Source organism: Sceloporus occidentalis, unplaced genomic scaffold, assembly GCF_023333645.1.
Source record: "Sceloporus occidentalis isolate IW3139 unplaced genomic scaffold, rSceOcc1.0.p SCAF_4, whole genome shotgun sequence".
NCBI lineage: Eukaryota > Metazoa > Chordata > Lepidosauria > Squamata > Phrynosomatidae > Sceloporus > Sceloporus occidentalis.
In genome coordinates, this window is record NW_028316984.1 from 163102150 (window position 1) to 163377958 (window position 275809).

The following is a 275809-nucleotide window of genomic DNA, read 5'->3' on the forward strand; positions in this document are numbered from 1 at the left end:
ACCTGTAACAGTAACAGGCAAACAGTAACAGTGCCACATGTTATACAATATTCATTCATCATCACCCCTCCCTCCTTTCATCTCTCCTACCTACCATTCCTTCCTCCACTACACACGGTAATCTATGTTCTTACCTGTCATCAGAATTCACAACTGTATCCAAGGAAAATTTATACTGGAAACCAGAGCAGCCACCTCCTTCCACCTGCAGCCTGAGAAACTCAGACCCTTCTGCAATCTCCAATAACCTCTATTAAAACATAAAGAGAGAGGATGGGCAAGATTCATACAAGTATTTAGCAGCCACATCATGTCTAAACTAGTAAGAGTGCTCAACAGTATGAAGAATAGAGAGCAACACAAAGCACATAATCATAGAGCTGGAAGAGACCACTAGGGCCATCCAGTCCAACCCCCTGCTATGCAAATTACACAATCAAATTACTCCTGTCCTGACAGATTGCCATTCAGCCTCTGGTTAGAACTTCCAAAGAAGGAGATTCCACCACTTTCCAACGTAGCGTATTCCAGTCAAAAAGCACATACTGTCAGGAAGTTCTTTCTAACGTTTAGGCACAATGTCTTTTCCACTGGCTCCCCTTTCCCTTCCGCATTCGGTACAAGCTTCTCCTGCTCACCTTTAAAGCCCTGCATGGGCTGGCCCCTCCCCATCTCTCTGAACTACTTTCTCCCTAAATCCCCACTCGTTCCCTCTGTTCTGGTAGCCAAGGTCTCCTGTCGCAGCCCAGGATTTCCACGGCCCCGTCCCAGATTCGTCCCTTCTCGCTTGCTGCCCCTCACTCCTGGAACCTCCTCCCCTTACAAGCACGACTCAACACGTCTCTAACCAGCTTCAAAGCCGAGTTAAAGACCATATTGTTTAGGGAAGCGTTCCCAGGGAGTCTGTGATTGTGTCCTGGTTGTTCAGATGCTTGACTCAATAGTGGATATTGCTGTTTTAACTTGTTTCATATGATGTTTTTAATTTGTTGCTTTAACTTTTAGATTGTACACCATAGACAGGCTTTTATATTCTTGATTTTACTTGGTTTTGTACAGCACCATGTAGATTTACGGCGCTTTATAAATAAAATTAATAATAATAATAATAATAATAATAATAATAATACACTGCTCCATCTCTGTTTCTGGAGCAGCAAAAAACATGCTTGCTCCTTCGTCAATAATATATCCCTTCAAATGTTTAAACAGGGCTATCATGCCATCTTTTAGCCTTCTCCAGGCTAAACATACCCAGATGCCTAAGCCACTCCTCATAGAGCATTTCATCATTTTGGTTGCCTTCCACATTCCAGCTTGCTAATATCCCTCTTGAATTGAAGAAGTTACACTTATCAGGCTGGCTGCACATTATTTCACTGCTGCTATAAAAGAACTCCTTGTATGCCCTACCTAAGAGTGAAAGTGTTACTGCTACAACAAACTTCACCATTCACACGACCCATGCTTTTTTATCCTAGCTGAAAATAAGCTCTAATATTTCCTCCTTCTTCAGCATGGATCAAGTACTGCATCACAAACCTACAACCTACAATGTCACTGGCAGCTTACCATCCATTATCATATCAAAGCATGTTTTTCAGATGTGTAGAGATGATAGATTGCTAGTGATTGCCTTTGGACTAGGGCAGTGATACACTTATCATACACATATCTTTACAGATTCACACCCAGTGCTGCATAGTCACACTAAACAGCAGACCACACTACAATTCAGGAGCATCGAGACATTACACACGGCACACAGGTTTGAAGATGTCTAAATAACTTTACCTTCACACAACTCTCACTGATGTAGACCCGTCCTTCATTGGTATCACTCTGTGTACTGGCAGAGGATGATGCCCACTGCACTCTTATCCTTGGCATACAGACACTGTTATGTGGGGCATGAAATGGGGTTCTCATCAGAGTCCACAGATGAAAGGAACAGCTATAGGATAAAGATAAGGAACACAGTGTCTTACATTGTTGGGTAAAAAGTTCATCAAATTAGAAATACTGTGTAAGGAATGAAGGCAGCATAAAAGTTCTAAAAGGAGAAAGCAATTCCAGACAGTCTGAATGGCTTACAAGCTTAGGGAAAACATCTCCTAGGAGAAAACTGGTTACACAAAGGCACCAGTCCTACATGACTCAGTAAAATTTAGTAGTTCTGCATATGGACCTACTAAGTTCTGCATTCAGTAGTTCTGCATATGGACCATAGCTAGGCAGAACTGTACAGTACACTATTTCCATGACTTACTGTACAGCCTCTGAACTCTCTCCCCGCCCCAGGCTGGCCATTCTTTGTTTCATGGGAAGTGTACAGAATTGGACAAGCAGAAAATAATTCTAAAAGTGCTGAGATCATCTGGGGTCCTCTCGAGGTCTCAGCACTGCTGCAATAGCCAAATACTTCTGTGATCCTACTCACTCCCCACTTGGAACAAAATGGCACTACAGGTGTTGGGGGCTTCAGAGGTATATGTTAAGTCCCAGGGTACTTTGTGCATTGTGGAGGGAAAGAGTGGATACTAGCCTCTGCAGTGCCTGCCAAAAGACACATGTAAGCATAACGTAATTTTACACATGTGTATGTCAGTAACACAATGTCTACCACAGACAGCAAATTAGGAACTTAACTGATGGAACCATGAGCTGGACAAAGCATCTACAAAACCTTTGTGGAACATAAAGGTAATAAACATATCGTCAGAAAACCCAGAGTAAGAAAAGTCTTAATCCTACTCACTCTGTCTTCATGCCACAGTGTCAACTCAAGTACAGTTTAAACACTTACTATTAGATCTAAGAGTATGCATACACCAAGGAAGGCAGTACTTCCTTTACTTGCTCAAGGGAGTTTATCACACAGGAGGAATTTCTCTTAATTTTGAATGAAAAGAAAGTGGGGCCAGAATGCATTCACGTGAATGCATTCAGTGAATTTACGTGAATTCGAATTGCATTCAAACTGACTTCCCATTGCCCAAAAATAGCTTGCCATTGCCCAAAATTGCGTATGGTAGTCTATCACACAATAATGTTAAACCCCATGACTGCATTCGGATTGCCATTGGATTATACTTCCAATTTCCCTTGTCTGATAAACTTCAAGGTTAATCTTCATCTGTGCTTTGAATACAAAGTCCTTTTGTCATTTTCCAACAAAATATTTAATAAAGCTAAATACTGGTATACGTCAGCTGATGAAGTAGACGTCTTTTTGGGCATTACTTTTTTACAAAAAAATTGATCCCAGAGACATAAATAACATGGAAAGAATAGGAATAGGTTCCTACAGCACAAACAGGCATGCTTCAGCCATTTTTTTAAATTCAGAACTAACAATATTTACATGTGAAGTAAAATAACCAAATCAAGTAAACCTTGGAGAAGCAAACAAAATTTTTGACCCTTCTAAAGACCACCTAGAAGGTAATCTTTCAAAATGCATCCAGAGATGAATTTTTCCTTTCACCAACCTCCACTCTTCTCATGATTTTCATTTGATGGTCAAACTTGCAGATCTATGTTTGTTTGTTTTTTAACATGCTGGGGTGGTGGTGGTGCTGGTGAGGGAAGCTTATCTATTTTTCTCTGTGTTTTGCTGCTCATGGTTGCTGAACCAAGGGAATCTGAAGGTAGTTGCTATTTACTTTGCCTGTTCTGGGCAGGCACACACAGCTACAGTAGGATTAGCTGGGGCTGAAACGCTTTCTTTTCCAGCTCAAACTTTATAACACTGCTTAGTGCATACATGCTGCAGTAGACACCAAAAGTCTGTATTTCTACAGCCCTCTCTCTCATCCTCCCAATGCCGTGCTCTTCTTTTTTTTTTAAAGTCCAGCTACACAGAGAGAAAAAGAGGGGTTGGGCAACCATAAAAAGACTTTATAAAAAGCAGCTTCTTGTCAGTTTTGTTAAGTGAGGTATGCTTGTATTCCTGAAAATCCCAGCATTCCATAGCATTGGGCCATGGAAGTTAAAGTGGTGTCAAGGTGCTTTATTTCCGCAGTGTGGAAGTAGCCCATATTTATAACCTTCTGAGCAATTGCTGCCTATAACTATATCACAATCATAATGGCTTTATTAAAATACAGAAACAGTTATCCATCCACATTAAAGAAGGGAAACTGTAAGCCGTTAAACTTGAAATTAGCACTGGTTGTTTTCCTCTGCTCCTCTACATTGACCTAAGGTACATTACAAATGACACTATCTCTGTAGCTATTTTTCTTACTGTACCCACATGCATGAACCTTGCCTGAACCCTCTTAAACTCCTAGACTCAATACAATCTTCTGACTGAAAGATACATATGGTAATTATATCATATAAACAGTGTACTTGGTTTTGTCTTTCAGTTTTTAAAAAGTATTCCCTTTGTTCTTTTGCTGGACCATTAAGTGTTTTGTTCCATGACACTTTCTCTCAGTGATGTAACATTACAACTCAACTCCAGAACTCAATATATAGATTTCCTGTGTGATTATTTCAGTCAGGAACTGAAGAATTGCATTATTTCCAAAGCTCTAGACAGTAAGTATTGATATACTAATAAAACCATCATTGTTTTCATCTTTGCTTTTCATTTTAAAAAAAATTCACGTGCATGGAAACAAATTTAGGATATAGTTCTAAATATACTAGTCTGACACTGAGACCCCACTGATCACATTGCAACATAGGAGTAATTCATGAGAGGTCAAGACCTTTAACAACAACAAAAAATGCTACATTTGTAGGTACATCTTCTTTATTAGTTATCTGTCAATAGTGTAGTTCTTGGTAGGTGAATGCCTTCTTCTGTTGATAGGCACTTTTGTGAGAAAGTCTGTAAAGAAGACATGTCTAGCTCTCTCTTTTCTGCCAATAAACCTCTAACAACCTTCAGCGTTAAAGTACATCTGTGAAGGAATAAAGTAAAGTGAAATTAACTAACAGATCCACTGGTGGTCAGTGATGACGGTAGAAGGTACTGGGCCTGCAGCAATATCCTGGAACTGTTTTTAAGGTGGTGGGGGGAGCTCAACATTGGCAAGTAGGTGTTGGTTAGGTCTGCCTACTTGCAGGTATGTTTTTTTAAATAAAAACTGATAAAACTCAGAGTGTATTGCATGAAAATACCAATCACCACCAGCTGAAGCAGGAAACAGTCTGACTAACCTCCCAGCAAGAGCAAAATTAAAATGAAACATTACAAGATTGAATAAATAGAAATGCAATTACTATAAAATGGAAAGGGGGAAAATATGTATGACCTTACTAAGTGAACGCAAATGTGCTTATAAGGTCTCCTATCACATCTTTTTCTCCACACAGGCCTGTTACAGTCAGCCAAAATAAAGCTGCTTCAAGTCACAGTGGAGGTATGGTGTTTCAATGATGCATGCATCCTAAGAGTCCAGAAGCCACGCCAAAGCCACGCTCCAGCCTGGAGCGTGGCTTTGGTGCGACTTCTAGACTCTTAGAACGCATGCATCATTGAAACACCATACCTCCACTGTTGTTGTTGTTATTATTATTATTATTATTAACCTTTATTTATAAAGCGCTGTAAATTTACACAGCGCTGTACATACAATCTTTTTAATTGGACGGTTCCCTGCCCTCAGGCTTACAATCTAAAAAGACACGACACAAAGGGAGTGGTGGTGGGGAAGGGACCTTTCTAGTAGGATAATACATATAAAATACATAGCAATATAGGAAATGATTCAATAAAACAGGCACCAAAAGAACATCAAATAGTAAGCGACAATTATGCAATGCCTGGGAAGGCTTCTCTGAACAGGATGGTCTTCAACTCCATTTTGAAGCTGGTTAAAGAAGTGATGGCTCTTGCTTGTGGGGGAAGAAGGTTCCAGGAGTGAGGGACAGCGAGTGAAAAGGGGCGAATCCGAGATGGGGCAGAGGAAATCCTGGGCTGGGACAGTAGACCTTGACTACCAGAACAGAGGGCCCTAGTTGGAAGGTGAGGAGAAATAAGGTCTGATAAGTAAGGAGGGGCCAGTCCATGGAGGGCTTTAAATGTCGACAGCAGGAGCTTATACTGAATGCGGAAAGGGAGGGGGAGCCAGTGAAGGGATGCCAACACAGGAGAGATGTGGTCAGAGCGGTGGGCGGATGTGATAATGCGTGCAGCTGAATGCTGGACAGAAATTAAAGGACGGAGGTGAGAAAGAGGAAGCCCTGCCAGAAGGATGTTACAGTAATGAAGTCGTGAGACCACTAGGGCATGGACCAGGATCTTGGCAGTAGAGGCGGAGAGATATGGTCGGATTTTAGCAATATTGTAAAAAAAGAATCTACAGCCTTGGCTGTGGCCTGGATCTGAGGGATACACGACAGAGGAGAATCAAAGATAAAACCAAGACTGCGGGCTTGCTGGACTGGTTGAATAGAAATGTTGTCTACAGAGACAGAAAAGGAGTGTTGAAGAGTGGACTTAGGAGGAAAGACAAGAAGCTCCGTCTTGGACATGTTGAGCTTCAAACGCCGATGGCGCATCCACTGCGAGACAGCTGTGAGGCAAGACGAGACTTGCTGTTCAAGCCTTGGAGAAAGGTCAGGGGTGGAAAGATCTAACTGGGTGTCATCGGCATACAGATGGTAGGAAAAACCAAAAGAGCTGATGAGTTTACCTAAGGACAGTGTGTAGAGAGAAAACAGAAGGGGACCCAGAACAGAACCCTGGGGAACTCCAACAGATAAGAGAACAGAGGATGAAGTATGACCACCTGCAACCACTGCAAAAGATCTGCCAGACAAATAAGATCTAAACCAGTCGAGAACAGAGTCTGAAAACCCAAGGTCAGAAAGTATATCAACTAGAAGACAGTGATCAACGGTGTCAAAGGCTGCAGACAAATCAAGAAGGATGAGAACAGAGTAAAGGCCGTTAGCCTTGGCCAGTAAAAGGTCATTCGAGATCTTAGTGAGAGCTGTCTCTGTAGAATGCCGTGGGCGGAAACCAGACTGAAAGGGATCGAGAATGGAGTTGGCTTCAAGAAACTCAAGACAGCGAGAATAAACAACCCGTTCCAAAACTTTAGAAAGAAAGGGAAGAAGAGAAATCGGACGATAGCTAGACAAAGAGGAGGGGTCAAGAGAAGGTTTTTTCAGAATTGGGGAAATGAGAGCATGTTTGACTCTGTGACTCGAAGCAGCTTTATTTTGGCTGTTTGTAACAGGCCTAAACTTCCTTAAAAGCTGCAGAGAAATGTTAAAAGACACAGGATTGAAATGTGAAAATCAAGCATGAGATGTAGAGAATCAGGTGTGGTCACAGTTAGAAGATGGGCAAATTACTTCTCCCAACCATATCCTTAAAGATGAAGATTCTTGTGAGCACAGTATGTACTCAGTAGTCCTATGTGTTTAACATAGCTAACTTCCAAGTTAAGTCTACACAGGAGACATTGTATGCAGTCTTTATTTTCATTGGAAGACTGAATTACAACAGTTGTCTTACTATCTGTGTGAGCACTTGACCATTGAGTATACTCATGATTGATAACTGCTAGATAGGGTTGGGTTCTATTCCATATGAGTCTCACTGGTCCAATTTACTTAATTATTTCAGGGGTTTTAAGCCCTCTCCCCCCAGGCTAGTTTGGAGGTGTTTGAGACCCTCCTGGCCCCCCTCTGTTCCAGGGTCCATAGCCTGGAGGATACATTATAGCCACTCTCCTGTCTGTTGAGATACAAAAACATATTTTTGTAAAATTTCCCCCTACTTTTCCTTTTCCAGAGGAAATTGCTATATACATTCTCTCCCCCCTCACTCAAAGATGCCTCATTGATGACCTAAAATTCCCTGCTTCTCAGCATTTTCTAGTATCAAAAACAACTATCTGAGTACCACACTAATTGGAAGAATATAAAGCTTTCTGGCTGTTTACCTTTTGTTCCTCACACATGCAAATCCAGGCACACTAAGGGTGCATCTATGCTACAGAAATATGGCAGTTTGATTCCTCTTTAACTGGCATGGCTCCATCCAACAGAATCCTGGGCAACATCTCAAGGGCTTGCCACACTTTTCTCGCACATTCTTAGGGTTGCCAGACTGAAAGCTGAAAAGGGCTACTGTATCTATGATTCTATGGACTTTATGACACAGGAGACTAAGGGGCTATACACATTGCTCCTAAGGGGCAGCGGGAGGCCACCCCTTTCCTGGCCAGATCAGGGTCATGGAAACCTTATGCCACAGCCCCAATCCAGCCTCTGGAGGGTACAAAAAGGAGGTTGAACATATGTAGGTCCATTATTTTGAGGGTTTTTTTTATGTTTAGCATAAAGCTTGCCTTTTCAACTTTTCCCTTTGTCTTCTTTAGTAATTTTTCCAAATCCATGATGTTTTCTGCTAGTAGTATGGTGTCATCTGCATGTGTTAGATTGTTAATGAACCTTTTTTGTATCCTTAGTCCTTCTTCTGAAACTAAATTTGCTCTTCGAATGACATTTTCTGCATACAAGTTGAACAAATAAGGTGCTAATACGCCTGACCCCACTTGTCAAGTAGGAACCACCCTATTTCTCATATTGTGTTCTAACATTAGCCTGTTGTCCTCTTCTCCTTGGTCCAAAACACACTGCAGAAATGATCCAGTGTGACACTGCTTTAACTGCCCTGGCTCAGTGCTAGGGAATCCTGGGAATTATAGTTTATTGTGGCACCAGAGCTCTCTGACAGAGAAGGCCAAATGTCTCACAAAACTACAATTCCCAGAATCCCCTAGCATTGAGCCAGAGTAGTTAAAGCAGCCTCAAACTGGATTATTTCTGCAGTGTGTTTTGAAGTATCTGAAGATGTACTGTCTTAGGCAGAAGAAACCTACTATTATAGCACAGGAACTGAATCAGAATGGCTGGATGTTTTGATATGAAACACAGGGAAACCCCCAAGTGCTCTGCTGTGCCTTCTCCATCCTTCCAGAGATGTTGTACTACAGTCCCCATCATCCCCCAGTAGATGGCCATGCTGATCTGTTTTGTAACTGTTGGCTGAGCCTGTTTGCATGGAGCTTCATCCTCACTGCAGAAATAATGCAGTTTGACTCCACTTTGAGTCACGATTCAATGTTCTGTAATTCTGGGAACTGGAGTCTGTTGTGGCCCCAGAGTTCTCTGTCAGAGGAGGATTAATATCTCACAAAACTCCAGTTCCCAGAATTCCAGAGCACTGAGCCATGGCAGTTAGTACTGTACAATTCGGGTTAATTGTAGTTTGTTGTGGCACCAAAGCTCTGACAGAGAAAACTAAATGTGCAGAAACAATCCAGTTCGAGACCGCTTTGGTTGTCCTGGCTCAGTGCTAAGGAATCCTGGGAATTGTAGTTTATTGTGGCATCAGAGCTCTCTCTGATAGAGGCTAAATGGCTCACAAAACTACAGTTCCCAGAATCCCTTAGCAGTTAAAGCGGTCTCAAAGTGGATTATTTCTGCAGTGTGGATTGAACCAATATTGTGCGTTAACTACAAAACAAAGGTGACCAGACCCCCACCGACCCAATTGCCGCCCAGAACCAACTCGCCCAGTTTAAGACTGTAAAAAGGGAAAAGAGCCCTCTCTACCTGCTCTGTCTGCAAGACTTCAGCCTCCTAAAGCAAGCAAGCGCCACCAGCGCCGCCATCTTGTGCCTCTTTACTCCGTCGCCTATTGGTGGAGACGTCCCATACGGCCCGCCCTCCCCAAATGCCTATTAGTCCGTGGAAGAGGAGACTGTTGCGCCATTGGACGGCCAAGGAGAGTGACGAAACAGGTCACCTGACCTGGAGTGAAGGCAAGGAAAGAAGGGCGGAAGTGTTTGGGCAGACCAGGCTCCCCTTTCCAAACAACAACAGAAAGTAGTCTTGGGTGTTTCTGGCCTAAGAAAAACCTTATGAAGTTCATGGGGTCGACAGGAGCCTTGGAGGCCCATAAACACACGCAATGCTGTTGGCTGTATTTCAGAGGAAGGGACTGGCAGGATCCCTCTGACTATTCCTTGACTAAGAAAAACTTAGGCTGCATCTACACTGGACAAATAACCCAGTTTGACACCGCTTTTAAGCATCCTGGCTCAAGGCTATGGAATTCTGGGAGTTGTAGTTTGTTGGGACTCAAATCCTTGCCTCCAGAGTCCTAGTCCAACTCTGAAACCATGACACTGGCTTGCTGCCTTAGGGTCTCCTTAAGTTGGAAATGACTTGAAGGCACACGACCACAAACAATAAAAAAAACCCATGAAATTCATGGGGTCGCCATAAACTGACAGATTAGTTTAAGGCGCACACACACACACACACACACACACACTTTGGTTTAGTGCTGAGATCAAAAGGAAGAGCTCCTATGATCACAACTACCCCCTTTGGGCTGAATGTTTTGCATAAAGTGACACTCTGCATACTGGCGGAAGGAGTTTCTTCATATCAGTTACTATAATTGTAGAAAAATAATTTATAAACTACTCTAAATGTGTAACCTACTCCAAATGCATTTGAGGAAGTAGGCTCAGGTCTACAAAAGCTCATGCTCCCATCTTCTTTCTTTCAATTAGTCTCAAAGGTGTTGCAAGATCCCTTTGCATACTGATGTTCCAGACTAACACAGCTATGTCTTTGAATTCTGCTCTAAATGTATTTTTGTTACACATTTCTGTACTGAATCATACTCTTCCATCATGTCCCCAACAAAAAGGGTCCTGCCTTTCCCTGAGTTAGGAGTTAACTCTTCTTTTATATGGAGTTATAAGCAAAGGGATAGGGTCGGTTCAATAAGTCCTGTATACATTATTCACAAGGGTTTATTAAATTAATGTACATAGGATTGAAGCCAAACAGTATACACTTATGCAAGGAATCTTGTAGCACCTTTGTGCAAAAGAAATTGTAGCATAAGCTTTCACAGACATGTCTGCTTCCCCAGAGGCACCAGTTTACTCCATGCAGCTGAGGAAGTAGTCCTGGGTCCAAAACATACTGCAGAAATAATCTAGCTTGAGATCACTTTAACTGCCCTGGCTCAATGCTAGAGAATACTGTGAAGTGTAGTTTTCTGAGACATTTAGCCCTGGTACCACAATAAACTGCAGTTCCAAGGATTCCCTATCACGTTGAGCCAGGGCAGTATATTGAAGCACCATTGACTTGTAGTTTGAATCCATTGCTCCTTGTCCTACTCTCTGGAGCCATGGAAAACAAGGCTGTTCTCTCTTCAATATGAAATCCCTTCAAATATTTAAACATGACTATCATGTCCCCTCTTAACCTTCTTTTGTGTGGCATATAGGTTGCCCCTAATAAAAGTATGCCCAATTCCCAACAACTGGAGCCTTGGCTTTTTTCCTAGTATTTCCTTTGCCTCTTCAGAATATGCTTTGAGCTAAATGCACACTCTCCATGTAGGTGAAAGGGATCTGTTGAGCAAGCAAAGTAGGGCAACACTTAATTTATGTTTCTGCATGTTCCTTCTTGCTGATCTGACATCTCCAAAGTGACCCTCAAGTGATATGGTTATCATCGTTGTGATTTAAGAAAGGCTAAAGAACATGGCCACATTGCCCGAAAAACCCACAAAAAAACTAGGAATTTGCCCTGCCCAAACAAAATAGATTTCTAACTTTATGCACTAGGCTAAAGGTTTCTAGAAGCAACAGGCTGCAGTTTTCAAATGAATCCTTATGGCATGTTTCTCCCAACTTCAGAATGTTTTGTCTGATCAATTTAAGGTTGAATTAAATGAGGTGAAGCATTTTCAAAGGGGTGGTAATGGCAGTTTGTTGCAATAAAAACACAACAGTATCTGGCACCTTGTATGTGTATACAATATATCACTTCAAGTTGTTTGACAACTTATGGAGACCCTATGAATTGCATACAATTTTCTTAGACAAGGAATAATCAGAAGTTGTTGGCCACTGCCTTCATCTGAAATATAACCTACAGCACTTGGTATTTGTTGTCAGTCTTCCATTGAAGTATTAACCGAGGGCCTGAGCAGGCAGGCCAAAATAAAGCTGCTTCGGGTCACTTTGGAGGTATACTGTTTAAATGACATATGCATCTTGAGAGGCCAGAAGCTGCACCAAAGCTGTGTTCCAATCCTCAGGACTGGAGCATAGCTTTGGTGCGGTTTCCAGCCTCTTAAGATACATGCAGCATTTAAACAGCATACCTCCAAAGTGACCCACAGCAGCTTTATTTTGGCCTGTCTGTTCAGGCCCTATGTCTCACCTTGCATAGTTTCCAAGATCAGACAGGATCTGGCACTCAGGGTATGTAGACTCTTATAGCACCATAAACCTTAATAACTAACAAAGTTGTAACATTTTGTGAAATACGAACCAAAAACTGACAATTGCATTGCATGGGGTCATGGCTGGCCCAAGTCACTTGAAATAGTTTAGGATAGACTAAACTGAGATCAGATCCCTCACAATAAAGGTCTATATTGTTGTGCGTGTATAACACAAGGGTGAGCAAAGTGCAGCCCATGGGTCACATCCAGCCACAAACTCTATTTGTTGCCCCAGAGCTTTCCATGAGATCCATGGTGTGGAGGCACAAAAGGAGTGAGTTAACCCTTTCTTTTTCTATAGTAACCCACTTCAGTATAAAGGCTAGTTAGTAGGCCATACTCATTCAGCCTCATCCTAAGGATTATTTTTAGCTATAGCAGTACAGACAAGTGCCATTGGTCCAAATATTGACCAGTTCTGCCTTTATTAACAAAAAGTTCTCTCCAGCAACCACTGAGATTCATATTTGTACATTTGATAGATGTTTGTGTATAATTGTTTACTTTGATGGCAAGGCTTTGAAGGGGCACATTCAAGTAGAATATGCCTATTCACATTCAAATTGTTGTTGTTGTTGTTGTTGTTGTTATTATTATTATTATTATTATTATTATTACCCACCTCTCCCAAAGGCTCGAGACTAGGTACAACAAAGATTAAAACACACACATTAAAATAATCCAACATAAAATTAAAAATATACCAATTTAAAATTCATAGTTTAAAATCAACTGGAAGAGATAGTTCTTCAATACTGTTTTAAATTCAGACAGAGTATTCAACTGTTGCATCTCTCCCAGCAGGTCATTACACAGTCTAAGGGCAGCTGATGAAAATGTCCTGTGTGTGACAGCTGCCAGTCTAGTTCTGGCTATCTGAAGTAAATGTCCCTCACAGGACCCAAATATACAGGGCAGATTATATGGGAGGAGACAATCCCATAGGTAACCTGGCATACACTTTAAAACTTCCCTCTTGGTCTAATTTGGAACTGGAAGTAACATAGCAGGAAACCAAGGGCTACTTCATACTATGCAATTATAGCATTATTATTTCACTTTAGTTGCCATGGGTGCATCTTATGGAATCCTGGGGCTTGTAGTTTGGCAAGGTACTAGAGCTTCCTGACTGAGAATGCTAAATATCCTTTTGTGAACTGAAATTCCAGGATTCCATAGGACAGTGCCATGGCAGCGAAAGTGGAATCATAGTGCTAGAATAGTGTGGTATGAGAAGGCAAGTCACTCTCTCTCATTCTCAGAAGAAGACAAGGACAAACCTCCTCTGAAGAAAACTTGCCAAGAAAAACTTGTGATAGTGTCGCCCATAAGTCAGAATGACTTGAAGGCATACCTCTACCACAACAAAAAGGTTCTAATAACTCAACATCTGTTTCAGGAGCAGTCAGTGCCTAAAGGTAAATAATTTAAAGAAAATAATTGTAATTCAGATTATGAAAGAAGGCATGATCTGTACTAATAGGAAATCAAACTGTGAATAGAAGGCATTGGTTGGAACCCTGTTGGTATAACTACATGGGCATTATTGGTGGTGACAGGAGAAAAGGGCCATGAATACAGTGGCCATGAAGTAATAAGACACTGGAGAAATAGGCTGCTCAGAACTGTCAGGTTTTGTCATCCATCTCGCCCCACTACCATGCAAGCCTGGAAATAAAACAACTCCTACCTAAGAGCATCAGCTGAATTCCAGCCATGATCAGCTACATAAAGACTAACCTCCTAATACTAGTCAGGTGTTTACACTTTAATGTATAGTCCGGCACTGCAAGCCAATGAATGCCTACACAAAAGTAGTAAACCCCATTAGTGCTTACCTCCAAGGGTATATCACTCGAATGTCTTTTTAGGCTGTACTTAAATTCAGAATATACTTCCAGAACATACTTACATGGATACCAGATATGTATCCTGAAGGTAACATTGAGCCATCTAATCAGATTACTTATATTTGAGTGTTATCAACACTGATAGAAGGCATAAGCTCCTCTACTTTAATGTTTTTCAGGAGTAGCAAAGAGTTCTGACCAAGGCAGAAATCTAGCATGTAATTAACCTATATCAATTGCATTGACTTTATCAGGATTTTAAATAGCCTAGTGATGCATAGGGACTATTATCTAGATCAGCAATCTGTCTTCCAGAATGGTCATTCTAGAAAAGGTGAGCAGCTGGGAGGGGGGCAGTCTTTGCTCTGGGGCTTTTTGGTGCACTAGAAGTGATATTTTGTTACTTCCAGTTACCATCTTCTACAGGTTTTAGCCCAAAGGTGATTTCAGGAGGGACCTTTGAGGAGTGGAGGAGGATAGAGACGTGCAACCATCTTGCTGGCAAGTGTTCTTTTGGGGGCTGTTTGAAGGTGAACTCCCCAAATTAGCTTTTGCTTTAAAATTGGGAGTTGAGGTTTGGGGTAACATGCACTCTGCAAGGTGTACTTTTCCCACTCTTGTTCAAGAAGCTATAGAGAAACTGGAAGTCTCTATGAAGACACAGTGCTATCAACATGCTAAATAAAACACATTGTCACATCCATTCCAACTGAAAGTGTTGGATGAAGTGTTCCTTTCTGAGGTGTAAATTCATAACCCTAACTATGACCCCAGTGAAGTTGATGGGAACTCTAGCAAAATGCATATAGAGAGCATGAAACTGAGGAAAGCTGGAGGTGATCATTTATTTCCACTCTTCCTGCAAGCTGCAACCTAGGACAGCAGCCACATGGTTTGCAATACGGAGGTTCTTAATTGGATACAGTTGCCTTTCACCCATTCAGAAAACCAGGATTGAGTGCTGAGTGACACAGGAGTTTCACTGAATAATAAAACGTGGCAGACACATACCCTTCCACTTCTCATGTGCCTCTTTCCAGGGCCAGTTTCTTTGAGGGAAAAGATGAATGAACCCAAATAATGGGCTCTGTCTCCTCTTACAATTGCTCTCTTCCCATGCTGAGATTATGAGGCATCCCCTAGACCCCAATATAGCTGTACCTCCATTAATCAAATGTATGGGTTCCTGCGCATTGCTACTGTAATAGAAAAATTGGTAACATGGAAAGAATAGGGATCAGATCCTACAACACAAAAAAAGAAGAAAGGTTTGACATGTTTCAGCAAAGTTTTTATTCAGAACTAACATTATGCAGAAGTTAAATGCAGCAACCACATCAGCCTTGCATAAGTAAATAAAAAGATTTTGAACCTTCTAGAAACTAATTGAAGGATTCTTCCAAAATGCATTCAGGTTTGACTTTTTCTTTCACTAGCTTCCACTTTTCTCAACATTTCCATTTAGGTGGCTGAACTTATGTATCAAGTATTAGTGTACACTGCCGCAACTTGACATTGGAGGTGTTTTCGACCCCTATTTTACCATCCTTCCATGCTCCTTTTTGTTAAAAAAGCAACAACATCCAGCTAGACAGAGCATGAGGAATGGAGGGCTGCACAGGCCTAAAAAGATATGTAAAGGCACTGTTACAGGTTTTGTTATGTAAGATATGCCTGTATCTTATATTGGTAATACTATGGACTGCCTCCATTAAATAATATTTGCCATCAGCCTGTCTCAAATCTAGCTCTAAGTTGCCTTGCCTCCCGAAGCAACAACCAAGTGAGCACAATAAAAGTAGCATTATTATTTTGTACCTGCACTGCTTTGCATCTATTTGAGAAGGACAAGCATGTTTGGAGGCTTGTATGAAAAGTCCCACAGAAGTTTTCAGTGGGGGAAAAAGGGTACATGAGCCATCTCTAGTTTTCAGTGATGTAAACTTAAGTATTGGACTCAAGTTGCTTCAGTGACTACACTTGGACTCAACTCAGCAATAAATGATTTGACTTGAAGGGAAAGTTTTCAGTGGGTGCATTTACACTATAGAAATAATGCAGTTTGACACCACTTTAACTGCCATGGTTTTAGCTCACAGCATCCTGGGATTCATAGTTTTGTGAAGTCATAGTCCAACACTGAAACCACTAGGCCAGGCTGGCTCTCAACCCAGTGCGTTTCATGCTTCTGAGTCCTGCTCAAAATGGAGGCCATTTCAGGGATGGTTCAGTAGGTTGAATAGATCAAATGTAGGTGTTTGCAGATGGGTTTATTATGGTTATACATATCTATTTAAAGTAGATACAGTATAATAAATGTAGATATTATACGACAGTTACATAGATATACTCTATATACAGTGAATGTTTCTCAGTGGATTTATTTAGTTTGTATTGTTACCCTATGTGTCCAATTTTACTAGTATTGTTATATTTGTGGTATGTTAAAAATGGCGTTGCTGATTTGTTTTGTTTTGTGTATGTGTGTATTTTAATAGATGTGTTTACACATGTATATATCTGTGTTTGTGTATATACATATGTGTGTGTGTATATAGACATATGTGTGTGTGTTTGTGTGTATGTGTTGTGTATCTCTCTTTGTGTGTGTGTGTGTATGTGTGTGTATATATATATATATATCTGTGTAGATATATATATGTGTGTGTGTGTATGTGTGTGTGCATATACATCTATATGTGTGTGTGTGTATTTGTGTGTATGTATTGTGTATCTCTCTATATATAGATAGAGATATGTGTGTGTATATTTATACATACATGTGTGTGTATGTGTGTGTGTATGTGTTGTATCTTTCTATCTGTGTGTATATGTGTGTATATCTGTGTGTGCATATATATGTGTGTGTGTGTGTGTATCTATGTGTGCGTATCTGTGTGTGTGTGTGTTGTATCTCTTTCTCTCTCTTTGTGTGTGTGTATCTATGTATATATCTCTGTGTGTGTGTATAGATGTGTGTCTGTGTATATACACACATACACAGAATGCTTATCAGTGGATTGTATTGGATTGCCTTGCTTCCCAGCAGCTGTGTTTAGGTTTTACTAGTATTGTTATACTTAATGTTAACCAACGAAAAAGCTCCTTTGTTGCTTTGCTTTGTATATTTGTAACAGCTGTGTCTAATGAAAACCCAACCCAGCCGGAGGCGTTGGCCTGCTCCGGGGGAAGGAGGGCCTGCCTGCCTGCCTGCCTGGGCCTCCTCCTCCTCCTCCTCCTCCTTCGGGGCGGCGCTGGCCTCGGAAGCCTCTCATGTGACGCCGGGGGCCGGGGCCATAAACCCAGGAGGCCGGGCTCCCTCCCAGGCGGAAGGAAAGAAGGAAGGAAGAAAGAAGCCCTGCTGCCATGCTGGCCCTGCTCGCCCTGGCCCTGCTGCTGCTGGCCGCCCCTGCCGCCCTGGCCGAGCCCCTCAAGTTCCTGGACTGCGGTGAGTGGTTACCCTATGTGTCCTCCTCTCCCTGGGACACTCCCGCCCTCCCTTTCCCGGACGCGTCCTCCATGTCCTCCCTTCTGGGCAGGGACTGGCCTTTCTGTGGGCATGTCCTCCATTCTTCTTGAAGGCCCCAGATGTTAGGCTCGCCTTGTCCGCCTTTGGCATCTGCTCCGCCTTTCCTTTTCCAGGGCAGGACCCCAGCATTTCAACCTTCTGCCCAGGAGGAGTTCTCAAGGGGCCCCCATTTTGAGCATGGCTGGGAAGCATGATCCAAACGAAGAAGCAGAGAGAGGACCACTGCTTCTTGACCATTTCCAATACAATGCATTGCCTACATCGTCATTTAAAATACATATCATTGCAAAGAGAGGTGGAGGATTTCTAACTCTCTTATCAATAATCCAGCTTGGCACTACTTTCACCTTAATGGCTCAGTGCGGTGGAACTTGGGGTTTGTACTTTGTTGTAGCACCAGAGCTCTTTGACAGAAAAGGCGAAATGACTCACGAAACTACAATTCCCAGACTTCCAGAGCATGGAGCCATGGCAGTGAAAGCTGTGCCCACCTGGATCATTTCCACCTCTTCTGCTAGCTTTCTCAACTCTGGGGAAATTGGGGGGTGAGTATTCCCAGAGCGAGAACAGGAAGATCCTGAGACTTCTCTAAAAGTCATTTTAGAGGAACATTTGTAAAAACGTTTTTAAAAAGGTAATGGTTGTCCCTAAGAGTCATTTTATAATTACTTTTCCCCCTGAGGAGTTGTTTGAAAAGTAATTTGTCCCAGGCTTTGATTCCCAGCCCAGAAGGAAAGCCGATGCCAGGTGTGAGACTGTTGCCACACACCACAACTGGGTCCTGCCCACAAAGACATGTTTGAAGTCAGGCAGATTGCTTGGTTTCTGTCATGCCTTTTAGGATGCCTATTATTATATTACTACAGGACCAGAATTAAGCTGTATATTAAATGCCACTCTCCACAGGTGTGATAACAGTATAAGTAACTGCTGAGCAGTTTTTAGGGGACCATGGCCTACCAGCCTCATTTTTTTCTCATAGTGAAACTATTGTGGTCAGATTCAAAGATATAGCTGGTTAGTCTGTAGAATGTAGAGAGATCTTGTTGCCTCTTTGAGACTAACTGAAAGAAAGAAGTTGGCATTATGAGCTTTCGTTGATTTAAGTTTACTTTCTGACACATCTATGAAAGCTCATGCTGTCAACTTATTTCTTTCATTTAGTGTCAAAGGTGCTACAAGATATCTAGTGAAACTAATTCCTGATCAGCATTGACTGCATTTAGATGTGTTGATGGCTAGACTTAGCCCAGCAGAGAAGCAATTGCAGGGAAGAAAGTATGGATAACAACCTGCCTGTTTGTGTATGTTGCCTGCCTTCAGGTTTCCAAGTTATGGTGATCCTAAGGCGACCCTATCACAGGGTTTTCTTGACAGGTTTCTTCATAGGGGGTTTGGCATTGCCATCCTCTGAAGCTGAGAGACTGTGACTTACCTGCCTGTGTGCCATGCTTTAATTCCTTGCAGCTCAGTTCTTGCTCGCTCTCACTCTCACCCACTCTTTCTATTGAAAATCAAGGGCAAGCTGATCTTGGTATATGGGGCTGCTTCATTTGTAAATTGTTTAAAGGTAAAACTAGGACTAATGGTAATTAACTAGTTTTTGCCTGTTGTTGTGTGTCTTCAAGTTGTTCCTGACTTATGGCGATCCTAAGGCTAACCTATCATAGGGTTTCCTTGGCAAGTTTCTTCAGATGAGGCTTGCCATTGCTGTCCTCTGAGGCTGAGAGAATGCGACTTGCCCAAGGTCATCCAGTGGGTTTCCACGGCTGAGCTGGGATTTGAACTCTGGTCTTCCAGTGTCCTAGTCCAGTGCCCAAACCACTACGCCACATTCTCCAGCCTCATTTTAAAACAAATGTTATCCCAGCAAAGTTATTGAGGAACTAGAGTGAAAGTTTAGATTTGTATTCCTAGAATCTTGTGGTGCTACTGAACGTCCAGGAAGAATAGCCCTGTGTGTTTTTATTCTTGATGCATTATTACAAAACTAGTAATATGAGCAGTGATAATTGAAGATGTCATGCACCACCATTCCTTATGTTGCAGTCACTGTATGGAGTTTATCACTCAGGGGAAATTGATAGTTTAAACAGTGATTAACCAGTCAAAATCATGCAATTAAGATTAAAACATGCTTAAAATGTGATTAGCACAAGAACCATTATCCCATGAATAACCAAGGAATAAACAGCAAAAAAAAAAAAAAATCATGGGAAAATCCTGTGAATGTTTTGCTGCTGTTTACTGTCTGATGATTCACAGGATAATGGCACTTTAAGCATCTCTACTCTTAATGTCATGTGAAAACCATTAGTGCAATTACAGAATATTCCCAGGATAATGGTGCTTTGAACACGATGTTGTGTGAAAACCATTAGTGCAATGGTGTGATTATGGCAGGTTGATCCCCATTTATACTTCCAGTCCCCCTGCCCTGTGTGATAAGCTCCTATGGGACAGCTAGGAACTCTGCAAAAGGACCTAGTGGCTTTTGGGCAGAGCTTGGAAGCATTGCTTTTGTACATTGCAGCTGCCAGAATCTTCCAATCACCATGCCCCCTTCGCATATGGAGTATCAAGGAGCCCACCCAACATTTCTGCCCTCTTTAAGTGCTGTAGTTCCATCCTATGGAAGTCTGGGATTTGCAGTTTTACAAGGTCTTTAGCCTTCTCTGACAAAGTGCTAGTGCCTCTCAAGACTTCAAAAACCATGACTCTTTATATTAATTTGATAGGATTGATAGGATTAGCAAATATCTTCCGGGAAATGTGAATTTTAACTATCTGAAGACATAGAATGTGTCAGGAGGAAGAAGGCTGGCCTAGCCTGACACTTCCCTATTGTGTAGTGATTCAGAAAACTGCTTTGTGAGTGTCAGATGACTCTGTGGGGCATGGTGTTAGCTATATTACTTTGCATTCAAATTGATTGTTAAGAAACAGAGGAGGAAGGGAAGCACTGATTCTTATGGGAAACTTCAGAAGACAATGTGATCTGTTTAGATGGAAAATGGGTGTTATGGGATGTAGTAGAACATTTCCTATTGCAAAGTGAAGAACTTCTGTTTCATGGAAATCCTCAAACATCCACTTCTGCTTCCTTTAAAGGCATCAGGGAATGCATGGAAAGTCACTTGGCCATGCTCTGTGGTATTTTCCCTATGTTCATCGCACACATACATATGCAAAAAGGGCAACTTGGTCCTGATACATGAGGCTGCTGTTTTCAAGCCTAGATTGTTCAAAGGCCAAAGCAGCTCTTTGCATAAACAATAACACAGTGCCATCCCTGTTCTTATCTTTCCATTTGTGTGTGCAGGAGCCTTTTGTTTTGTTTTGTTTTTGATTTTGCAGACTGGTAATAAATTTCAGACATTTCTTAGAAATCAGAAATGTTAGAGTGGCCTACTGTAGAAATAAAGAACATGTAATGCTCCAGATCTTGGACTGTAACTCCCAGTATCCTTCACATTTAGCTATACTGATTAGGGTTGGTGGGAGTTGCAATCCAACCACCCAGAAGGCCACACATTCCTAGCTCCTGACCTGGTGAGTGCCCTCCTGTTTCCTTGCTGTAGTGCTGAAAGGTGACCCTCCGAATGAGATTGTGCCAGCTCCTGGTGTGAGACATCACACCTTACCTCGGTAGTGGGAATTATGTGAGTTTCCAAGATCATGCTGGACTTCTGCTCCCAACAGCTACAGCTAGCATAACCAGTGGTGAGGAGTGCTGGGTGCTTTAGTCCAGCAACATGATCCCCGCTTCTGCTATACAAAATGCAATGATGCAGGGGGATTACTAACATAATATGTTACAAACTATAACTAATATGTAATATGCACGGGTCTTAATAAAATGCAGGGGCCTTACTAACTATAATTAACATGCAGTAATGTGTTACTAACTATAACTAAGATGTAATATGCAGGGCTCTTGCTAATATGTAATCTGGGGGCACTGCAGGATTGAGGTTTGAGTTAGATAGAAAACAGGTATAGTCATAATATTAGATTAACCAGTATTTCAGGCCTCCTTGTTTTGTTTGAGCCTAGTTCTAGTCCTGAGCCAGCATGTCCAGTAGTCAAGGATAATGGCATTTTTAGCCCAACATCTGGCAGTCTAAAGATTCCCTAATGATTGTCAAGGAGGTATATACCAGTTGTAGCAGACAGATAGCTATGTACTCACAAAAGGGGTTGTGTGGTTGTGAAAGACTATGGCAAAGAATTGGGCACCCAATTCCCAATTATTGTTTCCCCACACTTTTTTACATTGATGTGGTACTCTCCAGGATAAAATGCGATACAGCATGGAACAATAGGGGTGTAGGTGGGTATGACTTACAGGATAAAAATTGCTTTCTGTTGAGGCAAAGTTACTATCAAATACAAACTGGAGAGTTGAGTGGGTGTTTTGAGAGGCGTACCTGGCCTGTGTCCCACTTGTGTTACACAGGAGAGCAGCTTTGCAGCTGAGCTGGATTGTCTTACTCATGAATTAGGACACAACAGGTGAGAGAATTCAAAGATATAGCCATGTTAGTCTGTAGAATCAATATGTAGAGACATCTTGTAGCACCTCTGAGACTAACTGAAATAAAGAGGTTGGCAGCATGAGCTTTCCTAGACTTCAGTCTACTTTCTCAGATGTATCTGTCTCAGTCTCATAGTCTCAAAGGTGCTACAAGATCTCTCTACAAAAACTCATGCAATGTTGTACCTACATCACAGGTTAATGTTTATGGGGTGTTACTGTGATTTTGAAGACAGCCCCTGTACAAAGTCCCTGTTCCTTTACTCTTGAGTTGATGAGTGAAACCTTGTGCACAGTTATTTGGTAAATAGTACAGCTGAACTTGGTGAGTTTAAAGTCTAAGTAGACATTCACAAGAGTGCCATGTAATCATAAAATGCACTTAATTGGGGCTAATCACCACTGGACACAAAAAGAATCTTATTTCTATGTAAAAATACATAAGGATTGCACTGCAGGTTGAAATGCACTTACTGGAGAATGAATCCATTAAATCTTGTGTGGCTATCCTATGAAGAAATATGCACCAGCCTGGATATTGTGACTGTTCTAGTCTCCTCTTGACAGGTTATGCCTTTAAATTAATTGGTCATGAACACAAATTCAACAATTTCCTGAAGCCACAATTTGCTGCCACATCTGTGTGAATAACTAAAGAAACAGGCTGAAGCTAGAATAAAGGATTGATGCATCATTAGTCATGTGAAGATACAAGTCATCATAGGCAGACCACAAGGCTGATTCACACTTAAAACTGCATTTGCTATGAATATGATTTGTGTTTTCCTAGCTAAACATGGCAAAGCATACACAGGAGGATATTTTCTGAAATCTGTCCTATGTCACTCTTGACTTTCCTTTTCCTCTCTTCTTTATCATCAAATTTTAGAATGGGGTGGGAAACCTTTTGCCCTCTAGATATTTTGATCTACAGTTCCCATCAGCACGGCCTATAGAGAGGAATTACAGATTTCGTAGTCTTAAGCATCTGGAGGACCAAAGATTATCCACCTCTGATTTGCATTAAAGTTCTTGGCACAGGAACTGGTCTGTCCTTTTGCCTGTGCTATTGCCATTGCTAGACAATAGCCACTTCCCAACATCCTGTCACACTCCTAGAATCAGAGAATTGTAGAGTTGGAAGATACCACAAGGGCCATCCAGTTCAACCCCCTGCCATACAGGAAATCACAATCAAAGCATCCCCAACAGATGGCCATCCAGCCTCTGTTTAAAGACCTCTAAGGAAGCAGACTCCACTACACCCTGAGGGAATGTGTTCCACTATTGAACAGCCCTTACTGTCAGGAAGTTCCTCCTAATGTTGAGGTGGAATCTCTTTTCCTGCAGCTTGCATCCATTGCTCCTGGTCCTAGTCTCTGGAGCAGCAGAAAACAAGCTTGCTCCCTCCTTAATATGACATCCCTTCAAATACTTAAACAGGGCTATCATATCACCTCTTAATCTCTTTTCCAGGCTAAACATCCCAAGCTCCCTTAGTCCTGTGCAACAAAGAAACAGAACTCTTCAGAGGTGGATCTAGAATATAGAAACTGGCATCCTTCTCGGCAGTTGACATCATTAAGGCTTGGTATTCACCCCAAAGATGTCCCTAAATTCATCTCTTCATTTTCTAATATATGAGTTAGTTCTTGCCATTTTCTTCTGTGGGAAAATAAAATCTCTACACTTGAGAACAACTCTGGTCTGAGGGCAATCCTGATGAGAGAAGGCCCAACTCTTAATAAGTGTTGCATTATTATCCTTGTAGCACATTATCTGCCTATACATGTCCACTACTCTTGAAGGCAGCATGCTCCACTGTCAAAGAGCTCTTACAGTCAGGAAGGTCTTCCTAATATTGAAGTGGAATCTCTTTTCCTGTAGTTTGAATCCATTGCTCGGTGTCTTATTCTCTGGAGCAGAGTAAAACAAACTTGCTCCATCTTCAATATGACATTATTTCAAATATTTAAACATGACTATCTTGTCATCTCTTAACCTTCTCTTCCCTGTGCTAAACATACTTAGCTCCCTAAGCTGCTCTCATAGGACACATGGACATCAGATTGCACTGAAAAAAGGGTGTATCAGATACATACTTCTACAGTGTAATCCTTCATGCATGAGAATGCTCTTTCTGTATCCATGAAACTGGGGGGAAATGGGGCTGTATTATATGTATGAAAAAACAATTATCTGAGCAAGTCTTGTCTGAGATATATTGATATAAGATTATTGGCAGAAAAGTGGCTATCAGACAAACGGAGAGTGATTCTAGTTGCCAACAATCAGTATCTGTCTGTTTGGATTTTACTCCTGCAAGGTTACCAACTAGCATGGTTACTGAATGGATTGGCTTTGGGAATCTGGGAACTGTAGTCCAAAACTAGGACATTTCTGACTTTTGAAATATACCCTGTTTCTGCCCCCATAAACCTCAGTCTGTTACTTAGGCTCAGTTCACCATTTCATCTTGTTATAGATACATGCAAATTGAAAATAAATGGTAATCTTTCAAGCTTTGTGGAGCATTTGTGCTTCACCATTGTGGGAAATGTAACCTATTCAGCATTATTGTGCTACATACTGTTGTGAAATCCATTTCCTGTTCTTTAGTCAAGCCAGCTGTTTCTGTCTCGATTTCCTTCTTTTAAAACCAGCTTGCAATGAAGAATATTTCTCTAAAGCTATAGACTGTGCTTTTCCAAACAGCTACTCTTAGTTGCAATTTCATGTTTCTAAGAATTTATGAGCCTTCCTAACTGTTAAAGTGATAAGCCAAATTGTGACAGCAGGATTGCACAGTTAGGTTGTTACAAGGGAAGCTGCAGTTATCAAATGCAGTGTGAGTGAATGTAGCAGTTTATAGGTTCCCATGTACTGTATCTTGACCAGTGTAATGTTTGATGTTGCATTCAAGATATTGCTAGTACAACCAAGACATTAAGATCATGAATTTTCTTGTTGTCCCTCTTCCTTTCAGGTTCCAAAGATGGAACTATTACAGAGGTCAACGTGACTCCTTGCCCTTCAGAACCGTGTCTTCTCCACAAAGGAGAGTCTTACACTGTCAATGTCACATTTTCTAGTAGTAAGTATATCCTGATTTTTAAACTCTCTTAAAACAGTGATATTTATTGGACTGAAGCCTTTAAAAAAATCTTATGTTCAGTTTTCAAACTACAGATGCTTCAGCTGTTGTGAATTTCTTATACAGAAAACATTTTATCTACAAAAAAGGTCAATGTTACATGTAATTCATTGCATATATTGGCTAGCAGCTTGTGTCTTCTTGTGGTGCCACTAGAATTTAAGACAATATAATTCCTTTTGTGGAGTGTGTGTAAGGTGGATGTCTAATACTTTCTTGCACAATGTTTCCTTCCCTGCTGCACATTTATAGCATGATGATACCAGAGAATGTCCTTGCAGCTAATCAGTGGCCAGGTAGGGGGATGTCCTGGTGCTTTCTGCTTTATGTTCCACCAGAATACCTGTAGGATCCTGGCCAGTAATTGGAAATATGTATCTTTGCTGTACTGGGACAGCCTCAAGTGACTGGCCTTCCAGCTTATGTACATGATGCAAAAGAGTCACAGATGCAGTTAGTGCATGCAGCAATCTATACATAGTTATCATAGTTCTTCTTTAAAAACATGAAATTATTTTCTGTTCAAGAAATGCATATGGAGAAGAGGAGATGAAAACATATTGGCAGTAGGTTTATCTAGCTCACTGTTGCCTGTAGCAGGGACAGGCACAGTGCAGCTATTCAGATATTGTTGGACAGCATCTGCCAGCATTTCTTACCATTGGCTACACTGACTAAGGCTGATGAGAGTTGTAGTCCAACATACCTGGAAGTCTGCACTTTGCCCTTCAACCTGGAGGTGCAAAGAACTGAACCTTAAGATTTTTTTGGTATGTAAAACATGTACTCTGATATTGAGCTTCAGCCTTTCACCTAAGATGTGAGAGGAGTAGCACTACCCAGCCCCATGCATTTACAGTCACTGAAGCAGTCAATGAAATTCAGGATATCTTTGACTTTAATGCACTGTAATCTTGATGTGGAATGGGAAGTGCGCTTTATTCTGGCATCTTTCTAAATGGGGCAGTAAATCTGCTCTTGGTTTTAGTTCACATGGAAATGAAGCTATCCAAAGTGCTAAATCCTATCTCTTTTTCCTCCCCCCACCCCCTCAACTAAGTTCAATACATTGGATAGCTAATTTAAAGTCTGGATTAAAAGCAAGAGTGGGTTCACTGTCTCCCTGACACTGGAGCCATCAACTGCCATGGTTTGTGTGCATCCATGGAATCCTGCATTCCCTGCCCCAATAAAAGGTCCTTGTCTCAGTAAAATATGTTTCTTATTTTGTTAATCTTTTTCTGCTTTTACAGAGATTAACAGCCAAGGCAGCCAAGCAAAGGTGTATGGAGAAATGCTCCATATGGACATCCCCTTCCCCCTTGATCAGTCTGATGGTTGCAAGTCAGGAATCAGCTGCCCAATTCAGACCGGCCAGTCTTACAACTATCTGAACAAGTTACCAGTGAAAAGCGACTATCCATCTGTAAGTGTCTTTATCAGGCTGATTCCAGACAGTAGAGCTTTCTTCCACATACCTTTACCTCATTCACAGCAAGCGATGAAGTGCTGGAGACATTCACTTAATCTAGCTGCCTAGCTTTTAGGGGAAGGTGGGGTATGTCATTTTTCCCAGAGTGAAGAGTGAGCATATCCTAGGTCTCTCAGTCTTAGTTCTCAGAAACAGACACTGCATCTGGATTGTACTACTTCAAACTAGGGGTTGGGAAAAGTTCCCACCATGGAGCAGAATTTCCTTACCTATAGAAAATTAGCATATCAGAGAGCAGGAAGTCTTGACTAGAATCCTTCTCCTTAACATCTAGCTTTCTATCCCCAAGGAACAGTCTTACACTGTATGAAAAAACATTCAGTCATGTCACATATACAACATTGGGGGGAAATATGTTCCTATTTCCACCTTTGGTGCAAGGCAGGGTGATGTTTGTGGAAGATGTGGGCATAATAGGCAGAGACAATACTAAGAGCCAGCATAGCATAATACTTTGCTATAATTTTGTGGAATTGTGGAGAGAACCAATGCAGTCAGATTCAGGTGGGGCAGTGGATATATGCCCAAGAGCAAAAGTGACTGTTGTGCAGGATCTTCTAGACCTCCTTCTGTAAGCTCATAAAATGTACAGCTACTTGCAGAATTGGCTGGGTATGAGTGTGTAAAAGTCCCAACAGAATTTATTCTATATTTCTGATTCTGTGTTGAGGTTCATATCAAAGACAAGAGTACAGAAAATGCCATGTATGTTCTTCAGTAGTATAGTAGTCTCAAGTGTTTTGCTTTTGGAATTAAATTGGAATACAGATCAAGCAAATGAATAAAAATAGACAGGAAAGAACTGAAGCCTATCAATCTCAGACTGATCCAAAGTGTGGTAATTTCTTGTAGTCCCTCCCACTAGTTCTTCCACAAATAGGTGCTAAGGCCTGAATGTCTGCTGAATAACAGCTTTCACTCTTTTTATTCTCCACAGATTAAACTGGTTGTGAAATGGGAGCTGCTTGATGACCAAGGCGAGATGTTGTTCTGCTGGAAAATTCCTGTCCAGATCACCAGTTAAGAAGATCCTGCTTAACACTTGAGGGTTTCCACGGGAGGGAACAATGGGGAGGCTGGGTATAGAAAGGAGTCAAATGCTTTGCTCTACAAAGCATTTCTTGTTTCAGTTCCTGTAGCATCTGTGCAACAATTACTCTCTTCCCCCGGAGTCAAAATCTGAATGCAGTGGTCAGAACGAATTCATCCAAAAGAGAATGGGGAAAATCTTGCTATAGCTCTGGGCAAAAGGTCATATAAAATCATTGATGGAAGTAACGTGTGGAGGATTTTGACTGTTTATAATAAAATGCTTATCATGAAAAGATGTTTTGGTGGGGGGGGGGGAGAAAACAGAGCAAACATCTGTCAGAAAGTTTGCAACTTGTCAACAATACAGTGCCTCTCACGGTCAAATGTTGCAGGCTTTCATCTGTTTTCCTACCAGTTTCCCCTGCTCTCCCATGACCTAAAATTTTCTTGGATCTTCATTTGTCATCTGGAGCCAAAAGAAGACTGAATAGCCACCTGCTGTGACTACTTGCTGCAGAGAGGGAAAACCATCCTCTTAGTCGATGCCAAACCAAATGGCATTTGGTCTCTCTGTGGAGATCATTTGTATTAAACATTTTGCACTATCTTGTAACTTACCTGGAGTTCACTGTATACTCCAAATCCAGCTTCTTTTTATAACTTCCTTTTAATAAAGCCTTGTCATTAAATGTTTGTCTGTCTTGTTTTGGGATAATGAAGCATTTACTAGCTGGGAGTAACCTGTCTTGTCATGGTACACTTGAAAATTACAGGAGATAATGTAATTAGAGTTTTAATCTTCTGAATAGGATGCAGATAGCTAAATTGTAATCTGGTCTCTACTGGGTGAAATAAACCTTGGAAGGAAGTTGCAGAATAGTCTCTGCCTCTGTTCCTGGTACTAATCACATGCTTCTGAAAATAAAGAGAATAAGAGTGACCAAGGATGACAAACCATTATAACTAAAATATGGTGGGGAAGAATGCTCCCATTCATTCTGTAAGAAGACTCTAGCTCTGTTCTTCTTCACTGAATTGACAAGATCTGGCTTTTTGTTTTCTTTCCCCCATTAGCTTCTGGTTCTAAGCTTGGAAGGTTGAAAACAGAAATCATGTTACTCCAGTCTGTAAACCATAAGGCACAATATAAAACCATTTATTTAACATCATGTTGTATTCTCCCCAGTAGAAAACATCACGAGAGCACTTCCCAAAATGTAAAGGCTGGAATCCTTCTTCTTGTTACCAAAACTAATATTCCAACAGTCAAGGAAAGCACAAGGATGAATGCCCATGGCTTGGAAGAATAAAGAGAGACTGAGCCAAAATGCCCCCTGCAGTCCAAGCTACTGCCAGACTATAAATAGAATCCATACAATCTGAAAATGGGCAGCCCCTGTTCCAGGCTCAGGTACTGGAGGCTGAGCTCTTTGCTTTGCCAATGAGAGGGGCTTTCAGGGAATGTTAACCAAGGGCCTGTGTAGAATCATTGGGGAGAAACACTCCTATGTCATCTGTGGAATGGGAACGTGTCTCAGTCACTGTAAAAAAGCTACAAAGTCTGTCAATATCTGTGTGGTGGGTGTGATGCTACCTCCTTTAGCACACTGAACTAGAAGGAGTCTTGAAGTTTTTGTCACTTGCCCAGTTGTGGCCAAGCAACTAGACTCTCAGGCTGTGTACCTAAGGAGGGTCAGGTAAGGATTATATTAGAATTAAAATGCAGTGAGCCTATGAAAGGCATAGATCCTAGGCAATGTGGGGAGTGAATACTGTACATAGGAAAAGGTCTTGTGAGAATAATTCTTGGGACATGAAAGCCTGCAAGTTCATGAAATGTACTGAGGGCCAAGAGAGATGATTGGAGTGAACATACTGTTGGCTGACACTATGCTCATCAGTAACTAGAGGCCAAGAACCTGTGAGAAGAAATAGGGACAACATATCAAACAGCATGTAATGATAGGACTGAGCCCTGAGTGTTTAGACTGTTACAGAAGCAGGGAGCTTACCCTGTTGAGTTTTTGGTCTTTGGAAAACAATAAGTTTTAAAGCTGCTGATCTCCCAGTAACCTTTCCAGCTGGACAGACCTCCAGTTCTCCGAAAGCAAATGGCTAAAAGAATTGCCTCTGTTCCATCAGTGCTTCGAGAGTCACGCTGCATCTGGATTCTGGGCTGTTTCTGGCACACAATGGTGGGGCTCTGGTAAAGCTACATAGCCAGGCAAACAGTTACAACGATAGGAACCCTCTGTGTTCTCACAGGTGCTGCCTTCACACAGGGTCATAGAGGAATTTGCTTCTTCACACTCGTTAACATCTGATGGGAGCAGAAGAAAAAGAACTTCTCAGGCTTAGTAATACTGTACACAACTTCACCCGCATTCCTCTCAGCCAATATCTTCACCATGTCTTAGTTCAAATGAGATGTTGTTTGGGGTGTGTGCACATCAGAGCACCTATACTGGAGCTTCATTTAAACTAGAAGTGTCTCAGGTTTGCCTGCATAGGAGACACCTACAATGAGCAGAATTTACCAAGTGCCCACCCACTGGAGCAGGTGGTGATTTCTGCTGTCTCACATTATTCCGGATTAACTTGGTTTAGAATATATATTGTTATGAGGGATTTCTGTGCCATGCAGCAAGCTTACAAGTAACTCATAAAGGAACTGAAACTACACTTTCAATAGCAGTTCCTAATAGTATTTCTTTCTTCTTCCTCTGCATCTAGATTATATTCTTCAATACTGAAATGAAAGTATTGATTTTGCAGCTACCACTTTAGTTTTGTAGATCTGAGAGGCATCTTCACATCAAGTCTCAGCAAGCTAGTAAGTGATAATTCAGATGCTAAGGAGCAGATAAAAAGGGACCTTGCCTGATGCAAACAGCAATAATGCTATTACTTCTACAAATCTCTCAAAATGGTTTGGAAACTGGTGAGCAGGTGTTTCTCTCTGTGGACACTAATGCTTTTACATGTTTTACACTGGCATTTGGGAGCTGTAATTCAAAAAACTAACTTCAAAACTGGTTCTAGACTTGGCTACTGATGTGATGACAAGTCACAGCACTGGTATGGTCTTTAGACACTTGTAGTGTTGCTATAATCATAACAATTGTATGTTGTGTCATTGTTACTATCCCCCAATTTCATATGGCAAGAATGAGGCTCAGAGAAAGAGAAAGAAGGATGGGGGGAGAATAAAAATGTTTTGCCTGAGGGCACCTTGTGAGTTTACACAGAAGTGAGATTTGAACTGATTTGTTGGATCTGTGTTTTAGCCATTCTGCTGCACCCTCTTTCTACTTCTGTAAGTTTGAACCTCATTTCCATCACAGAGCCACTTACCCACACAGGCCATACGGATCAAATCTAATTGGAAGCCATCAAAGCAGTCGCAAGTGTAACCCTCCTGCACTCGAACACAGCGGCCATTATCACAGCCATTCAAGATCCCACACTCCTCTGCCTGCAGTCCTTCAAAGCTGCTGTAGTGCCCTGAAGAGACATGGAGAGAACAATAACTCTGCAGCAAGTAGCAATGTAGATTGCCTACTCAGAGCATCACTCCTGAACAGGAGGTCATGCTAGAAATCATTCTTCCAAAAGATGCATGTAAATATTTACATATAGTAAGTAGGGACTATTTAAAAGATTTTGTGGTTTGTATATTTTGCTTTTACCTTTTCCCTCTGATTGTTAATATGCCACCTTTTGAACTATAAATTACATGAATATTCTTTTGATTGAAAATATTAAGAGTGCAAACCTTTAAATATATCAAAGGGGAAAAGATGAAGGGCAGAAAGGAAATGTTTTCTCCTTTTAACTTCCTTCATTACCCATTCTTACTAACTAAAGAGAATTATGTGTTAAAAAATATCTTTTCACATATATATTCCTTGCTGGATTAGAAATTCCAGGTTTCAAACAGATGGGTTTCCCATTTACTTCCCATTACTATTCCAGTTCCCATCTACATTGACAGCTGTTACAGGAGCTCCAGTTAAGGTGGGAAGCAAACGTTTTGAGCAAGGGACTGAACTCAAGATTTTACTGAAGACCAGATGGAGGTGTCTACCAGTATGAAGGAAAACACTCCTGGACTTCCCATGAATCTGTTCTGGCAGCCAGTACATTTGTACATGGTATACCCAGTTTACTACTTGGGAGGGGATGACACTGTGGATCTCTGCCCCTAGACTCTGGAACTCCCTGCCCAGGGAAATCAGAATGGCTCCCTCCTTGGTGGCCTTCCACCAGCAGGCTTTTAAGGAATTGTTATAAGGACAGGCTGGGATGTTGTACCATTTCAAAAAATGTGATACAGCTTTTTATATACATAGTGTTATCTTTTTAAAATGTGTTTTATTTTATAATAACTAACTGTTATTACAATTCCTTTTTAATGTACTTTTTTCTATGTTTTTAATTGTACTATTTTTTTAATGTTGTGAAGCCTCTCTGAGTCCCTGTTCGGGAAAAGAGCGGGACACAAATAAATATAATATATAAACAAGTTTTTTTTAAAGGAGTGGAAATAATGTGCTCACAGTTGGTTCATTTATTTGTAGCACTTTTGTGTATGTGCCTTCAAGATGCCTGCTGATTTATGGCAACCCCATGAATTCATAGGGTTTTTAAAGACATGGAATACTCAGAAATGTCAGGGATGATGGGAGTTGTAGTTCTTCACCTCTGGCTCTAACTCACCACCTTGTTATGCAGCAGAGCTGACCAGCTTTGGTCAGTGGTTAATGCTTTTCTTCCAAGCAGCAGAGTTTTAGAGAATAGGCTGAAGACCCTGACAAACTCTCCAAGCCTTCTCACTCTTCTTCCTCAGATGTCTCCAAACTTCTCCAGGATTCTGCTGGCTCTTGTATCTTCACTCAAGACACCAGACAACTCAGTAGTCTTATATAAAAGATCTACTTTATTCTACTATATACAAATACTATATGCCCTACAAAATCACAATCTCCAACACTCCACAATATCTCCAAACCACTCCAACTACCCAACAAAAAACATTGGCAAACATTGCAATTATTATAGCCATTGTTAATCACCACCCACTAGTCAGTTTCCACCCAGTGGGTGTGTACATTCATTTTGATTGGTTCACATAGTTCAACCCACACTTAAGACCAACCCAAGTATTTCATCATTTTACCTTGTACACTTAATGAATCTCAGGTGTTTCCAATTGTACATTCTATAATTCTGTCCTTGACTTTCAAGACTTCTAAATTACATTAGCTTTTTCACCTGTGTAGCTTCTTAATTGCTCTTGCTTAGTCATTGTGACTTTCACATACATATTTTATTTCTATTACTGTATGTCCCATGTTGCATTTTCCTTAACATTTTTGTCAGTTCCTTCCTCTGAAATACTACCTACGGACTTGGTATTTGTTGGTGGTTTCCCATCCAAGTAATAAAATGAGCTAAGATTCCAAAATCTGACAGGATATAAGGCAGTGATGGCAAACCTTTTAGAGACCGAATGCCCAAACTCAGTGGTGTTCCCACACCAAGTGTCAATCGGTGCTGGGGGGGGGGGAGGACTTCGGGGGGGGGAAGCACACAAGGAAAAATGTAGGCTCTGATCAAATAAAAGCTCAAAACAAAAACAAGACAAAAAAGCCACTCGTATGTATATTAAATCCATCTTCTCAGCCCTGCTCAAAATGGAGGACCTTTTGGAATCCCTCCTGGACACAAGGTTGAAATGGAGGACAGGTCCTAAAAAGGAGGAGGACCAAGTCTGGTCACCCTGAGCTAAAAACACACACCTCACTACCCATTCCAGAAGGGACAGCTGCCTGGTGAACCAAGCAGCTATCCGTCCTGGAAAGGTGTGGAGTATTGACCCCCTCATAACCCTTTCCAGGACAGATAACTGTCTGGTGAAGCAGCCAGCTGTCCCTCCTGAAAAGAGTCAATCCTCCAAACCTTTCCAGGATGGAAGGGATGGAAAAATGAAGTGATCCTTTCCTCCACCCCTCCCACCTTTGAAAGGCTTTCTCCCCCATGCACATGCTCTGTTTTCCTTCTCCCTCGCTCCTCCTGGCCTCTGCTGCATGACATCAGAAGGGGCTTTGTGTGCCCTCTCTGGCATGCATGCTACCATGGATATAGGGTATTTATGCCATTTGTAACATACCCCTGAGCAAAAGCCAAACTAAACTGAAATCTTTTACGTGGTTTGTGTATGTGTGTGTCTCATGTAATTACCAGTTTGGCCAGGCAAGAAGCGAGGCTGCGTCTGTATTGGACGATACTGTGGTGCTTGTTGGGATGTGACATCTTCAAATTCATTGCTTTGTTCTCTGTTAGAGTGGCTGCTCTCAGGTGTTCCATATTCAAGTCCCAAGTGGTTGTAGTATGGCTCTAAATCTGGGCTGTAGAGTCCATAGTGATGATCTTCCTGATTTGGCCCATATTCATAGCCAGACCTTTCCTGGAGTCCAGTTTCACCCCTGGCAACATTGCACAGCTGAGCAAAATCCTCTGGAAGGACAGGCAGAAAATACAGGCTAATAAAAAAAAGCACCCGTTTCTCCCCTATAACCCTGCCCAGGTATTGTGAAATTGTCAAAGACCTTTCCCCACATCCTTTTCTTTTTTGAGGCAAGGTGGCCAATGAACGGTGACAGGGCCCTTTCTGTGGTGACACCCAGTTATGGAATGCTTTTCCTAAGGATAAATGCCTGCCTCTTGAATTTGATGTCTTTTCATTAACAAATTTTGTATTTGTTCAGGACTGGAATCTTTGGAGCTTTTATATCTATTCCTTTGTTATACTGAGACTGTTGGCACTGCAGTTGAATACTAAAGTTACTGTGTAGGGGTGCATCTGCAGATGCAGAAATAATGCAATTTGACACCAATTTAAGTGCTGTAGCTCCATTCTATGGAAGCCTGAGTTTTACAAGGTCTTTAGCCTCCTCAACCAAAGTGTGCTAGCGCCTCATCAAACTACAAATCTCAGGATTCTGTTGGATGGAGCCATAGCAGTTAAAGTGGTGTCAGCATTATTTCTACAGTTTAGATGCACCCATAGATTCTGTTTAACTATAGTGCTGTAGGCTACTCTGAAAGTTTTTGCAACTGTAGAGTAGGTTACTAGATACTCAAAACTAGTCAGTCAGATCAGCATATTATAAGAAAATCTTGATGTCAAATGACATACAGAAAGCAGGAATTCAAGAAGTCTGTGGTTAAAGGCTTGGTTAGGGAGAAATACTTAATCAAATGTATAAGCAACTTTTCCTAACATGGTGCCCTTCAGATGTGTTAGACTAAAGCTTCCATCATTCCTAGCCAGTGCTGCTTAGTGATGATGGAAGTTGTAGTCCAATAGATCAGGGTGGGAAATTCCAGGTTGTAGAAGGCTGTAATCTTCAGCATCTCTTCAATATATCTTGAAAAGGGTTTATCTTGTGTCCCAAGACCTTTTCCATTTTTTAAAGATTCAAAATTTAAAAAATCCTCATCAAGAGGCCATTGTGGCACAGAATGGGTCATAGGCTGCATCTGCTGATTACAATAACTCAGAATCTCAGAGAATTGCTATAAGTGAGTTCCTCCCACTAGTGGAAATTAATCAGAAACTAATCAGGAGGCAAACACTAAGCATTAATCTGAACCGAAATTCTTGGTGTGTAACTCCCAAATGTTGAAAAACCAGCTACAAATGTTCTATATTCCGTTATTAAGGGAGCAAAAAAACTGGAGATGCAGATCAGACTGTTCTTAGCTTTTCTTGACTGGTTAGTTTCTGCTTACTTTAGCTCAGTGGTGCACAATCAGGGAACACATTTCCTCATGCAGCCCAGTTAAACAGCTGGCTATGATGAGGAATATTTAGGGTCCTTTCAGCATCAGGACCCACAAATGAAACAGTTAAGGGCCACAGCTGAGCACCTTTGCTTTAACCACTCCTGCTGAGGGACTGAGCATGAATGAATCTTGAGTGTGAAACAAGATTCTCTGAGATTCTGATAAACTATTATGTGCAAACATGTCTGTAGTGTGTTTAAACTGTTAGAAGAAGTGGTAGATGTATAAGGTCTACATCACTACAGTACTATATTACATGCTTGTATGGGCTGTGGAAGATTCATTGTTGGTAACTCATTCCTTTCTTGGAGCCACTTACTATGGGACAGGAAAGGTCATTCAGTAAGCACAGTGAATCTAACTGCTCACATGTGTGCCCTGGCCCAGTAAAATTTTTAGCTGAGTCCTAGCCTACCTTTTTTCACCAACCCCCATATAATTAGTGCATTCTTACCAGAGGACCTGGGAGGACAAAGTGCACAGTCCTGGCTCCAGGCCTCTCCATAACGGCAGCAGCATTCTGTGTATGTGGTGCGTTGCCCCAGCAGTGGCTGATTACAGATGTAGTTGGAGACACTCTGCCAGCAGACATCCAAATGAATGTCATGTTCATCCACATCATCTGTCAATGGAAGAAATGGGGGAAAGGGAAGATCTGAGCTGATGAGATAAGCAGAAGCCTTACCTCTATCAAATTTCTATGCTGGGCCATGAACTTATACTCTCTTGGGTCTCAAACTCTACAGAGTTTGAAACATTTGTTTTATGACAGAATGCACAGTGATTGTTACAATACTAACCAGGAGAAGTGAGGCTGTGATTTAACAACATTTGGGACCAGTAGGTCTTTAAAAGAAGACAGACAAGGAGCAAGAACTTGAAATAGTGGCCATGCTGCCTGGGGATTCTGGATGTTGTTAAAACTAACTTCTACAAACTCTGCAAGTTGTGACTTATGCTCAGTGAAGATAACTAATTGCTAGACATGCTATACAAATTACATGTTCACAGCTCATTGGTGCAGCCCACATGCTGTATATGGAAGGCTCCTTGAAATGCTTTGTTGAAAATATTACATAATATGTCTGTGAAGCCCACTGCCTGAAAAATCTTACTAGCCAGAATATTGGGATGAATAAACCATCATCCAATAGTATATGAAGCTGCTCCTTTACTCTAAAATGAGGAAATCTGATCATATTTATTTAACCTTTATTTATTTAAGCTATTTTCAGCATGAGTGTTCTTAAGTAGTTTACAAAAAGCCAAAGGTTTCCACCTAGCCTTTTTATTCTCATAACAACCCTGTGAGGAAGATCAGACTTAGAAACAGTGACTGGCCCAAGATCATCCCATTCATGGCTGAGTGGAGATTTGGACCTCAGTTATCCTGGTCTGCTACTCTAAGTGCTATAAAGGTAAATGTAAATGTTGCCCTTTTGACAAGATTGTCAAGTCAGGTCTGACTGTATGAGGCAAGACATATCTCCATTACTAAGTCAAAGTAGTCAGCTTTGTCAAAGACTACTCCGTGACCATGTGTCCAGAATGGCTGCATGGGATGCTGTTACCGTCTACTTGCACTTTTACATGCTTTCGAACTGCTAGGTTGGCAGAAGCTGGGACTAGTAACCGGAGCTCACTCTGTCACACAGCACTGGGGCCTAGAACTGCTGACCTGCCAATCTTGCAATTATCTGAGGAGTTTATCAGACAAGGGAAATTGGAAGTATAATCCAATGGCAATCTGAACGCAATCATGGGGTTTAATGTTATTGCGTGATAACCCACTACACACAAATTCGGGCAATGGGAAGTCAGTCCAAATGCAATCATGTGGTTTCACGTTATTGCGTGATAGACTGCCACACGCAAATTCGGGCAAGGGTATGTTATGTTTGGGCAAAGGGGAGCCAATTCGAATGCAATGAGCATTCACGTAATTTCGCTAAACTAGTGACTTTACATGAATGCATTCTGGCCCCACTTTCTTTTCATTCGAAATTAAGGAATTTATCAAATGGGAGGAATTTCTTTTAAATTCGAATTAAAAGAAAGTGGGGCCAAACGCATTCACTTAAAGTCGCTAGTTTTGCGCAATTGCATGAATACGCATTGCATTCAAACTGGCTCCCCATTGCCCAAAAATAGCATGCCATTGCCCAATTTGTGTGTGGCAGTCTATCACGCAATAACATGAAACCACATGATTGCGTTTGGACTGACTTCCCATTGCCCAAATTTGTGTGTAGTGGGTTATCACGCAATAACGTTAAACCCCATGAATGCGTTCAGATTGCCATCGGATTATACTTCCAATTCCCCTTATCTGATAAACTCCCAAGAGAAATTCCTCACATGTAATAAATTCTACTGTCAGCATCTTAACCACTGAGCCACCATGTCTTATACAACACTACTTTTTGCTGTCATTCATTGGCTTTTTAAAATTTAAATGTCAGATTCTGAGGATTTTACCCAAAGTATTAAAATATGCTTTGAAGGAACATTTTGCACAGTAGACAGAATGGCACTCACCTGCACTGTTAGAGACGTTGATGCAACGGTTACGGGTTGCATCCAGCACCAAGGGGAGGTTACAGAAGCAATGATAGGAACCAGCAGTGTTGAGACACTTCCCATTTGCACAGGTCTCTTCATCCTCACATTCATCCAGATCTGCAGCCACAGAGGTTTACACCAGCAAGTGAGAAGCCTGAAATCTAACCCACTCACCAGAAAAGTCAAAAGGTTTTTCCCATACCCACCCATCATAGGCGTACAGGATTTCAGGTAGTATCTTATTTACTCTCCACAAAGGCATTGCTCATTCCCTACCGAATGGGCAACTCTATAAAGAACAGGTAGCATAAAGAACAGGCAGCAAAGAAATAAAAAAGACAAAATATCAGTCTGGTCCATAAGCAAAAACGGAAATGCAAAGTAGGTCAATACTATTTATTAGGACCATTAAAATATTACAGAAGTGGTACAAGGTGGTGAGAGTTTTTAAGTTCTTCCAGAGTTCTCCATCAAGAATGATGGTACAAAAATTACGGCATAGGGAATGAGATAGAAAGTGCAAAAAATTGGCCTGTAGAGGAAATATATCAATCAGCCAGAAAAGGGTTTTCTCACCAATACACTCAAGCTTGCTGGAGTCATAAAAATATCCAGGTTGGCAGAAGCAAGTGTATCCTGGCACAGTATTCACACAGTGTCCATTACGACAGACCTCAAGGCCAAACATTTCACATTCATCAGCATCTATGGAAAAAGGAGGGAAATGTCAACACAGTAGCCAAATCTCCTGGACCACTGTCTGAACCTGCTCTGATTATTTCTAAGGATGGTGATTTTTAAACTCTTTGGCTTCAGGGAATCCTTTCCATACCAGTTTGTCTCCTTAGGGATTCCTGACTGTCTACAACAGAACTGCCTTCCTGCTAGAGATGACTCTGGGGTGCAATACAGAGTACATCCTTATTCTGTGTGGGGATGCTGCTGTGCCTCATAAGTACTCTAACTGAATAAAGAATGCAGTTAAAATTATACCTCCCGGCATCTGAATGAAGAGAATTGACCCCTTTCAGGTCAATTCATTTATTTGTTTGTTTGAACCATAGTTCATAGTAAAAGATGTAAAGCACAGAAATTTGAAATTACAATATGCCTATTTTAAATAAGTAAAACTTTTTCTGGGGCAGCATAAAACTGACATTTCAATATATCATGGATTATATTCTCCATTGCTTCTAACTGTGAGTTACTTAGAAATAAATTCACAGGTGTTTTAGAATATGTCAAAAAGATGCCTGCTAATGACATAGCTTTTCATGTGTTTTCACAATAGGTGTTTTCTGTGACAACCATGCTGTCATCATCACTCACCATTCACAGCATCTATATACAACACTGTCATCAAATTGTTGCTCTCCTGTAATTCCCTGTAATTCCCCCCTCTCTTCTCAGACTATAGAAAATCCAATTTGGGGGAAAGAACTGGAACAAGAGTAGATCAGCTTAGTGTTACAATTCAATCCTTTGTAAGAGCCATGTTTTTGATGTGTGTGTTTAGGCAGCTAAGCCTATTGCCACACACCTACTTTTATATGGCTTCGTTGTTGCCTTTCCTGCCAGCAGCATCTGAGAAATATTTGCATTCTTTTAACTTAACCTTACAATTTATGCTGAAGTATATTTTCATTTATAAATCCATATTTTTTACATCACTGAAGTATTCAGGCATTATTTTAAATCAATTGTTTTAAATTAAAACAACTGTTGTAACTAGAATTATACTGGCTAAGTACTGGAAATCGGAAAGAATACACAGCATAGAGGAATGGATAGGGAAATAAGTAGAACTAAAAGAGATGGACAAAATAACGGTTTGGAATAATAAAAAGTCAACAGATTATTGGGGAAAAGAATGGAAACCCCTGATAAAGTATTTAAATAATTCATGGGGATTAAAAGATAATATGTAAAGACACTCAAAAATATTTAGCATAAATAAATAATGCCTTATTTTGTACTAAGATGTATGGGAAGGGGAATGATCAATAAGAGGAAGGGTAAATATGGAAGTTAAGAAGATTTATGTACAGATAAAAAGGAACACTATTGAGATGTTAATTTGATGGAAATTGTACATGATGGAAAAAAATCAATAAAAAATAAAAATAAAACAACTGTTCTAAAATTGATATTAAAACAAGTAATTGCACTGCCTTTCCAATCAACACCTTTTAAACTGTGCTAATGTGCATGCACATGTGTGTTACATTGGGAAGATCATACAATCTCCCTTTTTTAGACTATGAAAGCATGTGTACAAGAACTCTTCTATACGTAAAAAGCTTTAACATCAATTATATAATTTATAGGAGAGGTATTTTGAAAACAACATGTTCAGAATTGTTCCTTCCCTTGTCTTATAGCAATATTATGGCCAGAACATATCAAGAAGTATATGCAAAATAAATAAATAAATAAATAAATAAATAAATAAATAAATAAATAAATATCCACCATACTCCTCTGAAAAGTAAAAAATCAACTGCAATTCTACATGGGAGTTTTCAGTTAAAGAGTAATGAAAAATAATGCTAAAGACACCAGTCCTCAACTATCCTTATGTTGATTCTAATTAAAAAACTTGTAGGACTCTGTTTATGAAGGTCTGGGAATAATTCAAGTAACTTTTAAACATGATTTTTCATTTGAAAAACTGTCCCTCATCTAGATGGCAGATTTCAGGTATTTAAATCCTCAGTTCTACACTACCCCTTCTCTACATTAGACAAAACTTCTAACATTAAAAATTTATATTTTAATGAGAGTAAAGTTTTGAATGTTCATATCCTAAGCATATCCTAAGGTGGCAAATACTGGGCAGCAGCAGTAATGGTGGATGACATTGGTGGAGGATTTTTCTGACACTAAAAAAAGTGACACCATAGCTTACTCACATTAGCACTGCAGAAAGTGAGGCAAAGTTGAACCTCCTTGCAATAACCTTCCACCAAGAAAATCCCAGGCTGAGGCAATCTTAGACTCAACAGAATATGGAGAAACAGAATACTTTCCAACTGGCAAAGGGGTCAGACAAGGCTGCATACTATAACCCTACTTGTTCAACTTGCATGCAGAAAATATAAGAGCAGGTTTAGACTCAGAAGGAGGAGGAGTGAACATAGGAGGAACAATGTATGACACCATAATAATAGCAGAAAATATCACAGACTTGGAGCAATCACTAAGGAAAATTAAAGAAGGAAGTGCAAAGGTAGGGTTACTGCTGAACATAAAGAAAACAAAAATAATGACCATGGAGGATCTACGTAAGTTCAGTCTAGATGATGATCAAATCAAAATAGTTAAAGATTCCCTATACCTTGGATCAAATATTGGCCAGAAAGGAGACTGCAGTCAAAAAATCAGAAGAAGACTAGGGACAGGAAGGGCAGCTATGAAAGAATTATATAAAATCCTAAAGTGTAAAGATATGCAACTGAGCACTAAAGTTAGACTTGTCCAAGGTACTGTATTCCCCATTACCATGAACGGGTGTGAGAGCTGGACACTGAAGAAAGTGGACAGGAAGAAAATCAACTAATTTGAGATGTGATGCTGGATAAGAATGCTGATACCATGGGTGGCCAAAAAGACAAACAAATGGATCCTAGAACAGATCAAGCCTTGGAACCAAAGATGATGAAACTGGGGCTGTTGTACTTTGAGCATGTCACAAGAAGGCATGACCCATTAAAAAAGGCAATAATGCTAGGAAACATGGAGGGTAGTAGAAACAGAGGAAGAACACATGCCAGATGGCTAGACTCAATTAGGGAGGTCACAACCCTGAAGGACCTGAGCAGAGCAGTGAAAGACAGGGATGCATGGAGATGTCTCATCCATAGGGTCACCATTTAGTCAGCATTAACTTGAAGACAGCTAAGAACAACAAACATTCATATACTTGTCGATAAGTTACTTTATTTAGACATAAGCTAAATTTAATTATGATACTTTAATCAAATAAAGAAACAAAGAAAAATTTAGGATGTGATAGTGACCCTGCCTTATCAAAAGCTCCTATGAAATCTGATATTTTACTTTTCTCTGTCAATTTTAAGATTACAGGCATTCTTCAGTTATAAGCCTCAATGAAGCCTCTTGTTACAAATTGTTTTTTCCCTCTCAGATCCCACTTTTCCTTGTCTTCTGCCTAGCTGGAAGTTATTTTAGCTGCATCAGCACTGGAAGGATGGTAAGGGAAGGTTGGAGAAACAAAGACTTTCTGTGGCAGTTTGCAGGAGTGTGTCTGCAGTCAACAATGCAATGCATGAGCTGGGAAGGATAGCATTCTGCTCTAGCCAATCCTAATGTTGCTGTGTTTGCCTGCCTACAACAACAACAAAATAAATAAATAAATAGCAGGTGCCTTCAAAATTTCTTACAGAGCATGTGTGAACATCAAAAAAGAGAGAAAAGGATAAAGGGGATAGGCTGCCTCACCAACTACCCCCATCACATTAAAGACTAACAAAATGAAATTCAACACGGAGAAATGTAAAGTACTGCACTTAGGGCAGAAAAATGAAATGCACTAATATAGGATGGGGGACACCTGGCTGAATTAGACTTTGTGTGAAAGGGATCTAGGAGTCCAAGTAGACCACAAGTTGAACATGAGTCAACAGTGTGATGCGGTAGCTAAAAAGGCCAATGAAATTTTAGGCTGCATCAATAAAAGTATAGTGTCTAGATCAAGAGAAGTAATAGTGCCACTATATTCTGCTTTGGCCAGGCCCCACCTGGAATATTGTGTCCAGTTCTGGGCACCACAATTCAAAAAGGACATTGAGAAACTGGAACATGTCCAAAGGAGGGTGACTAAAATGGTGAAGGGTCTGGAAACCATGTCCTATGAGGAACAACTTAGGGAGCTGGGGATGTTTAGCCTGGAAAAAAGAAGGTTAAGAGGTGATATGATAGCCCTGTTTAAATATTTGAAGGGATGTCATATTGAGGAGGGAGCAAGCTTGTTTTCTGTAGCTCCAGAGAACAGGACCCAGAACAACGGATGCAAGCTGCAGGAAAAGAGATTCCATCTCAACATTAGGAGGAATTTCCTAACAGTAAGGGCTGTTTGACAGTGGAACAAACTCCCTCGGAGTGTAGTGGAGTCTCCTTCTTTGGAGGTCTTTAAGCAGAGGCTGGATGGCCATCTGTCGGGTATGCTTTGATTGGGATTTCCTGCATGGCAGGGGGTTGGACTGGATGGCCCTTGTGGTCTCTTCCGATTCTATGATTCTATGATTCTAAGAAGCATAGATCTGTAAATGAAGCCATGAAAATCATAATAACAGTAGAGGTTGGTGAAATTTTACATATCATCCTTGGATGCATTTGGGAGCAGCTTTCAAGTGGTCTCCTTTGTTTACTTCTAAACGGATTACATGACCTGGTTGTTTCAGTTCACCTATCCATATTGTTAGTTTGAATGAAAACTTTGTGGTAACATGTTAAACACATCTTTGTTGTGGTGTAGGAACCTATCCTTATTCTTTCCATGTTATTTCTACCTCTGGTACCAAATTTTCTTTTAAAAAAGTAATGCTGAGGAATACATCTGCTTCATTAAGTGAGGTATATCTACAGAGATACCTACAAGTAGCAACATACTTGGTTCTGCTCTCCAATATAATCTTTGAGTTCTACCTTCCCCCTTTCCAGCACATACCTTTCAGAACCTGGAGAAGTTATTTTGGGAGGAGTGGGTTAAATCTGTTTGGTAGTCCTGAGTACATATTCACTGGATCACTGAGATTTACCTAAATTGATTTGCACAAGTGTTTGAGACCACCAGCATTCAGGTTTTGGAGAACAACTCCCATAGCTCCATCATTCTGGGATTGTAATCTTAAAAAATGCTTCCAAACTCTGCTAGCATGCCAAAGATTATTCAAGAACATGTTGGAGACTTCATTGGAACAAAGAGTTAATCATAGACTAGTTATTATTTCCTAGCATGTTGTTGTTGTTATTATTATTATTATTATTGGGCATTTTTCCTTTATAACCTTATAAAAAGCTGTGGTAGTCTTAGAACAATAACAGCAAGTCTTCTTAATCTTGCTTTCTCAAATATTTTAACAAACCGAACTTCAACATGTTAGTGGAATTTTCATGCTGTATCCATTTTTTCCCCTTCTCATGATTAATTCAGCATGTGAGGAGGGATGATTTCTATAGGTGAAATGTTGCTGGTGGTGAAGAATTTGTGCTGTTTGCTGAAGCCCTAATAATAAGTGGACACACTCATTCATTCCTGTAGCTGATTTTAAGTGTAAAAAATAAAGCTTAAGTGTTATGTATCTGGCTCTCTTGTATCATGTCTGGTTGGATCTTCAGATACTTTGCAGAACTGACGAACACACAAAAAGAAAAGCTGTACCTGTATAAGATGTCTGTCCAAAAATAAGCGTCCCTTCCACTGGGATATAGCCCTTCCCACTGGGGCAAATCTTAATGTAATCCACTGGCAAAGAAGAACAGCAGCAACAACGGACAAAGGGAGATAAAAACATGAAGTAGATTATTACATAACTATGGATCAAGCAAGGGTGTCCCCTGCCCTCATTTGGATCAGCCCAAGAATATGTTTCAATGTAGTGTACCTGAGCCAATAATAGGGCATGGATGTGTTTCACAATTGTCTCCCCAGGCTGCTCCTTCAGTGCAGCAGCATTCCTCCTTGGTGGTATTGTTGGCCAAAACGCTGTCACATAATGGAGTATCACTGATGTGATAGTAGCATTCCTTCCTTTCTGAGATACTGGGATACAAAGACACCGGCCTTCCAGGTTCTCCTGAGATTAGAGACAAAATGTAGGTGAAGGAGGCTCATGTTGATAACATTTTGCCGGGCAGTTACTCAAAACACTGGAATTCTAGGCAAGTTCCTAGAGGGTCACTACTGATAAAGACAATCTGGCTAATAATAACATCCTCAGGATTTCCCCATATTATTAACATTAGCACTGCAAATACTCTCTAAATTTTAGCACCGCAAAGTGTATTTTGCACACTCCAAAAATCTTCTCCCCTCTCTTCTTTCTTGTCTTTCCACCACAAGTGTGACAGTGAAGAAGTACATTTCCACCCAAATAGTAACCCAGTTTTCTCAAGCATTGTGCCGTGTCATAGACTTCTACCAGCTTCTCATCTCCTGCTTTGTTACTTACAAGAAACAGAATTTTCTTTCTCGCCATTGTATGCCATTTTTTCAAGCTGTTACCTTTTTTAAAAGTCTTTAATGCTTTTTTGATACTGAATTACTTCTTTACATGGAGTTCCTATGTCTTACAATTAAAAGGCATTATGTCACTACTGTGTCTATCTTTTCCTTAACAGATGTTCTCTGATAAGTGAAAAGTTGCAAGAAAGAACAGGGAATTATGGGAAAGCTGCTAACTGTAGATGATCATTTTTAGATCCTCCACAAATTCTGAGGCAACAATAAATATGCATTCAAACAACAGTGTGGAATGTTGATCCAACACTAGATTTGGTGGGAAAGGGAGATAAACCAACAAAGCTACTCTCGCTCCTAACGCATTACTACCACTACTGTTACTACTACCACCACCACCACCCCTGACTTTTCCCCAAAACCAGGAGTTAAGATGCCTGGGCGATGCCTCGTCCAGTCATTTAAGGATTTTTTTCTGTTATTTTTGGTATCACAAATAAATTGTCCTTAAAGACTATGTGCACTTTTATACTGTGCAAAGCCTTTGATTGAATCTCTCATCAACGTCCCCCTTTAAAAAAAAATTGCAAAAAGTAGCATGACCAATATGACTTTCATTGCATCATGAGGGGACATCATGCTACTGGTGCCAGATCAGGGATTATAGATCTCATGATAAGAATGAAATTTGGTTGAGCCTTATATTTTTGGGTCATGAGACCTCCCATTTCAATTTACTGTCCATACACATATAACAAGAATGTAAGCCATGCCTTCTTATATTCCATCATTAATCCATTGATGACAACTTTTCTAATTAGACAAAAGGATGTCTACTCAAATATCACTGAAGTTTTTCTTATGACAATTTGATCAAATAGTTGTGGAACTCCCAAAGGAAGTCTGGGTCTATCCTTGATGGGCAGTCCAAACTGTACTCTTTTATATACCCTTTGGATTATAAAACTGGTTCTTAAAAGTGGCAATTAATCAATCAGTCACTTAACCAACCTTGAATCCAGCCTTCCTTCCAAGGTGGGGAGGTAAGATGGCTAACAGAATATTAAAATATCTAATAAGCATCATCAGTTATAAATATAAAATTATCTAGAGTATTTCTTATTTAAAATGATTGAAACCAGAAGTACAGTGCACCCTTTTTTTACCCAGAGGAACTGTTCCAGACCCCACCCCCTGCGTAAAAAACCCACATATGCTCAAGCCTCATTGAAAGTAATGGGACTCATGCATGCAGAGGCGGCGCATGCCTTATCTAAATGGGACATGCCGCCCCTTGCGCCCCACATGCTCCCAAGCAGTTCCCTCACAGCTTTCAGTGTATGCTGAAAGCCACATATAACGCGGGTGCACTGTATTTTGGATTTCAGGGGTTTTCTGGATTTTGGAATAGCTGTATTTGTATATATGTTCATACTGAGATATTTTAGAGATGAGACATTTTTATCATTCTAAAATTCATTTATGTGTCATAATATTGTTCACGAAATGAAGCTGTGTACATTGAACCATCAGAAAACAAAGGTATCAGTATCTCAGCCTCCCAGTTTTGGTTTTTGGATTATTTTGGATTTTGAAATTCTGTATAAGGGAGACTCAATCTGTATGTTACTTTTAAAACAGCTATTAGAACACTTTAAAACAGCATATTTAAATGGAATGTTACCTTTGTACCAGCAGACAAATACCCTTGTACAGAATAATGTCCACCATGTCCATTTAGACCCAGTTAGTTAATAAGGGCCCTGTTAGTTGTTCTGTAAAAAGATCTTTGCCTTCTGTTAGAAAGACAACATTCCCTTTTCATTTTTAAAAAATCTATTTTTAAAGAATTTTAACCAGTTTTTAAAGAATATTTAATTTTTTTTGTACATACTTTTGGGAGCCTCAGGCTAAAAAGTGACACACACTTTAATTAACTGAATAAGTAGATCTCCTAGTTTGTCTAACATGCAGTTCATTCTGTATGTGTGACTCAAACAAAACTCCAAAGTTATATATTAGGAACATCGAATAGTGCTTCCTTTCACACAGGCCCACAAGAGGAACTTGTGGTTCTTCTTTCTAAACAGAGTCTTCAGTAGTGCCTCACATCTGTCTGCCCAGTGAGCTCTCACCCATGCCTATTCGGGGACGGCATTCTCCTGCTTCAGTATCATATTCTTCATGGTCACTGGGACACAGGCACAGGAAGGCTCCTTCTACATTTTCACAAAGTGCAGTCCCACACACTGCAACCATCAGCTCACACTCATTTACATCTGCAAAATAATATAATCAAACATCAGTACTCCAGATCTTCACATTCCACATTAATTTCCATACCACTCTCCAATATTTCCCCCTTTTCATATAAGAAGTTAGGTTGTCCATTTTTTTCCTTTTTAGTTTTTGTTCTCTCATTCTTCAAAATGTTCATTTCTTAGCAAATTAGTGATGGAGTGGGAGAAAATTAATTTTTGTACCACCAACCACACTGCCTGAAGGATTCTGGAAGTTATCATCCAAAAATAGGATGATTCCAAGCTCTACCTCAAGAGATGGTGGCCACAGGGGTGTCACTAGGAGGGTTCAGGGGTATGCAACACCCCAGAAGAGGGGTGACACCCACTCAGGCCCTCCTCCCAATGTGCTCCTTCTGGCTTCATGGTGGGTACCTCCTCACAAGGAGACCTCAACTGCCATGGCAAAAGAAAGGGTTAAGTGCACCCTTTTGGCCACTGCTCCCCTGGCAGCCCCCACCATGCACTGGGTGGCCACAGACCCTTCCAAGAATAAGAACAGACACACAAGCAGATCTCTCTGAAGCACAAAGGGATCTTGGACTCAGAGCCTGTAAGGCTACTTCAACAAGAAGTAACATGGAGCTATAGATATTGGGTAACTCTTACCAATACAGTCATGGCCAGAAGGTGAGTTTTCATAGCCACGGTCACACAGACAACGGAATGAACCATCAGTGTTGTCACAAAAAGCATGGTTTCCACATAATGTCTCATTAGCACATTCATCAATATCTGCAAGAAAGATGGACAAATGAATCAGTACAGAATTTACATAACTGAAGGAAAGCCCACTCTATTCGTTCTCCTCATGCTAGCAATCTTCTGCTCCTTGAAAGAGGGCTGATACACATTCAAGGTCATCTCCAGTTCTTGAAGGAAGTTCTCAAAATAATAAGGAAGAATTCCACTGACTCTTTTTAAGCAAACATTACCTCAGCAGCATCTGAGGGTATTTCCAGATCGAGGGCTCCTCATGCTAGCAATTACAAGGACCTATGCACTTTTCCCATCTTTTTTTCCTAAATGGAATCTTTGTGGTATGGAAAAAGATGGAGACAATGGAAAAACAAGGGAAGATTGTGACTGGAGTAAAATGTTATGCAAAGCCTTCCTAAATTTCAGTGGACATGGGAGGGCAGTAGTGTGATAAAAGCATCATCTAAAACTACTCTGTGTTGGGACAATGATGTCAAGAAATGCAACATGGGATATGCAGTTATAGAAATAAAATATGTATGTGAGAAGCAAAATGACTAAGCATGTATAGACAGAGAAATCACACAGGTGTAAAAGGTGATCTAATTTGGAAGTCTTGGGAGCCAAGGACAGATTTTGGAATGAATATTGGCAACACCTGAGACTTGTTTCATGGACAAGATAATCAGATCATATTCATGGGTTGGACTTGAGTCTGGGGTGAACAAAGTCAACCAATCATGTGAATGTACACACCCAGTGGGTGGCACCTAACAATAGCTATAATAATTGCCAGTTTTGTTAATGTGATGCTGGTTGTTGTGGATGGTTGTGGTTGATTGGTAGAATTGTGGTAGGATAGTTGGGCATATTCAGAGAGCAAGAATTGTAACTGTATATAGTGTATAGTAGAATAAAATAGTACTTTTGTTTAAGACTACAAAGTCGTCTGGTGTCTTGAGTGAAAACAACAAGAGTCAGCAAATCCTGATGGTGTTGGAGACATCAGAGGAAGAAGAGTGAGAAAGCCTGAAGAGGTTTGTCAGGGTCTTCAGCTTATTCTCAGAAACTCTGCTGCTTTGAAAGAAAGCAATAACCACTGGCCAAAACTGGTCAGCTCAGCTTCATTAACTTGGTGGTGAGTTACAGCCTGAGGTGAAGTGCAACAACTCCCATCATCCCTGACAAAAGCTAAAGCAGACAAAAGAAAAGCAAGATGACATAAAGGAGAATGAAGGAGCCAGAGAGGATTTGGTAGACAAAGGGTGTTTTGTGACGGAAGAATGTGGGAAAGAAGGGTGGATGTGTAAAGATTAATAGGAAAATAAAGAGAGAACACATGGAATAAAAGCAGAAACAGGATATAAAAGCTAATTAAAGCACTATACTGTAACAAAGTATAAATGAGATGAGTGATTCCTGTGGTTTGTTATAAAGAGAGGTAATATGTAACACTGTCAAAGATTCATAGCTGCGTTAGTCTGCAGAATCAATATGTAGAGAGATCTTGTAGCAATTTTGAGACTACTGTAACTGAAAGAAAGAATTTGGCAGCATGAACTTTCATGGACTTGTCTATTTGGCCAAATGTATTTGAGGAAGTAGACTTAAGTCTACGAAAGCTCATGCTGCCAACTTCTTTCTCAAAGGTGCTACAAGATCTTTCTACATACAGCGTCAAGGCTGGTGGATATGGCCTGGTAAAAACAAACAGGTTGTCTTACTGTGCCAAGATACTTAATCATACTAAATCTTTATTTGCAAGAGTAAAAGAGAGCTTGTACAGAAGTACCTTGGAGGCTTCTCACATGTGCCTCAGGAACAGTCAAATCATTAGGTTTGCAGCTTTTTCAATGTAAATTACATCCATGTAGCAATTCCTTTCATGTATTTAATGTCTGTAATTGACCTGAATGAACACATTGGCTAGACCAAAAGCAGGGGATATGTGGCCCTCCAGTTGTTCAACTGCAGCTCCCATCAATCCTAGCCAGTAGAGCCAATGGTGAGGATTTATGAGTACAGTTGGCCCTTCTTATACATGGATTTCTTATACACGGATTCAAGCATCCACAGTTTGAAAATGTTCAAAAAAAGTATAAATTTCAAATATCAAACCTTGATTTTCCTTTTTTCATAAAGGACACCATTTTGCTATGGAATTATATTGAATGGGACTTGATCATACACGGATTTTGTTATACATGGGGGATCTTGGAACCAAACCCCAGCGTATAACAAGGGTCCACTGTACTATCTAAAATAGCTGATCCTTTTGTTGTCTCTTTCACCTTCTGGAGAACGAAATTATCTACCAGGCAAGTGAGGAATTTTGTTACCTTATTCTGGCAGAATTTGACATGTAACAAATATCAGGATTACTGAAATCTCCCATTTCTATTACATGTCGCCTTTCTGAATGTTTGGTCATCTGTTCCAGGATGGTGTCATCCAAATCCTCAGTTTCCATCCTGGACAAGATTTTCCTTCCCCAGGTGAAGTCCTTCTTTATCAAGACTCTTTCTTGACTTTTACATACACACTCAGATTTTCTCCAGATATGGAACTCACCAATGCATTCACCAAACGGTGTGCGATGGAAGCCAGGTGAGCATCCCATAATGCAGTGGTATGAACCCAAGGTGTTCTGGCATCGCCAGGAGCCACAAGCAGCATCCCCATATTCTTCACACTCATCCACATCTGTCATAGGAATCATTTTGCATTTCAAAAGGGGAGAAAGACAAAGCTAACAGCAGTCACTATATAGAGACACTGGAACCAAGAATGCATGCAAAAAAGCAAACCCAAGCACACACCCTAATCTCAAAGGAGTTCTGCTCCTGCGTCTTACCATGGTTAATGTGTTACACAAGCATTGCTAGCACACTGTTTTCAAGCTTAGCCAACTCAAAGAAATCTAAGAAACAAAGGCTTAGAGAACTTTGTTGTTGTTGCGGTTGCTGTTGTTGCAGGTCTCTAAGGCAACTCTATCATGGGTTTTTTGGGGCGGAATTTGTTCAGAAGAGGTTTACCATTGCATTCCCCCAAGACTGCAAGCATGTGACTTGCCCAAGGTCACCCAATGGGTTTCATGGCCAAGTGGGGAAATGAACCCTGGTCTCCACTCAAACCAATACATCATTGCTGGCTTTGTAGTACCATAATTCCTGTGGTCATTAAGACATTCTTAAAAGGATTAGCTATCTGAGGGAGCAGGTGTAAAAAGAGTAGTTTCTCAGTTGTTAGAGGAAGCAAGGACACTCATAGACTAGATGTGATGAACATGGCTCATCTGAAGCTGCTGTTTTCATTAAGAGGAACTCCTCTCTTTAGTTGAAAGTTTCTTCCCATGCAAAACAGCAACTTCGAGGGAGCAATTTTTATCAGGACCTCAGTATGGGAGGAAAAGTTAAACTCCTCTGCCCTAGCTCCCTGTGATATAAACAATAACTAGCCTCCTTCATTAAATATTAGCTTCCAGACATTGTTATTTGCATTTTTCAAAAACTGCACCTTAAATGGAAGGATACCTTTAACAACTTGTCTAATCTGTAAATTTTCTCCTTCCAGAAGATCAGCTCTTACCTATGCAGTCATCTGTCTCCTGGGAATGCCTGAAGCCAGTTTGACATAAACATCTGTAAGAACCTTCTGTGTTGAGGCACTGGCCATGCAAACACCTGGATTGATCTGAACACTCATCTACATCTGTAGAGGAGAATGTGATACAACAATAAGTCATCTAGCAAATCTGAAAATGTCTTCAAAATAACCTGAAGTATGGTCGGAGTGTGAAGGCACAGAAGACCAAAGACAAAAACAGGAAATCTGTAGATGAAAGGAGGGCTTCCTTCGGCCCAATTCAAATAAGTTAATTTAAGTCTAATTTGGAGTGGGCATTGTTGTTTCATAATCATCCCAGATGAAATCCATCTTTGTCCAAACCTAATTTTTCAAGTATAGGTAATGATGAGGATGTTTCAAAGCAGCAGAAACATCAACTGAGAATGGGAAGATTTATATTCCAAATCAATGCTTATGAGCACTTTTGTAGGTGAGCCTTAATCCTAAAGTTTCCAGTTTCACAAGGGCGGGGTACAGACGGGCAGGGGAAGACGTCTTGGAGGTGTATTCTGCTGAATACGGAGCCTCCAGACCGCCCGCCCCGGGGGCGTGGCTCAGGTGTATGGGGCTTCCACATGGGGGGCAGTGAAGACGCCTCACCTGGGGCCGTTTCTGACCCGCAGTTTCCATACCGCCACCTCGGAGGACGCTGCAAAGAGAGAGGCAGCTTCTGCACGGGCGGCCAAAAACGGGGCTTTTTTTTTTCTTTTGCCGGCTGGCGGATGCGCAGCTGCACAGCTGCGGCACTCAGCACCGGCGGCAGAAAGCCTATGTGCACATTTAAAGCGCCCAGGCCCCTTTAAACTTTTTCCCTCGCCCTGCCCAAGAACAATGGTGGTTTCCTGCCAGCCGGTGATCAGCTGGTGTTGGCATCCTTGTCCGCTTGCACGTTGGTAGTGTCACCAGCATCATGGATGCCTCCTCTCCTTTGGTCCCCACGCTCTTGCTGAATCTGCAATGCACAGCCACAGCTGTCGCCGCTGCCACCGCTGTCCCCCTGCCATCCCCCATCACCTCCCTTGTACATATGTAAATATTTAAAGTTTTAGGGGTTTTTTATTGTTAGGTGAAAATGGCACAGGAATGTGTGTAGGGGTTCACTTTAAATTCCAAACTTTCCCCAATTCTAGCAGCGCAGGCGTACATGTTGCTCTAGGGTTAGGGTTAGGGTTAGGGTTAGGGTTACGAGCATTAAAATAGAGTGCAGCTGTGCTGCAGCTTCCACATCTGCATGGCATCTGACGCTCTAATTAGAGCTTCGGTGCAAACTGCGCATGTTCCAGGACCCCAACTCATTATGCGACGCAGCAGACACGGAGCTTTTAAATGGGCAACTTAAATTAGCGGCGTAACAATTCTGGCGTACCAGTGCAGCAGCTTATAGACGGAGATGCGCAGCTGCGCAGTATATAGAAAAGAAGAGGGGAAAAGCAGCACCTTTTTAATGCCGCTTCTTCCCGCTTGGGGCGTGCGGGCGGCGTGTTCATGGCGGCATTCAGGTAAGGGCCGTCTGAAGGCTATACCTTCATGACGTCATGAACACACCCCTTTTTGCCCGTCTGTATCCCGCCAAGGTCTCCCTCTACTGTTCCTCCTCATAAAGACTGATCTGAGAAGAGTGGCTGGTAGATGCAGACACTGATAATATGGGATTGGCAGAATTTGGGAAAGTCCCTTAATTTTTTAAAGACTATACTCTCAAATCCCCCAAACACCATGGTCACTGGCCAGGTCAGCTGGGGTTTGCTGGAAGTCTTAGTCTTAAATGTAATGTCTTGAACCTCAGTCTATCACTGAGAGATATCAAGCAGATGCAAAAGCACCTCAGACATATCCCAGCATATTAAGATCCAAAACAGGTGGATAAGAACCAGAATGTTTGGGAAAGTTACTTTCTTGAACTACATCTCTTTGCCATGCTGGCTGGGAGATTCTGAAACATAAGTGCATATTGTGGGAGATGTAGCCCAAAGAGCAACTTTTTCAAGCTCTGGGGAATTGGTGATGTTGAACTAAGTTGCCTCCTAATTGGACTGGAACTTTTAAGGAAGCACTTTGGGAGGAGTATTGGACTAGTTACCCTTCATTTTCTCTTGCTACTCCCCTCCCATTGTAAGATTTGTGTCATTACTGGAGAGGCAATGCAAAAGGACAGAGGGACAGGCACATGGCTATTCTTAATTCTACAGTTTAGGACCTCACCTTGACAGCTGACTCCACCAGCAGCATTTGAGAAGCCAAGGGCACAAATACAAAAATAGGACCCATGGCTGTTCAGGCACTCGCCATTAGGGCTGCAGATGCTACTGTCCAGGCACTCATTCAGATCTATAGGAAGGCAAAGAAAGTTTCAGTCAACTCACTCATACTATGTGCTATGGATTATTCTTGTCTGTCTGTGCTGTTAGCCCTTAGGCATAGCCTTTAAAAGGCAAAACATCCCCCACCCAGTGGCATGGTTTTCTGCATAAAGAATTTTACACTGCCTGTCTCTAAGAGGGGTTTGAAAGTAATGCAGGAGTTTGAAAGAGTAAAAAGGAAATTGGGGCAAGATCTGTATGGAAATGCCCTTATTCAGGAAGATCTTCCAAACCCTCTCACTGCAAATCTGGGCAAATATCACCCTTGTTATATTAGTGTTTGGAAATGTTGCCTTTTTTAAACAAAAATTATACCTCCCAGAATCCTACAGCTGCCCAGCATGGCTATGCTGCCTGGGGCAGCTGTAAAGATGAAGCTTTAAAGGGTCATTTTTCAAAGCTCTGTGCTAGTTCCACTAGTTTATCTTCTAGTAGTGTAAGACAATGTACTTATATTACACTGAAATCCACCAAAACACTAGTTTCAGGGGACAGACAGGGATAGGAGGGCATTCACTTAGAATTAGAGAGCAGAGTGCTTCCAAACATACACATTCATTGCATTAAACAAAAGTATTATCTGGCATTTTAAATATTATATACCACTCTCAACCATGTGTACTAAATATACACCTGAAATTCTGAGCAACCATCATTTGATGAAGTGGACACTCCAAAGAAACTCCATAATAAAATAGTATAATAATTTTGGTAGTGTTTAAAGTGCCACATGACTCTTGATTGTTTCTCCTGTAATTTCCTTTTAAAAAAACCCTCCATAATATTTCTATGAAGAAGACTAGCTGTCAGGAGTGCTTTGATTGTGCAATCCTGCATGGCAGGAAATGGACTGGATGGCCCTTGTGGTCTCTTCCAACTATCTGTGAGTCTATTTATCATAATTATACTCAACTCTGATGTAGAATATAAAAATACTAAACAAAGAAGAACACAGAATGAAAACAATACTAGTGTCATACACCTGGAGCCAAAAAGTTTCATGGAAAGAGGAAGTGGATAAGAAAAGAGGAAATTACACTAAATGCAACCAGCACTGTTATTTATGACAGACATGTGAAAATAGGTATGTCTTGAAGGATTTCTTCTAGAGCAAGGAGATGGTGGGGGAATGGATGGCATGAGTATCAGTCGGCGTCTGCATCTGGTATACAAGGAATGAACCCCTTCTGAAATCTATTCCCAGAAAGCTATATGAGTCCAGGGCCCAATATTTAAATGAGACTTCCCCAACCTATGGCCAGTGGCTACCTTCACTGGTGTGGTAGCAGCAGCTGTAGCCCAACACATGTGGAGGGCATCACGGTGAGGGGCGCTGATGTAAATTATATACATGAGAACAAAGACATACTGTTTGAACAGTGATTAATGTATTTTCTCAAAAGTTTTATCACAAATAAATAAAGTGAATGAGCTTCTAAGAATGCAAAAGAGTAACTGTATGCAATACCAATTTATTTCTAGACACTGGTGATGCTATCTTGTACCAGTTAGGAATGGAATTCCCCAAAACTACCATGTTTTGTTTTCTCTCCATGCCCTCTGCCCATGTTAAGTCTGAAAGTGTGGCTAAATGGTAGAAGAATAGGAAGATCCATCTCAAATGACTATTTATCATACCTTCACACATGGTCCCATTGTAGAGCTCAAATCCAGGCCGGCAGTGGCAGATGTATGATCCCAGTGTATTTAAGCACTCACCTCCCAGGCAGTGAGTGTTGGGGTCTTCACACTCATTAATATCTGTCCAAGAAAAGGAGGACAGGATTAATGGTGGAGAAAAATGAAAACCTGTTATGAGATGTAGCAGCCCTTAAGGAAGAGAGGAACAAAAGTAGATCTGCCCAGAAGAATTATACAAGTCCCGACGAGAGAGAGAGAGGAAACAAAACATAACCTACAGAAGTCTTACATACAAGCTGGAACAGGGGTAACTCTGCTATCTAAACTCAACCCTTATTTAAAAGCATATTGCAAGTTCTTTGGCATTTAACGCAGCATGCTGTCTTTCTGTCTGCAGTATTCTCTACATTAGGATAGGCAATGTGCGAGTCCTATTAACAGGATAGTCAGTTGTTCTTGCACTACAGAGTCCATCAGCCCTATCCAACATATGCAGTAATGAGGAAATGAGCTAAAGTACAAGAACATTTGGAGGGTTAACAGAATGTCTGATCCTGCTCTACAGAGTTGACTTTGACCTACACTCTGATGAACTTTGAACTTCTTATTTAAAAGAAAAGACAAGAAAGAACATCACTCAGCAAGAATCAAAGTTACTCTTTACACATCAATGCACACATAGAACTTTTCCTGGTGTTATTGTATTCAGTTAAGCTATCACAAATTCCTGTGACTCAAGCAAAATCCCAGATAAGGACCTCAGTTCAAAAAGAGAAGAATGTGACATTCATCTCTAGGTCAACTGTCTCTTATTTATCTCTCTTTCTTTTCTTTTAAATAAGAGGTCCAACACTAATCAGAGTGCAGGTCAAAGTCATCTCTGTACAGCTGGGTCACACAACCTGTTGACTCTCCAGATCAGTGATTCCCGAAGTGGGCAGTATGCCCTTCAGGTGGCAGTGGAAAGATCCAGGGGGGTGAGGGGAAAGAGGGGGCAACAGAGGGGCCTTCAGTCAAAAATATTGGTGTGCAAGAAAGACAAGGGGAACCAACAGCCTTTAGGAGCATGGTGGAGATGAAAGTTGCATGAAGCCTCTTTATATTAATTAAAACCACCAGAAAGCTGATTGCTTTGTGCAGTGGTATCTCCCACTCTTCACCTTCCCATATAAGCTCACTTTTTTAGCCATGCCTTTCATCAGTAGTGGCAGGAAATTTGCAAGGCTTGGATTCAGGACATCGTTTCTGTGAGCAGTGCCATTTTGGGACATACATACACCACTGCGCCCCTTTCCACCCCAGTGAAGAAGGATTGAGAGTCCTCCCTCGCCATGGAGAAGCTTTGCACCTGGTCATCTTGGGAGCAATAACTGATAAGTTGGCTGAACAGAATTTGAGAAGCTTCCTGCCTGCATTGGTCTTTTCCACAAGAATGGCATGGGTGAGAGGCTTCTTGGTCGCTGCTCAGCCAGCTGCTTGATTGCTGCTCTCACGGTGACAAGGTATAAAGGGAGCAACAATCAAGCAACAATTTGAGTAGCGACTGAGAATCCTCTCACTTGCACTGGTCTTTGCCACAAGGCTGGCACAGGTGAGAGGCTTGTCAGTCATTGTTCAGCCAGTTGCTCAGTTGCTGTTCTCAAGTGACTGGGTGCAAAGGGAGCAGTAACCAAGACTGGTTGTTAAAAATTTGCAGTAGGACAGTAGACTTAATATCAAGAAATAGGTATGGGGGGGAGGGGGCGCTATGGTTGTTGCCCAAGAGGAAAGGGGTGGTAGCCTGAAAAAGTTTGGGAACCACTGCTCAAGATGTTACCCATCTAACCATCCCAGTTTAATTTCTAGGGGGAAAGCCAACTGAAAGGGGCACTAATATTATTAGTCTACCAACAGAATGGAATATGCATTCTTGAAGGGCACTGGTGCATTTTTCCCTGTGACACTACAAAAAGGATTTCTTTTCTTTCTTATAAGGGGGCATTTTATACATATAGAAAAAACAAACCTAGGTTGGTTGCTGAGTGTTTAATCTACTCAATAAACAGCTGCAGTCAATCACAGCTCCCTAATGAGTGTTCCTATATGGCACACTATTTCTGCAAATAAATGTTTTTGCCAGCCATGTGTTATACCATTTATTTGTTTATATGGCACCTTTGTCCCAATGTAGGCAAGGCTCAAGGTAGCAAACAACAAATTTAAAACAGTACTCACAGTTACACTGGTAGACACACTCTCACAAATCTTAAGTATGCATCCAAAAATGCCATATGTTAACTTCTTTTTTACAATATAACCCATCTTTCTGAGTCTATATTTCAGGCTTCTTAGTTTATCTGTCAAGCAATTTCAGGTATTATGTGTTTGCAAACTTAGATCTACCACCAAGTGTACACCCATGCAGTAGCAGTCATAAAAAGTTAGAGGTGGGGTGTGTGTGTGTATATATATATATATATATAGCGAGAGAGAGAGACAGACAGACAGACAGAACATCAGAAAGAACAGCTATAGAACACTGCTCAGTTCACACAGATACAACTAGTCGCACTCATGACTTACATAAAGCCTCTTCCAACTCTATGATTCTATGATTATTCAAACAGTAGCTATAGTCACTTCTTGTTCTGTGATGGGTATATGTATATGTTACAAGTAGGGCCAATAAAGAGCAAGATGCCACCCTCTCCACTTCCATATAGAGCAGCTGACTGAGTTCACAGTTTACCCTTCAGCTCTGGTTATTGGACAGCATCCTCCACAACACCTGGCAACAGTTAGCTTAGAAGGCACATGGTAAGCAAGCTCTATGCTGCACAGTCCTCTCCTTCCATCAGCTTGCTGTCAACTTAACAACATCTGTTTCTTGGTTCTTCATCTGTCTCATTCTGCTTAATGATCAGATTGATCCTGTATACATGTCTTTCCAACATAAATGTTTCAACATCCACACAGTCTCCTTTTCAATGTATGTCTTTTTTATGATCTAAGACCATTTGGAAAACAGAACATACCATAACACTCACACTGTTCATTAAACATTTGATTTGCTAATTTTGAGTGAGTAGACTCTGCTGATATTACTGAAGCCATGTCCTTCAGATAAGCATGAACCATGGGCACAGTCTATCCTTTAATATACAGTGCCCTTAATGCCTGTTTTTCTAGATTTCATAGACATTCAAATAGGAAAAAAACATTAACAGGAGCAAAAAGAACTTAAAGAAAAGAATAAATGGGCCCAAACAGACAGGCTAAAATAAAACCGCTTCAGGTCACTTTGGAGGTATGCTGTTTAAATGATGCATGCGTCCTAAGAGGCCAGAAGCTGTGCCAAAGCTGTGCTCCAGTCCTTAGGACTGGAACGTGGCTTTGGCGAGGCTTCCAGACTCTTCAGATGCATGCATCATTTAAACAGCATACCTCCAAAGTGACCCAAAGCAGCTTTATTTTAGCCTGTCTGTTCAGGCCCTATATCATCTTGTATAAGACATGCATGAGCCAGTGTGGTGTAGTGGTTTGACTGTTGGACTAGGATCCCTACAGAAGAGAATTCAAATAACCACTTGACCACAGAAAACCACTGTGACCTTGGACAAGTCACATTTATTCAGCCTCAGAGGAAAGCAATGGCCGCAAGCCTCATTTAAAGAAATCTCGCCAACAATCCCTTGTGATAGGTTTGCCGTAGGGTTGCTATAAATGGAGAACAACTTAAAGGCATGCAGCAACGGTAACAGAAAAGACTATATAATATAATATATTTATCTATGTCACAAATTTCCCTAATTTTAACTTTAGTCAAAAGAAAGAAACTCAGTTTGCTGGCGTGTTATTCTTAATTCTCTTTCAAGAGAACACTTTTCCAAAGCAAATTGTTTAAGGCAGCATGAGAACAATAAAAAGCAATTAATCTTTATTAATTTTCTCAGTCCTTTTTAGGCAAACAATAGAAAATTGATTTCAGCTAGCTTGTTTGGTAACCTGAAATTTAACTGCATTTTCAAGAAATTTGCTTAGTTAACTCTCTAAGCTCCTTTTGCAGTATTCTATAATTAATTGTTGGTTTCTTTTTCATGTGACCTTGTTAATACTTTGCCTACATTTTATTTTATGTTGGCATATTTATTTATTCAAATATAATTATTCTCCCTTGTGCTTTCCCACACACAGGGAAAATTCAATATATATCTCCCCCTCACCCTACTTCCTGCCTCTATCCTCTAATTTATGGCTTAAAAAGACTAGGCAGTCTTGTCTCACTTAATCTCTCTGAATAATTATGTCCGCACTCCTTTCACTCCTCTTATCCATTTTGTTTTTCTCCTCTGAATTGCCCTAATTTGCGCTAATATAAATTAGAGGCAAAGCTGCAACCAATTCATTAATGAATATATTAATCTGTGCCAGATATTCCCAACCCAGATATCCTTGAACCCTGCACATTAGATATGCTGGTCAATGCCCAGGACTTTTGTGAATAAAGGTGTAGCTTGTGATGGAGAGAAAAAAGGATCAATGTGCTGTGAATCATTCTCCTGAGCAATGAATCATATTGAGAAATAGGAGAATCAATCCAGGCCATAATCTCTGCTTGTCCAGCTATTACACTGTATAGAGGTACAATTCATGACCGGGTGTTAGAGTAATTAAATCTCGAAGAATGAGGCCCAGTATCGTTACCTTCACAAGTGAGTCGGTTAGCTGAGAGCACATAGCCACTGTCACAGGACTGGCACGTGAATGAACCTGGTGTATTAATGCAGATTCCTTGGGGACAAGCCATGCGTGAGAGACATTCATCAATATCTAGAGAAAGAACAAACTATCATTATCACTGATTTGGGATAATGAACAAAATAGCCTGCACCCTAGGAAAACATCAGAAAGTTCTTTCCTACCACACAGTGTCTTTTCAGCACACTGTCAGAAACCTGTTTGAAAGACACAGTTCTGTCATTACTCTCTCTAAGGCTAATGTCAGAAGCTTGTTTAAGTTTCCTCAGTTTATTTATGGACACTGACCTCTTAAGAGTTCAGTTTACGGAGGTTATATCCCAAAGTAACTTCAAATCTTAAGCTCTCGTAAGTGCTCTGTCAACTTGAAGAGCAGTCATTCATTGTTGTGGCCACAACAGGAAATGAAAGGGAGAAGTGGAATATCTAAGCAACTCCAATGGGGCTCTAATATGGCTGTCTACTATTTGAACAATGTAGTCACAGGACTTTTAACCATGTGAAAAATGTTTCCCTTGAGAATCAACCTGGATGGACATTCACGTAATGATAGGTGAAGGAAGAAGTGAGCCGGAATGAGCTAATCGGCAAGAAATGCCTTGCTAAATTAAACTAAACTATATGTAGGAATTCAGGATTTTACAAGTGGGGTCCTAGTCTCCCATGGGTCTCCCATTTGCATCCCTGCAAGGAGAACAAAGTCAGGTGGATGGCATTCTTTTTTTCCTTCTGGTTCTAGTATGTACTACAAGAAGGCAAATGCTCTGGGTTAGCATTCATGGCGGTCCTGCCTGGACAACCAATCATATCCCTCAGTTGCCCTAGCCAAGGGCACACTAGAGAGAGGCAGCTTTCACTTTGGTCCACATGGAGACCACAAATCCCATACTGCAGCCTCATTTGGCTGCTATCTCTCCTCCTGTCCATCCCAAGGATCATCTCTTTCGTAAGACAATATTAAATTATTCCAAAAGCAGTTGTCATGGAGTATATTATATAATTATCCTGGATGTTTTTGCACTTGTCACTATTTTTTGCTTGGTTGCAGGATCAATGAAGAGGGAGACAAAGGCAATGTGCCTGTCTACTCCAGTTTGGGGGTTCCCTTTAAGACATATTGGAGGCAAAAATCCTTCAGGAACATGCCCAATTCAGGAGCTGATGGGCATACTTCACTACCAGAGGGCAGTTGCTTACACCTGTGTGGGAACCTGCATGTGGCCTTTCTAGGTTTAATTCCCAGTAGGAAGGCTGAGAGGTGAGTCACTGAGTGATGGCAGGCAGGTGGTTTGAAGCCTAGACCTTTTCTCTATGGTGCACCCTAGATTTGCAGCAAAGTAACTAATAAAGCTGTGCCCATTCCTATTTCCAGCAACGTATCTTGTCTGTTTGTCCCTGTACACTTTACTCCCCCTTCATCACAATTGTTTTTTTTAAAAAAATTGTATTATCTATTCTTTTAACTGTATTTTGTTTTCATTCAAATTGTGAGCCTCCTTCTATCCCATATTGGGAGAAACGCAGAATATAAATCAACTGAATAACAAATAAATACATCTCTAGTGCTGAAATCAGCCAGATGCTTTTGGAGTTTACCTAGGAGCACATGAAAGAGATAGCCATTCCCAATCATTGTTCATAACCAAGTGAGACATGCACACATTCAATATACATGAAAAAATAAATTTAGATAATATTTAGCTACGTTTCATTTCCAAGCTGATTGACCCAGTCAAGGAAGCCCTGGCTCTAACTTTGCAAAATCTGAGCAGGGCTGTTGATGACAAGGTGTCTTGGAGATCTATCCTTCACAGCATCACCATACGTCAAAATCAACTTGATGGTAAATGACAGAAAAAGTTCCTTTTAGCTGACCCATAACATGAAGTAGTCACAGGACTTTTAGTCAACAAAACTGCTGTTTAGTCACTAAACAGCAAAACTTGGCAAAACAATCAATTTTGATAAGTGAAAAGGGCTGGCAATAGTCACCAGCTAATGAAATTATCATTCAAGCTTTAGATTCACTTCAGCTTGCAAGGTATTCAATTTAGTTGATTTCTAAGGCAACAATAAGATTGCAATCTGATGAGTTGGGCCAAAGTACTATCATTTATTAAAAAGTAAATTTCCTTGCTTGTTACACTGGGCCACAGGATATACCTTCACATGTTCTTCCATCCCTAGATGCAATATATCCAGTGCCACAAGCCATACAAGAAAAGGAGCCCTCGGTGTTGATGCAGCGTCCTCTAGGACAGATGTTGTGAGTTGCACACTCATCAATATCTACAACAGACAAATCAGAGAGATTAGAAACAGTATTTTTGTCTATCAACAATGGATACTGAAGCTGACAGATCAACAACAGGAGATGGGCAAGAACTTCCACTGAATATCAGAAACTGCACACATCAGGGGCAGGCAACCTGATGCTCTAAAGATATTTTGGGCTGCAATTCTCATAACCCAGACCCTTGGGCATGTTGGCTAGGTTTCATAAAAGCTGCCATCCATAACACCTGGCAGGCACCAGTTTGCCGATCATTATTTTACACTAGCCAGAAAACTGTGCTACATTCAGAAGACTAAAAAATAATTGTACTCAAACTAGGGCTGTTACAGAATCCAGTGAAAGTCAAGCTACTTGCAGCTTTCCTCATAGTCACAGTATCACACCTCAAGAAAAAGCCTCTGAGAATACTCCCATGTCATTTCCACAAATACTGCCAGCAATCACAACTAGAAACTATGGATTTTTACATAATGTATCAAAATAGTCAGCCACATATTGTCCATGATTTTTCATTCTGTAATTACCAGGTCAAATAATTGTGCTTTACTGAAAACCAAGAGTGTTTCTGTTGATTAAGCTTATTTTTATCCCTCTTGATCCTACTGATGGCTGCATCTCCCTGCTTTGCTACTTCCATTTCCTTTTTCCCTCCTGAACTCTGTGAATCCTGCAGCTTCACACTAATCCTGGTTCCGCAATCTACATCAGCATTCATCTAGTAACTAGCTCAATATTTCATTTTTATCTTTATTTGCAACCTACCACCAGTTTCTTAATCACAGCCTACTTTCCAGCCCTCTGACCAAACTGCCTATCATACTTTTACGCCCATTTTTGCTGCCATACAGCTGAATTATGGTAGCAGAGTGGCAGCAAAAAAGCCATAATTTCACTTTAAAACAAGACATGTATTGCTGATGTGCTTTATTTAAAGTGAAATTGCAGGGGAGGAGGGGAGTTGCTGCAACGTGGTGGAGCCAGAGCCTCACTTATTGTTGCCTGCTTATTATTGTTTGACTTATGGCTTATTAATAAACATTGCTTGCTTCTCAGACTCTTAGAAACATTATCTTCATATTGAATTCAAATTTTGATCCTAGTACCATTCCTAGCTTTCATTCTGCAAATAAAATAAAATAAAATCATATTTCTGGTTCAGACTAAGCATATGCTATGCATTGCCTGAACGCTGAACATAAGAGTTTTGTGGTTGAGCTAGGAACTGAACCCTGGTTTCCAGAGATACCTGTTAATATTCCATTGCATTTTAATCATAGAAATAGAGGGGTATGTGTGCAGAATATAACTACCAGCCCCACTTACATTGGCTCACATGCACATCTGAAATGCTGCTTTTTGTATAAGAACCCGTCCATAGTTTAAGATCTGCTTCCAAAGCCCGTCTGTATAGTACTGACACCAAAAAGAGGCAAAAGTGGTAGAAGCCAGGATAGGGCTTTATCTAAGATGGCTTCCTAACAGTAAAACTCTCTCCCTAAGGAGGTAGACTAGCCTCTCCTTTGTGCAGTTGGTTGTTAAAAGATATGTTCTAAATGACTTTTCAACTATTTTTTAATATATCTAATTGCTGTTCTTTGTTTTTGTTTTGTTTTTTAAATCCCTCTCTTGGTCTCAATTTTGCTGTATTATGACATTGTAAAGTTACCTCTTGGGAGCCAAAAGGCCAAAAGGAGAGGACAAAACAATTGTTTAAACACATTATAGATATATCTACTATAGTCAATGCACACTGGTGCTTTAATTACAGACCTGTCCTGTATTATCAATACACACCAATATTAAATGCCAGCAGTAACAATGTGAGGTAGTGTAGGGTAGTAGTTTGAATGTTGGAGTACACTCTGCAAGACCAGGGTTCAAGTCTCCACTCAGCCATGGAAAGCCATTTAATGGCTTTGGGAAATTCATACTGTCTCAGCCTAATGGCAAACCTTTTCTGAATAACTCATGCCAAGAAAGCCCTATGCCATAAGATGCAGTCTGCTTGAAGGCACAACAAATCTGCAGCTAAGCTAGGCACTGCCATTTAGGAACCTCACTTACAACCTGTTCCATCAGTGGCCCATAATTAATTGCACCTTAGAGAACCCCAAGCATGTTAGGACAAAACAAATTTATCAGTGCCCACACAGAGATCAATATTTGTTCCTATTGCAAAGAAACAAATAGACTCCACTCGATTCCTTCCAGGCCTCTGCAGCCACTCTCCTTTCATCTTCACAACAAACTTTAACAAAGAAAAAGACCATGAGACACCAAGTGATGTAAACAGTTTTGAGGTATGTTCTAATTGCTCTGGTAGAGAGCCAAATAAATGATTTTAACAGGGTCTCTTAGGAACTTGCTCCTGACTCTATAAATTGTTATCTTTTATGTGTGACAGCATAAAGCTTGCTGAAATCAGCAGAGAAAACAAGGGAAGAGGAGAAGTGAGTACATGTTGAGATGTTACATGAATGAAAGTGCAGGAAGCTAAAATATTCACCTTCCTCAAGACACCAGAAAAACACCTGCAATAGTCTGGTGCCTAAAAGACCTATAAGAGCTACAAACTGGGAAGTCCTTTGTTGGATTTTTGATGCTAGGCAAGTAGAGGATGGACCATAACTCAGCAAGAAGGTATGTTTTGCATGACAAAGGCCCAAGGTTTAATCTGATGGATCTCACTTCAAAAGATCAGGCAACAGGTAATGGGAAAGATCAATCTATGCCTGAACTCTTGCTGAGTCAAGGTGGAGTAGATAATATAGGTCTGGACAGAGAAAATGTCTGACATTTATAAGGACTTTATCACACTAGCGAAATCCTGTTCAGAAATGGGATTTAAACTAGATTTAATTTTTTTAAAAAAAAACACAAACGTGAAATAATGCGAAAATAAACCAAAGGTAAAACGGAGAAAAACAGCAGCTTTTTACTTTCCAGAAGTTCCAAAAGTAAAAAGCTGCCGTTTGTTTCTGTTTTACCTTCAGTTTATTTTCGTGTTAGTCCACATTTGCAGGTTTTTAAAAATTTAAATCTAGTTTAAATGCCGTTTCTGAATGAGATTTTGCTAGTGTGATAAGGTCCTATGACAGCTTGTTATGTCTTAAGTCACCACCGCTAAGCCTCAGTTCCTCCTTTGAAGTGGCAAAAGGCAAATATCTAACAATGAAACAACAATGTTTACCTACCATATAGGGTTTTGTAAGGATTACAGTAACTTAATATGTGAAATGCTTTTCATATTTTTAATAATAATTACTATAATGGCCAATCATTTTTAGAAAGCCTAAGCCAAGGAACTCTTTACTAGTCAAGTTGTGATTGGTAGCTTGTTGTTGTTGTTATTTCTTATCCATCTCTCCCCATGGATTAAGACAGGAAACAACAATAGACGAACAATAGATGATCTGTTGGAGGATAAGAGCTGTGACCTGGCTTGCATCACTGAGACCTGGCTTGGGCCTGAGAGCGAAGCAGTGTGGGCACAGGCCCTTCCTGCCGGGTACTCAGTTAAGGACCAGACCAGGTTAGGTGGGTGGGTGGTGGGAGGTGTTGCCTTGATCCATAAGGACACCTTTCCCTGAACCAGGAACCATGTCTGACAAACTGACCATATCAAATATATTTACCTGACCCTGAAGGCCAGGGATAGTTTAGGGATTCTGTTGGTCTACCGGCCACCCCGTGCACTAACAGACTTCCTGGCCGAGCTGACACAGCTGGTCTTGGAGCTGGTGTTGGAGTCCCCTAGGCTTCTTGTCCTGGGGGACCTCAACATCCCCTTCAAGGCCAGCCATGGTCCAATTGGTGCAGCTCGGGAGTTCATGGCTACCATGACTGCCATGGGCCTGTTCCAATTGGTCTCAGGGCCCATGCATTCTGTTGGTAATATGCTTGATGTGGTCTTTTGTATGGACATGGCAACTCCGTGGGCGGAAGTAACTAATATCTCTGCCTTGTCATGGACGGACCATTTCCTGGTCGAGGTTAAATTCAAGGCATCTACCCAGATCCCTCCCGGGGGTGGCGGACCTATTAAGATGATCCACCCTCGAAGGCTGATGGAACCCAAAAGGTTCCAAGAAGCCCTAGAGGGGTATATGGTTGGAACTTACGGCGATTCTGTTGATGCCCTGACTAACACCTGGGATACTGATCTCTCCAGGGCTATATACAGTATCGCTCCCAAGCGTCCTTTCAAACCTGCTTCCAAAAAACAGCCCTGGTACACGGAAGACCTCAGGGAAAGGAAGCGGGTTCTGCAACGACTAGAGCGCAACTGGTGAAGACACCAGCACTTATCCGACAAGGCACTCCTAGACTCTCATTTGAAAGTTTACGGAGTGGCAATAAGTGCAGCAAAGCATTCGTTCTATGCTGCACGTATTGCGTCTGCAGAGTCACGTCCGGCAGAGCTGTTCAGGGTAGTGAGGGAGCTTACTCAATTGCCCCCCTCCCTGAACACTATTTTGGAACCATCCAAGGCCTGCTGTGACGAGTTTAACAACTTCTTCACGGATAAAATCTCTCGGATAAGGGCTGATCTCAACGCCAGTATTTCTTCAGGATCCAGAGTAGAGGTGTCCAGAGCTTCCGTGGACTCTCGAGTCTGTGAGTACTGAGGAAGTGGACAAGATTCTTCGAAGTGTTAGGAAGACAACGTGCTCTCTCGATCCCTGTCCCTCATGGCTAGCAGCTCGGTGGGGGGGGAGGACGGCTGTAACTATTATGTTACGCCGCATAATTAATTCATCCTTTAGGGAAGGGCGATTTCCATCCAGCTTGAAATTGGCCACTGTAAAACCGCTGTTAAAAAAGCCCTCCCTAGACCCCCTGATACGAAGTAATTATCGGCCTGTTTCGCTGCTGCCTTTTTTGGGGAAGGTGATCGAGAGGGCGGTTGCTTTCCAACTTCAAGCGGTCTTGGATGATACGGATTTTCTAGACCCATTTCAAACTGGCTTCTGGGCGGGCTATGGAGTTGAGACGGCCATGGTCGCCCTGGTCGATGATCTCCGTCTGGGCATGGACAGGGGTAGCATGTCCCTGTTAGTGCTCTTGGACATCTCAGCGGCTTTCGATACCATTAACCATGGTATCCTTCTGGAACGCCTGAGGGAGTTAGGTATCAGGGGCACTGCGCTTCAGTGGTTCCAGTCCTACCTCTCGGGCAGATTCCAGATGGTGCAGCTGGGGGACGTGTGCTCCGATAAGAGGGCACTTACATCTGGTGTCCCTCAAGGAGCCATTCTGTCCCCTATGCTATTCAACATTTACATGAAACCGCTGGGAGAGATCATCCGGAGACACGGGGCGCGGTGTTATCAGTACGCTGATGACACCCAAATATGCTTCTCTGCGTCTCTGACTGATGCAGTGACCAGGGATGGCATCTCTCCTCTAGATGCCTGTCTGGAGTCAGTAATGGGCTGGATGAGGGAAAACAGACTCAGCCTGAATCCAGAGAAAACGGAAGTACTTGTGATAGGCTCACCTGGCCCGGGGATGGAAATTTGTCCACCTGTCCTGAATGGGGTCACACTCCCCTTGAAGGACTCAGTTCGCAGTCTGGGGGTGCTTCTGGACTCGTCGCTCCACCTTACATCTCAGGTGGATGCAACAGTCAGGAGCACTTGTTATCAGCTTCGGCTGACACGCCAGCTGCGACCCTTCCTGGGCCGGGAGGACCTTGAAACGGTGGTACATGCTCTGGTAACCTCTCGGTTGGATTTCTGTAATGCGCTCTACATGGGGCAACTCTTGTACCAAACCCGGAAGCTTCAATTAGTGCAGAATATGGCAGCTAGGTTAGTCACTGGATGCCCCAGGACTAGCCACATAACACCCATTCTGCAAGATCTTCATTGGCTGCCCATTCGCTTCCGGGCCCAATACAAGGTGTTGGTTATTACCTATAAAGCCCTAAATGGCTTGGGCCCAGGGTACTTGGAGGACCGCCTCTCCCCATATAATCCGCCCCGCACTCTCAGATCGGCCGGGAAGCAATTGTTGAGGGTTCCTAATACGAAGTACATCTCGACTGCACAGAGAGCATTTTCCATCTCGGCCTTGCAGTTTTGGAACTCTCTTCTCGGCGAGCTCCTCTCAGCTACCTCCCTTGACCTGTTTAGGAAGAAGCTGAAGACTTACCTCTTCCAACAGGCTTTCCCCCATGTGTTGTGACATCTGTTCTCCCCCCATTACACTGGCACTTTTAAGCTAGTTTTTGTTGTGGTTTTTAATGTTTGCAATTTTTTTTATTGTGTTTTTAAATCGTGTTTTAAATTTGGTGTAGTTTTGTGTGTTTTTATGATGTGGATACTGTTGTAAATTGTACATTGTTTTGTGCTCTTGTTGTAACCCACTTTGATCTCTTTTGGAAAAGCAGGCTATAAATAAACAGTATTATTATTATTATTATTATTATTATTATTATTATTATTAAATATACAAATGCAAAATATACAAATATACCTTAAATACTTTTAATGTTCTTTGGTGATCTCTTTCACATGTACATGTAACATTTGCACTAGACTATACTTGAGCATTGTTGTGTAACTTCAAGTTGACACAGTTTTATTATGTACTTCTCTGATTTGGCTGAGACTATCCTGATTCATCCTCTGTCATCCTACTTTTTCAGATGCCTTACAAATGAGCAGGTTTCTCTCCTACTTTTGCCTTTTCTTCTTACTTCTTTCCTACAAAATGGGTTCCAAATGCTAGTGTAGTTTTTGCTCACTGGGAGGAAGGGTGATGGTGGAATCTTGCCCTTCCCAGTAGACTCAGGCAAAAGCAAAAGGGTATGTTATTACAGGCTTTCTTAGCAAGATCTATTCAGAGGACATTTGTCATTGGCTTCCTCTTTGCTTGAGACAATATGATTTGTTCAGAGTCAACAAGTGTGTTTCCATGGCTGAATGGGGAATCTAGCCTTAGTTTCCTGAAGTCCTAGTCTCAGCTACTACATCACACTGGCTCTGTATTTGAGTGCAGAGAGAGGCAAAGGGAGCAATAAAGTAACAGAAGCCCAAAAGTAAGAGACTTCGCATTTCCTTTCTTCCCCAGAAGAGGGCAGCCTTCATCCAGTACATACAGGAGACATTGGCACTTGTCCTGTATTTACTGCCTAGCAAGTACTATATCATGATGACTGTAGTACAGAATAACATGAACAATTTGCTTAAATGGGAATGTACTCCATTGAGGATGCAAAGGTTTATGTTGATTTTTTCAAAAAGTCTCAAGTAAATGCATATAGATAATCTGCACTGAAAATGAGATTCTCTATTTGCTGTATCTCAGACTCCAGGCAACCCCTCAAGCAAAACAAAACCTGCTTGTGGTCCAAAGTCCTGATTCCTTTTAACTTTATTTCCATATTTATTCATTTATTCCCAGAACCCGAGCAGACAGAAGTAAAATCTGGGAAACCATAAAAATATAGAAAGGCTTTCACATTAGCATTATCTCCCCCAAAACAAGATTTTTGTTTGCACACTCACCTTTGCATTGTCCTCTGTAATCCATGATATAACCTATTTTACATTCACAGTGATAAGATCCAGGTGTATTGATACATTGCCCTCCATGGCACACACTTGGCTGGTCACACTCATTTAGATCTGTCAATATACAGAAGTCAGTCTCTGTAACAAAACTGATTATCCAAAGTGCTAAAGCAGAGTTGTAGGTCAAGTAGGGTTGTCATTTGTCCCAGAAAACCTGGAAAATCCCAGATTGAAGGAACTAAAAAATGTCCCGACCAGCTGGGCCAGTTGGAGCAGTAAATCCAGGATTTCTCCTTCACTGCAGGCCATCTGAGGCTTCTGCCTACAACAAAGGTAAAGCAATTTTTTCTAATATTGGGAGGGACCAATTGGCATGCTTTGCCTCTACACCACCTAAGTTTTCCTGATGCAAAACAGGAAGACTTCTTGAGAAATTCAGTGTACTCTACCTACATAGGAGTCTGTGGCTTCACAAAGGAAGGAGACATCCTGGATTCCAAGAAAAAGTCTTCTTTGAATTGCAAATGGACACTACATTTCCTTGATTTTGAAAATATACCAGTGACCACATGTATAAACGTGCCAAGAATCTTGCGGACCATTTGGTCCATGCACAGCTCAGGAGACCCAGCCAAATTTACTACAGAGGAGAACCAAAGGGAATGTCCCATGTTACAACTGCAGTGCATGTAAATATTGTGTGAAAACTACTGAGTTCATTAACCCTGTGAATAACAGATTGTATACTCTGAATGATTTGTTTACTTGTAATATTAAGGGAGTTGTATACGCCATTCAATGTCCCTGTGATCTTTTGTATATTGACATGACCACTCGAAAAATAAAAATGAGGATATCAGAACATAGGAGCTGCATGAGAAATAGAAGAATTACTGCACCAATGGTCCAACATTTTATTCAACGCAAGCACTCAGATAGGGATATTAGATTTTGGACGATTGAAAGAATTTCTGGAACTGGGACATATCTGGAGAGAAAACTCCAGCAAAGAGAACTGTTTTGGATTTTCACTCTACAAACACAGAAACCACATGGATTGAATGAGAACTGCAATTGGTCTGAAATTCTGTAATTATTTGGTTATTCCTTTTTATTTATGTTAGTGTTTGTCGTCATAAACATTATTTGTTTGGTTGATTGTACTGGTACATTTAGATCAACATAATGGAAGGGGTTAGTATTACCTACAGGATCTTACTTGCTGCAGAATGGTCTCAGGTGGGGTTCAACAGGTGTATCAGTTTTTGTGATTGGGAAGAGATATAGAGTTCCCACTTGCTATACTCCATTAGGGCTTGCAATTACATGTGGTACATCCTAGTCCTAGGTAAGTATGGATACAATTTGGAGTGCATTTTTATAATATTTTTTTTTACTATTACAATATATATTTCATAAGTTGCCTGCATACATACTTTTTCAGGCATGATATAAGGTCTATGAGGATCAACAACTTACCTACAGGGACGAGATGTCCCCACATACCACAGGGACATAGCCAGGATTTTAGGAAGGGGGGGGGTCCAGACTAAGTGCCACCATTATAATGGGGCTTGGGCACGGCGGTGCAACAGCACACACCATTCATTTTTCTAATGGAAGGGGGGGTCCGGACCCCAAGAACCCCCCCCCCCCTTGGCTACGTCCCTGCATACCATTTGATATACCTTACAAGGTTGCTATATTAGGTATTTATGTGTTATGTTTTTTTAACTATATGGTCTTCTTTATTACTCATATGCTGTTGTATGTGACCCATACCTATTTTATCTTTACAGTTTTTCTATGACCACTGACAAAGACGCTCTAGTCAAAACGCGTTTGGTCTTTGTTTTGTACTTTTTAACTGGAATGGGCATACTGTGTTATCCCTTTTAATTTGGCCTCTGTTGTGCACTCCCCAATTGTATGGACATATTGTGTTATCTCTTTTAATTCCATGTTGAGAGGCACAGAAGAATTGGTATTTTGTGTGCTTGATACCTCCGTATGGGATTTGCAGTTCCCTAGCCCAGTACTGACTGGTTAAACTAGCCTTGTGCATGTTAGGGCGTGGCTCACAGGCCAGAACAAGCCTTTTTGTGTTTAGGACAGCATATACTCTATGCTTTGTAATTTCTTTTAATATCTTTTCAGCATTCCATTGCAACACATTGTTTTAATAAAATTGCTGTGTTTCCCTTTTATCCCCCCTAAACTTTTTGTTCACTCAAAAGGGGGAGGTGCCAGCCTGCAGATAGCCCTCCCTACCATCTGAACTAAGACCAGAAACAGAAAATGCAGGCCTATGACTAATGCCATCAATTTCTTTCTCCTGTTTGCCTGATGAAGAAGCCAGTGTGACTTCGAAAGCTTGCAACATGTAATTGTGCATTTTGATTGTCCTAATAAAGGTATCATTGTTTGGGTGCTATTGGAATTGCAGGCCAATAGTTAGGTTAAAATGTGGCAGTGGCAATGAAGCAGAAAACTATGGAAGAAGACTGGCACGAGTGGGAGCCTCGCCTGCCCTGCAGGCTTTGGTTGCTACTGCACAGGCATTGCATTATTCTTCCATTTCCTCCCTGCTTCTCCTGACCAGCCCAAAAGAGGCCAGCAGAGATGGCCTTGTGTTGTGTGGTGATTGTATTGGCACTTTGAGCCTAGGGCTAGGCAGTGCAGTGGAACTTCGCTTCCAAACAGACTTTAGAGACTAAAGGGAGTTTACTCTCTGGGGCTTCTTGGAAGCCTCAGTCTCTTCAAACCAGCTAGTGGTACTGACTTTGAAACATAATGGTAGAAAAAGTGCAATAATTAATGTGTTGAATTTACATAATTCTTGCTATTATCAGAATGCAAATTAATAATATGCATAATTACAACAGTTTGCATAATGTGTAAATTAGATGCCAGGGTACAAGGGAGTGGAATATGGCAACCATAACTTCACCTCCATGCATTATCATCCCAATCTATATAATTTGGTCTAAATCACATCCCACCTCAGAACTAGTGTCAGCCATCAGGTATCAAAGTGAGGGCAAGTGCAATGTTTTTGAATGTCCAAGTTACCCCTGCCTTTCCATTTGATAACCACACTCCTTCCTATTGCTTGTTTTCCTTTCTCACTTAGAAAATCACATGGCAGAAAACTCAAAATGGTCTAGTATAATGAGAGAAAAATAAAAGATAAGAATGATGAAGACTTCCAAGGCACTTAGTTGTGTTTTATCCCTTTCCAATTAAAGAAATGGGAAAAGTGATCAAAGAAAGTTTTCTTGGACACAGGAGAGACAGCAAAGCTGTTACCTCAAAGCAAGGCAAGGGAAAAGCTCAAGATAAAGAAGAAATAAAATAATTCTTCTTTCCCCTTAGCAATATCTTGGCATAAGGGATGACCCTTTTAATAACCTAATTAATCTTCTAGAGGTGGGCACAGGAAGCTGGTGGGTGCTGCAAAAGCATGACTTACCCTGGCATGTTTGTGTGTTCTGTGAAACGAGAAGGGTATAGCCAGAGAAACAGAGGCAGGAATAAGAGCCTTCATTATTGTTGCAGTGACCTTTCCCATCACATGGATTTCTTTCGCACTCATCAACATCTGGAACAAGAGGGAACAGTCAAGCTCAACTGTATTTAACTCACTCTTCCTAGAAAAGGAGTGGAGAATCTGTGGCCCTCTAAAGTTCATGGATTAAAATTTCTCTTACCTCTGATCACTGGCTTGAAGGGAAATAAAGTGTAAAAATATCTGGATGGCCACCTTTGCCTCACTCCTGATTTAGCCTCATCGTTTTTGGACTTAATGTACAACCTAAATTTGATTTCCAGCTTTTCCAATACATGGGTTCATATTTTATGCCTCTTTTCTTAGCCATCTCAGTAGCCAGTATGTATTAGCCAAAGCAACAGACATATCTCTAAATTTCACTCAGCCTTTTTCGTATCCAGATATGGAGAACAGCCATTAACAATGTATTCTGGAAAATCACAGTAGGTCTAGACTGATAACTTCACATCTTAATTTTCTTCATTCTGGCTATAATCTCCATTTTGGCAATTATTCCAGCTATAGGACCAATGGCCTCAAAACCTAGTCAAATTCTATGCTCTGTTGTCAGTCCAGGTTTTCTACTTCTCAAAATGTTCCTCTTCATTTTTTGTATTTTCAAGAACAAGCCATCATTCTTCTTATTCTTTTTCATGTAGCTTATTCAGCACCATATTTGTACCCTGCTTTTCATTCCCCAACAGGAAACTCAAGGCAGATAACAATAAAATAAACTACAGCAAGTACAGTTAGAATATAAGAAGAAAAATAATTAAAAACATACCAGTAAGGGGGGAAAAACAGGACCCATCAGGATTAAGTTTCTCCTGCAATAACCTAAGATTAACTGCTGAAGGCTTGCCTAAACAAAAAGTCTTTGCCCATTTATAGAAGGAAAGATTATCATCCCTCCATTTCTCCCAAGGGGAAAAAATAACACTGAAATACCAGTGCAATAGGTGTGACTGGGATGTTGTTGATAGCCTGGATAGCACAAACAGGCATATCCTCCTGGCAGGTTGACACAGGTGCCTGGACCACAGATGCTGGGTGAAGAGGAGCACATATTTGTTTCTAAGATAAAAGAGAGAAGGTATTATCAGGAGGCAAGTCAAATCTACACATAGTTCCTCTGTTTTAAAGTCCATCAATTGTCCCTAGTCCTCAGGAGGCTAAAAACTTTTAGTCTGATCCAACTTTCCTTGTTAATTTACTGAGTTCACTCCACACATGATATAACAGTGGTCACTGATTTAAATAGCTATAAAGGGGGTCTAGCTATACACCAGCCCAGATACAGACATTAGCTTTCTTGACGATTGACTTGCTGGAAATTTTACTTTTAAAAAACAACAGCTCCCAGAATCTACAGTGTGTACAACCACTAACCATGCTGACTTTGGCATTCTAGGAGTTGTTGCCTAAAAGCGTAGCTTTTGCAACCACTGAAGGATGGAGAGATTCCTTTTCCTCTTGATTCTACTGTGGCTTTCACCAAGGAATTGTCAATCTCATTGAGACAAGTAAAGTTAGACTTGCAACAACAGTAAAATCAAGAGCTCAAAGGCACCCACGCTTCTCAACAATCTTCAACTATCCTGTCATCATCACCCAACCAGCTCACAAACAAGCCAATAGTTATTGAGGCAGCCTTTGCCAGGGCTTCTTTCCGAGAAGATTTTAAGTCAGAGCTCAAGGGTAGGAGAGGAGCTCTCCCAGACATTTAGGCAACCTTTAAACAACACAACTGCCATTGTCTAAGCAGTAAACACATTAGCCCCTTTGAGGTCACACAGCTTCCCTTTCCTACCAGAAAATCCCCATGACTCAACTCTGTAACACGGGCCAAATCAGAAGAGACAATTTTCATGCCTTGCCTATCCAAGAAGCTGGAATCTTCTGATCTCCCACTCTGTTGTCATAAAAGGACCTGTTATTTCCCTTCTGAGTTTGCTTACAAACGTCTATTTTTATATGCTTGGTAGATTCATTCTCTGCAGTGTGCATGCAGCATGGAATAAATATCTGATAAAATCACAGTTGTCTAAATCGGTCAGATAGACTAGTCTCTTATGCCAGCGATGCACTGAAAACATACCATATGAAGCATGGCAAAATTGTTCATTCCCAACTTAAATCAGACATTGCAAAATCTTGTGAGAGTTAAGGTAACACCTGAATTGGTACCAGAATGCACCTGGCTCAAATCCCGTAAGCACTGGGCAAACCTTTCTCAGTCTCAGCCTCTCAGTCATTCATACAAGGCTAATAATATAGGGCATATAAAAACTGGTGGAACAATGTGACTGAAATGCTTTGAACACTTAAAAAAACTTTTAAAAAACCACTCTTTGCTCAGTGTTATAATTATCTTTATATCTGCTGGAAAGGAAGTAGGAAAATAAGACTACATTGCAGGTGGATTGATTCAACCAAGGAAACTATGGCCCTGAGATCCTTATTGCATTACAAAAGTAAGCTGAAAGGCAGTGAGAGAAAGGTCTTTTCCTCCCAGATGCCCTCAAAGCATGCCCGGTTTCTGTTCTCCTTCCAAAGGGAGATAGTAGTAAATGTATGCTTTTTGCCAAAGGGATTTCCCCAGCACAACAAAAGACACACTTTTATGACTGTCTCCATCAAGAAGAGAAGTGCTTCAAAGGCATGCAGAGAGGTAAGCAGAAAGCCACGTCTCTTTTGCTGCCTGTTGGCTTACTTTTGCAATTCAATAAGGCTGCAAGACAAAGCTGACTTGGCAACAAACAACAAAAAATGTTTGCACTAAAATTTAAAAAATGCAGAAATTACTAAAATCATTTTGAAGCATCACTTTGTAAAAATCCTTTAAAGTTAATAATTTGCTAAACAAGCAAAACATAAGTTTCTCTTCCAGTTTGATCCTCTCATGTATGACATCCAAACTATGCTTTATTTGCCACATATTTTGATGGGAATTCTGAGAACCCATCTAGGAGCCCTGGTGGCGCAGTGGTTAAATGCCTGTACTGCAGCCATTCACTCGAAACCACAAGGTTCCGAGTTCAAGACCAGCAAAAGGGCCCAAGCTCGACTCAGGCTTGCATCCTTCCGAGGTCGCTAAAATGAGTACCCAGACTGTTGGGGGCAAATTAGCTTACTTGCTAATTAGCTTACTTGCTGTTCACCGCTATGATCTTTGGAATAGCGGTATATAAATAAAACAAATTATTATTATTATTATCTACTGGTTGATTTACCTGTAAATATTGTTGGTATGTCAGTGGGAGCAGCATCTTCCCCAAAAGCTACTGGAAATGGGTGGGCAGGAGAATAAGGAGAAATCTCTACCACATCTACTGCAGAGGATACAAGAGAAATAATTACCAACTAGAGCCACTGCCTAATAAAGAAGACAAATCAACTGGATTCTGCAACCCAACCCACTTAATTTCCTTAACCAAAGAGCTGGAAATGACATTAAATAATTGGTCTATTGAAGCAGGACTGCTACTCAAAACCAAAGGCATCACTAAGGGGTGGTGGGGGTACAGACCACACTAGGTGACACATAAGAAGGCATCCCCTGGTGTGCAGATGGGAAAGGGTTGCCATCCAGTTCTGGCAGCTCTGCTGGCTAAATGGGAAAGTATTATCATGTTATCAGATATAAATGTACAATATGCCACTAAATGGGACAGTCAGAGTGGGGTAGCGATTTGGGCATTGGATTATGACTCTGGAGGCCAAGGTTCTAATCTCTGCTCAACCATGGAAATCCACTGGGTGACCTTGGGCAGAGGAAGGCAAAGGCAAACCCCTTTTGAACAAATTCGGCCAAGAAAACTCCATGATAGTTTCACCTTAGGGGCACCACAAGTCAGAAATTACTTGAAGGCACATAGCGACAACATCAACAACAACATGCCACTTAATAATCTACTACTGATATTATTTACAAGCATTCACTATTTATAAGTATTCTATTTTAACAAAAGAGTACTCCAGCTAACAGCATAAACTGTTTCATTATTCCTGCTATCAATAAAGCTCTTAAATATTAGCTTCATGTATATACAATATACCAGGCTATATAAAAAGAGGTTCAAACGTATATCATTGAAGATTGTATTATTACATGTTACCACTGACTGAGAGCTGGACATTTATATTATTTCCGGTTTAATGTTAATGTAGCAATTGAAACATAAGTAAACATAGGTTGAGTCTTCCTTATCCAAATGCTGGAAATCAGAAGTGTTTGGGAATTCAGATTTTTCAGATTTTGGAATATTTGCATATACATAATGAGATATCTTGGAGAAGGGATCCAAGTTTAAACAAGAAATTCAAATTAATGGCCAAACTCAAAGAGTGCTCAGCAATGGCACCTTTTCATCCTAGAGAGAAGTGGCCAGTGGGGTCCCACAGGGCTCTGTCCTGGGCTCAGTCCTATTCAACATCTTTATCAATGACTTGGAGGACAAAATTGGGGGCATACTTATCAAATTTGCAGATGACACCAAATTAGGAGGAATAGCTAATACTCCAGAGGACAGGATCAACATTCAAAACGACCTGAATAGACTAGAAAGCTGGGACAAAGCTAACAAAATGAAATTCAACAGGGAGAAATGTAAGGTACTGCACTTAGGGCAGAAAAATAAAATGCACAGATATAGGATGGGGGACACCTGGCTGAATGAAACTACGTGTGAAAGGGATCTAGGAGTCCAAGTAGACCACAAGTTGAACGTGAGTCAACAGTGTGATGCGGCAGCTAACAAGGCCAATGTGATTCTAGGCTGCATCAATAGAAGTATAGTGTTTAGATCAAGGGAAGTAATAGTCCCACTCTATTCTACTCTGGTCAGGCCCCACCTGGAATATTGTGTCCAGTTCTGAGCACCACAATTCAAAAAGGACATTGAGAAACTGAAGCATGCCCTAAGGAGAGCGACTAAAATGGTCATGCCCAATGAGGAATGACTTAGGGAGCTGGGATGTTTAGCCTGGAGAAGAGAAGGTTAAGACGTGACATGATAGCCCTGTTTAAATATTTGAAGGGATGTCATGTTGAGGAGGGAGCGAGCTTGTTTTCTGCTGGTCCAGAGACTAGGACCCGGAACAATGGATGCAAGCTCCAGGAAAAGAGATTCCACATCAACATTAGGAGGAACTTCCTGACAGTAAGGGCTGTTCGACAGTGGAACAAACTCCCCCGGAGCGTAGTGGAGTCTCCTTCCTTAGAGGTCTTTAAGCAGAGGCTGGATGGCCATCTGTCGGGGATGCTTTGATTTAGATTTCCTGCATGGCAGGGGGTTGGACTGGATGGCCCTAGCGGTCTCTCTTCCAACTCTATGATTCTATGATTCTGTCTATGTTTTGTATAAACCTTATACACATAGCTTAAAGGTAATTGTACACATCATATTTTAATAATTTTATGCACAAAATATTTTATGTATATTGAACCATCAGAAAGGAAAGATGTCACTATTACAGCCAGGTAGTTTTGGATTTTGGAACATTTTGGATTTCAGAATTCCAAATAAGGGAGACTCAACCTGTCTTGTTAATTGGCTCTTACCATAATACCTGTAAGTTTACTAAACAATACTGGCTAGGAATCAGTCCACATACTCCAACATTGATTTGTTCTTCTAACATAATACCCCTATGCATGTTTACTTGAAAGCAACTCCTATTGAACTTAATTAAACCTCCTTCTGAATGGACATGCACTGAAATCTGCTGTAATTAAAACCAACTGAAATAATATTTTATATGCAGTGGTCTGGAAAAGCAAATCCATTCTGTTTAATTTATGGAAAACATCCATTTTTCAGACTATCTTCCAAAAGGTACAATATGACATGGGCCCTTCCCACAGAGTGGATTTCATCATTGCCCTACTGGGCTGCTGAGTGAGCATCCACCATGCAGTAAATTATAATCTCTATTTAAAAGATCCCCTTGGGGAAGCGGGAATCCTTTTCCTCAAGCATCAGAATTATCAGCATGGCATGTAATCAGCCTCATACTTCCTTACCTTCTGCATATTCAGCATTACTTTGCAATTTACCTGGACTGATGTCTGTTTCTTGGACAGCATCATCCGTATCCTATGAAGGAGAGACATAGATAGAATGATTGGCTGTATACTAACTATGATCTTTGGAATAGCAGTATATAAATAAAACAAATCATTATTATTAATTAACTAGGTGGAATTGATGTAGCTGGGGTGGGGGTGGGGGTCCCAAATGCAAGAGTTTTCTTTTTTAGTAATTTCCTGTTATGTATTTGTTGAGGTGAGGAACCTGTTACCAACAGCTCAGTTTTATGCATCCTAATTTCCTGTAGGATTAGACAGAGACATAGAAAATGGGAAAAAATGCAGTCCAACAAACTCCACTCACTTTGTGTTTTGGCTCCCCCTACCATCGGATCTGGCTTCATTCAGCACAGGCTCTACTCTTGACTTTTCCTGTGGCTCAATGGTCAATCATAGGAAGAAGGTTACCATGACATGTTGTATCAATAGGTATTGATGAACTGTAACTTTACAATACAGTGCGCCTGTGCTATATGTGGGCACGCTATACGTGACTTTGAGCTTACGCGCTCAAGCCGCAGGGAGTGCGCGGGGCACAAGCGGCAGCGCATCCCATTCAGATGAATGGGGCGTACGCACGCCGCCATGCGCACAAGCCCCATTCAAGTGAATGGGGCTCTGGCATAGGCGGAATTGCCTTATGCAGGGGGGCAGAACGGATCCCCCGCGTAAGACAAGGGTCCAGTGTATTATGAGAAACAGTGTGACCTGTCACAAAGTGCATTGCCACTTTAGGACCATTGCAAAGGTGGCAGTATAGTCAGCAGTGCAATGACAAGAGGTTAAATGTCCATGAGTGCTGTGATGACATGGGTAAACAATGGCATAGCAAGCTATCTCTGTCAGGACAGAAGTAACTCATGACACGAGGCAAACAGGTTTCTCTTGTGATATTGGTTGCCTTCTCTGGTATCCTCTTCCCACCATCATTACACACCACTATCCAAGTGCCTTACATATCAGACAATTACACCAGCAAAAGTCACCAGAAGATTTCTGGCTTAGATACACAGATTTCCTCAGAATCAAGTGAATGTTTCAATTCCTTTGGCCCACTAGATATTATATCAGGTTTCAGGTTCCTCATTTTGCAGATCACAGACTGGAACATGCTATAAGAATTCATGATACTGCCTGACTTCTTCCTTTTCTTTCCTCTTTCCTTTATAATTTGCATAAGTATAGTCGGCTGCAATGTCCAAACTGGGCAAACTAAGATTAATTCTAATTGCCACAAAACCATGATTTTAAGCCATGATTTAAAGTAGTTTTACAAAGCATGATCATGGTTGGAGCAACTATTGATTACAGCTGTTAAGCAAAGCAGAAAAAAAAAGAATTATTTTGCATTTAAGAACGTTATCACATCACTCTGTTGTCTTACGGAAAACGTGTTATTTAAAGAAATGGAAACAATCTCTACCACACTTCTCTGCAATAGTGCTATGGCATGGCTTTGGCAATGAACAGTCTATCAGTCTTCCACACTGCCTTGTTGATCCCATCTTCCTACCAATGTATATCCTACCTAGCGCATGCACATGGTTTATTTATTTTTATTTTTTATTATATGCTAATTTTCTTATCACTGAAGCTTATATTTGCAGTGAATACAGTGTGTATTTTCAAGAGCTAAAGAAATTCAGGTGACTCTTATCCTGAGAAATCAGAAAGGCATTTTGCTGATCACAACAAATGAGGAGACAGTCTGGAGTGTGGTAAAAACGATAAACCAAGGGGCCATTCACACTATGGAAATAAACCCGTTCGGAAGAGGTTTATTTCCATGATGTTCACACTTGCTCCAACCGCAATCGATGCAGTTTGCAGGGGGGGGGGGTGGCCAAAAAGCCCACTTATAATGGTGCAATTGGCACTGGAACCCTATAGCTGTTCTTTTTTTAAGAGCCACAATGATCCGCATCTTTGGTAGTGTGACACTACTGAATCAGTTCAAATCGTGCTGCATCATTCCCAGAAATGGAGGTGTCTCCATTTTAAATTGATACGAGGGCAAATGTGAACGGCAACAGGGTTAAAATGGCACCAAAATATTAAATCTTGAGGGCCATTCTGTCATGGCCAGCCAAGAGCAGCTCTCGGAGGAGGAGGATGAGCCTCCTCCAGAGCAAGAGCTAATTGAGGCTACACCATGTGCTAATCCTGCTCTGCCAGGTCCCAGCTGTGATCCCCCAGCCTCAGAGGAGATGGCCCAACCAGGTCCTAGTGCTAGTGAGATGCCTCCTGTGGTGCAACAGCCTAGTGGTGACTCTGGGGAGGAAGCTTGCCTGGATGTGCCTACTTACAAAGAGAGAAGGGCTGAGAGTGCTTGCAGGCGCAGATCCAGGAGGATTGCAAAGAGGCAATTAGCAAACCAGCCTCAGGTGGCATGGGGGAAAGAGTTTCCCTTACTTAAGCTGTAGAGAGGCCTCAACTCAGTGCTAGAGTTTATTGCATGATCCCTTGGCGTGATTGCTGCTGGCACTGGCTCCTTGTATCTTGACTCCTTGTTGCTTTGACCTTGGTCTGGACCCTTGTTATCTTCTGGCTGCTTTGACCTTGGACTACTTTGACTATTCTGACTCCTGGTATCCTGAGTTCAGCTTGGCTTTCGGACTGCTCTGATTTCTGGTATCCTGACTTCGGCTTGGCTTCTCGGACTGCTCTCACACTTACTCCTTGCAAGGTCTGTGTTCTGCTTCCACTTGCTGGGCTAAGCCATTCTTATCGGCGTGTGTCTGTGTGTGCTGGCTGCAGGCCAGGACACATTCAGACTACCTTTTGTACCAAATTGTAACCTGGATTAAAGGTGGGAAGTTCCCATTGGCACTGGTTTTAACACATCAGGATAAGGGTCTTGCACAATAAATCAAGGACAAATCCCCCTTAGAGTGGAGTTTTTGAAAGTGGATTATTTCCTTTTTCTTTTTGGAAAACCCATTTCTTCCCTGCAGGGACATAGCCAGGATTTTAGGAAGGGGGGGTCCAGACTAAGTGCCACCATTATAATGGGGCTTGAGTGTGGCGGCACAGCAGCACACACCATTCATTTTTCTAATGGAAGGGGGGTCCGGACCCCAAGAACCCCCCCCCCCTTGGCTACGTCCCTGTTCCCTGCTGCTGGCAAACTTGGCCCTGGTCATAATCGGTTCAAGTTCAGGGGAGGGATTTAGGTCAGAGGGAGGGCAGTGGGCAGTACATGCCTCCCCTCTTGCAGGCAGCTTGCTTTTTCTCTCTCTCTCTCTCTCTCTTTTGTAATTTTTTTTGACAGATTATGCAAATGCTACAGGTTGATACATATTGATAGAATGTGTCTGCTTGTGCTACCTTTCCCTTTCGTTTGCTTGCTGCCGACATAGCACATCACTTTGCAAGGGGCATTTTTTTAAAAAAAAATTGTGTGTGTGACAGAATATGCAAATACTTGTGCTACATATGTTTCCCTTTCAATTTGGCAAATTGATACAATGTGTGAATGCTTGTGTTACATATGTGTGGGAAACAGAGGATGCAAAGGAAGAGAGATGGAGAGATTGCATTCTGGGATGGGAAAAGGAGAGAAAGCAGAGGATGCCAAGGGGACGGAATCTGAAATGACCTGAAGGCACACAACACATGCACACATACACACACACACAAGTCGACAGACTATGCTAACGCTGCTGCCAGTTTTTTTTAAAAGGGGGGGGGAAGCACCCGTTCCATTGCCCAATGGTTGTAGGATACTTCACCTTTGACGAAAGCGAAAGTGAATTTGATTGACAACAAAGGAGGCTCCATTTTAAAGCAGTACTGCAAATGTGAACTTCAGAGGATCAAATTGCATCGATCAAAGTAAAGGGTAGCGGGAACTTCTTTCCGGGAAGATTCGGTACTGGCTTAGTGAGTACGGACTGAATCTACCCAGGGCAAATGAGCTAGTGGGAATGGGGCCTTGGTAAATGTAGTGGGAACATCGAACCGAACCTGAATCAGTTCTGGATAAGCGCAGAGATGTGAAACTCTTCATTCAAAAAAATAAGTGTGAATGACCCCCAAGGGCACTAATGACTATAATGAGATCTTTCCTGCTTGTGTGAGAAGCTCCCACCAGCAGCAAACAAATAAAAAGAACAATCCACACAAATCTACAGGATACAAAAGTTGCCAGTTCCAATCCTGCAACTCCTCACATACATCCTTGCCAACTCAAGAGAATGTGTGTGTTTTAAATAGACTAACAAGTCATGGTCTCTCTCGCCAGCCTGCCTGCCTTCTTGGATGTAAGCTGCTAGCCCCCTTTCCTCCTCTGCTGAAAGAGAGGCGTGAGGAGAGGATAGATAACAACCTTTCAAATTATCAAAGGTGGCAACAATGAAGCTTGGCTCCATTTCCCTGTTGTGACTTCCCCCTGCTTGGGGATAGCTAGGGGGATAAGAAAGCCATGCTTTCACACCACATATGTAGCAGAATGAAACTATCACACTAGAAACAATAATGAAACAGTAGCAATATTGCAGGCATTATTGGGTTTTTCCATCAATAAAACACATGAACCGATAATGATCAAAATACAATGCAACCATGGGAGAGACAAGGCATCATGTGATAAGTTGCAGCCAAAGACACTATTGTCCTGCTGTAATAATGATTAACTGCCTCATGAGATAAAGTGTGATAAGGAAACCCTTACAGCTGTAAAGGCAGTATCCTTTATTCTAATGTATTTTCATTACAAATTTTCTCTCTCAAAGGAATTGGTTTTTAAAATTAAAATAAAGGAGCTGAACCTGCTCCCTCTTAAAACTGAAACCATTTGTGAGGTTATTATTAAAAGTCAAGGGAGATTATCACACACAGACGGGATAGGGATGGGATCACTCCCCCATCCTTATCCCGTCCTTGACAGCAATCAGGCAAAAGCCTTTCATAACGTAGCGCTGATCCTGTCATTATCCTGTGATTGAAGCAGCATTGCATTAAAGTGAATTCCCTTTAATGCAAAATGCCAGGCAATGCCACTTCAGTGATGGGACAATGACAGGATCGGTGCGATAACATATGAAAGTTTTTCACGCAATTGCTGTCACTTGCGCTTTCCAGAAGTATAATGTCTGGATAAGTGCGATGTCGTCTTAAAGTGCTTCCTGCAATTGCAGGGGAAGGACGGGACAGGGACAGGACAATGACATCCCATCCCCCATGTGATAATCTCCAAGGACACAGATCGGATCAATCCTCACTTCAAATGTTGTCTGACACATTTGGGGGGGGGCATCAGCACTGAAAAGGTGAGTGGCTCCAGCTGCCTTCTTTATTACTAAAGATCCATTCTCCTTGACCAACCCTCCCCCACAAAAAATGCTGTGGGGATAAAGGATACTGTTGTTTTTTCCTATAGATTTGCTATAGCATTGTGTTTTTAGGTCATCATGGGCTGAAGAGGAATCCCCTGGTATTGACAATGAAAACAAGAAATGTGAGTTTCTCTGGTCTTCCATAAATCCTTTATAACATAACCTCCAGCTCTTCCAATTTGGCAAGGACAGTTCCACTTAATTCTCTGTTATTGCAGTTTTCAGGTGCTTTTCAAATGTCGCAGTTTCTTCTCCCACTTTCCCCCTTTGTCCTCCCCTTACTTGAATTGCAATCAATCAATCAATTTTATTAATGCTTAAGCCAAAGGCCATTTCCATGATTAATATGTAAAACCGATGACAAACATTTGATATTATAAAATGCTCCATCAAATAACTAACATCCACATTTTATATATTAAACATAATAAAATTCCAGACAATTAAATAAAACAACATTAAAAACAACTGCAAAATTTAGATAAGATCATCCCCATGGCAATCAACTGCAATGTCCGCTATAACTCTTGCCCAAATTTTGATTGCTGCTAAGGCAAACAATGAAACCTTATAAGTTACCTTAGAATCTATATCAGACAAGAGATAAAAAAATCTTTTCAGAGGTAGTATTAGACTGTTTTTCCTAAGTTATGTTTCCAACATTTACCAAGCTGCAAAGTTTGGAGATTAAGATACTATAGGTTGCTTGAATCATATCCTGCTTTAATTGAAAACCCTTCTATCTGGAATTCAAGAGAGAAGCTTTGTGAATACATTTTTAACCAGGGTGTGTATCTGGATAGACAGGCTATTAACAATTCAAAATTTTCCAAATGGTTTAGATTATATAAACTGGACCACCAGATGGCTGCTTACCTAGGGAAGCTTACATTCCCAAAGCTTAGGCAGGCTTTTACAGCTCTCCGTTTTCAAATAATGCCCTCAGCCATGATTGATGGCAGATATTCACACACACCTAAGGATTCCCGTTTATGTATTTGTGGAGCACCAGAAATCAAGGATTTGCCTCATTATCTGCTTTTTTGTTCACTATATATTGAGCCAAGAACTAAGGCGCATTACAGACGGGCCTAAGAGGTGATGTGATTACGCGCGAGGGGCGGCGCTTCCGGACACGCCTTGCCCCTCGCGCGTAACCGATACGTCAAGATAGCGGCGCCCTATACAGATGGGCGCTGCCATCTTGATGTAGCGGACGCTCTGCGTCCGCACGTCCCAACCCGGAAGAGACGTTGCAAGTGCGTGCTTTGGCACTTGCGACGTCTCTTCCGGGTTACCGGAAGGAGCGTGATTTTCGCCCTCCTTTTTTGCAGCGCGGAGGAGTCGCGCGGTTTGGCTGCTGCGGCTCCTCCATGCTGCAACCGGCAGCAGCCTGAGACCGCCCCTTTTGGGCAGTCTGTAACGGGCCTAATTTTATGGGATCTATTTTGTCCAATTTACAGTCTAATACTACTTGAATTGCTGAAAACTAAGTTAAAAGTACAAAAGTAGTTTGTGCTCAGTTAATTCAACAAGGGGATAAGGAGGCAAAATTTTGCCCTTTCCAGTAGACTAACAAGAAAACAAACTGCTGCAGCCTCTCTTAGCTTGTGGGTTTTTCCTCATTAATAACTTTTGCTATCTTAACCACACTAATGTTGCACACTAATGTTGCACACTAAGTTTTCATGAGTGAAATTTGAGAGAGTATGGAAGTATTATGGAAGTCTCCAGAACACTTGCTATCAACTGTCAGAGAATCTGAACTCATTAGTCATGGAGTTGCATAAAAATCTTTATGCAATAAAGTCCTTCACACCTTAAAATCCAAGCTTCCACTTACTTGGCTACAAAACAATAACCACTTATACTCCTGTTGACAGTCTCTTTCAAATTAACACCAGAAATTATATTCTTGGTGATAGAGAGAAATTAATATCTACATAAAATAAATAATCCAGCCTCAGATTTTGTTATTGTGAAGTTTTAGAAGTTATTTCAACAAAATCCAGAAGATACTGTGGTGTACTCGTAATATTGCGGAGAGAGCTATAAGGGCTTGTGTAGGGCATTAATTAAATTTCAGCATAGTACAAACTCCATCCAATAGTAGTTAAATAATTCTGTATCAATATTTTAACTGCTTACATTAATTTTTAACCAAATTAATATATTCATTTCAGGCAAAATGCTAGACTTTTCTTGCTGGTAGAGATAATAATTTCCCATGTTCCTAAAACAATTTTAACAGTTACTAAGAAATTCTTAACAAGTTATTCCTAAATCACTTGTTGTTTTTCAAATATGTCATTAAAACACTACTTGATTGGTCTCTTAATTCTGTACCTTGGGAACTGGTATATAATTTTTAAAATATCTGCCTTTTTTAAAAGCTGAAGACATAGCTGTTTGTGTGAAAAATAATTTGAATTTAATCAATTATTCTTATTATCCTTTTGTATTCAAACAGTATTAATATAAATTGAAAATAACCAATTCTTTAATTACTTTTTAATTTATGCTTTTTTATCCAAAAGGCTGAATGCCAGCTTATCCCAAATGTAAAACTGCCAGCAGCAGATATTTTACTCACCTGACCTTCTTCAAAGTCCCCTGCAAAATGATAGATGACAGTTAGAAAATATGCCTTCATAACATACTTAGGCGTGTTACACACTGCCATTTCGGACATCCTCAGGACGTCCCAGTTTGAAAAAGGGGCATCTCTTCTAGGGGGCGGTCTGTAACGGGCCAAAGTATCTTTATAAATGCATGATCGCTCAGGTAATTTGTCTGGAGTTTCACTCCTGAACTTGGAATTCATCCTGTTTCAATTCACCCCGGAACCCCTGTTTGATTTGCCCCTGACTTCCTCAACCTGGTGTTTTCCAGCTATGTCAACTAACCCCTACCATCCCTGCTATACTAGCTAGGGGATGAGGAAAGCCATAATCCATCATATATGGAGAACACAAGGGTGGGGAAGGATGTGCCATTTCCTCGGCCTCATTATTTTAAGCATTACTAGGATAATGCATGTAAACTATTTTGTGCACTTAAATATGCTATAAAACACTACGTACTGTTAACATGTCTAAGGTGTGAGCTCTTGCTTCCATAACCATTAGATAAAGGCATTTTTTCACCTGAATAAAACTCGGCTTGCATTTTAGACATATACTGTACATAGAGAAGTGAACTTTCCTGAGATTTAACATCAGCTTCCCTGATAGATGTACCACTTGGGGCAGATGCCAGATCCTTTTCCATAGTGGCCCCAGAACTTTGGATGGTATCTCCACCAGATGATCACTTGCTTGCCTCTTTGTCTCATGAAGAGCGAGTGAATACATTTGTTTTGGCCCCTTTCATTCATGAAGGGTTTGTGTGCATATGCTGAAAGGTCACTGATACTATGTGATACTGTGTGAATGTTGGGGCCAGGGGCATTGTGGTTCCATTGCTAATTTCAACATGTGGAAATCATTCACATGTATAATTTGCAAAGATTTCATATTTTTAGGAGCTACACTGTTCAATAACTTAACTGATTTTCTTTTCAGTTATTTATTTGAATTGCAATTTTTAATGACACTGTCATTACTTTAGCTTTGAATTGGAAGTTCTTTTGGAAACATGTTGAAATGAAGTCCAAAATACTGTATGTCTGGGTGGAGACCCTGCTCTTTTTTTTTTAAACCCACAGCTCCAAGGTTACCATCATGAAGAAATTGCCTTCATCTCTGGCTTTTTTCTCTTTGAAACCTTCCTTATGTGCCCTGTTTTCCTGCATGTCACAGGGTTGGATTTGATGGCCCTTGTAGTCTCTTCCAACTCTATGATTCTATGTTTGCAAGCAGATCTTCACTTTTGGAAACTCTAACCTCCTCTTAGACAACATACTCAGGGAATGTGTCTTGTTTGAAAGCAGTGATTCCCAAACTATGGTTTTGGACTTCAACTCCCAGAAGCCCTAGCCAGCTTGGCCAGCACTCAGTAATTCTTGGAACTGACAAAAGTTTGGGAACCACTGTTTTAAAGAAAAAGTGGTGCTATGGAAGGAGTAGTGTTGTTAGAATGAAAACTAGAGAAGGCTCCTCTGTCTCTGATGACTGTGTAGAAGAGGGAATTCCAGCAGATGTTGATTGTTACCTGGTTATGTGACAAGCAACACCTGTTGAAATTCCCTCTTCTACACAACCATCAGAGGTAGAAGAACGTTCTTCAATTTTCAGTCTGACAACCCGCCTAGGCAGGATGTCCAGCCCTCAGTAGGTATTAGGGAGGAAAATTCACAGTGGTTGCCTGCCTCTGCTAGACATTTTAGACAGAATTAAAATAGAATTGAGAAACCAATGCTTCCACCATGCAAAGGGATTTGATAAAACAGTTGAAGGTAAGGCAGTTTTCATGTTCTTTCAAACCCAGTATCAAAAGGGCTTGAGAGAATTCAACCCCTTAGCCTGTGAAGTGCTTGGAATTCACCAAATATTGGAAAAGTTGCTTTTAAAACTGGAGTTTCCTAAATTGTCTGCCAACTAGAGGGCTCTAGGAATTATAAACTTTCCAGATTCTTGCATTTGCCCAAACCAGTATTATTAAGTATTATTATCTACATCAATAATGCTTCACCTTTTCCTGCAGAGATGTCAGTCTTAGAGAATGTATCTGTGATGCCACCACTTAAGACCTCCTGCAGCTGCTGATGTCTTACTGTCCAGTCAGGAACCTTGTCAGTGATTTCCCTCTGCTCCTCTGAGTTGTGTGGTAGCTCATCTGCTTCTGCCTTTCTCATGGACATCCGTATGTCAGAGCTGGAATAAGTGTAGCCATGGCCAGCAGGGCAAATCTCCTTAAAGGCTTCTACAAGGAAGGCAGAGTGCAAGACAACCACATGATGAAAAACAGAAGCCACAAGGAGAAGAAAAAGCTGAGGGAAGATAAGAGCTTTTGGATTATAGGCCCTCAAAGTTAGAGATTTTTTTTGGGGGGGGGGGGAGTATAGCGCCCCATCTCTCTCAGCTGGAAGATTTTATGAGTTTTGGACTACAACTCATAGAATCTCCCAGCTGAATGGTTTGTGGAGCTATAGTCCAAATAAAATTTCCAGGCTCTGAACAAAATCAGTAGCAAGAAGGACTTTGTTTTCTGTTTCACATACAAGATATGTTGGGACCTGCTTCTTCTCCTTTACTCTACTTAGGTATCCATCATAGTTCTCAAACCTGAGCAGAACATGTTTAGACTATATCTACTTGGAGCCAGAGCTGAAGATTGAAAGTTGCCAGAAAAAGGAAAGAAAGATGTTTGCAGGGTTGGGTGTGTTAGTAGTAAATGCAACCTACCATTAACTGATACTGAAAACTACCAGTTCTTTGTTTCATTATAACCATACAGAAACGCTCATTCTCTCTATAGCTATTTATCTCAAACTCAAAAACAAACAGGTAGGTAATAAAGCAAAAGAATCTTCTGTCTATTTAAGGCTGTTAGCCAAACAAACAGTTATAGTTCTGCAAGCCCAAGCAACCTTTCAATTCATCTGATGGTGTAAACATCTCAAGGTTGACTTGCTTCATGCAGCACTGTGAGTGGCATAGGTGGAGGAAAGTAAAGCCTTGACCTAAAAAGAAAGGTGCTACTGTCATTTGGCCTCTGTTTCAGACAGCAAAATGTTTTCGGTTAGCACTGCAACCACACTGTGAATTCACAGGCCCCATGAGTGTGTGGTGTGTATCTTCACCCTTAAAGTAAAGTTGATTCACTACTTGGAGTAGTTGAGTGGCACTGAAGAAACAATCAACACCTTGCAGTAACTGGACAGAGGCACAAGAAAGAGGAAATCTCCCCCTTGGACAACACTGAACAAAATGTTTGTCTATACGCTGAGAAGTCATCACTCTCTGTTTTTCTCAGTTCATCACAAGGGCCTAGGGTTCCAAAGTTTCTAGATGCTTTTATTCAGTGTCATACGTCCTCTCTGCCTCAGGATAAAAAGTCTATACAAATCACTGGCCTAGCAAACTTCAGAACCACAACTAGAATTTGGTCATGCCAGCAGGAGATATTGGTGGAGTGGGGGATAGGAGCTATAAAACCCTAACGGTCACTTTCCCAAGCTGTTACCTGGGCACTCTTAGTTCTGAAACCCAGCTTCTGACAAAGAATGTGAAGTGCTTCTCTGATAAAGGCCCAGTCGAATTAAAGCAATCATAGAATTAAAATAATCAGACAAAATGGAAAAATAAAGCCCTAAACAGCAAGCAGAATTCTTACCAGAGCCTGGCAAAGGACACTTCTCACAATTTAACCCCCAGCCTTTGCCAACACGACTGCAACAGCAAATCTGTTTGGTAATGTGTTGATTGAGTGGCAGGGCACACACTCCTCCTACTGCCGAGCGATAGCACATTCCCTGCTCTGTTGAAACCGCTTTATCAGCTAAAACAAAAAGAGTGAGTTAATCTTTTGCACAGACCCATCAACTTTTGAAAGATTTTATTTTGGGGGGAGGGAGAGAAAAAGAAGAAGAAAGATTTGGAATGCATGTCTAGGCACATATACGCAGATGAAAAGACAATAAGGTAAAAGGCAATAGAAAAAGAGGAAGACTGCACAACAGGTAGATAGACTCAATCAAGAAAGCCACAGCCCTGAGTTTGCAAGGCCTGAGCAGAGCTATTGATGCAGAATGTCTTAGACATCTCACATTCATAGGGTCATCATAAGTCAAAGTTGACTTGATGGCAATTAACAGTAACAACAAAGTCCTACTGAGGGTAGAATTCAAAGACATAGCCATGTTAGTCTGGAACAACATGCAAAGAGATCTTGTAGCACCTTTGAGACTAACCGCGAGAAAGAAGTTGGTAGCCTAAGCTTTTGTACACTCAAGTGTACAAAAGCTTATGCTACCAACATCTTTTTCTCAGTTAATCTCAAAGGTGCTACAACATTCCTTTGCATAAAGTTCTTCTTGTTCAGGCTTGTTCCCATGTGACATACAATATGTTCTAAGCACTGTGGTATTTAATTCTGAATAAGTGCACATAGGATCATGTTATTAGGCTCTTCCCTCCTTGTCTTTAATGCTTCACCAGCAATGAAGCTGAAAGCAGGAAAAACAAGGAAACGCTTTTATAATGGCATTCATTCAGTGCAAAAAAGAGCTGAAAGTCTTCATTTTATCATCCTTTAAGAACACTTGTTTAAAGCATTCCATTCTAAAATGCTAATCTGGACATCTCTAATTTAGGTTACTGGCAATGAAACTGGTTACGATATTAATCCTGTGTCAGTTACAAAATTTGCCAAATCAAGCAACTAAATATACTATCAGTGTGTGAATAAACTGCAAGATTCACAGAGTTACAGGATTACTGGCTATTGTTTCTTTTCTGCTTAAATTTAGCACAAACGGTTTTGAGGCAATTTATCTTTATTTGACTACAGCATGGAACAGGCAACTGCTGGGCTTAAATTTGTGTTCTAATTTTATTATGTTTTAACTAGATACCATTTTAAAATGTTTGTCTTATCTGATTCATAGGATAGTTTATTATTTGTTATTTTGATTATTATTTTTTGAAATGTTGATTAACACTGGCTTTATTGCCATTAACCATTTTGGGAATTTTTATGGAAAAATGGGCTACAGTGTAAATGTAACAAACAAATATACAAAGAAAGACTGAAGGCAAAACTGATCAAAACAAAAGCACAGTAATCAGAACAAATTGTTCCAATTTAGTAACCAGAACTTATTTTCAAAGGGGAAGAGAAGTATTTCAAACCAGGGTATCTTTTGCTCAAGTGAGAAAGTTGGCAAACCTCTCCCAGTTTAAAATAAACTTTCAACAATCACCTCCAAAGTGACTCTAATGAATGAAAGATCTGTCCTGGTTTGATCCCTCTGGCTAATGCCCCTCCTTCAGACTCCTTATGACCAACTGTGGCACAATAATTATAAAAAATTGTCCTAAGTACAAAAGAAAAGGAAATTGGTATTGTTTATTATTAATACTTACAAACACAGTGACTGCGGGATGGATCCAGCATGGTACCTGGCTTACAAGTGCAGAGGAAACTGCCACGGGTATTCACACATTCTGCATCTTTACATACGCCACGGATTTGACATTCATTGATATCTATAACATGAACAAAAAGTACAAAATCAGCAAGTACATCCTTGTGCTGACCCAAAAAAGAGTACCAGAAGCAAAAGGAAATAGGTCAGTTATGAAAGGATGGATAGCAACCACCTTATTGATATGGTGAGATGGATCACCAAGCAAGAGTGTGTGTAGAGGAAGGTGCTCATGGACTGAAGTAGAAATCACAGAAAAGCACAGGCAGAAAAAAGGTAGAGAGATAATAAGGAAGGGTGGCTTTGTGATTTTGATAAGATATACCTAATCAGCACTGTGCACAGCTACCTTTTAGAGAAAGAAGAATAGAGCTTTTTTCAGATTTAAATAACATGGAAGGTTATTTAACCCTACCTAGATCCCCTGGTGAGGAATAACTACAGACTGGTCTCCCTTTTTACCATTCTTGGGCAAAGTGATAGAGAGAGGGCAGTCGCCTTCCAGCTCCAGGTTATCTTGGATGAAACTGATTATCTAGACCCATTTCAAACCAGCTTCAGGGCAGGATATGGAGATGAGACTGCCATGGTCGCCTTGGTTGATGATTTCCATCTGGGCATTGACATGGGAAGTATGACCCTGCTGGTGCTCTTGAACATCTCAACGGCCTTTGATACCATTGAACACGGTATCCTTCTGGAACGCCTGAGGGAGTTAGGTATCAGAGGCACTGTTTTGCAGTGGTTCAGGTCCTACCTCTCAGGCAGAGCCCAGATGGTGTCACGTGGGGACAGTTATTCATCCAAGAGGGAGCTCATATCAGGTGTCTCTCAAGGCGCTATACTGTCCCCAATGCTATTCAATATTTACATGAAGCCGCTGGGAGAGATCATCCGGAGTCATGGGGCACGGTGTTATCACTATGCTGATGACACCCAAATCTATTTCTCTATGTCTCCGACTGTTGCGGTGACTAGGGATGGCATCTCTCCTCTAGATGCCTGCCTTGGGTCGGTAATGGGTTGCATGAGGGAAAACAAATGCAGACTGAATCCAGAGAAAACGGAGGTACTTGCGATAGGTACCCTATGTCCAGGCATGGAGATTTGTCAGCCAGTCCTGGATGAGGTCACACTTCCCCAAAGGACGAAGTTTGCAATTTGGGAGTACTCCTTGATCTGTCCCTGCAGTTGTCATCTCATATAGATGCGACGGCCAGGAGTACTTGGTATCAGCTTTGGCTGATACGCCAACTGTGTCCCTACCTGGACCGAAAGGACCTTGAAGCAGTGGTACTTGCACTTAATCTCTCATTTAGATTTCTGTAATGCGCTCTACCTGGGGCTACCCTTGTACCAAGTTCGGAGGCTTCAATTGGTTCAAAATGTGGCAACCAGATTGGTCACCGGCACGTCTATGTTTGACCATATAACACCAGTATTAAAATCTCTTCACTGGTTGCCAATTAGCTTCCGGGCGCAATACAAGGCGTTGGTCATCACCTTTAAAGCCCTACATAGCTCGGGCCTGAGTTACTTGTGGGAACGCCTCTCTCTACACAATCCGCCCCGCACTCTCAGAACATCAGGGAAGTATTTACTGGAGCATCATAGTACTAGCTTAAAGAGAACTTCCCACAAGGCGTTTACAGCAGCAATTCCAAAATTATGGAATGGCCTACTGGAAGAGATCCGTTGCATTACTACCTTAGAGGCCTTTAAGAAGGTGTCATGGCTAGCCAAGAGCAGGACTCAGAGGACAAGGAGGAGGCCGTGGCACCTCAAGTGCAAGAGGAAATGGAGGCTATACCGGGTCCTAATCCTGCCCTGCCAGACCCCAGCCCTGATCTCCCAGCCCCAGGGATGAAGCTCAGCCAGGTCCTAGCACTGTGGGGATTCCTCCTGAGGTTCAGCAGCCTAGTGGTGACTCTGGGGAAGAACCAAGCCTGGAAGTTCCTTCCTTTAGGCAGTGGAGAGCTGAGAGTGCTTGCGTGCGTCGATCCAGGAGGCTTGCAGAGAAGCAAGCCGTTGATAAGCCATAGGTGGCACAAGGGAGGGCGTCCTGTATTTAAGTAGCTACAGAACGCAGACCCTTTGCCAGCAATTATTGCAGTATCCTTCTTGGTGATTGCTGTCAGCACTGGCTTCTTGTTTCCTTAAACCCTTGTTTGTCTTGGACCTTCGACTTTGGAAAGAACTGGACTCTTGTTACCTTCTGGCTGCCCTGACCTTGGACCGAATTGACTTCCGTGAACTCTGGTATCCTGACCTTGGCTCTGTTCTGGCGTGCTTCTCTCGGACTAACAGAAAGGTCTGTAGACTGTCTCTCAGCTCCTTTCTTGCTGAGCCATCCTTATCAGCATTTGTTTGGATGTGTGCTGGCCGCAGTCCAGGACAGAAGGCACTCAAAACGAATCTCTTCCGGCGGGCTTACCCATCAGATTCTATATAAAAGCTGATGACAATATCCCACTCTCGACTGCGATCACTGACTACTGATAAACTGATTTTAGAGAACTAATAGGAATTGGTAAATTTTCCACCCCATGCCCCCTTGCTCAATTTTTATAGGATAAGCCTACATTATAGAAGCCACATTCTTTATACATACCCCCTAACATTTTACATACCCCCCTAATACAAGGTAATACAAATAATACAGAATACTAATACAATCAATAAAACACTATTCTGTATTATTTGTATTACCTTGTATTATTTTATTGTTGTAATCCCACCTTGATCTTTGGAGAGGTGGGAAATATAAATGAACTCTATTATTATTATTATTATTACATCTTGCCCTTAAATAACTATATCTTATGCAGAGCTGTGCATCCACAGCAGGTTTACTATTCCAGTTGTATACATCTGCTCCCTCTTCCTGTCTCTTTTCCACCCCATGCCCCATTTCTCAATTTTTATAAGATAAGCCTACATTACAGAAGCCACATTCTTTATACATACACCCTAACATTATACAGATGAAAACTAGGGCACGTGTGACCAAGCAACATGCAAGTATGGTGAAGATGACAAACATTATTAAAGACACATTAATTAATTAATAATTATAATAATTAACACCAATTAACATTATGAATACACAAGCTGGAGTGATTGCAGCAGCGTGCTTTTCCAAGTCTACAGGAAAGGGCAAGATTCCAGCTACTCCTCTATTATTTCTGAGTTAATTGAGTGCAAATTACTTTTGCACTTTGAACTCAGTTTGCAGCAACTGAAGTAAGCCAAGCACAAAGGGTGAAAGTGGGAGGAGGACAGAGAAATCAGGACATTTTTAAAGCATCTGAAAAAGCAGAAGAACAAAGAATTAAGCAAGACTGTCCCCACAAATGTGGACATTTGGAGGGTATGCTTTATACCTTTCATTTTCTGTAAGGTCCCCTGATATGACAGGAGTGAGCAACCAGGAGCATTATAAATATTTTGGACTGCACTTCCTATGGACGCCAGCCAGCATAGAAAATATTGTATAGATGATATTGTATTGCATTGTTATATATTTTAATCATGTTTTATGTTAATTTTATAGTTTGGGAGGGAGGGTTAGGTCAGGGTTTTATGAGTTTTATTGTTTTTATATTGTGTATCATAAACTCTGTTGTTACCCACCTCGATCCTCAAACGGAAGAGGTGGGATATAAATATATTATTATTATTATTATTATTATTATTATTATTATTTTGGGAGTTGTATTCCAGAATATCTGAAGGGCACTGCATTGCCTACTTCTGTGATAGGTATTGTCATGACCTAAATCAGGCATTTTTATACTTATATTGCGCATTTTCTCCAGGCACTTCAAGGCAGCATACATGTGTCTTCCTCTTTCTTTGAGTTATGTTAGAATGAGAAATGGTAGATGGTTCAGTCATCCAGTGAATTTTGTGGCCGAGTGGAGATTTAAACCTGGGTCCTAATCTAAAATTCTGGCCACTACAAGGAGATAACACTTGTGAGAGGGTCGCTGAGAGTGTATGCTTTTTTTCCTTGTCACACCTTTGAGATTTTAACAGCTAACTCTTTCTGCCTTTGTTATCTCATAGAACCTATTGTTTCAAGTAAGGGATATAGGAAAGGATCTAGCTTTTCTAACTGTTGATTTACTATTCAGCAGTTGCTTCACTGGATCTTGCTGTAGGTGAAACTAACAATAAGATTAGGGTTGCCATTCATCAGGACCTCCAAACCGGGACAAATGTAGGACAAAATGTTCAAATGTAGGACACATTTTTTTTGTGTCCTACATTTGAATAGGAGCCTTCGAGGCTTTCCCTCTGGGCCTGGGCCCCGCCCTCAGTGGGGGCGGAGCCCAAGCGGAGAGGGACTCCTCCCCTTCAGGGAGGCTTTCCCTGCAGGCCTGGGCCCCGTCCTCAGCGGGGGCGGAGCCCAAGCAGAGAAGGCCTCCTCCCTTTCAGGGAGGCTTTCCCTGTGGGTCTGGGCCCCGCCCTCGGCGGGGGCGGAGCCCAAGCGAAGAGGGACTCCTCCCCTTCAGGGAGGCTTTCCCTGCAGGCCTGGGCCCCGCCCTCGGCAGGGGCGGAACCCAGGCAGAGAGGGATTCCTCCCCTTCAGGGAGGCTTTCCCTCTGGGCCTGGGCCCCGCCCTCGGCGGGGGCGGAGCCCAAGCGGAGAGGGACTCCTCCCCATCAGGGAGGCTTTCCCTGCAGGCCTGGGCCCCGCCCTCGGCAGGGGCGGAACCCAGGCAGAGAGGGATTCCTCCCCTTCAGGGAGGCTTTCCCTCTGGGCCTGGGCCCCGCCCTTGGCGGGGGCGGAGCCCAGGCGGAGAGGGACTCCTCCCCTTCAGGGAGGCTTTCCTTGCAAGCCTGGGCCCAAGCGGCAAGCGAAAGCCTCCCTCAGCTTGCTATATCTCGCCCGGGAGCAGGGGCAATCCCGGGCACGGGGCCAAACCGGGCCGTGACCGTGCGGCCCTGCCCCAAACCGGGAAAGTCCCGCCCCCAGGCGGGATATGGCAAGCCTAAATAAGATGTAATCTAGTGTTAGAAAAACGAATTAATTACATGTAAATCATGCCACTGTGCATGTCTGGTACCTTTCATGCACACTGTAATAAGTATTCAAAAACAAAAGAGGCTTGAAACATCTCATAATCCAGTGGGAAAAAAGAGAAGTAGTCTCAAGAGGTTTCTTTCTCAACATAGCCCAATGTGTTTCAGTCTGAAAATATTTGTATGCCCTTCTTCCAGGGAAAACAATTCGAAATACCAACCTAAGAATCCTGTCTCCAAAAGTTTATGCCTGGTAATGGATATCAAGTGCCTAAATATTCTGTACATATGAGGCCCCAAAATTTATGTACCAAGATCTAGTTTTACCTTGCACTATAAAGTTCTGAGATCAAATGTAGTGTAATGTTTGGAGTGTTAGTCTGGGGCCTTGGAGATTCAGGTTCCTCCCCTTTTGCAATCCTTGTTGAATGGCCTTTAATTTCATGGACTTTGCCCAATTGCTGCATGGTCACAAGGGGAGGGGCCAGCCTGCTAAAGATACCCTCCCCATACCATTTTAACTAAGGACAGAAACAACAAAATATGGGCATCTTCTTACTAACATCTCTATTTTTTCTCCTGTTTGGTATGCAACATCTTGCTTGATGAAGAAGCCAGGGAGCTTTGAAAGCTTGCAACAAGTATATTGGGCATTTCGGTTGGCCAATAAAGGTATTACTGTTTGGTGGATTTTTAAAAGGAAATAAATTAGTATTGTATTTGTTGCTTAAGAGAGCATACATGCCCTTATTCTTACACTTCCCTTCAAAGTCTTCTGTTGCCCAGGGTGCAGCATGAATTGCCAACTTAGAACTATTTGACAAATAGTTTTAAACTAAATGCCAGGGCTGGGAAATCTGTGGGCCTTCATTTTCCATGAGCCCTTTCTACCTGCCCAATGGTAAGGTAAGCTCATCAACAGTGGGAGGTCCCATCTTATCATATGCCACACCAGGGTCATGTGTTTCTCAGGACCTTCAAGAATGTTTTGCTATGAAGTTCAACCTGTCTTTGCACTCTCAGATGTGTGTGTCAACATATGATCATACAGAAGATAAAATGAGAGGAAGAGAGGCATTTGTAATGTCACTGATCATGGCTGCCTGTGTAGATTACATAGGATAGGTAGTGTGTCCAAAACACATTTAAAAGTAACACTTAAACTAGCTTTGGCTTTAGCTCTTTGGCAGGGAGGGAGGAAGGAATCCAGCAGCACGTTTAAGATTGTTTCCTTTTAACATAAGCTTTTGTGAAATTTTGTGGAATTCTGAGGAAATGGACTGATATCCATGGAAGACAATGCCTTTATGTTACTCTTAAAGGTCCCACTAGATTTCTCCCCACTTATTTGTTTTTATAGTTACCAGTCATCTCTTCTGCATGAATAGCAATCAGATGATCAGACATTAACATAAATGGTGGAGACACTCAAAGGAGATTTGGACCTAAATCCAACTGCTGAATGAAAAATTCCATTGAGTGAGCAGATCTCCTCTCATTGAGATCAATAATTAGATTTATGCCTTAAATCTCATGTGTGAAGATACTGTCTAAGTGATAGCTAATCCAAGTGGTAGCTGATTTCTGCACCACTGTTGGAGAGTTTCCTGGAAAGAAAAAGTCAATTATACCCAGTGGGCATCCTGGGGGGGGGGGGGGGGTTGGTCCCACACATCAGATGACCTGAGAAGCATTGCTCTAAATTACACTTCGGACAACACTCTTGGTTGGAAATGATAAGGAGTGATCATTCCTTTACATGAGCAGGTGGGGGCACTGTCTGCACATAATCTATAAGAACTACAAAGGAGGAAACATCTTCCTGCAATTTGCATGCCAGTTACTTGGAAATGTAGATTGTAGAGGAGGACTAGATTGCAAGGATCTGTCAAAGGAGAAAGAAGATGCTAAACTGCTCTGCACTAACTCACCAAATGACCTATAGTAAGTTATTTCCACTTGCCATTCCAGCTGTACAGTGAAGACAATGATCCCACTGGCCTCTGACCCCCAGAGACTTGAAAGGGTCAGGTTACATTTGTTAATGACTGTGAAACTAGCAATAGAGACAGCTGCCTGTGAAGAATTATGATCAACAGCACAGAAGGAGGTGAAAGGTAAACATTTCTTCTGGCTCCATCATCCAATTCAGTCACCAATACAAAGGGTGAAAAAAACTTACCCGGAGTCTAGCTGTGTCATACAAAATGCTTCCAGGATACCAAACAAAGGGGAAGAAGAGCCCCCTCATATTTATGGCAGGTTTCCAAGAAACCCAGTTTTCCAAAAATTTGGGAACTGTTGTTACCATGATACAGCCAGCAAGAATGACACACATAGGACATGCAAATTATTCTCATATTCTCTTATTCTGGTGTTCTGTTGTATAACAAGATGAAATATTCAAGATTTCTGGGCATCACAATTCAAAAAGGATGTTGAGAAACTGGAACATGTCCAGAGGAGGGTGACCAAAATGGTGAAGAGTGTGGAAACCATGCCTTATGAGGAGAGGCCTGGGGAGTTGAGTATGTTTAACCTGGACAAGAGAAAGTTAAGAGGTGATAGGATAGTCCTGTTTAAATATTTGAAGAGGTGTCACAATGAGGATGGCGCAAGTTTGTTTTCTGCTGATCAGAGAATAGGACACAGAAGCAGCTGCAGGAAAAAAGATTCCACCTCAACATTAGGAGGAACTTCCTGACAGTAAGAGCTGTTCAACAGTGGAACACACTCCCTCAGAGTTCAATAGAATCTCCTTCTTTGGAGGTCTTTAAACAGAGGCTGAATGGCCATCTGTCAGGGATGCTTTGATTGTGTGTTCTTGCATGACAGGGGCTTGGACTGGATGGCCCTTGTGGTCTCTTCCAACTCTATGACTCTATGATTCTAAGTTGGATATGGTTCTAATACTGTGTGTCTTCAAGTTGATTCCAATTTATGGTGACTCTAAGGATAACTTATCATGGGGTTTTCTCACCAAGATTTGTCCAGAGGGGGGTTGCCTTTGCCTTGCTTTGAGGCTGAGAGTATGTGAGTTGCCTAACATCATTTAGTGGGTTTCTATGGCTTAGCAGGGATTCACACCCTGGTCTCCAGAGTCATAGACCAACATGCAAACCACTACACTATGCCACCTCCCATGGTTCTAATAGCAGATCAATGGTCATAAAACTTGGTGGAATTGATAGGTTGGCTTTTTGTGCTATTCAAATCCTTACTACTTAAACATGTTTTAAACACCTTTTGACTATCATTTATTGACAGTGAATGTTTTGCATTCCAAAGTGAGCTGACTCTCATTTGCAGTACTATATAATATTGTTCTATGGGTTTTAAACAGAACAGATTCTATACAGTTAGCTGATTCCATACAAATAATGCAGATTCCATACAATTAACTGAGATTATCCCAGTGAATGTTAACCTTATTTTTTGCCTCATTATTTGCTATAATGATTACAAATAAGAACCTTGCAATATGATCTGGAACTCTCAACTCTTATGTTGTTGTTCTTGTGTGCCTTCATGTCATTTTCAATTTATGGCAACTCTAAGAGGGACCTATCATGGGGTTTTCTTGGCAAGATGATAGGCTGAGGCTGAGAGAATGTGACTTGCCCAAGGTCACCCAATGGGTTTACATGGCCAAACTGAGAATCAAACTCTGGTTTCCAGAGTTGTAGTCCAATGCTCAAAACACTACACCCCATTGCCTCTCTTATAGTTTGAATTTAATACCAGGAAGAGGAAGCCTGATATTTGCTTCTCAGTACAGGGGGTTGGGATCATAGTTCAATGGTACAGCACATGCTTTGCATGCCATGTGTCGATGTTCAATCCTTGGCACTCCAGATGGAGCTAGGAAAGATTTCTGTTGAAAACCTGGAGAAACACTGCTAGTCACCGTGTAGCCAATACCATTGTGTAGCCAATACTAAAGCAGGATTGACAGCTTCCTATGTTTGTGTTAGCAAAAGCACGGAAGAAAATACTTGGTTAACCATTCATTTATTGGCTCTTGTTCAGCTTGACAATAGATGTAGAGCTAAAGACCTTGAAAAATCAGTTTAACCATCCCATTCACTCTTATTTTCCCCCACCCTGCTTGGGAGGATCTGAGACATCCTGTGTGGTCTCATTCCAGTGCTCTCTCCGCCAAATGGCTCTGAATACCTTGGGAAGGCCTTCAGATTCAGGTTCTGGACAAACCCTAGTCAGTGAAATAAACATTCCACTATTGCCAGAAAGAGATCTGAATACAAACGTAGCAAGGAGTTCCTCGGAGCAGTAGACTATCTGGAGGGCAGGGCTAATTAAAGGCAGTGTTACAGTTCAGATTTCAAAAAAAAAATTTAAAAAAAATTCTGCAGTCTCTATTCATATCTACATATAAATGGTACATATACCACTTCCTTTGTGGGTGAACTTTCACAGTCCTTTCTAGTGTTGTCTGGCAGCAGAGTTCTGATCAGTGCCCACCATCTGGGAGATGCCATTGAAATGTAATTCTAGGCTGCATGAATAAGAATGTAGTGTCTAGAAGATCAAGAGAAACAATAGTGCCAGCCTATTCTGTCAGGCCTGGAATAATGTGTTCTGTTCTGGACACCACAATTCAAGAAGGGTATTGACAAGCTGGAACGTGTCCAGAGGAGAGTGACCAAAATGGAGAAAGTTCTGGAAACCATGCCCTATGAGAAGCAGCTTAGGGAGTTGGGTATGTTTAACCTGGAGAAGAGTAGGTTAAGTACTGACATGACAATCATGTTTAAACATTTGAAGGGACGTCATATTACAAATGGAACAAGTCTGTTTTCTGCTGCTCCAGAGACTAGGACAAGAAGCAATGGATTCAAACCACAGGAAAAGAGATTCCGCTAAATCTTGGGAAGAGCTGTCCAACAGTGGAATATGCTGCCTCAGAGAGTGGTGGAGTCTCCTTCTCTGGAAGTTTTTAAACTGAGACTGGATGGCCACCTGTCTGGACTGCTCTGACTGTATATTCCTGCATGGCAGGAGATTGGATTGGATGACCCTTGTGTTCCCTCTCTATTCTTTGACTCTATGATTCTACAGTTGCAACTTTATTGCTCTTGGATTCATACTGGGGTAGGATTTCCACACTATATCCCATGTAAATTGAGAGGATTTTAGCTGTTTGGCTGCTCCTACTACTTCCTGTTCACAAGCAATCCTACTCTAGTAGCTGCAGGCCTGCCAGCCTCTCTCCAAAAGACTTCCCATGCTTCTGGTTATGCGCTCCACCGGGAGTGTCAGGAGCTACCACCTGAATATGCTTTTTAGTCATAACTGGGCCAATGACAACAATTCTATCTGGGGACAGCTGTATATTTTTGGCATCCAAATTGAGACTGAAGCCAAAGGCCTTGCCCACATTTCAGTAAAGGTCACAAAAACAAATGTGTTTCTGCAAATTTATTCCCAACCTGGCTGGGGAAGAATGGAAAAGTGGCACTTGTATGAAAAAATCAGCAAGCACAGAAAGGCTTCAAACTCACTACAGTTTGATTCTAGAAATGTGCCAATCGTCCCACAATTTCATGTTACTTCAGCAAACAGATTTTGGAAACATTTGTTTATTTAAAGCATTTTAACCTTGCTCTTCAGCCTAAATGTCTCTCTGAGTGGCATGCACAGAGATATAATAAGTCTCTGCCTGCAGGCTCACAATGTAAGAAACAAAACACAAATGGAAAAAAAGATTGGGAGGGTGAAGGAGAACATATCTACAGTCATCCCTCCACATTTGCAGCTTTCACTTTTGTGGATTTGATTGTTCATGGATTTGATTAATATGTTCTCTCTAGGATCTCTAGGTCAGCGGAGGAACTAGAGGTTCCTAGAAAAAACAGTTCTCTAGACATTTGTAGGTCTTCCACTGCAATTCTATGGCCAACTTCCAGCAGATGTTGACCACAGATCTGCACTGGAAGACCTAGAGATTGCTAGAGAGGTGTTCTCTCAAGTTAAAAAAAAACCCAGTGTTTTGTTATTTGTGGTTTTTCCACTTTCACGAGGAACCTGTGCCTCTAACCCCCGGCGAATGTGGAGGGACCACTGTAATCATAAAACATAACTAAGGCCCTTTTCAGATGCTCCCTAACCCTAGCACATACTGAGGGCATCAAAATGGCGGTGCCCTGTCTACATGAGTGCCACCATTTTGACGTAACGGCCGCGTCACGTCCAAACGGCACGGTGCGGCCGTTACATACTGGTGCCGCTGAAGGGCACTTGTAGCACCCTTTCCGCGGTGCCGAAAGGAACTCCAAAATGGAGCTCCTTTCGCACCACGCCAGCGATACTGAAGAGAAAGAGGCCAAGCGGCCCCTTTCTCTCTCTCCACGCCACTGTCGGGGTGTCCTGGGGCATTTTGCCACTTCCCCGATGCCTGGAAAAGCGGCGGATTGGGCCCTATGGGGCTGCTGCTGTGGCAGCTTAGGCCCCGATCCAGCGGGGAAAGGGGCGGGTGCAGGCCATCCCAAAGGGGCGGTCTGTATCCTGCCTAAGAAACCATCTAAGAGTGCTTTGCAGCCTGGTAACAGGTTCTTATCTCCACCGTTTTTTCAGTAACTGACCACTCAGTATGGGCCCTTTCACACTTTACGATTGCTGTTTTTTTACTTTAACTGCCATGGTTCCATCCTATGGAATCTTGAGATTTCCAGTTTAGGCAGGAGTATTTAGGATGCACATCTAGAGAGTTCCAACCAAATTAAAAACCATAGGATTCCACAGTATGCAGCCATGACAGTTAAAACCAAATCATAGTGATATAATAATGTAGTGCAAAAGGGCCCTAGAAGCCTACAAAACTCTTATACTTGCTCTTGGCTATATTGGGAGACTTACAGAGAACTGTGTGCAAGAATGAGAATTACACCATTGCTAATCACTCCCTCGGCAGTACTGTGAAGGAATTCTACAGCAAGGCTTATCAAACAGAATGTGTACAATGATGGCTGTTAGAGAAATGCAAAGGAGGTGTGCAGAATGGTAAAGACAGATACTCAGAGTTTACAAATGGGCTGTGTCAGCCAGAAAGGCTGAGCCCCCTGATATTGTGATAAGTTGCTAATCAGCTCAATATGACAGAAATTCCATTTTGAAGGAAAGGTGTCAAGGGACCATCCATCACTGGACTTCCAGGCCATGACTTCACATTACATCTTCCAAGCAGAATCTCACAGTTTGTTCTGGGGGTGAGTGGGAATCACAGAACAAGAAGGCTACATTTGAGCAGATGGAACTGTGAAGGCAAGGAAGGCACCTTCAGCACATGCTTCTTTTCTGTTATTTTGAAAAACTATGTGCCTCTTAAGCATGCCATATACTCCTCTCCTCTGGGATTGCTGTTTATGGTTACATGATTGCTTTTCCAAGATATTTCTCTACTATGCTCAGTGCATGCCCAAAAAACACAGTAGAATGTGTGGATGACCCCATAAATGGTCCAAACTTATAGCTGTTGGACAACATCTCATGACAGAGCATATTCAAGCACTTGAACTTGTATCATTGTATGGAATCAACATAAAATGTTACAAAATGTTACAGAGCCCCCTGGTTACTTAAGTCATCAGAGCTTCAAGCAATAGCAATCTTTTTTGTTAAGACGGATGGACATCAGGGCCAGGATATGGTGGCTGGGGACTCTGTTTGATAGCACTCTACTGCAGTCCATCCCAGTAGTTCACTAAGTCTTGATTTTTAGGAGGTTGGTTAAGCCTTACTGTTCTGTGGAATTGTACAGGCTGACAGGTGTTCTTGGGCTGCTAATTACAATAGCCCCAGCCAATGGTGAAGAATGCTAGGAGTTGCAATTCAACAACACCTGGAGGACTGAACAATTCTCATTCAGAGTTAGATCAATGAAAACCTAAGTTACCGATTTAGGTGGGGTACAGACCGCCCATTTGGGGCAACTTGCAGATTGGGCACAGATTGGGGCCAGGGCAGCCACAGCCACTTCTCCCTGGTCCCAAAAAGGGGTGTCCTTGGGGCTTCATGCCCCAGGACACCACGGGAGCCTCAGCCAGAGGAAAAAGGGGCCACTTGGCCCCTTTCTCCCTGGCGCTGTTCCCGCAGCCATTTTGTGGCTGTGGGAACGAGACGCCCTCCAGAAGGAGCTCTGTTTCGGAGCTCCTTCTAGCACTGCTGTTAGGCCGCCACAAGCGGCCTGACGCAACACGAACCTGTCACACCCGCACCACGCTGTTTGGATGCGGTGTGGCCATGACGTCAAAATGGCAGTTCCCATCTGTACAGGGCGTCGCCATTTTGATGTACGGAATACATGCTAGGGTTGCGGGGCGTCTGTAAGCAATACCCCAAGGCAACCTTAGCATGTATTCCTTACGTGCTAAAAGGCCCATCTGTAATGGGCCTTAGTTAGTCATACTAACATATAATGAGATGATAAATTTTTTACTGCAGATATCCAGTGCTCTGCAAATTATAAAGCTCAGTAGTACCTCCTCAGGGTGATGGATGGTCTCTTGACACCTTTCCTTTCAGAAACAATTTCTGTCATATTGAACTAATTAGCAGCAACCTATTCATTTCAATTAATCCGCATTAATAAGGACACACAGTGTATTTAACTCTTCATATACTACACTGTATTATGTAGCACCTTTGAGACTAACTGAAAGAAAGAAGCTGGCAGCTTGAGCTTTCATAGACTAAAGTCCACTTTCTCCAATGCATATAGTGGAGTGGAAGCTAGGGACAGACCATATATACCATTGGCATATGAGAATGTAAATTCAAATTCAAAATCCTTTGTGTATGGAAATAAAGTGCCAAGCCCATTCTATGTCATTTTCACACACCAATGGCATATATATGTCTGCCCCTGGCTTCCACTCCACCATAGGCATTGGAGAAAGTAGACTTTAGTCTACAAAAATCTATGCTGCCAACTTCTTTCTTTCAGTTAATCTTAAAGGTGGTACAAGATCTCTCTACATACTGATTTTACAGACTAACACAGCTATATCTCTGAATTCTACACTGTTTTATCTTTTTGAAGTTATTTTATGTTAAACTTTTCCCCCAACGACCTCTAGCCTGCCCAAATGACTCTCCTCCTCCCCACCACTTCATAAGGAAGGTCAGCTTCAAAAAAAAAAATATCTGGGCCAAGGTTACCTGGGTAGTTTCATGGCATACTGTAGGGCAGAGCCTGGATCACTTAAGTCCCAGTCCAATACTCTAACTATTACTCTAGAGTCTAACCACTACTCTAGAGTCTTCTCTACTTGCTTTCTAAATTGGTTTAATCATTGCATAATTGTTGTCTGTCCTATTTATTGGTAACTAATTTTATAATACTAATGAGATTGTACTGTTGGTTTAAATTGTTGTTTCAGCTGCCCTGAGGCTTTTTAAAGTGTGCAGCAGGATATACATTGAACAATAGAGTAGTAAGTGGGACTTCTCCACACCTGTTCCCTTTCAAACTTTCCTCTCAACACCTCTTACACAGACATGCATGCGCACACAAGTTTGCTACAGTTAAGGTTGCTTTAGGGTACAGAAAATATAATCCTTGTTCAAAACACCTACCAAAAAACCTAAATCACACCCGGCAATTAAATTATTAATTACAACTTCACCAAAGGCAAAGAAGTAAATCATTATACATTTCTCAATTTACAGGTTGGAAGAATCTGTATTTGTTATGTGTCAGGATTTACTTTATCACTGGACTAAGGTTAAACTTTCATCCATTGGCAACAGATACTGGTAATAACCGAAATGTATCAAGATTCACAGGTGTGAAATATCAGTTAGAAGACACATTGATGTAACTAAATATTTTGCTGGGAGTAGACACAAGTTTGGGTTTGTTTAGTTTTGCAAATAAAGTACAGATTAAGCAACAATGCTTGATTTAATAAAAATAAATACAAACTTGCACAGTTGATGAAAGGGACAAGAAACAGTCTCATACCTACCTTGGCAGTGGCTCCGATTCAACCTCTTATAACCCTGTGGGCATTCAACTTGTCCATTTTCAATCACTGGGTGATCTAAGCAGGCATGGGGGAAAAACAAAGCCTGTATCAAGTATGCAAAATTCAGCCACCTCTTTTCTCTTCTTCATTCCCTGAGAAGGCTTCTTCCATTTTTGTCATCACTGACTCGTTATTGATGTTATGTGCCTTCAAATCAACTCTAATTTATGGCAACGCTCTGATATAGTTGTCTTGGCAAGACTTATTCAGATGAGGTTTGCCATTGTCTTCTTCTAAGGCTCAGAAACCCATCCAAGGTTATTCACCGTGGGTCTCCAAGGCTGCACAGTGATTCAAATCTGTCTCCCCAAGTCCTAGTCTAACACTCAAATTGCTATACCACACTAACTCTTCACACTCTCCACACTAGTACTTGGATTTTTAATAATCTTCATTTTGTGTTCTTCTCAGAGTGCCACCACAGTTTCTAGGAACACCACAAATCCATATTGGTATGTGACCTTCCTTTTTTATGTTATGTGTTTCCTATGAAAAGTTTTAAAGTTTCATCATGGTTAGTTTAATTATACTATCGAGAATTCTCCCCTTGATATTCCCATCCAAGTACAGGAGCAACACAGTATGTTTCAGCAATTTAGAGCCCTTCAGAAATTCTCAGACTGCAGCCCCCATCAGCCTTATGCAGCATAGCCTACAATGAAAGATCATGCAGTCCAGTAAGGTCTGGAGGGCCACAAGTTGTCCACTTTGGGGCTACAGTTTTCTGACACTTGCCCATGCCTCTCAGAAAATAGTTCTCCTCTTTGCAGTTTACCCCAAGAAACACCCAGTAATTATTTTGTGAAATTGCTCTTAGTAAAAATAAATCATTTCTAAAACTTTGGACTTCTGTGACTACAGTCCAAATATTCCAGAGGCCCCAACCATTAAAATCCATCCGGCAAATATAGAAGCACTACTTTCATATGGGATAAAAATAATACGATTCAAATGAGTGGATTAGTCTATAGTAGTCCAAAATACCCTTTTATGGCAGCTATGATTCATGCCCATATCAACACTGAATTATTTGTGAAGAACAGAGACAGGCATTACTCTCACCTGAAATTGGTTTTATGACAGAGATTAAAACGATAGAACTGTTTGTTCCATCATGAATGACTATCCTTAAATTTGCCCTTAATGAACAAAATAATTTTAGAAAAATTAAGTTTGCCCCTTGGATGACCAGAGGAAGCTTGCTCCATGGGTCCTAATATGGATTTCATTGAGAATGTTTCTATTTCTGAATTTAATAATACAGCAAAACAGGGAGGATTGACATCACTAGTTGAGGATATGAGGCAGCTGGCTCCCTTAAATATGTGCTTTGCTCAGAGAGCTATAAAACCATTTTTGAATATGAATAGAATCCTTAATTAAAGCAAGGATGGTTAATATTTCAACATTAGTACGTCTCTGCTTTAACAATTGTATAGATGAGGGAATGTTGGCAGGTGCAGATTGCCAGGTCTCTACATTGCAAAGAAATGGAAAAGCCACAAACCTGCCAGACATCCCTCCTCTCTTTAACATTTAAATGTATAGGCTCCATAAGGTTAAAAGACTGGCTATCTATGGAAGATAGCTTTCAGTAACCAGTATTTGCAGAGCAAAGCAGAAGTAGGATCTGCAACAAAGTGTTGCTGTTTCAAATAATTCTGTTCTGTATTACAGCCACACATCTTCTCCAGGATTATCCATTCCATTTTCTACCACCACACATTAAACAAGCAACATTTGCCCACACAGTCAATTGCCCACATTAATAAGAGACAGTTTAGGTTTCTCAAAAACCCATCTTGTCTCTCTTTTGTTACAAGCCTAGTAGACAAGGGGATGCTGTGGATGTAGCATATCTTAATTTCAGTATGGCTGTTGACAAGGTTCTTCGTGATATTATTGCTGGCAAGCTGATGAAATATAGGTGCTAGACAGTGCTACTGCTAGGTGGATTAATAATTGGTTGGTCAACTGAAATGAGATAGCACTCATCATAGGTTGTTCTTCATCCTGGAGAGAAGTAACTAGTGGGTTGCCTCAGAGATCTCTCCTGAGCCCAGTATTGTTCAACATTTTGATAACTGACTTAGATGATGGAATAGCAGGTAAACTTATCAAATTTGCAGATGACACCAAATTGGGGGGGGGGGGGGGGGATTAGCAAATACACCAGAGGAAAGGATTAGAATTCAAAATCACTTTGACCAATAGGACAGCAGGGCTAGAATTAATAGAATGAACTTCAACAGAGATAGACATTAGAGAGCCAGTGTGATGCAGTGGTTTGAGTATTGGACTATGACTACTGCTATCAGGGTTTGATCCCCGGCTCAGTCATGGAAACCCATTGGGTGACTCTGGATGAGTCACACACTCCCAGCCCCAGAAAACCCCATGATAGAGTCACTATAAGGTTGCCATAAGTTGGAAATGAGCTGAAGGCACACAACAACGGCAAGCATAAGGTACTACATATAGACAAAAAAAAGTGAAATGTACAACTATAGAATGGATGACACCTGGCCTGAAAGCAGTACATATAGAATCATAGAGTTGGAAGAGACCACAAGGGCCATCCAGTCTGACCCCCTGCCGTGCAGGAAATCCAAATCAAAGCATTCCCGACAGATGGCCATCTAGCCTCTGCTTAAAGACCTCCAAGGAAGGAGACTCCACTCCACTCCGAGGGAGTGTGTTCCACTGTCGAACGGCCCTTACTGTCAGGAAGTTCCTCCTAATGTTGAGGTGGAATCTCTTTTCCTGTAGTTTGCATCCATTGTTCCGGGTCCTGTTCTCTGGAGCAGCAGAAAACAAGCTTGCTTCCTCCTCAATATGACATCCTTTCAAATATTTAAACAGGGCTATCATATCACCTCTTAACCTTCTCTTCTCCAGGCTAAACATCCCCAGCTCCCTGAGTCGTTCCTCATAGGGCATGGTTTCCAGACCTTTCACCATTTTAGTCGCCCTCTTCTGGACACGCTCCAGTTTCTCAATGTCCTTTTTGAATTGTGGTGCCCAGAACTGGACACAATATTCCAGGTGGGGCCTGACCAAAGCTGAATAAAGTGGCACTATTACTTCTCTTGATCTAGACACTATACTTTTATTGATGCAGCCTAAAATTGCATTGGCCTTTTTAGCTGCCACATCGCACTGTTGACTTATGTTCAACTTGTGGTCTACTTGGACTCCCAGATCCCTTTCACATTTAGTTTCATTCAGCCAGGTGTCCCCTATCCTGTATCTGTGCATTTTATTTTTCTGCCCTAAGTGCAGTACCTTACATTTCTCCCTGTTGAATTTCATTTTGTTAGCTTTGTCCCAGCTTTCTAGTCTATTCAGGTCGTTTTGAATGTTGATCCTGTCCTCTGGAGTATTAGCTATTCCTCCTAATTTGGTGTCATCTGCAAATTTGATAAGTATGCTCCCAATTCTGTCATCCAGGTCATTGATAAAGATGTTGAATAACACTTGGCCCAGGACAGAGCCCTGTGGGACCCCACTGGTCACTTCTCTCCAGGATGAAAAAGTGCCATTGTTGAGCACCCTTTGGGTTCGGCTGGTCAACCAGTTACAAATCCATGTAACAGTTATTTTGTCTAGCCCATATTTTACAAGCTTGTTTGCAAGAATGTCATGGGAAACCTTGTCAAAGGCCTTACTGAAATCAAGATATACTATATCCACAGCATTCCCTTCATCTACCAACCTAGTAATTTTATCAAAGAAAGAGATTAGATTTGCCTGGCATGACTTGTTTCTCTGAAACCCATGTTGACTTTTTGTTAATTATGGCATTGCCATCTAGTTGTTCACAGACTCTTTGTTTAATGATCTGCTCTAGAATCTTTCCTGGTCAGACTAACTGGACGATAATTGTTGGGATCCTCTTTTTCCCCTTTTTGAAGATGGGGACAACGTTTGCCCTCCTCCAGTCTGCTGGGATTTCTCCTGTTTTCCAGGAGTTTTCAAATATGATTGCCAATGGCTCCGATATTACATTTGCCAGTTCTTTTAGTACCCTTGGATGTAGTTCATCTCGTCCTGGAGACTTAAATTCATTTAGATTAACAAGGTATTCCTCTACTATCTCTTTACTTATTTTGTGCTGAAATTCCCCTATTCTGTCCTCTGCTCCATTATCCTCAGGTTGAGCACCCTTTTCCTTTTCTGAGAAGACTGAAGCAAAGAAGGTGTTGAGTAATTCTGCCTTTTCTCTGTCCCTTGTTAGCATTTTGCCATCTTTTCCACACAGTGGCCCTCCTATTTCCTTCTTCTTCCTTTTGCTGCAGTTTAAAAGGATCTAGCAGTTTTAAGAGTACCACAAGCTAAGCATGAGTCAACAGTGTGATGTAGCAGTCAAGAAAGCCAATACCATTATGGGCTGCATCAACAGGAATACAGTATACAGACTGAGGAAAGTAGTAGTGTCACTCTATTCTGTTCTGGTCAGACCTCACCTAGAATACTATGTCCAGTTCTGGGCACCATAGTTCAAGAAGAATATTAACAAGCTGGAATATGTCCACAGGAAGACAACTGAGATGATCAATGGTTTGGAAACTAAGCCTTATGAGGAATGACTTAGGAAGTTGGAGAAAAGTGGACTGATAATATCTGAAAGGCTAGAGCAGGACTGTTTTCTGCTGCTCCAGAGACTACAACATGAATCAAAGGATTCAAATTACAAGAAAAGAGATTCCACCTAAACATTAAGAAGAATTTTTTAATGGTAAGAACAGGTGGATGGTAGAATAGATTATCTCAGGGAGAAGCGAACTCTCATTTTGGGGGTCTTTAAACAGAGGTTGGATGGCCATCCTTCAGGAGTGCTTTACTTGTGTACAGTGGGCCCTTGGTATCCATGAGGATTTGGTTCCAGATCCCTGTGTGGATAGCAAAAACTGCAAATGATCAAGTCCCTATTAATAAAATAGCATAAGGCAACAGTGGAGATAGTGGCAAGCCCTGGCCATCAAATGCACATTTTTCAGGCTCCCCTGCCTCCAGGGACCCCCCCCCCCCCCAGCTGCCTGCTTTTGCCTTTGGAGCAAAAGAACAGAAGCACTGCAGCCACCACCTCAAAGGAGTTTCTGCTTATTCATTCCAAAGGCAGAAGCAGGCAGCTGGCAGGCTCCCCAGAGACAGGAGAACTTGAAGAATATGTGCATGCTGGGGCTTGTCACCACTGCTGCTGCTGCCCTGGGACCACTTCATGGCCTGGTTGTACTAAGTCTCAAGTTTTGTGTTTGGTTGTTTAGTTGTTTTTAAACTATTTCTGCATTTTCACCTCACCGTTGGTTAAATCTGTGAATCTAGAGCCCATGGATATAGTGGGCCCACTATTTTCCTCCACTGCAGGAGGTTGGACTGCATGGCTTTTGCAGACCCCTCCCACTCTAAGATTCTATGTCCTCTTTAGGTTTGCTTCTTTAAATTTTATGTGCTTTGGCAAATCTTAGGTTCCTCCAAGCCAGGTGTAATCTCCCTCTTTTTGCATCTAATGAAATGCACTGGACTCTATGAAAGCTTATGCTGACAAAAATCAGTTAACCTCAAAGGTGCTGGCTGCTACATCCTCTCCCACTCCTCAGTTAATTTTCCCTACTTCCTTTGTTGTGTGGATGTTTTCATTTTAGCATGTTTGCCAGATACATAAAAATATAGATCAAGACTATTCTCCTTTTCTACTCAGTAGAAAGGTAGCAGAAATTTGCTACACACTATGAATTAAATATGAGGGGGAAATTGGCAAGCTCCGAGAGAAACCAACTACCATTAAACATCTGCCTCAAAATGTAAATTTACATTCCAGAGTTAAATTAGTGATTCTATCAATACTGTGATCTGAATACAAACAGTTGTAACACTATTAGTTCATAAGCATTCTTTTGTAACCAATTTTGTCACTGATAAAATAACCTCCGCCAGCATGGCCAAAGGAAGAAGGAACGAAAGTTAATTACTATGAAGGAAAAGAATAACAACTGACCACTGGTGATGCTAGAAGATATCTTTCCAACAGTTCTGCATCCTATGTCTATCTAGCAATGGCGCCTTTCCCATTCTTAGTCTCACAAAGGATGACTGACCTTTTGCCTTTGGAAATTATGCCAGCTCATAAGCTTATCAGCTCTCACTGGGCACTTCCTTGTTGTTGTGTGTCTTCAAGTTGTTTCCGATTTATGGCAACCATAAGGCGATCCTATCACCAGCTTTTCTTGGAAAGATTTGTTCAGAGGGGTATGCCTTTGCCTTCATCTGAGGATGAGAGGGTGTTGCTTGTCCAAAGTCATGCAGTGGGTTTCCATGGCCAAGTGGGGTTTCAAACCCTGGTTTCCAGAGTCATAGTCCACCGCTAAAAACACTACACCACACCACATTGTCAGCCTTTTCCCAAAATATACACAGGCAGAGCCACACTCAATGCACTGAATATTTATATGCATCACTCTTTGCTCACACTGATAGTATGCTGCATCACAGAATTTGTTTGCGTGGGCAGTGAGCATTCACCTTGTAAGAGCAGTAAATGAATGAAGATGGAGGACAGAGATGGGTATGCCTCAAGACCTGCCCTTCACCTCTAAGCTACTAAGCTATTGCCCTCAGGTGCAGTAAAGGACAATGATCACCCAGCAGTGTTGAAGAAAAATTCAACTGGCATTCCCATCAGTTTTTGTATGCATGTGGGGCTAACTTTGCCTTTCACCACAGACAGCAGATGTTTTGACTTGCCCCGGTTCATCTTGAGATCACATCTATAAAATGTATTGTTTTAGATATCTTAAATTCATAGAATTTTCTTGGTAGAGTGAATGATTATTCAAGCAATTTAATAAGTCTACAGTACTAGTATACCTTATAGCCAGAATTTGCTACTTCAGACATAGTGTATGATTTTATCAGAAAATCTAGTTATAAATCCCTATAATATATCATCTTTTCCCAATTCAGTGCTTTTCATATGTGTTGGACTGGAAATCTGGACTTTTCATACAGTTTTAAATCCTTGTTAAACATAGTGCTATCAACCTCAGCTAGCATGGCCCCCAAAACTCAAGACCTTCTCAATCGTTCTTGTGAAGGACAAAACTATCAACAAAGGATTGTCACAATGCAACTACAAATGTAAGTTTTCTCCATGCTGAGCTTCCAAGCAATTTAATACAATACTTAAGAGGACCTTGACTTCCAAAGAGTCAGGCACACACACCTAGCAGTTTGAATGGATATCAAAACTTAGGAGTTGATCAGTCACGGGAAATTGGAAGTATAATCCAATGGCAATCCAAACATAATCATGGGGTTTAACGTTATTGCGTGATATAGGATATTTTTCCATAGCAAATAGCAAAGGCAAAGCTTTATTGTATAGATTGAAGCACTATTCCAGTTTCTGAATTACCACACACAATTTCGGGCAATGGGAAGTCAGTCCGAACGCAATCATGGGGTTTCACGTTATTGCGTGAGAGGTGATCACACACAATTTCAGGCAATGGCAAGCTATTTTCGGGCAATGGGGAGTCAGTTTGAATGCAATTCGAATTCACGTAAATTTGCTGAACTAATGAATCCATGTGAATGCGTTCTGGCCCCACTTTCTTTTCATTTGAAATTAAGAGAAATTCCTCCCATGTGATAAAACTCCTTAGAAAACAGAAAGAACATTTCTTGCTCTGCCACAAATTTCTGGTGATATCTTAGTCAAGTCAGTTAACTTCCTCCACTTGCAGAGCTGGAACATTGCCAGTTCCACATTGTAGGAGATTTTTACAGGCTTTAAGACTCTTACATATGATTGTCATGGGATCTCTATAGCTGAAGGAGTGTTTCTCAGATCATTTTCTTCACAGAAGTAGTGGCAAGATGATACTGTGTGGCTCTGTGGCATTATCAAAAAAAGCCATAGTCAAGTTTTTGTCACAAGTTCCCATCCTTCTTTATGCTTCACGGCTGCTAGGCAAAACTGTCAACCTTTGTCCATTTGACTCTGTGGACTAGGAATCTGGACTTTTCATACAGTTTTAAATCCTTGTTAAATATTATTAAACAGTTGTAAAGTATTTTTATTGTAAAAGTACAGAATTATTATTTGAATTTCTCAGAATTTCCCATGGCAAGTGGTTTTAATATTAATTTAAACACTCTGGGTGATGATTGATATGGGGGGAGGGGGACTTTTCCCATGATAAACAGAGTTTTGGCCTCCAGCCTTTTGAATAGCATATGTCTCCTTTTTGCTAGTGTCATATTGCAGAGCATTGATAATACAAAGGAGTGCCATGATTTCCTGAAGTGTGTCACTTAAGAGACTTAAGACCTTCTTGTTTTGGCAAGCCTTCCCAGATGCTCTTTGATATCATGTGACTCTCCCCTGTATGTACTGTATTGTCGACTGCACTCAACTAGCTGGGATTTGATGTAATGGTTTTAATTTGTATAATTTTAATGTTTTTTATTGAAGTTTTATTTATGTATTGCAATTTTAGTCTGTATTTTGTATTTTGTTATTGCAATTTCTATCTGTACACTGCTTTGATCACTGCGGAAAAGCGGTTTATAAATAAAATTTATTATTATTATTATTATTATTATTATTATTACTACTACTTGCTGTATACATGCACTCACTTGCTTTGTGAAATGGAAAGAATGGGCACCTGCCACACTTTGAGAATAGACACACATTGATCTAATACAACAGCAAAAAAGAAGGAGGAAGAAAAGGAGAAGTGCTAATCCAGACTTGGCACAGATATAGGGCACTGTACAATCTACTAATGTGCATTAGGCACACTTACCTGAGAATAAGCATTACTGAAAATAGTGAAACTTACTTTCAAGAAAATATGTAAAGATTTGTAGCACTTTGGGGATTAACTGGGAGAAAGAAGTTGGTAGCATAAACCTATGAAAGCACATGTTACCATCCTCTTTCTCTCTCAAAGGTGTTACAAGATTCCTTTGCATTGCATACTAATCCAGGCTAACATGGGTATGTCTTTGAATGTTCAGATTTGAATTGCTAGATTTTTTGAAAAGCAAGAAATTGCAGAAATCAGTGCCAGTATAATAATCTGAACACTGTATAGCAATAATAAAGCATGGGTTCCCCCCTCCCTTTGTCTATAGATAATATTATTGTGAGTTGTGGCTTGCCACTGGAACTGATTGCAGGGAAAAGTCAGTTAGCTGTTTCAAGAATCTTGAGTGTGGTTCACACCTATTTGTCCAGTACACCTTGCCCTTGGCTTAATGCCTCCTCTTCGTGGGCTGAATTCAGTTTTAAAAACGGACAGTGGGTGAAGCTTACCTATGCATGCTGGGCATGATCCAAACTGGGTCACTGAACACTTACTTATGAGTAAAAGGCTCACAATTAGATGCTATACATTCAACATGAGATGCTAGAGGAAAGTTGGTACAGTTATCATGGACCACTAAAAAAGACAAATAAGCAGGTTGGAGAACAAATCAAGCCTGAATTCTCATTAGAAGCCAAAATGATTAAACTGAGGCTATCATAATTTGGAGATGGCATGCTCACTGGAAAAGACAATAAGGCTTGATAAAATGGAAAACCAATAAAAAAATGAAGACTACATTATGGATAGATTGACTCAAGCATGCACTGCAAGACCTGAGCAGATTTGTTGATCACCAGGGCTCTTGGAAGTTTCTCATCTACAGGGTCACCAACAATTAAAGCTGACTTGATTAGCTGGATGCTAAATATCTGCTTGTACCATATACCAGCAGTGGGAAGTGCTTTTTTTCCTTATGAAAGGCAACTGACTCACTTAAAACTTTCATGGAGAATTGCAGCTGATGATGGACAGAGTCAGAACCAAGAGTGGGCCAATTTGGTAGCACTGCATGCGTTTTTCACTCTCTTTTTTGCTTCACTTCTTTTCTGTCTCTTTTACACTCTTGTATCAGGGATGTAGCCGGGGGGGTCCATGGGGCCCGAACCCCCCCTTCTGTTAAATACAATGAATGGTGTATGCTGCCACGCTACTGCGCCCAAGCCCCGTTATAATGGTAGCACTTAGTCTGGACCCCCCCTTCCCAAAATCCTGGCTAAGTCCCTGCTTGTATACATGTGAAACAGAAGAGAAGATCATTCCTAGAGAAACAGTGCACAGAGCATGAACAAAGGTGCACCTTTCATGCCCAGAAACCTAGATGGCACTGAACACTTCATAAGTTTATGTCCTTCTGCCAGATACTTCCCACTCCAGCAATAAATAATCATATTGTGATGAAGGCAACCGAAGTTCAGTATCAATGTAGTGCTCTGTCTTCCAAAGCAAACTTGACTGATAAAAAGAGGTGTACACATCCCAACATCAGTACTAATCTGAAACATGCTCACACATGAAGCAAAAAGTTCAAATGCCACCTATCCTTTTTACTGGCATAAGAAGATGGAGATTAGATGAAGAAAAGTGGTGCCCACCCTTCCTTCTAGAATAAGCTATACAAAGCTATTATTTCACATTCCCTCATGTTAAAGCCTGCCCGTCACACCTCTGAGAATGAGGAGCAAAAACAGTGTTAATGAGTAAACAAAACTGCAGCTCCTTATGATAAACAATGAGGTACAAAACTTACCCAGGTCCTGCAAAAAGAGCTTTAGCAGTCCACCGTGTTCATTTTTAAAAAAGTTTACATTGTCAAAAGTTTACAACTGCTATGTTCAGGTGTTGCCAAAATTGTGCAGTTATGCCACCTGTGACTCCATTCCTAAATTCTCTGCTTATGTGGTGTGGGTTTTTGTTTTTTGGTTTTTTGTTCCTAGTGGCACGTGATAAGGGAAATGAAAGTGGAAGGAATGACACGGGCTCCTGATTAGGTGCTGGAGTAATAACCCAGGGCCCATTTATTACCTTTTCCCATTTTTTTTACAAGGTTCTCACAGTCTTGGCTACACATGGTTTCCTGACTCACTGTAGAGAATTTTAAATAGTTGCTTAAAATAGTTCTATGGCTGTTTTTTTTTTTAAAATGGCTGGCAACATGCACAATTAAACCTCTCAAAACCCCTTTTTATGGGTGAGTATAAGCAAGCCAATAAATTCCAAAAAAAAAAACTTCAGTGCTATGTTTTGAAGTGAACCAACATGATTTTTGAAGGAAATACTGGACAGATTTATCTGTGAAGACTGGATGGCTAATGTCAGTCTTTTCAGTTCTGATTATTTTGTCAAGATTTTGCATTTGTTATCTTTGTTGGTCTTCCATTTATGAGTTGTATGTCCTGCTTTAGAGTGGTGGATTACACCACTCGCTCGCTGGCTCTCTCTCTCTGGCTTTGCTTCGCGAACGAAGATTCAGGAAGGACTCATCCCACGCTTTGTACAAGCGCGTTGGTGACTAAAAAGGCCAATTCGGGATAAACAGGTCCGATTGCAGAAAGCACAGCAGAAAGTCTCCTTGGGTGATGTTTCCAGATTGCGGTTCTCTCTGTGTTGTCGTTTCTCTTCGAGGCTCGTTCAGCGTGAGCTTTCTAAGGCGGCTGCAGCGTCATGGATAGTAAGTTTCCATGCCTTCCGATGCGAGGCCAGGGAGGACCATTGTTGGTGATTTATCTGGCCAAGCCTGAGATGTTGTTTCAGGGAGTCCTTGTACTATAAGTGTGTATATACACATGCATACCCACACTCTCCAATGGAGAGGAGAAAAATAGTGCAAAGGTATTCCTCAGGAGCAATGCTGCCTTGTCCATTCCATTACATGGGGATAGAAATGTAATGCTACATGAGGCAAACAAGATGTAATCTGTTCAGTTCAGGGCTGAATCCAAGGTTTTGGTTTTGTTTTGTTTTGTTTTGTTTTGTTTTGGGGGGGGGAGGTTGGCCTCCCGATGTGAGGCCAGGGAGGACCATTGTTGGTGATTTATCTGGCCAAGCCTGAGATGTTGTTTCAGGGAGTCCTTGTACTATAAGTGTGTATATACACATACATACCCACACCCTCCAATGGAGAGGAGAAAAACAGTGCAAAGGTATTCCTCGGGAGCAATGCTGCCTTGTCCATTCCATTATATGGGGATAGAAATGTAATGCTACATGAGGCAAACAAGATGTAATCTGTTCAGTTCAGGGCTGAATCCAAGGTTTTGTTTTTGTTTTGTTTTGTTTTGTTTTGTTTTGGGGGGGAGGTTGGCCAAATGATCTCTCTTCAGTAGTAGTACCCCCGCTTGATTAAGTGGGCTGCAGAAAGGAACAACAGCGGGTTTGGGCTGCCATTTTCATACCATACAACCCAAAGAATCATTTGGGACATTGTAGGAAATTAAAATGGTGAACCGTGGCTTCTCTTGAGGGCTGATATTTTGACTTATCATAATATAAATTGTCAATACTGCATCAGGTCACAGTGGGAAAATAAACTAGCAGGTCCCAAACACAGAGGGCCCAGGGCCCTCTGTGCAGTGAGAATGCTGGGACCCTGGCAGAAGCTACTGTACTCTTGTGAAAATGTCTGTGCCATTCACTATGACATGTCTTCAGACATACTCAAATGAAGCCTTCATATGCCAGGTTGAACAATGAGGCAATCATCTATCTCAAAGGCTAGCATTTTAAGCAAACTAAAGCAGTAGCCTGTTCCTATACTTTTACAAATCTATCTCAACACCAGTGGTACCTTCTCACTATTTTCTCACTATTCTGATTGAACAACTTGGTTCTACTTCTATTCTGTGTGGTTCTTTGCTAAATAATAACACCTTCTTGCTCTTGTTGGAACCTGCCCTTAACTCCTTATAGAGGCCTCCTGTTTGTCATATAGACAATTCCTTGTTTTTTTACTGTGATACCTGGCCCATTTCCATCACCTTGTTGTCAGAAATGGCTCACGACTCACCCAGAGCAGTTATGCCACCCCCCCCCCAACAGATTAATTGTGACTGTTAAACTGAGTACTATGCAACTGATTCAACAAGGTGCATGTGAGTGTGGGGTTTGTAGCTACTCATAATTCATAGCAGCAATGACTCTCTTCTGGCTTCTGTTAACCCTCAGGCCTTATGCTTTCATATGCACCTGCCTTCACTAAAGAAAGGCGCTTGGAGCAGTGTAGCAGACATGTAACCTAGAACGATATGCATCAAAGTGCAGCAAGAACTGAGTGTTTTTCCAAACCACTGCTTCTAATTTAGAATCTGGCACCCTGAAGGCATCTGAGTGGCATGTGCACATGCAGCATCTAAAGCAACTTGGAAATTGAGTAGGACATGATCCTCATACCCAGTTTAGGATTTACACAGAAACTATCATTACCCACCCCTATCCAAAGCTGTTTTCTTGAAGGTATCAGAAAAATTCAATTCATTTTTAATTCACAGTTTGCTGTGTAGCCTGCAACTGAATGGAACTCATTCTGTCTTAAAATAGTTTTAATTAAAAAAAATTATTTCAGAAAGTTAACAAGTTTTCTGGCCCTTCTTCCCTATTATACCCCTAAAAAGTTGGGCTGGAGGATTAGAGAGCCCTACAGAACATGTGAAAGGGGAGCTGTTGAGATGTCTGAGTTGGATTAATTCTCCCATCCCCACAGCTCCTCACAGCTGAACCATTTAGATCAGGAGGACTTTTGGAGGTTTCAGTCATCACTTAATGTGGCAAGATGGGGCATTAAACTTTCTTTCTTTGAATTTCCGCAAGGTAATTTATCATAGACTCTAAGTGATGTTGTAATCAATAAAAGGATATGGATGAAAATGAATGGGTAATTATTATTAGAAGATGCAGGACCGCTTATGATTTGTTATCATAAGGGGTCAATTTTGTCCAGTTAAAGAACAACCTAAAGCAACCAGAATGGGGGCAGGGCAGGGACTGAAACAATAGCTGTACAGTAAAATATGACAGGCCACCAAAAACAAGAAACCACAGGACAATGAATTTCAGATCATAGAGAAGTCTCTCACAACCTGACCCTCTTCAGATATGCTGGATTACAAATCCTATAACACTAATCAAAGTGGGTTGGAGATAACAGGGCTTGTGGTCCACATATCTGAAGACCACCAGGAAAAAAAACTATGAAGGGGATGACTGCAGCTATTTATTTCAAAACGTTGCATTTGATTTCTGTTTATCAAATTGTACAATCTTCATGAAACCTTTATGGCAGTTTGGAAGTCAACATGGTAGACTATCTGTCCAGTGAACTATCTTCTTCCCATAGCTTTTTTTTATCACCCATATGTTCTGAAATATTTTCAACATGCTATGAAGTCAATAGTTAAACAGTGTATATTCTCTCTTCTCTCCACAGCTCTAATTGTGCCAAACCTCCCAATAAGATAACAAATGTTCCTCATAGAATTTAAAAGTATTAATTTTAGGATTACTGTTTGGTTGTAGACATAACAAAAATGAACATAGTTCTGAACTGACACTTGAGGAAATGGGTTACTCTTCAGGCAGTATAGGTGGAGTCTTCCTCTTTGGCCACTAGTGGATTACTAGTATTTATAACAAAGCCTACTGTTTGCAAATCTGGCACTATAGCAAAGCTCAGAAGTTGCACCATGTTAATCCTTAGCCAGATCTTTAGGCTGGACTGATACCCCCTTTCTCCTAAGAAAAACTCTCTCAGCTGCCAGTTACTCTAAGCCACATTTCCTCTTTCTGGAGGGAATTATAAGCAGACACACACAGAGTGAGAATCCCTAATCCTTCCTGGCTGACTCTATAGATCCAGTCACCAGCTGTGCTTAGTCAGAGCATCTGACCAGTTTTCTTCAAGTGAGTTGTATGTCTTCTTCTTCCAAATCCACAGCTCCAGACCCATAGGGGCAGGCTCTTTGGAATGGAAAGAATGATAAAGTCAGATGCAATTCTCCAGCAGACCTAGAATTATTGTGGCTACACCCTCTTGAGACCATTGCTGAGTATTTAGTGGCTTCGCATAAATGGAAGGAAATGCTTCAATACCAAATGCTAAAATTGAATGATAGCCTAGAAGGAAAGGTAACTGCTTTTGGACTATAACTCTCCAGAATCTCCAAGCCAGTAATGGCACTGGCTATGCTGGCTGCAAGATTCTGGGAAGGATACTCAAAAAAGTAACTCTTCTAAACTCTGGTTTAGACTATCGGTAATTAATTTGCACATCGGTGCCATGCATGGCACATATAGCTTGTGTCTGCACAATTCTGGACAAGACATGAGTTAAGCTTCTCAATCAGTGCAATACTCCCTACTTTGGTAAACTTGAAGCAACATTATTCCAAGGCAGAGATGGTGCATATACACTAGAGTGGTTATTAGAACTGTACTATCTTGTAGTTTGGATAGAATTTGTATCATGTTTGCCATAAAATGTTTAATTACATCTCTTTATAAATGTGTTTCTCTTTTTACAACTAGCTAATCAACTATGCCAAACATTAGGTTTTAGGACTGATTCATGTAGTAGAGCATGTATAGGATATTCATTGGGTGATGGCCACTATAACAGAAAATGAATGCAGTGTAGACATCAGAGCAAATGCAGGAGTAAGAGGAAGTGTGTTATATATGAAGAAAACAGAAACAATGCCCCTATAATCACTTCCATTGATATGTATGTATAAGGATAATGTAAATTAAGTGATCAATCCCCAGGGTTTGGTTAGTTGGATAATTGTTGTTGTTGTTGTTGTTTGGCATATTCAGTTATTTTAAAAACCTCCAATTCCATCCTCATGTTACAGTCATAGGAAAATGAACTCAAATGCCATTAGAAAACGAGACTGCACATAGAATGCAGTAGATCTTCTCTGAGAAGTGAGGTCCAAAACACACTGCAGAAATAATCAAGTTTGAGACCACTTTAACTGCCCAGGCTCTATGCTAGGGGATTCTGGGAACTGTAGGATGTCAGAGAACTATAGTGCCACAATAAACTACAATTTCCAGGATTCCCTAGCACTGAGCCAGGGCAGTCACAGCAGTCTCAAACTGGATTATCTCTGCAGCGTGTTTTGGACCTAAGATTACAATACTGAAGAACTGGGAGCATCCTAACATCAGAATTGAATTGAGAAAGTGTAGCATAACTTTGCTATCAGCTGCTTCCATAGATTTTAATGTTTGCACCATTACTCAACACTTCATTGGAGAAGTTGAAGAAAAGAGAAAGGCAAAGCACCTGTCCCAGAATCTAATTTTAGTTTAAGCGTGCAAGAGTGTTTATGCCACATATACAGTTTGCTTGCTGTGAGGCACGTGAGACTGGTGAGTGTAGAGTTTCCCTAGGAGGGAGAGTCTCTTGGGCAGCTAGTTAGCCATCCAGCTGAACACCTTAGCAAAGACTGCTGAGCCTAAATGAACTGCATTCCTTCTTAATAAGCCGCAGCTTTAAATTCACAGCAGGCCTAAAATCGTTTGGATGCTTGGTGGCTTCAGACAGGGTAATTGTGTAGATGGTTTGGAGAAAAGGGAGTTTTGGAACAGATGCTCATAGACTATCCCAACAATATGATTCTACAATGGCATATAGAATTCTGGTCACATAAATTGTATAGTATACTCAAAAAGCCTCTAACAGCTTTGGTGTCTGGTATAAGTTTCTATTCAAGCATCTCCACTGAATCTATTAAAGCAATTAAAATTGCTCAGTTACACTTCTATGCGCTGTAGAACAATTAGTTCAATACTGCCAGCTGCACTCCGCTAGCAAAAACTTGTGAGCTAACAGAATGTTTACACAATATTCATACATTCAATTGAGACAATTTGTTGGCTTTAGAGTAGCAGTCTCTTCCAAATCTTTAGGGACTATTCCAGAGAGACTGATGAGTAACCCACCCATAAATCATGCTGAAATTCCACTGGATAAAAAGACTTATATAAATGCCCACTTGATGAAAAGCACTACATAAATTCCATTTCCATGCACTCAACTCCCTCTCCTATTTAAACTTGCCCCACAGCGCACCCTCCCTGGGGCACAATGAAGCCACTTCATTGGAGGGTTCATTAACTATTTTCAGTATTTTATCTGAGTCATCTTTATTATTACCCTAGGGAGGATGGGCAAGGTTTTGGTTTTCACAAATGTTTTCCATTTTAGCACAGAGAAGGGCATGGTGCTTGTAACATCACTTAGCATTTCTCAATGACTCTGGCTTAAATTGGGAGATCTGCCATTGCTTTGCCAACTCTGGCTGACTCAGTGGGAGGTCCATTGAGAGAATGTAGTAAATACCATACTTTACACAAGGACCCATTCCAACTTTCCAGCAAACAATACTCTCTCTCTCTCTCTCTCTCCAAGAGAAAAACTAAAACCTTGAAAAATACAAGAGGGCAAACACATTTGCACACTGTTTAACAAGATTTCCTTCTTAATCCAACTAAAAGACTGGGGCAATGAGGCAGGGCAGCTAAAAGATGAATGAGAAAGCCATAGCATGTAGAAATGCCCAAACGGGCAGTTCATTTGCAAGGCTGACTAAATTAGAGATGGTTAGGCCAAATGACCCTGTATGGGTTAGATCCAGTCTATAAGGCAATTATGGCAGATGAAATCAATGTTAAAATGCTCAAATGATTCAAAGGAAGAGAAAGGTGTTTTCAAATTATCAGGATGAGACAAACCAAAATTATCATGTGGACTCTCAGGACTGATAGAAAAGACTCCCACAATATTCTAACCCCAATAGCATCAATGCCTGTTATCCAGCAAGTTTTAGAAAGCATAAAGATGAATACAAAGCCCTGAACAAGTTCCCTTGGCAAACTCCAAGCAGGCTAAACATGACCCAGACAGAGGCAATACAAAAGTCGGTTGGCTGTTCAATGATTGCAGGCACTGGTTCTTTGAACCCATGAGGCTATGTTTTCTGATATAATAGTAATCCCTTTCTGAGACAATGAGCTGAATTTCACATACACTTAGGTCTCATTCCCACTGGCTTATAAAGCGGATCAAGACTCAGGTTATGGGGCATCATTCCCATTTGAGCGCGCATTCAATCCTCATTGTGCTGATTTCGTTCCCATTGGAATTCGGATCTGATCCCCATGTAATTGATTTTTCCAGGGAAAACTCGAATCAGAGGGGCTTGAACCTGGGTTAATTTGACTGTATTTTTTGGAAGTGTTTCCTCCACCTCCCAAGTCTGATCTGGGGCAAATGAATGGGAACGACAAGGGTATCCAATTCGGGAATTTGGGGATGGGAGGAGCAGTGCTCAAGGGGCTGGCCTGGGGGTGTCACCCACTTTGTTCTCTTTCCTGCATTACTGGTGCCGTTTTCCCCCATTCACGTAGCTTTTCCGCCGGTGGAGTGGGAAGCAGGGTAAGGCAATCACATGTATAGACAAAAAAAATTTTTTTAATTAAGCTTTTGATCGCCTAGGCGCTCTGTCGGGTGTCCAAACATAGCTAATTGCTACACTGACCTCCAAACGCGGTAAACACATTACACCCCCCTGCAACCTCCCCCCTGCTCCACATTCATAGACTGCCGTGTGAGGAGATCCATTGAACACTATTTTAAAACTATTATTATATGCCTGCTCAATCGCCCCCCAGACACCCCAGGGAGTAATGGGGGAGGCAAAGGGACTTGGAGGGATGGAGGCTCCTTCTCCTTTTCCCAGAGGGGCTCTGGGAAGACACAAGAGAGCTTGGGGGGCAAAGGGACTGGGGGGGGATAGAGGCTCCTTCTTTTCCCAGAAGGGCTCTGGGAAGACACAGGACAGCTTGGGATGCAAAGGGACTTGGTGGGATAGAGGCTCCTTCTCCTTTTCCCAGAGGGAAAAAGTGCCTAAGTGATTGATTGACTGCTTAAAAACAAAACAAAATAGAGAAACAGGTTTGAAAGACGCAAATGGGAATGGGGAAGAAAAATAGCCCGCACCAAAATGCATCGAAGCACTGTGACGTCTAATTGCCTAAGCACTTGATTGGCAGCTGCTTTTTAAAAAGGGTTCCGGAAGTGCAATGGAAACGGGGAGCAAATTACTCCGCTTTAAAATACAGCAGGGAAAAATCCAATGGGAACAAAAACATGAGGGAAAATAAATCAAGTCATTTTGCAGCCTTTCCTAATGGGAACAAAGGACCAGATTCGATTAGGACTCAGGAAAAAAATTCAAGCCAGAATCGCAACAATATATGCTGCTTTTTGTGCCCAGTGGGAATGGGGCCTTAGAGAGCACTCATTAACAGAGTAAAGCCTAATTTTGACTTGTGGAATGCAAGGCCATTTAGAGCCTTCTTGTACAATCTATTTGTTGAACCCTGAAAGCTGTTGTGTCACTCATTGATTGCAAACAGTCAAGTCCTTTTTTATGATAGCACTTGGGGTGACATGTCCCCCCCCCCCCAGTTCATTTCCTTTTTCACTAGCTTGTTAACTGAAATACAATTGCTCTAATGTCAACTGAATGTTTGTATATAATATAATTATTGACATGAAGTATAATCCTCCCACTCCATGTCTGCACTATTTCATTATTGTTCCACCCTTACCTGCATTATAATCTCAGCGATATACTATGTTGTGAGCATATGTGCCATCAAGTCACCTGTTGACTTATTATGACCCCATGAATTTCATAGGGTTCTCTTAGGCCAGGAATACTCAAGAGGTGGTTTTGCCACTTTTCTTATGAAATATAGCATACAGTATCTGGTATTCATTGGTAGTCTCCCATCCTTAATTAACTATGGCTGACCCTGCTTAGCTTCCAAGATCAGACAGGATCTGGTGCCTTTAGGATATTTATGCCCTATTATATTATATTATATTATATTATATTATATTATAATAATATTTCTATTCTTGACTACCTAGTTGTAATTTTCTATTCCTGACTACCTATTTGCAATTTTATAAAGGGGTAAAAACCAGCAAAGGTTCTCTCCCATATTATTTTTCATATATTTATTAATATATAACAACAAAAAACAACAGCCAACACAACACAAAGAGGGGGGGGGAGGGAGAGATATATATAGAGAGAGTAAAATGATAAAACAACATAGAGCATAACCTTGCCCTATGCACATATTATGAAGCTGTTGTCCATTTCTGTTTTACTTTCATCCTTTGACGGTTGCATACTTTCTCCCAACCATGTATTTAGCTAGATTTGTAAAGGATTGAGTGGATGGACATGTAACACAACTATTTTTTTCCATTTCCAATGCTTTCTGCCCCTTTGCTTGTAGAATATATCATTATTACCACTGAGAGAGACATAAATCTGGGGAAAATACACAGATGCTGAAATGCTGCTAGAGCATGCTTTGACTCATTGTGTGAATAACCCTGTGTGTGCTGTCACTTTTGCCCTGGGTGACACTTCTCCTGAGATAATGGTAAGGGTAAAGGTTTCCCATTTACGAGAATATCTAGTTGTAACCAACTGTAGGGGGTGCTACTCATCTCCATCACTAAGCCAAAAAAAAAGCATTGTTTGAAGATGACTCCGTGGTCATGTGGCCAGTATGACTGCACGGAACACTGTTACCTTCCCACTGAAATGGTACCTATTTATCTACTTGCATTTGCATGCTTTCGAACTGCTAAATTGTCAGAAACTGGGACTAGTGATGGGAGCTCATCCCATCATTCACCTTTCAACCTTATGATCATCAGAATTATCCATGTCCCACTGAGCTATCTTATGTGAAAACGCAGTGCCACTAGACCAATATCAGCATGAGAGTTTACATATACCTTCCAGGCACCTGTCCCTGCACTAAAGGGGTGGTTAGGCCCCAGAGACCTTTATGGCATGCTGACACTCAGCTGAAGAAGCCAGCCAAGAAAGATGTTGTCTTTAAGCCTCTCTCATGTTGCTTTTGGTCTAATCAATACTCCATAAAGAAAATCATGAAAGTTTTCTTACAGGTTAGGGTTGACATTCCTGAGAAAGATTGTTGTGGGCCTTGAAATTGTTTCCGATTTATGATGACTCTAAGGTGACCCTATTATGGGGTTTTCTCAGCAAGATTTGTTCAGAAGAGGTTTGCCCTTGCCTTCCCCTGAGGCTGAGAGAGTATGATTTGCCCAAGGTCTCCCATTGGGTTTCATGGCCAAGCTGGGAATTGAAACCTGATATCCAGAGTCATAGTCCAGTACTCAAACCACTATGCATGCTGGCTCTTCCTAAGGAAGATAGGACAGATATATTTTTACACAGTTTCCTCCCACATATCCACAATGAAAATAGCAATAACATAATGCCAACTTGACAAAGTTGCAGGCCTAACATCATTTATCAAATTAATGCCTTTTTCACTTTCATGATGGGATCTGGTTCTTCTCCTCTTTCTGAGGACAGGCTACCCACACTGATGGTAACTATGAGTTCAGTTTCATGCTATAGTCACTCTGGCAATCAGTATTTTTGTGATCAGTTTTCTAATACTCATGAAAAAGGCTGCCGCCCAACTGCCCAGGCAGGCAGCGTTGCCGCCGGGGCCAGGCGCCATGGAGGTCTGGCGCGCCCCAGCATGCATTGCTGGGGTGCGCTGGCCTCTGATTGGCCGGCCGAGGGGGGGAAGGGAGGGACTTCCGCCGCCTGAGCGACACTCTAGGAGGCGGATAGTCCCTCTCCATGGTCGCCCCGGTCCTCCAGGGCAGCCGATTGGCTGGCTGCTCCTGGGGGCAGGGCGACTCCCCTCTTGGCCCCCACCTTTGGAAAAGGCCTATAAAAAGGCCATGCGGCATCCTTCTCGGCGCCATTTCTGCTCGGCTCTGCTGCTGAGCAGAGCTGAGCTTCCGGGGAGGCAAGCATAAGGGGCTTGCCCCCTCCTCCCCGCGTTACTCCAAGTGTTCTCGCCCACAATGCAAATTTGATCATCTTTGTGCTTCTTGCAGAGGTCCTCATGCTAGGCTGTCCTGCCCTCTAGTCGTGACAGGACTCCTGGGACAGTTAGGCCTTTGAGAGTCTTGTCTTCCTCCAGCTCTCTTCTCAGTGGGGGAGCTGGCCCTGTTCCTAAATAGCCATGTTTGAGTTGTGCTTTGTTCACCTAGTTCGTGTTGGTACCCCCCCCCCTTTCCCCTTCCTTACATGTGCATGTTTGGTCTCTGGATCGTTATACTGTTTTGCTTTTTGCAAATTGTTCAGTCGATCCACTTGCAGGTTTGGGCTAAGTACCAACATTGCTGTTATTTGCTGATCCACTGCCTAGCCGGATGACTGCACTTACTGGTTGCTACTCTGGAGGCGTTGAGGTGGAACCTGGCTTTTCATTGGTGGACATTATGCGTTTTCTCAGATGTGCTTCTGCCAGGCTGAACGCGTGATATGTTGCAGCTTCAGCCGTATTGGACTTTTTAATTTTTGGCATGGGTCAGGCTGGCTTGGCAGCTCCTCTGAACCCTGTTGGTGTTGCTTGCGGGGTAGGGTTGGCGGTGGCGTTCCTTCGGAATGGCCTTTGTGGTGGCACCAGAGGTTCTGGATGTGGTAGGCATGGTCTATAAGGTTGCATAGCACTGTATTGGGAGTCCCTATGGGACACGGGAGCGATGAGGGCATACATTGTGGTCATTGCAGGGGCCATAACGTGACACCGCTTCCCGGTGACGAGGGGCTTTAGTTAAATGCAATCTGTGGGTTGCATGGATACAAGAGGGCGGTAATTTAGCCCCTAGCTCATGCTGATGCCTTGCTTTATATGACATGCCATTTATCCTACAACGGCGGGTTGTAAGATGATCCAGAACTCAAGAACTTTTGGCCAACCCTACCTTTTTGCTGATGCTTGTGTTAATAAAGTTGTGGCCTTTCCTCCACATGTGGCTTTGCGTTTTATTGTGGCGGCGCCCTCACAGGCAATTGGCCAGCATCATGGTAATCATATACAAAGTGTTCTCTACACTGCTCCCTGTCAGGGATGATGGGAGTTGTAGCTCTTCACCTCTGGCTCTAACTCACCACCTTGTTATACAGCGGAGCTGACCAGCTTTGGCCAGTGGTTAATGCTTTGCTCCAAATCAGCAGAGTTTCAGAGAATAGGCTGAAGACCCTGACAAACTCTCCAAGCCTTCTCACTCTTCTTCCACAGAAGTCTTCACACTTCTCTAGGATCCTGCTGGCTCTTGTATCTTCACTCAAGACACCAGACAACTCAGTAGTCTTATATAAAAGATCTACTTTATTCTACTACAGTGGACCCTTGTTATACGCTGGGGTTTGGTTTCAAGATCCCCCGTGTATATCAAAATCCGTGTATGCTCAAGTCCCATTAAATATAATGACGTAGCAAAATGTTGTCCCTTATAAAAAATGGAAAATCAAGGTAAATTTATACTTTTTTGGAACATTTTCAAACCGTAGATGCTTGAATCCGTGTATAAAAAATCCGTGTATAAGAAGGACCGACTGTATATACAAATACTAATGCCCTCACAATCTCAATCTCTACAATCTCCAAACTACTCACAAAACTCCACAACTACCCACAAAATACATTGGCAAACATAGCAATTATTATAGCCATTGTCAAACACCACCCACTTAGTCAGTTTCCACCCAGTGGGCGTGTACACTCATTTTGATTGGTTCTCATAGTTCAACCCATACTTAAGGATTTCATCATTTCACCTTGTACACTTAACGATTCTCAGGTGTTTTCAATTGTACACTCTACATTTCTGTCCTTGGCATTTAGGACTGCTAAATTACATTAGCTTTTACACCTGTGTGGCTTCTTAATTGCTTTTGCTTAGTCACTGTGACTCTCACATACATGTTTTATTTCTTCTACTGAATATCCCATGTTGCATTTTCCTTAACATCAAGGGAGGTTATTTTATGGCTCACGAACTTTCCTTCCTTCAGCAGAAATGCACAGTGCATTGAATTTGACCTATTGTAGTAATTCTACACAATAAAATTATCAAGTGTTATTTACATGGTAAACCTGACCATGTGAATGATCCAAAGTCCGACCATCCCAAGATGGAGAAATATGTTTGCAATCAATCACAGCCTGCAGTCTGTTGATCTTTTGTTTTAATGGAATGCCTTTAGATTTGGGGATCGGTTACTTCCACCCTAGGAACAACTACGCTTTGTCCATTCACAAGGGAGTTACATGGGCAAAGGTGGATTCATCCAGATCATTGTTACCTTGTGCTTTCCCCACTATTCTTCCACCTCTTTTCATAAAACAATGTGATTTGGGGGAAAACATCAGAAAATCAGTGCTATCTTACTGGATTCAGATGGACTTAACATTACTATTAAATTAACTATTATTATTAAGTAGTTATCAGCCCTGCTTAGGTTTTGCAGACCTAGGGCAATGGCTTCCTTGACTGGGTCAATCCACCTGTAATGTTCTTTTCCATTTCCTTCTGCCTTCAGGTTTATCATCTTTTCCATTGAGTCACATTGTATCATGATATAGCCAAACTACAACCTGTTTCATCGTTTTGGCTTCTAATGAGAGTTCAGGATTGATTTTTTTCCCTCATACTATTTATAGGTCCCTGAAATATGTATAAGTCTCCTCCAGCACCATATTGCAGATGGGTTTATCTCTCCACTGCCCCGTCAGCTTTCGTCACTGATTAGCTTTCACATCCACATGTAGTGAGTGGAAATATTATGGCATGAATGCAATGAATATTAACACACTTTGTAGCATATCTTTCTTTTTCTAAAGCTATGAAAGAGATCACACTCTGGGGCCTAAATAAAAAAGGTTTGGCACAAATTAAATAACTGGTTTTTAAAAAATTAAAAATGCATTTAACTCAAAATTGCCTGCTCCTTGTACACATAGCTGTTTCCTGCCTACTACATTGTACAGAAAACAGAACAATGCACATGCAAAGAAAAAACGTAATTCCTCCATAGAGTGAAAAGACAAATGTTCTGAATAGAGCTTTCAGGAGAACAACTGGGGAACACTAAGGAGGCAACCATCTGGAAGGACCCTCTGTCAGTCTCCTTTTTCACTGATGAGGTGGGATGATAACTTCCCAATACACACAATGGAATAAATCAATGGAAGTACCATGTTCCTGACAAAATCACCAAACTATCTTCTACAGTTGCTTCAGTCTTTGGATACTGGGAAAAGAAAATGCAGAGCTATATTTCTATGCCCCTGGAATGGACTCTAAATTCAGTGCTGCCAATTGTTTGATGTAGTGTTATTTCCAGAGTCTTTGCCAAGCCCTCATCGAAAGCAGACCCATAACTCTATACGGCTGAGTATGCAACCTCACCAGCCAATCTGCAGCCGCACCTCCTAAAACGATGGCCTTGATTTTCCAGTTTTCTCTTTTCTAATGTCTCTGAGATGGAACAAACATCAGGCTGTCCTCTGGTTTTATAGAGGTGGTATGTCAGAAAGCTGCAAAATTCTGAGCAAGCAAGCAACTCAAACCAATTCCTGCTGGCACTTAAACTGATGCTGCAGCCAAGTAAACAACACTGAGAATACCACAAAACATGCCTAAAGGCATTCACAAAAGAAATATATATCAGAGAGGAAATAATATCCCTGAAAGGAGTAGCCATTTCTTGTGTCTGTCCTCTTCCTGTTCCAAAAGGATAATCTCTACCACAGCTCAATTTTGTACTCAGTCTCATACATGTTTTGTAAATAATCCCTATCAGAAGAATACCAAGAGAAGTTAGAAATGCCCCACCTTAAAGAGCACCTACCTGGTTTCAGTGGGCATGGGATGCATCTGCTGACCCCCCAAAAGACTCCCACACTCCCACAACAATCTTCATACTTAGCCAGGCCAGGCAATGGCTCAGCACACTAGGGATGAAAGAAAAAAAGGAAGTATTAGAATTCTATCCATTCCATATTTATGGAGAAAGATTATACAGTGCCCAAGTCCTTTGTTTTATATATTCTTTTAGCAAAGTTAGAGCAACTAAAAAAACTGCCAGGCAGCTAATCTTCAAGAGACGACCACTTGAAAATACTGTCACCCAAAGAAGCCTGGCTGACAGGCCCAAAGAAGAGTTTTATCCTGTGTTATTCTTAGACTGTGAAATGCTTGGATTGCAATTATTTCCCACAGTCCCTTACTTTAGGAAGGGTGCAAAAACCCATCTCTTTAACTTGGCCTTTGACAAATGGTTTTGTTTATTATAAGAACTTATATTATTCTGTTGTTTTAATGATAGCTGGTATACTGTGGTTGAATTATGATGGCATAAATTGGATTTACACCGTAACAACTCACTTTTTTCATCACTGAGGTTAGAATTCACTGCTGATCATGCAATAACCAGCCTTCCTAAAACCCACTTTTTCTCAGCAACCAAAGGCTTTCCTTGGTGATATCACTTCTAGGTTATGCACCACTATTCAAACTTCACAGAGTAATACTTTGCATATAATACTAATACCCCTAGGTTTCAAGGAGTGAAGACGTGGCTTTCATTTTCATGTCCTGTTTACTTTCTTAAAGTTCTTCTTGTGCCGAGAGCAGAGAGCTTTGCTGCCCACAATAGTGTCTAAATATAAAGCAGACAGCTTTGTGTGAGCTTAGTGCCCTTTGTACAAAATTGTGCCTTTACTTCTGCTTCTATTCCTTGTATTTATTTTATTTTTCATATTTAATTCATTTTAACCCACTTTTCCACAAGTGTCCATCTGTTTTCTGTTGCTGTATGCACAAAGAAAGGCATTGGTAGGGACCTTTAGAGGTTTTCTGGATGATATCATTGCTCTGCATCCAGCTATAGGCTATAGATTCAATTGCAGATGATGTCACTATTCTCTGTCCAGCTGTAGGAAAATAGCTGGACACTTGTCTGCAGGTCCCACTGCTCTCCACATACCAGGAAATAGATTTTATTATTATTATTATTATTATTATTATTATTATTATTACTACTACTACTATCCTGCCCCTCTGCACAACGCAACTGGGGCAGCTTACAACATTAAAATATACAGTCCAATAAAAATACATTCCGTAGCCGACAATCCCACCCACCCCTTAAAATACAACAGTTAATAATTTAAAACATCACTTAAAATAATAGCAAACAAACAATAAGTGCAGCAGAGTGAGGGTAAACAGGCTGGGCTTTCTTCTGGTGGCTGGGTATCTATTCAGGAAAGGCCTGTAGGAAGAGATCTGTCTTAACAGCTTTTAAAATGCTGTTTAGGGTAGTGATATGACGGATCACATCTGGCAGGCCATTCCATAATTCGTGAGCTGTAGCTGAAAAGGTCCTCTGGGCAGTTGCAGACAATCTAGTTTTTATAGGTTGCAGCAAATTCCTCCCAGTCCCAGAGGACCTGAATGCGCAGGGTAGATTGTACAGAAGGAGGTGGTCCCAAAGATAGGTTGGACCCAAGCCATTTAGGGCTTTAAAGGTAATAACCAACACCTTGTATTGGCTAAGGGGGCTGCAGATGAGTAAGGTGAAGGGAAGTTGGCTTGTCATAGAAAGAACTTGTAGCTACATCTCCCCAATGCAGTATCATAGCTAGTGTTTCATAGTTACCTTTAGTACTATCTGTAGTGGAAAACTGAGATAGAAATGAATTATATTTTAAAAAATCAATAAATATGAGGAACAAAAAGAGAAGTACAGACATGACTTTGTGTAAAGGGATGGATTAGCACTAAGCTCACACAAAGCTGTCTGCTTTATATTTATTCATTAGTAAATGCAGCAAAGCTCTCTGCTTTCAGCATGAGATGCATTTCACGACAGTAAACAGTCTCACAGACAGGAAAATGAAAGCCTGCCTATGTCTTTGCGCCTTGGAAATCTAGGGGTATTAGTATTAAATGCAAAGTATTACTGTGTTAGGTTTGAGTAGCAGAGCGTAACATAGAGATGATATCACCAAGCAAAGCCTTTGGATAAAACAAATACCTGTTCCCCAGACTTAAATATATTAGCTAGTGAGATGGGTACGGACTTCTAGACCTTGTGGTGACATTTGTGGCAAGGCATTTTCATTTACTTAATGAGTCTCTCTTTCCCTCCCAACAAGACCCCCTGGATTACAGTCTTTCCCATTAGAGTTGAGCTGTCGCAGTCCACAGGCCAAATCTGGCATTCATCCACCCTCAAAATGGCCATGTGCCCAGTGCTAACATTCCACTAAGTTTGGCTTCAGACTAAAAAGGAAGAGGAAAAGGCCTCCTGCCCAATTTTTTAACCATCACCCAGTCTGCTCAGTTGCAGATCCTGCCCCAGCTGAAGAAGAGGGGAAAGAGAACAATGGTGATCATTTCCAAATATTGCTCAAGTTTCCCTGTTGTTATTTACATTGCTAAACATTAAAAGAGCCTCTTCCCCTAAATCAGGCAGAGGACAAGTGCTGGGGGGGGGGGGCACTGAATCCATGGATCATTTACCCTCATAAAATAGAATTATGAACCTATGGAACATTTACTCTCATAAAGCAGAATTTGACTTTTCCAGCCCTCTTATTACAGGCAAAGTGTTTCAGACTAGATTTTGAGATTCCTCTTAGAATTGCTTGACTTAAAACAAAACAAAAAAAAAAAGCATATACGGAAAATTGGGATGGATTAATGTCAAAATGAATTGCTCTGCATGTGGACATTGGATGACTTGTTCACCAAACTGAGCAGAAGCCAGCAATGACTCCTAGGATAAAAGTTTACAGAAATAAGGTATTTGAATGGCAAAATTGGAAGATATAGCAAAATCAGAAGATACTTGAAAAATCTGTAAAAGTGCACAATAGCAATTTAAAGAAAATACACAGGTATTATTCTGAACTGTAGTTGTAGCAAGAGGCAAGAATGAAAGACAGAGAGAAAAGGAGTGACAAGGGGGATGAAGCAAGTCATTGTGCATTTATTTTTCCTATAAGCTACATGAGAGCATAATATACCACAAAAATCAGGCATTCGCTTACTTAGTGCGAAAAGAATTCCTAAGGTTTATCTATTTCCTACTAAAAATCACAGGCTAGCTACAAAATCGATATCCCTTGGACCCAGATTTCTTGAATGTGTATTGCGTGAGAATGACAGACAGACAGTAATAAAGCCTAGAAGTAAATGCTTCAATACAATGGTCAAGGTAGCAGCTGCAAATTGTATTTAAGGGTCCATGTGCACTGCCGTAACTTATGGGGACCAGATGTGCTCTGTGAACAAGTGCAAACTGTTTCAGGACGATCCAGACCACTGCAGCCTGCATCATTACCTTCCCTATTTCCTTGGAAAGGCTTCTGGAGAAGGAGAAAAACTTAGGCTATAGTATGGATTCTTCTGTGTGTGCTGCCAAATCACCAAATCAAAAAATGGAAGGAGCTATCATGCAAATGTGCTCATTCTAATAGGCAGTGAAACTTTATTTGCCAAACCTCTTCTTGACTATTGAGAACAGTTTAAAGAAGCAGATGGTGCAATGAGGTCTGAATGCATATGATCATGATTTGCTGTCCATTTTAGCACAACACACCAAAGATTCAAAAACAAATCAATTGGTGGCATAGTCAAAGATGATCTTTGTTTAAAAAATGCATAAATTCTCAAATTGTTCACTGTGAAATCAAGAGGCACACACCAAACCACACATCAAAGATCAAAGCATACATTTCACTATCTCAGAATGGTGTGATGAATCTGGTCTAAGTCAGAGCAGGAACAGGTACATTAATAAGTTTTGCTTCTTCCAACATTCAATTTTTTCAGATATTGGAAAATTCTGTTTTTTAAAAAAGATCAAAAATTAAATTCTTAGCCATCTGAAAGGATCCATTCACACTACACAATTACAGCACTATGATTTCAGTGTAACTGCCATGATTACATTCTATGGAATCCTGAGATTGGCAGGAAAGGCTATTTAGAATTCACAACCAGAGAGCTCTAGTGCCTCTTTAGACTATATACTCCTATAGTACAATACTGTAATTGTGTAATGTGAAAGTCCACTAACATATAGCTGTACACTTCTTTGCATATACACGCAGGCATTGCAGCACAACATCATATACCATTTCTTCCTACATGAACCTGTCCATGCATCATGTTCACCAACAGAAGTTCTCTTGTATGTATTACACTTTATTGTTGTTGTGTGCCATCAAGTCGTTTCTGACTTATGGCAGCCCTAAGGCAACCCTATCACAGGATTTTCTTGGCAAGTTTATTTAGAGGGGGGTTGCCATTGCCATCTTCTGAGACTGAGAGGGTGTGACCTTCAAAAGGCCACCCAGTGGGTTTACATGGCTGAGCCAGGAACTGAACTCTATTCTTCAGAGTCATAATCCAGTTGCTCAAACCATTACATCATGCTAGCTCTCTAGTCTTCTCCAATCTGATATCCTCCATACTACAATTTCCATGTCTGAAGGGCATCTGGTAGGGAAAAGATATTGTAAACCATGGGTTGGCAAAGTGCAGCCACATGCCACATTAGACTCCAGGGCTGGTTTGGTGGGCCCTGGGATCAACAAGGGGTTAAAAATGTTTTTTGGGGGGAAACTTGAATATTTTTGTCCTTAAATCCTCTCCAGGAAGAAAACCAGGAAGTAGTTTTGGGTTTGTTTGTTTTGTTTTGTTTTGTTTTGTTTTTAAAAGGTATCTCCTGGGTCTACAATGTCCCTAAAATATGGGGGAAATTACCCCCTCGTTGTCCCTAGAAGTCATTTAGAGGGATTCTAGGGAGTTTGTTTAATTTGCAGAGGTGTGTAATGGGGGTGTAGTCACCTAAAGTCTCCTGGAAGGCCAATGAGGTCCCATAACCTCTGACATTTGCTCATCCCTGTTGTAAACCAAAGCTTATTCTGCCAAGGGCCAAGTTTCTTCTGTGAGTAAGTCTAGCAATGAAAGCGATACAAAATGTATTATTTACGTCCCTGCCTGCTTGCTTACCTATGCAGACTTATATTAAACAGCTCCTGAAAGCCTTCTGATAAACTAAAAACAATTGTAGGGAAGGCTTTGCCCTTTACAAGTTTGGTTAAACCTTGCTAACCATTTTGTCCTTCACTATCTAGAGCAATTTTCATCAAAAGTGATTTTAACAATAACTGTACATTCTCTTTGGGAGAGTAAATCATCCAGATGACTCACCTTGATTTTTTAAAATATCAATGGCTGTCATTAAATTGTTTCCATATGCTTTTATCTCTCAGCTTTTTTCTACTGATAATGCTTTTCTTTTTGCATTTTTTTGTATTGCTTTCATTGCTCCTTTTTAAAACCATTCCTTTCATTGTTAGCTTCCTTGAACGTTTTAAGGTAAGGATATATAAGCCAAATAAATAGACACTGGTATTTCATAATTAAGCATTTACAAATGTTCCCTGGTTCACACATTCTATCCTTTAGTCTCTTGTGCCCTAAATGTCAGCTGTATCACAAATTTGTAGATAAAATAGAATAAGACAAAATATGGCTGACCTTTCCATGTAGTGTCTCCAAGTAACATCTTCCCATGAGGCTCTGAGGCCTCTGCTGCTGGTTGCCACCTGTGGCAATATTGTTGCTACTGCCTGTGGCATTATCACCATACTGTAGGTTTGTGGTAAGCCGAGATATCAACATACTTTCAACACTGTTCTCCTCTGACTGGTCTGAGTCACCTTTTACTCTGGCCACCTGATGGATCTGCACCGCAGCTTCCGGAGGGTGGTTGATATGTACGTTCACAAGGGACGGGTTTATTGATGCTGGAAGAATTGTTTAAGTTAGTTTACCAGTACAAATAACACTATGCTCCTTGTTCTGCAACAGCCTACAAATCACTGAATGAGCTTCCAGAATAGGTTGGATTTCACAATTTGGGTATCTGTTTTAACCACATGACCAAACTGGTTCTCAAACCAAACATTAGTTTAAAAACCAACTATCAATGGTTATATAAGGCATACAACAACCAAGTATAATAATTTCTGGTTTGGCATTAAGTCTAAAAAATGCAAAGAAACCTATGAGCATCAACATTTAAATACACAACATCTCTAGATCGAATACTTCTCACAATAGCAATGAGAAGGCAAGGTGCAGCTATGCCATTTCTCTCTCTCCTTCATGGATTTGCCACCGAAAAAAGAAGGAGAGAGAAACAGTGGGAAAACAAGGAGGGTTATGAGTGGAGGACACTGAAGGGGCATTCATCTGAGTGCCCTGACCCCATTCAAAAATCTGTGCAACATGTCATGACTTGGGATGAGGGGTGGGGTTCCCAAGTGAAATAAGGAACAGGGCTCTTGTCCCTGTAATGATTGTGTAGAAGAACTGAGAACCCTAAGTGGAGGGTGCAATTCAGTGCAGGTCTTTTGTGCACCACAGTTCATCCAGTTCGTACTCTGCCTTTCTACTGAGAAGCCCCCAAAGGATCATTTGGATTGTGACAGTTAAGTGTGCTGTATTACCTAGGGGTAACTCACAATGAACACAGTGACAATATGTCTGTAAGGTTGGACGAGGTTTACCGTAATCCTGCAGTACTTTAAATGCTCATATTCTCCTCCTTCATTTCATTTGCATTTTCAGTACATATTCTGTTATACTGATGGTACTATTTTGGATTGAAAATAACTGCAGCTAGATCCTAAATTTTAAAAAGAGCAGCAAGGCATACATTTACTTCTCCTGCATGCGGCTGCTTTGCAAAATAACAGGCCACTTGTATACCAATACCCCAAACTTAAGACACAGACCTGAAACTTTGAATGGGACCCACTCCACCCCCCCCCTTTTCTTTTCTTTTAAAAAGAGGATAAACAACTTATACACTACAATACCCCCAAAAATCAAGTGTAGGAATGGAAGAGGTAGGCAATTATAGTAAGCACCCACCCCTTAAGGCATACACTGTCTCTCTTACCTTCCTCTTACTGTGCCTCTTTCTGGAGAAGTCAGATAAGGTCATGGTGGTACATGTCTTGGTTATATCCCATACAGAAATGCACTCTATGTGGGGCTGCTTTGAAAAGTGTTCAGACTCTTCAGTTGGCCTAAACAGCCTAACTGGGAATGGCTATAGAGAGAACATACCTCCCCTGTTGCAAAAATCTCCACTAGCTGGCAGTCCATTTCCTAGCACAATTCGAAGTGTTGGTTTTGACCTATAAAGCCCTATACAGTTTGGGTCCAGGTTAGTTGAAGGACTCTGCCTCCACTTATGAGCCTCTTGAAGATCTATGATCATCTGGAGAGGCTTTTCTGTCTGTCCCCACCACCTTCTCAGGCTTGTTTGGTGGGAACAAGTGAGAGGGCCTTCGTAATTGCTGCTTCCAGATTTTGGAACTCCCTCTCTAGAAAGACCAGGATAATTCCGTCTTTGTTCTCCTTCTGTCAGCTGATCAAAACATTTTTATGCTATCAGGCTTTTAAAAACTAACTAGTGTGGGGTTTTAATGCTGTGCAGTGCCATTTTTAAGATTTGTCTATGTTTTTTAATGATAGTTAATGTTTTTAATCTTTAATGTTTTAATTTTCTAAACTGTTTAGTCACTTTTTAAATAACTCTTATAACTTTCATTAATGACCATGTATAGTTTTAATCTGTATTGTTTTTAAATGTTAGCCACTTTGAGTTCCATTATTGGGTGAAAAGGAGGATATAAATGAATAAAAAATGTCCCAGGGCAATGCCATGATAAAAGCCTCAACTACTCAAGAAGATTAACATTCATGCTAAGGCTCTATCTTAGCCAAGCTCAGGAAATGTGTTATTCTCTGGATAAATATTGCTAGGCTGCAACACTCGTCATTCCTCACCTCTAGCTATGGAGACTATTGTTGATGGGAGCTGCAGTGCAACAGCATCTGAAAGGTCATGTTTCCCATCCCTGATTGAGGGACTTGAAATGTTACCTCTGTGAAACGTAGTTTAGAAACAATTTCTTTATAACAGTGGTAAGCAAACTCTGAGAGTGCCACTTCGCAAGCCATTGGGAGCCACATCTCCTGCTGCTGAAATTTAACATTGCAGGCATAAAAGGGGAGAAACTGCACATATCACCATGCACCGTGGAGGCTGTGTGTTGCCTACTTCTCTTTTATAGGCTCTTAACTAATTAGGGGGCCATTCACACTACACAATTATAGTGCTATCATTCCACTTTAATTGCCATGCTTCTGTCCTATGGAATCCTGGGATTTGCAGTTTAAGGAGGGGCAATTAGAATTCTCAGTCAGCACCTTTCAGTGCATCAACAAACTACAAGCCCTAGGATTTAAAGGGAAATAATAGCAGTATAACTGTGTAGTGTGAATGGGCCACTGGAAATAACTTCTGATATTATAAGGAGAGCATTGACAATTACCCTTTAAAAGCAATTCATTCTATCATATGTTTTGGTATTTAAAATTTAGACAAAACCTGTCAATGTCTCCCAGTCATGCTGCTTTTCCCCTATAGATTCATGTGCAATAAATTCATCCCGTTGCAGTTCCAATATGTAGGCACTTATGTAGTGCAAGCGGGTATGATTATGGTCCTCTCCCAATCTCCCCCTCATTATTCTCAAGCAGGCTGTTTTTCTTTTCTTTTTTCAATTTTTTTAACTTAATCAACTGATGTGACTGCCCAATTGAAAATAAAAAAATAATTTAAAAATATAGACTGACAAGCATGCTGGGAAGGGCATGGGGCAGGAAGGCAAGGTTATGGAGGCTAGTGTGCAGAAGACACCGTCTAGGACTATAGCAGCACCATGGCAGTTTTGAAGGGTTGTGCAAAAATCATTGTCCCCAAACCGGTATGTTTGCATTTCCTTTCCTACACTAATAGGATTGTGGCATATTAACAGCCTGGTTTGATAAAGTGAAGTGTCTGAACAGCACCTCCATAAAATACCATGAAAGAGGCAAGGCAACAGCACAGTAAAGGTCTTGTATGAAAGCTCCAGGAGACCCAGTCTGAACAAGATGAGCTTTGCATGTTGGCTGGTAATAAGATAAGATTAGTACTGCTTACCAAGTTGATTAGACAGAGGAAGTGTGTACATGGAATGCTTCATAGTGCCACTTGCCAGACTATTTGGCGCTTGTCTTCTTTCCGGTTTTAAAGCTGGTAGGTGGCAAAACTTTCCCGTTGCATTAGATGGACACCAGCATTCATCTCTGCCTACACAGCGTCCCCCATTTAGACAGGGAATTTGGCAGAAATCTGTAAAGAGGAAAAATCTGTCAAACAAACTTGATTAAGAGGAAGGTCTAAGAGTTCACACACTGGTCAGCAAATGAGCCAATGTTTTACTGGGAAGTAACTCACATAATTCATGTGTGGAACTTAGCAACTCTCATTCCATCAAAGAAAAATTTCAAGCTGTCTTAGTTGGGAAGAGTGCCAACGTAACTGAAGTAGACTACCAAGCCTCACTTTCAAAGAAGACTGAGGACCTTTTCACCTGTGACATTTACATTTCCATCCACTTTAAGCCATGTTCTTTGGGCTAAAGAAAGAAAGTTGCTAAAATGGGACACATAAATTCTGAAAGGCTATTGAACATGCAATATTGCAAATGCAAGCTTGATGTTCCATTTTACCAAATGAAGCCGAAGCTATTTGAAACAATCTAAAAAGCATCTAAATAAAGCTTAGATTTGCTATTAAAAAAAAAAATTACAAAATGTGAGAGAGCAAAAGTTTAGAGAAACCCCCCTGCAGTAGATGTGCTGGACTACAATTCCCATCAGGGCCAGCCAGCGGAACCAATTTTGTGTGTGTGTGCATTTTTCAGGCTATGTGGCCCTGTCCTAGACAAGTTTACTCCTGACATTTCACCTGCATCTGTGGCTGGCATCTTCAGAGAATGCTGGCATGGGAGTGAGTGGGTTATATATACTGTGTGACCCATGGCTGAGAGGAAGTGATTTACATATTAATCTGTGTATTGGTCTGTTGTTGAATGGCAAGGCCTCAGGATGTCTATTTAATTAGTGATCCATTGTCTGCTGGGGGGGGGGGGGACCCTGATCCTGGGTAATTTTCATTTACACGTGCTGAGTCTTGATTTTGGAGTTTTTCAGGACTGGTAGCCAAACTTTTTTACTTTAAGGGTTTCTCCTTTTCATTTAAAGTTATCCAGGTGTTTATGGATTCAATGTCAGGAATAAACTCTTCCAGAACACGTCCACATAACCCAAAAAAACCACCAAAAACTATGGATGCCAGCCATGACAGTCTTTGACTTCACAATTATTTGGTTGCCTGGGGATTATGAAAGATGTAGTAAATAAATGTAAATGTGAATATAAATCACAGGTGAAAAGAGTCTAAGTCACCTTTGAAAGTGCAATTTGATAGTAAAGAAAGCCAACAAGAAGAAGAAGAAAGACAAAAAGAAGAAAATGTAATGCTGGAAGGAAGTTCTACAAATACCATGGGCTGTTAAAAAGATAAATGAATGGATACTACAGTTAATCAGGCCTTACTAGATATCAAGATCACCAAACTGCAGCTGTTCTACTTTGTGACTCTTTGGAATGGTTAACACTTGGTAAAGTGGAAGGCACTAGCAAAAGAAGACCACACTGCTTCCCTCCCTGCCTCTCTCTCTCTCTCTCTCTCTCTCTCTCTCTCTCTCACACACACACACACACACACACACACACACACATACATATATACGTACACATCAGTCAGGTCAGGGGGTGATGGGATAGATCGCTGGGGCCAGGATCAATCAAGAAAGCCACAATGAAGCTATGGCCCTGATTTCACAAGACCTGAGCTGTTGGTGACTAGGGCTTTTAGAGGTCTCTTATTCATGAATCACTATATGCCAAAGTTTTCTTGATGGCAGATAACAAAAACAACAACAAAGTCTCATACATCTGGAGGGCAGACCCTCCCACCTTGAGGACTGCCATTAGCAACAGAACAATACACATGCAAATCACTCTTGCCTTTCCAGGTCACACAATATATATATACCCAAGTCTTTTCCAGGCAAGCATTCTCTGAAGATGCCAGCCACAGATGCTGGTGAAACGTCAGGAAGAAAGTCTTCGAGAACATGGCCAGATAGCCCTAAAAACCCACCAAAAACCATGGATGCCAGGTATGAAAGCCTTGACTTCCATTATTTAAAAGATTGTATGTACAGTGCCATGTAAATTTACATGTGTAAATTTACAGCGCTTTATAAATAAAGGTTAATAATAATTATTATATTTATTTATTTATTTATTTATTTCCTACTTTTCTTCTGGCACAGGACCCAAGGTGGCTATATTTAATCAGCCCTTGCAGACCCTTCCAACTCTATGATTCTATTATGTTAAGATCAGAAGAAAAGGCTTCTGCTACCTTCCTAGTTAGGAATACCATAAAATGCTCACCAGGTGTATTTATTTTCATACAAGCAAAAGTGGGAAGATAAGGAAAAAACCCAAAGCTGATGCGAATGAAAGGAAAGAAAGGAGAAGTTTGTTGTTGTTGTTCAAGTAATGGCCCTTGTGGTCTCTTCCAACTCTATGATTCTAATTTCTGAGGAAGGTGAATTGATCATGAGGTTTTCTTGGCAAAATTTGTTCAGAGGGGGTTTAGCCACTTTCATCAGAAGCTGAGAGTGTGTGACCACTGGGTTTCCATGGTCAACCAGGGATTCAAAACTTGATCTGAAGACTCATAGTCCAACACTCAAACCAGTATACCACATTAGAGAAATCAGACCCAGGAAAAAGAAACATTACTACCTTTCTCTGCGACTGAATGCCAGAGATTCTTATGTGCAGAATAGGGTAAGGGAAGATAAAAAGAATAACTGTAATTGGCCTCTAATCCCAGATAAGGCAGAAGTGTTATCAGAGAAAATAGTTTGTTTCAAACAAGTGGAGCTTTCTTAATGTTCCAGTTGTGAACTCTTCTTCAAGAAGGAATTGCCAGTCTGGTCACAAACCAAATAAACCAAGGAAGAAAAATAAACCATGTGAACTGGGTCAGACATCTTAGAACACTCACATATACGAAAGCCAGATTTGGGGTCAGGATCATGTCCACCCTGGCTGTACAGGGTGGTGGTATCCCCTTTCTCACAGCTATTGTAGCAGCGGCCATGCCGACAAGTCTGTTTACAGATTGTGGGAGTGAAGACAATTTTTATCTTCCTGATTTTTTCTGTAAGGTTGACACCTGCAAAGAAAAGAAAAAAACTTCACAGAATAATAATGTAACAAAAATCACCAAGCAGTGGTACCTTTATTGGATCACCTAAAAAGCACAAAATACATTGTGCAAGCTTTCAAAGCTTCACTGGCTTCTTCATCAAGTAAAGATGTTAAAAATGATCCAGGAGAAGGAAAGTGATGAGGTTAGGGTCATGGGACTACATTTTGTCTTAGGACCTTATCACACTGGGGGTTTTTAGCTCAGAACTAGAGTGAGTTCGAATTGAGTGATGTGAATTCATGTTAGAACAGGGGTAGGCAACCTGCGGCCCGGCGAGGCCTTGGGACCGGCCCCAGCCCAGTCCTGCTGCCAGGGCCTTTGCCGTCTCGTGCGAGGGGCATGGTGGGGCAATTGTCTATAGAAGCCTCAGAAACATGCATTTATCTTAACATTTTTTTAAAAATCACCATTTTTTTTCGCGTTTTCTCTTTTCTATTTAAAAAGTGCCCTCCATTTGAAAATGTTGTCCTACATTTGTCCCGGTTTATTAATTTATTTAATTTTTTTTAAAAAAAATATTTAATTATTTATTTATTGGCTTCGGCCCCCCAGTTGTCTGAGGGACAGCAACCCGGCCCCTGGCTCAAAAGGGTTGCCTACCCGTGTTAGAACGTTCATGTATTTTCACACCTGGTAGCTTTCAATGGGAGCCCCTTCTGTGGGGCTTCCACGGGGCTTTCGAACTGAATCCAGCTGGCTTCTCATTTTGGCGAGTGCACTAAATAAGTGGATTGACGAGATTCGCATTGATGGTCAGTTCGAACTCACTGTTGATTGGTCTGGTGTGGAATTCCAATCTGCTGATGCTCTTGAACACCATCGCAAGACCCCCGGGTTGCAAATCTCCCATGATGCCCTGCTGGCATTTTGCCCCATTTGCTTCCGGTGGCCCTTTCCGCTTTCAGGGCAACCGGAGCTCCATTGGAGCTCTCTCTCTCTGCTTCCCTCCCTCCCTCCCTGCCTCTCTCTCTCTCTCTCTCTCTCTCTCTCTCTCACACACACACACACACACACACTCACATATATACATACACATCAGTCAGGTCAGGGGGTGATGGGATAGATCGCTGGTGCCAGGATCAGGAGGCAGAGGCAGTCAAGGGGTGATGGGATAGGTCGCTGGGGCCAGGATCGGGAGGCAGAGGCAGTCAGGGGGTGATGGGATAGGTCGCTGGGGCCAGGATCGGGAGGCAGAGGCAGTCGGGGTGATGGGATAGGTCACTGGGGTCAGGATCGGGAGGCAGAGGCAGTCAGGGGGTGATGGGATAGATCACTGGGGCCAAGATCAGGAGGCAGAAGCAGTCAGGGGTGATGGGATAGGTCGCTGGAGCCAGGATCAGGAGTCAGAGGCAGTCAGGGGGTGATGGGATAGGTTGCTGGGGCCAGGATCGGGTGGCAGAGGCAGTCAGAGGGAGATGGGATAGATCGCTGGGGCCAGGATCGGGAGGCAGAGGCAGTCAGGGAGTGATGGGATAGATCGCTGGGGCCAGGGGATGATGGGTTAGGTGGCAGAGGGGGCAAGATGGGGATGCAGGAGCAGTCAGGGGATGATGGATTAGGTGTCAGGGTGAAGGAAGGGAGCAGATCAGGGTATAGGAAGATGCAGGGGATGATGTAACAAGAGGATAGATATAGATATATGTTGCTGAAATAGATGAGGGGAATGACAAGAGGATAGATATAGATGTGGATGATATGGAAGAGGGCTCTGACACAGAGGACCCTTTGAATTTGGCTGCCAGGGGTGGGAGAATAGAAGGGAGGAAGAAAGGTGCAGCTGTCATTCCCGTGAAAGTGGAGCCAGGCTCCCTTCTTCACCCCGGAAGTGCAAAGGTTCAGGATGCCTTCAGGGCCCCACTGAGCATGTGCAAGGGTCCCAATTCAAATCGTTGAATCCCCATGGTATGCACCGCTGTGGAAATACAATGTGCACTCACTCTGCTTTGCCTGAATCCGTATCACGTGACTTCCTTGGATTCGATTCCCCCTCAGTTCGGAAGGGCAACGGAACAGCAACCAGGTGTGATAAAACAGCCACGTTATAACGTCAGTTTGGATCACTCAATTCGCACTCGCCCCTGATCTTAGCTCCAATAACCTCGGTGTGATAAGGTCCATAGATATTACTTCTGTTGTCAGTTATGATGGTTTAGACTAGGGATATCAATGCAGGCAGAGGTTACTCCTCTTTTTTGGCCATGTGGGGACAGGGAACAAAGGTCAGAAGACAGGCAATAAAATTTCAAATCGATTAGCATTAGACATAGCTCTTGTTGCATAGGTTTCTCAACACAGTATAAAATAAACTTTATATAACAATAAATAATCACAAACATTACCGATTTGTCTGTGATTATTTATTTTTACATAAAGTTTATTTTACCTTTATATGATAGAAAATTGTATACGCCAGTGATGGTGAACCTTTTACAGACCAAGTGCCGAAACTGCAACCCAGACCCCACTTATTTATTGCAAAGTGCCACATCCCTCTGGCTTTCTAGTAAGAAACTCTGGCAAACTCTATGCTAAGGCGACAGCATGTGTGCCCACAGAGAGGGCTCTGAGTGCCACCTCTGGCACGTGTGCCATAGGTTCGCTTTCACTGGTATACACTGTATACAAAGATAGGACAGGATATGGAATTGAGACTGCCATGGTAATCGACAGGGGGAGTGTGACCCTTTTGATACTTCTAGACCTCTCAGCGGCTTTCGACACCATTGATCATGACATCCTGTTGGAATGCCTGGGAGAGCTGGGAGCTGGAGGCACAGCATTGTGGAGGTTCCGGTCCTATCTCTCAGGCAGGTTCCAAAGGGTGATGCTTGGGACAGTTGCTCTTCTAAAAGAGAGCTCAAATTTGGTGTCCTTCAAGGCGCCATCCTGTTCCCAATGCTATTCAATATATATATGAAGCCGCTGGGTGAGATCATCGAGAGACATGGGGCATGATGTTATCAGTACAATGATGACACCCAAATATACTTCTCCATGTCTCTCACCACAGCTCAGACCAAAGACGGTATCTCTTCTCTCAATGAGTGTCTTAAAGTGTTAATGGACTGAAGCTGAAGCTGAATAAGACGGAGGTACTCGTTGTTGAGCCCACTAATCCAGGTATAAGGATAGGTCAACCAATCCTAGACGGGGTCACACACCCCTTAAAGGACTGTGTTTGAAATCTGGGAGTGCTCCTAGACTCGTCGCTTCTGATGTCTAATCAGGTAAATGTGACAGTCAGGAATGCTTGCTATCAGCTTCAGCTGATATGCCAATGGCATCCTTTCCTGGAACAGAGGGACCTAGAAACTGTAGTAACATGTGCTGGTAATCTCACATCTCAATTTCTGTAATGCATTGTACATGGGACTACCCTTGTGCCTAGTCCGGAAACTTCAATTAATCCAAAATATGGCAGCCAGAGTGGTCACCGGGACAGCTAGAAGTGACCACATTACCCCTATCTTAAAATTTTTCCACTGCCAATTAATTTCCAGGCAAAGTACAAGGTGTTGGTTATGATGTTTAAAGGCCTACATGGCTTGCGTCGAACCTATTTGCGGGATCACCTCCTTCCATACAATCCGTCCTGCAAACTGAGTTCCTCTGGAAAAACCTTCTACAACCAATAAACACCAGGTTGACGACAGTTACCCAGAGGGGGTCTTCTCACTGGCCTCTCCAAATTATGGAATGGCCTGTCAGAGGAGATCCAGAACATCACAAATCTTGACAGTTTCAAAAGGGCTGTCAAGACAGATCTTTTCCAACAGGCCTTCCCTGAATGATCCACCCGGACTTCCGTAGATACAGACCATCACAAAGAACACCCAAACTGTCCATCCCATTGTCTCTGACTGGCTTGATTATTATGGTTAATATTTTATTTTAAATGCTTAATTGTTTTAATTGTTGATTGCTTAATAATATTTTAGTGTGGTAAGGATGTAGGGGGAGAGAATTAATGGGATATATTTTAACTGTATATTCTGTTTTATCAGATGTTGTGAGCCACCTGTAACTTTATAAACTTTATAAAATAACATTATTATTATCATCATCATCATCATCATCATCATCATCATCATCATCATTATGTTGAAAAATAAACAGAAGGTTATGTGGATCATGTAGCAAATCAACAGAATACATTTTCAGCAGATAATCAAATAAGAAAAACAATATTTTATTTATTTATTTATTTATTTATTTATTTAATGGATTTATATTCTTCCTCCCAAAATGGGAATAACAATAAGGCAGGAAAGAAAGTAAGCACACATTAAGCAAAAGAGACATGGAGCATTTTTGTATTTAAAAGATAATAAATTCTTTCTGTTCCCTCTCCATCTATATCTCTGTGTTCATTCTCCCTTTTGGGGGGGAGGGGGGCAGGGGAAGAAACAAAGCTATCTTGAAGGGATAGCCAGTGTGATGTATGCTTTGAGCTTTAGTCTACAATAATACAGACGAGTTGGAATCCTTGCTTGGCCATGAAACCTATTGTGTGACCTTGAAAGATTTTCACATGAGGTTGTTAGTGTTCTTAAATCGTTGCTAAATCATTCTTAAATTGTTGCTGTGTCCAGTGTGTGAATGTAACTGTTTTGAAATCATTTTGTAATCATTTATTGCTGAATTCTGATATATCAACGATTTAAGAACACTAACAGCCTCATGTGAAAATCTTTTGGAATCGTCTATCTGTTAAGACGATTCCACTACACTTTGGGACAATAAAGGAACGATGTAACGATGCTGTGTGAATATCTTCTATGTCTCAATAAAGGATATGATGGTATTCCAGTATACTACTTGGCTCCTTCAACTGAGAAAAAAAGAATGTCAGAATCAGATTGCTGAGCCAGTCAGCTCAGATGAGGGGAGAGAATTGTTGAAAGGGGGACAGTTATGTGAGTGAAGGTGTCCTGGTTGAAAGAGGAGTGGTTCACACAATACGAGGAGGTAAATTTGATCACAGATAACAAAGGAAGAAAAGCAATGTAAATATGGATGGTGGAGTTGGTGGAATTAACCTCTGCATTGGGATTTAATTTGGTTGTGCCAGAGCTTATAAATACCAGAGCTGAAACATGGAACATGATATGAATAAATATTCCTCCAAGCATGTATAAAGTGCCTTCTTAGTACTGGTAGCCTAACACAAGGGTGGGAATTATGCTGTTCTCCAGGTGATGTTGGACTTCACTTTCCACCATGCCTTGCATTGTCTAGGCTGGCTAGGTTGCTGGAACTTCAGTCTAACAACATATGGAGGGTTGCACCATTTCTCCCCTGGCCTCACCCTCCTTATTAAGGAGCAAAACATCTAGGAAGCAAGGACAAAGCAAGAGTTCCATACGGATTTGATGTCTGAAATTGACTGGGTTACACATCCTACTGTGTCCATTTGCCAGCAAAACAGGCAGTGCTTATGGCAAGGGGTCCCTCTGAGTTGGGAGATCCTTGAAGCAATCTGATGAGTGAAGGAGAGAGGAGAAGTCTCACCAAAAACTTCATTTGCTTAGCATTCAGTGCCACCATCTAAGAAAAACAATGGTCTCTGCATCACATGCCTCCTAAGTGGAAACAGAAATGGGAGGGGAAAATGGCTTGCTTTTTCAGGACAGCAAAGTTTAGCTAAGATAAACAATAAGACAACAGAATAATATGTTCCCTAGTCTAAAATAGCTGCCTAAATTCTCTGCTGGTGTCTTTGAAGCATCTAAAAAGTCCTCTCGCAGAAATAAATAATCATTTTCAAAGCAGAGCTGGAATACTGTGTGTCCAGTTCTGGGCATCACAATTCAAGAAGGATGTTGACAAGCTAGAGGGCAACCAAAATGGGGAAAGTATAGAAACTATGCCTTATGAGGAGCAGCTTAGGGAGCTGGGTGTGTTTAGTCTGGAGAACAGAAGGTTAAGAGGTGACATGGCAGCCTTGTTTAAACATTTGAAGGATATTATACTGAGGATGGAACAAGCTTTTTTGTGTGCTGCTCCAGAGGCTAGGATCCAGAGCAATGGGTTTAAACTAAAGAAAAAGAAATTCCACACTAGGAAAAACTTTCTGACAGTAAATGTTGTTCAAGAGTAAAATATGCTGCCTCAAGAGTGTGATGGAGCCTCCTTCTTTGGAGGTTTTTAAATAGTGGATAGATGGCCATCTGTCAGGAGACTTTTATTGTAATAATAATAATAATTATTATTATTATTATTATTATTATTATTTATATAAATTTGTATATTAACACATGGCAGGGAACTTGACTGGATGGTCCTTCTGGTTTCTTCCAGCTCTATATTTCTATATAGGATCCATGGCTATGGAATCCCACAATGTCTATAACCTACTTAACGAAGTCCTCTCCACACTAACAAAAGCCCCAAATGGCTTGGGTCCAGACTATCTGAAGGACCATATCTCCCTAAACAAGCCAGCCCACATGATAAGATCAGCAAAGGAGGGCTTTCTCTCAGTCCCACCACCTTCGCAGGTGGGGTTGGTGAGGACTTGGGAGAGAGCCTTCTCCATGGCTGCTCCCAGATTATGGAACTCCCTTCCACGAGAAATCAGGTCAGCCCCAATGCTTCTCTCTTTTTGCCAACAGCTGAAGACATTTTTATTTAGCCAGGCGACTGGTGGGTGAATTTTACTTATGTACTGTGGTGTGCTGTTTTAATGTTTTGATTTTTTTTTAATTTTTCAAATGGCTTTAACTATGCTTTTAACTTATGTTTTAATATTAGTATTATTTAATTATATTTTAAATTGTGTAAGTAATGTTTTAATTTTTTCTTTTTAAATTATTATAAGATAGATGCCTTGAATCCCATTTTGGGAAAAAGGCAGGATATATAGATTAGATAGACAGACAGACAAAACTTTTCTTTGTCACAGATATCTAAGTCATCCTTTAAACCTTACCCCAGAGAGATGAATTAGGCTCTGGATAGGCTGTACGTGGTCCAGAACTGCTCTGATCAAATCCATTCACATTCGGCAACACATTTGATGTTAATTGGTCATTATTTGTGGCAGGATAGCGTCGGACTGTGCGGGAGGGCCCTGTGTGCTGTTGCAAGGTAACAATGGAGCCACTTCTGCTCTGAGTCCTGTGGAAAGGAAAGGAAAGCTGAACTTACATTTAGTTTGAACTAAGTTACAGTTACATAGTCCTCGGAGTTGAAGATATTGTACCCACACCATAAATAATAATAAATAAAACTTTTATTTATATCCCGCTTTTCTGTGACAAGACAATCAAAGCGGCTTATAGCACGTTAAAATCCACATTTACAAATTTATGCCCCAAATTCCCCCCCTTAAAACAGGATTAATCAAGTTACAATTTAAAACATTAAAAACACAATAAAAATACAGCGAGGACAGAGCGGTGGGCTAATACATGTTGTGGGGGCAGTCATTCTGTGGCCAGGCACTTTTATTTAGGAAAGGCCTGCCGGAAGAGATCCGTCTTGACAGCTTTTTTAAAGCTGTCTAAGCTGGCAATTTGATGGATCTCGTCTGGCAGACCGTTCCATAGTTTGGGAGCAATTGCAGAGAAGGCCCTCTGGGAGGTAGCAGTTAATCTGGTTTTTAAAGGCTGCAATAGATTCCTCCCAGAGGACCTGAGGGTGCGGGGCGGATTATATGGGAGCAGGCAAACCCTCAAATAGGTTGGGCCCAAGCCATATAGGGCTTTAAAGGTTATAACCAACACCTTGTACTGTGCCCGGAAACTAATAAGCAGCCAGTGAAGAGATTTTAAGATGGGTGTTATTCAGTCACTCCTAGTTTTTTCGGTGACCAACCTGGCTGCCATATTTTGCACTAATTGAAGTTTCCAGACTAGGCACAAGGGTAGCCCCATGTAGAGTGCATTACAGAAATCAAGTCGTGAAGTTACCAGTGAATGTACAACAGTTTCTAGGTCCTTTACTTCCAGGAAAGGGCGCAGCTGGCGTATCAGCCAAAGCTGATAACAGGCGCTCCTGATCGTCGCATTCACCTGATTTCTCATGTGAACCAACGGGTCTAGGAGCAGCCCCAGACTGCGAACACAGTCCTTTGTGGAGAGCGTGACCCCATCTAGGACTGGAGGTTGCAACCCTATACCTGGTTTGGGGGCCTCTACTGTAAGTACCTCTGTTTTGTCTGGATTCAGCCTGAATTTGTTTTTCCTCATCCAGCCCATTACTGCTTCAAGACACTGATTGAGGGGAGAAATGCCATCTGTTGTCATAGCTGCTGATCGGGACATGGAGAAATATATTTGGTTGTCATCAGCTGAATGAAGCCACAACTGCTGCCACTGCAACAGCCCAGTGAGGGAGGGCTCCATACATTTCATGCCAGGGGTGGTACTCTATCCCACCAGTATACCCACCAATTATATTCATCACAGCCACCAACTGTGAGGCTTCCACTCATCCCCACCTTTGTCAGCAATGTAAAATGTACCACAGCTATGGCAACAAATGTGGAGGCCTTCTAGGTATCTTCATGGTTCCTGTGCACAATCTTATTCATATGATCTCTTGACTGGACACCACCACCCTTGAATAACTGCTACCACCACAGATACTGTGGGTGAACTCAGGCTTTCCAATATCCTTAATGTAACATTCTCAGAGACTCAAATGTATAATACAAAAATGATTTATTAAACAGAAGTGGAACATAACATCAAAATTGCTTATTTAATACATCTAAAACCTGGCTGACACTAATTCTTACTCATGCTCGTATTCCTAACACCAACACCCATATCCCTCACTCTCACTCTTACTTACATCCTAACTGACTTAACTAATCTCTTTCTCTGACCCTGACTTACTCTCCTGTTATCCCTAACTCCTATTCTTAACTTTTACAGCCTCTTAATCCTAAACTTGACAGGCCCAGTTCACTCTAATTGTCCTATATAGCTTCATTTTTAAAAGTCCCTCAGACATTCAGCCAATTACCATTCATGCCAAGCATTCCATACCCTCTCCCCCTCTCAACAGAGCCTGTCTTACCTTATTACATATACTATACAAGACAGCGACAACTATATTTTATCTTAATTTCTCTAGTAAACTCACAGCAACATTTTTTATAATAACATTACATGCATCAAGATAGGGGGCAGCCCATTCCTTTGGCTTCTTTACTTCCTTTTCAACCTAAATCAATAGCAAATCTATGCAGCAGTTAGGGAATTCTGACACCTAATGATTGAAGAAGGTAATACAGTATAACACATGACTCCATCTGGATTAATTAAAAGCAGTCAGTAGGTTTTAAAGCGCAGGTGTACATCATACCATCCCTTTAATATTCATACCAAACTTCTAGCATCTAGGTTTCATGACCCTCATCCTCTTTTTATTACAGATTATATCTCTTAGATATAAACTACTGTGTAAAATAGTAAACTGCCTTACTATCTCACCTTCTAAAGTATGAGTAAGCAGTGTGCTTAAATGTAGCTCAATAATGTTTTCACACTATGCTCCTGAGAATTCAGCCCCTAGTGATGCTAATATGAGTCTAGACTTCCTCAAAAGAATACACAAACCTTTACACAGCAGCCAGAATATATTTCTGTTGATTCATCTTGAATTCTGCATAACCAGAACAGATCTCACTCTGGCACATTACCATGCAACCTATTTTGATGCCAGTCATGCAAGCAGTGTTAAGGGAACAAAAGAGCCATCACTGCTGTGGCTGTGCAAGATGGTAATATATTCACAAGGAAAGTTCATTTGTTACCCCCAACTCTCTCATCTTCTTCCAAATGTAAGTGATTGCTTGGAAGCCTGTTCACCCTATTTAAGGATCGGAAGACTGCATTCTCATTCCTGTCTTTGGAACAGACAAGGGTAGACATGTAGCCAAGAAATGTGTCTGACCAAGAAAATAAACAGAATATACAACTATAAAAATCACAGGGAAACTTCACAGGGAATGGACACCCATTAATGAAATTGCAGTTTCTTCTGGGCAATTTTATTTATGGTGCTTGGCTTTTTTATTTTGCCACAATCAAGCAACAGAAAGATGCATAATCCTCAGTTGCCAAAGCCAAAATTTTTAGTGACCATTCAACACATGTTGGTTTTCACAACAGACTCTCACACAGAGCAGAGCTTGTTTTAACTCAGCAGATTCTAAATCTCCTTCTTTAAGCTTTTCAACCCAATTGTGCTTTGTTAGTCCCCATCTTCTTTGTAAGGGGAGATCAGTTCCATGCCATTCAGACAGCTTTGTTCTGCAGTACCCTCCCCATCCTCTAATTTTCAGCATCCTAAATAAACTAGGAATTAGTTCTGGGATCTTCAAAGAAGCCTAAAGTGAACCAATGAGATTAAGTAAATCTCAATGCATGACCCAGACCCACAAACTGTGCCACTGCCTGAAAGCACTGCCTGAAATCCCTTTTGAAAAATAGTTGTATTTGCCTGGGAGGCCGCCACTACAAGAAAAACAGGAGCCAGCAATATGGAGGAAAGGCCACAACTTTATTAAGCAACCAGCAAGCAAAGTAGCATTGGCCCAAAGCATGAGGTCTGGATCTGGATCATCATACAACCCACTGTTGTATGATGAATCGTAACACCTGGTAACGGCCAGGCTTCAGGAGGGCCTAGGGGCTAAGGGAACGCCATATATCCGTCCATGCAACCATCCGATCGCATGTATTTAATCAAGCCCCTAGACACCAGGAGACGCTGTCATGCTGTGGCTCCCGCAATGGCCACAACGCATGCCCTCAGCGCTCCCATGTCCCAAAGGGACTCCTGAACCAGTGCTACGCAGCCCTGGAAACCACGCCCACCAGATCCATGACCTATGCTGCTGCCCCTGAAGTTGTGACATGAAAAACCACGCACCCAAGGGAGGGAGGGTGGGTGAACCGAGCAGCAGATGGCACTGAGCAGCAATAGCAGCGAGCAGCAAATGGCACCAAGCAGCAGATGGCACCGAGCAGCAATAGCAGCAAGCAGCAAAATGACTCCGAGCAGGAAGCCACATGGCCTTAAATAAGCCAGTATGTGGGAGGGAAGTCGCCCCACCCCCAAGGCCAGCCGATGAATTGGCCACCCTGGAGGTCCCGGGGCGACCATAGAGAGGGACCCCATGCCTCCCAGAGAGGCCCCAGGAGGCAGAAGTCCCTCCCATTTCCACCCTGGCCAGCCAATCCCAGGCCTGAGCACCCAGCAAGGAATGCCGGGGCACAACTACACCCGTTCTCAGCCTTGCAGCAGCAAAGCTCCCAGCGGCAACACAGCCTGCCTGATGAATCAGCGGCCGCATTTTATTTTTAGCCTGAAACCTTGTAGAGTTGAATTCAAGATTTGCTGCTAAATTAAACACAGCCATATTACATTGTTGTTTTCAACCTATATGAGTCAATATTTTCTTACATCTTTGAGATAATTCCAAGAGAACTCCGAGTACAGCAGCAATCCCATGGATGCTTGAATCCGTGGGGGGGGGGGGTCTGTGGATAAGGAGGGCCAGGCTGACTACTCTGAAATGTTGTTCATGCTCAGAGACCAGTACTTAGACATTAAGGTCTTTGCTTATAGCATCAAATAAACTCTGTGCTTGTCCAATACATGTTAAGTTTTTATTTAAGCAAAGGTTTTACAAGCTACTTCAGCAGGTGGAACAATTGTCTTCTCGGTTTGGGAAACTCAGTATTGCTCTTAACTTTTTCCTGCTGGTTTCTCCAGAAAGGCACAATACAAACAGTGCATCTAGTGGCACTTTCATATTAAGCTCTTCCTGACAGGTCAAAAGAAGTATCAGCTTTTGCAGTATAGCTCCTTCATTTTTGCTGGGCATTGCCAGTATTTTGTTGCCTCTGTGTCCATTCATTCCCTATGAGTGGATTCTTTCCTATTTCTCCCTGGATGCTGTTAGTTGCTTGGCGCAACAATTTCTTGAATCTGCATTAGAAGGGGTTTTTTTGTAAAGTGGGGGGGCATAGTTTGATGAGGTTGGGGTGTGTTCCTATGCCCTGAAATGATATTTTTAAAAATTATTTTTCTTTATTTATTTTTGGTTATTTTTCTTAGGAGTTTATCACACGGAGGATGAATTGGTAAAATCCCATGCAGAAATTGAATTTTAAAATCTGGGTGTTGTTTTTCAGATGCACTGGCGTGAAAGAGAAATAATGCAAAAAATAATCTGAATGGAAAGTTCCTTTGTACTTTCTGAATTTAGTGAAAGTAAAAAGGAGCTGGTTTTGATGAGATTGCATTCGGGTTATTTTCGCATTATTTCTCTTTCACACAAACATTTGAAAAACATCCTGTAAATGTGGGTCTTTTCAACTTTCTGTTTGGGTTAACTCCGAACGTCATCTGAAAAACAACCTGCAAATGTGGGTTGTTTTCAGTTTAAATTTAGCTTCTGCATGGGATTCGTCCCATGTGATAAACTCCTTAGAGTAATAGTATTATTCCATTTCAGTGCAAAAGTGCTATTTCACTATTTGACCGATGCATACACTAACTCTACGAAAACACTTTTTAAGGAGAAAAAAAGGAGGAGGAGTGAGAAAAGAACTGCCTTTACCTTTATCTATCCCACCAACCATCTTCAAGATGTCCAGCATGCAAACAGTGCAGCTTTCATCAAGATAAAATGTATTGTGGGAATGACCAAAAACCCAGTATGAACCACAACAATTGGGACACATATGTCCCTGAGAAGTTTACTGATTATGATATGTCTTGCAATGTAACATCCATTGGAGAGTAGGAATAAAATGTTGCAGCTGTTCCCAGGATTTCCCATCAAATAATCCAGGATAACAAACAAGCTACAAATATCCCAACATTTGCTCTGTCTGTTTTCCCCCCTGTTACGTTTGGCATCTCCTTGAGCCTCAACACCAGAGCTTGGAAATGTTACTTTTAGAAGTGACAATCTCCAGTATTCCCCTGCCTCCCTCCATGGCAAATGGCCATGATGACTGGTAGATTCTGGGAGCTGTAGTGCAAAATAAATTCCAAGCTCTGCTTAAAATTCACTGCAATTTCAACTGTTTAGTCCACCTCCCAAAAGATAAGACTGGTAAGCCTTAAATTTCAAGTTACTAGGATGAAGGACAAATGGGTACCCAAGCTAATTCCATTACTGAACAACAAAAGGAAACATAGTGGCTTCTCTCTATATCTTTTAATTAAGAATTGCTTCTATTCTGGTCTATCCACACTCATTCCATTCAGTTACACTCAGCCCTACCTCATCTCTCCTTAATGGATGTGTAGCATTCCTGTGGTAACCACAGGACATTTTTATAAAAGCAAAACAAAATAATCTTCCAAGGAAATAGTGAGATATATTCTCAAGAAACGAGTTGTCCTGAAAAAACATAACTGAATTTATATAGTAAAGCCCATTGTATTCCAAGATTTAGAGGGATTTTGCCCAAGAGCTCTAGAGGCATCTGAGAATGGACTGGCTGAATTACTAAAATATGAATTTTCTCACTAGCTGTTCCTTTATTGGGGAAAACAATTTACATTTTTTAAAAAAAAATGTCTGTGGGAGTTGTTCTAAGAAAATACAGTTTTGGCACACACTGATAGCACAGTCCTATGAATGTCTATGCAAAAATAAGTCTCAGTGAATTTACTTGGGTTTAGACCCAGGTAAGAAGATACAGGACTGCAGCCTAAGAGACAGTCTGCAATGGGGACATATAAAGGGCTGTTTTTGTGGCTCTCAGAGCTCCCATGGTTCAAGGAAAATGTCCAAAATGTCCCCAAACAATCTCTACAGAGCATGGAAGACATTTTGAAACATACATCCCAGACCATTTTAGGACCAGGAAACACTTTTAAAAACAGAAAAACAAGATGTGCATACCTTCCAGCATTTCACAGGTGAAAACTAGGACATGTGTAGTCACGCAAAATAAGAATGTGGTTACTATGACAGAAGATATTAATATGAAAGAATGTACAAGTTAGAAGAGGGTGCAGCAGTTTGCTTTTGCCTGAGTCCACTGGGAAGGACAAGATACTGCCCCCTCCTTTTGTCTCTCTGTGCTGAGTTAATTGGGTGCAAACTACTTTCATACTTTAAACAAGCAATTTATGTAAGCTGAGATCAAAGGAGGAAAGTGGATGGAGAGAACTGGGATATTTTAAAAGAAGCTGAAATGTGAGATAACAGAGAAGTAATTGGGCCTATCCCTGCCAAATTGGGACAGTTGGGAGGGTGTAGAAGTGAACATGAAATGAATTCCCTAATTTTTTCCTTCAGCAAAAGAATGTCTCTCCTGGGCTAAAATGGCCCAAGGGAAGCAAAAATATGTCCCCTAGAAGGCATTAGGACACCAACACTGGTGTTTTTCATTTGTACGTTTGTCTGTCTGTCTGTCTGTTTGTTTGTTTGTTTGTTTGTTGCAGGCGAGTGCAATTTGCACCCTCCATGATCTCCTGGAGGGCTAATGCTGGTCCCTATCCTTTCACAATTGCCCATCATTGATCTACAAGTTGCAAATGCCACACAGAGGCCATTTGGCATAGACATTCTTAACAGTGTCTGTTGGTTGCATGGAAATTCATACACACAGAAAGATGTTCTGTATCTTATGGGCCTGTTACAGACAGCCAAAATAAAGCTCCAGTCCTTAGGGCTGGAGCGTGGCTTTGGTGTGACTTCTGGACTCTTAGGACACATGCATCATTGAAACACCATACCTCCACTGTGACTCAAAGCAGCTTTATTTTGGCTGTCTGTAACAGGCCATGGTGATTTTGGGGAATCTCAACTGCTATTTGAAAGCTGACTCCAACAGTTTCCATGTTTTGCTTAGAACCATGCCTTGAGAATCGTACTTTTGGGATTCCCTAAAGCCCCAAAAGAGTACCACCAAGCCTTGCTGACTGGGGGGATTCTGGGACTGCCATGAGCCCTGTCGAAGGAGAAAGGCAGAATGTGAATTAAATAAGTAAGGAAGCAATAATAATAATAATAATAATAATAATAATAATAATAATACCTTTCCCAAGTTCTGACATCAGTGGACCTTTGTTGTGCTCTAGCATATTTCTATGACTTAGTAGCAGGATTTCCATAACACCTGGATGACTGAGTTTTCACCCAGATTCTACACATGCCACCCAGTGTCCATTTGCATCATCATTTTGGCCCAGACTCCAAGCTTTTATTTTAGAGAAAGTCTCTAGCCCATGTAGAACTTGAGATATGGGGCAAAATGTGGATGTACCCTCATGTCAATTTTTTCTGCAAGGAACAAGTCCACTACTGCCTTTCAGGTCAAGGGAAGAAACATAGAGTGGCAGAATGCAAGAAGTCAGAGGGGCTCATTGTGAGTACATAAAGAAAACCAACAGGGGAAATCTCATCAATGATTTGTTCCTGGAGCATTCCTGGGCCTCATTCCCACTATGGTTTAAACCAGATCATGATTCAGTACAATCTGGCTTAAACCACCATGGTTCCCACTTAATACAAATTGCTTCAGCGATTTGGACGGGGGGGGGGGGGGGCGGCAGCATGGTTTTGACCCATTTAACCCACATCAAAAAGATGCTGGTTTTTTCAGGGTCTTTTGGGCTGAATCGATTGATTCTGAAATAAATCGATTCAGCCCAAGTGGAAACCAGACAGATTCGAATCCACCCGGTAGCCCGGCTTCCCCAGTCTCTCCGCCCTGGCCATGCTTGCTTCCTTCCACCCTGGCCATGCCTCCTTCCACCCCGGCCTTGCCTCTCTGCTCCAGCCATGCCTCTTCTGTCCCAGCCTTGCCTCTCCGATCAGCGCAAACTGCAGTGAGAACCACGCTCTGCTGCTGAACTGAATCATGGATTCAGTTCAGAAACTGACTCCCAGGTAAATGGGAATGAGGCCCTGGTTTTTCCCAGGATAAGTCCTCTCTAAGCATGATGTGTGTGAAAATCTTTGCTGTGATTGTGCAACTGTCCCAAAAAAAATGCCTGTATAACCCCCCCCCCCAATTTTTTCCCCATGTGATAAAGTCCATAGTTTCTCTATTCATTCACCATGGCAACCCTATAAGACAGATTTGCTGAAAGTTAGTGGTGGCCCAAGCTCACATGGCAAATTCTATGAGTAAGGAGAGATTTGAACTTGAGTCTCATTGCCCAAAATTTTAAAATTACTCTATTATTATTATTGTTTTATTTATATACCGCTATTCCAAAGATCATAGCGGTGAACAGCAAGTAAGCTAATTAGCAAGTAAGCTAATTTGCCCCCAACAGTCTGGGTACTCATTTTAGCGACCTCGGAAGGATGCAAGCCTGAGTCGAGCTTGGGCCCTTTTGCTGGTCTTGAACTCGCAACCTTGTGGTTTTGAGTGAATGGCTGCAGTACAGGCATTTAACCACTGCGCCACCAGGGCTCTCTATGGTTATCTCAGATCAAACGTAACTGTTAAACATGGTATGAAGATTGAAACATAGTAGAAGAAAGAATTTCACAATTCATGTATTCATGTACCTAGTTTGTGTAATGAGAATAATATGTAAATTAAATGCCCTGGTTTGAGGATGTGTATGGCAAGCCTACTTGGTTTGTGAAGATCAAGGCTTCTTTAAATGTAATAACTAACTTTGAGAAATAATATTCTGTTAAGATAATTGCATGAAATTACATAACATCAAATGAACAGTGAACTGCTAAACTCAAATGTATAATACATAAGATTACTCTAGTATAAGTTTACTAGAAGAACAAAAAATAGCTCAAAACACTGGATCCACCTCTGGGTTGGTCAAAGGGAGATACTGAAAAATTAATAGTGGAAATAAGACAGATGTTCTCTTCAAATTTTTTCTATAGTACCAGCACAGGAAGTAGCACATCAGTCTTTTATTGATATTTCATCTCTAAAAGCCTAATTGACATAGACTACTTCGTATTTGAAGATTCTGTCAAGCATAGGAAACAGATGTCCTTTGCTGTCAGTGAAGACAACTGGACTTTATTGTATGTCTGCATGTTCAGGAAAAATGAACATGCAGAAACAGATGAAAACAAGTAAACTCTTTTCAGCATTGTTGAAAAATTGTTTTATTCACAGCACATGAAAATCTCCTTGCTAAACTGGAATGCTAGTCCAGTATTCTGTACACAACATCAACTGCTCCAAAGATTCCTGAGAACTCACAAGTAAGGTGGGGAATTAGGCATGCATCCTATTCAGAGCTTGAGATGTTATTTTTTGAACTACATCTCCAAATAACAACCTGCCAGTGGAGGATTCTGAAAGCAGTATTCCAAAAATTAACTTTTCCAAGCTTCATCCTACTTCATTAATGGCAATCCTCTATTTGAAGGGCCTGATCCAAGTTGGTTTAAAAATAAGGGACCATAAGAAGACAGGCAAGGAAGACATCCAAGGTACCATGTTACTGGTGACGTGGTTAAACAAGTACCTATTTTGCTAAAATCTGTGCTCTGACATATCTCACAAGTTCTGCAGAGAGTTGTTGCTTTCTATTATCTGTTGGAAGGTTTCCAAGAAATTCAAGGGAGGTATGGGGGTTCTTTGCATAGACATCTTTGCTATTCACAAATGGAGGGGGAGGGAAGTACCTGCTAGGCATGACACCCATTGCCTTCTTAAAAAGAATACTGAGAGCATGTCCTCCTTTTTTCTATGATAAATATCTTTTAGTATAATCTACAGCTGAGTCTTATTTTTTCCTTCTTGGAAAGAATGGAAGTTGCAACCTAGCCAGCACCCCGATTCTCTCTCTCTCTCTCTCTCTCTCTCAGACACACACACAGAGACTTTGGGGCACAGGTAAAGCATCCACCTTCTATCCCTGTTGTCTCCCTCCTGTTTGGCCAATAGATGGTGTTGCAATAGAAAAAATACATTGGATGCACTGGAGCAATTTTCTATTCTGTGCTGTTAGTGTTTTCAATGCTTATTTTACGAGACATAAACTTAACAGGGAACACGTCATGGATATCTCTGGAGTATCAGTTTCCCTGATACAGAACATCTCCTAAAATTGAAGCCAGATTCATCACGGGAGAAGAAAAGAAACACTTGCATGACTTCTGTCTCACATTGCGCTGATAACATTAACTTTATCAGGATCTCAAAAGCTTCTTAGTCAACAGAACTTTCCAAGAGTTAATGGTAGCCAAAAGCTCACTTGAAATAAAAGAGACAGGCCCAACCTATATTGAGAAACCACTTCCCTGGCCTAGAAAGCACAAATTGTTCTTGGAACAGCTCCCTGAGCTGTTTATTTTTACCTTATATACTGAACATAACTATTTATTTTCCTTATTCTTTTTATGTTCCCATAGTTCTTTCCTGGCATTTTATGCTAACGCCCACCACAGATCTGCAAGAGGAATCACAAGGAACTTGTCTGAAGGGTTCAGACATTCTGTAGGCAGCAATAAAAACATGGCAGCCAAGCTAGTGAACTCATCCTTTTTGAGGAAAGCTCCACCCCACCATAACTACTCAAGATCTGTGCCACAGCCATCCATTCTGCTTCCCCACTACTCCACCAGGTTTTTTATAAGCTTGCCAGTTCATGTGTTTCAAATGAAACAAGTCAGGTGATGAAGATGAAGACTATGTAATTGTGAGAGAAAGGACTCTTTGGAAGCCATACACACAACACAGGACTGGATGGATGCCTTACTACAGCACACATCTGCTCCCTATCGCAAGTCCCTGAAAGTGCTGCTGTGAGCCAAATGTAGCATGAACTCCAGGAACCTTCACTGTGTGCAGGAAAGCATCCAAATCATGATGAAATTTGTGGGGCCATGTGAAAAGGCATTACAATGAATGCTCTCTGCTTTGGTAACAACTTGTAGAGTGTTGCAGATGCAGAAGCTCAGCAATGAGTTTAACAATTGGCCTTCTCGTCCATCCATATTCATGTTTTATAATATAACATGCACATGTTAACTTGCTTTAATTTCCATTTACTCTTTTTGTGTAATCAGTAAACAAGCCCTAAACATAAATGTAAAGAGAAACTGTGCTGACCTGGCCCCTAATAAGTATTTTTTTTCCCACTCTGAAAGCAGGAATCTCTACAGGAAGCACACAACTCTCTTTTTGCAACAGTCCACTGGCTGCTGCTCTGTTTCCAGGGCACAATTCAAAGTGCTGAATACAAAATCCTAGACAGCTTGAGTCCAGGCTGTTTCTCCCTTTATAAGCACATTAGAGGTTTCAGAAAGGCTTTTCTCTCCATCCACCACCTTCTCAGGCTCATTTGGTGGGAACAAGGAAGAGGGCCTTCTTGGTGGCTGCTCCCAGATTTTCAAACTCCCTCCCTGCAGATAGGTGGATATGCCTAGGATGACCCCTTCTCCTTGCTTTCCTTCTGCCAACAACTCCAAACATATTTATGCTATCAGGTGTTTAGAAACAGGTTTTTAATGGTGTGCTGTGCTCTTTTGTGGTTTGTATACAGTATTTTGAGAGCCATCATGGAGTAGTGGTTTGAGTACTGGACTATGACTCTGGAGACCAGGATTCAAATCCCAGCTTGTTGGCAATGTAAACCCACTGGATGACTGTGAGCAAGTCACACTCTCTCTGCCTCCGAGGATGGCCATGGCAAACTCCCTTTGAAGAAACATGACAAGAAAACCCCATGATAGGAAACATGACAAGAAAACGCCATAAGGCAGAAACAACTTGAAAGCACACAACAACACTATACTATTTTAATGAATTGTAATGGTTTTAACTCTATAAATTGTTTAACTATCTTTTAAGTAACTTTTACATGTATCCTTTTATTGATGTTTTCATATACTTTTTGAGCTGTATTGTCCCATTATGTTGTAAGCTGCCTTGAGCCCTCTCTCTGTTGCCTTTCCTCTGGCAGGTAAAGACCTCTTTCGTTTAAGGAAATATTTGGTTTTTAGTATATTGTGGCAGACAGAGCTTTTAGTGGGGGTGTAGTGTTTCTATTTATTATGTTTTAAATATCTTTGTAATGTTTTTACTTTCTATTTTTTTAAATAAAAATTCAGTTTAGCTGTGTTTAAACTTTTTAAAGTTTTTTTATTTTATTGCATCGTGCTTTTCAAGCATTGTGTGCTGCCCTGAATTCCCCTGCTGGGAGAAAGGTGGGATATAAATTGAATTAAAAAACAATAAATAAAAATTATGCTGGGAAAGGTGGAATATAAATGAATAAAATTTTCTTCCTATATCAGTTTCAAGGAGAAGGAGCAACCTTCTTTTCCAAAGCTGCAAGCATCAGCTTCTAGTTTCTAGAAAGTCCTGTGAAGGTGTACAACCACCACCTGGAGAATTTTCTTTTGAGATCCATGACACCATGTCTGAGAACCTAAAAGGCACATTTGGATGTAACAGAACATAATGTTTGAGCAGTGCAGACCTGTAGACCACCTGCACTTAATGACATGTCAGAGTTCAGCTGACAAGGTGGTAAGGATATTCTCTGGAGACAAAATGTTTTGTTGATTTTTTAAATTTATTTATTTATTTTATTTTATTTTATTGTGCCAAAATTGGTTTAAACACCTGTGGATCCAGGGAGGCTCCAAATGTAGTGAAAAGGCCCACCAGTCACCCTAATCATTTTTTTTTTAGCATTTCAGAGCCAAAACAAGTTGCGGGGGGGGGGGGGGGCTGCATACCTTTTGCAAAAACAAATTATTTTGACACCTGGAAGGACCTAGAAACCACAAAAATAGCCCTGAAAGACCACATACAGCCTGTGGTCCACATTTCACCAACCCCTGATTTTAACTGATATGACATGGGGCACATTCAGTAAGATTATGGAGATTATCAAAAGGGGTAATGTCAGGAGAAGGATGGGGGCGAACCACGATGCTCCCATCTCTATTGCGTGATTGTCTGAAGATTATCAGACGATGTCGTGATTATCCTGTGATTATCCCATCAATGAAGAGGGATTATCTCAATTTCTTAATAATAGGGTAACCCATTAATACTGCAGTGACAAGACAATTCCTCTTCATTGATGGGATAATCACAGGATAAGCACCATGTATCTGATCATCTTTGCACGATCATGCAATAAGGATGGGAGCATGGTACTTCGTTCCCATCCTTCTCCTGTCATTACCCCCCATCTGATAATCTCCTCTTCTGTTAGATGATGTCACTACTAGCTGTTAATACATGTACTTTTTACCATATTCCATTCTTAGAAACAATTACTTAGCCATTAATTGCAGAAGAAAATTATTTATAGAAGACTTTTAAAAAGAAGTCCCAGTGTTACATTTAATAAGGAAGGCTGAACTGTGCAAAGAGTAAAAGCAACAACTGCCCCTGTGAAGGTCAAACCAAATCCTTTGCACAGCCATCCAGTAAGGGTAAAACTAGATATTACAAAGGAAACTCTTAGGGTTTCTAAACCCATATTTACTATATAATGATAGTAAAGGATATGGAGCAATTGCAGGGATGGACTAGCAGGTAAAATAAAGGGAAATGTGTATGTGTGTGTGTGTGTGTGTATGACTCTGAGCAATTTTTAAAATTCTGTCTCCTTAAATAGGTTTTAAACTGCTTTACAAAAAAAAATCCATTTCAGGAATGTTTACATTGAACAATCCGCACATGCAGGATAATTATGAATGAAAAGGGCTTGCAACAAAGGTTTAGCATGTTTCTAACTTATTTAGTTAAAAATAGTTTATTGAGGTGTGATTACAGCTGCTTAGGGCACTATCTCTTTCTTATAAGCAAAACTTACATAAAACAAGAGACCCTAGTAGTTTATTCTTGGAGAGCCAATGTAGTGCAGTGGATTGAACACTGGACTACAACTCTAGAGACCAGGGTTTGAATCCCCAATCAGCGATGGAAACCCAGTTGGTGATCTTGCGCATGTCACACACTCTCAGCCTCAGAAAAAGATAAAGGCAACCCCCAAAATCTTGTCAAGAAAACTAATAGTTTCAACTTAGTGTCACCGTCAGTCAAAAACAACTTGAAGACACAACAACAACAACAACAACATGGTTAATTCCCTCATATACACATGAGAATGCCAATGGTTTGTAATGGAACTTGAAATATGAGCAGATATTCCAAAAATATGTCATAGTCTTACTAACAGAAGAGGACCTATGCTGGATCAGATGAAAGATCTATCTATCCCAGCATTATGTTTCCCTAGTGGTCTCCATAAGGAGAATATGAGGGAGTCACAACTCTGCAGTGTTGTTCTCCAGCAGCCAGTGTTCACAGCACTAATGCCTCTCAGTGCTGGAGATGATACACAGCCACTTCAACCAGTTGCCACTTATATCTTGGCTATCCACCTCCTTCAATCTAGAGTTCAGACTCCTTTTTCTCATGAAGTGGTACTTCAATCTGTTATGGATTAAATAGGCCATCCAGTAACTGGCTTTGCACCTTTGTATATCTGCATATTGATGCCGTCTGCTTTACACTATTCCACAGGAGATACATGAGGCACTTCACAAAAGAGACATGTTACCAAGCAAAACATGAAAAACAAAAGTGTAACAATCAACGAGTATACACTAGTGAGCACCTACTAGTGTTTTAAAGTTATTGTTTTATACTGTACAAAAGATGCTACTTCAGATTGTTGAGGGGCCAGTATCTCACGCAACAAGGATTTAATTTTTTACAGATGTACATTCATTCAAACATCTTTGTCCAGAGGATGTGAATGGCTTATAAAGCAAGAACTTAATCATGGTAATCTCTTGATAATCAGCCACTGAACTGTTTTATCTTAAAATTCCCAAGAGTTTTGTCAATTTCTGTCCCATCTATCTGCCTTCCCTACTGGCCAGCATCCCTCTTTATTCAAAACCTCTCAGACCGTAAGCCAGTGATTCACTTCCTTCTTTTATGCAATTTTCCACTGAATCATTGGAGAAGAATGGACACCACACCATCAAACCTACAGGGACTAAAATAAGTAGCCAGGGTTGGAAAGTCCCAAACAAGCTGCAATCCAGCAGCTTTCCTTCTTCAGTCTATGCAGTGGTCATGAGACAGAATTGTATGGGTCATTATTTGGGCTGTTGTGTAGCATCTCTCTTAACAACAGCACTAGAGTGTCTCACATGGTACAGCCCACAGACATGACAAATGTTGAGGCCTCACTTGGAATAAAAGGCGTTGTACAAAAGGGCCTATCTCTCCATATTCCATGAAGTAACAAAACTGAATCTCCCCCACTTTTCTATGGCCAGATGCCCAGGTCAGTAACCACAACACAGAACACTTTCCAACAGAACAAGCCTTAAGGCATTAAAGTCCTTAGCTATACAAACCTGATGGTTTTCTTCTCTTTTCACTTGCAGTGATAGTAACTGGGAACTCTCTCTCTCTCTCTCTCTCTCTCTCAATCTCATGCACCAGACACTTCTCTCATCATTCTCAGACAGGCATGGAACAGCCAAAAATACTTATTTTCTTGGGTAGCTGACCTTTTTTTATTAATAATATTTTTAAGTCAGGAAAGGCATCCAAGTTTCATCTTGTTGTAACTATGATAGACAGTGCTCTTATTTAATAAATATTCTTATTTAGTTTTTTTAAAAAAAATCAAACAGAGAAATAAACATCAGCCCCTTGAAATCATTCACGCCTTCTCTCTGGAATGACCAGCTGTCAACCCGAAGATCTTACAGCCCCTTAAGAGCTCTAAAAGAGAGTGAAGCTGCTACTGTGTCTGCCTTTTGTTTCTTCCCAAGTCATTTAGGCCACTCTCCACAACCACCTGTTATGAAGATGCCAATGACTTCTTTACTGCTGCCTGAGAAAACCAAAGTAAAATCTAATGAACATCAGTAGGAAAAAGGTAGAACAACAAACATCTTGATGAAAATAGCAGTTTGACAGTGGGACCAGTTACCTAGAGAGACAATGGGCTTTGCCTCTGTGATGTCGTTCTCTGGTAGGAGAAGAATAAAGCTCTCTTTCTCTTTGAAATGCATGAACCTACACCAGATCTAGAGTTTTAACTGGTGGATTTCCTTACCCCCAGGCTTACAGTACTGGGCTGTGACCAAGCAGGGCCTCTCTAAAGGCACCTCACAGCTTTTACAAATCTTTGTCCTCTCTTTTAAGGCAACAAGCCCCTACAGTGAACCATCCTCTCTAAAACCCTAGGCTCCTTAGATCCAGCTGTCCTCAGTGGCTGACCAAGCCTGGCAATTCTAAACCCAAATGTGCCAGGGCTGGCTCTTTTTGCTCCTGCATTGACCTCACCACATGTCTGGCAGGTGGCAGCTGATCCTGCAGCTGGTCACAGGAAGGATTGCAGAACCTGGGCTCACCATCCTGGCCAGTTTGTTTCTAAGGCCTTGCTGGCTCCTTTTGCCTTCCCAATCCCTGTTTTTTCTTACCTTTCACTCAACCTTCTGGACAACTCTTCCAAGGTAGCCTGCTACAGCTACCCAGATGCAGATAACCATTCTGAAGCCAACAGGCAAATGTGATGCCTTCTCTCTTCTTTAGCATTAAAATAGTTTAATTCCAGTCTAATTGTCACTTTTGTAAGCTTTTAATTGTACTGTGTTTTTAGACTGTGAGACACTTTGAATCCCAATTTTTTGGGGGAAGCGGGGGTGGTGGTGGTGGTGGTGGTGATGATGATGATGATGATGATGGTTCTACTGATCCCTCTTGAATGGTATAAAAAAATTTCCTATCCCTCCAGGCTGAGTGCATCAGCATCTAGCCCTACCCTGGTGGGTCCTTCCAGCTTCTTACAGCCTCACTGGATATCTAAAGTCAGAGGCAGTTATCTGCTGTATATGCTCTAGTTCAGAATTTTCTCCACTGAGAAAGAGGGAAAGGAGTTGGGCCACCTGACTGACAAGAGTGGCTCTCAAATTTTGGTCCTCCACATGTTTTGAAGCAACTCCCAGAAGCACCAGCCAGTAAGTGATTCCAGGAGTTGATGTCTGAAGTATCTGGAAGACCCAAGGTTCAGCATCACTGGCTACCAGAGCTGCTCCAATTGTATGATTTGTCTAGAGCAGAATTAAAGTAGATCCATTAAAATAAATGAGACTTTAGTTATGACTGCACTGCAGACCTCATGGTCACAACATCTGTCCCAGGTTATGGGGTTTTCTGTTTCTTCCCCCATTGCCTACATTATGTACCACTTACCTTGATAAAGAATTTAGGAGAACTGAAATCTTGCATACTCTTTTTGTAGCATTTTGTTAGACTGTATTCAATGTATAAACAAAATGAATAAACAAAAGGATATGCCTACACACAGAATCTGAAGAAGTGTAGCACACCACTTGTGTCTACCACTGTGTTCTACCTAGACTCATACTCAAACGTCAGTGGCCACTGAGAAATGCAGGCAATGTTTTTTTTCCAGTGGTAACTAGATTTTAATCCATGGAATTTGCTTCTACAAAAATAGAAACATGCACAAAATTAAAAGCAGATATCATCCACATGATTTAGCTTTCTGCCAATAATTCCCTCCACATTATTTCATTTAGCACTCTTAATGAATAAACTTCCAAGCAAATAAGTGTCTTGTAAAATTAATTAAGTTAGTTTTCCTGCAGGCTTAAAAAGAAAAGATAAGAAATAAGTGCTGTTTTCCCCCATTTTCTTCTACTTGGGAGGTGCCAGATAACACACAACATCAAACCTATATTAGTAACTAAATATACAAATTACATATTTTTTAGAACACTTTCAAATGTACTCTGCAGGAGTGATCTGCTTCCCATCCAATGCTCTGGAAAAAATGCACACACACTGTCACTTTCAGGAGCTACATACTGGAGATTATCGCACTGGGTTCTGAGAACGTTCTCATCACGTGATGAGAACGGAACGCATTTGAGTATACCGCACGTATGTGTTCCAATCGGGTTCTCAGAACGTTTAAATGTGTTCCAAATGTGTTCCAGGAGGGTACAGATTGAATGTGTTCCCAGAGAGCTGAAACGTGATGAGAACGTTCCAACAGAAGTGTGTGCGGTATTCATATCCGTTCTCAAATCCATTCTCTCATTCCCCCGTCTCCTGATTGGCTGAAAGAATGACAGGCAGGGAGGCAGGGAGGCAGGGAGGCAGGCAGGCGAGCGACTGCAGTGAGGGAAGGTGTGTGTGTGTGTGTGTGTGTGTGAGAGAGAGAGAGAGAGAGAGAGAGGGAGGGAGGGAGGGGGGGAAGAAGGAAGGAGGGAAGGAAGGAAAAAGGGAGGAAAGGTGGGACAAGGAAGAGAAGAGGAAAGCAGGGAAAGAGAGAGAAAGAGAGAGAAAGAGAGAGGGAAAGAAGAGACCAGAGCAGAGAGCAAGAGGGAGAGGGTCTGGCTGCTTCTGCGGGGGCCTCTAGTGTCATGTCCAGTGGGGCTCCTGTGCTGTCACAATGCAGGAGGCAGGGATGCCCAGGACCTTCTCCTCCTTCCCTCCAGGAGGGAACCCACAAAAGCTCCTCTGTTTGGAGCACCACAGAAAAGCAAGCAAACAACTCCCAGAATTCCATAGCAAAGAGCCAGACAAGAGTTAAAGCGGGGAGGGAAGCTCACAACCTGAAGGCACACATTACATGCACACACACAGGAGGAAATGGGATGACAGCAGAGGACTCTTCTTTTCTAACCGGTTTAAAGAGCTGCAATGGCTGCAGGGGCTCTCCCCTTGGTCCAGTCCCCTCCCTTTCCCTCCGCTTGAAGGGACCTCCGTGGAGCTCCCTTAAAGCCCAGGCTGCCAAGGAGGGGACTCTGCCCTTGGCCCATCAAGTTACATAAGTTTTATCCTATTTTCTTCAAACATATGCCAGCATATGAAGCCCCAGCGTTTTATAGGGGCTTGCCTTCCTTCCCTCCCAAGAGAATCCTCGGACTCCCTTCGGAGGGAAGACAAGCTGGGGAGGGGGGCTTGCCTTCCTTCCCTCCCAAGGGAATCTTCGGAGGGAAGACTTCTCAGTGAGGCTGAGAAGCACTCTCCCGGCCAGAGTCCCTAGGGTTACTGAAATCCCCCACCTCCCTTCCCCATAGAAATCAATCCAAAAACTGAGTTTAAAAGGAGCAGAGGCGAGCCCTTTGGGTCTGCATCTGGGAGAGATTTTAAATTCCGTTTTTGGATTGATTTCTATGGGGAAAGAGGGGAGAGGGAGAGATGGCAGGACATCCCCATAGCCAAGCAAGCTCTGCCTCCCCAGATGAAGACCCATAGGGCTCACTGCTCTTTAAGCTCCGTTTTTGGATTGATTTCTATGGGGAAAGAGGGGAGAGGGAGAGATGGCAGGACATCCCCATAGCCAAGCAAGCTCTGCCTCCTCAGATGAACACCCATAGGGCTCTCTGCTCTTTAAGCTCCGTTTTTGGATTGATTTCTATGGGGAAAGAGGGGAGAGGGAGAGATGGCAGGACATCCCCATAGCCAAGCAAGCTCTGCCTCCCCAGATGAAGACCCATAAGGGCTCTCTGCTCTTTAAGCTCCGTTTTTGGATTGATTTCTATGGGGAAAGAGGGGAGAGGGAGAGATGGCAGGACATCCCCATAGCCAAGCAAGCTCTGCCTCCCCAGATGAAGACCCATAAGGGCTCTCTGCTCTTTAAGCTCCGTTTTTGGATTGATTTCTATGGGGAAAGAGGGGAGAGGGAGAGATGGCAGGACATCCCCATAGCCAAGCAAGCTCTGCCTCCTCAGATGAAGACCCATAAGGGCTCTCTGCTCTTTAAGCTCCGTTTTTGGATTGATTTCTATGGGGAAAGAGGGGAGAGGGAGAGATGGCAGGACATCCCCATAGCCAAGCAAGCTCTGCCTCCCCAGATGAAGACCCATAGGGCTCACTGCTCTTTAAGCTCCGTTTTTGGATTGATTTCTATGGGGAAAGAGGGGAGAGGGAGAGATGGCAGGACATCCCCATAGCCAAGCAAGCTCTGCCTCCTCAGATGAACACCCATAGGGCTCTCTGCTCTTTAAGCTCCGTTTTTGGATTGATTTCTATGGGGAAAGAGGGGAGAGGGAGAGATGGCAGGACATCCCCATAGCCAAGCAAGCTCTGCCTCCCCAGATGAAGACCCATAAGGGCTCTCTGCTCTTTAAGCTCCGTTTTTGGATTGATTTCTATGGGGAAAGAGGGGAGAGGGAGAGATGGCAGGACATCCCCATAGCCAAGCAAGCTCTGCCTCCCCAGATGAAGACCCATAAGGGCTCTCTGCTCTTTAAGCTCCGTTTTTGGATTGATTTCTATGGGGAAAGAGGGGAGAGGGAGAGATGGCAGGACATCCCCATAGCCAAGCAAGCTCTGCCTCCTCAGATGAAGACCCATAAGGGCTCTCTGCTCTTTAAGCTCCGTTTTTGGATTGATTTCTATGGGGAAAGAGGGGAGAGGGAGAGATGGCAGGACATCCCCATAGCCAAGCAAGCTCTGCCTCCTCAGATGAAGACCCATAAGGGCTCTCTGCTCTTTAAGCTCCATTTTTGGATTGATTTCTATGGGGAAAGAGGGGAGAGGGAGAGATGGCAGGACATCCCCATAGCCAAGCAAGCTCTGCCTCCCCAGATGAAGACCCATAGGGCTCACTGCTCTTTAAGCTCCTTTTTTGGATTGATTTCTATGGGGAAAGAGGGGAGAGGGAGAGATGGCAGGACATCCCCATAGCCAAGCAAGCTCTGCCTCCCCAGATGAAGACCCATAAGGGCTCTCTGCTCTTTAAGCTCCGTTTTTGGATTGATTTCTATGGGGAAAGAGGGGAGAGGGAGAGATGGCAGGACATCCCCATAGCCAAGCAAGCTCTGCCTCCCCAGATGAAGACCCATAAGGGCTCTCTGCTCTTTAAGCTCCGTTTTTGGATTGATTTCTATGGGAAAAGAGGGGAGAGGGAGAGATGGCAGGACATCCCCATAGCCAAGCAAGCTCTGCCTCCTCAGATGAAGACCCATAGGGCTCTCTGCTCTTTAAGCTCCGTTTTTGGATTGATTTCTATGGGGAAAGAGGGGAGAGGGAGAGATGGCTGGACATCCCCATAGCCAAGCAAGCTCTGCCTCCTCAGATGAAGACCCATAAGGGCTCTCTGCTCTTTTTTAACCTCCGTTTTTGGATTGATTCCTATGGGGAAGGGAGGTGAGGGATTTCAGTAAGCCAAGCCTCCCTTTTTCCTCTTTCCTGGGAGCAGCGCCTCTCCCGAGCCGTCCAACCTCTGAGTGGCGACGTCATCAGAACACAGCCCACAAAACGTAATACAGCAAACCGTTCTGAGAATGGTTTCAAGAAAAAGGAATCGCTGTGCGGTAAAATGCAGTTCTGATCACGTTCTGATCACGTTCTAGTTTACTAATGCAGTAATATCTGTTCCAGGAACGTTCTCATCACGTGATGATATGGAACGTTCTCAGAACGCAGTGCAATAATCTTCACTGTCTTGCTTTCACTGGAACTCTATCGCTCTTTATTCTCCCTCAGATCATATCTGCCTGTATGTCTTGATCTTGTTCTTCTTTTGATAACTGACTTTGGACTTATTGAACAAAAATGCCCACTGGTAGCCAGCTACATTAATGTGGAAGAAACACCTGCAAAGGTAGAAAGAGGACTACAAATCTTGACATTCTGCTACAAAGAGCAGAAAACAAGCCTTTGGCTTAATTTCAAATATGTATGTGTGTGTTTTGTCCTTTCCAACTTATGGCATCCAGGACACTGCAAACACAGAGAACATGACTTTCCACTTAACTACCATAGCATGCACGTGCTGTATCAGTACTATAGTGTACACCAATGAACTATGAAGATGACATCTAATTTTACGTATCAATTTTTAGATAGACAGACAGACAGACAGATAGCAGTACTCTATTTAAATCTTTTTTCAGGCATATATGGGATCATACTAAGATGTTAAATCACATGACATTTCTGGTATTCATATCATTTAAAAAAATATCCCATTTCTGTTTAAAAACAAAAACATGAAACTCAAATGGCTCTTACACCAAAAACACAAAAACAATAAAACATTAAATTGTAAGCCAAATCACAAGATTGCAGGAAACACACACGCGCACGCGCACACACACACACTAGACTGCAATAAGAAAATAAAAAATCAGCCAAATAAGGACAAAGAAAAAGGGGTAACAAAGTCAGATAATCCCCAAAGCCTTGAAGAGCCTCATTTTGAATGGGTACTTAAAACCTCTAATGGTAGAGACTGGGATGACCTCGCTATGAATGGAATACCGTGAGATTGCATACCCCTCAACATTTCACAGATGAAAACCAGGACACATGTGATAAAGAAGCATCACAGTATGGTCAAGATGGCAAAAGATACTAATGAGGAACAGCACATAAACTAGGACAGGCTACAGTGGTTTGCTTTTGCCTAAGTCTACAGGAAAAGACAAGACTCTTCTTTCCCCCCTCCATGAGTTAATGGAATGCAAACTATTTTTGAATTTTGAATTTCATGGTGGGAAGGTGAGAAAGGGAAGATGTGCCAGAGGCACTTTCTTCCTGGTGGGAGCATGCCAGCCATAGCTTCTGTCTTTTGAAAGAAAAAAGAATATTGCTGCACCTAAAGCAGGAAGAATGCATGCCTGGTGCCCATGCCTTGACCTCAGCCTCCGCTACTACCCTGGGACTGTTTCTCAACCTGACTGCAGTTGATCACAAGTAATTTTAAATTTTAAATACTGACTTGAGCATCCACATTTTTAGGTATCTGCAGAGGCTCCTGGAACCAACCCCTACAGATACAGAGAGGCCACTGTACTAACCAGGGCTCACCCTGCTTAGCTTCCAAGATCAGACAGGATATGGTCTAGACCAGTGATGTGCCATAGGTTCACCACCACTGGTCTAGACCTCCTTAAATTTACATGAATGAGGCAGTGTGATTGCACACTAAAATCTGCACTGAGAAGCACCCATGGTATACAAAAACTGTCGTCCATGCTCACACACCTGAAAATCAGATAGTAAAGTAAAATTCTGCCCATTATAACAGTGAGGAATGCATCACAAGGGAGAGTTCCTGTTTAGCCAGTTAATATAGTGCAACCCCTGTATAAGAAATTTTTAAAAAAACAGAACACCCGATCCTGCCCCTCTGTAACTGGGAATGAACTTTTGTGTGTGTGGAAGACAGGAATGCTGGAAAATCTCCTGAGACTCAGAAACATTTTGCAGACTTGGAAAACAGCAAACATTTTAATTTAAAATGTCAGTCACCAGAACTTCTCCTGGTGCTTGAAAGCTCAAGGTGGGGTGCCCTTTGGGGTCTGTTCTACTCTAATTAGGTTTCCCTTGTTACCTTTAATATGCTATTGACCCCATTCCTGCTTTATGAACCATTAGGACTATGCTGCTGAGCTACCTGATCTCTTCACAAACCTTTGGCATTGCAAAAAACAGGGAATAAGCTTCCTGGTGATTCTACTCACTTAGCAAGACCAATTCCATCCTTCTTGTTCCTCATTAGCAAAGGGATTACAGACAGCATTTGGTTCAGCAACGTATCTCTGCCCCTATTTGCTTTAAAAAAACACTTTTGTAGGCAATTGTAAAGAGAAAATCAGATTATTTTTGTCGTATTTGAACTTCATATGATTGTTGTGAACACTGGAGAATGCACAAGAAAAATATAATGTCATTTTCAACAACAGGAACTGAATTTGGGGGCTCTTTCACAGTACACAGTTATAGTACTATGGAATTAAGTGTGTTGGCTGCATCCTGTGGAATTCTGGGGCTTGTAGTTTGGTGAGACACCAGAACTCTCTGCTTGAAAAATCAAACTACCCCTTCCTAAACTGAAAATCCCAGAATTGTGTAGGATGCTACAATGTGGGTTGAAGTGGGATCATAACGAAGAAACATGGGATGTCGGATAATCCAGAACATTGGATAACCGAAGGTCAGTTAACCGAGACTCTGCTGTACTGTATCTTCATTGTTGTGCTGGGCTATGGGCAGTAGATGGAGAACCACTTAAGCACGGTTGACTTTTATGTAGAAGGACCTTTATCATACCATTTACATCATGACTGATCATTGTAATTCTTATAAAAACAAGTATTGTTTTTGCTGTTATAACTTTTAATTAATATATGTTATTAAATAACATCCTGCTGCAAAATAAGATTGTGATCTTAAACTAACTTAATCCAGAAACTAATGTAGCTATTCCAAACAAGCAGACTAAAAACTATGCCATGATTTTTATATACAATCTACCATTGCATGCACATGCTATATCAGTACAGTGGATCCTTGTTATACGCTGGGGTTTGGTTCCAAGATCCCCCGTGTATAACAAAATCCGTGTATGCTCAAGTCCCATTAAGTATAATAACATAGCAAAATGGTGTCCCTAATAAAAAATGGAACATCAAGGTAAATTTATACTTTTTTGGAACATTTTCAAACCGTGTATGCTTAAATCCGTGTATAAAAAATCCGTGTATAAGAAGGGCCGGCTGTATACACCACACACTTTCTTCTGTTTGTGTTGAATGGATGAAATACCAGTTTATCTTACTGACAGGAAATTTAAGTATTCCTTTCTTACCAAAAGATACTTTGTAAAGTCTTTAAAAATTCCTCTCCCCACAAAGTAAACTGTTTTGAATGGGATCCAGCTTAATGAAACTATCCACAGAACGCTTTTAGAGTATAGTGATTTAGAAATAGTTGTTTTATATAACAACAATAGATATTAAGTCCTCATATTTTAAGTTCCCTAAACTGTTTGCCAAGAGAATTTCAAATTATGTCAAAAGATGAACTGAGACATATGACTTTCTCCTTCTTCCAAGCAGAACTGCTATTTATAAAATTCTACTTTGATTGTTATTAGATTTTTTTCTTAGAATACATAATTTCTTATTAATTTCTTTGCCATATTTACTTGTATATGCCATCTAGCAACAAGGATCTCTGGGTGACTTATAATAGCAACATAAGTTTGAAAAGCCAACATAAAATAATGAAATATAAAATATTTTGATGTGAAAGTAATGAGATCCAATCACAGATGGTTGTGTACTGTCTTAAAAATATTAACTGCTGTGTGAAAATTGTGTTTTGCTGAAGATAAAAGTGTGGTGAATTATTTTTTTTTCTCCATCAGAAAAACATGTATGGGCACAATCGCATGACCTGATCAGATGCATCTATGCAAAAACTTTAGTAAGCACCAACACAATTGTGGTTTCCACTCACATAGGTATTCCAAGCAAATACAAAAACCAAGAAAACCTTTTCTGAATATCATCAAGAGTATCTGAATGAGTACACAAAGGACTTTTAGTAACGTTTTGGCTGAGCTCAGATTCAACTTTAAGATAATGTGATAATGCTAAATAAATACAATTATTGCCACATGTAATTTATATCCATGGCCATGTACTGCAGTTTAAAGCTTAATGTCAGTACAGCGGCAGTGCTAAGCTTAATGTCATTTTTGTTTTATTGCTGCCTATTGCTGCAATAAAATTTTACTCAGAGTTTCTGCTTCTCATTTATTATGCCCATAACCACACAGCCACACACCCTCCTCTGCTAATGAAGCTGCCTTATATTGAATCAAGCCACTCCACACCAGTAGTATCTTTTGTGAATGTCAGTGTGTCCTTTCTAAAAGCCTTCCTGACTTTTTAAACTGAGGATACAAGAGGCTGAATCAGAGCACTGAAGAAGTCAGCAACTCAGTGGCTGAGCCCATGCACCCCATGTAGAGGATCCCTGGCTTCCCCTTGCTGTTCTGTGCTTTCAAGGCATTTCCAACTTATGACAACCCTAGGGTGACCCTGTTAGCCAGTGTTGTGTAGTAGCCTGCATGTTAGACTACGACTCTGTAGACTTTGGGTAAGTCACATTCTCTCAGCCTCAGAGGATGGCAATGGCAATCGTCCTCTATAGAAACATGTCAAGAAAAACACATGATAGGGTCACCATAAGTTGGAGGCTTGATGGCACACAATGCACACACACAAGGTGACTCTATCATGGGGTTTTCTTGGCAAGATTTTTTTAAAGGAGATTTGCCTTTGCATTCCTCTGTCACTGAGAGAGTGTGACTTGCCCAAGTTCACCCAATGGGTTTTCATGGCTGAATAAGGATTCAAACCACAATCTTCAAAGTCATAGTCCAACATCCAAACCACTACACCACACTGGTCCTCTCAGCCTCTACTATAACTATTTAAAAGAATCTCAAGCAGTGATGTGAAAGACCTGGGCATGGGACCCTGGAAAGCTGCTACTCATCAGAATAGGCCAGAATAGGAATTGTATAGCCCTGTATGACAATTCCAGGGGAATCTTTATGGCCCTCGGGGACACAAAATCACTTCAAAAAACCCATAAGATGGTGAAAACAGAAAATCAAGCTTGTAGGGGTAGGATTCATGACTGAAACATGATGTGCATCCTGTGCCATGCTTTAGCCCCACTTCTGAAACCAGAAGTGAGCTTTGGATTTCAATGGGCAGAAGTGTACCCTGCAAGGGTTCCCGGGTATTAAAAAGTGCATTGGCCCCAGATCCTAATGGCCATGCCCCTATAGATTAGACAATGCTGGGCTAGATGAACAAATAGCCTGACCCAATGTAAAGCGCCTTCTAAAAATATTTCAAGGCATTACGTTAGGGTGGGCTGAACTACAGTATTAAATCGTAGTTGAGTCCTAACCTCCTCAATAATATACTCTGGAGAATTGGCTGCCATCTTTCTCTTTGGCCCCTGCCAGGAATTCTGTTTGTTAGTTGGTGCCTGTTATGAACAGAACCACAGCCAAGCATTCACCATATCTGGAAGAATAACTAAAAGATGAACCTGGTGGCACCACTTCAGGATTCAGGAAAATGTTACCAAGTGCCAGTTTCATGGGCAGTGTGATGAGTGAAGATTCATTCATTCAACATTTCAGCTATTCACTTAAGCAAGTGCTGTCTTTCATGAGGCAGCAGCAAGAGAACATTTGGGCATTCGCTGACATTTGGATCTTAGGAAATTAGGCTGAATCAGTGCCACACTGGAATAAGTGCTGAACAGGGGTAAGCCTGGTAAGTTACATAATTTCTAGAAACACCACAGGCACAGTTGGAAAGTACTTTTTTCGTAGTGACCTACACTGAAGGCCACCAATGTTGTATCTTGTTTAAGTTCTTACCAAAATCCTGTTCAGCTGAGGCAATAAGTGGTTAGAAAATGCAGCATGAAAGTACTAACCCTGTTTCCCATGAGAACCATTCATTTCATTTCAAAAACATTAGATACTGTGCAAAGCAATCTATTTACTTTTTACTTCATCCTTTTGAAATATTCTTCCAAGCCACTGAAACCAAATTCATTTCCACTTCTATTTAATAGTGTAAATGGTTATTGCAAGGACCACCTTTATGTGTGTAAAGACAGTGAAAAACAAAATAAGGCTTCAAGGCATGAATGAGTCCCTTGAAACTAATAAGCAACTAAAAATGAAAACCAGCCCACACAAGTGGCATTACTGGTGTTTTCCTGAAATTGCACAGAACCCCCCCCCCCCGGCAAGTTCCTCCAAGGGCCAGACCCAACCACTGAATTTTGCCTCCTGGATGTGAATATTCCAATAGTGGCCTCCTCAATTTATTTACACATACACACACAGCCCTACATGGTTTGGGTGACCTACAGAATCACCTCTTATTCTGTAATGTTGATGTTTTAGATTGTATGCCATATGGCAGGTTTCATTACTATTTTATTCTATCTTGATCTCTAGCATGTAAAACTTTACAGTGCTCTATAAATAAATAAATGATGATGATGATGATGATGATGATGATGATGATGATGACGACCCATATAATCTGCTCAATAACTCAGGACCTCTGGGCAACATTTACTCCAGTCAGCCAAAACTAGGTTGGCAACTATCAGCCAGAGGACCTTTCCTTCAGCCATCCCTAAACTGTAGAATTACCTACCAGAAGACATCCGACAGCTGAATACGCTGTCCAAATTTAAAACAGCATTGAAAACTAGTCTCTTGTGGCAGTCTTATCCAGATAAATTTAAAATAATGGATTTTAAATAATGAATTTTAAATGTGGATTGTTTTAGAATATGTGTATCTTATTTGTCCTTTTAAATTATTGCATGTTTTAATTAATGTGTTTTAACATTATTTATTTGTTGTTATTCCCTGCCTTGATCCATGGAGAGAGGTAGGTAAGAAATTATTATTATTATTATTATTATTATTATTATTATTATCCTGCTTGCTATGAATTTCAACATTTGTTGCTTAGCCTCAGCAGCTGCAGAGAGGCCTTCACTTTATCCCAACTGCCACTACCGTATCCTAGGAGGGGGAGAAAAGATAGGCCTTCGATACCATTGACCATGGTATCCTTCTGGAACGCCTGAGAGAGTTGGGTATTGGAGGCACTGCATTGCAGTGGTTCCGATCCTACCTCTCGGGCAGGTTCCAGATGGTGTCGCTTGGGGACAGCTGTTCGGCCAAGAGGGAGCTCAAATCGGGGGTCCCTCAAGGTGCGATTCTGTCCCCAATGCTATTCAACATTTACATGAAGCCGCTGGGAGAGATCATCTGGAGACATGGGGTGGGGTGTTATCAGTACGCTGATGACACCCAAATATACTTCTCTATGTCTCGGGCTGAAGCAGTGACTAAGGATGGCATCTCTCCTCTGAATGCCTGTCTTGGGGCAGTAATGGACTGGATGAGGGAAAACCGACTCAAGCTGAATCCAGGTAAGATGGAGGTACTTGCTATAGGAACCCCGAATCCAGGAATGGAGTTGTGTCAGCCAGTTCTGGATGGGGTCACACTTCCCCTGAAGGATTCTGTTCGCAGCTTGGGGGTGCTTCTTGACTCATCGCTCCAACTGACAGCTCAGGTAGATGCGACAGTCAAGAGCGCCTGCTATCACCTTCGTCTGATACGCCAACTGCGCCCCTTCCTGGAGCCGAGGGACCTGGAAACAGTAGTACATGCACTGGTAACCTCTCGATTGGACTTCTGTAATGCGCTCTACTTGGGGCTACCCTTGTGCCAAGTTCAGAAACTTCAGCTGGTATAAAATATGGCAACCAGATTGATCATGGGAACTTCTAGGAATGACCATATAACACCGGTCTTGAAGTCCCTGCACTGGCTGCCTATTAGTTTCCGGGCAAAGTACAAGGTGTTGGTAATTACCTTTAAAGCCCTACATGGCTTGGGCCCAGAGTACTTGAGGGAACGCCTTCTTCCCTATTGTCTGTCCCGCACACTAAGGTCCTCTGGAAGAAATCTACTACAGCCAAAAAAATCTAGGCTAACATCTGTCTCCCAGAGGGCCTTCTCTACTACTGCTCCTAAACTATGGAACGACCTACTGGAGGAGATCCGTCACATTTCCACTCTGGTAGCTTTCAAGAAAGCACTCAAGACGGATCTCTTCCGGCAGGCCTTTCCAACTTAGTTACCCTCCCCAGATATAGAGATATTTGTTCAATGTTTTTAATGTTTTTAATGTTTTTAATGTTTTAATATTATTATTGTTTAATTCTGTTTTAGTACTGGGAATGGGGCGGGGTAGGTCTAGGGTTTGATTTTTTAACTCTATTGTAATTTGTTGTATTTTATTGTTGTAACCCGCCCGGATTCTTCGTGATTGGGCGGGCTAGAAATAAATCTATTATTATTATACCCAGCAACTGAGGAAAGGGTTTTCCTCCATCCCAGCTGCTACAGCTGTGGCCTCAGAGGCAGTGATGTCACTGGGGTTGGCATCACCCAGTGCAATAATTCATGGTGTCACCCCCTCCCCACTGACCGCCTCTGGTACCACACCATACAGAATCCTTAGTAAAGCTTTTTGGTTCTAATGTTACTCATAAATTATACTTTCTGTATATCACTGAGTGTAATGGCAAGGGTAATGACATAAACAGCTAGCAAAAATTTACAGATTACATTAGGTTATAAATTAATATATCATACACACTGCTTAAATGTATTTGCATGTACTGCAAGACATTGGTATCCACTGTGATGTGCTTCCAGGACTACCATCCCCATATAGATACCAAAATCTGTGGATGCTCAAGTCCCATTAAATACAACGGCAAAGTGAAATGGTGTTCTTTATATAAAATGGGAGAAAACAAGGTTTGCTTTTGTAATTGATGTTATTTTTGAATATGATAAAGCTGTGGATGGTTGAAGCTGTGGATTAAAAAAATGAGTTGATACAGAGGGATGACTGTACATTGTTTCATGTGGTTAAAGTGAAAATTTGGTAAGAGGGGATGGTTTTAAAGAAAATTTTTAATGTAGAACTTTAACATTTTTAAAAACCTGGGACCTCTGTCCTCCCACTGAGCTTTGCCCCAGTCACACCATCTCTTCAGTGTTTTAAAGGGGGGCAGATGAAAACCACAGCCCATTTTTGCCAAAAGGGAGATGTTTGGAGAGCAGTGGTGTCTCCCAGCTTAGAGTGTCACCTGGTGCATCCATACTCTTTGCACCTTCCTTGTGACACCCATGCTCAGCTACCATTTGCTGGATTTAATGTTCTTCCCATGGACACCCCCTTTTCCTCACTTGTCCTGTCTTTTTAGATTGTGATCCTAACGGCAGGGAATTGCCAAATTAATAACTGTGAATCACTCATGTAAAATACCATGTATATTGACAGTTCTATATAGATAAATAAATGATGATGATAATGACAACAACAGCCACCCTTCTTTTGTTCAAAAATAAATATCTGGGATACAATCTAGATCAAGGATCCAAAATCTAGAGGGGGAAGAAGGTTTAACCCTTTGCCGCCCTTTTGGGTCACAATCTAGACCACACATGACCACCGTGTGTGTAAGAAGTTTGAAAGTAAAACCTTTTTTCAAAAATTGGGATCAGTAAGGCATGGACTGGTCACACTGTAACTGTTTCAATGGGACTACAAACTCAGTCCATCTGGTCTCAGTACCATAAAGCGAGCATAGTGAGAGCCACTGTAGTGTAGAGATTAGATCCAGGTTCTAGACTCCAATGAGCTATGAAACTCATTCAGAAACCTTGAGTACACCACTCTAACAGTCTGACTCACCACACAAAGTTGTTATGGAGATAATATGAGAAGAAGGCCTATGTATGTCTCAAGAAGTTGGTTATAAATGTAACTAATAAATAAAATAAAACTGATCATAAATAGTGGTGTCATGATATGAGTGGAGGACTAGGAGTCCAGGAGTTGTTGTGTGTCTTCAAGTGATTTCTGAGTTATGGTGACCCTAAGGCTAACCTGTCAGGGTTTTCTTAACAAGAGAGGGCTTGCCTTTGCCTTCATCTGAGGCTGAGAACATGTAACTTGCCCAGTTTCTGATACACCATGCTGGACTTCAGAAGATAAGGGTTCAAAATCCCACTCATCTATGAAAACCCACTGGATGGTCCTGGGGAAATCACACTCAGAAAAAGGCAATGGCAAACCTGTCTGAACAAATCTTGCCAAGAAAACCCTGTGATAGGTCAGCCTTAGGGTCACTGTAAGTCAGAAACAACTAGAAGGTGCTTAACAATAACAAAGTTATAACAGCAATACAGAACTGAGAAACCCAGTTTCAAATCCCCACTTATCTGTAAAATTGATCAGATGTTGTCAGGCCGGTCACCTGTTCTTATCCAATGCCATAATCACAGGGCTGTTGTGAGGCTAAAATGAAGCAGTTGTGGGAAGGGCACACGTGCCATTTCCAGTTCCAGTGAAGAGGGTAAGAATGTAATAAAAATTTTAAAAATTATCTCCATAGCCTACAGGCAGCAATCAGCTTCTCTTTAAACCTGCGTTAAACTTCCCAGATAAACTCAGGGTCTCCTTGACATAGGGCAAAGGTTGGAATTTATAGTATATTATAGTGTTGTACACCTTCTAGTTGAAACTACATATGAATTATATACTAGTTACATACTAGTTGAAAACCAGACTGAATTGGTATCCATGCCTTCAGAACAATAATTACAATTTGAACAGTAGTGATGTTAGAGGCATGTGTAGAATCTTTATCAATGCCAAACAGAAAACACTGTCAGGATATGCATATTAGTCAGTGAAATCAGCTGCCTAGAAAAGTCACTCACAAATGCCTTTGAATTCCAATAGCAGAATGGCTTGACTGTAGCATTTAGGCATAAAATCATCTCCACTTTTCTGAAGCAATTTGTTGAATAAATAAACTACTGTAATAGGGAAAAGTCTCAAATGCTCCTAGTGAAACAGCAGAAGAGTGTCTGGGTAAGATATGATTTGAGCTTTTCATATTAAAAAAAACTGTTAAAAGAAAGAAAAATAAAATTTCTATAGTTAGCAGGGATATATTTCCTTGGTACAGAGCCAATGAATCTTAAGCAGCAAGCAGCAGCTGGATAGTCAAAATCCCAAGTTAAGGCCCTCTTGCTAATAACTGGGTCTGATTGTCTGGACAGAGACAAAAGCTGAAAAGACATGGCCTTTTCTCCAACTAGCTGCCTACTGAGTTGTGTCATGCTAAGATATCAGACAGTCTTTATGTTCTGTTGTGCCATCCTTGATCTAGGAGACAAATTTACCGGAAAAGGGAGCACAAGCTATACAAATCCATCTTCCGTAACTGTCTGAAAGCATATACATGCCCCAGCCAATATAAACATGGCCATAGGAGACTGGAGAATTCTGGGAGCTGTAGTTTAAAAATCTAACTTTTCTAAAGTTTGTATATAATGGCAGCCCTTAGCCATAGTGGGAAAGGAGGAGGATTTCATCCTGATTAACAATATTTAAGGAACCAGCATCATCTTGTGATCTGAATATTGGACTGTGACTATGGAGACCAAGGTTTGAATCCCCAATCAACAATTAAACTCACTGGGTGACCTTGGGCAAGTCATATTCTCTCAGCCTCAGAGGAAGGCATTGGCAACCCCCCTCCTTTGAACAAATCTTGCCGAGAAAAACCCATGATAGGGTCACCTTATGGCAGGGGTAGGCAACCTTTTTGACCCGGGGGTCGGGTTGCTGTCCCTCAAACAACTGGGGGGCTGAAGCCAAAAAATAAATAATTTAAAAATTTAAAAAATTACATAAATAAATAAACCGGGACAAATGTAGGACAAAAATTTCAAATGGAGGACACTTGCCAGGCCGCATCCGGCGCAGGGGCCGTAGGTTGCCTACCCCTGCCTTAGGGTCACCATGAGTCAGAAACAACTTGAATGCACACAACACTTACAATAATATTTTAAGGCTTGGGGATGTTTCATACTCCAAATTATAAGTCTGTTAAAAGCAATATTTCTTGAATCATACATCTAACCCTACTTTATCCACCAAATTTAGTCTAAATGCAAAATGTGCTTTTCAGAGATGTGTAGGTACATGAGGGCATGCCTACAATGTTATTTTTTTTCTTTCTCAGCTTGGAGATAATCTGATTTAACATGTAAGTAACATGGCATACATAAATTTCACTTTGGGAAGGTCCTAGGGAGGCAATCCAATTTTTTTTTTCATTCATACAAAGAACTGTGTTTGGTGGCCAGTCAAGAAAGACATGCTTTCCCAAGAGCAACTAGAACAAACATTTGACCTTCCAAAGATTTAGGGAGTATTTTCCCAGATCACTTAAAACAAAGCAATCATTAATAGACTTGCATATCATTGATTGTAAAGACTCTTGACTGTATGTTTTTATGTATTTTGAGAATTGTGGTTTTATCCTATTTGTATGTATTAACACCTTTGTTGTACACCGCTTTGATCACCGGAAAAGTGGTATAGAAATAAAGTTTTATTATTATTTATTATTTATTATTAATGATAGTTAGTGAGTCCCCTGAGCAATACTGGGTAGTGATTAGAGAAACCCATGTTTTTCTTCTCGTTAACTGAGAGCTTGAGGAGAACTTTTAAAAAAAATATTCGTTCCACAAATCTCCCTTTCAAAGGGTGATTTCTTCTCTCCCTTTCAGCAACTAACGAAATATTTTTCACAGATTTCTCTGAATGACAATAAAAGACAAGGCGAATAATTACGCTAATTACTTTGCATTTCAAACTCAATTACCATGTCAAAAGGAAGTTTGGCAGAGGTTTAAAGAACATTCCTATGCTTAAAAAAACCTGAAGGCACACACACAAAAGGCAAAAAAAAGCCCAGTGTCAACAAATAAACAGTCCCAACAAGAAATGCTAGAGTTGAGGGGACCCTCAAGGACTATCCAGTCCAACCCCCTTCTGCTATGAAGTAATACATAGGAATACATGGCATACTAGAGGACATGTATTATTATTATTATTATTATTATTATTATTATTATTATTAACCTTTATTTATAAAGCACTGCAAATTTACACAGTGCAGTACATACAATCTTTTTAATCGGACGGTTCCCTGCCCTCAGGCTTACAATCTAACAAGACACAACACAAAAGGAGAAGGGAGTAGTGGTGAGGAAGGGACCTCTCTAGTAGCATGTCCTAGAGGACATGTAGTCTGACCCCTGTTCAACATCAGGATGTCACTGGAAGATGGGACAAACTGAGGGTTTTCTTGGCATAAAGAGGAGTTTTGCCATGGGATGCCCCTCAAGCTGAGACAGTGTGACCCACCAGGGACGTAGCCAGGATTTTGGGAAGGGGGGGTCAAGACTAAGTGCCACCATTTTGAGAGGCTAAGAGCCCCCCCAAGACACAAAAAGAGGGTCGAGCGTTTACCCTTGACACCTCGATGGCACCACTTTAACTTCCGTTATGGCTTCGTGCTATGGAATCTTGGGATCTGTAGTTTTGAGGACCTGTTGAGTCATCTGTCAGGTTCCACAACAAACTACAAATCCCAGCATTTCACAACATGGAGCCAAGGGCAGTTAAAGTGGCCAGCTGGATTATTTTTTCAGTGCAGATGCAAACTGAGTCCTTCCTCTGAAGGTGTTTACATCAGATAAATTCATCTCGATCAAGCAAAGTGCAGCTGCTCGAGCAATGAGCGGCAGCCACTCTGTTCATGCTCAGAGGCACTCTGCTCATGGTTTGAGACACTGTATTCCAACTTCTGAGCTGAGTTAAGAACCCAGGCTGCATCCACACATTTCATTCCCACTTCCAAGAGGGATTTTTAATTTTAAGACACACACACACTTTTTAATTCCAAGACCTACCTACCTACCTACCTATCTATCTATCTATCTATCTATCTATCATCTATCTATCTATCTACCAACCATAATTTTTAATTCCAAGCCATTATACGTTCCTTTCTTTTTATAATAAACAAACCCCTTTAAGAGAATCCTATTTTGGGAGAAAGGCAGGGTATAAAATCAATCAATAAAAAATTATAGTGCAATAGTCCATCAGTGCATGGTTTGCATTATAAGACTTTATACCTTTATACATTTAAAAACAATTAAAATCACAGTAGGCTCAGAGTGCTATAGAATCATGGAATCATAGAGTTGGAAGAGACCCCAAGAATGGCCATCCAGTCCAACCCCATTCTGCCATGCAGGAACTCCCAGTCAAAGCATCCTCAACAAATTATGTAATGGAGGTGTCCATCTACATTGTAGAAAGATATACTATAGCCTTATTAGACTGCAGCTCCCAGCAGTCTGTGGTGCTCCTCTTTTTTGTTGTTGCAAAAATCCAGAAATGACTGTTTTTGAAAACATGAGTCCATTCTCAGGAGAAATGTCCAGAGTAGAGTCTGAGTCTCCTTTCTCTGGACTTCTGAAACCTAAATTATCAGCTCAGTGTGCAGAAGCACAACATTATTTTAAAAATATTGTGCATTAAATTACCTTCAGTCTATGTCTATGAGATGCATATGAGACATACATGGATCCCATCTCCCATTATATCCCATTAGACATACTGTATAAAAATATACCAAACTCTGAAAAACTCCAAAATACATCTAGTCCTCAGCATTTTGGGTAAGGGATATTATTATTATTATTATTATTATTATTATTATTATTATTGCATGACCTTAGCATCACCATGAGAGAGGTGCAGAGAGAGAGAGTTGGTCATGTCTTGCCTCTGAGGCTGAGAGAATGTGACCCTCACAAAAGAGAATGTGGGAGAATGAGGATCTGCTGAACTTTTCCCCTGCCATTTGCTTCTCCTTTTGTCTCTTGTCCCTTTAGATTGCAAGCCTGAGGGTAGGGAAATATCTAGTAATTTGTAAGCTGCTCTGATAGCCTTTTGGCTGAAGAGCTGGGCATAAATTATTATTATTATTATTATTATTATTATTATTATTATTATTGGCAAGGAGAGTGCAGAATTTCCAGGAATGAGAGAGTGTGACTTACTCAATGTCACCCTGTGGATTTACATGGCTGAGCTGGGATCCTCCCAGTTCACCATAGAAATTCACTGGCTGACCTTGGGCAAGTCACATCCTCTCAGCTTCAACTCCAACTCCTAGGTATTCCTTCATGGTAGGTTTTATTCATGGCAGAATTCTTGCCATCACACCCTACTCTGCTCCTAATTGAGGATTCCTGCTTGGCAGAAGAGCATTGCCACCCGACACCTCCCCTTCTCATCTGTGAGGGTCACACTATCTCAGCTTCAGGGGCATCCCATGACAAAACTCCTCTTTATGCCAATAAAACCCTCGGTTTGTCCCATCTTCCAGTGTCATCCTGATGAGACAGTGTGACCCACTTGGCTGTTGATGTTTGTTGCCTTCTGGTGGGCACTCTCAGTGCTTTGGGAGGACCCTGGCAAAACGGGGCAAGAAGGGGGGGGGGTTGTGGGTTTTGTGTGTGTTTAGAGGGCTCTTGCAATGAGGACATGCCAGTGTCTTCCTCTGACACCCAGAGAGTGTGACTTGCCCAAGGCCTCCCAGAGGGCTCCTATGGCCATCCAAGCCCTGAGCTCCCTTTCCCCATGACCTCTTGGAAACATGGCTGTTGTCGTGTGTTGTGACTTTTAGGACTCTCCTGGCATGCAAGGCTTGTTGGGGGAGGGCAGTGCCTCCCTTTGAGGCTGAGAGTCTGTGCCAGGGATATAAGAAAACAACAACAACAACAACAATATCTGGGTATTGTAGTTTTGTGAGACATTTAGCCTTCTTTGTCAGAGAGCTCTGGTGGCACAACATACTACAAATCCCAGGAGTTTCCATAGCATTAAAGTATTGTCGAACTGGATTATTTCTGCAGTGTGCAGCCTTATTAGACTGCAGTTCCCAGCAGTCTGTGGTGCTATCAGAGCAGCTTACAAATTGTTAGACATTTCCCTGCCCTCTCTCTCTGCACCTCTCCCATGGTGATGCTAAGAGGTCATGCAATAATAATAATAATAATTGGCACATTCTCTCAGCCTCAGAGGCAGGACATGACAAACATCTCTCTCCAGCTCTCTCAAGGTGATGCTAAGGCAAACCTACGTTTATTTTGCATTGTGTGTGTGTGTGTGTGTGTGTGTGTGTGTGTGTGTATTTGAATTTCTTGGCCTTGGAGAACCCAAATCAATGTCTCCACTGCAAGGTAGTCTCCAGATCATAGTGATGTAACTGTATTTCATCAAAGTGATTAGTCATTTTTTTATCATCAAAATACCTGTCTTAATCCAAAAAACTGTGGCCAAGACCTTTCCTGCAAAGTTTTGAGATTTCAAGTTCTTCTCTTCTGTGAGAATTTGAATGTCAGAGCATGGCATAAAGGGCAGAAGCCTCACCTTTTGTTATCTTTTGTTTTTCAAAGCAAAGCTGTGATTAAGCAAAGTTGGAGCAAATCACCCTAACAAAGGAAATAGCCTCCAGGATGAATGGTAGCTTTTCTTACACAAAATATGCAAATAGTGGCCATCGAGAGTCAGATGAAGGATTCTTCTCTCCCCCTCATTTCGAAATGACTAGCAATCAAAATTCTTACTCATTGATCGAGAACTGCTCAGAATTTTTCTCTCTAAAATGTTATAGAAATTGTCGAATTAGGCATATTTCTCCTAATTTTCGAATTTTGGAGAATATTCTTTACATCCCTAATACTGGGCACCACAGGTAGTTGAGAACAAAAATGAAAGCTGTGAATCAATAAGACTGAGAGTTGTATGTGAGGCCTCCAGAACTTCTGCATCTAGGGCCCTTTTGTTACCGATGATGCTCTTTATTAAATTTTAGTATAAATGATAGCCATATATGACTCCTAGATGAACTCTGGCTGCCTGTCCTCCATTAAGAGCTAAGCGAGGAGCGCGCGGGGCGCAATGGGCGCCTGCGCCCATTCAATTGAATGGGACGCGCCGCACCTTCCGTCCTGCGCGCGCCCCGCAGCTTGAGCGCATATGCTCAAGGCCGCGTATGGCGCGCCCGCGCTGTAATAATTTAGTGTGCCATCTGAGAGGTCTCTAAACTCCATGTCACTTGGATCTCTGACTTGGACACCGGCATTTCCGTTAAACCCACTTGTCCTATCACCATTCTTTCCCATCCGATTCCAGGAGGCAAATCTACACTCTGGTAAAGTATTGCCCTAGTGAAGCCTGAATTCTTAATCCATGTTAATCTCCGATATTCCTGAGACTTGTATGAGTGTGTGTGTGCTAGTGAATTGTGTATGTTTTCCCCCTTATTAATAAATTGGATATTAGTTAAGCAAAGTCTGTTTCTACTCCACTGCTTGGATTTCCTGGTCTGCTCAGTATACACAATGGGAGGCGACCTCGCAGGGCTGTCGTAGCAGGCCCCCTCTTGCATTATTGAGCTAATAACAATAATAATAAATTCCCCTGACTGGACCATTGGCTACAATTTCATACAATACAATTATAGCAGTATGATTATAATTTAAGTGTCATGACTACATTATATGGAATCCTGGGATTTTCAGTTTAGGAAAAAACTTGTCTGCCTCATGTAACTGCAAACCCCATGATTCCATAAAATGCATCCAAAGCAATTAAACTGCAATTATATTGCTATAATGTAGTATGAACAGGCCCTGGCTCTGGATTGGAATTAAGCCCTTTCATCTACAAAACATACTGTATCAACTATCCTTCCTTTTCCAGAAACAGGAGCAACAAACAGCTCTTATGCAAAGTTCAAAAAAGTATCTTTGGGAGGCTACAACTGCCTGAATCTTCCAACCAGCCTGGCCAGTAGTTATATTGGCCAAGAGACTCTGGAAGTTCTAATCCACAAATGTCACTTTTCCAACTCTGTCTGGAATAATTTACCCTGCTGGTAGCTTCTGGGCTGGAGGTAGCTGTTCTCCTCTTGGTGTGCCTTCTCTGAATGCACTGCCCATTCTTCTTAAATGTGAGCTTCCTGAAGGCTGTAAGGCAGTTGCAAGGCCAGGTGGATGATACTCTTGTTCAGGAACCACCTCCTCACATCGGGAGCCTCTGAAACCGGAACGGCAAATACAGAGCTGAGGGCGACTGCAGGATCCTTTGTTCTGGCACGGAGGGTCACACACAGCTGCAGAGAGAGAAAGAAAAGAGCAAACAGAGGCAGATAATTCCCACTGTGATAAATGTACAGTTGCCCCAGACCCCCTTTTCCCCATGTCCATGAGATGAAAGGAGACAGGGTGCTAAATACAGATATACCATCAGAAGAGGAAGAGATATAGTATGAGCTTCAAGCTGATTTTGGCCTTTGTAATATAAAAACCAGGGAGATACACGAATCAGTCCAGTGTTGGACCAGCCAATAGTCTTGCAGTCCCTCCTCTTATTTATTTATTTATTTCAAATTTATTGTGCATACACTCATTCATTTACATTTGATGCTTTCTTTTTCAAAAAACAACTCTACAGTTTTACAAAGTCACAAAACTGGACTCTGAATATGAGTAAAAGAGGGTTCTTTGTCTTCCCATGTTAGCCATTGTCTTAATAGAAAGTAGAACTAGATAGTCTTTTCATCTGATTTAGCATAATGTCACAGTCATCATCCAATGCACACTATGCACAACTGGTGCTGCCATATAGCAGTTTTTCCTTTTTCTTTTTCTTTTGTTTATTATTATTATTATTATTATTATTATTATTATTATTAATATTTTATAAAAAGTTACATACACTCCTCTGTTATCTTTCCTCATATAAAGCACATATACAATAATTACAAGACATGTAAGTAACATTTCATATAAAAGAAAATATTAAAAAGTCATATTTATCCACTTTAATTTACTTTAAATCTTTACCTCTTTCTGGATTTGTATTCTATTTTTTGTTAGCAATTCTTGACTTACCACCTAATCAGTCAAACTCTTTCTCATTTTTCAAACATGTCATTTCATTTGTATTTCTACATATTTTCTTCTGTTGCCTGTTACTTCTAATGATTATCTAAGTTTTTATTAAGTTTGGGAGTTCAATGAGTAATTTCTAGATGTGACTAACAATAGTATTTCCCACCCTCCAACTTTCCTGATTAATCTTGTGATGTTCCCCTTTTCCATCTGCTTTTAAAATATCCCGGCTTCTTCTTTCTTCTTCCACTTTCTCCCTTTATCTTAACGTAGTTCAACTGCTGAAAACTCAGTTCAAAGTGCAAAACTAGTTTGCTCCCTATTAACTCAGTAGGGGAAAGGAGAGGAGGAGGCAGAATCTTGCGCTTCTCAGTAGGCTCAAGCAAAAACAAACTGCTGCAACCTCTCCTAGCTTGTGTATTCTTCCTGATTAATAACTTCTGAGATCTTAACCACAGGTGTCTCAGTTTTCATTTGTGAAATGTCGGAATGTGTGGGATTTAGGCCAGAAATTTTGTTACCATTAGACCTCAGCATGGCTTCCGCTGAATTTTACTACAACTCGTCAACATAGGCATGGGTTTATTACACTCCTGAGCAGCATAGTTAGGCTGCAAGTCAGTTCCCCTCTGAGGAGTTCAATACACAAGATGTGCATGCAATAAAATACAGCTGAAGAGTTTCATTTTGAGGCAAAAGACTTCTAAAAGAGAGAGAGAGTCAATCATCTGCACTGAATATATGATTCAATGCTTTGTTACTTTGCATAGAAAGGGGAGATCCTTACCAATTAGGAGCAGTCCCATGTTCCTTCTTCTGGTAGCTAATTCAGAAGTCAACACACTCAAATTCTTCAGCAATTATTGGAAGCTACAGTTCATTAAGTTTGCACCCAAATTACCTCCCAGTCTATGTATGTTCCTAATTACAAGACATCAACTTCAGCTGTAAATTCTGAAGTGGAAAGCGCTGAAGGGAAAACTATAACACACTGGGAGACCTATGCTTGCTAACCTCTCAGGAGCCAATTTTATTTTATAAACCAGGCAGGTAACAGCAGCTTATTTAAAGAGAACCAAGCTAATTCTTCTCAGTTCTGCTTAGCTACTTCTCTCATCAGAAGCACCTTCGTAGTAGCAGTCTTGGTCTTGGGTCAGTGGCATTGGAGCAGCAAATGGACTACAGCTTGCTGCTTTCTAGCAATGGGTTGCAAGGAGGTGTGACATATGGGAAGAGACTCCTGCTCCTGAGCAATAGCCTGGGGGAAGGTGGCCTTCCATCTTAATAATAGCCATTGCAAGAAATCAGAAGCAGAAAGGGCAACACTCTGCAAGTGTCAAGGTACCTGGCTACCCAAAACAGGAATGAGTCCTATGGAGGTGGCCTGACCAATTAACCTGGACATATGTCATGGACCCAAGTCCATCACTGGCTTGCAACACTTACCAATAAAGATGTGGCGATATGTCACCTAAATCAGGGTAGATAGAATGAGGATCAGTTTGGTAGGTCTCTAGATTATCTGAAACAGATTGCACTGCTAAAATGACAAACCTTGAAGGTGGGAATCATAATGAAGAAAATTTTCATGTGGCACAACTATGTGATGAGTTCTAGGACTCAGAAAAAATTACTGGGCTCAGAATTTTTAAATCTGAAGTGTGTCTTTTTCACTGGGCTTCAGTCTATGGATCTCAGGATTCAGCAGAGGGGGAGAGCAGATATGACAGACCTAAAGGCTGTCCTTTCTTCCCTGCTCTAGGAAATTGCTTATAAGTGGCAGAAAGACCTTACATGTCATGCCACCTACCTCTCCCTTGTTTAATAACAAGAACATAGGGATACAGGCATGCTATACTGATTTGAGTGTTGGACTACGACTCTGGAGACCAGGGTTCGATTCCCCACTGGGGCATGAAACTCACTGGGTGGACTTGGCCACAGTACATGCTCTCAGCTTCCAGGAATGGCAATGCCAAACCTCCTCTGATATGGCCTTATGTAGGGTTGCCATATCCATCCTCCACCAAACCAGGATGGGGTGGACATCCCGCCCCTTCCCAGCCTCGCAACCAATCAGAGAGGCTTGTAGTCACAGTGGATTCCTACTGGCGACTACAAGCTCCAGCAGCCGTTGTGACCAGAAGTCCTGCCCCCAGAAGCCTCTCTGATTGGTTGTGGGGCCAGGAAGGGGCGGTTCCTCCTGCACCTACAGACCCCAGTGGCCTTTGCGGCCAGAAGTCCCACCCCTTCCTCCAGCTAGAAGCCTGTCTAGTTGGTTGCGTGGCTGGGAAGGGGATGGACGCCCGGCCGTGCTTCCTAGAAGAAGGAGGTTAGTGGGCTGGAGGACGGGAGGCTGACATCCCGTGATTGTCCCGCCTAAAACCAGGATATGGCAACCCTAGCCTTATGGCCTTAAGGTTGTCACAAGTTGGAAACAACTTGAAGGCACACAACAACAACAAAGGGATACAGAGGAAAGCAGTAGTATTAAGGATATGTGGCATCTTTAAAAACAACATATCAATTATAGCTTAACTTTGGTTATAATTGATCTGTTAGTTTTTGAAATGTTACAAAATTCTTGGGAGCACATATGTTCACTACAGGAATGAAAAATTGATCAGATCATGCTTAGAATGGAAGAAATTTTAGCCCTGCTGAGAACCACCCAGTTACAATGCTGGAAGCGGGGAAACAGATTTGTGGTTGCATAAGATCATATTTTCATACTAAAACAAGGCATGGAGGGAATATACACTTCACCTTAAAGAGGAACCGCACTGCCTGAGAGGCTTCCAGGAGCGTAATTCTCATCTAAAGCTCATTCCATGTACCTTGTTACAGCATGGGGATGTATTTATCTTTTGGCTGCGCTACCCTACTGGCTGAATTCAAATGCAAACATGGGAGCTCAAAAGACAGCAAAACAAGAGATGGGTGGAGAGGGACATGTAATTTACAGAGTGTGTTACAGAAGGGGCCAGAAGATTTAGGTGCTACATTTGGAGAAATTGTTTAATTAATTGAAGCAGCAATGGGAATTCTGATAGAACTTAACAAGCATTATGACACATTTGACAATGTTTTCTCACCATGCAGTTGATCCAAGGCCATTATCAGAGGAATTCTATATGACAGAGTGGACAAGTGTCACCAGTCTGAGGACCAGCATTCTATCTCTGGGACCTCCCATAGGCCACATGGCTAAAAAGATGCAAACATACAAACAAACACACATATGCACTAGATGTGGCCAGATGTCCACTCTTGTATGTTTTTTAAAGTTATATTTTATGCTTAAAAGTGTAACCCTACAATCAATATGAACAGTCAATTCCATTCTTGGAAGCTACCAGGAGATGAAATACACCACTGAGTAAAGGCAGAAAAGCAATGAGCAGTCTGGAGGGATCAAGAACCACAAAAACAGCTGTGGGACATGGCTTGCCCACTCTTGTTGTAGGATGTCTTAAGGGGTATATATGTATATTCTAATCCATGAATGGAGAAGCCAGCTGTAGTTCTCTGTTGCACATCCACAGGCTGTGCAATCAGGGAAACAAACGGAAATATCCCTCCACAATATACTGTAATTCTGGTATAATTTCAACATATAGTAGTATGTCTGGTAGTGTATACAAATAACATATGGGAGTATATAAATACAGAACCTCTTGCTCAGCAAAATGCAAGGCACTCATGCCATGTACAACTTCCAAAGCCAACAGCTTCAACTAACATTTGAGAGCTTGACAAGCATCACTAGCAGATACAGTTAATTAATTTCAAGTGTTTCTCTAAACCTTCTTTCTAACAGCTCCCTTTACAGATTAAACTTGTTAATATCCGTACAATTTCTTAACAGTAAAACCTAACACAGTTGAGAATAAGGATTTTACAAAACTGGTAGTAGAAGAATGTAATAGCTAAGACTGCTATATAGTAAGTGAGTAGCAAGATTTTTTCAGTATGTATCATCTTTAATGTGGAAAACAAGGAAGAATGAGAATAGTCAGGGAAAAGGAAGTTACAGTAGAGGAAAGTCCTGGAAAGGCAAATCTGTTTTTCATTTTGACAAATTCATTTTTACAACTAATGTTCATCCATTAAAAACTAGTATTATGACTTTCAGGATCCACTGTAAATCCATCTATTGATGTATCTGTGGAACACTTGCAAAACCATCCTTTCAGATTTTTTTAAAAAAAATCTAAATGCTTTTTGATGGGTAGGGTGATTTTTAACTCTCAGTACCTCTTACTTGTGCAGAAACTATCTCTCTCCTAGATTTGTAAGTATCTAAGAATGTCTCACTTTGTGCATGCTGACCTTGGGGAAATGAGACAAGAATTATTGGAAACTGTACTGTGTGAGTTAGTCAAACTGACATGGGCAATGTTCAAAGGTTTATGCCATATTAGCATCCGTTAATGCACCATCTTTAAAGGACAACATGAGTAATAATTCTGTAATTCTCTTGTGAGACTTTAGTAAGTAGAACTATAATTGTGTTGCCCTGAAGCAAGACCTCTCAAAGACCTGACAACAGACATCTGGCTGACTGTTCATAACATTATGGGACTGTCTTTCAAAGGGAGCTGGGATGGTCCAAACAAGCCTACAAAAGGAGTAGCGTTGACTCATTTTACTTCCTTCCATCAGATAAAGGGAGAGGCTAGGTGACTGCATGTGCATAACAAAAAGTCAATGTGTGCTGGAACTGAAAGGGGGAGAGATGTAACCACTCTCTGCAGAAAATCCTATGGCACTATGAGTTCTGGGTATCTGATGGAGAAGCGGAATGTGAGCATTTAATGTTGTAGACACCCATCATATGCTCAGCTTTTATATGTATGTAAATAAACCTTTTATCACATAAATGCCAGAGGTTTCTAACAACTTCCTTGTACGCAAATGAATCCAGGTTACGCCCTGGAGTGTCTTACATTTATGACTGCTTAGAAATTGGATGCTTGTGGCACATAACAGCATATTGTACCCCATATTTCAGATTTTTTTTTTTAATTCCAAGAAATGCTACCTGTGATTTGGAATTAAAGATTCATACATGCATGCAGGGGAAAAAAGAAATGTAAGATGTAAACATTACTAAAAACACAGGCAGTGCAGTGGGGGGGGGGAGTACAGAGCAGAATTTGATGATGTTGTTAATTGCCCTCGAGTTGACCTCAACTCATGGTGACCCTGTGGATGAGACATCTCAAAGATTGTGAAGTCGAAGGCTTTCATGGCCAGCATCCATAGTTTTTTGTGGGTTTTTCGGGCTATGTGGCCATGTTCTAGAAAAGTTTCTTCCTGACGTTTTGCCAGCATCTGTGACTCTGAAGATGCCAGCCACAAATGCTGGTGAAATGTCAGGAAGAAACTCTTCTGGAACATGGCCACATAGCCTGAAAAACCCACAAAAAAACTATCTCCAAGATTTCTTGTCCTCCACTGCTCTGCTTAAGTCATGCAGACTCATGCCCGTAACCTCCCTAATTGAGTCTAGCTATCTGATGTGCAGTCTTCCTTTCTTTTTTCTACTCTCAACCTTTCCAAGCATTATTGTCTTTTCCTATGAGTCATACCTTCTCATAATGTGGTGAAAATATGACAGTTTCAATTTAATTATTTTGGCCTCTATGGGCATTTCAGGTTTGTTCTGTTCAAGGACCCGTTTGTTTGTTTGTTTGTTTGTTTGTTTGTTTGCTGTCTACGGTATCATCAGCACTCTTCTCCAGCACCACATCTCAAATAAGTTGATTTTCTTTTTATCTCCTTTTTTGATTGTCCAGCTGTCACATCCATACATAGTGATGGGGAATACCATGGCTTGGACAATTTCACAGATGCGCAGAGCAGAATACAGAAATCAGAATTTAGACTGTGGCTTTGAAGACACATACAGTCTTCAGGCTTCATCCTCTTCCCTGTCTTAAAACTGAACCCATCAAAACCTGAGCTGTTGTTTAGGGCTTGAATATAAAGTTCTCCTTTGTCTTACAATACTCTTTCTGACTACAACTGTGAACATTCCTCAACACTCAAAGAAAAACAAGTTGCCCCAGATCCAAGCATAAACGGGTCAAAAATGTAAATGAAACTAAAATGATGCTTCTGTTGACATTCACCAAGTTATTTCAAGTATTTGGCCATTCATATTGAAATGAGGAAGATTTAAACATCCTTCAGCACTGTGTAGCTGTATAGATTTCAGCTTTTATGTTGTGTGCAATTTAAATAGCCTAGGAACAAAGATGGGAGGGATGCTCCCAGGGCCTGTTTACACATATAAACTATTGGCCTCTAACTTACAGGGGGAGGGAAAGGCAAAGAGTATCTTGACCTTAAGGCCCAGTTGAAATTTACCATTCTCTGCCACAAAAGGACTGTTTAAGGACTGACAGCACCCTTTTCATTAAGCCACACAGACAACAGCCTACCACTTGAAAAGTCACCAGGCTGTCCCTAATGGCCAAGAGCCCAGGTCTGAATTAGCATTTGTGTTGTTCCCAGAAAAAAATCTCTAATGAGAGAAAGATGCTGCCATTCCTGGATGTGTGTGTTGTTTATAGACATTGTCTGGCAGCTTAGCATGCTCTCTACTGTTCGGCTTCTGGGATAATGAGTCAATCCTTGGCCCCTTCTTCCAGGACACTGCCTTCAGTCAGCTTTTCTGGCATAATCACATTAACAACCGTAGGACTTGGCCTAGCAGTAAACAAAGCCCATCCTAGTTGCCACAGAACATCTGAGATTTCCTAATATCCACTTACCTGTCTGTCATCATCACTACTTAATCTCTAACATTGTGAAGAAACAGCATTCAAACTTGCCTGGAGAAGCATTGCCCAATTTTGCAGAATTTCTGGCCAGTGATGGGATGAGAGTGAGGAATTCAAAGCAGGATTCACAGACCTGTACGTATTGTATAGTATATGTTTTCAAGCTGCCTGTTGACATATAGCAGCCCTATGATTTGCATAGAGGTGATTGTCAAAGACATATCAGTAGGCAAAGGGATCATGTAGCACCTTTTGGATTAACCGAAAGAAAGAAAAAAAGAAGTCAGTGGCATAAGCTTTCATGGACGTAAGTCTTTTTCCTCAGTTATGATTTCCTCAGAGAAGATTTGTCATTGCCTTCCATTCCATATAGCCTACAGCACCTTGTATTCACTGGAAGTCTTCCTGATCCTGCTTATCTTTGGATTTGTTGCCTTCTGTGTATTTTGGCAACTCTTCTGTTCAAATGCAAACAGATCATGGAGTTCTTCTCTCCTGGAAGGAGTGTGTTTCTTTATATCAGTAGCTGGGGACCATGGGATGCTGTTACATTCGTGACTTGCTTGGGGCTTTCCCCCAGGTGTGTGGTTGACCACTGTGGGAGCAGCCTATTGGACTGCACAGACCTTTGGTCTCATCCAGCATGGCTCTAATGATGATTCCTTTGTTAGACAGATTATTGTTGAAATAGTTCAGAATGGGTTAGGAGACTGTCTCCCGATAGTGAGAACCTCTCTGTGTTTTTATACAATATACTCACCGGGGCTTGGAGAAGATAATACTGTCCTCCTACAGCTAAGAGGAAAGCCAAGATGAGTGTGAGAGAAACAGCAGCTGGAACTTTGAAAGAGATGAAGTTAGTCAGGGAGCTAGAGTTTCTAGCTGGATTTAGCTGAAACTAGAGGTGCAGCTTGAGGGGCTGACCACACTTTTTTTCCTTTGGAGGAATCATCTGGCTTGTAAATATCCCTTTCCCTTTCCCCTACTTCTCCCCTTATGCTCTAGATTTATCCGTATTAGTGAAAAGAATATTGCAGAAGACTTTCCAGCTCCAGTTTTCTCTCATCCAAAGGAAACTCAACTCTGTAGATTTCTCTTTGGATGTCACACTAGTTGGGGAAGTGGGAGGCATGCCATAGTCTTTTAAGAGGATTTGTTGTGGTTATTTTTATGCCTCAAACAATCCAAAGATGTGGATGCTCTTGAAGAAAATTCTAGACTATAACAGTGGTGGTGCATGGTGGAAGGGGTTAACCTTCATAAATGGACACCTGAGAACCACTGTTCGATAAAGGGAGTGTGAGACAGATAGGGATAAATGTGTACAGACCAAAGCATTCTCTTAGCCCTAGTCAGTTTAGAGAGGAAAGATCATATTGTATCTCCAGTGAGTTCCACGAATGAGAAATGCTGCTGCAAGGATTTGGTTTAGTTCCTGAGCCACATCTGAACCTCAGCTATCATGAAGCAGAAAGCAGATTCTTTTGTGGATGCTTCTGAAACTCAAACAGTATTTTGTTCTTTTTAAATAGGGATGGGAAAACTGGAGCAGATCCCAAGGCCAATTTTCTGCTTTATACACTCTGAGGACCACAGAGCCATTTAAAAAAATGGAAACCTACCTCTGCATTTTGAAAAATGGATCAGTTTTGGCATTAAACAGTGCAGCAAGGAGCTGTGATCTATCTATTGTGACCTTTTATACTACATCATTACAGCACTATGATTCCACTTTCGCTGTCAAATTCTGTGGAATCCTGGAGACTTTAATTTCATGAGGCACTAGGGCTCTCTGGTTGAGAATTCTAAATTACTCTCCCTAATCTGCAAATGGTCTGAACACTGAATTATGACTCTGGAGATCAGGGTTCAATTCTCAGCTTGGCCATGAAAACCCACTGGGCGACTTTGGACAAGTCGCACACGCTCAGTCCCCCAACCCCCCTGTGATCTTCCCTTCACAGTAGGCTCAGGTAAAAGCGCACTGCTACATCCTCCCCTAGTTAATCAGTAACATTTGGTATTTTGATCACACTCTGCTTGGCCACATGTGTCTTGTTATTTGTTCTGGAAAACAGGAGAGGTCGCACCAGGCTGGAAAGGGGCAAATGTCTCCATCTTCAAAAAAGTGGGGGGGGGGGGGGGGAGACCCAAATAATTACAACCCAATCAGCCTGACATCAATACCAGGAAAGATTCTAGAGCAGATAATTACACAAACAGTTTGTAAGCACTGTCTGTTTAAGCATTGTAAGGAATGCTTAACCTGCAAACCTAAAATAACCCAAAAATAAAGCAAACGTAAAGGGGACAAAAAGTCACCTTTTTATTTTCAAGAAGTTCCGAAAGTAAAAAGATGTCGTTTTTGTCCCCTTTATGTTTGCTTTATTTTCGCATTATTTCTGGTTTGCCAAAACGTCATGTGATAAAACACCTGCATTTGCGAGTTTTTTTCTAATTTAAATCCCATTTCTGAGCTAGTGTGAAAAGGTCCTATGAATAGGAGACCTCCAAGAGCCCCAGTCACCACCAGCAGCTCTTTCAAACTCAGGGCAATTATGATTTTTTTTTAAAAAATTGAATCAATCCATCTGTTACTTTAGTCTGCATTTTCCTCCCCATTGCCTTTCCACTTTATTATTTATCATCTTTTCTAATTAATCCAGACATCTCATGCTGTGTACAAAATATGATAGCCTCAGTTTAGGCATATTGGTTTCTAGGCACAGTTCAGACTTGATTTTCTCCAGGCAGTCCATCGTATCCATAGAACTCTCCTCCATAGAACTCTTGATTGAAGATAATGCCTTACTGCCCTGGAGCTTGTCCATATTGTCCAAGATTGAACTTGTCCATATTATTCAGTATTCACTGACAACACATCCCACACATAGAATAACATATCCAACACAAAAAACAAGAGGTTTCTTCTAGTGTAATGCATTAAATTTTATGTGACAAAGTACTCTAAAGAGTAAATGAATACAAATGAATGAATAAAAATAAGTAGAATAAATGAATGAATAAAATGAATGAATAAAAATAAGTAGAAAGGGTATACTGATGGTTTGTTAAACATTTTTAATGTAAAAAATTCTGAATTTTTAAAAATAATAAATATGTATAACACTTGGCAATAAATGTATAAATCCTATAATTTTTCAGCTCGTGAAGAAGGGTTTTTTTGAAACGAGTCAGCTGAACAAATTCAAAAGCCTTTTTTACAACAAGACAACTTAACATATGTTTTGTTCCATAAGAACACTGGAGTACATCTCTCATTTTCCAGCAGTCCACAGAGTTCTTTCCCTTCAACTCCACCCTACTGTTCTGGAAGACAACTTCATTCAACCCACAGGCTACAGTATTTCCTGATCTAAATGCAGCACCTGTATGCACTAGGAATCTGTGGAGATCCCTCACCCCCCCCCAAAAAAAAAACCCAATTCCAGCATGTGCACAGAAGCACATAACTTTATGGGGATTCCTGACCATAGCAGTGATGTGACCATGTGGGAAATATTAATGCCCTTAACATTTTAATAGGCACTATGTGCTCATGAAACCATTTCAGCCCATGGTGTAGCCAGTCTGCAGTATTTATAATGCTCCCCCAGTATTCCCTATTAAAAATAGATTAATGAGCCATGTTTTTCTATAGTTCTGTCTTTTGGCAAGACAGACTTTTGGGCAATCAGCACTAAATTTTAAGCCAAAAATCTTTTTTGAACCTGCTACCAAAGATCTTTCAATATTGATAAACAGACAAATCCCTTCCATTAGCTTGCCTCTTCTTGTGGGACCAATCTGCACTACCTCCCAGATGCAGTGTGCACACATATAACATGTGCACATACACCTTCAAGTCACTTGTCAACTTATAGTGAGCCCACAAATTTCATAGGGTTTTCTTAGGCAAACAATACACAGAGGTGGTTTGTTCTTGCGTTCCCCTGAAATATAGCCCACAGCACCTGGTATTCATTGGCAGTCCAAATTTCAGTAAGGCTTTGACAAGGTCACCTACGATATCCTTGCAAAAAATGTAGTAAAATGTGGGCTAGACAATGTGACTATTAGGCAAATTTGTAACTGATTAACCAAGCAAACCCAAAGGGTATTCAACAACAGCTCCTCCTTATCCTGGAGAGAATTGACTAGAACAGTACCATAGGATTCTGTCTTGAATCCAGTGCTATTCAACATCTTTATCAATGGTTTGGATGATGGAATAGAGGGCATGCTTATCAGATTTGCAAGTTTAGGAGGGATAGCTAATACCCCAGAGGACAAGATCAGAATTCAAAATGACCTTAAAAGGATAGGAAGTTAAAACAATTGCATTGAGAAAGGAAAAAAAATAAATGAGAGAACCCTAGATAGAAGAAAGTTATTATTTTACGTTATATGTTTTTATAATATATGTTAGTCATGTAATATATGTAAGTCTATATGTGAAGATGTTGTTATTGTTAAATGTCTCAATGTGATGTGTGTTTTAAGTTATGTACATTGTCTTGTTATATAAGATTTGTGAAGGAAATGGAAATAAAAATAATCAAAAAATGACCTGAAAAGATTAGAAAGCTGGGGCAAAACAAAATTAAATTCAACAGAAGAATTGCAGGATACTATACTTGTGCATAAAAATGAAATGTACAGATATAGGATAGGTGTCACCTGGCTTGACAACAGTGCAGGCAGAACTGATGTAGAAGTCTTAGTGGACCACAGGCTGAATGTGAGTCAGCAATATAATGTGGCAGCTAAGAAACCCAATGCAATTCTAGGCTGCAGTATAGTGGAAGTAATAGTGCAGTATAGTGGAAGTAATAATATCACTCTATTCTGTTTTGGTCAGACCTCACTTGGAATACTGTATCCAGTTCTGGTCACCACTATTCAAGAGAGATCAGGTCCAGAGGAGGGCGACCAAAATTGTGAAAGATGTGGAAATCATCTCCTATGAGGAATGGCTTAGGGAGCTAAGGTATGTTTAACCTGGAGAAGAGAAAGGGGTGACATTATAGCCATGTTTAAATATTTGAAGGGATGTCATACTGAGGATGGAGCAAGGCCGTTTTCTCCTGCTCCAGAGACGAGGACTGTTTAATTGTACTGTTTTTAATTGTGCTGTTTTTTAATATTGTAAGCTGCCCTGAGTCCCTGTTTTGGGACAAGGATGGGATAGAAATATAATAATATAAATAAATAAATATAATAATAGGACATGTAGAAATGGATTCAAGCTATAGGAAAAGAGATTCCATCTAAACATTGGAAATAACTTCCTGACAGTAAGAGTTGTTTGACAGTGGAATACACTACCTCAGAGAGTGTTAGAGTTTCCTTCCTTGGAGGTTTTTAATAAATTATTACTATTTATTATTGTATTTATTAATATCCCACCTTTTCTCCAGAAGTGAAATTCCAGGCAGCTTTAAGTAATCCAAAAAAGAAGTATGTTTGGAATGAATCACTGCTGTATCTCTCTGGCACAATATTATTAAGACCCAGACAAAAATATTTTTCTGGAGGATTCTTATTCTGCAGTATTGGGAGGAGAAGTATGTCCATGGTAGCAACTCTGTGAGAGAAACTCAGTTTAAACAGCCAATGCAAAATATGAATGTGAAATCAAGAATGTGAAAAACAGAAAGATGCCAGGAGATAGGGCACATAGAGTCTGGGTAAAGATCTGGTATGAAAGGAATTGAATGTTCTCCACTGAGCAACCCCCTCCCCCCAAATCCCTGTTCTAACAAGCACTAGTGATTGTCATATTTTGGTGGCTTAGGAAAAAAATCATGGTATCTGAAATTGGCAATGCATCCTATTACAGATGCAGTCCTCTGCTTGAAAAAAATGATTCTAGGTCTGGTCCAGAGGAATTAAAAAAAAAGGGAGAGGAAGGGCCTTGAAATTACCCAACAGTAGTTAATATCTGAAGAACAGATTGAGTGGGTACACAGGAGATCACCTGAGCAAAATTATAGTAATTCTTTCTACATTTGCACATAAGAATTACTATAATTTAGCATATGTCATTTTACAGCTAGGCTAGGGAAGGGGCAGTGTTTCTCATCTTAAGATCCTTGTTTTCATGCTGCTAATTGTGATGGAAGAGCAGCAATCTGAGGACATTATCACACAAGGCTCTTAAACCAAAATTAAAGTTGGAGAAGAGCCTCTTTGGCAATACTTATCATACAACATCATCTCTGTCTCGTCACTGCTGTGCCTTTGAAGTGTTGTGAGAGCATCCCTTCTAATTGATGGGGAGAAACCATCAATAAGCTTCCAATTGTGTGGCTTTTCCATTACTCCAGACATGCAAAACATTCCCACGGGAGTTCCAATATTGACAGTCATGTGGTGTCAGAGTCTCCTCCTCTCTCCTTCCCCATCACTATCCCCAAGCAGGTTGTTTTCCTCCCCCCCCCCCCCAATTGCTTTTCTTTTCTTTTTTATTAAATCGAACTAGCATAACTTTGGAATTGTTTTAAAAATTAAAATGAAAAATCCCAAAAGGCATGCTGGGTAGGACATACCAAAAGGAGGTGGGGTTAAGGAGTAGTGAGGAACCATTGATGGCAAAAACCTCCCAATCATGCTATTGCAGACAATGAATGCTCCCAAAATTGTATGTTTCCTTTTTTTTCCCCCTTCTCTTTCTTACTAAAGCAATTGTGGTAAGATCAAGGCTAATATGATGATGCCCTTAGTGGAGATCTCAAGGGGAACAGGAAAAGCTTTCACCTCTACCTGTACATACCCTGCATCAGCAGACAGAAAGTTTAAACAGCCCTGTACCTCTACAGTCTGAAATGTGTGTGTATGCATGTGTAGTTCTCAGTCCCTCAACCAACCTTGGGTGTGATCCTTGAAGTAGAAAAGGTTATATACCCCAATATAGGTACAAGCCAAATGTGACAAATGCACCTCTTTGGATTCTGCAATAACATATTTTATGACTATGCAGCTAATAAGACGTCTGGTCTACCCACATGATTAGAATTCATCTGTATTAATAATGAAAAAATAGGATAGATGAAAATGTCTTTCCTTTACCTAGCCCTGACATATGCTCTACATGAATGTTCCTTCAATGCTTGCAAGTTTTTGGGAAAATAGAGACTTAATTCTTCCCACACCAGTTATCTAGCCCTGTTAGGAGACAACGTGACATTCTAACCATGTTCTTGCTTGTTTTTCTCCTAGGTTTATTCACATATGGATAACCTCCAAGGCATGGAATTAGTGTGAGTGTAGTATCTCAGCACAGACACATCTTTAGCACAAGAGATTTCTGTAGCACACTTTGTATCATCAGTATTACCATAGGCCTAGTAATGTCTGTTTACTAAAAATAGAAAGAAGCACAATATTTTAGGATTCACAGCAGGAATATCAAACAACTGGTGAAGAGAGCTATACATATAGCACGGATAGCAGAGCGATAATTCATTTCATATGGCTAGATCAGTCCTGTCAGGTTCTGTGTTCAACTGAATATACACAATGCAATCTCAATGTTCCTTTTATTCAAGGCTTTAGAAATATGTTTCTGATCTCCTCATGTCATTACTTCAAGAGAGAGTCATCAAGAGAAAATCCAATTAGCAAAGAACATGGTTGCAACATGCAAAAGACTTTTAAAAGGAGCAAGGCTCTGGCACGTATGTGACAACATTGGGGATGACTTAAGCCATTAAAGGCACTGGGAAGTGCTGCCCACACCCATTTACGCGTATAACAGCCAGGATGATTCTTTCTCTCTCACACACACTCAAACACATGCAGGCAGAGCAGACCTTTTTTTACTGTAACAAAATAATATGAGTTCAGCCAAACTTCACAGGAAAGCTGTCAAGAAAATATCCTTGAAACAAGGTTTGTTATGCTTTTCTACTTTCGTTACACTTGCAGGTAAGTTAGGCCCCCAAATTTACCAGAAAACCTGTTATAAGCTGTGACATGGCTCAGTGCAGGATGGAGTGGTTACCATTTCCTCCTGTGGCATTTGGGTCTTCTCCCCTGGAGCCTGCATGGTTATTGCAGCCTTCTAGAAGACCAGCTAATCAGCACTTGAAGGAGGCAGGTGCTTCTTTGGTCCAGATAGTGAAGCTCTGGCCCACCTGGGGAGAATAAAAGTGTTCCCACAGAGACTACCCAGCATTCAACGCTGACTGCCTTCCCACCCTCACTTTCTGCACTTAGGATTCAGGTTTTACAGTCAGACTTTCATATCCTTGGGGGATCTGTTCCTGACCACCACCCCGCAAATAACAAAAAATGTGGGACCTGGAGTTTGGTTTCAGAACCCCCTGTGGATACCAAAATCTGTGGAAGTTCAAATCCCATTGAATACAGTTGCATACTAACATGGTGTCACTTATATAAAATGGCAAAATCAAGGTTTGCTTTTTGAAGTGTGTGTGTGTGTGTGTGTGTGTGTGTTAACATTTTCAAGCTGTGGATGGTTGAATCCATGGATACAGAGGGCTCACTGTATAATAAATAATCTGCCTAAAGCTAACAATAAGGTTTCTTTTTATTACAGAGCAAACAAATAATGTTAACACATGCTACCTAATCATTCCTTCCTTCTATGTACTAATGCAGCCTTTTAACTTGTACTTACAGCATTGTAAAGAACAAAATGATGATTTCAAAACTTCCTTTGATCAAAAACTCTGAAGCTTCATTTTGGGCAACAGGCTGGAAATGTTCAGTAAGTTTTCCTTTGCACAGATCTAAGGACATCACAAGCAGTGAGTGCTGGCCGTGAGCACTAGCAAAATTAAGTACCTCTTTACAATTCTTCCGTTGTTTTAAAGAATTGCCATGTTTGGAAACTTAAAAGCATGGCTGGAGACAAAGGTTAGCAAAATGAACTAGCCATGAATGAGTTGCCCTGATTTACAATGTAATTAATTGCATCCCCAGGTTTCCAACTCACATGGTTGATGATGACATCAGAATGCCTCCATGGGCCTATTTCCTTGTAAATCACTCCACTCTGTTCCTATTGCTATGAATATAACTGGAGGCAAATGGCCCAGAAGGAGGCCCCAGCTTACATGATCCCCATGTTTAAAATTAGAAAGGAATTTTGAAGTAATAACCTGAGAGAGGAAGAAAGTTCCCACAAGGAGGGTCTCCTGCTGGAAACTAGGAAGTGAAGCCATAGGTATCTAGAATCACCCAGCTTCAGAGTCCCTCTGGTTGAATGTTTTTAAAATATCAGCTCTTGGAAACGTAACTGACTGGCAAATAAGGAAAAGTCTCAGATCATTCCTGTTATCTCTCCTGAGTACATCTCTTCTTCTTTCAGTGAAGCCGTTTAACACATATTAATGCACTAGCAGTTAAATCTCTCCATGTTCTGGAACCAATCATAATCATATGCATAAACTATGTGCAAAAAATTGTCCATGTAACCATCTGACCTCATCCTCCTCTGCTGAAACTTCCCTGGTTCCTTTATTCTATTTATCAGTCTCTTGCGACTGGAGATTCCAATTATTGTGATTCAGGATTTGAGAGAAAAGTCAGAAATGCAAGAAACAGAACCCACACATACCAAATAAGTACCACTGCATGTTGGATTTTATGTATACTTCCTCCATATGTTGTACACTTTCTGTGTTTGCTCCATAAATCTGTTACTTGGACTTCCAGTGTGGGTTTTATCAACATGATTAAAGCATTGACTTAGCAGAACAACTTGGGTCACACAGTTAAGCCCACAAAAACCACTGAGAGGGATGTGTGGGCCCCACAAAAAACAACTTTACAGTAGAGCATGACAGAGGCAAACCAGTATGGTTTTGTGCTCCCCCGCTATAAAAAGACACTGTGGTAACCAAATTTGCTTGTGGAAGTACTGAGTGCCACATAATTGCACAGGCTCTTTGCCTTTTGCTTCCACACATAGTCCTATTCTCTTGATCAGGACTGGACACTTGTCATTCATATAGAAAAGTATCACAGGCAAGTTGTGTCTGACCTTCATCTGTGGACCTTCACATAGATAAGTATAAACAACAAGTCTCTGTTTCCTGCAGGGTCAAATCTCTTCTCTAACAGTTTTTCAGGTCGTTATCACACAACTGAAATTGGAAGTACAATCCAGTGTCATCCCGAATGCAATCATGCGTATTCACATTATTGCGTGAAAGTTTATCAGACACATGCGCTGGCATTCTGAATACACTCCGAACACAATCAGGCATCAATCCACACTTAAATAAATTTGGTGAACTAGGGAATTCAGAAATCTTATTCCCCAGCTACTTCACATTCAATGCGATATCGTTTGGTGTGATATGTATGTCTGCTGTGGCCCTGGTATTCCACCCCCCAGATCAATTCCCATGATCCTCCGTTTTGTTTTGCCTTCCAGGGCTCCTAGGTATTCCCCGAAAGCCAGGAGGGAAAGCAGCTGTTTTTGACAGGAAAGAGTGGCTCTCCATGAGATGCCCTGCAAGCTCTCTCTCTGCCCAAAATGGGGGGCTTGGGGCTTGCCCTGCTCCTGGCCCCGTGTACCCCTCAGGGACCTCTTTGCCTCCCTCCCTCCCTCCCTCCCAGGCCACGGGCTTCAAAAAGAGAGAAAAATCCCTCCCTTTTTATTAGCCCCAAAGTTGTTGTTCTTCCTTGATTCCTCCTCTTTTGGGGGGGATAATGGAGTGGGGCAGCCTGGGGAATGGGGGTCTGTTTTTCTCCCCTCAGGGGCATCACTTTGGGTTCACAACAAACTCCAACTCCCAGAATTCCATAGCCTTGAGCCAGAAAGAGTTAAAGCGGTGCCACACTGGGTTATTTCTCCAGTGGGGATGTAGCCTTTGTGGCCAGCTCTGGTTCTTGCCCAGCTTCCCCTCCCCTTCCCCCTTCCTCTGACTCATTGAGAGGAGGAAGTGCCACTGCCTTCAATGGGGCTCCCAATGGGCCAGGTCAGAACCAGAGAGGACCCAGGCCCCCACAACCTTACTGCAGCCAAGCTCTCCCAAATGGGAGGGACTCCTTCTCTTCCCCCACCCCCTCATAGCTGGGAACCTAAAGGCACAGACACAGACAAACACCCCCCCACCCCGCTTTTTGGGTTTTCTTGGCAGGTTTATTCAGATGGGATTTGCCATTGCCATTTTCTGAGGAGGCTGAGAGAGTGTGACCTGCACCAGGTCACCCAGTGGGATTCCATCCCTGCCTTCTAGAGACATAGTCCAATGCTCAAACCAAGTACAAGATTTCTTTGGACTGATTTTGAATTGGTGAATTGCCTAAATAACGTGAAATGAGGGGTAATGAATGCACAAAATAAAGTGCATTGCCTAAATAACGTGAAATAAGGGGTAATGAATGACTAAATAACGTGAAATAAGGGGTAATGAATGAACAAGTAATGTAAATTGCATAATAACGTGAAATGAAGTGTAATGAATGAACAAATAATGTGAAACAAGGCAAAACCATGGGAAACCAAGGCAAGCCCTGGTGAAGTGTAAAAAGGTCACGATCCAATTCTGCCCTCACTGTGCATGTGCAGGGATGCTAATTCGAACTCTAGACTAGCTACTACATTTGGAAACCAATGCAACAACTGGCAACGTTTTAGTTCAACAATTCATGTCTACTTATTACTCCTGAAACCTTGCTAAGATCTGCAGGAGAAGGCTTTCCTTCGGTCCCATCAAGATCACAGGTTTGCCTGGTGAGGACAGGAGAAAGCCTTCTCGGTGGCTGCTCCCACCCTCCAGAATGCTCTTCCTCAGGAGGCTAGGCTAGGCTGTCCCCCTCCCTGTTGGCCTTTTGCTGCCAAGTAAAAACATTTTTATGCCAGCAGGCTTTCTCTACATAATGGTGGTTTCATGGGTTTTTAGTCTGTTTTTAACATGAGTGTATTCTATGTGATTTTATGAATAGACATTTTAATTGTTTGAATTTTATAATAATTTTAAAGGTTTTACATATCTATGAACCACTTTGGGTCCCTCTGGGGAGAAAGGCAGGATATAAATGAAAATAAATAAATAAATAAATAAATCTCCACCACAAGCATGTTTCCTGAATGTACCTCTCAAAGACTGGAATATGAATTATGGGTGATTGTATTTGCTCGGTCCTTAGCAATTATCTCCCACATTTTGCTCCTTAGGCCTCTGAGAGCAGGTCTGTGTATTCTGACCCTGGAGCTGTCCCAACATCCCCCCATTATCTTGGGCACTCCATTGCAATGTGAGGCAGCATATCCCACTGTGTCAGCCAGCGCTTCCATCGCTAGCACAAGACGCTCACTCTGAGGTCAGAACGACATGTCAAGTGTTGATCACATGGCTGGGTGCCTGATTCTGACCTCAGAGTAAGCAACTAGAATTAGCAGCATCAGCAGCAGATGACACAGTGGGACACATTGTAAACAGCCACCCAACGTTGTGACAGAGGGCTCTGGATCTTCCAGGAAAATCCGGAGCAAAAGGTGATTTTAAAAAAATCATTTTAAGGATGTTACAGCTTGGGTTCAGTTCTGACATAGACTATTTATACAAATATAACAAATCTAATATTATATTGTATACAAATAATGAGGAGTTTTTAAAATATATATATACTCACGTTTAATGCAGCGATTTGTCCCAGGAGCAGTTGACCACCCTGAGCAGCATTGTCCTCCACAGATATTAGGCCTAGCAATTGCAAACAACAATATTAGAGAGAAATGTTTATAGTTCCTTAATGTACATACTTATTAATTCAGATAATGTAGACCTTTCAAATCTTGCTGAATTCCAGTGTGCCTCAGTCACAATCAGCATGGCCTAGTAAAGATATATGAGAGTTGTAGCCCAGCATCTGCATACCCCTCATCATTTCACAGATGAAAACCAGAATGTATATGGCAAAGAAGCATCACAATGTAGTCAAGATAGCAAAAGTTATTAACATGCTAGGAGAGGCTGCAGCAGTTTGCCTTTGCCTGAACCTACCTCTCCTCTCTATTCTTCTCTGCTGAGTTAACTAAGGGCAAACTGCTTTTGCACTTTGATATCAGTTTGCAACTACATGAGTAAAGCAGGACAAAGTGGGGAAGAAGAAAAGAGAAAGTGGGAAATTAGAAAAAGTAGGAAATGAGGAGATTAATCAGAACTGTCCTTGCCAAATCAGTACAGTAAGATGGCACTCATCTGGAGGGACACTGCCTGTAGATATACTTCTAGGACGTGGCGGGGGGAATAGTAATGATAATTTAACAGGGCATGTGTGAATGCATGTTACAGACTGGATCACTTACTCGTTGAATAATATGATGAAACCATTGATGTGGGCTCTCGAGCACGTGGCCTGTCTATCTCAACATTTTATGGGTGTTTCCTTTAGCAGCTCAGAGACTATATTCCTTAACCAGTGTAGTTTTGTTAAGGTGCACTGTTTATAAGCACTTCTTTATGTTTTCTCCAGGCCACACTTCTATTGTAGTGAAGACGGCTATTTCACAGCTTCTCATTCTTCCCCAAGGATTTGCTAACTGGACTTCTGCAAAACCACTGAACATGATTGCTAAGAGGGAAAAACATTTCCTGTTCTTACCTCACATTATTGGCACAATCTGGCAGTGGTTCCTGCAGGCAGCACGAATCACCCCATGAGAAGAACAGCGCTGGCTGTAAACCAAACCTGCAAGTCCTGATGGAATAAACTCCAGATCCTTGATAAATATAAGTCTGCTGCCCACTCCTGCACAAGCACAGCTTGTTCACATTAAACAACAAGGTATATTGCTAACACCTGGCTACCTTCCTGAGAGGGAAAAATGTAGTGTGGGTTTTTTTGCTGTTTGTTTAACCTCAACGCAGTGTTTCACAAAATTCTGATAACCAAAGCCTTATTTAGCCATTCTGGATTTAGTTTATCCAGTATGTGTGAAATGTAAGCATGCAAGAGCCCCTAGTGCTTTACAATTTTGTGACGACACAAAAGCCTTCTCCATTTGGTTCAAGACCCTAGTATCCATTCTATTTGTGGTTGTATGCCTTGTGTCATTTCTGGCTTATGCCAACCCTATCATGTTTTGTTTTGTTTATGGGGTGGCATGATTTGTTCAGAAGAGGTTTTCCATTAACTTCTTCTGAAGCTGAAAGAGTGCAGCTTGCCCAAGAACACCTGGTGGGTTTCCTTGGCTGAGTGGGGATTCAAACCGTGGGTCCCAGAGTCCTAGTCTAACATCCAAGCCATTATACCACACCAGCTCTCATCCATCCTGTTGGCCCTAAAAGAGTTAAGCAGAACAAAATGTGGCTGATGGGATGCACTTTTCACACTCAAATATTAACCTAAAGGTTGGCATGTAAGCTCAGTAGGTATTACCTATGGCCTACTGCCCCAAAGCACTGTAAAATACTTTTTTGTGTGTGAGGGTTCTGGTGAGATTTATTAATCCAGAGTATTAAAATGTTATTGCCACGCAGAACAAGGTAAAGAGACTTTGGGGGACTACAGTTCTTAGAACCTCTCAGATGACTAAATGCATCTGAGGAAGTAGACTGAAGTCTACGAAAGCTCAGGCTGCCAACTTCTTTCTTTCAGTTAGTCTCAAAGATGCTACAAGATCTTGTTAAGGAAAATGCAACATGGGACATACAGTAGAAGAAATAAAACATGTATGTGAAAGTCACAGTGACTAAGCAAGAGCAATTAAGAAGCTACACAGGTGAAAAAGCTAATGTAATTTAGAAGTCTTGAATGTCAAGGACAGAATTGTAGAATGTACAATTGAAAGCACCTGAGATTCATTAAGTGTACAAGGTGAAATGATGAAATTCTTAAGTATGGGTTGAACTATGAGAACCAATCAAAATGAGTATACACGCCCACTGGGTGGAAACTGACTAGTGGGTGGTGTTTAACAATGGCTATAATAATTGCTATGTTTGCCAATGTATTTTGTGGGTAGTTGGGTAGTTTGGAGATATAGTTGGAGTAGTTTGGAGATTGTAGAGATTGTGATTTGTAGGGCATATAGTATTTGTATATAGTAGAATAAAGTAGATCTTTTATACAAGACTACTGAGTTGTCTGGTGTCTTGAGTGTAGATACAAGAGCCAGCAGGATCCTGGAGAAGTTTGAAGACTTCTGAGGAAGAAGAGTGAGAAGGCTTGGAGAGTTTGTCAGGGTCTTCAGCCTATTCTTTGAAACTCTGCTGCTTTGGAGAAAAGCACTAACCACTGATCAAAGCTGATCAGCTCCGCTGCATAACAAGGTGGTGAGTTAGAGCCAGAGGTGAAGAGCTACAACTCCCATCATCCCTGACAGATCTCTCTACATACTGGCATTCAAAAGTAACTCTTTCGAGCTCTGTAACTAATTACATTTAGAAAGCACTGAGGGGGTTCACACAATTCCCATTCACATGTTCATGAACACATGAGGGGAGAGCAGGATTGTGCCTGTCAGCCATGCCCTCCACTGCCAATACATTGGGTGTTACTACAAAGGGAAGACACACCCAGAGGAAATTCAAGAAATATCCAGGATGCTGACTCGCATGACAGGAACCCTACAGCTATGCACAGCCCATTCAGAATACAATCAAAGGTGCAGTCTGTTAAGGAAAATGCAACATGGGACATAGAGTAATAGAAATAAAATATGTATGTGAAAGTCACAATGACTAAGCAAGAGCAATTAAGAAGCTACACAGGTGAAAAAGCTAATGTAATTTAGAAGTCTTGAAAGTCAAGGACAGAATTATAGAATGTACAATTGGAAACACCTGAGATTCATTAAGTGTACAAGGTAAAATGATGAAATACTTGGGTTGGTCTTAAGTGTGGGTTGAACTATGTGAACCAATCAAAATGAGTGTACACACCCACTGGGTGGAAACTGACTAGTGGGTGGTGATTGTGGCTATAATAATTGCAATGTTTGCCAATGTTTTTTGTTGGGTAGTTGGAGTAGTTTGGAGATATTGTGGAGTATTGGAGATTGTGATTTGTAGGGCATATAGTATTTGTATATAGTAGAATAAAGTAGGTCTTTTATATAAGACTACTGAGTTGTCTGGTGTCTTGAGTGAAGATACAAGAGCCAGCAGAATCCTGGAGAAGTTTGGAGACATCTGAGGAAGAAGAGTGAGAAGGCTTGGAGAGTTTGTCAGGGTCTTCAGCCTATTCTCTAAAACTCTGCTGCTTGGAAGAAAAGCATTAACCACTGACCAAAGCTGGTCAGCTCTGCTGCATAACAAGGTGGTGAGTTAGAGCCAGAGGTGAAGAGCAACAACTCCCATCATCCCTGACACAGTCAAGACAGGAAATAGAAGATGAGAGCCAGTGTGGTATAGTGGTTTAAGTGTTGGCCTATGGAGAACAGGGTTCAAATCCCCACTTGGCCATGAAATCCACTGGGCGACCTTGGGCAAGTCACACTTTCTCAGCCTCAGAGGATGGCAATGACAAACCTCCTCTGAGGAAACTTGCCAAGAAAACCCAGTGATAGGGTCACCTTAGGGTTGCCTTATGTCAGAAGTAACATGAAGAAACACAACAACAACATATCTGGTGGCCATGACTGTGTTCTCTCCTTGTGTTCAAAGTGTGAGAGAACATTGTGTAAAACGCCCCTTTGTGTTGTCTGCCTAATGAATCTGATATTAAAAATACTTGTTCTGGAGTCTTAAAAGTAAAGGTTTATTTTTCAAGCTTCCAGTTGACTTATGGTGATTTCATGAATTTCATAGGGGTTTTCTTAGGAAACTCAGAGGCAGTTTGCCATGAACTTCCTCTGAAATATAGCCTACAACAGTGCTTCTTAAGCTATCTGATGTACCGGACCAGGAGCATTTCCCCCCTTGGCATGCCAAGTATCAGTACTATATTTGTGCCCATAGACTACAATTGTTTCCTTGTTTCCTGGAAGCTCTTCAAGGACCAAGAGCAGATGGGTCAGTAATCAGCACTGTTTCACAGACCACCACTTTGACTAGCATTAGCCTAAAGCGACTAGCATTCCTAGTGGTATCCCTTCTAAATACCTACCACGTCTGTTCCAGTTTAGTTTCTGAGATCAGATAAAATCTCATGCTTTCCCGTTACCAGCCTACATACCAGGATGGAGAATGTGCTGCCCTAGCTGCTGAGCAGCTGCAACTCCCATCACCCCCATCATTGTCTGTGCTAGCTAAAACTGATGGGAATTGCAGTAAAACAACATCTGGAGGGACACACACTGTCTATCCATGCTGTAAAGGGACACAGGCTGTGAAAGAAAATTTTCATGAGGTCTTAAAAGAAACATAAGACCATTCCACACATTTTATGACAGCAAACCTGAGGTTCCAACCAAGAGTACAGTTGACAAGAAGTTGCACTCTATCCTGGGTCTCCGAGAAACCACATTATCAAATAAGTGCTTGGCATTATACTTTTCGTTGTACAATTTTTAAAAAAATCTTATCTTTACAGCCCAAAAATATATAATGTGAAGCTGCTGCAAAATTATACCCACAGTTAGCAAAATGCATGGAAGTACACACAAACCTACAGCCAAGAAAGGCCTGTTGTGACAAGGAAAGGTTCATAGTCTCAAGTAAGGCAAGTGGCATATTTATCTCTATTTCCAATTAAAGATAGTTTTAATGGGCAACCACATGCATTGGTTTGGGGGCCCTGGCAATGGCTGTGGACTACGTAGATGACTAAAGGGCCTGTTACCTTTCCTCTGCACAATAACTATCCCCAGCAAGCATCTGGATACATTTAAACAATTTATTCAACATTTGAGTGGTTTGAATGTTGTGTGGTTTTTGCTGCCTTATAAAGAATTCAAAATAAATTCCTGTAGCTTTGAGGACCACCACGTGTTTACAGCTCAGAGGGATGGTGCGCTCAGGAAGGAGAAGCCAGCATCCTACTACTGAGCAAAGAGGCATACTGAGCTTTCCTTCCAGCATCCTCATCTCCTAATGCTTCCCTGCCAGTAAACTTGGAACTCACACAGAGCACAGGGATCTGAAACCTAACCCCAGTCTGGATCCTTCTAGGTCTCAAAAACATTTGAGGCAGGAGGATCTGCAGGGGAGCAGTCTCTCGCTTGTGCTTCTTTGGTTATACCTGCATCCTGTTTCCTTTTTTTTAGCCAGGGAGAGCTTGAAAAATGCCAATTTTTGAAAGATAACTCACAGAATCTCCTAGCTAGTATGGCCAAAGATTATGCTTATTCAGGGATTCCATGATTTCATGCACTAAATGTAACTTCTTCAGGAAGTGCAGTCATAGAACCCTATCTATAGGTAGGTTGCTTTAAAAGGAAGGAAACAGAGAGATGGGAAGCATTCTGCTCTAGGACTGTCCCAGGTTCTGAAGTTTCTGAGCCAAAACCTGAGACATAAAGATGGCCCCTGGGGATGTCTTTAAGCATTTTGTGCTAAGTATGAGCCACATTTACAGCTTATCATTCTAACACACACGCATACAGATGAAGAGAGAAAACATACTTTCCAGTTTGGAAATTAAAATAGAAATCTTAAGTAAAGGGGCTAGTCTCAGATCAAAATGAAATGAGAGGATTATTCCTTTGCTCTTACTTAGGAAAATAAGATATGGAATGTTTAATCTAGCCCAGTTGCTTCTAGCCAGAAAACAAATGCTGAGGAGAACAGAGGGTAAGCCCTTCCCTGAGAGGGAAGTACAAAACTAAGGAAATACAGTGGTGTCCCCACTCCTGGTGTCATCTGATGTGTGGGGGATGCTGGGGGGGCAGTGGCAACCAAAAGGGTGCACTCGCCTCTCTCCTTCACTGCCGCTATGGCAAAGCCCTCAGGGGCACAGCAGGAGGAGGGCCCAACCAGATGTCATCCCTCTTCTGGGGTGTCACCTGCTGCAGTCTGAATCCCCGCCACATCTCTAGTGATGCCACTAAGGAAACACAGAGAGCCCCCTAGAGTCTTGGCAAATTGCAGCAACAAATGAAGACTTTTACATTGTAGCAACCTGCTGTTCTAATAGCTAGCTGAATATCTGCATCCATCCCTTTCCTCTTGCCCAGAGCTAAGCCCTCCAGAACTGGAGAATGCTTCCTCTTGTCTCACACCTGGAGATGACCATGAAAACAAGATACTCATGACCAGGCCATGAGATCTGGCAATCATATTCTGTTGCCTTTTCTCCTATGTCACATTGTGCTTCAGATCAGTGCCTCTGCTCAAACTGGTGGTCCCTGAACCAGTGCTGGTCTCCAAGCTATTGACTACTGATTCCTGGAGAGTGAAGTGGAATGCTTTCATGGCCGGCATCCATAGTTTTTTGTGGGGTTTTCGGGCTATGTGGCCATGTTCTAGAAGAGTTTATTCCTGATGTTTCGCCAGCATCTGTGGCTGGCATCTTCAGAGAATGCCTGCCTGGAGAGGAATTAGGTATATATATACACCTTGTGAACCTGGGTAGGCAGGAGTGATTTGCATGTGTATTGTTCTGTTGCTAATGGCAGGACTCAGGTTGGGAGGGTATGCAAAAGAAGATTAGTGTCTGTTTGATTAGTGTCTGCAGATTCCTGGAGAGTTTCAGGCAAGAAAGAAACATTTGTAGTCTAGGGTCACAAATATGGTACATGTCCCTGGCACATTAGAGAAAAAACCATACTGATCCCCCACATCACATTGTCAGGGATGATGGGAGTTGTGGCTCTTCACCTCTGGCCTGGAACTCACCACCTGGTTGTGCACCACGCTGACCAGTTTTGGCCAGTTGTTAAAGCTTTGCAAGAGTTGCTGAGAATAGGCTGAAGACCCTGACAAACTCTCCAAGCCTTCTCACTCTTGCTTCCACAGAAGTCTTCACCCTTCTTCACCAGGGTCCTGCTGGTTCTTGTAGCTTCACCCAAGACACCAGACAACTCAGTAGTCTTATATAAAAGATCTACTTTATTCTACTATATACACAGCTCCAAACTATCCAACAATACTCAACTCCTCACTCTCCAATCCACTACTACTACCCACTGCTACTACCCACAAAACATACTGGGATTCATAGTCATTATTATAGTCAAACCAAGGTACCACCTACTGTGGTCTGTTTCCACCCAGTAGGCGTGTACGTCATTCCCATTGGTTCTCTTGTTTCTATCCAGATTAGATGATTTCATCATCTCAGCCTTGACCACTTTACAATTGTCAGGTGTGTCCAATTATTCACTATGCATTTCTTGTCCTTGGCACTCAGTACTTGTTAATTGTATTACCATTCACACCTGTGTGGTTCTCCATTGGCTTCTGCTGAGTCACTCTGACTCTCACATACATGTTTTATTTCAATCACTGTATGTCCCATGTTGCTTTTTCCTTAACACACATAGGTAAAAAAGCTATGCTTTAAATCACATACTCTACAGAAAATTTGTTCAGGGAACTGTTGGACGTGTGTTTGATTCACTGAAATGCCAAATTTTGTTAATTTTTAGTAAGAAAGAGGATCCCACATATATAAAAGTGTTGTAATCAATTAAATTGTATTGTATTATTGTATTATAAATTTTTCTCAAATTCTATGATTTTATAAAATTAAGGAGAAATATATTTGAAAGTTTTGATGTGGGGGGAAAAATTGAAGTTTATGTTACGACTTGATAAACCAAAATGAGACAAGACGAAATGCGAGGTGACAAATTAGATAATCATCAATTAGACTCTGACCGAGACGACAGACTTGGAAGATAGACCTGGGTCCCAGAATCCAGTTGGGATGGAAACTTTTTTATTTGTTTATATAATTTCAATATGAAAACTCATGGACTGGAGGATGTATGGATTTTATTTTCGCTCTTTGTAAAATGTAATAAAGAATATTATTTTTTTTAAAAAAAGAAAATTTGTTCAGCAGAACCAATTCTGCATATGGTTTCATGGCCAGTCTACCCATTTTGGCCTATAAAGCAGACTATAGGTTGCTTCTCCTTTCTCTCGGCCAGTTCTCTCTCCAGCCTCATAAATACGGTACAGGTATGTACTATGCTACTTGTATTACAAAATCCAATCAACTCTCAACTCTGACATACTTCTGGTCCCAAGCATTTCAGATATGGGATATTCAACCTGTACTAGGAAAGTGGTGATAATGAAATCCTTGCCTGGAAATTCCTACTCAGTCATAAGACCACATGGGACCAATTTATCTGATCTGACACCTAGTGGATGCAGACCATACTAGCTACTCCCTGAATTTTGTCCCTCCTAAACTGGAACCAGAGGACCCAATTTAACTAAAGATGTCAGAGCAGAGAGAGCTAATTCTTTCTCTCCCTCCTACTCTGCTGTAGTCAAAACGACACTCAGAAACAGAGCCAGACCCACTATTGGGTTGAATGAGGCAGCTGCCTCAGGCACTAGATTTCAGATATCATTAAAAGGCAGCAAATTATTCATTATTTATCTTGTTAAGTACATTTTTACCCAAGAAAAATGCTTATGAGATTTTTCTGCCCCCTATGCCAAAACAATTTGGATGGCTCTTGGGACTAGTCACAGAATCATAGAGTTGGAAGAGACTACACGAAACATTCATTCCAATCCCCTGCCATGCAGGAACTCACAATCAAAGCTCTCCCAACAGATGGCCATCCAGCCTCTGTTTAAAAACCTGCAAAGAAGTGACTCCACTGCATCCAAGGCAGTGTACACTACTGTCGAACACCTCTTACCATCAGAATTTGCTCCCTAATATTTAGATCCTGCAGTGTGAATCCATTGCTTCATGTCCTAGTCTCTGGAACAGCAGAAAATAAGTTTGCTCTATCCTCAGCATGACATTCTTTCAAATATTTAAACATGGCTATCATGTCAGTCCACAACTTCCTCTTCTCCATGCTAAACATAATCAGCTTCCTAAGCTGCTCATCACAGGGCATGATTTCCAGACCTTTCATCATTTTGACATTTCACCATTTTGTCAACTTGTTATTGTTGTTGTGTGCCTCCAACTCATTTCCAACTTGTGTGACCCTAAAACTCCTATCATGGAGTTTTCTTGGCAAGATATGCTCAGAAGAGGTTTGACACTGCCTTCCACTTAGGTTAAGAGAGTGTAACTTGTCCAAGGTAACCCAATGAGTTTCATAGCTGAGTAAGAATTCAAACCCTGCTCTCCAGAATCAGTCAAACATTCAAACCACTACTGACTCGCAGTATTGTCAATGTATTGTCCGCATCCTTCTTGAATTGTGGTCCCCAGACCTGAACACAGTATTCCAGGTGAGGTCTGACCAAAGCAGAATAGAGGAGTACTATTACTTCCCTTGATCCACACTCTTATTAATGCAGGCTAAAATTGCTTTGGCTTTTTTAGCTGCTGCATCACCCTGTTGACTCATGTTCAGCTTGTTGTCTGCTCCTAGATCCCTTTCATGTGTACTGTTGTCAAGCCAGATGTCACCCATCATATATCTGTGAATTTCATTTTTTCTGCCTAAGTGTATCTTACATATCTCATTGTTTAAATGCATATTGTTAGCTTTGGCCCAGCATTCTAACCTGTTAAGGTTATTTTGAATTCTGATCCTGTCCTCTGAGTAATCATAACAATTATTATTATTATTATTCTGCTTAATCTCTAGAAATCCAAGCAGATTACAACAGTAAAGCAAAATACAGTTAAAAGAGAATATGTTAAAAATTCCAAGATCCCCATCCCTCCCCGCATATTAGCTGTGTTGTTGTTGTTGTTGTTGTTGTTGTTGTTGTTGTTAGAATGAGAGACCTGCAGTTCATCCTATCCTCAGCCACCCTGCTCAGCTCTTACAGATTCATGGCTATGACTTCTCTGACTGAATCTATCCATCTGGAATGCAATCTTTCTCTCTTCTTATTGCCCTCCACCATATCAAGCATTATTGTCTTTTCTGGTAGTCCTTCTCATCATATGGCTAAGAGATGCGACAACCTCAATTTAGTCATCTTTGCTTTTAGAGAGAATTCAGGCCTGCTTTGCTTTAGGATCCATCCACTGCTTTGTTTTGTTTTTAGCACTCCATGGTCTTTTTAGAAGTCTTCTCCAGCACGACTTCAATTGAGTTTTTTTGCCTATCAGCTTTCTTTGCTGTCCAGCTTTCACAACTATATCCAGAAATGGCAAACACGATGACATGAACAATTCTAACTTTAATATTTAATAACATATCTTTACTCTTCTGAATCTTGTCTAGTTCCTTCATAGCTGCCCTTCCAAGTCCTAGTCTTCTTCTGATTTCTTGACTGAAGTCTCCGCTGTGATTGAGGCCAAGTAAGGAAAATTTTGAACTATTTAGATCTCTTCATTGTCTGCTTTAAAATTATGTAGTTGTCTGTGGTCATATTTTTTGTTTTCTTGATGTTGAGCTGTAAACCTGCCTTTGTGCTTTCTGCCTTGACCTTCTTCAATAATCTTTCCAACATTTTTTTTCTAGTATTATGGCTTTATCTACATATTTTAGATTGTTGATGTTCCTTTCTCCAATTTTCATGCCTCCCTCCTCTGAATTCAGTTCTGCTTTTCATATGACATTCTCATAGAATCATAGAGTTGGAAGAGACAGCAAGGGCCATCCAGTCCAACCCCCTGCCATGCAGGAAATCTCAGCATACAAATTAAACAGACAGGGTAGAATATAGCCTTGCCTGTTCCCCTTGCCAATTAGAAATCATTTCATTTCGCCGTATTGTGTCCTAACACTAGCCTCTTGTCCTGAGTAAAGATTACACATCAGGGCTATCAAATGTTGTGGCACATCCATTTCTTTAAGAGCAATCCATAGTTTCTCATTATATATACAAATAAATGCTTTGCTATATTCTATAAAGCACAGACTGATCATTTTTCAAAATTCCTTAGTACAGTTGGCTCTTGCCATCTGCGGATTTGAGCATCCTCAGATGGCCCCACTCCATGGTGGTGCTTGCATGTGGCCATGCCAGTGCTGTTGCACGTACATTGTGCTACCATTGGGAACAATGTGACTTGAGGTCCTATACTGTTTGTTATCCATTTGGGAGGGGGAGTGGCTAGAATGGAACACCTGTGGATACAAAGGGCCTACTGTAAATTCCATTAACCAGCATATGTTTGCTATATGATCCCTATTGCCTTTTTCTTTCCGGAATCCACCTTGCACATGTGGCCATTCTCGCTCCATATATGGTAAGAGTCTGTTGTAGAATTTTAAGCTTCACCTTGTTTGCATGAGAAAATAATGCAATGGTTCTGTGATTACTGCAGGTCTTGGAGTCTCCTTTTGGGGGGATTGGAATATAAACTGAGTGTTTCCAGTCTGTGGGCTACTGCTTTGTTTTCCCATTTTTTTAAAATATATTTTAGTTAGAACTAGAGTAGATTCTCTCTCTGTAGCTTGTAGCAGCTCTGTTAGTATTAGCTACCCCTCCTAATATGGTGTCATCTGCAAATCTGATAAGCATATCCTCTGTTCCTTCATCCAAATCACTGATAAAAATGCTGAATAGCACTGGGTCCTGTTGCACCCCACTAATCACTTCCCACTAGGATGAAGAGGACCCATTGGTGAGCACCCTTTGGGTTCAGTCAGTCAACCAACTATAAATCCATCTAACAGTTGCATTGTCTAGCCCCCATTTTATGAGCTTTTTTGCATGAATATAAGGGGATACCTTGTCAAAATCCTTACTAAAAATATGATATGCTACATCCATAGCATTCCCTTTCTTTACCAAGTTTGTAATTCTATCCAAAAAAGAGAGAGATTAGTCTGGCATGACTTGTTTTTGAGAAACCCATGTTGACTTTTAGTGGTCATTGCATTTCTTTCTAAGTGCTTACTGACTGTCTGTTTAATGATCTGCTCTAGAATCTTTCCTGATATTCATGTCAGACTGACTAAGTGGTAATTCATTTTAAAGTCACCTTAAAATTGGTAACTAGAAGGTACCATTCACTGTTATGCCACAAGCAGAAAAAGGTCTTGGGCCATCACTGCCACAAGTTACTCTCTCTCTCTCTCTGGCTTTTCTTCACGAACGAAGATTCAGGAAGGACTCATCCCACGCTTTCTACAAGCGTGTTGATGACTAAAAAGACCAATCTGAGATAAACAAGTCTGGTTGCAGAAAACACAGCAGAAAGTCTCCTTGGGTGATGTTTCCGGGTTGTGGTTCTTTCTGCGTTGTCGTTTTTCTTCGAGACTTGTTCAACGTGAGTTTTTGAAAAAGGCTGCAGCATTATGGATAGTGCGTTTCCATGCCTCCCAATGCGAGGCCAGGGTGGACCATTGTTGGTGATCAATTTGGCAGAGCCTGAGATGTTGTTTCAGGGAGTCCTTGTATCTCTTCTTTGGAGCTGCCCTCTTACGCTGACCCATGGCGAGTTCCCCATACAATACTATTTTGGGGAGGCGATGGTCCTTCATCCTAGAAATGTGTCCTGCCCAGCACATCTGCGTCCTCAATAGCATGACCTCAATGCTGGTGATCCCTGCTTGCTCAAGGACAGCAACATTTGTCACATAGTCAGTCCAGTGTATATTTAGAATTGTGTGTAAACAACACTGATGAAAGCATTCGAGGAGTCGTAGGTGTTGGCAATAGGTGACCCATGTTTCAGACCCATAAAGGAGAACAGACAGTACAATGGCTCTATACACACTGATTTTTGTGCTTTGCCTCAAGTGTTTGTTACTCCAGACTCTTTTGTGAAGCCTTCCGGATGCACTATATGCCTTTGCTAATCTGTGATCGATCTCTTTATCAATCTTGGCATCTGAGGAGATGTTGCTTCCCAGGTAGGTGAACTGCTGGACGGACTTAAGCACAGATGTGCCTACGGTGATGTGGGGATGGGAGTGTTCTTCCTGAGGTGCCGGCTGGTAGAGAACTTCCGTTTTCTTCAGACTGACTTCCAGACCAAAGAGCTCTGCAGCTGTAGCAAAACAAGATGTTAGGCGCTGCAGAGCTGCTTCCGTATGGGCAACGAGGGCAGCATCGTCAGCAAAAAGCAGCTCACGGACTAGATAGTTTACAAGTTACTATTCACTATAGAATGGAAGTTGTGACAGTGGCAGCTTCCCTCCTGGTGGGGGGGTGGCAACAAGAGGAGACAGAGAGACAATTTCCTGCAGAATTATGGTGCAGGGAGAGATGACTTGTTCTCCCTATCCCTGTATGTCATGGTTCCAGCCCACAGCTGTTAATGTTTAAACAGAAACTTTCCCAACTCCATGCTCTGTAGAGACAACACATGTCTGATATTCTCCTTCTCATGCTGTCTCAAGATGGTGGGAGAGATAATCCAAAAGATCTCAAGATAACAGGTTTTGGAACGGCTAATAAAACACTGTCTAAGTTTGACCCTGCCAATAGGAATGCCCTCAGAGATGCATCTTACTGATGCTACAGCCATGAAGACTGATTATGTTAACAACTTCTCTTGGCAGTACCTAGTGCTAACTCTCTCAGAGTCTCTAGTTAACAAACACATGTAGAAGCTGACTCACATCAGGCACCTGCTCTGTTGCAAAGGGGTCCAGAAGTGGATTGTCCAAGCAAACACTAAGATTATACAGGAAACACTGGAAAGAATAGCCTTGGGACATCATCACCACACAACATGATGAAGAAAAGTTCAACTGCTGGAATGACCACTCAGTGCAAGTTCTGGGAATTGTTCAAAATCATATCCTTTTCAAGCTCCTTAGGCAATCTTGTATGATGGAATCACTGGAGTCTCATTAACAGTAACAGAAAGCCAACCTAAACCAGACACACAGTGCTGCCTAGGAGTAGATTTTAAAATAGCAATAGTAATTGAGAGGTGTTCAGAAGAACTAACTACTTATTGCTGTCTGTCCAGACAGACAGACATGTGCCTCCTTGCTAGATTGTACAAATCAACACATACAAAGTGATAATCATTCTTGGATCATGCAGGGGAAAATATAATAGAATTATAGTGACCATAAGTGAGCGCTCACCAGCTCTTCTAGTTATGCGATAACAAGTGTTACTGTAAAGTTATAGGTTTTTAGGCAACTAATTGGTGACATACAAATCCTGCCTTTCCTCCGTTGAGCTTAAAGCGCTGTACCTGGCTGCCCAACTCCCCACTTTACTTTCACAGGAACCCTGCCATGTAAGGCAGATGCAGAAATAGACAGCATAGCCTGGTGGCTTCCATTTCAACGGAGCAGCAAATCTATTCCAGGTTATACCCTGAACTTTAAAGGATCTATCCAAGATCTGGACCTGATTGCCAAAATAATTTCAGCACCTTTACATTTTGCAGTAAAACCCATGGAGGATTCATTACCCACTGGAATGGAAATTACCAGACATCACAGGAAAATTAGTGGCCCAAGATCAACCCATTGACCTTGCTCAGTGGACACTAAAACCAGGACTTCTCAAATGCTAGTCCAACACACTTAACCATCCTCTGGGAAGTCTACAGTAGAGCTAAAAGTCTGAATGGACTCCCCAAGCTATTCTGACCTGGACCCGCTCCAGAGCCACGCTGGTACCTATTTCTCCGCAAAGAGATTGGGTAAATATTTACTCGTGTTCCTGCTTCTGGATGTTGTGTTTGACCACCCCCACTGCCTTTCATCTCACAGCACCCACTGTCTCCTTTCCTCCATCAGCAACAACAACCATTGCCTTTCATCACAGCTCCCTGATAGAGTCAGGCCAGATCACTGCCTGGCAGGTACTGCTATTTACCTCAATGTCTGGGCCAGTTCCCAGCCGGGAATGGTTACAGAAAGGTCTTCCCTCCTCAGCACCACTTTGATCTGAGTGCCTCATTTCTGACCTCAGAACAAGCAACTGTCAGTTGCACACCAACTGTTCCAGGTGGGAACATTGAGGTAAATGGTGGCACCTGCTAAGCAGCAATTTGCCCAGCCACCACACCTCCCCCATCCTCAAATCGTACTACAAACAACAGAATTTCCTACAAACTCCAGAGAAAACAGTGCATTTTTAAAATCCAGATTAAGATGGTATGCCCTGGGTTTGGTGAGGATATGGCTATATATTGTGTGGCCTTATCACATCAGATTCAGGGACCTGTTACAATAATGGTTCGAGTTTTTCTCCTTGTATAGACAAGCAGACAGGTTTAACAGATTCAGGAGAATGCAGAGAAACCGAATAATAAAACAGTATCAACAGTAGTAAATTTAACAGACTCATCACTACTGCTTGTTGCTAAAGCTTTATGCTGAAAAGAAACCACATGAAAAGAAAGAGCAAATGTGCAAGCAGTAAAGAAGAATATGAAAGACATCTTGTGCTGTCCATAGTTAGCATATCACTGCATTTACAGTTCCACAGAGTCTGCTTCCATCATTGCTTTGCAAATACATTTTCAAAGTGTAGCTGTCCCCAAATTGTTGTCTGTACACTAAAGAAAAATTGCACTTGTTGCTCACCATATCCTATCATGAGCTTCTTCTGGTTCATTACGCTACATGTTTTGAAATTACCTGAATCAGTAGATCAGAAGCAGTTGCCCACAACCTCTTACAGTACTAAATGAAGCACAATGTAATTCTACTGTATTTGTTTTATGTATTCATAAATGTCTGTGCTCTTTCTTTAAATAAATTTTGCTTTTGCTTTGCCATCAACATTTGCACTTTGGTTAATCTAAAACACAGAATGGTGAATAAGCCTGGGAGCTGCAGTCCAACAATACCTGTAGGGCCACATGAGCATGATCCCTTGTCTAAAACTCTCTGCAGGCCAGAAGCCTTGGACCCAAATTATGTAACCATATGCTTATGTTGCTCCTAAACCATTATCAGCAGAGGTGATGAGCAATGAAAGGTGGCAGAGGAGGACCTATCTATGCTTGCTCACCTGCCTTTTTCTGCCTGAAATTTCCTGTCACTCTACAATTGATTTTGGCATGCCAATATTTCAGAAGTACAGTTGGCCCTCAATTTTCATGAGGGATCCGTTCCGGACAAACACACACACACACACAAACACACACATAAAAATGGAGGCTCGCACATATCCAAGCCCCATGGGCTTGAATAGGATGCGTGCTTGCGAGCGTGTGCAGGTGCACACCGCGGCAGCACACCTCATTAGAAACAACGGAGGTCGCCCCTCCGTGAGTATTCAAGACCACAGATTCAAGATCTGCATGTTAAGAGGGGTGACTGTACATAGTTTCCAATGTACAAATGAAACTGGACATAGCTCTTTGGGCACTGCTTTGAGGAAAAAGTTGAACATGGATGGTGAGGGGCCTCGAAACCATGCCTTATGAGGAAAGGCTTAGGGAGCTGGGTATGTTTAGCCTGGAGAAGAGACAGTTAAGAGATGATATGATAGCCTTGTTTAAGTATTTGAAGGGGTGTCACATTGAGAATGGAGCAAGCTTGTTTTCTGCGGCTCCAGAGACTAGAACACAGAACAATGAATGCAAGCTGAAGGAAAAGAGATTCCACCTTAACATTAGGAGGGACCTCCTGACAGTAAGGGCTGTTCAGCAGTGGAGCACACTCTGTCAGAGTGTGGTGGAGTCTCCGTTTAAGCAGAGACTGGATGGCCATCTGTCCAGGATGCTTTGATTGTGAGTTCCTGCATGGCAGAGGTTGGACTGGATGGCCCTTGTGGTCTCTTCCAACTCTATGATTCTATGATTCTATGGAGCAAATGTCAAAGGGGAGGTAAAGCTAAGCCCCCCACTCCTTGTGTGCTGGAGACTTCCAGTGCTGCCATGTTGTGGAGACATGGTCGCCAGACCAACATTATGTCACTACTGAGGTATACTTTGGGCTTTTCTTAGAAAAACAGCCAAAGGACACAGTTGCTGGTAAAATAATAAAGCAAGGAAAAGTAGTGCACTCTGTCACATTACTGAAGAAAGGCATACATCCATTTCATTAAGCTTTGGTTTGAAGCTTCAAGACCCCTTGTTTGTCCAAGACTACAGAAAAGAATAATAGCAGATAACAAACCAGACATGTTTACTGGTATCTCTAGTAACCACTGAAGATCACTGAATAATTCTGAGCACAATAAGAGCAACCACTTAGAACATTCATTTAGAGCTGTCTTTAGATCTTCACCAGGGTCCCAGCTAGGGCTTCGAAAGAACAAGAAAACAATAATTGTTATTCCCATAATTCCCTAGTCAGCACAGGGATTTTGTAAGTTCTAGTAGACAAAGTTTCTAAAAATTCCAAACTGTGGTCCTAAACTAATAAGACTAGATGCCAATTTCCCCCCTGAAACATACTAGTCCTCATAAGTAGCAAATAATAATAATAACAACAACAACAACAACAACAAGACTGTCCACTTATTTGGACCAGTTAAAGGCACTCTATGTCCCTACAGTTCAGGTTGTGGTTGTTGTGTGGCTTCAAGTCATTTCTGACTTATGGCAACCCTAAGGCAACCCTATCATGGGGTTCTCTTGGCAAGATTTGTTCAGAGGTTTGACATTGCCATCCTCTGATGGGGTGTGACTTTCCAAAGTCACCCAGTGGGTTTCCATGGATGAGCCAGGATTCGAACTCTGGTCTTCCAGTATCCTGGTTCAATGTTCAAGAACATCAGACAGATTAATCATGAGAAGCATCTTTTAATTCTCTCAGCAAAAAAAAAAAAAAAAAAACCACAAAAAACACACCAAAAAAACCCCTGAGAATAAAGCAGTTACACTGTGTGGATGAAAGAATATGCACAAACTACATGTAAACACACTGTGAATATCTTAAACAAAACCATATTCACTTCAGTGACAAGATCAGACATCACAATGCCACACCTTCCCTGTTTGACACCTCATTTCATATGCAACAGTCGTTGCAAGGATATATTAACAAGATTTGTGCGTATAACCTACAAACTGCAATCAGCTTCTAATCTGCTTTAGGCACCTGGATTTCTTGCAGATATATGAGTTTATCACACGGATCCTCACTGCTATTGCACTAGTAAAGGGAACCGGATACAAGGCGGTTTTGAACCATTCCCTCTCACGTGTCTTCATAATAGCACAAATGGGGCCTTGTGCTCTCTTCAGCATTCCTCCCTAACCTTGGCTCCTTGCCCTATTTCCTACCTGGTGTGCCTTTCCGGAGGTGTTGGGTTTTAAAAAAAATAAAATTAAGATAATTCCAGAAGTATGCTAATACATTTTTTTTAAAGAAAAAGAAAAGAAAGTAAAAAAAAAAAAAGGGGGGGGGGCTATTTGGGAATAGTTAAGGGGAGTGAAGACAGGGAGAGAGTATGGGACTCTGACACCATGTGCCTGCCTAACACTGGAACTGCCACACCTCAGTACTAATAGGACAGCAGCACGTTTGGTAGGTTTTCCCATCCAAGGAATGTTGCACTGTAACCACATCTGAACAGCAATGATTACATTGCTGCAATGAGATGGAGACGCCAATGTGTGATAAGTATCACTGAAGGTACTATTTTTGAATTTTTAAAATGGTTTAAAAGCTGCATGTGATAGTCCATGGATGACAGAGCAGCTTAGCAACATGCGGATCCTAAGTTTAATGCTATGACTAAAACAGAAAACAGAAAGTCACCTGTACATTGATATTAGAGTTGACTTATTGATCTGAGAGTTGACTTACAAATATCTTAAAAGGTAAAGGTATGTCTAGTCGTAACTGACTGTAGGGGTGGTGCTCATCTCCATTTCTAAACCGAAGAACCAGCATTATCCAAGGACTGCTCTGGTGGTCATGTGGCTAGCATGACTGCACCGAACACTGTTACCTTCCCACTTAAGTGGTATCTATCTATCTACTTGCATTTGCATGCTTTGCTTTCGAACTGCTAGGTTGGCAGAAGCTGGGACTAGTGACAGAAGCTCACTCCATCATGCAGCACCCAGGCCTTGAATTGCCAATGTTCTGATCTTCTGATAATCAGAATTAGCATCTTAACCACTAAGATCTTAGAAATATAATATTTAATTAATTACCTCTTAAAAGGAAGGAGGAATTTTCTGGGACAGTATCATTGTAAATAGATTGCTGGTTGATTTATTTGCCCTTAAAATTAAGATTTGAGATTTTATGGCAAAACTGCTGCTGTTGCTCTGCTTTAACAGTCAGCAAGAAGCTGTTACATCTTGCAAGCACCTCATTTGACAGTTGAAAGCCATTTCTGCACTTACCCAATCATCCGGCCTCGAGAATTTTGCATCCGTGGTTGTGTTGCTTTCTGTGGTCGTGGCCCATTTCGTGACCACTGGTATGAAGGGTCTGTCCTTTGTCTCTGCTGCACAGTCCAACTCAGGCTTCTGCCTAGAGCATCTAGGCTCGTCTGGGATCTCATGCTTATGGGAGCAGAGTTAGGTTTTCGGTTATCTCTCCCTACCAGGTTTCTCATCCGGGCATGGCCAACTACATCAGCTTGAGGAGTTGCAGGAACTAAGGGAGAAGAGGGGCCGTGTACTTGGAATAAATTGAATACCTTGTTTGTCGGTCCCAAGCTACCTTGATTCCAGAATCTTAGCCGATTTGCATCTCTGCTGCCAGGTTCGGTTCTGAAGGAAGGACTTTGATCAATTTGTCCAGCAAAGTCTCTCTGACCATCAGCCATCCCCAGGAAAAGAGCTACGGTGAATGAGAGAAGACTCCACCAGGAGCCTCTCATGGTTTCTGTCCAAAAGGAAAAGCACTCAACTGTAGGACTGTTAGTTTCATATAACAAGTGCAACAGGAGTTGTGGAGGCAGTTGTTGGAAAGTGAACCAGGAGAAATTCTTCAAGCACGTTTCAAAGCCATTCACATCTTGAGGTATATATGTACCAATGGCTTAACCAGTATCTGCTTCCTGGAGGTAAAAAAAAAAAGAACCCAGAAGGGCAATGACACAGAGAAGCTCCAACAGTGTAGGTCTCCCAAAGCTACAGCAACAGTTTCCTACCTTAGAAAGAATTAAACTCCCTGCCTCTCCCCGACCCGTCCCCTTTCTGCTGGCTGTCAGAGAGCTGGTGTGCTCTCTGCAGACAGCTCCAAGCACCTTCTCGCTTGCCTCTGGCACTGGCTGGCTCTGGAAGGGATGGACTGTTTTATTTTTGGAAACCTCCCTCTTTTGTGCCTTTTTGATGCTGACATCGCCCCTCTCCAGAGGACACAGCTCACCCCCCCCCCCTTTACAAGAGACATTCCAGCAACACCCACTTTGGCAAAGGGAAACAAATTACAAGAGAGCAAGATTAACCCATGAGCAACCAGAGGCCCATCCACAGATTACAAAAAGTTTACTTTTCATCTCTCTTCCTCTCTTCTCTCAACTCACACTTCTCACATACCAAAGGAATCTGCGGTTCAGCTTCCTGAATGTACAGCATGTGCTAGAACTTCTACACAGTGTTAGCTGTTCAGTGCAGGAAAATGATGCTGATGCAGGCATGAATGGATGTATGGTGCAAGTGACAGAACTCACCAAACCACAATTTCTCCCTGTTTTTGAATAATTAACCATATTAGTCTATTCCAGCAAAATAACCAAGAGTCTTGTGCCACCTTATTAAGACTAACAAAATTATTTTAGCATTTTATTAATCACAATCCACTTTCTCCCAGGCAAATCTTACAATATTTGAATTTCTCTTTATGTTATACAGTCAGCCCTCTGTATCCACGGATTCAAACATCCATGGCTTGAAAAAGTTCAAAACTATATAAATTTAAAAAAAAAAGCAACCCTTGATTTTGCCGTTATATATAATGGGTACCATTTTACTCTGCCATTGTATTTAGTGGGACCTGAGCATCCATGGATTTGTTATCAATGGGAGGTCCTGGAACCTAACCCTAGCAGATACCAAGGGCCTGCTGTATTCACAAGGGTCAGGTAAACATATTTTGCAGTGTGGCTATCTGAATGCAAAACTATACCCTAAATGAAGAACTTGAAATAGTTCTCCTTTGTTGAACAATGTAGGTTCAAAAAAGAACCTTCAACTGTTCCAGTCATCATGGCCAGTGGCCATTTTTTAATGTACATTGTATTTATTCAGAGAATTTATACCCCACCCTTCAACCAAAGAGGATTGAATTAGCAAAATTTCCAACGTTTAAATAAGAACTGTGTGCCCAATCCTCAATCCAGATTGTGGCCACAACAGGTGTAGAAGAAGAGCTAACCATCCTTTGCTCCTATTCAAAAGTCAAGATATGACCTGGGACAAATGCTGCTATCCCCGCAACCAGTGTGCTGGTGTTAAGATCCTGACTGTAATTTAGAGAAATTTAGAGAAAAAAGAAGAAAAAGATTTGGTAACAAGTTTGCTTACAGCTGCAAGACAAATTATAGCAAGGTGTTGGAAAATGAAAATAAATGTAGAAGTGGAGGATTGGTATAAAGAAGTATGGAAATTAGTGATTAATGACAAATTGACATGTAAATTGAAAGTTAAAAAAATCACTATGGAAAAGAAACGATTTTGAGGGGATTTGGAAAGAATTTATTGAGAAATCATTGAGAAAAGAAGATGGAAGATTACCTCCACAAGATGAATATAAGGATGGAAATGGCTCCAGGGAAGGGGGGGACTGAGGGGAAATATAAAATAACTTGTTAAAATATAATAGAATGTAGGAACATATTCATATATAGAAACATGATATGTATTGTATATATTACGAATATTAATTAATAAAATGAGTAAATTAAAAGAAGAAGAAGAAGAAGAAGAAGAAGAAGAAGAAGAAGAAGAGGCTTTAATCCCATGAATCCATAGTCTGCAGTGCAGAAATAATGCAGTTTGACACCGCTTTAACTGTCATGGCTCAATGCTATGGAATTCTGGGATTTGTGAGATATTTAGCATTCTCTATCAGAGAGCTCTGGTGACACAACTACAAATCCCAACAAACTACAAATTCCATAGGATGGAGTCATGGCAATTAAAGCAGCATTAAACAGATTTATTTCTGCAGTGCAGATTAGACCTACATCGCAGATCCTATTTGGGGGTGAAATCAAGTTCAAACCACTCATTTAACTAAACATATAGCTTCTACAGCTCCAGAGACCAGAACACGAACCAGTGGATTCAAATTACAAGAAAACAACCTAAACATTAGGAAGAACTTATTGACAGTAAGAACTGTTCAACAGTGGAATAGACCTCAGAGTATGGCAGACTCCTTCAGTGGAGGTCTTTAAACAGAGCCTGGATGAGCATTTCTCAGGAGTGCTGTATATTTAGCTGTGTATTTTTACATGGTGGGAGTTGAAGTAGATGGCACTTGGAGTCTCTTTCAACGCTATGAGTCTGTGATTTGTGGCTCTCTCTGCTGGTCAGGAACACAAAAAAAGTTACAGGTTTAGAATATGCCAATTGTTGAGAATAGAAACGTCACATTTGCATTTTTAGGTCTTTTCCAACTCTATGATTTTATGATTCTACTTTTCCCCTTCCCATTCCGCACTGTACATCCATTTCCCTCATCTATGGAATAATTAGGAATTCATAGACCCCTGTGTGGGCATGATGTTAGGGTACCTTATAAGAGTTGTAAACACGGCTGTTTCTGTGACTTTTGAAGGTGTAACGTATCCTGAAAGTGGAGAGACACAAAACTCAAAATTCTCTTAGGCTGTTTCTGATCTGCTTGCCTTAGAAAATGTACAGAGTGAGGGCAATCATTGTCTTGTTAGGGCATGGGGCCTAAATAGAGGACCTGAAACCATCTACTGTTTGAACCCTCTGTTTGCAGCCAGCTCTGGATGTAAAGGTAACACTGAGGTCTCTGCACAGAGCAAAGGCTCTGCAGACCTCTCCCAAAATGTTCTTTTGACAATTCCCAGCAAAAGCAAGCTCCAGTACAACAAGCATAATGGTAGCTGAAACTCTGGCTTATAGATATGCATACAGGTAGAGACAGCGACAGAGTTGTAAGCATAGAGAGAAAGTGATGAATAAAATAAAAGCCCTCTGGACAGTCTCTGGAAGTCCCAGGTGTTGTTCCTGTACACGTGGATTTTACTTTGGAGATCCACATGATGTTTTCTTCATCCCAAAGTAATTCATGGGAAGTCCCAGCATTATCAAGAACTTTTCATTCCAACTTCTAAGGACAGTTTAAATCAACCCAGAATTTTCCAAAATAAAATGTATCTCTACTTGGCTGTTTGTATTATTGTAGAAGCAGCTAAAATGACCTTTGCGAATAAACACAAGTATGGTTTCCAAGACTCTGATTCAGTGGAGATCATGCGAGAGAAAGAGGAATGTTTACAACAACAACAACAACAACAACAAAAGATCCTAACTATCAACTAGTGCTCTATTGCTAACCACTTTGATTAAAATTCTTGAATAATAATTGGTGAAAATAATTTTCTGAAAGGTTATCTGAATCTAGATTAGACTGATCAGTGGGAGGGAGAAGACAAAGAACACAAGGGAGGGAAGAGTGAGGGAAACCTGCATTATTTCAAGAACGAGTTTGGATGTAAACCTGGGAATATGTAGGTAAAATGCAAACAAAAAAGAACTGGAAACTGATACTTTTTCAGAGACTTTCAGGGATTTTTTTTCCTCCTTCTGTATGAGACCTAACTAGGAATACTATGAGGAAGAGAAGGAACAGCAATATGGAAAAATGGAAGACATACACACACACACCAGTTCCATACCAGCGCTCTCTCTCTCTCTCTCTCTCTCTCTCTCTCTCCCTTTACTAATTTCTCCTGGTTTCCATTACCCAGGCACTCTTTCCTAAGTGCTAGTTACCTGCAGAAGTAATATGGAAAACCAAGCAATTCTCCTGGGTTGTATCCACACTGACAAAATAATCCTGTTTGACACCACTGTAACTGTCATGGATGGAGCCTTAGAAGTACCACAACTACCTTAGTGCCTCTGGCAATTACTCTCCCTTGTGCATCTGTATACCAGGCTTCTCAGAAATAATGCAAGCTAAGACTATAACAATTTGATGCCTTTAACTCCATGGTTAGATTATTAAACATGTTCTGAAATATTTTAGGAAAGCCATTCCCAATCCAGTACTCTCTGTATATGCAGGATTACAATCTCTCCTATCCTCAGCTAGGTATCGGATTGGGGATCCTCTGGAAGGTGCCAGGCTGGGGAAGGCTACTTAAACATCCAACATTAACATTTTTACCTTGCCCCAGTGATTAACACAACATGCTAAGTCTTTCCTGCTAACGCTCCAGTCTCTGGTTTACTGTGTTTTAAAATATATTAGTTATACCAAATCCACTGGCAGTTTAGGCCTCATTTGAAATATCCTGTCCAAGTAATATTTCTGAAAGATGTTCAGGTTTCAAGCGAGCATTTTGAATGTTGGGAACATTTTAATCACTGTTTAAGTTTTGTAAAAACAGCAGTCTTAACACTTAGCATTGCACACTGAAGTGCTGTCAAAAGAGATAGTTGATCTTGCCAATTATACTATGGCTAGATTAGCCTTTCCCAGACTGATGCCCTTTAAATGTGTTCGATTACAACTCCCAGCAGCCCTGGTCACTGTACATGTTGATTAAGGACTATAGATTGCAGCTCAACACATCCGAAGAGCACCAGAGTAGGAAAGGCAATACCAGTGTTGCCAACTTTGGGAATTTTTCCTGGAAATCGGTTGTTCCTTTTTCCCCAAGAGCAAACTTTATAAAACTATTTTTTTAAAAAATAATAATCCAGGAATACTATAAACATTTGACAAAGGTGTAAAAGATTCAAGAACCCCAACCACTCAACAAGAAACAAGATATTTCTGGGACTGCTAAATTTCCTGGAAGATTCTGGGAAATTCAGCCTTCAGGGAAATTCAACCTTCCTGCCCAAAAAACCCAGCCAAAAATACCTTCCCACCCCCAAAAAACCTCCCGACATACCTCCCATCCTGGAAGTCCCACCCCCACACGTGCCTGACCCGAAATTCCCGCCCCCTGACCCAAATGTCCCACCCTCAACCCAGAAGTCCCACCCTGACCCGGACGTCCCGACCCCATTCTGGGAAATTGGGGGGCATTCCAGGAAGCCAATCAGGGAATTTCCTTTGAGGGTGATTGGCAACACTGGGCAATACTTTCTCTTTATTAAAACAGGCAATACATTTTCCTTGTGAACAACAAACACCAACATTAAGGAGTCTATTGCAGGGCTTTGGCACAGCACCTACATCCCTCCAGATGTCAATTAATTACTACTCCAACCATTTCTCACCAATGATGAAGCTGCCTGGGACTGGTGAGATCTCTAGATGAAGGGCCACAGGTTTCTCAGTCCTGCTCTAATTATTGTTTTCTTTTTTATTAGATGCATAGACACGAGGGGGCAGGTAATGAATAGAGAGAACATATTTTCATCTCTAGCACTCCAAATATGGAATACTCTTTACTGGAAGGCTTGACTGTTGCAAAAATTCAGATGCAATCCAAGCATTTCTTATTACATAAACTTGTCTGAGTTTTAAGGTCCTCGGAGTAGGTTATTCTCTCAGTCCCACCACATCATAAACATGTTTGGTAAGGACACAACAGAGGGCCTTCTTGCTGATTGCTCCCAGACTGGGTAATTTCCTAAGACTAGGGACTTATCTAAACTGATGAAAACCTCTATAGGCACCCTGAAGCCAGTGCTGGCAGTCCTGATGGCATACAGCTACTTCTGGAGGAAGATCTATGGTTTGTTGCCCTTCATCCAACTTTGCTCTGAACTCAGAAACCCTGGAGTGAGTTCATTTGTCATGTGGACAAGTGGATCTGATCTGATTTGCCCCAATCCACTTGTTCACATGCCATGAGCTGCACCATCCCCCTTCCCCTGACTGAACAGCACAAGGAAAGGGAATAACCTGCTTTCAGAGCTGACACCACCTCCTCCTCTTTATGGACAGGAACTCGATGTAAAGCCTGCCCAATGTGCTGCCGCTTCATCTGAAAACAGAAACAGGGCCCAGGCTCCTTGTTGATCAATGTCCATTTCTGTCCTCAGCAGAAGTGGTGGTGTGCTGGCCAAGCATTACATGGAGATTTTACCTGTGCAGAAGCAGCAATAGTGGCTCCAAAAATGGAGATGAGCCAGTGACATTGATGCAGTGTCATTCCAGTTGGCTCATGTGCACAATTATGTGGCGTTGAACTGTATTTTTCCCAGTGCATGTAGTCGCTCTCATGGTCAGCGCAGGGAATAATGCTCCAGACTGGCCCCATATTAAGCAGGTGGTGTAGACATGCACTAGGTCCCCTCCTCTGCTCTCTTTCTGCCAGCAGGCCAAAGCTTGCTTGCTTGCTATATATATACATATATATATATATATATATATATATATCCCGCTCTTTTCCCAGGACTGGGACTCAAGTCTCTGGCTGTTAACTGGCTGTTGCAGAATATTTTTTACAACAGAGGTACTATATTATTACCTTCATTGTTATATTTTTTTTATAAAAAATGTTTTTAATGGGATTGCTTATTTGATTTATAAAACTTTTGCACTACAAATTGTTCAGCTATATTTGCTTTTAACCTAAGTTGTAGGCCACTTTGGGTCTTGTATTAGGAGAAAGGCATGTTGTAAGTAAAATGAAATAAATAATTAGATAAATAAAATCCAATATACACTTACCTATTAGTAAATCTTATTTAATGCAATGAGTCTCAGCTATGAGCACACCAGGGATGTGAAATTTCAGGGGCAGAGAATCCAGCCATCCTGGGGTGCCACTTGAGTCATCAGAGCTTTCCGAGATCTCTCCCCCCTCCTCCCAATGATACCCTCTTTAGGTGCTTTGACAGCTTTTTATGGATTTCTTCCCACTCTAATTATGGAAATACCTCTTCTAAGGCAAGCATCCCTGGCTGTGTATGTTCATGCTCATGAAAAAAATAATGACAATGTCACCATACACCCCTTCCCCATCCCACCCCACCCCCAGTGCAGGATCAAAATGCAGACTGAGGAGTAGGCCAGATGTTAAAATGATCAAAGCAATCATGAAAAACATGGAAGCAAAGGGTAATTTTTTTTAATCTCAGGTGTAACCTATGAGAGCAGGAAGAGATTAGGATTTGATTTGAAAGTCAGTGAATGTCATGTCAGCGAGGGCTAAAAACTGAGCTGAGATGCATTGTCAGCCCTGTGTAGACTGGCTGTTAGTTACTGGCAATAAGAGCTTCCTGTCATCTCATATTATATAAGCTTGTCTGGGTTTTAAGGCCCTCAAGGGCTTTTTCTCAGTCCCACCACTGTCACAGGTATGCTCGGTAGGGACACAACAGAGGTCCTTTTTGCTGGCTGCTCCCATACCATGGAATTCCCTAAGTCTTCTGGGGCCCATCACCAGAATTTTGTCCAGAGATCTATGAAGTCGAATGTGACCCTTGGGCTGAAAAAGATTTCCCATCCTTGGGGGAACAGACACAGGATTGTCCTATTAAAGTTTTTCTGGTATCAGGCAAAGACCTTTTAAAAAAAGTTTTCTCATTTGATCTTCAGTGCTTCTTCCAATTTGTTTTCTGCCTCTGCCATTTTCATCTTTTGTTATTTTATGTTTCTACGTTTGGTATGTTTTTTTTACATTATTTTTGGAAGCTGCCCTCAAACTGAAGTGTGGTGTAGAAATATTTTAAATATAAATAAATACCTGGGACTAGCCGAGTGTATTGAATAAGCCCTGAAGGGTCTGGCTGAATTGGTGTTTTGCTCTTCATATTTCCTGTTGCTGATTTGTCACTGAAGGATTTGGCTGGACAGTTCCAAGCGGCTGCATTAGGCTTAGAAGTTTGCATGCTAAGCTCTTCATTCTCTCCAAGGTCCTCATTTCCATGTAGAGATGAGTGTGCGATAGCATGTGTGTAGCTATTGAATCCAGAGACTTCAGTTTGATAAACGTCATCACTGTTTGGGGGTTTATTCTTTTCCATTTTTCACGTTTGGTTTGGTTTTTGTTCTAAGGCAAAATGTCCTAAGAAACTCCACTTAATTGTTTTCTTATGTAGTACTTGAACAAAAATATTTGATAGCTAAACCCAACACTAAAGTGATCCAGGCTTTGCTGATTTTTCCCCCTAAATTATTTCAGGCATTTTTCATATTACACAATGTTTACGTCTGAGCAAGATTTTCCTCCCAGGAGGTAGTATTTCACTTATTTGGAACAAATATGAAATCGGCTGTTTACACAGCCAATTAAACTTCTTTGGATAACTACACACAGCCAGAGCCAATTAGTTCTTGGAGCAATAATTGAAACTATAAGCATCTGAGAAAAAGGAAAGATATCATTTTCCTTCAGAACATAAGAATTTAAAGAATCCACCTGAAATGAATGGAAATGATTGATGAAGTGCTCTCCAACACCCTGCACATGCTCATAACACCTGCAGCTCAAATGGACAGAGAGAGAGAGACCCAGGAAAAATAATAAAATCATAGAAAAACAGAGCTGCAAGGGAAGGCAAGAGCAATCTAGTCCAACCCCCTGCCATTCAGGAATGCACAACTAAAGTTCTCCTGAGAAACAGTAATTCAACCTCTGTTAAAAAAAACTTCAAATGAAGATGATTTCATCACACTTTGAGGCAGTCTGTTCAACTGTTGAACAGCTTTTGCAATCAAGAAATTTTCCAAACCTTTACATTGATTTTTTTAAATTTGATCCCACTAGTTCATGTTCAGGTCTTTGGAATAGCAGAAAACAAGAGGCTTATTGCTTTCTGGCTTGATTTGCTCTAGGACCCATTTATTAGGGTTTTTTAGTAGTCTATGATATCTGGTGCCTGTCTGACATGGGAGACCATACCAACAGCACTGCTTCCATCAGCATAGCCTCTTGACTCACAGCAGGGACGTAGCGAGGATTTTAGGAAGGTGGGGGGGGGGGTCCAGACTAAGTGCCACCATTATAATGGGGCTTGGGTGCGGCGGCACATCAGCACACACCATTCATTTTTCTAATGGAAGGGAGGGTACGGACCCCAAGAACCCCCCCTGGCTACGTCCCTGCTCACAGGGATGTACACTACAATCCCACCATTATGGAAAGGTTGTGCCATTTGTAGGCTCCTAGCCTTATCTGTTCATTGGTATTGTTGTTAGAGTAGACCTCAACTCATGACAACATTGTGGATAAGCCCCCCTATCCTCCACTTAGGTCTTGTAGATCGATGCCCATGACCTCCATGATTGAGTCTATCCATCTGGTGTACGATCTTCCTCTCTTTCCTCTTCTTTCTACCTTTCCTAGCATTATTGTCTCTACCAGTGATTTGTGTCTTCTCACGATGTGGCCAAAGTACAACAGCCTCAATTATTACCTTACCATAAACTGACATAGCCAGTAGCTATTCTACAATCCTTGGAGACCTAAAGGTGGGGATGGAGGCTAATCATTTTTATTTTCTGCTCTGCCCTGGACAGCAAAATATCTTGGGCCATTCATTGGCCAAGATCCTGCTGACTGATGCAGCTGGGTGGTGTTAGGATTAAAATTGAAAGTAGCAGAAACTGGTAAATTAATATACTTGTTCAGGGATAGATCGGAGATTTTTCCCCCAGAGAACTGGAATTTATTTGTGGAATATCTAAAAAGCACAGAAGGAAATTTAATGAGAATAGGGTATGAGGAGTGAAAATGGGAATACTTTATTACAAGGATTGAGCAGATGTATAATTATTACGTTCTGTTTGTAAAAGTATTAATACTTATATAAATACTGATAGAAGTGTATAAATACTTATACATATATGCCAAGAGAACCCCATGATAGGCAAGCTGTAGGGTTGCCATATGTCAGAAATGACTTGAAGGTACACAAAAAGAAAACAAGTATATAAGAATGTATATAAATTTGAGTATATAAATATTAATATATGTATAAACTGACTATATTTAATGCGTATTTATAGCGATTATAGAGATTAGAAATAATTTGGTGACAAGGTTATGTTTATTTAATACAGGTATGTTTTTAGTCTTCTTCTGGTCTTAATCTAACATCTGATATCAACTAATAGCAATAGCAGCTTAATTTATATACTGCTTCATACCACACTAAGCACTCTCCAATATGAAATGTAGTATGCCAGAACAATACATCATGTATATATGAGATTACTACAGTTTATTACAATTAATGAAAGCTATATGGATTATAAACTTATAATTTTTGTATAAATTATTTAATTTATATATAATTATATGTATGTATGCATAATTATCCATGTAATATTTTCAAAACATCTATTTAACAAGTAGTGGGTGTGGGTTTATAAATAAATAAATTTATTAATTCATTCAAATATTTATATATTCATACATTCATATATTAAATATATAATATTTAATATTTGTTACATTTGTTAAATATTAACTTAAATATTTATTACTTTATTGTAGCATTGTTTATTTAAACATTTGGCCTTCAAAAACTTGTATTCAGGGAGGAAATTAATTAATCAATGAAATGTTTAAAAATATATGATCTTTGTCAGATGCATGGACTCAATCAGAGAGACCACAAGACTGAACCTGCAGGATCTGAGCAGAGCAGTGGAGGACTGTGCGTCTAGGAAAGGACTCATCCATAGGGTTGTCATGAGTCAAGGTCAACTCAAGGGCTGTTAACAACCACAAAAAAAGAATTACCTATGGAATTATGATGACTTTAAAAACTTTTTTAAAAAATAGATGATTGTTACTATTTATAAATATCTTATAAAAGTAAGTACCATCAATAGCCAACAACCCAGGGAGAAAATTATGATAGGTTATAAAGATTCTGATTTCATGCTGCAGATATGGGGACTGACTTGTATCAGATATACAAACATTTCCATCTTGAGGTATGCTTTTTTGTTCACATTTTTACAACTGTCCCTCAAAAGCAGGCACTTTGCGCTCCTATTTTGGAAATGCTGGAAAATATACAGTAAAAAGAAAGAAACTAAGAGAAACATGATGATAAAGTACTGGCCTTTGATGCAGAGAAAGTATTTCAAGATATCTCTCTAGCTATACTGTTCTAACACATTGTTGTAAAGTTTAATGTATAAGCCGCTTTGGGTCACATATGGGAGAAAAGCAGGATATAAATTAAATAAATAATAAATAGTGCCTCACCAAACTATAAACTCCATGATTTCACAAGATGAACAGTAGCTATGGCAATTAAAGCATAATCAGAGTGCTATAACTATGTAGTGTGAAAGGGTCAATAATCTCATGTGGATGCAGATGTATGAATAAAACGCTACATGAGTATTTTCCTCTTTCTTTGTGCCTGAAGCTTGTAGTTATACAGAATCATAGAGTTGGATGAGACCATAAGGCTCATCCAGTCCAACTTCCTTTGGCCATGCAGAAACACACAAAGCACTCCTGACAAATGGCCATCCAGCCTCTGTTTAAAAACATCCAAAGAAGGATACTCTAACAATTTCTGGGACAATAGAGCTATCCTAGGAAGATACTGGGTTTATAATTCATGAGCCAGGTCATGCCAAAATGTCTGAATACTGACCAGAAACAAAATTGAGTGGATACCTCTAAGTTCATTTTGCAAGATTTTGAACTATCTAGTAATAATATTTTGGAACAATTCATCATTGTTGATGAACAAGATAACATCATTATGATCCAGAGACCACCAACAGTCCTTGCAATGGCATCACTCAGGTTCTTCACAGGGGATGATTCAAGACTCAGTCAGCAGGAAAGGTCATGGCCACAGATTTTTGGAAGGTATTTTGATGAACGATTATCTTCAGGAGGGTAAAACAGTTAATGCAGAATACTAGTCAAAGGAACGAAACAGACAGCCATATAGGGGTGGCTTGATGCCACCTCTTTGAGCGCCGGATCAGGCCCACAGCAATCGCATGTTGCCGTCCCGATCTGGCATTTTCCTTTAAGGTGCTATAGAAGTCTTTCTTGTTTCAGATACAGAAGATTAACACAAGAGCCCTGCTGGGATGGTCAGGAACAGGTGGTGCTATGTGGGCACCTACAACCAAAGTGCATTTCCTGTTTCTGTATGATTCTTAAAAATAGAGCTAGACAATTTGTGGTCCTCTAAATGCTGTCAGGCAACAACTTTCAGTTTTCCTCACTATTGGCTATGCGGATGAGTGGCTGATGAAAACTGCAGTCCAAAATCTTCTAGAGAGCTACACTTTCCCTACCCATGTTGTAAAGCATAATTCACTTTCTTTCTCACATAAGAGATGTACCAATATGCTTTACTACAACTTCTTATATGCACGCAGATTACGTCTTCTTCTTGCCTAAGAGCATGAAATGAAACTTGCAGACCTGAACTTACTACATACCTCAAATATTTCATAGATGAAAATGGGGACACATGTGGCCAAACCATATTATTATTATTATTATTATTATTATTATTATTATTTATATAGCGCTGTAGATTTACACAGCACTGTACATACAGACAATAAAATCGATAAAAATGAAACCTGCCAATGGCATACATTCTACAAAATACATATGGGGAACTTGTTAAGATGATCCGTGCCCAGAGAGGCATGGAATCTGTAGGATTTCTGAATCTTCTGAGGGATTTTTGCATCGACAGGGCTGGTGATTCTATTAAGGTCTTGGTTTCACTATGGAATGGAGATGGCAAGGATCGATACAATAGCTCTTAACCAACCAATCCAGTGTTGTGGAGTCCATAATTCACCTTGGTTTACAGAAGATCTGTGGGCAATGAAACAGGCTGGAACACAGGAGTTTATCACACGGGAGGAATTTCTCTTAATTTCGAATGAAAAGAAAGTGGGGCCAGAACGCATTTATGTGAATTCACTAGTTCAGCGAATTTACGTGAATTCGAATTGCATTTGAACTGACTTCCCACTGCCCGAAAATAGCTTGCCATTGCCTGAAATTGCATACAATCATCTCTCATGCAATAACGTGAAACCCCATGATTGCGTTCAGATTGCCATTGGATTATACTTCCAATTTCCCTTGTCTGATAAATTCCACAGCTAGACTTCAGGTGGTGTAGCTCTCAGAGTGAATGCAATCAGAAATCAGCAAAGACTGTGTTATACCCACTATGCAGCAGAGAGGTGAGCCAAAAATTCATATTATACCTCCAGGATTGTACTTCCCACCTAGTAAGACTTTCCAAGTGGTGAGGAGTCTTTTGGGTATAGGCCCAGAGAGCTCAGGTATACAACCCACTATTACCTGCTGTGAAAAATTTGCCAGGTGCTTCAAGGAAAAAGTTGCTTGCATTTGCTCAGAACTTGACACTACACTTGTTACAGAGCCTAGGGAGGTGGTAAAAATGGCAAAAGTTATGGATGAGATAGAACACACAAACTAGGACAAGCTTCAGTGGTTTACATTTCCCTTAGTGTAGTGAGAAATGCAACCCACCTGCTAACTGAGGCCCATCACCTTCAAAAGCAGACTGTTCCACTGCTCTGCAGTTCATACCATCAGAAGGTTTTTAGAAAATAAATTTGCCCTATCATCTATGTGACAGCCCTTCATATATTGTATTTAAAGTTGACTGTCATATTGCTTCTAAGTTATCTGTTCTCCACACTAAGCTCCTTCACCTTTTCCTGCTAGGATTTGGTCAACAGACTCCTCATTCTCTTTGTCATTCTCATGGATATGGTCCAGTTTGCCAATATGCTTCTTAAATTCCACTGCTTATTACATAATGCTTACATCTTTGAAGCACACATGGAGCACAGTTCAGGAGGAAAAAGTAACATTTTAATACCACTATCACCGATGGTTAGACCACATGTGAGGAAGACACATACCACTAGTTATTGACCCAATAGAAAAAGTAGCCACAGCAGCTTGTCTTGAGATGTACTTTGGGATTTTTTTTTCTTTCTTCTTCTTTCTTTTTCAATTTAATGCTGTATGTATCTAAGAATAGAATTTTTTTGGATTGTGCACAAGCCATTCTGAAATCTCTCTTGGCATCCAAACCGTAAAAGGCACCCCAGGGACAAGCTAATTTTCAGCTTAGGGCTGCATATACTGTACTGTACTCACATAAGCTCTAGAATCTCATCCCATATTTATCCGTTCTTGGGGGGGGGGGGGGACTGTCAAAAACAAAGAAGTGCAATGTTTGTGAGAGATTATAATGCAAGTTGGACTTTAACAAACTATTCAGTGGGAGCTTGGTGGATAAACAGAGAATATCTCATTTGTCTGGAACTCACACAGGGAGCAAAGGTTGAACATTTCAAAGCCAATCATACTGTAAGTTCAAGACTTCATCCAAAAGAGATTAACTATGGAGATCTAGAGAGAAAGAAGCCAACATCGCTAAATTAAACAAATTATCTGTGATGACAGTGTTATACAGCCTGACCATTTGATGCTGGGAACTTGGACAACTGTGTTTGGCATCAGCTGAGATGTCTGTTGCAAGATCAACTGCCCCTATGAAATCTTCAAAGACAAATTCTTGTTCAGAAACTGCTTAAAAGAGCCAAAAGATATGATTTCCAAATCCAAGGGTCAATTATCCATCGAGCATCTTTTGCATCTTTTCCTCCTCTGTGATTTTTTTGTGAGAAAAAAGAAGAAACCATGTGAAAAGAGGAAGATTAAAAATGGAAGATGATGACTTTTGCACCACCACCTTCCATCAGACTCCATGCTTGAGGCAAGATGACTGCAGGACAAATGCCTCACCTGGAAGTACTTCAGAAGTCAAAAGGTAGCTAACTAGGAAGACATGTCTTGATGTTCTGCAGATGAAAGCTATACATGGGGGACGTGGATTTCTGTTATTATTTTGCCTCTGTGGGAACAAACCCTTGCATACTTAGACTGAAAAGAGTCATTTTGATAGTTTGAGAGTGCACCTGTTCATTCTGGACAGATGCGCCATCAGTTCCTTCATTTCCATTATGAGAGTAAGAGCCTCTGTTGTTCAAGTCACTCTTGCTCCCCCCATCCCCTGCTTTCTTAACCTGAAGGAAGAAGCTGGCTTGATAGGCAAAGCTGATTCAAGATCTTCCTTTTTAAAAAGTGAGGATTAGTCATAAATCATTATCCATCACCTCCTCCTCTTTTGGGGACAACATAATCCCTTTAATATCAAGCATTCTAAAATTATAGTACCCTAGGATTCAAGCATGTTTGGCAGTTGGCTGCCAGATGTGACTCCTGGCGCCATCTTCCTTAGACTAATTAGCCCCTTTTCTTCTTAAGAAAAGGTTCAGGACTCACATATGCTTCTCTCTCGCGCTCTCTGAGCACATCCCTTAATAAATTGCAGATGGGATGCATTCCATGGACTGGGGATCTGGCTGCTGCAAGGGGGGCTCCGGCCAAGAGGGGACATTTCTCTGTATTCAGGTTGAACTGATGAATGTTAAGCTTGTGGATCAAAGGCTGTAGCACTTGATGCTGTTCAGGCATTAATGATGATGGGTGGGGCTTCTGTTTGGAGCATATTTACTTTACAGGTTCTCTCTTGTTGCAATTCTGGGAAGGTTCTGATTTTAATTGTTTCGCAAAGGCCATGTGCCTTTTGGTTTTAATATTTTATTTGCTCCTCTGAATGACTCACATTCTTTTTCTGTTCCAAAGCCCACAGTTGGGCAATACCAATTTTAGAACCTACCAAAATGTCACAAAATATTGGGAAAGATTTCAAGTTTTCCAGAATAATCAACACATTTCAGGATGACATGCCAGAACAAAGAGGTCTCTCCGGAGACACCGGTTCTGGAGTTTACTGCATGCCATCATCTTGGAAGAAAAGTGAGCAAAATTATACTGTAGTGAAAGAATATGATTGGACTGCTTTGCTCAGGATATTGAGATTCGTATCCTTCACCATCAAAATCTGTTGGTCAAAAAGACTTCCTGGAAAATTATCTCATCTCAGTATGTACGTGGCATTTTTACCATAAGAAATAAATCAGTTATTTGTGTGACAGAAAAACGCAAAAATATATTAGCAAGGTGGAGAAATGTTACTTTGTTGGCCTACTCCCCAAATCCTTCAGTCAACGTGCTAAGGATTTCCAGGATTCTGGGAGTTGTAGTTTTAAAACTGTAAAAAAATATACAGCTCTGTATATTTGATTAGTTTTCAAAAAAGAACTGTGATGGCCAAGTCATGGTTTAATGCAATATTTTTATTACATACTTCCGCCTATTGTTTTAAGCCATAGTGATCAAAATTTGGCAACAGTGGTAGAATCTGAACAATGCCAACACAGAAAAGAAACATGACATTTTTAGGACAGTGGGGCCAATTTGGCAGTACCCTTAATTGTGTTTGTTGCAAACATTCCTTTTCTGTCTAGGGTTGAACTGGAATGGGGTGGAACAGGGTGGTAGGAGTAATTCTGCAAGAGGCCAACTATACTTGATGCTGATGGATTGATGCTGGAATGCCTGATGTCTTTAGGCCTACCCTGTTGAGAGTCTTTGCTGCCATTTTCCACTATGAACGAGGTTTGATTTACAAAGATCATGAATGAATAGGTAAATGTACAAGCAGGACTTGTTTTATTTTAAGGGGCATTGTTATTATTATTAACCTTTATTTATAAAGCGCTGTAAATTTACACAGCGCTATACATACAATCTTTTTAATTGGATGCAGGAAGCAGCAAAATTGAAATCTGAACCAACATCCAAAACACTGGTACACAAATTCAGCTCTCATATCTGTTCCAAACCTAATTGAATGTAGGTTTCAGCCCATGAGGGACCTCATTATGATAATGATTATTAACTTTATATCTCACAAGTGCAAGATAGCTTAAAACATGCAAAAGTCAACATAAAAACAATACAGCATCCTCTCTTTGTTTAAAAAAAAAGCCTTTACTTCTAAAATCCTGTCATAATACTTTTTTTAAAAGCATTAGCATTCAGCAGAGGATGGCTGAAGAAACTTGCCAAAAAACCCTGTGATAGGTTCACCTCAGGGTTGCCACCACCACTATTCCCAAACCTTAGAAGAAGTACTGTACTTTATTCTGTTCATCTTCTAAAACTTACTGCTGGACTTCTGGTGGCATGGTAGTACTGACAATCAGTTTTACTATATAAATACAGTGTGCATTATACCAAAATGTAGGAAAAATATTTTGATTTATCTGTTCCATGCCATTAATAATTTTATAACTTTCTATCCCATTCTGTTTTGTTTTTGTTTTAAAGAAAAATCACATGCAGCCTTTCTTTGTAGAAGTGCTGGAATTATACTTGTTGTTTTAAATACATTTTCCTGCCTTTCAATGGCCTTTTAGAGATGGGGTGATTAAGAAGGGTATCCACAGTATTCCCAATGTGGTTGCACCACAGGCTCCAGAAAATCTTACACCCAACAATGGAAAAATTCACAAAATAAGGAATAAAGAAGATTGAGAAACCTTGGAAATGGGTATCTTTTAAAGAGGAGCCACTGCCAGAGTCAACAAGGCAGCAAGGAAAGCTCTTTGGAATCACTCCATACTTTCTCATCAGACATGCCCTAAAACCCTTACTGTTCTTTAAAGGACCCCTACTGAAACAATAAGACATTTATAAATGATGTTCACTGGGTATTTTCACTGATACTCACTGCTCCTCAGGCCACTTCCACCAATTCTATAAGATCTATCACAAATCCTCAAATGCAAACGCAGCATTGGAAATGACCGAGCCAGAAAACCAGACATCTGCCAATGAAGGTCTGCTGTCAGGACAAAGAGTGTGGAAAGCAGACCAGCAACAACCAGTTTACAAGCTGATGTTTGTTTAATTTAATATTCATTCTGCTTTCACTTAAACAGGACACCTCTGAGACACAAGACGGGACAGAGGCAAAGTCCAGACCTGTGGGTGTCTAATGGCCCAATGCTTTAGGAGTAGTGTTGTCTAAACATATACATTTACATTAACTATGGCCTGGACCACACATTGTGAAGGCTGGCACAAAGCTCAATATGTAAACATGTGAATACAAATGAGAGGGGAAACTGGGGAGGGGAGGCATAAGAAATGAAAACTCTTTCTCCTGAGATATGTGATACTGAGAATGCACAAGCAAAGCAAGAGGGCTGGCAAGAGCTTGTGGTAGTTTTTGAACAGTTCAGACTGTTCTTTGTTCAGTCATCACACTGATCCCATGCCCGCTTAGTAATACCACCACTGTGCCAGGTTAACAAATTTGCAAATATGCAGAGGCATTTTTGTGGCTCCCCCACAACTCCTCTCAAGGATTCATTGAAGCAGTGTTCAAAATATTTTCTGAAGTGGTTCTCAATTTGCATTTTCTAGACTCAAGGATTTTATATTCTCTTTGATTTCTTTATCCCTCCTTTTTCCTATCTGAAGATCTCAGCATACCTCATTGATAGCCAGCCTCCACTTAGGCTTAAGTGCTGTAAGTGGCAAAAGCAACAGTGGGTTGTGACACCCCAGACAGGAGCCTTTCTATTCTGTCTTTCTCAGCTGATTCTTGAGATCAAGGGCAGAATCTGGAGCCCTGGATGACAGTTCTTCACACAGATGAAAACTGGGACATATCAGAGTGTGGTCAGGAAGGCAAAAATTATGAATGAGGTGAAAGACACCAGTTCAGAGAGGCTGCAGCAGTTTGTTTATGTATTCCCCATCTGAAAAGGGCAACTCTCCCCTTGCTGAGTTAATTGAATGCAAACTACTGTACTTTTGGACTTTGAACACAGCTGAAAGTAAATGAAGTAAACTATGCACAAGGGGGAAAAGTGAGAAAAAGAAAGAGAAACTGTGACATTTGAAACAAAAATCCATCAGTGATACCTTTACTGGCCAACCAAAATGTACAATATACTTGTTGCAAGTTTTCGAAGCTCCATGGGCTTCTTCATCAGGCAAGATGTTACAAACCAAACAGGAGGGGGAAAAACATTTTAGTTAGATGTCTGCATGTTGTTTCAGTCCTTAGTAAAGATGTTATGATAAGGAGGATATCTTTTGCAGGCAGGCCCCTCCTCTTTCTGGCCATGGGACAGTAGGGAGGTTTTCAAAGTCCAGGAAATTTAAAGTCCATTTGCATCTCAATATGGACCCCTCTTTTGCAATCCAATATGTCTCCATTACAGTGAGGTCATACATGATATCCTGCCACTGGTTCCGACCTGCATGGCGATGGGCAGGCATTTACATGCCCACCTGCTGCTGTGCCATGGAGCCACTACCACTGCAAACCTCATATCTCCCACCACTGTCACATCTATCCCAAAGGCCTCCTCTGCAGGCCATAAGAATGGAAACAAGGCACCTGGCTTCACCCACATGGCCAGGCATCTCTTCAACATCAGAGGCCATGGCAGGGGCCTTTGGGACAGACGGACAGCAGTGGCAGGTACATTGCGCATTGGGCCATCCCATCTGTAGGCTGTCACCATGGAGTTTCCTAGAAACTCTACAGCAAAGAGCTTGTCTTTTTGCACTTGGTTAAGGCCCCTTTGGACTGTGATCAGACTGGAACTGCCATATCTTTGTCCAGACTGGCCAATCCCAGCCCAGGGCTAATAGCCTGCATCTTCAGGACAGGACAACATGACTCCAGAGGGAACACAGGCCTTTTGGCCTATGCGTACAGGTCCTAGGACTAGAAGAGCATGAAGAACCAGGCTGCGGAGAGTGGCATATGTTTAGACAGAAGCAATACTAATAGCCTTGGTGAGTGGAATGTCCCCAGAGACCGTTCAGGCCTTCATGACAGGTTACAGTACCTCAGTAGAGGTTTCAATCAGGAGCACAGCATGACAAGCAGCACAAGATACTCCTTTTCCAGCTTCCCAACCGCAGCCTGCACTCTTAAGTGGAGACACTGCAACACTTCCCCTGCAACCCAGACTCAACATAGATAAAGGCTGTGTGGAAGAACAAGTCAGGGAAACAGTGTTGACAGCCTAGAAGGTGGTGAGGAAATTACAGTGACAACTGCAAGATTGCCTATTAATTCCTATTAGCAACAGGGCTCCCTCAATTCAAATGCTACTATGGTAACCCATAGTTTCAGATTTCTTAAAACTAAACAATGACAGATCTATAGCAATGGAGAAAAACAGGTATATCAATAGTACAAAATAACAAGGACCATAAAATAAAAGTTTAGGAATATTATGAGACCATCTCATAAGTTGCATAAATAGCTTAATGAGACTCACTGAATGAGGCTTTCATATACCTAATATCCCCCTGCTTTGCTATATTTTACCACTGTAGTTTGTATATACTTTTAGTGTAGTTTTAAAGAAAGTAATATGCACTCAGTTGAACAATTGAATTAGTTGCTCTGCTAAAGGGCATTTGTGTTTCTGTCCACTCTTGTCTCTCAGCAAAAAGACAAGATAATCTCCTGCATACACTGGTCTACCAAACTAAAAGTTTCAAAAGTCAATTTTGTGGAGGGAAGAAAATCAACAATGGCCTTGTTCCCACTATGGTTTAAACCAGATCATGATTTGAAATGATCTGGTTTAAACCACCATGGTGCCCACTTAATTCAAATCGCTGATGTGATTTGGAAGGGGGGGGGCATGATTTTTGCCCATTTAACCCATGTCAAAAAGACGCTGGTAAAATGGGGTGTTTGGGGGGCTGAACTGATTTATTTAGAAATAAATTGATTCAGCCCAAGTGGGAACAGGGTGGATTTGAATCCGCAAGTGGGAACCAGGGAGGCAGATTCGATTCCACTCCCTGTGATGGGGGGGGGGGGGAGCTGCAATGGCTCCGGCCTACTGGCCTTTAAAAGTGTCCCTTGCCCCTCCATACAGTCTGTCTCCTTGGCCTCCTTCCCGGGCAACCTCCTTCCCAGTGTCCCTGGCTTCTGTGCGACTCTCCTTCTCTGCGACCTCCTCTGCTGCAACGGAACCCAGCACAAACATAGTGGGAACCAGAACCAGGTACCAGAACCAAATGAAGAATTCGGATCCAGAACCGGACTATAAGGTAAGTGGGAATCACCTCAATGTTTACCTAACAAAGCTCCATCATCTTGTGTAGTCAAAGGCTTTCATGGCCGGCATCCATAGTTTTTTGTGGGTTTTTTGGGCTATGTGGCCATGTTCTAGAAGAGTTTCTTCCTGACATTTCACCAAAGTCCCCATAATGGACACCATGACACTCATCTGACAGATTTTTCCAGAAGACAGCACAGCCCTGTTTGAACATTGCCTCACCACAAGCTATTTCCAGTGGGACAATGGATTCTATGAGCAGAGAGATGGGGTAGCAATGGGAAGCCCTCTAAGCTCTGTGACAGCAAACTTTTACATGGAACACTTTGAAAAGCAAGCCCTGGAAACAGCACCGAAGAGCTTGAGCAGCAGCACAGCAGCAGTAGCAGCAGAGGAAGGAAGCCAGACCAGCTGAGCCCTCAAAAGGCTCCAAAGCCTTCCCTACCTCAGCTTGAGCAGTAGCACAGCAGCAGTAGCAGCAGAGGAAGGAAGCCAGACCAGCTGAGCCCTCAAAAGGCTCCAAAGCCTTCCCTACCTCGGCTTGAGCAGCAGCACAGCAGCAGTAGCAGCAGAGGAAGGAAGCCAGACCAGCTGAGCCCTCAAAAAGCTCCAAAGCCTTCCCTACCTCGGCTTGAGCAGCAGCACAGCAGCAGTAGCAGCAGAGGAAGGAAGCCAGACCAGCTGAGCCCTCAAAAGGCTCCAAAGCCTTCCCTACCTCAGCTTGAGCAGCAGCACAGCAGCAGTAGCAGCAGAGGAAGGAAGCCAGACCAGCTGAGCCCTCAAAAGGCTCCAAAGCCTTCCCTACCTCAGCTTGAGCAGTAGCACAGCAGCAGTAGCAGCAGAGGAAGGAAGCCAGACCAGCTGAGCCCTCAAAAGGCTCCAAAGCCTTCCCTACCTCGGCTTGAGCAGCAGCACAGCAGCAGTAGCAGCAGAGGAAGGAAGCCAGACCAGCTGAGCCCTCAAAAAGCTCCAAAGCCTTCCCTACCTCGGCTTGAGCAGCAGCACAGCAGCAGTAGCAGCAGAGGAAGGAAGCCAGACCAGCTGAGCCCTCAAAAGGCTCCAAAGCCTTCCCTACCTCGGCTTGAGCAGCAGCACAGCAGCAGTGTGGGTGTGGCAGTAAGAAAGAGAAAGCAATACTGAAGAGACACTATTGTGGTCTTTCCTTCAATCCTGATTTTCCCTTATTTTTTTTTTTTTTTAATCCTTCATTTGTGGTTGTTAGATTACATTTTCAAGCGGGCAAGGGGGTTCTTCCCCTTTTCTGTTCTGGCTTTTCCTCTCTCTTTCTTTTCCTTCCCTTTTCCTCCCTTTTGGTTGACAAGGGCGGGATAATAAGGACAGACAATAAAAGGAACCCAGATAGAAAATATAGAAGTGTAGAAGAAGGGAAAATTTAAGAGAATATCTAATAGCCGCAAGATGGAAGAAACCAAAACATTAGTTAATAATGAAAACTATTCAGTGATAGTAGAAGAATTAAAAAAGATAGGAATGGAGATAAAAGTAGAAATTTCTAAGAAGATTAAGGAAGAAATGCAGGAATTAAAGGATGAAATAAAGAGAGATATACAAAAAGAAATAGAAATGTTTAAAACTAGCATATCTCAAATTACAGGAGAAATTAGAAAGATAAACAAAACAATGACAGAGACGCAGGAAAAGACAGCAGCGTTAGAAGAAAAAGTTGGTAATATAGAGAAAAGACAGATAGAGGAAGACTACTATAAAACAAATATAGAATTAAGGCTACAAAGAAGAGCAATTAAATTAAGAGGAGTCCAAGAACAACCTAATGAAGATCTGATGATTAGGATTGTTCCAGCATTGGCGCAATTTATTGACTGGGCAGAGGTGCAGCTGGATTCGGAAATTGATAAATTGTATAGGGTTGATTCATGGGTAGCAAGAAACCATAATTTACCTAGGGATATAATGATTTTTTTTACAAGAGAAAGGGTAAGAGATTTGATTCTGGAGATAAATCTGAATAAAAAATTCGAATTAGAAGATAAAGAGGTGAAAATATTTAAAGCAATCCCAGCACAAATTTTAAAGAGGAGAAGAGATTATGGTTTACTTACAGAATACTTGAAACATAATAATATAAAGTACAGGTGGGAAAAAACAGAGGGAGTCTCCTTTACATTTAAAAAAAAAAAAGATTTGTTATAAATACAGAAGAAAAGATGAAAGATTTCTTAATTAATAAGAATGGGAAAACAAAAGATGAGAGAGAAGGTGAACTCAACAAAGATAAAAGAAAAGAGAGTACAGAAGAATCAGAAAAAACAACAACAGAAGATGAAAGGGAAACAGAATCAGATCAGGAGTTTAAAACCAGAATAAGGACTAGGAAAAGTGGGAAAGAGAATGCCCAAAACGGGGGAAATTCAGAACTCACAGAACAAAAGAAAGGGAAAAAGAAAACCAAAAGGAACAGAAGAAACAGATAATAAAACATTTAATAAGATATATAATTTTTTTTTAGGAAAACACACACAACAAGAAAATATTAATGCCAATTAGTTTGGTATCGTGGAATGTTAACGGACTAAATTCAAAATTCAAAAGAAGGAAAATATTTCACTTCTTAGAAAAACAAAAAGCAGAATGGATATGTTTGCAAGAGACACACATTAAAGAGAAAGACAAGTTTGTTTTAGAAAATCAAAAGTTAGGCGAATTATTTGCAGCAGGAAATGAGAGACAGAAGAAGAAAGGAGTTGCAATTTATGTAAAGGAAAAGGGTATGGCTAAAGAAATTTTTAGAGACAAAGAAGGTTTCTTTATAGGAATTGAAATAAAATTACAGGCTGAAAAAATACTATTAGTCAATTTATATGCACCACAAGAAAATAAAGGAGAATTTTATAAAAAATTGTGTCAATTAATAATCAGATGGGATTATGAGAAAATCATAATAGCAGGTGATTGGAATGGGGTTTGGGACCCCGAAATAGATAGATCTAATGCAAAAAAAGGAAAAGGAAAGCAAGGGAAATTGCCCAATTCAGCATTTGAATTAATGGAAGAGCTAAATTTAATTGATATGTGGAGAACAAGGAATAATTCTGGCAGAGATTACACCTTTTATTCAGATAGATTCAAGACATGGTCGAGAATTGACTTTATTTGTGTTTCGAAAGATTTATGTAAGGCTATTCGAAAGATTGAAATACTACCTAAAACCTTTTCAGATCACAATGCCATTAGCATGGTTCTAGAATCTTATAAAAAACAATTCACATGGAAATTAAAGAATTACCTCCTAAGAGATGAGGAGATTATTTGTAAAATTAGAAGTGAACTACGTTATTTTTTTCAAGAAAACACGACAGCTGAAATGCCAGCACACATCGTTTGGGAGGCAAGCAAAGCAGTTGTACGAGGTCAATTAATAGAACAAGAAATAAGGAAAAAAAGATTTGAAAGACAAAGGGAGAAAGAACTAATGGATAAAATAAAACAAAAAGAATTAGAATTAAAACAAAACCCTAAAGATGGAAAACGGGAACAAGAACTAAAAATAATAAGAAACCAACTTAATCATAAAATTACACGACAAGTAGCTGAAAGGGTGAAATATGCGAAACAACACTATTTTGAACATGCCAATAAATCAGGCAAATGGCTGGCATACAAAATTAGAAAGCAAAGAGAAAATAAAACTATAATTAAATTGAAAGAGAAAGGAAAGGAATATACCCATCCTGAGCAAATTAGAAGAATAGTCACAGAATACTATAGAAATCTCTACAAAGCAGAGGAAATAACTGACATTAAAAGAAGAGAAATTGAAGAATTTATAAAAAGTGGGAAAATAACTAAATTTACAGCAGAACAGCGAGAGAAATTAAACAATCCTATTACAAAGGATGAAATACAGGCAGCAATTAAAAAATTAAAAGAGAATAAAGCCCCAGGACCAGATGGTTTAACAGCTCAATACTATAAGACTTTTGTAGATGAGTTAGTGACACCACTGCATAACGCAATAAACGAAATAGAAATAGGAAGATACCCGCAAACTTGGGGTAATGCAATGATCTCTCTGATACCAAAAGAAAATAGAGATGTGGAATTGATTGATAATTATAGGCCAATATCTCTTCTCAATCTAGATTATAAAATCTTTGTTTCTATACTGGCTGATAGACTGAAACATATTTTGTCACAATGGGTACACAAAGACCAAGCTGGTTTTCTTCCAGAGCGACATATTAAAAACAATACTAGAATTTTAATGAATATAATTGAATATTATGAACTACATAAGGAGAAGAAACTTGGTATTATACTACTTGATTTAGAAAAAGCATTTGATAATGTTAATTGGCTCTTCTTGAAGGAGGTATTAAAACAAAGTGAAATCGGAGAAAGATTTTCTAACTGGGTCAATACAATATACGCAAATCAAAACGCACAAATAATAATTAATGGTGAAAGATCTGAAAGCTGTAAAATTAACAAAGGAACAAGGCAAGGCTGCCCTTTGTCCCCACTCTTGTTTATAATGATGATTGAAGTTATGTTAAAGAAAATTAGAGAAGATGACCAAATTAAAGGTGTACAGATTAATAATTATCAATTTAAGCTAAAAGCTTTTGCAGATGATATTGTTTTATTTGTAGATAATCCGATCAGCAGCATTTCTAGAATGGAGGCAACTTTGGAGAAAGCGTGTGATATGACTGGATTAAAAATTAACAAACAGAAAAGTGGGATTTTGACAAAAAATATGTCCAACTCAGAAGAAAAAGAACTAGAGGAGAAAACGGATTTAAAGATTGTTAAAAAAGCAAAATACTTAGGTATTACTATTACTAACAAAAATTCTGAGCTACTAGAAAATAATTATACTATAACTTGGGATAAGGTGAGAAACAATTTGAAAAAATGGAAAAATCTACAACTATCACTACTGGGAAGAATAGCGCTAATTAAAATGTATGTGCTCCCTAAGATGATTTTCTTTTTCCAGACCATTCCTGTCATAACGTCAAAAAAAATATTCAAGCGGTGGAATAAAGACATTCAAGAATTTATCTGGCAAGGGAAAAAATCAAGAATTAGAATAACTTATTTGCAAGACCAAAGGGAGAAAGGAGGGTTAGGCCTACCTAATTTAGAAGTGTATTATAACGCATGTAGTATAACATGGATAAAAGAATGGATAAACCTAAACAATGAAGAACTGCTAGCGTTAGAGGGAATCAAACTGGATAAGGGCTTGCATGCCTATCTCTGTTATGAAAGGCAAGATCTTAAAGAATGGAATAAACATTTAATTAGGAGAACTCTGATTAAAGTTTGGGGAAAATATAAGAAGTTCTGGTATACCAAAATACCAGGATGGACCTCAATTCAGGAAGCATTCTATAAGTCAGAAAAACCGTTAAATAAAAAATGGATTACATATTCTGATATCCTTATCAAAACAGGGAAAGGGCAACAAATCAAAACGATGGAACAACTTAAAAAAGAAGGGAAAAAAATTAACTGGCTGTTTTATTATAAACTAAAAGGAAGATACAATAAGGATAAAAAAGATATGGGTATCGAAACAGAACTGAATGCTTTGGACAAAATACTGTTTAAGGGGCAAAAACATATGATATCAAAAATATATAAAATGCTACTAGATATTGAATTAGAAGGAGAACTGGTAAAAGGAACCATGATCAAATGGATGCAAGATATTAAAGAATCTATCCCATTGAGCAACTGGGAAAATACTTGGAAAAAAAATTTAAAATTTACTAAAAGTGCTAATCTAGTGGAAAATTATTACAAATTACTATACAGATGGCATCTATCTCCACAAAAATTAGCTAAGATTAAAAATGTGAAAGACAACAATTGCTGGAAATGTGGTGAGAACAATGCAACTTTGTTTCATATGTGGTGGGAGTGTAAGTGTGCGAAAAAATTTTGGGGAGAGATTCACCGAACAATTCAATATACCACACAATGGGAAATAGAAAAGAAACCCCAAATGTATTTACTAAATATTACTGAAGATCTTAAGGGAAAGCTTTGCCGTGAAGAAATAGACGTTTTACTGTATATAATAACTGCAGCACGCTTAACTTTTGCTAAGTATTGGAAAGGGGGGAAACAAGATTTAAAGAAAGAATGGATAATAAAGGTAAATGAACTGAGGGAAATGGATAAAATAACCATGATGATTAACGGAAAGACAGATCAAAACTTCCAAAGGAAATGGGAAAAAATGAATAAGTTAATAACCCTAATGGAATAACAGAAATGCTGCAAAATAACTCATAAGTAACGGATGACGACAGAAAGAAAATGTCGTTTACCCGTTTAAATAACCGAATCATGCTCTCAAAACAGAGATATCTAGTGTATAGACATACATACATACATATATATATATAATTTTTTTAGTTTGACTTGTTCATTTATTTGTTAGTTAATGACAATTAAATGTATCGCAATGTAAATATGTTTGTTTTACATGTTTTATGTTTCTATAAAATTTGTATGTCATGTTAATCATAAATAAAATTAAAAAAAAAAAAAAAAAGAAACAGCACCGAAAAAGCCCACAACTTGGTTCCGATATGTGGATGACACTTTCACCATTTGGAGCCATGAAGAAGAAGATCTGGCTGTGTTCCTGAACCATCTGAACAACATCCACCCCAACATCCAATTCACTATGGAAAAAGAAAAGGAAGGAACAGTGCCATTCTTGGATGTCCTAGTCATCTGCAAACCGAACCAACATTTAGGTCACACAGTATACAGAAAACCTACACATACAGACAGATACTTGCACAACAACTCCAACCATCACCCAGGACAAAAAAAGAAGCACAATCAAAACACTGATAGACCGGGCAAAATACATCTGCGAACCCCACTTCTTGAAAGATGAACTGAAGCACCTGGACTGGGCTCTACAGGCTAATGGTTATTCCAGACATCCGAAGGGCTGCCAGGCCCAGAAAAACCCAGAGGAGGGAAGACAAACAGCTATCCTAAGGGAAGATATTTTACCATACATCAAAGGAGTCACAGACAGAATAGGGAAACTGGTGAGGAAACACAACCTTCAAATGGTTTACAAACTGACAAAGAAAATCCAGCAAATACTTTGCTCAGCCAAGGATCAGAGAGACCCTCTCACAGCCGCAGGAGTTTACTGCATACCATGCAGCTGTGGACAGGTCTACATAGGGACCACCAAATGCAGTGTGCAAACAAGAATCAAGGAACACGAGAGGCACTGCAGACTGGGTCAGCCAGAAAAATTAGCAGTAGCAGAACATGCCACAAACCATCCTGGGCATAAAATATTGTTTGAAAACACTGAAATTCTGGACCATGCCAACCACTACCAGGTCAGGATGCACAGGGAAGCAAATCCACAAACACCTGGACAATTTCAACAGGAAAGAGGAAACCCTTAAAGTAAACAAGGTTTGGCTACCAATCCTGAAAAATAGCAAGATGAAGACTCAACAAATGCAAATGAGAAATCTCCCAGCAGACAATGAGCACTATCAAGCAGACACTAATCCTCTGTTGCAGACCCTCCCACCCTGAGGCCTGCCATTAGCAACAGAACAATACACATGCAAATCACTCCTGCCTTTCCCAACTCCTTTCCAGGCAAAATTTTTCTGAAGATGCCAGCCACAGATGCTGGAGAAACATCAGGAAGAAACTCTTCTAGAACATGGCCACATAGCCCGAAAACCCCACAAAAAACTATGGATGCCGGCCATGAAAGCATTCCACTTCACTCTCCAGGAATCAGTAGTCAATAGCTTGGAGACCAGCACTGGTTCAGGGACCACCAGTTTGAGCAGAGGCACTGATCTGAAGCACAATGTGACATAGGAGAAAAGGCAACAGAATATGATTGCCAGATCTCATGGCCTGGTCATGAGTATCTTGTTTTCATGGTCATCTCCAGGTGTGAGAGAAGAGGAAGCATTCTCCAGTTCTGGAGGGCTTAGCTCTGGGCAAGAGGAAAGGGATGGATGCAGATATTCAGCTAGCTATTAGAACAGCAGGTTGCTACAGTGTAAAAGTCTTCATTTGTTGCTGCAATTTGCCAAGACTCTAGGGGGCTCTCTGTGTTTCCCACAAAAAACTCCATTATCTTTTTTCCACAAGGATTGCCAGACCAAAAAGGAATTTCTTTTTTATTCCACAAAATATTACACATGTATCCCCAGCCAAACATTGTATAGCTGGTATCTTTTGGATAGTATCCTAGTTGTGTCTGTGACTTGATCCTGTGCTTTTTTCCTTCATTTTTTTTCAGTATCTGAGGCCATCCAAGCAACCTGAACAAAGAGAGCATTGATGCTGGGAGATGATGCCAGTTATTACTCCTAAGTCATTTCATTTCTGTCTTGTCTTGGAATCAAATCCCAAGGGCAGGGGATCCCCCCCGCTGGTTGAAAAGGCAGTTATTCCATCTTATATTAGTGCTTCCCACTGCTGGTATCAGAGGGCAAACTATACCAGACAGAACAAAGTAATTATCTGTTAACCTTTCAAAAACACAACAGTGGACATTCAGGATCCTCTTTCTCCTTCTGAGACCATGATTCACTTATCTCTGCTACTTTGTTTCAGATATTCATGTATCTCACTTTAAGGAACCTTATATCTGATCTAAAGATAAAGAACCATAAGAAGGAAGCCTTGAAATTTGTTCTCCAGCAGCTAACATATGGATAGTACACTGAACAGGCAAACACAGCACCCAGTGGCAATCTTTCCCATGATTGTATTTATGTTTAAATTATCATAATTATTTCTAAATTTGCACCTTTACCTACAAATTAATATGCAAACTTTATGCTGATCTTGTGTCCACTTCCTTCTCTTTCTGAATAATGCATTTCTTATTAAGTTTATCATATGTCTCTTGAAGATTTAAGTAAGTGTATGCTGCATTGGGGGTGTTTATGTTTCGTTTTGATGAGGAAATCTGATATGGATCAATTAAATAACATTAATTTCACAATACAGACTGGGTCAAAAGCAATTGGAATTAATTGCCCATGTCATAAAAAAGGCAAATGATACTTTTCAGGAACAGAACAATATGAAAGCGCTTCAGGCTAGCAAAAATCCAAAACAAAATATAATAATAATGTGAATTGGTTAGGAAATCTGCTTATCCCAATTGTGAATAAGAAAAATGGAAAAAATATAAAATGGGATTAACAGCTTTCTTAAATAGGAAAACAAGATATGAAGTATATCATGCAGAGATAAGGAAATATATAACTAAGAGGTACCAAACAACTATGTTTCATATGTCTGAATGTACTAGTTTAGTATCCTATCTTTGTGTCCAAAGTAAAAGGTGAAAGGGGTTCACAATATAATTAAAATATATTGAAACAATAAAAACAATACAAAAGAATACAAAAGGCAAAAAATAATGCTAATAATATTCCACTATCATTTCTGAAGACAACAGGAAGAAACAGTAATGCACTCTGAAAGATGTATTGTTGGTAAGAATTAGATACCATATACAGTTTAAAAAAAAATCTTCAAACAAGGAGAACCTCTTTACACTGAAGGAAAAACTAGCATTCTTGTCTCAGATGTGGAGACAACTTTATTGTCCAGTTAGACCCAGATTTCCCTAGAGGGAACCTCTTGTGACATTGTCCTCTGAGCATTTGTAGCACATGAAGTTTCCTTAATCAAAGATTCCTTAATTAAAGTTGATTCTGGCCAAGAAAACAGCAGCTGCTGCCTAGCTCTACGTTCCAAGGAAATCAGAATATTTTGATAAATCAACTACAGGAAAAGTGGGAGAAAAAGTAACAGCTGGAACTCTTATCTGAGGAGAGCTTGGCCTGAAAGCTGAAAAGGCCATGTCTACTGTCTGAGTCTGAAAGCTTAGAATGTGGCCCAAAAGGAAAAGGGAAGGATTTGTTTGAATAAACCAAATCTTCCCAATTTGAAAAACAGGGAGAAAATAAATTAGGACTAAAAGTTGCAAAATGGCAGACTGGTTCAGATGAGAAGTAACTTGGACAAGTAGCTATTAAGATGACTTGGCATTAGAAGTGAAACTGGCCAACTGAGCCAGAGAACTATAGTTTTCAATACATTAACCTCTGTATATTTGAAAATTATGAAGTCAGTTGACCAAACAATCTGCGGAGAGACGAAGAACTTTACTGCACAGGGGTTTAATGCCAGCCTCAGAACAGAACAGAACAAGTGGGGGATGGATTTTACCACACACAAGGAAGTCCCTCACTCGTTCCATTCCCCTCTCTTCCATGCCTATTCAATTCCCTTCCAGAGGAAGGCAAAAGCAAACCCCCTCTGAACAACTCCTGTCAAGAAAATCCTGTTCTGAACAGTTCTCAAAAATTGCCCCCTCTGGAACGGAATGGGCACAGAAGAGAGGGGAACGGAACAGAATGGGGACTTTTGTGTGTGGTAAAATCCGTCCCCCACTCATTCCGCACTCGTTCCTGCCCCTTCTGTTCCGTTCTGAGGCTGGACCGAGGAGGACAACTGGAAATAGAGATGAATCATAGAGCTGAAAGAGACTACAATGGTCATCCAGTCCAACCTCCTGTCACTATCAAAGCATCCCTGACAGATAATAATAATAATAATAATAATAATAATAATAATAATAATAATAATACTGTTTATTTATAGACCGCTTTTCCAAGGAGATCAATGCGGGTTACAACAAGGGTACTAAACAATGTACAATTTACAACAGTATAAATCACATTAAAATACATCAAATTTTAAAAACAAGATAAAAATTACAAACATTAAAAACCACAACAATAACTAGCTTAAGAGTGCTAGTGTAATGGGAAGAGAGCAGATGTCACAATGCCTAGGGGAAAGCCTGTTGGAAGAGATAGGTCTTCAGCTTCTTCCTGAACAGGTCAAGGGAGGTAACTGAGCAGAGCTCGCCGAGAAGAGAGTTCCAAAGCTGCGGGGGTTTGCTTTTGCCTTCCTCTGGGACTAAGAGAGCGTCATTTATGCAAGGTCACCTAGTGGCTCTCTAAGGCCGAGCGGGAATTTGGACCCTGGTCTCTGGGATCCTAGTCCAATGTTACATCACACTGGCTCTCTCATAGTTATTATAATTCTGTAACTTCAAGAACCAGTGTCTGTATTTACTTTCCATGATATATTTATAATTTATAATTATATCTATGTTTTTTATTTATAAAAAAGTTTATTTCTTTGCCAGGTTATGTATAGCTCCAAAGTAGCATATTGGACCTAAAATTAAAATTAATAAATTAAAAAGTGCCATAATTCAAATCAAAAGAAAAATAGTAAACACAAGAAAATGCCTCTGACTGAGCCAAAACCATTTAAAGGAGTTTCAAATATTAAAAACCCTAATGAGATTGCTAGCACAGCTTCTTTTGAAACACAGTAGAAGAAATTAGCAAAGTGCCTCTGGTAATATGTGCAAGGGGGTAATGGGAGGGAGGACAGGCAGAAATAGCCAGAAGGAGAAATAGTACAAACCTCAGACTGGAGATAATGTCATCATATAGGCCAAACACTCACTACCTGGCATTAAATGATATTGTATCAGGTGGCATCAGTGCAGTTTCCATTTCTACTTTGTCTTTTTTGGAAACAGACAATGTTCTTGGCTAGTCTTCTAATTAGTGTGTTCTCTAAACCTTGAATTGCATGGTGCCAGAAGTTGTTTCAAACCTATACATTTCTTCTCGTGAAAGCATGAAATTGGCACAATTCCCTACACTAGAAGCTTTTGTCTTTAATAATTCTATAGCATTCCTTGCATGACACATCTTTTCAAGGCAAGGAAAACAGATAAGAGGAAAATCAATTCATCTGAAATGTGGTGCTGCAGCATAGTGCTAAGGATACCGCAGACAGCCAAAAAGACAAACAAATGGGTTCTAGAACAGATCAAGCCAGAAATCTCTCTGGAAGCCAAGATGATAGAGTTGAGGTTGTCGTACTTTGGTCACAACATGAGAAAGAATGACTCATTGGAAATGACAGTAATGTTAGGAAGGGTAGAGAAATATAGAAAGAGAGGAATACTGCATGCTGGATCAATGGACTCTGCTAAGGGGTCTACAGGCATCAATTTACAGAAACTAAGCAGAGCAATGGAGGATAGGGTTTCTTGGAGATGTCTCATCCACGGGGTCACCATGAATCTGGATCGACTCGAGGGCAGTTAACAACAACAACAACATGACTGTCATGAAAAGAAAGACTGGATTGCTTTTGATGAGCCACAAAGTTCCACAAGGAGGAAAGAATAATATGAATAACAATAAGCCAGCAAGGGTGGCTTAACTTTGATGAAAAGGTCCACATTACCACAAGTCCCAACTATCATCCAGCAAATTAAGTGGCAGAGAGCAGTACAGACTTTAAAGAAAATCTTGCTATAGAATGAGCCACATATTTTATTTTAAGTTGCCTATCAACACCATGATTGCTAGTGGATACAATCCAACAGAATTGCTACTGGGAAAACAGAAGAATCCTATTCCATAGTGGACTGCTCTTGAAAAGGTTGCCTCTTCAGATTACCAAATAAAGAAAAGCTCTGAACAATTCTATAACATGTAAAATTTGGTGTGAGGACCAGAGAAAGGAAATTAATAAAAAAGAGTTAATGCATTTAATCAGTGGTAAATTTTAAAAGATCTAAGTTACATTAGAAGGGGGAAACATTTAACAGTTACATATATGTTAAACTTCTATTTCACAGTGCTCCCTAGATTTACTTGATTTACTTCATGTTAAAATAGCACTATGGAAGAATTCTAATTTGAAGATTGCAGTCCTTTTTAAAGAAAAAGAATGGGTTGACTATGGAATGTATACTTTCAATCAACTGCTAAGTTTATATCAAGAATTCTTGACATTTTAAACATTTTTAAATGTTCTTGACATTTTAAACCCATAGGTGCACTATGGCAATACATACAATTGCAACACATTTTGCTGTCTGTATAAGGACCAGTAACTATCAGTGCCTTGTCCTATTGTTCAGAAGAGTTTACTGTTTTGGTTATGCATAAATGTGTGCTTCACAAAAGCCTTGCTAGAATGCAGTTGAAATTTTTAATCCATGATTTTGCTCCATCCTCCTTCATCCCTTTCTTAAGCTTGGGAGAAAAGGAAACAGTTGCATGAATTTTTGAGAATCTAATTTTTCATCCACCCTACCAAAAGCCCTCCACTTGCTTTTTCATTCTTCCTCCCTTATCATCTCATCTCCTTTATCTTCTCTCTTTCTTTAGATTACTGGTTCCCATGTAGATCCCAACCAAGATCTTCAAAATGGGAAAGAAGATAAACCTCTATGTGGTGTCCAGTGTAGAACATAAGAAGATCACCTGGATGCAAAAACCATATGCATCTTCCAGTCTGCCCTACTACTTGTTGGCTTAAAATATTTTAACTCTGAAATCAGTTAAGCTATCACACTGTGATTATGGGTTTAAAAAAACATAGATTCCTACGCTGTTTGTACTGACAGAGGAACAAGCTGGGAAATCTAAAATATGTTGGTTGTCTGTTTAATTAATCACTTAATTCTGGGATTAATTTAATGCTTAAAATTCAATAACGTCAATTAAGTATGTTAAAAATAAATTTAATTTGGTTGTTATTCTGTTAGAAAATTTCTAACTTTTTTTTTTAATTAACTAGCTCCTGTCATTGGTCATGACTAACACTTTTAGAGCCAGGTTATTATTTCCATCAGACTTGCTGGAGAAAAGACAAGTCAGATTTCAACTACCAAAAATTGAACAACTAGGTAATATTTTGTATGTGGAGAGGTCTTGTAGCACCTTTGAGACTAACTGAAAGAAATAAGTTGGCAAAATTTATCTCCTGGGATTCTTCCTGAGCCATCTCATAAGGATGGCAATTACGTTGTTTCTCATTTGCTCCAGCCAACTTATTTAGAAGCCTTTAAATTCATAGATATGACTGAACACCTAAATTACAGATGTTTCAACAATGCTGATTTATTTAATTGGTGATCTGTAGATTGTATCATTCTCTAGCTTAGTCACTCAATGGTACTGAACAGAATTGTATGTCCAAAGTCAGAAGATTCCTTTTCTGTTCTTCTTGGAGATACAAATAAAATTCTTGAACAGTTGTCAAGTCTATAATAATTATATGGTAAGTCTATACCTTCTATAGACAGGATCAACCATGGGAAATTTGTATTGACTTCAATGAGAAACAGGTTTTCCTATAAATAATCTAAGGCCCCATTCTGACTCACCTATTTGCTCTGGATGGAACTGGGCAGATTTGGTCCCCCTCCCCCCCCCCCCCCGAATCCCTCTGGAAGCAAGTGCCGACTAGAAATTTACCTCAATCAGAGCTCTCATTTGCAGAACCAATTTAAAATGAAGGCACCTTTGCTGTCAATCAAATTCAGTTCCACTTTCATCAAGGTGACGTTTCCTACAGCAATTGGACAATCGGAAGTGTGCTTCCCCCCTCCTTTTTAAAAAAAACACAAGCGGCAGTATGCTCATATTTTGTCAAATTTAAAAACCTCCAGGTGTGTGTGTGTTGTGTGTATTTGGGTCACTATAGATTATGGATCTTCCTCTGCCTCTGTTTTCAACCCCAAAATGCAATCAAATGCAATCTCTGCATCCTCCCTCCTTGCAACCCCAGAATGCCTCATACACATACAATAATAATAATAATAATAATTCCTCACCCCAAATGGCATCTCTGCATCCTTTGCTTTCCCTCAGCCACCGCATAATTTCTTACTGACACATACAGTAGCAAAAGCATTCTGTATCAATTTGCCAAATTGAAAGAGAAACATTTGTAACATTTGCATTGTAGCATTCTCATATAAAAAATAATTTAGAAAAAAGCCTATTGCAAAGTGCTGTGCTGGGAGCAAGGAAATGAAAGGGAAAGTAGCACAAGCAGACACATATTCTATCTATATATGTAGCTACCTGTAGCAAAAAGCATGCCCATAGTCTCTCAAAAATAAAAAATAAAAAGAGAGAGAGAAAGCTGCCTGGTGCGAAAGGGAAGCTTGTTCCGTTCTGTGCCCTCCCTCTGACCTAATTCCCTCCCCTGAACTTGACCCTTCGTCCTGCTCCTTCCTTCTCCTCCTCGTGCTAAGTTACCCCGATTGCCCTTCATGGCCCCCGTCTTTCCCCCGACTCCTTCATCCTCATCCTCATCCTCCATCTGTCTCTTGGCACCCTTTCTCCAAGGCTCTTTCCTTCTCCTCCTGCTCCTGCTCCATTACCCCAACTTCCCTTGGCACCCTTTCAAGGCTCCTTCCTTCTCCTCTTCCTCCTCCTCCTCCTCCTCCTCCTCCTCCCGATGCTGCCCTCCATGGCATCCTTCTTTCTCCCAGCTCCTTCCTTCTCCTCCTCCTTCCCCGATGAAGGGAAGGAATGTTTTGCTCTCTGCCCTCCCTCTGACCTAAATCCCTCCCCTGAACTTGCCCCGTTCATGATCGGGGACAAGTTCATATTTGCTGAACGCATTTCCCCCCCAAAAGATACAGCTTTTATTCCGCTTTCAAAAGACCCGCGCTAAGGGGCATTTGCCCCTCAACAGGTGTGCAAGCCTTGGATTTGCCTGTGGGAGATTCGGGGCAAATATGGACTTCCCATGGTTAATCCGGGTTCTGATCCAGAGTAAAAGGTAGTCTGAATGGCCCCTAAGGAAACCAGGGCCGGGAGAAAAGGTACAGAATTCTTCCTCCTGCTCTGCTTTCCTGTGTGTGTTTACCCAGAACTGAGGCCGATTCCATTTTCAATATTTTAATGACAATAAAGACTACTTTTTAAAAAGATTAAAAACAAAATAAAACAGAAGTCCAGCACTTAGCCAGCCTGGACATTGACCTCAAGTCTGACTATGGTTGCTCACCCTCATCAAAGACAATCCGGATGCAAGGGCACAGTCCACATCCCCTTCTTCAAGAGTCTAAAAATGAAAACATCGGTGGATCATATTTTTTAAAATTCTACCAATGTGGACATACTCTTAAGATCACTTATTTAAAAAGTGACTGGCAAATACTGGCTACAGAACATTGCAAGAAGAGAGCATATCACGCTTTAAGTCAAGTCGACAATTCTATAGAGGAAAAAGAAAAAAAAATTGGTATAGGGTTCCTTAAACAGCAATAGAATATATCTATCTACTGACAAGAAAACCACTCCATCAAACTAACAGGCAGGGGAGAGAACCAATTTTTGCTGCAGGCTTTTGCCAACAGGCTGAAGGAAGAGCATGTAAATCAGGCATTTTAACTCCTGCACAGATGTACTGTCAGCATCTGATTCAGTAAGAGAAAACATGGTGTGAGCTCCATATTCCCTGTTGAGACATCTTAACATCTTGGCAGTTAATTACCATAAAACCAGAGTATTCATCTTTCTGAATCAAAGGACTTGCTAGAAAGAAGGCAGGAATAAAACAAAACTCTTAATAGGGCCATCCTAGATGGAGCTTCTGCTTGAAAATGCTGAACGCAAAATGCAAGGGGGAAGATATACAGCACTGAAACTGGACCCAGATATGACAAAGTTTCCTATTGCTACACATGGAGAGATAGAAAACACAGCACATGGAATGCATTATTGTAGGATTTAGAACTGGCAAATGAATTCCAGATTTTATGCTCTGGTTTAACATCAGTTTAATAATAACAGCTTCTTTTAGCTAATTCTCTTGAACAACAGCTAGACAATCCAAATCTACCTTTCATCTATCCTTTGCTCCCCAAATGGTGCTCAAACTGTTAATTGTACAAAGTTTATATTTAGTTGGTTCAAATTGTCATAGCCATTTGGGTGTTCCACACTTTTAAAACCACATGAAAGGAATGGATCTGTATATCTGCTACAATATCTAAATATCACACAATGACAACCTGTCTCAAAGGACATATTAGGGTGTATTTTGATATTGGTAATTAGTCTTTGGTTCAATGGACACAAAGATTAAACAGTACATACACTATAAATCACAAGTAATGGAAACCCAGAATTATCTCTGTTTCCAGGTCTGTAATTCAGAATCAAAGCATTTTACCTGGAAGAGCTCTTGAAATGACAATTGCTCAACTCCTTTTGGGTGGTTTTTTTTTAGAGTGGGAGATCAATTGATATTAACAAGCTGTGTCTGCACGGAAACCCAGAACTGACAATAAGACACAGCATTTGGCCCTTTGATAATTTGCAACTTAGTGTCTCTGTCCAACAGAGAAACTTTTCATTAGAGTCCAAAACTACCATTAAGAACTTCCTGATGGTAAGATCTGTTCAACAGTGGAACACACTGCTTTGAGAAATGGTAGAGTCTCCTTCTTTGAAGGTTTTTAAACAGAGGCTGGGTGACCATCTGTTGGGAGTGCTTTGGCTGTGGCATGACAGGAGGGTGGACTGGATGGCCTTTGGAGTCGCTTCCAACTCTATGATTCTGTGATTGCAAAGCGTAGCAAGCAAGTAATAGGAGCCCTTCATTTTTGTTTTATCCATTGTTTCTCATTATTTCAGCCAGCTGTATTCTATGATGAAGCCAGGATATTGTGTTGCCAAGAACTGTAATTGTGAATTGGGTAAAAATGCAAAATATGCTCCCAGATCACTATCAGCACTCAAGATTAACTTTTTTTTTCATCACCACCACACCACAAAATGGTAGCAGCTATTTCCTCACCCTAGGAGTCCCCTCAGAATGACATTACATCAATCCACACTGGTACTTATTCATTTATTTATATCCTGCCTTTCTTTTGATGAGACACAAAATATCTCACAGTTTCATTACAGTTAAAATGATAGATACTATAAAGGTTTTTTTTAAAGTAAACAATTAAATTAAAACATTAATTTCAAACAGTTCTCAAAAGCAGTTAAAAGATGATGATGATGATGATGATGATGATGATGATGATGATGATGATGGAAATACAAATACAACCGAACTCAATTAAAAGACCTTCCACAATTAACATTCAAAGCCCTGGGTGAACACAAAGTTCTCTGCCTGCCAGCAAAGCCTAGGAGACTTCAGGGGCAGGGAATGTTGCTAACACTTGCAGATTATCACACAGGGAAAAGTGACAGGAGCATAGCAGGATGCTCCCGTCACTATCACACAATTGTGCAAAGATTTTCAGATGACATCGTGTGACGTCATGATAATCGCATCATTATCCCACAAATAAAGAGGAATTCTAGTGTTGCTTTTTATTTACAGGACTTTCCAACCCCTAGATGGTAACTTGGGTGAGGAGTGAACAGAGATTCATTGCATCCAGAGACTTCCCATGGTGGTAGCCTAACCCTCATCCAAATCTTGTGCAAACACCACTTTGCAAGTTAAAACTCAAGATCAAAAAGCAGAGGACAAAGTGCCTACAATACATAGACCAGTTTCTGAATCATTAGAGATTGGGGGATCTTGATATCCAGAAGGCTATAAATTACAAAAACATTTGCTTAAAATATGGAAATAAATATGGAGTTTCATGGTGGTCCATCTTTGACACAGTGGACAGTTGTGTAATCCACTGATGAGATACATAATCTTTTGTACACTTCCAGATGTTCTGAGACAGGAAAGAAATCTTAAATCTTATGAGAAGATGTTCTGGAATTGGATACATTTAAATCTTACTGCATATTCTGCCTGAGCAATCTGGAAAGAACAACTTGCAAATATGTTTGGTGAAATCATCCACGGAAAGAAATAATGCAAATATCAAGAAGCACCATTGGTGATGTGCTTGATGTATTTGTTGTTATTAATTATTACTATTAATATTAATAATTATTAGTAGTACTGAGTCTTCTTGTTACCAGATTATAGAGAAACAATATTCCTTGTACTGTTCCAGAAAAAGATTTGGTGACAGGAATGTCTGTCTTCAAAGGCTTTGGTTTATTTTGGGCTAGCATTTCCACAGACCTAGCTCTGTTTAAAACCAGAGGGGAAGAAATCTATTTCCAAAATTGTGCAAGACAGAATTGTTTTAGCCCTGTTCACGGAGAGATGTAGGGGCCTCCACTTCTGTGCCTGAGGCATGGAGAAGAATACAAAGAAGGGGTGGAGTAATGAGTTCCTAGGAGACAATATAGCAAACTGTGGGGACATGTCTCTTCTTGTAAGGACAATGTTGCCTACACTGCTGGGAAGTGTATTGTACTAGGGAACAGTCTGTCTACTGGGGAAATCCCTGAAAACAATCCATCCCAAAAAGGTTAGGAGAGGAATGCAGGGCTCCTGGGAGCTTTTGTATAGATTGTTTTTTTTCTGAACACATTTTTCCCCTGAGGTAGCCCCAAGAGCAGCACCCCTCTTGCCTTGCAAAGAGGTTCAGTCCCACTATGGTTGCTGGGAAAAGGGAAGACCATATTTAGTACAATAGAGTCCCATACAATGCATGATTGTAGTTCCCTTTCATGTGCAGAAAGAGAGGCCTGACCCTAACAATAAGTGGCAACCGAACGACGAAGGCCACTGTAGGCTCATTGACCAAGGGAAGCCCATATGTGAACCCACTCTGTCAGAAACCTGCAAAGACCATGGGGAAGTGACAGCTGGGCCAGATGGGAAACTGGTTCAGAGAAGTCTTACAAAATTAAAACTCAGGGGGTTGTTATTCAACCTCAGAACTCCCTGTGAAAGTAAATTTAGCTCCTGTGAAAACTGGTTTGAATCTAAATGATAAAACAACAGAACACACTAATATAAGTTGTTTGTATGAATGTATAAAAGGCATACCATCTTAAAATGATTATTGGACTCTGCCAGTGGAATTTAAGACATTAGAAATGCTATATCTGTTTTCCTCTTTGTTCAAATAATCTATAAAAAGCTATTTACAAGCATTATTGCTAGACTTTTATGTTTAATAGCTTATTT

The 275809-nt window shown here is 41.0% G+C and overlaps 3 protein-coding genes across 8 annotated transcripts in view; 1 reads left to right on the forward strand and 2 right to left on the reverse strand.

Moving 5' to 3' along the window:
- The window catches only part of ISCA2 (iron-sulfur cluster assembly 2), a 13993-nt gene extending 4326 nt beyond the window's left edge, over positions 1 to 9667 (reverse strand). The window contains exons 1-3 of one of the 3 annotated variants that reach the window (XM_089522197.1): positions 9592 to 9667; positions 1795 to 1954; positions 135 to 250 (exon numbers count right to left, since the gene is read on the reverse strand). In XM_089522197.1, coding sequence (XP_089378323.1) covers positions 135 to 250; positions 1795 to 1954; positions 9592 to 9650 — 335 coding nt within the window. In that variant the 5' untranslated portion in view covers positions 9651 to 9667. Of the gene's footprint in view, positions 1 to 134; positions 251 to 1794; positions 1955 to 4758; positions 4911 to 8321; positions 8678 to 9591 lie in introns of those variants that run through there. The other 2 variants (XM_089522198.1, XM_089522199.1) reach the window with 2 other exon arrangements.
- Positions 9668 to 17455: 7788 nt separating this feature from the next.
- On the forward strand, positions 17456 to 28581 carry NPC2 (NPC intracellular cholesterol transporter 2). Its single transcript, XM_089522204.1, has 4 exons — positions 17456 to 17596; positions 25201 to 25308; positions 26622 to 26794; positions 27798 to 28581. The coding sequence occupies exons 1-4, from the start codon at positions 17515 to 17517 to the stop codon at positions 27882 to 27884; spliced, it is 450 nt and encodes a 149-aa protein (XP_089378330.1). The 5' UTR covers positions 17456 to 17514; the 3' UTR covers positions 27885 to 28581.
- Positions 28582 to 29027: 446 nt separating this feature from the next.
- On the reverse strand, positions 29028 to 234649 carry LTBP2 (latent transforming growth factor beta binding protein 2). Of its 4 annotated transcripts, none has more exons than XM_089522201.1 (34): positions 234085 to 234649; positions 214552 to 214622; positions 194121 to 194364; positions 153843 to 154030; positions 146705 to 146875; positions 143714 to 143905; positions 140188 to 140456; positions 134480 to 134582; positions 108766 to 108840; positions 93691 to 93813; positions 91940 to 92104; positions 90296 to 90526; positions 88257 to 88276; positions 80295 to 80334; positions 77470 to 77565; positions 75185 to 75310; positions 74159 to 74287; positions 70681 to 70800; positions 63034 to 63159; positions 60817 to 60942; positions 56131 to 56253; positions 54335 to 54460; positions 52094 to 52216; positions 51077 to 51208; positions 48416 to 48541; positions 47642 to 47785; positions 44932 to 45123; positions 44709 to 44792; positions 38882 to 39010; positions 38282 to 38422; positions 36198 to 36365; positions 34136 to 34411; positions 31247 to 31396; positions 29028 to 30212 (listed from the first exon to the last, which is right to left on the reverse strand). In XM_089522201.1, the coding sequence occupies exons 1-34, from the start codon at positions 234564 to 234566 to the stop codon at positions 30046 to 30048; spliced, it is 5178 nt and encodes a 1725-aa protein (XP_089378327.1). In that variant the 5' UTR covers positions 234567 to 234649; the 3' UTR covers positions 29028 to 30045. The 4 variants fall into 4 exon arrangements, with proteins under 4 accessions (XP_089378327.1, XP_089378326.1, XP_089378329.1 ...); XM_089522200.1 differs by having other exon boundaries at positions 77470 to 77568; XM_089522203.1 differs by lacking the exon at positions 90296 to 90526 and having other exon boundaries at positions 77470 to 77568.
- Between the last annotated feature and the right edge of the window lie 41160 nt (positions 234650 to 275809).

Coding starts and splice junctions, on each gene's coding strand:
- LTBP2 (XM_089522200.1), bottom strand. CDS start 234,566: ATGAGAGGCTCCTGGTGGAGTCTTCTCTCATTCACCGTAGCTCTTTTC. Junction 88,277..90,295: donor TGACATCTCTGCAGGAAAAG/GTGAAGCATTAT, acceptor ATCATTTTGCAG/GGGACTTTGAAGAAGGTCAG. Junction 63,160..70,680: donor TTACAGAGGACAATGCAAAG/GTGAGTGTGCAA, acceptor TGTCTGTTGTAG/ATATTGATGAGTGTGCAACT.
- NPC2 (XM_089522204.1), top strand. CDS start 17,515: ATGCTGGCCCTGCTCGCCCTGGCCCTGCTGCTGCTGGCCGCCCCTGCC. Junction 17,597..25,200: donor CCTCAAGTTCCTGGACTGCG/GTGAGTGGTTAC, acceptor TCTTCCTTTCAG/GTTCCAAAGATGGAACTATT. Junction 25,309..26,621: donor CAATGTCACATTTTCTAGTA/GTAAGTATATCC, acceptor CTGCTTTTACAG/AGATTAACAGCCAAGGCAGC.